Source organism: Microcebus murinus, chromosome 1, assembly GCF_040939455.1.
Source record: "Microcebus murinus isolate Inina chromosome 1, M.murinus_Inina_mat1.0, whole genome shotgun sequence".
NCBI lineage: Eukaryota > Metazoa > Chordata > Mammalia > Primates > Cheirogaleidae > Microcebus > Microcebus murinus.
The window spans coordinates 77638063-77879666 of NC_134104.1; the positions used below are offsets into that span (position 1 = coordinate 77638063).

Genomic DNA, 241604 nt, shown 5'->3' on the forward strand with positions numbered 1-241604 from the left:
GTTCCACTCAGCTCCTCATCATATTCATTTTCCTTAACCTTTAAAATTAACACTTTGATGGCACCATTATGCCCTATTACCCTATTGCAGGGCATTGTAATGATTAATTTTATGTGTCAACTTGACTAGGCCATAGAGTACCCAGGTATTTGGTGAAATATTATACTGGGTGTTTGGGGATGAGATAAATATTTAAATCAGTAGACTGAGTAAAGCAGACTGCCTTCCCTAATGTGGGTGAGCCTCGTCCAATCAGTTGAAGACCTGAATAGAACCAAAATGCTGCTCTTTTCCTGAGTAAGAAATAACTCCTGCCTGACTGCCTTTGAACTGGGACATTGGCATTTTCCTGCCTTCTGGCTCAAACTGAAACAACAGCTTTTCCTGGGTCTTGAGCCTGTTGGCTTTCAGATTGAAACTACACCAGCTCTCCTGGGTCTCCATCTTGCTAACTCCCCTTGGTGATCTTGGGACTTGTCAACCTCCATAGTCATGTAAGACAGTTCCATAATTTATATATATTCTGTTCTGTTTCTCTTGAGAACCTTATTACAGACATGTAGGTTGTTTTTTATTTTTTCCAATTATGGCTAGTATTTCATGTAAAGTCTTTATGCCTCTAATTTCTTTTTGTTTTCAATTTTATGTTAAGCAAGCAATACTTGAGCATTGTACAAATTAAAAAGATTTCCTTGCCTCTACAATGAGGTAAGAAATGAAACCCACTGTTACAAATTCCTTGTACATCCTTTGAGAGGGAGACTATGCCTATATGTCCCACTAACGGCAACATACTACCCACACTGTTCTATGCTTTTCCACTCAGTGATTGATATACCACAGCATTCTTTTTTTTTTTTTAAGGTTCTTTTCTCCCCCAGCATTATTGAGGTATAATTTACAAATAAAAGTAGAATATATTTAAAGTGTATAACATGATGTTTTGGTATGCATGTACATTGTAAAATGATCACCACAATCAAGCTAATTGACATATCTTCACATAGTCATCTTTTTTGGTGTGTGTATGTTGAGATTACTACAGATCCATTCTCTTAGCAAATTTCAAGTATACTTTTTTTTTTTTGAGACAGAGTCTCACTTTGTTGCCCAGGCTAGAGTGAGTGCCATGGCGTCAGCCTAGCTCACAGCAACCTCAAACTCCTGGGCTCGAGCAATCCTCCTGCCACAGCCTCCCAAGTAGCTGGGACTACAGGCATGCGCCACCATGCCTGGCTAAATTTTTCTATATATATATATATATATATATATATATATATATATATATGTATGTATATGTTAGTTGGCCAATTAATTTCTTTCTATTTATAGTAGAGATGGGGGTCTCGCTCTTGCTCAGGCTGGTTTCAAACTCCTGACCTCGAGCAATCCGCCCGCCTCTGCCTCCCAGAGTGCTAGGATTACAGGCGTGAGCCACCGCGCCCGGCTTTATTCTTGTTTTTAATCATATGCTTAGAATACATTTCTAGGATTTGGATTTATGAAAAAAGGTATCAACTTTTATGTCTCATGATAAGCTTGGTCAGAGATATTTCTTATTAAATATTAATGAATATTGAGAGAATATCATTTAAGTCTATTTTTTGTTTCACTGTTTTGGGCAAAATATTTCCTTTATTTTATTCTCTTTGATGTTTGTCTCATTCCATTAACTTACTTTGTGGTAGTTCCATTTAGCATGTTTGCTTTGGGTATAGATTCATATTTTTATAAAAAACAGAAAAAAGGTGGAGGATAGAATATGAGGCCAGGCACCATGGCTTACACCTATTATCCCAGCACTTTGGGAGGCTGAGGTGGGAGGACTGCCTAAGGCCAGGAGTTTGAGGCAAGCATGGGCAAAAATGAGCCACTGTCTCTTTAAAAAATACAAAGATTAGCTGGGCATAGTGGCATGCATCTGTAGTCCCAGCTAATCCAGAGGCTGAGACAGAAACCATTGCATTCTACATTCCAGCCTGGGTGACAGAGTGAGACCCTGTCTCAAAAAATAAAAAAAAAATAAAAAAGAACATGGGAGAAAAATGTTTCTATCTGTCTGAGTTCTCATCCTAAATAAGCAGATGCCTTAGGATACCAGACCACAGAAGAGAATACTTTGTAGTCATTAAAAACTAAATTGTAGAAGAATATTTAATGATTTGGAAAACAGCTCATGACATACCACAAAATATAATTCAATTTTGCAAAAAAGAAAAAAATAGATGGGTGAGGAGCATAAATGTGGCACCAGTGCTTGGACTCTAAGAGCACAGTTCATAGACTGCATCAAAGTTCTCCAAAGCTCACACAAAGGTGCCCACTGTGGGTCTCAGGGCCTTCCAGCTCCAACCTCAAAAAAGTGTCAAGTTTAGAATCTTTACATTCACACCCTTGCTGTGGCCTCATTTCCATGCTCTGGAGACCAAGAAATTTCTTCTCCTTTCCTCACTGTTGATTCCTTACACTGGTCCTGGTACACATCAACTCTAGACTTTAGAAATTTATCTAAAATTTTTATAATCTATTTCCCAACTCTAGACTTTAGAAATTTGGGATTTGTGTTCCTTTTTTTCTTAGAATGCCATGTATTCCTGATGTAAATATTTCCCTCCTCATTGGAGACTTGCTGTCATACCATGCAACGAGGCAGGCTGCATTAAATAAAAGGTCTTGTTATATCCTTTTCTGAGATGTTGGCTACCTCTAGACCCTATAACATAATCAAATTTGCATAACTAAATTTGGACTTGAATTGACATATCAAGAGTTTCAGTTCTGTTACTTAATAAAAACACCTTTGTGTTTTATATCAACCAACCATATTAATTCTACATAAAATAAAACAATCTACAACACAGTGACTTAAAACCATAATCATTTATTTTTCACTACGTGTCTTCAGGTTGACTGATAAGATTTAAGCTTTAAGCTGCAGGTTGTGCACATGTTTGCCCCACATATTTCTCATTCACCTTGGACAAGAAGTTACCTTAAGTATGTTATCTTCATGGCAAAAGGCAGGAGTACAAGAGAAAAGGCCCAATTGTGCCAGCCCATTTTAAGCCTTCCCTTCTATTATATTTATCCTCAATCCATGGACCCAACCAAGTCACATGGCCAAACCCCAAATCAAGGCACATGGAATATATCCTATCCATCATGAGGCCAGAGTAAGGATGTGAATGTGAAAGCGAAATACTCCTACAGGGCAATGAAGAATTGAGATAAATAATCCAATCTACCACACTTAGAGTGCCATATCTGTATTTCTTTTACACATGGTTTTTTTTTTATTTCAACAGCCTTGTTGAACAGACTAAGAGAACAGACTAAGTCAAGTAGACTTGGGTTGGAATATTTCCTCTAGAACTTTGCTGGCTATGACAACTTGGACAAATTACCTCACCTCCCTGAATCATGGTTCCTCATGGTTCCCCACAAATCATCCATAATTCCATCACTCAAATATAAACTCTGTAAATATTTTAGTGTGCTTATTTTTTCTAAGCATATATTAATTTTCCCCACAAACTTAGAAAATAATTTCTCAAATGTTCTGACTTTAAAACAGTATTTTCTTTGTAGTTCCATTGTCAATTAGAAAAAAACCAAAATACCCCTACCCCACAACCAACAGCATTTCCCCAAATAATAATTTCTTGAAAGAACAATTTTTTTCTGCTCCCTTCCCAATTCTTATCAGAATTTAGGCTCTGGTATGTGGGTGGGAGGTAGGGTGGGGTGGGGGGGTCTCAGGATGGTCTCATGTCACAATTACAAGGAAACCTTAGTAAAAAAAAAAAAAAAAAGATATGGATTCTAAAGGCCCCCAGACTCAGTGAAGGTGGTTAAATTCCTAAAGAGACCCAAGCCCACTCCTGCTTTCCATCCTGGAAGTCTGGACACTCAGAGAGGTAATATAAATATCCTTGACTTATGCTAATTTATTCTCCCACTAGCATAACCTTTAGAAGGTGTTAGTGTTTTTATAGTTGGAACTCCAAAGTAATCATTTTTACTTAGGGTGAGAATGTGAAACTCTTATAGAATAGAATTGAATGGGGAACATGTAAAAATAAATTTCTTTTAAAAACTGAAGTTGGAAGAAGCAATAAAATTTTTGGATCTGAGAAGATGATCTAATTATCATTAACTATGCTAAAAACTGATGTCTTATAGAATAGCACTTATAGAAAGCAAATTACTGGCCAGGCACGGTGGCTCATGCCTGTAATCCTAGCTCTCTGGGAGGCAGAGGCGGGAGGATCGCTGAAACCAGCCTGAGCAAGAGCAAGACCCCATCTCTACTAAAAGCAGAAAGAAATTAATTGGCCAACTAAAAATATATATAAAAAATTAGCCAGGCATGGTGGCACATGCCTGTAATCCCAGCTACTCAGGAGGCTGAGGCAGGAGGATCGCCTGAGCCCAGGAGTCTGAGGTTGCTGTGAGCTAGGCTGACGCCATGGCACTCTGGCCAAGGTGACAGAGTGAGACTCTGTCTCAAAAAAAAAAAAAAAAAAAAGAAAGCAAATTGCTAATGGTTGCTAAGGAAGCCTTGTAAATAATCTTCAGAGAGTTCCAGGTAAACAAAAATCTGAATGATAAATGGAAAAGAGGATAGAAAATGAGCCAGAATCTGTCAATTCACTTCTAAGAAAAAGAGGAAAAGAAACAAAAATGGCAAAATTAGCTAAAGCTAGAAAATGATTTAAGAACAATATGAAGGGGTTTAAGAAACACATTGAGGCCGGGCGCTGTGGCTCACGCCTGTAATCCTAGCTCTTGGGAGGCCTAGGCGGGCGGATTGCTCAAGGTCAGGAGTTCAAAACCAGCCTGAGCAAGAGCGAGACCCCGTCTCTACTATAAATAGAAAGAAATTAATTGGCCTGATATATATATATAAAAAAAAAAATTAGCCGGGCATGGTGGCGCATGCCTGTAGTCCCAGCTACTCGGGAGGCTGAGGCAGAAGGATCACTCAAGCCCAGGAGTTTGAGGTTGCTGTGAGCTAGGCTGACGCCACGGCACTCACTCTAGCCTGGACAACAAAGTGAGACTCTGTCTCAAAAAAAAAAAAAAAAAAAAGAAACACATTGAGGATAAAATAATATTAAGGGAAAATGCCTATTTTCTAACTGAAATAGTGGAGACAGGTGATCCTGGGAGACTCTGAAATCACCACTTAAATTATCACTGATGTGAAAAGGACAAAAACACTTTAGAGGAAGCCTGCAGAGGTGCCCAGAGGGTAGGCAGCCTGCAGACCCTCCCTCATCAGGGTAACCCCAATCCCAGCTGGGCTCTAAGGGACCTCTCATGTCTGGTTGGAAGCCCGATCAAGCCCTCTGCTGATTTAGGAGGGCATGCATTCCTGAGGGCCTCTCTGCCTCCAGGCTCCAGCTTTTGAGGCTATCTCTGTTCCACAGCATGTCCATATGGTTCCTTACTCCTCTTTCAACAACCCCCTACTCAAACAGACCATTAGTGTGTTCAAGTTTGCCAAGATGTAGGGGTCATGAGGAAGGGTCACATTGCCCATTATGGCACAAACTGCTGAAAATTATGTTTTAGGCTTTCTTGTTCATAAGTCCTTTTGATCATTCTCTACTGGAGGTTTCTCACTGGCCTTCACTTCATGCTGAGCCCTTGCTCCAACAATGTTCTAGCACTGCCACCCCCCCTCACTCTATAGGGAGCGCCTTCTGCCACCCCGACCCCCAAGAAAAATTAATTTCCTGCTTCTGCAAATGCAGTCTTTTGGCCCTTTTTGGTTGCCTGAGCCCTAGCCAGCTCTTATGCCCTAGGGGTTTATCATGGTATTTCCTGAAACAAAGACAGCTCCTTTCCCAAGAAGAATTCCGATAATAGGTCTTAGGGCTGAAAGACAGCCCCAAAAGATGATCAGATCCAGCATTCTGCCTTTAGCAAGTGATTGAGATGCAGAGATTAAAAGAATTACCCCAAGTTCACAGGGTAATGAAGTAGTAAGGCCTGGAATCCAGGTTTTCTATTTCTAAAGCTGTGCCATTCTTTTGTTTCTGATATGAGTTAATAACTTACCTCAGAGAGCCTGCTTTGGTCTGTTATCAAAAGCGGGATCTTTGTCACCATTCTCTGTCCCTTTTGTTTTTGGCAACAGCTTTCTGAGTAACTAAGTTGGACAATAAAAATTCCTTACTGTTGGATTACAAAAGTCAGAGACTGCTGAATTGAATAGACCTTGTAGATATAGCAATCATCTACATCTACCTTTCCTCTTTCCCTTCTCTCAGAAAAGACAGACCAGATGAAAAGTTTAAACAGTTGGGAATAATGCTAATTTCAGAATTGAATCCTATTTCCCTGTGACTTCCATTATTAATTTGATGATGCCTTATCACAGAAAAAAAGGTTTTACCTGCAAGATAAATAACATTTAAGAAGGCAGCAAGATTTTATAAACTAGTCTTAAAAAAATAATTCAAAGTAACCCACAAAGTACTCTACTGAACTAAAACTAAATCAATATTTTATTGAAGCTGCAGAAACGCTACCTCCTCAGACTGGAACACAATGAAAAGACTCTCACTGCTGCCCTGCCTGACTTTTACGTGTAGTCTTTGACTCTAGTTTGAGCCCAGGACAAAGTCTCCCTTAGAGTGTGCTGCAAGAGTGAGCAAGCAGGTGGTTTATTTCCTTGACCTGGTGAGGGCTGCTAATAGCTGTTAGTTGTCCTTTTTGAAATAGCATCCACCACCAAAAAATGCCTAAAAATGCCACAAAAATGCTGCGTGTTATTTAAAATTACCTATTTGAATACTAGCAAAATTATACCAAAAACAGTTTTTAGTTTTGGTGTGGTACTTATTTAGCTGTTCTGTTTGACAATAATTAACTAGTCAGATCAGCTATTTCTGAGACCACTTCTGGTGTGAGTGCTAAAAATGTCTTTCATATAAAGAAAGGTGATTTTTAAGAACTGTTTTCCAGGAGGACATATAATTACTTCTATAAAAACTAGAATTTAGTCTACCTATCCTAATAATGCCAATGGTCATTGGTTTTTAAGATTCAGAAAAGAAAATCTCAAAAATAAATAACCCGATGTGCTATGATCTTAAAACAAATTACTGAGGCAATGACATCTTGTTAAATGTTGATGACTATAGCAGTTTCATAAAAATATATAACTTTTCTGAGGATTGTTCAGGTGAATAATAATCGTTTTAGTCATACCCCTTACATCTTCCTCTCCGAAACACTGAGAACCACTGAGATAATTTCTCTGAATGGCTTTGAACAAATGGTCTCACAATTTTCATTGTACCAGGCAATTCTTTTTTGTGCCTTCTCTAACAACATTTCCAGAAAATGGCAATAATGCCAGACTTCTGGAAATTTTGCTTGGGTTTATTCTGAAGTCATGTGATAAATCCAATTCTTTATTTGGGCAAAATTACTAATTTACAACTGGTTTTAAGACAATAAGTCAATTTCTTCCTTTGACACTTTCCCCATCTCTACCCCCTTTCTCTTCTTTTGTATTTGTTTTTTCAAAAAGTTAAAATGAAATCTATATTAATTTAGTAAATATTACTGAACGCCCTCTTCAGGCATGGCACAGATGTTTCAAAAGTGCCTAGGACAAATTCTAAGTATTCAATGGAGGATCTGGATAGAACTGAACAACCACAACTACCGGCATTTCTATAAACGACCCTCGTTTCATCTAGTTCAAGTTTTTGGCCTTTCCGGATTTAATTGTCATATCTTGCCCTGGATCTGACTCACAAATAGTCTCATTTTGCTCTGCTAGGGCCAAATCACAATGAGAATTGTTTACTTCTGGGCATCACAAACCTGCATATGCACCGTGGGTGATCAGACAGGTAAAGAGTGGACCCTAGTTCCCCAGAGGAAAGCTGAGGAAATGGGGGCACCAAAAGGACTGGGGGCCATGCTGACCAGTGAGGGCAGAGAAGAAGACTGTTCTACAAGAACAGCACCTCATCTCAACCTCCCTAAGCCTCAGATCCTTCACTCATAAAATAAGCTGCTGGGTTTGAAGATCCTGAAGATTTCTTTTAGCTCTAAATGGTTTTGAGTCCATAAGTGGGGAAATTAATTTCAGCTCAATTCAAGGAAAAGCTTTCTTCCAATCAACCAGTCTTTATAATAGGCAACTTCAGGAGGTGGTGAGCTCTCCACTGGTATGGGCTGAGTTGGGGTGACCATATGTCAGGTGGCCTGTGCCAGGATCTCCTGCCTCCACTGGGACATATGGACCAGATGACTACTAAAATCTTTTTCAACTTTGTCTAGAAACTTTTCCTGTTTCAAGTAATTGCCAACAGAGCAAGTCCCACTGTCAAAATGCTGCAGTGCTCCAAGTCAAGGACCTTAGCAGGAGGAAGGAAAGCCCAGTAGCCTGCAGCAGGGCAATGACATTTGCCATATACTGAATGACAGGCCTGGCACCAGGTTCTTGACATACAGCATCTCTTACTCTTACAGAAATTCCATGAGGTGGGTATTATTCTTGTTTTCCAAAAGGAAACTGAGACTCAGAGAGGCAAAGTAACTTTACTGAGGTCACATAGCTAGTAAGTGAAAGTTATAAAATTCTATTCTAGGTCTGTTGACTACAATGCAGTACTTTCCATGATGTTTGCCTGTCTCAGAGGAGCAGTGTACAACTGGTAGAATGTCAGGGGAGCCAAGTACAGCATGAATCAGAAACCATGAACTAAAGACTTCCACAGTCTGTGGGTAGGGACTGGGTGTTTACTTACATGTTGAGTTTGAAAGGCCACTGTACCAATAATAGATAATTATAAAGAAGCTCCCTGATGTTTCTGCCATCAAGACCTTAGGACACATTGTCTTGGTCATTCTCTATGATCCACCACAAAGAAATCTCTAGTCTGAGGGGCTGTGACATTCTTTACAATTTAAGCCCAGAATGTCCACGTGTGGGATAGATGGGCTGTACCTTCCATGAGCCAAAATACAACCCAAATCCAAGTTCCCTCTCTGTCCTCACTCCTTTAAGGCTTATAATGTTTAGCAAGTCAGGGTATACTGGGTCCCACTATGACTTCCCAACTATGGTCTGTGAATCACCTGCCAGAATCATGTGGGCACTAGTTAAAACACAGATTTTTGGGTCCCTAAATGTAGAGAAGCTCATCGGGTCCACTGATCTCCAGGGGCAGTGCCCTGGAATATGGATTTTTAACAGGTGATTCATAGGCACATTGGAATTTCTAAATTATTGGCTCTTTCTTGGCAGGGGTTGGTACGTGAAGGCCAGGAGATCTTACTAGATAAAGCACAATCAAGTTATCAATGTGTTTACTAAGCTAGTCTCTTGAGAAAAAGAAGAGTTAAAAACTGTACACTTTAAATCATCTCTAGATTACTTATAATACCTGCTATGATGTAAATGCTATGTAAATTGTTATACTATATTTTTATTTGTATTGTTATTTTTATTGTTTATTTTTCCCAAATATTTTCAATCCATGGATGCAAAACCCACAGAGGGCCACCTGTACTACTATTAGATCTTTAATCACCCTAATTAAGAGTGCCATCTGGTCCTCTTTTCCGGCTGGAACCATGGAGGGCGCAGAAGAGAAGAAAAAGAAGGTTCCTGCTGTGCCAGAAACCCTTAAGAAAAAGCGAAGAAATTTCGCGGAGCTGAAGATCAAACGCCTGAGAAAGAAGTTTGCCCAAAAGATGCTTCGAAAGGCAAGGAGGAAGCTTATCTATGAAAAAGCTAAGCATTATCACAAGGAATACAGGCAGATGTACAGAACTGAGATTCGAATGGCTAGGATGGCAAGAAAAGCAGGCAACTTTTATGTACCTGCAGAACCCAAATTGGCATTTGTCATCAGGATCCGTGGTATCAATGGTGTGAGCCCAAAGGTCCGAAAGGTGTTGCAGCTTCTTCGCCTTTGCCAGATCTTCAATGGAACCTTTGTTAAGCTCAACAAGGCTTCAATTAACATGCTGAGGATTGTGGAACCATATATTGCATGGGGGTACCCAAACCTAAAGTCAGTAATCTACAAACGTGGTTATGGCAAAATCAATAAGAAACAAATTGCGTTGACAGATAACGATTTGATTGCTCGATCTCTTGGTAAATATGGCATCATCTGCATGGAGGATCTGATTCATGAGATCTATACTGTTGGGAAACGCTTCAAAGAAGCAAATAATTTCCTGTGGCCCTTCAAGTTATCATCTCCACGGGGTGGAATGAAGAAAAAGACAACTCATTTTGTAGAAGGTGGAGATGCTGGCAACAGGGAGGACCAGATCAACAGGCTTATTAGAAGAATGAACTAAGGTGTCTACCATGATTATTTTTGTAATCTGGTCAGTTAATAAACAGTGACTGCTTTCAAATTGGGAAAAAAAAAAAAAAAAAGAGTGCCATCTGTTTCCTGCCAGGACCCCTGACTAAAAGCCTTACTGGGGTGGGGGTGGGGGAATCCCTAAATCTATTTAAATTAAAAAGAAAAAAAAAGAAACATGCTTAAAAAAATAGTCTCCTTACTCTCATAGTTCTTTCTTTTAATATTTATCTAAATATTTCTATATAATTTGCTTATATCATTCTTTCATTTATCAATTGGCCATTATTCATTGACTTCCTATAGAGGCAATGACACTTAGTTCTTCCACACCTCTCTCTTCTCAACATTATTGAAATCCAATATTTTTTGTTAAATCAGATTGGTGAATGGAAAGACAGCCTTTGTCTTAGATAGGATAATTCAGCTTTATGAAGATATCAGTTCAAATTAAAACCACAGTGAGATATCACCTCACCCCTATCAGAATGGCTATTAAAAAGTCAAAAACAGGCCGGGCGTGGTGGCTCACACCTGTAATTCTAGCACTCTGGGAGGCTGAGGCAGGCGGGAGTTCAAAACCAGCCTGAGCGAGACCCCGTCTCTACTATAAAAATAGAAAAAAATTAATTGGCCAACTAATATATATATATATATACACACACACACACACATATATATATATATATATAAATTAGCCAGGCATGGTGGTGCATGCCTGTAGTCCCAGCTACTCGGGAGGCTGAGGCAGGAGGATTGCTTCAGCCCAGGAGTTTGAGGTTGCTGTGAGCTAGGCTGATGCCATGGCACTCACTCTAGCCTGGGCAACAAAGCGAGACTCTGTCTCAAAAAAAAAAAAAAAAAAAAGTCAAAAACAATAGATGCTGGCATGGATGCAGAGAGAAAGGAACACTTATACACTGTTGGTGGGACTGCAAATTAGTAAAATCTCTATGGAAAACAGTAATGGAGATTCTTCAAAGAAATAAAAATAGACTTACCACTCCACGCAGCAAGCCCAATACTGGGTATCTACCCAAAGGAAAATAAATCATTTTATCAAAAAGATACCTGCACTTGAACGTTCAATGCAACACAATTCACAATCACAAAGATGTGGAATTAACCTAAGTACCCATCAATGCATGAGTGGATTAACAAAATATGGTACATGTATACTATAGAGTATTACTCAGCCATAAAAAGAAATGAATTAATGTCCTTTGCAGCAATATGGATGGAACTGGAGAGCATTATTCTAAGCGAAGTATCTCAGGAATGGAAAAATAAACAATACATGTACTCCCTAATAAGTTGGAACTAATTGATGGGCACACTTGGGTACAGTAGGAAGTAAAAGTCATTGGAAATCAAGAAGGGGGAGGGGGCAGAAAGGGAAGGGGAAAAGGGGAGGGGGAGAAGGGGAGGGGTAAAAACCTACCTAACAGGTACAATGTACACTATTCAGGTGATGGACACACTAATAGCCCTGTCTCAAGCAGTATAAAAGCTATCCATGTAACAAAAACATTTGTACCCGCTTAATATTTTGAAATAAATAAATAAAAAAGATTTCTGTTATTCCTAATTCATAATGTAATGAAATCCCAATGAAATATTAACAATTTTTTTTATGGAGCTCAAGAAGCTAATACCAAACTTCATACAGAAAAGCAACGATGCAAGAATAATCAGGAAAATACTAAGAAAAGAAAAAAGCTACAAGGGGGACTAGGCCTACCAGACATTAAAATATATCATAAAGCCTTTGTAATTAAGTAGTGGAGTATGGTCATATGAAAAGATAAACTGGTAAAAAAGAAAGTCCAGAAACAGAACCAAATACATATGAAACTTTAGTATATGATAAAGGTGGCATCTCAAAACAACTGGGCCAAAAGATTTTTAAATAAATGGTACTGGAACAACTTGTTAGTTATTTGGAAAAAAAGGTAAAATGAGATCCATAGCTTGTATTATCCACAAGAACAAATCCAAATGGATGAGGGATCTAAATATATAAAAAGAAACCATATACGTCCTATTTTAAAAATCAGTAAATTCCTCTTTAACCTGGGGGTAGAAGAAAGCTTTCTAACAATAACTCAAAATCAAACAAAATGAAAGAAAAGGCCAGGTGTGGTGGCCTCTGGGGGACTGAGAGGGAAGGATTGCTTGAGTTCAGGAGTTCAAGACCAGCCTGAGCAAGAGTGAGATCCCCATCTTTACTAAAACTACAAAGAAATTTGGTCAGGCAACTTAAAAACATTAGCTGGGCATGGTGGCATACACCTATAGTCCCAGCTACTCGGGAGGCTGAGGCAGGAGGACTGCTAGAGCCCAGGAGTTTGAGGTTGCTGTAAGCTAAGCTGATGCCATGGCACTCTACTGGGCAACAGAGCCAGATTCTGTGGAAAGAAAGAAAGAAAGGAAAGAAAGGAAAGAAAGGAAAGAAAGGAAGAAAGGAAGAAAGGAAGAAAGGAAGAAAGGAAGAAAGGAAGAAAGAAAGAAAGAAAGAAAGAAAGAAAGAAAGAAAGAAAGAAAGAAAAGAAAGAAAGAAAGAAAGAAAGAAAGAAAGAAAAGAAAGAAAGAAAGAAAGAAAGAAAAGAAAAGAAAGAAAAGAAAGAAAAGAAAGAAAAGAAAGAAAAGAAAGAAAAGAAAGAAAAGAAAGAAAGAAAGAAAGAAAGAAAGAAAGAAAGAAAAGATTGATATACTTGACTACATAAAAGTAAAAACTTCTGCATAAGAAAAAAAAACACCATAAACAAAGTTAATTAAAACTGAGGAGAAAATATTTCCAACATGTAACACAGATAAAGGGCATATATCCTAAATCTTTAAATAACTCATAACAAGAAAAAAAGCCCCAAATTTGATAGAATAGGCAAAATACATGAACAGAAAATGTACCATAGAAAAAGAAAGATAATCCTTAAGCATATGAAAAAATGTTCCTTTTCTCATAAGAGGATTACAAATTAAAACTATACCGAGAGACCATTTCTCACCGATAGATTGACAAAAATTAAAAAGCATATCGACTTGCTGTTGGTAGGTAAATAAAATAAAAAAAAAATAAAAAAAAATAAAAAGCATAATCACACAATTTGTTCACAGACTGTAGGGAAACAGACACTCTTACACAGTGCTGGTGGAATGCAAACTGGTATAATCTTTATGGAGGAAAATTTCACAATATGTATTTAAAACACACACAGAGTGCACACATACTATTTTTTGATGTACCAATCCCCCTCCTAAGAATTTACCCTGAAGATAAACCTCCAACAATACAAAAATACATACATACAAGGTTATTCATAGCATCATTGTTTGTAAAAGTACAATATACTGGAAACCGCTGACATGCCCATACACATGACATATGAGAACTGTGCAGCTGTTTAAAAAAACGAGAAAGATTTCTATGAACTGATATAGGATCTATTTGTTAAGTGAACAAAGTCAAAAAAAAGTATTGGTAATATACAAACTTTCTGTAGGAAAGGAAGGAAATTAAGAAAATACGCATGTATATGTTTATTCGTGCAAAAAGAAACACAGAAAAGAGAAACCAGAAATTAATAAGGCCAGTTATTCTCAGGGTTTGGGTGAAAATGGGTTGGACAGAATAGAAGGAATGGGGAGGGGATGGAATTCCTCTGAATATACCTTTTGTGTCTTGCAAATCATGTTAATATTTTACATGCTCAACAACCAAAAAAGAGAAAAATAAAATCAGCAAAGATGGTGGGGGCAGGTAGCTAAAGTGGGAAAAAAAGGAAACAAATCAGTCAACCTAATTTCAGTTATGTAAGACAACCAACACTGAAGGAGGAAAATAAAACTCAAGTAACTTTTGAATATAGTATTTGGACTGTACACCTTTAGGCTACAGGTAAAAGAACTCTCAACAAACATTATTATAGATAATGGTTAGAAGCCTAGTTAATAGGCTTCTTTTTTTGAAGAGGAATGAGTAATTCTATATATTCTTGGATTAGACAAATAAGTAAATATGTTGCAGATAATGAGAGCTAGGTTTCTCACTGTTGAAGGAGAGAATGAATCCTGTAATGTTTCATAGTAATTAGAAATATCAGTGTGAACTCATGATTTTTAACACAATACTAGAGAGATAAATATAGACAGGTATAGATTTGCATGGTGTACATGCTTATATACATAATCTATTACCTAGGTCCTCTGACTAAGATGGTCTAGAATCAACAATATTCTAGTAGCAATGAGCATACCTAGCATGCAGATCTTGATTTCTAAGATTTCTAAGAAATGTTCTCTAAAAGTACCAGGGCTCCTTGGGTAAGTGGCTGATTATGGGACTGAGCCAGAAAAAGTACAAATCTAGAACAATATCGGAACTTCATATGTGCCAGCTTAAAGGGGCTCTTGCTGGCCAAATTTGGCACAATTTGAGCATCAAAATACTTAATGGTAGTAAACATTTATAACACTTTGAATAAAATAAGAATCAATTAGTCTACACTGATATAATAATAGGAAAGCTCTTCCTTACAGTAGAAAGCTAACTATTAATAAGAATATAAAAGAAATAATAAAGTTAGAATCAACACTTAGCAACCATAATAATTAATCCAGGCAAGAATCAACAATAAACAGTAAAACTCATGGTTGAAATTTTGAGGCATAACAAATGTACATGTTTTCAAAAAATCTTCCCAAGGGATACTTAGTGATTTTATAATAGAGAAGTCTGATACAAACCAACACACTGCCTTGACCAAGTGAGCAAAGTTAACATCATCAGTAATGGGACAAATCAACATCATGTGCCTCTAGACACAATGCGCAATTTCACCTAAACGCAGTGTTACCTCTGTGTTATTCTGCAAGAAAATACACACCTAAACCCAATCATGAGGAAACATCAGACAAACCCATATTGAAAGTCATTCTACCAAATAGCCTGTAGTCATCAACAAGTCAATGTTATGAAAAACAAAGAATGACCAAAGAACTGTTCAAATTAAAGGAAAGAGATAAGAGAACCACATGCAACAAATAACTTAGGATTTTCTTTTGCTATAACAAATATTGACACAATTGGTGAAATATGAATTAAATCCGTAGATTACAGTATAATTGTTTATTGCTTGGTTTTTTGATCATTGTGCTGGGGATAAACTAGTTTTTTTGTTTTGTTTTGATTTAGCAGATACAAACTGAAGTATTTAGGCATAAAGGGACATCCTGAAGTTTATTCTCAAATAGTTCAGAGAAACATAGAAAAAAATAAAACAAATGTGGTAGAATGTTAACATTTGGGTAATCTGGGTAAACAGTACATGGGACTTCCTTATGTGTATGTGTGTGTGCATAAAGTTTTCTTGGTGATTATGATGCATAATTTGGCTTAATAATCACCTGCATCATAGAAAACAAAATTTGGTTACTAAAGAGATAAAAAAGAGAAACACCCATTTACCTATTGCCTACCTTTAAAAAAAAAAACAGATACAATGGAAATTCTAAGTGTGCCCCTCCATCTCCTATTCCTTTTTCTTCCTAGAGGTAACATTATCCCAAATTTGGAGTCTGTTCTCCCCATTAATATTTTTATATAATTATACCATACAAATGTGTCCATATCTACAATAGAATTGTTTTGCATGTTTTCAAACTTTGTATAAATGGTATCATAACAGACACATCCTTCTACAATATCACTTTTCACTTAGCATGTGTTTTGGTTTTTAATGTTGATACACATAGCCTATTTCATTTATTTCATCCAGAAGGAAAAAAGTAATGATTCCAGAAAAAATGATTAAATATGTATTATAGTTGACTTAATATATAAAATTCAATTTATAGCTGTGCCACAATTTAAAAAAATCCATTTTCTTGCTGATGGGCTTTTAGATTTCTTTCAATTTTTCATCATCACAATGCTATAATAAATAGTCATGCATGTGTTTCTTTGTGCATATGTAGACTTTCTTTAGAGGAAAAACTGTTAGGTCAAAGGGTGTGCATGTTTATTCATTTTCTCTGGAGTAATCAGTTTTTTCCTCTCTTCTAGATCATGCATAGTCATCCACAGAAATAGAAGAAAAGGCAGAGTCTAGGGGCACAGATGCAAGTATGTGCTCTAAGATGTTAAAGTGCTTTTCTGACTCCTTCCATTTTCTCAGTGAAATAGAAAGCAAGCTTATCAGCTGAGACCCAGGGTGGATAAAGAACAATTAGAGGTGTGAAGAGAGATGAGATAAGAAATAGCCATCTAAGAGAATGATTGTCAGCCAAGGCTCAGGGCCTTGGATCTTCAGCTTTACTAGATGTTGACAAATTATTTTTCAGAGTAATGTACTAGTGTACTCCTGCCAGCAGTGGATGACTGTTTCTGATACTCCACACTCTCATCAATACCTTGTATCATCGGAATTTTAAAATTTTTGTCAACTGGATGGTTGTGAATAGTTTCAATTTCCCCAATTACTTATGAGAGCTTGAGTTTAATGGTCTGTGAATTAGCCCATTCATATTCTTTGCCCATTCTTATAATGGTTGTCTTTTTCTAATTGATTTGTAAGATCTCTTTATGCTGTTTGGATAATACATCAGTGTTTGCATTATAACTGTACAAATATTTTCACTGTTGAGCCTATGACCGTTTATGCTTTCTTCTATGACCATGTGTTTTTCCTAGAGTTAATAATTTCCTTGTTTTCCCTTTTGCCTGACTTTCCATACACCTGTGATTAAATTTTTCCAAATACTCTAACACATCTGCCATCCTATCAAAAATAATTACTATGCACTCATACAAATGAGTCCCATTTTTTTGTTGTTCCATGAAGACCTCACTCTGAGCCATCTGTCCTCTTGCTCCAATCTGTGCTGGTTGCTCTCTGGATGGCTGCATTGCAGGCATTCTGGATTTTTTTATTCATGGTCTCCAGTGTTAGATTCCTTATTTTCTAAATCCCATGTCTTCTTTTTCCATGGTTTTGCTCATACTTCTCTCTCAATAGCTTCTCCCCAAATGGGGGCATGTCTGAACCCTCGTACCTTTTTCACTGATGGTCTCACTAGGTTCACAATTCCAGATTGAAGAGAATTTCCACTCAGTTTTACAGGTGTTGTTCTACCTCCTAGCTTCCTTTGTCTTAGAAAAATACATTCTTATTATTTTTCCAAGTTCTTTGTGACCTGGGTTTCCTCAGATGCTTTTTATAATTTGATTGAGTTCAAAATTTCACAGTAATGTACTTTTTTTTTTTTTGAGACAGAGTCTCACTTTGTTGCCCAGGCTAGAGTGAGTGCCGTGGCATCAGCCTAGCTCACAGCAACCTCAAACTCCTGGGCTCAAGTGATCCTACTGCCTCAACCTCCCAAGTAGCTGGGACTACAGGTATGTGCCACCATGCCTGGCTAATTTTTTGTATATATGTTTTTAATTCATCAATTAATTTCTTTCTATTTTTAGTAGAGATGGGGTCTCCTCAGGCTGGTTTCAAACTCCTGACCTCAAGCAATCCACCCGCCTTGGCCTCCCAGAGTGTTAGGATTACAGGCGTGAGCCACTATGCCTGGCCTCACAGTGATGTACATTTGCTTTAGGTCTTTTGTCATTCATTGTGCTGGGCCTTCTGTAAAGTCCCTCAATCTAGAGATCCATGTCTTTGATTCTGGAAACTTTTTGTTTTGCATTATTTTTTCTGTACTTTTTTCTTCAAACTTATTTCTGAATCACATTTGGATTTGATTTCAGGTGTGAAGCAGATACTTTTTTATGCCTCTGTGCATTTGCATATGCTATTCCTTCTTCCTAGGATGTGTTGCCCTCATACTGTCTATCGTAACAAATCCCTACTTATTCCTCAAAACCAACACCAGTTCTTTCATGATTTCCTTGCCCATCCTAGGCTGAATGGGATATCCTCCTTTTTATGCCCACGAAGTCTACTGTGGCACCTCTAATACCATAAACTCATTGAGATCAGGATGATGCTTATTTATTCTGTATCCTTGGTGCTTAGCATTATGTAATACCAAAAATAAATGAACGGATTCAACAAAGGGAGAAACGGTCCTCCTGCTACATGTCAAGCACTGTGAAAGATAGATACCATCTTCATTTAATCCTTAAAGCTCAGAGGGTCACTGATTATTCAACAATTATTACCTGAGCCCCTATTATGGACCAGGTTTCACACTGGCCAAAGGGGATTCAAAGAGGAAAAAGACAAGATCTCATTCTTACAGAAACCTACCATATAGTAGGGAAGACAGACTCCCCCTCCTCAATTAAAAAAATATTGAGATATAATTCATATACCATAGAATTCACCCATTTAAAATATACTTTAGTGGTTTTTAGTATGTGTACAAAATTGTGCAACTATTACCACCAGGTAATATATTTTTTATCTGTATGAATGAAGTGCTGTGTGTATCCTGGGGCCAAGTCAGGGGAGGAGGTAGTTTATCAGGGGAAGAAATGCATTTCAGGGAAAGGGAGCACAGTCTGTACAAAGGGGCAGAGTTCAGAGATGGCCCAGCATTTGGAAAATATGAATACTGTAGGGGGGCTAGAGTTTATGGTGAAGAAATGGTCAGATGATTTTATAAATGAGGAATCTAAATCTCAGAGAGGTGAAGCAACTCAACTAATCAGATACTTCTCTTATGCCAGATCAAGAAAGGTGTCTAAGGGATATTATTGTACCACCAAATCATTCCTGATGCATAGGCAGGTGCTGGAATGACCTTCTGAGAATTACCTCCAAATGCTGGTTTTGCCCCAGCCTTCCAGCAAATAGGCTTCATTTTCTCTTCTAACTCCTCACATTATCTAGAAACACTGGTTATACTGACCACCATTATCAGTTGAGCCCAAAACATTTCCACTGTGGTTCTGTACATTTAAAAGGTTAAGGCCACCACAGTGATGCCATCAGAAGGTGCTTTGTTCACGGACAGTAATATTTTGTTCATGAAAATCCAAAAGGAAGTCTCAGTACCTCATGGGTTCTTTGTTAGGCAAAAATGTGTTTTTCAGGTGTGTTTCAAGCCCTCTGTATGACCATGAAGAAATTCTTTCGCTTTCCTGAATTTCAGTTTTCCTACTTGCAAAGTGGGATTAAGAAATCTTGTCCAGCTACTTTACCACTGTCCTGCCCAAAAGAATCACTGGGAAACCATGAAGATCTGTACTGCCTTTCAAACTCTTGAGGAAAAGGCATATCCATGCTTTAAAAAATAATAATCTACTATAACAGTTTCTGTAAATTCTTGACTTCCATTAAACATTCACAAAATATTGGCTTATTAGGCTTAAACTGAGTCCAGATCAGTCAAGATCTCCAAGTGATCTCCACGTCAGCCCCTGGGAAAAGATGAGCAGGGTAACTCAAGAGAAACAGGTAGAAAATAAGTTCTGCCAGGCAGGAGCAATGGCTTCTGGATTTCTGGCTTTACATTTGGAGCCTGTCTCCTATTGTCTTCAAAGGTCCTGTACCCTTTTCCTATCATGTGAAAAGGCAACTCTGTATTCTAAAATAAGGAACTGAGGTGCTGCAAACCTGTAGGTGAGGTGGAAAGGTGTCTTCCATCACACTTATAGTTCAAGTCCTCATTCTGCAGCACCACTGTTTACAAAACACCAGCAGGACAGAAGGCACAAAGTACAGGAAAGGGCAATTAGTTCTCTAAAAGTTTGAAAGTGACTGGTGAAAAGGATAAGGGTTCACCAGAGGCCACCTCTTCCAAGAATCCTCAGATTATATCTGCTGCTCACTAAAGCACCCATATTAAAACATTTTTGGTTTTATAGTAGGATCATGTGAAAAGACTCTACAACAAAAAAAGTTTTACAAACCTTTTGGAGAGGAATGAGGCCAACTTGTTTCTCTTTTACAACATGTAACTTCGAATGACTGTAAATACAATAAGCAAACATGCTGTCTTATAATACAAAGGTGACCATACCAATTGGGGCAGGTGCCTAAATAATCTAAAGATAGCTCCCAGTCTGCTGAGTTTTATGTACACATAAGTCATTTTCATTTGTGCTTCTCCACTACATTTTAGTAGGGAAGCATCCATACCTAGTTTATGTGTTAGTTTGGGGAATAATGGCAATGTTCATTCCCAACTCCTGGAACAGTAAAATCCAATTCCTTTTCTACAGAGAGCAAATATGTGTATAGTTGAGACAAAAGCCAGAATCCAAATAACTGCAAATATCTAGGTGAGAATGGACAATTATTTATGATCTCCTTCCTCAAAAGAAAGTATTGTAAAGCTCATGAATTCCTCGGGGAAAGAAAAGAAACAAGCATGAAGTGTGTGTCCTTTGTGTTTTCAACACACTACTCAGTTATCCTTCACGTAGCCCTCACAACAGCCCTGCAAAGACTGGTTGTTTTGTCTCCTTTTTATAGATCAAAACCTTAGGCTATGGGATGCTGGACATATCAGGAACAGCTGGGGGCAGAGAGGAAGTTCTGAGTCCTAAGCAGCTAAGCCTTCCATTGCAACAGTGTTTCACAGACAAGAATCACCTGGGAGTATTTGCAGAAAATATAAAATCCAGCAACCGCGTTCCCTCGACCCCCACTTCCCCCACTGGCCCCGTCAACAGGAAAGCTTGGACAAGATAATACTTCACGATCCAGCCTGGAGACCAGAACCTGTTCCACTCCTACATTTGTGGTTTCTTCACTAAGAGACACCACTCCCCACCTCCCCAAACGCCCTCACAAACCATGGACTCTCCACTCTCCTAAGGACTCCAGAAGTCCAGAGCTTGGAATCTTCTTCTGCCCCATTCACGTCTGAATCCTACCACTTTCCTATTTTCTCGTTCCTATAGATTTTCATTTCCTGGCTGAGAGCAGGCTCTAACCATCAGGCGACCAGCCGGCCCCGGAACTTGCAGCCCGCTCCAGTCTGTCTGGCTCCCTCCCGAGCCCCTCGGCTCCCGACTGCTCTCATCCCAACACTGCCTCTTCCGACGGTCACGTTGTTCCTCCGCTTGGAAGGACCTCGTTCCTCTCCGGGCCCTTCCCAAAGCTCAGGGAACTCCTACACAGCCTGCGCTCCTCTGCTTCCAGTCACCCTCGCCTCCCGCCACCCGGCTCTGGGACTGAACCGGGCCGCGCAGCCTTGCAGCGAGTATCCGTCCCCCCTGCCGCTGACCCAAGCGCTCCAGCTCCGCCGCAGCCCCTGCCCCTCCGCGTTCGCTCCCCACCCGCCACCTGGCTTTGCAGCGGCTGCCCGGGAAGCCCTCAGCATTTCCCAGAATAGAGAGCAGCTGCCAACGCCAGGCTGCAGCCCGCTGTGGGGTTCCGGGAGCGCGGGGTCTGGCAGAGGAGACAGGACTCTGCTCTGCCCTTCGCCTTCTCTCACGGGTTGGGAAACTGAGGCCCAGGTCCGGGAACAACTTCCCTGGCTGCACTGTCCGTCAGGGCCCGCCCAACTCCGGGCCCCAGGCGTCCCGACTCCCATCCGCGACCCTTCGACCACACGCGCCGCCCGGTCACCTCGGAGAGCGTGGCGGGGAGCGGGTCTCGGAGCTAGCGCACTGCCCGGGAACGCGCAGGGCGCAAGCCTCGGCCAAGTCGCCGCGAAAGTTGTTGTCTCCCAGCCTGCCCTCTCCTCTCACCTCCGGGACACACCTTCCCGTTCGCCCTGGCAGCCGCGCACTCACATCCGGTCCACCTTGCGCACACCCCTCTCCACGCTCCCTCGCAGCCCCTCTCTCTTCCACGCCTGCGACTCCCGGCCGCTCCCCCATACCCCCTCGCGCGCTCCCACCCGCGTCCGGGGCGCGTCTTCCCCGCCCCGCCGCTCGCCCGGCTTCAGCGACACGCCTGCCTGGGGTTCCGGCACCCGGAGCTCCAGCCCGGAGCCGCGACCCGCTTCCGCCCGCCAGGCGCGGGGCAGGAGCCCCGGCAGCCGCGCCAAGCGCTCGGAGCGCGGGGGGCGCGAGGCGAGGGGCGCAGTGGCGCGGGGCGGGGAGGGGGCGCTCTCTCGCTCACTCGGCTGCGCACACGCCCGTACAAACTCTCACACAGACACACGCGGGGTGCGCTGCCGCCGCCCGCCGCTGCTCCTCCTCCCGCCACCGCCTTGGGAGGGAGAGAGAGGAAGGCAGAGAGAGCGCTTTGTCCGTGCGCCGCCGCCCGGCCCGGGACTCTGCCCCGAGGAGGCAGCCGCGCCGAGTCCCCGCCTCCGCCTCTGCCCCCGGGCGGGCCGGGCAGGCCGCGGTGGGGGGAGCCAGGCTGAGGGTGGGGGTGGGTGGCGGGCGGGCGGAGGGCGGGGAGGGGGGGTGGAGGAGGAGGAGGAGAGACGAGGGCAGCGGAGGAGGCGAGGAGCGCCGGGTACCGGGCCGGGGGAGCCGCGGGCTCTCGGGGAAGAGACGGATGATGAACAAGCTTTACATCGGGAACCTGAGCCCCGCCGTCACCGCCGACGACCTCCGGCAGCTCTTCGGGGACAGGAAGCTGCCCCTGGCAGGACAGGTCTTGCTCAAGTCCGGCTACGCCTTCGTGGACTACCCCGACCAGAACTGGGCCATCCGCGCCATCGAGACCCTCTCGGGTGAGCACTCAGCGCTGCCCCCTCCCCCCGCCTCGCCCCGCTCGGGCCGGGACGGCGCCGGCAGGGAGGCCGAGCCCGGCGGGCGGCGCCCGGCGGCCGCTCCCGCGCCCGCACGCTCACTTCCACGCACCAGACCCTCAACTCTCGCCGCCGGCCCGCTCCCGGGACGGGCCGCTCCCCTCCCCCCACAGCTCCAGACTCACCCCTTGCCCTTGGGGCCGCAGCCATGGGCGCCCCCCGGGCCGCTCTGAGCGTCCCCGAGGCTTGCTTGCTCTTTGGGGACACCCCTGGTGCCCCGAGCTGCCCTCCGGAGCTCCCCCACCCCCACCTTTTGAGAGTCCCCTGTTACCCCCTTCCCTGACCTTCCTGTCACCCCCTTTGTCAGGGACCCCTTCCCTCAAATCCAGCATCTCCTCCTCCTGTCCCGGCCAGACCTTCCTCTTACCGTGCCTCGTGCCCAGGACCTCTCGCCCTCCGGCGTCCCCTGAGCCGCACTCTGCTTTCGAGCCCCCCTCCCCACCTCGCCGCACGGTCCCCCACTTTCTGCACCCCCTCGGGGCCACCCTGATGATCCCCTTCGAGGTCTCAGGGCTCCCCCAACCCCAGTCCTCGCACGATGGCACATCTCTCTCGGTCCTCTTCCGAACCTCAGTCCCTTCTCGCTGGTCTCTCAAGCGCTCCTATTTTTCTCTGAATTTTTTGTCCGATTTTATTGAGAAGAACTCGAGGCTGGGGGCTTTCCGCCGCCCGTCCCCCCGCCTCCTGCTCGGCCAGAAGCACCTTTTTACGAGGTGCCCTGTCTCAACTCGGTGGGGGCCGGGGTTGAGAACCGGGAAAGAGGCGACCGGGGGGCCCGCGAGCGCGCTGGAGCCCAGACGGGAGACGGAGAGCGACACACACACACACACTTGCGCGCGCGCGCACTCCCCAACTCTCTCCTGCACACGCACCGCTCGGAGCTGCGTTGGCCCCCGGGCTTGAGCCTGCGACCCCCGAACCCGGACCGAGGGGAGCCCCTTACCCACGGGCATGTGGAGTGGGGGCGGGGCGGCGGCGAGGCCAAGGTGACACCCAGAAGCGGGCAGGGACTGAGCTTTTGCCGCAGCGGACCCCGGGGGGCTTCGGCGCGCCTTCTCGGGGGACCGGGAGGAGAGTGCAGGGAGGGGAGCGCGGCGGAGCCTTCGGGTCCCGGGTTAGCGGAATGGGGAGGTGGGGGCCGGGAGAAGAGCGGGGCCGCGCCAGTCCTGCAGCTTGAGTTTCAAATGAGCTCATCCTTTCAAATTGGCGCCGCTCTTTATTAAATTTGTTTTTCCGGTAATGCCACCCACAGCTACACCTGGGGTCGGATCCGGGCTCGCACCCGTCCCACCTCGTCCTGAGACGCGGGGCGCCCACCTTTTCTTTACACTGGGAACCAAGTTCGCCCAGCTCGAGCCGAGTAGGAGACCCCTTGAGGGCGCCCGAAGGCGGAGCCGGAGCGTGGAGTTCTGTGCGTGCCCCTCCTAGACCCCCGCGGGTTTCATCTAAGGAAGGTTCTGAGTGCTTTAATTTCTGTTTTAAAGGTAAAGTGGAATTGCATGGGAAAATCATGGAAGTTGATTACTCAGTCTCTAAAAAGCTAAGGTAAATATACTTTGCTTAGTTTTTTTGTGATTGGGCTTGTACAAGTAAAAAACATACACAGTTTTGAAAACGTGCTCTTATAGTTTTAAAAAAGGCTTTTGTTTGTTTTATTTGTGGAGATGCATAGTTTTAAAAGTTACAGTTTTTACTTTCATTATATAAGGTGTTGACTGTAGTTGGAAAAATATCTGGTGCCTAATTGGGGGTCGGTGTGGCGAACGCTAGCTTGTTCAGTTCACTGGGACCATTTAACTTGTTTATCAAAAGTTACCTCCCACCCCGAGTCCCACCCCTACCTCCAGTAGAATGACAGCAAATGCTTGTCAAGACTTCCTGTGAGATGTTAAGAATAAATATTTACTCTGTCAGCTAAATTGCTTAACTAAACAGCGATTACTTACTTTTCATTTTTAGATAGTTTAATGTTGAATAATAAAATAATTCATCACGGGGTCAATATTTTGCATAGCATTCTAAAGAAGTGGGTTGTTTGGGTTGGATGGCAGATAAAAGCCGGATTTTTTGGTCACTGAGACTACTGAGTAATGTTTGTGAGCGTTTTGTTGTTGCTTGTAAGAAATGTTTGAGGCTAAACAAAGATTATTGTGAAATCTATAGTTATATTTAAGTGCACTGTTGTTAATGAAGGAGTAACAAGTTTTGTGGAGGTTGGATTTCTCCACAGTGATTTGCTAACATGAGAAATATCTATGAGGAGAGAATGAGAGAGAACATCTTTGTTTAAACTATATTGTGGACTTGAAATTTGGGCCCTTTATTACTCATTCTTCTGCTGTGTGTGGTAACTTAGTTTATATCCCATTCACATACATTTCTTCACTATTAGTCATTAAGTAGCTGAATTGGAGAGGCTAAGTGAAGTTTTTGATTTATTACCTTTACAATTTGTGATAGTCAATAGTGTGACCACTTGATTTTTGTGTGGTTTGAATAGATTTTAAAACAAACTACTCTAATTTTATAAATACTTAGATGTGTTGCTGAAGGGATTGTTAAAATTTGTGTGCACATTTCCAGATATATTTTAGTTTAAGCAACAGGATATCTTTTGTTTGTAAATGACTCTGTGGCATATCAGAAAACTGTTTAATACCTTTTTTAAAAAAAGAAGTAAGAATTATGATGTGCAGTTTCATGCACAATAATAAGCTAGTTCTTTCCTCTATTGGAAAAGATGTAATGTGTAACTAATTGGTTTTCAATAAAATATTCTCAGTTTGTATGCTTTTCTTTAAAATAATATTTTTTTTCTTAAGAAATGCAAGTCGAAGCTTGGTGATATTTATTGCAAGTTTACTCATCTCAACACTTGAAAATTTGAGTAATATAGTGAACAAGATTTGAAAGAACCACTCAAAATATTTGTACTATGTTTCTACAAATGTCTCATTCTGTTAGCTGTATAGTTGTGAATCCTTTTTGGGATTATAATTAGTAAAAATCACTAGAATTTTAACTTTCATTAGTTGATGTTTCATTGTTTCATGTTGCAATGTACATTGTTTAATTTTGCAATATAAGTGAAATGCTAATTTATTTAAAGTTATTAACATATAAATCTTACAAATGTACTACTTCTTAGCTTTTTTCTTTTCAAATGTAGAGATTATTTGTTATTAGCTGGAATGTCACTTAAATAATTTTGTTCTGTTTATATAAGAGTTCAGAATTAAAAGTATGTCCCAAGTTTTTAGTATAAATTAAATAAAGAGCAATCTAGGATTTATACAGCCCTATTAGTACATGATTTCTCTGAACATGTGGGCGATATGAAATACCCAGGAGGTAGATTAAAATGTGCTGTGTATGATTCACTACACTGAAGATGTTTAACATTCCAAATGTATGCATAAGCTGCTGCTGTAGAGGAGTTACATCATTTCTGATTGGATGGTTTTAATCTTTTTTCCTTTTCTTTATTAGTTTAAAATGCAGAAATTAGCTACTTGTACTGCAGGCTAAGGGAGAGATAGCTAATGACTGGTATTGTGTACTGAGATCAGACTCCTAGGATGAGGCAGCTGTATGTTCTTATGTACTGGACACCACCACGCTGGTAGCTTACAAAAACCAGGGTACTGTGACATTTGAAACTGAAGCTTTTATGTTATATGATGACTATTTTGGTGTTCTTTTGTTGTATTTCTGTGAAAATTCACAGGTTAGAAGTAAATTTGTCAGTGTTAAGTCAATTCTATATGTGGTTTTTGTGTTAGTGGAAGTGAAAATGTGAAGAAAACAATTCATCTTCATTGCTTGCTTACTTAAAAATCATTGAACAATTGAGTATTATTAATAGCTTTCTTTATATTGTACTGATTTCTCTGATTTCTCAAGAATCAGTTTTAATATCTACATCCCAAATAGATTTTTTTAAAGCTAATGATAGTTTGGGAGGAGATGTTTTTATTTGAAGTCATGAAATTATTGGCATGTTGTTTGCTTACCAATTGGATCTTTTGTTAAATATTCTAGCATCATTTTATATGTGCTATTATTGTAGACAGGCAACATACTGTTATTTTCTCAGGGTCATTCAGAAGTAGAAAACTATTCTTTTTGTCACACATGTTTCATTCTTATTAAATGCAAATTATTGTAATGTGAGCCATGCACAAAGCATTTATTTCTTTTATTTTCTAAGTTGGTTTCAGGCTCTATTGAATAAAAATATTTGGATTTTTTTTATATTCACATTTCTTGGTATGGTCAAAGGTTTATTAAAGAGAAAAACACTGGTAAGCTTTAAAGCACTGTTAAAAGTTGTGGGAACTTTTTTGATAGAAATTTCATTTTTGGTGTTGATGAAAGTTTACTTAAAAATTATGTATACACACATATTGCATAAATTGTTTTGAGCTAAGACATATGGTAACTTGAATATACTTTTGTATCTAAAGTTGAATGATTCTGTGAGAAACAAAACTTTGAAAAATGTAATTTCTGCCCACTTCTAGGAAGTAACTGAGTGGTGCTAGACAGTCTTCTACTGAGATGGTGTGAATACTATGAGGTAGTGTAGGAAAAAAGCTATGAATTTGTCTTTCATGAGTTAAAAATCACTAATTGTGTTCTCTCCAATGCAAATGAATTTGGTCTCCTATAGGAATGTTAAAGAAAACAGTATCTCAATTGTATTTTGCTTGTATGTACTACATTGTGTATAGTTGAATTAAATACCAAAAAGCAAAAAAAAAAAAAAAAAAAACCAAAAAAATACCCACCCAACCTCAAGCCCTCCCTGCAACAAAGGCTTTTGCTGCATTAATTTTTAATTTTCTAGAAACAGAAAACACTTTATTAGGTTAAAATCATATGGTAGCCTTCTTCTATTTTAAGAATTTGTTGAATTAGAAATTAATTCCTGAATTTAATTATATACATTTCATGTGTGGATATAATATATATTAATACAAAATGTATGATATCACACTTTGAGGTTACTTTTGATTTGGCTTTGGAATTGGACTTTTAGTTTTTCATTTTAAAAAAGGTTAATAATTTTTTTATATAGTTCTAGGTAATGCTATAGAGAATTACATTGTTGTGATCTCCAAGAGGTAAATATTAGAGTTAAAATAAAAACAATAAAGAAAAAATTACTTGATAATTTAGATGATGATGTAGGTTTAAAATTCTAGTTTGCATTTTTAAAAGACTGGTCATTTGGTATTTATTTAACTAAATATTCAAAACCAGTGAAATCTACAGATCAAAATAGACTTTATATTTTGCTTGATTTTCCAATTCACCAAATACGTATCAATTTTAAATTATAATATAAATTGTATTTAATGGCTAAAGAGCTGAACATTAATTCTTAAAGGTGATTTGATGATATGTAGTACATTTGCCAAACTGTCCTTTTCAATAATAATAATGTTTCCTTATACTTATGGCTGGGTATAAGATGACCAGTAAGAGATGGTCTAAGAGTTTTGGTTTTTATTATGTTAACCTGAGATTATCATTCAGTAGAAACAAGATTTCTGGTCATAGAATAACTAAAGAGAAAAAAAATTAAAAATATAGTAGAGAGAAGATGAGGGGAGATCAGTAATATTTGTACAAAAGCCTTTTATACATAATGATCTAAAGAGTAATATATGTTTTTTAAGAGGAAATGCTTTTAACTTTTAAAATATTTCTTTAAAAAGAAGTTAGAAGATTTAGAACTAATTGCATATCAAAATTAGCATTTCACTATTATTTTGAATAAACAAATGTGGCCTTTTTTTGGTGGAGGTTGCTCTAAATTTTCAAGTACTGGGTAGAGGAAATGTAAATGAAGTTGAATTGTGCATTAAAAGGATAGTAACTTGGGCACATTTACTAAAAGTCACAAAAGCTATGAAAACCAGATTTCTACAGGAACTATTTATATGTATTTGATACTTTTAAACTTTCTAAATACTTGCTGTCTACAGCTGAATCATTCTTCTGGGTCTATAATAAAACCCTCAAAAGTAAATGAGCAATTGGTCAGAGTTGTTAGAGGATATTATTTGAGCTGTTTCATCTCTCTGATTCAATGGGGTGTGTGCAAGTGTGTGTGTGTATTTTTTTGGTGGGGGGAGGACAGTAGTTTCAGACAGATGGTATCCAGAGGCAACAGGAGGAGACTTTTAATTGAGCAATAGTTGCTCTGGAATTTAGTATTGAAAAGGCTAATGAAAATCGCTAGGTGATTGAAACTTGTGGCAAAGGAAACAAGTGCAATGATATTTGCCTTGAGTGATGCATAAATCTTGTAGGTGGTTAACCTTGTTGTGAAAGCTAAGTTACAGGCACCTGCAGTGGCTTTTTCAGTGAGCATGATACTGAAAGGATCATCCAATGCAAAAACTACCCTCCTTCATTTTAATTTGGATGTTCCCTCTCATGAGTGATTCTATGAAGGCTTTGATGATCTAAAAGCCATTTTTTAAGTGTTAGGAAATTCAGAACTTGAATATGCATTTTCATTTGAAATTCTATGCTTTGAAAGGCAATATACTGTTTTGGATTGCACAACTACTCTGAATGAATCAATTTCATTAGGGGAAGCATAGTATTGAAATGTTTTTTTTGGAGGCTGTTAAGAAAGTTGAATTATAAATTTCAAAATATATTTTTAAAAATTATATTTAAACACTACTAAAGTGTCTTCAGTGTTCTTGTTGATGTTAGAGAGTAGTGGGGCATGGCAAAACCAATTTTTTAAAAATTTAGGCTCTAAAACTTTTAGTCAAAAGCATAATCTCTCAAAGGCTATGTTAACTTCTAAATTGAGGGATGGGAAAGTTCTGTGTAATAAAACATGCCCAAATAATTTATTAGTTAGTTTTTATCCTTACACTAAAATTCTAGTTCAGATTAGTTTGAGTAATGATTCAAAACATTATTATTGAACAAGTAATAGCAAATAAACAACAAACACCAATAAAGATAACAGTTTTCCTCCCATTTATCACCATTAAAACATTTTAAATCTTTTACTTTATAATTTGACTTCATGCTCACAAACTTATAATTTTCATTTGGTGGCATGGATTGTATGGGTTCTATTTTGGGCAGCAAAATTGCAGAGTGCTCAGAGCATTATTTTTAAGGTTTTACTTTTCCTGTTTTGATCATGGACTTTAGTCTGGTATCTCCATAAAATAGTGAAGAAAAATTATTTTCTTTTGCAGAAAATTTCCAATTCTGTTGCTTGGCTGCCAAAAAGGTGGGGAAATACAATAACTATTCCTTTAATTTGCTTTAGAGTTTGATGGCATATTCAGATAAAATAAGTAGACTAGTGAAAAATGGAAGCTTTTGCATTAATAGGAGGCAATCAAATCCAAAAACTAACCCCATTCCATCATTTAGTAGTTGTATGTCTCCTCCCCAAGCCTCTGGTTTTCACTAAATAATGAGTTTGCATTTTTGAGATATATTGTGTTTCTTTATTCCAGGCTTTTCTGATTATTTATCTGTTCTACACCTTATTTCTTAAAATGAGAACATTTAATTAGAATTTTCCCCTTCTGTTTACTATCAAGGATATTTCATAAATAAAGTAGGTATTTTAATAAGTCCAGTAAATGAAAATTAAAATTCTGATGCATTTTTAGAATTTCTAATATTTACTCATAAGAAATGTACCTAATGACCAGGAAAACTTCTATGAGACTATTGCTATAAGAAAGATATTTTCAGTTTTTTTTACTGTCATATAATTAATAAGTCCCCAAAATATGAATTTGCCTTAGTGGGCAGCTTGAATTTTATAATTTTTGTTTTAAATGTGATCAGAAAGTTTGTTTCATAACTCCCATGTGTTGATATGTAATACTAGTATGTAATACTAGTAGCATTATTCCAGGGAGATGTATTTTTATGTGCCTACATCTTATATTCATATAGTACTGTTGCTGTTCCAGCCTCTTCCACACATTATTTCATTCATTCCAAATAATAATTTTGTGAAGAAGATAGGAAAATTGATATTTTCCCTTTTTTCAGATAAAGGAACTTAGAGAAGTTTAATAATTTGCCTAAAGCCACATGACTATAAAGTAGTAGAGATAGAACCCAGATCTTCTGATTCTCACTCTAGTATACTTCACCTACTTTAATTTTTTTAATTAAAGAATTCAACTGAAAGTATTATAAGGTTCAAAGGGTGCTGTTGAAGAATGATGGAAATACACAAAAGTAGATTTGTGAATTGACATTTTGCAATGATCTTACATTGTCTGAATGATCTGTGCTTTGCTATAGTTTTTAGAAAAAAATAATTAGAAACAAACAGATGTAATTTTAAAAGCAGCATTATCTCTCCAGGCTTGCCCATAGACAAAAGTGGTGGTGTATATGTAAGCAGGTTATATTTTTTGTTGTTGTTACATTGTTTTTTTGCATTCCTTGTATTATGAAATAGGACATTGCCAAAACATACGTTTCTCTCAACATCTGAGCCACACAGATGAGGCAGTGAGGCGTAGCCCTGGTCAAGACTGTGTGCCATGTGGGAAATGAAAGTCTAGCTCAGGGAATTACTTGGGTGGGTTCTTCACAGGTTTCAGCCAGCTCACTGGGGGGAGGTCAGGACTGTGTTGTGGTTTCTTTCCCTGCTAGGAACTGCCATCTTTTCCTAGATTTGCCCCAGAGGTGGTATCTCTCTCTGCTTCACTTTCTGTACCAAATAAGGCCTTTGGCCTCTCTTGTGAGTATGGCATGAGTGTTAATAGGGACAGTATTCATAAAGTTTTCAGAGTTCTTTACTAATGATATAATCACTCAAATATACACTAAATAATTAAGGATGTGAAGTACAGTTCATTTCCCCTCAATTGTAAAACTTTTCCTGTGTTTATCCTCTTGTTTCTGTGAACTTTTGTGGACTATATGGTGGTGATGGGAAGGAGGGAGGAATTATCAAGAAAAAAAAAAAATAGGTGAAAGAAGATTATTTCTATCTCCCCGAGCATTTCTTCAAGTTAATACAGTTCAGAGTAGGGTATTGCATTTTCCATGGAATTCTGAATCCTATCTCCCAAAAGTAGAGAGGAAGAAAGGTAACTGATACTGAGTAGGTGCTATGTGCTATTGGACATAGGACTGGACTCGGCCTTCTAGGCCTTCTATTTTACCCTCCAACAGCCCAGAGAGAACCATATTTAATTCCTTTTATGGATAGGGCTGTGATGCTTCAATTTCCAAAATAATTCCTCCTTCCTGGTGACAAAAACTGTTTCAAAAAGGCAGTGGCCATGTTACCCCTTGCTGTCTTATCTAATTTGAATACAGCAACAGCACAATAAAGTAGGAAATTGTGATAAAGTGTACATAGGTTATAGAGTAACTTTGTATATTATTCCTCAGAATAAGATAATTTACATATATATAATAGATATGCTTAGAAAGGTAAGGGTCTGAAGTTCAGTTTATTTTTAATTTAGCATAATTGAAAAACAATGAAAAGTGTTATAATTTGAAGGAACTTTTTTTTAATTTCAGCATATTATGGGGGTACAAATGTTTAGGTTACGTGTGTTGCCTTTCCCTCCCCTTCCCCCCAGTAAAGGAACTTTCTTGAAGTAGTCCTATAGTAGAGACATTTGTAATTATATAAAGAGAAAAAGGTGTTTTTAAAAAAAATCATTGTGGTTGATGGTTAAAAAACATATATGTATATAAAAAACATATATGTATGCAATATGGGAGGAAGGTCTTTAATCTAGACCTTTGGCCCAGAGAACTTTTTTTCAAATCCTGAAAAAAAACCCTCAGGCTTTTTTGTTTAGGATCTAGAATGTTGCACAAACTTTGGAGTGCTTTCATTTTTATATGTATTTTTAAAAAATGCCTATGGTTTGGAGAAAGAAAATAATGGAATTTTTGCAAATTAGTTTTTATAAAATGGTTCATCTCATTAACATTAGAAAATTTAAAACCTTTCGACACATGAAAAAGTCAGTGAAAGTACAGGCAGTAGAAAGACTGATACGATCTTTTGGACACAATATGTAAGCATCTTACACACTTGTGACTATTTTTTTGTTTAGTGACAAAGGACTTAGGATAGTGACATAGGACTTTTGTTTAGTGACATAGGACTTAAGATATAGTCATATTACCTGTGAAATGAGATACATAAGAGATTGCTTCTAGAAAGAGAAGTGGTACTTTTTTGATAAGAATATACTTGTATGAAATTAATGCTATAAAATACTTTTCTTTGTCAAGAACCTCTGTGCTTAAGATATTACCAGAAAAGACATTTTTATTACTATGCTATATCTTTCTCTTTATTCTTTCTCTTTGAAAAACAAAGCAAAAAATTGAGCTCTGATTCTTAGAGAAATTCATGATATTTTGAAAAAGCACGTGTGAGGACAGGATATATAGTTTTTATTACTTGGAGACCTTTTACTTTAGTCTCTTCTGATCTTTGTGATTTTAACAATGCATACTTTGAAATCTCAGTGGATGTTTCTCTTCCTCATTATATGGATAAGCTTTTGAAGTGACATGTTTTGTGTCTTTTTATTTGAAAGAGATGTAGATGATGAAAGCAGTTTAACAGTGAAAAAGTGCAATTTAGCCTCTTCAATTATTAAGAAAGGGGGAAGGGAAGGAGGGAGGAGGGGAGGAAGGCAGTAGCTGTAGAAGCATAGGTGACTGAACCAAATCATGCAGCTCAAGCTTTCTCTCTCTATAATTCCAGGATACATAGGAAAGATTAGTTCTTGGTGATAGTGGGTGGAAGATAATAAGTGATTCCAGTGGTGACTGCAGGAATGGGAGGCTCACACAACTTGTTCTTTTCTTTGACATTTGAAAACTCTCTGAGTATGTGGTTGGCCTGCCCCACAAAAGGTTTTGCATTTCTTTCCCTAAGGCCCTGCACTGGCCACTTCCTCTTTCTCATTCTCCATCCCCTGTGCATTCCCCGTGGGGATGGCTGGAAAGGGCTGGCCACTGAGTGGTCCCTAGTGTGTAGGCCTGCCTGTAGCCACCTTGCCCTCGTGGGTTGAGGGTGGGGGATGCCGGGAGGCATGTGTGTGCTTGCTCAATGTGTTGGAATGTATGGGTTCTGTGGCATAGGCTTACTGGGAATGTGCAGCAGACACAGATTGCTTCAATGGTGTGGGGGTCAAACTTTGTAGGCTTTTGTAAGTGGTTGAAAATTTGGGAAGGTTACTGTTTTCCTCCTGAAGTGTAATTGTATTTATTCTTCGTAAAGGGAAAACATCTTCCTTCTTTATTTTTTAAACCACCGGAGAATAGAAAAAAATTTTGTGGATGCATAAATAATCTGGCCTTTCTCCTGGATCCAGCTACACTCTTTTCCCCTTTCTTGTCAATCTGATAGTGATGTCTTCAAGTCATGGACACTGAATTTGTAAACTAGGCCTTTTAAAATTCCTTGAGTTGTCCCACTGGGAAAGATGATGAAACCAAGGGTCTTTAGAAACCAAATTTTAAGCTCGGATATTTAAAAAATGTAGAATTTATTATCCCTTTTCAGGACTAGAGAACAAAATATTAGTTGCTTAATTAAATTTTTAGCTGCTTACTATTTTTTAAATTTTTACACATTTTTTTCTTAACAGAATATTGGAAATGACAAAGGTTCTGGTTGCTCAATTATTTGGATTAAAGAAGACAGGGATTCAGGTTTGTAAAGTAGATAAGTTGAAAAGGCATATTGTTTTAAGAGTTATAAAGGACCAGGAGCAAGTGGTTGGTTTTAATGTAATTATTTCTACATCGTGAGAATTTTACCAGGGAAGAGTTAGCTCTTTGGTTCATTGATTTGTGTATTAATGGTTTGATGTGTGTGTGTCTATTTTTCAAAATATGGTTTCAAAGCAATAATTTAGATATTGAAATTGATTAGTGGCTTTAGTTCATATGTATTGATTGTGATCAAGGTGTTAATACATGTCTTAAGAATGTCTAGGCCACGGCCAGGTGAGGTGGCTCACACCTGTAATCTTAGCACTCTGAGAGGCTGAGGTGGGTGGATTGCTCGAAGTCAGGAGTTCGAAACCAGCCTGAACAAGAGCGAGACCCCATCTCTACTAAAAATAGAAACAAATTAATTGGCCAACTAAAAATATATAGAAAAAAATTAGCAGGACATGGTGGTGCATACCTGTAGTCCTAGCTACTTGGGAGGCTGAGGCAGAAGGATCACTTGAGCCCAGGAGTTTGAGGTTGCTGTGAGCTAAGGCTGATGGCATGGCACTCTAGCCTGGGCAACAGAGTGAGACTCTGCCTCAAAAAAAAAAAAAGAATTTCTAGGCCAAAGTCATATCTTTTATTCCCCCATGACAGTGTTTTTAACACTGTTCCACAGAGCTTTAGGATTCCAAGGAGGTATCAGATTTATGGAAAGAAGGGATGGATGTGTGTACATGGGAAACCCTGGCTACGCACTGTGCAGTCTTCATTCATTGTTGTTTTATATATAGTATTGGAGTTCAGTCTAGAATTTGGTTTAGGCATGAGGTTTGCTGCTTTAAGAAGTTTGTATCTATCCTATGCCAGTATGTAATTCTGAGTCTTGAGTCTGTTCCTTGCTTAGGAGCCTCAGCAGACTGAAAGCACTTTCTTGAGGAAGATTTAGACCCTGCCCTTGTTACTTCTGCATCTGCTTCCTGTGCAATGGCCCTCCATCTCCTGTCACTTTTACTTTAGTAAAAAATGTTTGCTTTGCCAATTGTATGCCAGATTACTAAATCTATGGATTTTTCTGTAATCAACCACATAGAACATTTGTCCGTCAGGAACTTTCCAGGGAGCTCATTGGCTAATGGTTGCACTCCAGCTCTTGACAGAGCCATCAGAGTCAACTGATGGGCATAGTGACATGGCATCCACTTGTTCATTGAGAACAAGTTTTTACTTCAAGATGTCTAAGCAGGTTGGCCTTCCTAACCCCTCTTTAAGAAGAGCAGCCCTCCTTTTATCTATTGTATATGTTGGGGTTCTGTGAACACAGGGGTGATCTTCAAAACATTTTCAACTAGGTAGAACGGATGCCCAACAAATCAGACCCAAGACATGAGCTAATGTACTCTAATACACACTTTCTCAGTAACAGTCTTGCATATGTGATTCTTGTTCAAAAACAGGATATTACTTTGAAACAATGAAAATGCTGTTCTTCAGTGGTTTCTTACTCTGTGCCCAAGGACTCTTGAGAAGTCCTGAAAGTCCTTGGAATTTGGCTTTTGTATTGTTTAAAGAGCCCCGTGGGGTTTCTAATGCCCAGACAGAGATAGACCCCACTCTGAGCTCTGCTCCCTGCCCCTGTGTTCTATCACTCTAGCTTTCCCCAGATTGGCCTTCAAAGATTGATGGTTTTGTTTCATACACCCAACTTTTGTAGTAAGATTGTTATAAAAGATCACCATGTTTTCAGGGGTCCCTGCTTAGGTGCCTGCAGGATTGATGTCTGCAGAGGACATGAGTAAGTGGTGGTAATGGGTCTTAGGGAGTGCAGGAGGGACAGCTGTCCATCAGCTCCAGCCAGCTGCTACCACTTGGAAATGTAGGGCCAATGTCCCCAAATCTGATTCTTCAAGAGAAGCTGGAAGTGAGAGTTCTTATGTTAAATCTCCAAAGTTTTAAATATTGGCAACAATTCAAAAATTTTTGGAGACACTGCTAGTATCAAAAAAGATACAGGTGTGGGTTGAATCTGTCTCGTAGGTTACCAGTTTGCAGTCTCTGCCACATGAAAATCTGCATCTTCTACCAAGTGTTGAAGACGCTGTCCATTATGTTTAGTGTCTCTTACACTTAAGCTTATCTCTGTGAGTGAGAGAGAAGAGTCCTTCTCTGGATAAACTGGATGAACTAGTATGTCTCTTATCTAATGATGATAGTTATTTAGAAACTCAAAATTAAATTAGGTCTCAGTTGCAGCAACTATCCTTCATCAAGTTTTGTGGAATATCTTCTCCTTTATAAAATACTCTATATTTTTAATCTTTGTGTCACGATCTTACTGTGTTTTCATTATGTTAAACCATCTAAAATCTTTTTGTAAATATAGAATGTACATAGGCTGAATTTGTGACAGTCTTACAAGTTTATGTATATAGTATTTCATAATACATGTTCATGGGAAAAAATAAGCCTCTATTTTCTTATAATTGGAGGAACAGGTTTCTACATCAATCTAAATTACACCCTCTCCAATTAAACACAAAGCCAACTATAGATAATGTTTTAAACCCTTTCCTAAGAAGATATGATTCTTATATGTCTGGCAAACATTTTAAACATAAGAGTTCTTTTGCCTGTTTCACATCTGAAATAAGGCAAATGGTTTTAAAAGAATAGAGTGTAACAGTAGGAAAATTCAGTGGTGAAAAATGGTGCTTTTAAATATGTTTGGAAAGTGTTTTGGTTATGGTTGTACTTTCTTTTATTTAAATTAGGGAAACTGAAGGTCTTTATAATAAATTTATGGGTACCGTAAATAATCATTCAGGCTAAACTAAATGAAAACTTCCAGTTGCCTAAGGAACCTTTTTAAAAAACACAATTTAAAAAAGCCAAAAACTACTCTGATAATTTGAATTAGCATTTAAAAAATGTATTAATATCTTTTTCTGTAATTTATGTGCATAATGAAATAACTCATTAGTCATCACTTTATAATGGTGAGGTAAAGCACTTGTCTTGGAGAACTTAAGCAAATCATCTATAGTAGAGCATAAAAGAGTGGCATAGGCCGGGTGGCTCACGCCTGTAATCCTAGCACTCTGGGAGGCTGAGGCGGGAGGATAGCTCGAGGTCAGGAGTTCGAAACCACCCTGAGCAAGAGTGAGACCCCGTCTCTACTATAAATAGAAAGAAATTAATTGGCCAACTAATATATACAGAAAAATTAGCCAGGCATGGTGGTGCATGCCTGTAGTCCCAGCTACTCGGGAGGCTGAGGCAAAAGGATTGCTTGAGCCCAGGAGCTTGAGGTTGCTGTGAGCTAGGCTGACGCCATGGCACTCACTCTAGCCTGGGCAACAAAGCAAGACTCTGTCTCAAAAAAAAAAAAAAAAAAAAAGAGTGGCCTATAGGGATCTGGGAATTCAGGATTTTATTTGGCTCTCCTCAATTGTGATGGATCCAAATGGTTCCACAAAAATAGCCGACTCCATTTTTTGGATTGGTCTTTTGAACTTTTGAAATTTGAAGTTTCATGAGCACTGGGTCTTGTCTTGTTTTTTATTTCTGCAGCTGTATCTTGAATGCCTTGAATAATGGACGTGGCCGCTCATTAAATATTTTTGAATAAATTACTCACAATTGAAGCCATAATAAGATATTAATAATTTACTCTTATTTCTTCCCCTGTTGTTCTCTTACTTTTCTTCCTTGTTTTCAAACTGGATGGGGAAAAAATAGTGGTTAAAAGATTTTGTTCTTTTATGAATGGCTTTTTCAAATGTTTGACTGAATCTTTGGCCTAAGTAGAATAAAATCTCTTCATGGGCATTTTAGATATGAAGGCTCTTTAAAACCTAAGGTGGGTTGCAAAGAGCAATTGCACAAAGGTGCAAAATGAAAATTGGAAAGCAGAATTTTAAATTTGATGGAAGCAGAATAGGTTTGCAAATCAGTCTTTCTTTTTTTTTTTTAAATAAAGTAAGGATAGGTTAATTTTTAGAATTATAAGATGCAGTATGAGTACATGAAAATGCAAATTCCCCCATGGATATTTCTCTGTGAAACCCAAATTGCATTAAAAATATACTGGGAATCACAGAAGAAAAACCTACTTGGAAAAAAAAAACAAACACCAAAACAGCCATTCTCATATTGCAATATAACAGATGGATACAAGGATTGTTGGGGAAATATGATTGAGGAATTAATGAGATGTGGCTCATAAGACCGTTATTTTATTGTATAACCCCCTGTATTACTATATTAAAGACAAAAACAGGAGTTTGCAGGGTTTTGCCCTGAAGGAATGTGTGAACTCAATGGTTCACTTATTAGAGGCTGCTATCATGGGAGAGCTCTCAAATCTCTGGTAGGGATGTTTTACAGGAAGGCTTCCCGGCATCTCAAAATCTGTGAGCTTCCCTGTGTCTTGAAAGACAAGACAAGGCAAATATGGCCCACAGGATGGGAGCTGGAGACAATGAGTGCACTTTGCCCAGAGATGTGCCCCGGTGTTATAAACAACCTGTTTATTAGAGATGAGCTTCCTGCTCTCTCCTGTCTATCTACCTTTAAGTCCACCATAACTAATCAAAGAAATATTGAGTCACTATACCTCTTTTGTTTTACCTCTGTTAATTGACAACTACCTCTTAAAACTTAGAAGTTAGCCCCTGAAAGACTTTGTACCTGTTTGTCTACCTAGGCAGATTAGAAGCCCCTTGAGAGGACTTTTGACCCTAACCCACTACTGGTATCCCCTAGCAACTGCATTCCCTGATATGCAAATATGTTACCCTGACAACTGGTAATTGAAGTCTGTGATTATAAAAACCTGTATGAATCTAACCACATTGCTGGTGTTTATGGAGATGCGCCAGTCTCCTAGGTACTCCCTGCTGTGTTATATCTGATCTTTTTATATATATATATATATATATAACTATAAACTATAACTTAGTCTCTGTGTATTCTTTTATTTCTCTCTGTTGCCTATCAATTTCCTTATCCTCAGTGGTGACCCCTATCTTAGGGACTTGGCTCCGTCGGGAGAAGTAGTTAATCTCCTTGCGGGCCTGCCTCAAATACTCTTGCCCCGAAAAGAATCAAACTTAAGATATGTTTATATACAGTAAATTGGTTTGGTTTTTTTGTTGTTGTTTTTTTTCCCCCTAAGACAAGGTCTCATTCTGTTACCTAGGCTGGAGTGCAGTGGTATCATTATAGCTCACTGCAACCTCAAACTCCTAGTCTCCAGTGATCCTCCTGACAGCCTCCAAACTAGCTAGGACTACAGGTGTGCACCACCATGCCCAGCTAATTTTTCTATTTTTTGTAGAGTTGGGGTCTCACCGTGTTACCCAGGCTGGTCTTGAACTCCTCGCCTTAAGTGATCCTGCCCCCTCAACATCCCAAAGTGCTGGGATTATAGGCATGAGCCACCATGCTTGGCCTGTATATAGTAAATTAAGTGGATAGCAACTAAAGTTATGAAAAAAACCAGACAAATCCAACAGTGACATTTACCAGTGGACCAGGTAATACATACATAACCAAGGAAGTAACTGATTTTAAATCTTAATTGCAAAGCAAGATACTGTCAAATGCTCTGTATTAATAATCTGTTAGCAATTTAAAACAAACATTTATTATCTCACACATTTTCTTAGAGTCAGGACTATGGCAGCAGTTTAGCTGGGTTGTTTTGTCTGGCTCGTCATCTTTCAGGAGATTGAAGTCAAGCTGTCAGCTCAAATTGCAGTCATCTGAAGGCTCAGCTGTGGCTGGAAAATTAGCTACTAAGCTTACTCATGTGGTTGTTAGCCAGAGGCCCTAGTTCCTCACAACATGGGATTCTCTTAAGATTTGCTCACAACATGACAGCAGGCTTTCCCCCGAATAAAACAAGAGAGCAAGGAGGAGTGACACCACATTGCCTTTTACCACCCAGTCACTGAGTTACATGTCATTCTGCCTTAATTTTTTCAGTAGACTGAAGATGCTAAGTCTAGCCTGTACTCTGTGGGAAAGCATTACTTAAGAGGGTGAATACCAGGAGGTGAGGATCTTTGGGATCCATCTTGGTGTTCAGTTAAAGTCAATCAGAAAAAGTCAACAAATCATAGAGATCCTTACTTAGTTTGGGGCTTTAATTATAATTAGCCTCTTGGAGTAAAACTGGAATTTCTTGTAAAACAATAGTAATAATAATTACTGATTGCTGCATTCCTTTTATAATCCTTATTGAATTTTCACAACACCTTGTAGAATGAGGAAGACAGATATTACTATCCTCATTTCATAGATTAAGGAATGGAGGCCTACATTATTCAAAGTGCCTTAGGCAGGGTTACATTTTTAGTGTTCAACTTCAGTTTTCTTTTTCTTTTTCACCTCTTTCTGTTCTTTCCCCTCTGAAAAAGGATTTCAGTTACTTCACATTTAAAAAACACAACTTGTTCCCTTTTGTCTTATCTGAAAGAGCTGATTTTTAAATGCCTAATTGAAAATTTTAAAAAACTGTTCTAGTATCAATAAAGATGTTTGTCACTTTTCCGCCAGCAGTAAGAGTCCTTTTTGCTATTTTTGTAACTGGGTGAGGTCTGATTTCTCCAGAATTGTGCCATACTGTGGTTAGCCTTGGTCTACAAGAGGAAAATATATTTACCCTTCTTTAAATGATTGGTTTTCTAAGAAATATGCCATTTACTATACCAAATATGAGTAAATCTTTCTCAGGCAAAATGCAGTGGTGACTTTGATATCGGGCACAGCAAATTCTCTCCCCAGCTAAAAATACATTGCATCAGGCCCTCAGATCTTTGGTATTTACCTTTGTTATACATTAGAAAAATATTGCAAATGTTTCTAATGGTACATGAAACTTTTTTCTTGAAGGAATTTGATAGTGTTTTGTATTGTTTTTGATGCCAAGCATATCTGTGTTGATGTTGAGTGATTCATTCTTTGTGAGCATTTTGTCAAACTCATGCAAACCTCGACCTTGCCCATAGAATGTTCTAAATTACTTTGACTTCAGTCAAATGCAGTATATTAATAGTCATGTGTTTAAATTTTTACTGAATCTCATTGCTTTATTTGTATTACATATTCCCATAACCCATTTAACCTTTTCTCTTAAAGGTCCTGATAACATGATAGTTATGTGAAGTGAAAAGTTATTTTGGTTGTTTCCTTTTGAATATGTGTAGACTGAGGCTTAGGGAATCTTAGAGTCCTTTAGGAGTATTTGCTCTTTAGGATAGATAGATGCTTTTTTGTTGTTTTAAAAAAAACACTAGGAGCAAATACAATATTAAATTTTCTACAAAGTCTCCTTTATATATTTTAGTCAACCAGAATATATCCGAGTTATCCTTTACCCATCTCTCTTCCTTTTTATATGCTCTAAGTGGCTGTAGACCTCTCTGTAGTTTAAAATCTTGATTTTTTTTTTTTTTTACAGAACAGTCAAATGATTAAATTACACTTCTTTTCTGCCATAGAGTTTAGAGAGAACACTCTAACTGCCTTCGGTGAAGGGTCTGAGTTTAAGATTTATTTCAGATTTTTATAATCTTCCTAAGAGGTTAAAGGTGAATATGAACAAGGAATTTGGTGAGCTCAGAGGACCAAATGTGATTATATAACTCTCCACCCTTTTTTGTTATTGTTGGTTTTTAAAATATTTTGACTGCCTGTAGATATGCACCCAAAGAAATGTATTTTTTCTCATTTTTCCTCCAGTGACTTTACCTTTTGGTATAATCCCTGCCTTGGGGGAAAAGGAGCAGGGAAAATCAGAAACCATGTGTTAGGCTGAATCGCCTCCAGTGACCTAGTTAGGTCTCAGTCTCGGTTATTCCTTCTTCATTTGCCCCTCAGTTGATTTGTTTTTGAAGTCAAGAAATGCAGCATCTGGGGTAGAAGGGAACATTTCCTACTTGGCAACCTGATGAAGCCTGTTTCCCAGGCTCCTGACAAAGCCAGGTAGGTGTCTCTACCTACTAAACCTTATCACAGGAGATTTCCACACACTAAGTGTCAATCAAACACACTCTTGAGTGTCCCTAGGGTGTGGAGTAGCTCTCACCTATGGTTGTTAGCCTTTGGAAACATACCTTTTTCCTGGATTTTCAGAAATACTTCTGAGCTAGTGAAACTGAGAGTTGAACCTCAGACATTCACAGCATGTGTCCAAGAGCCTAGGAGCCACATAATGTGGAGTGAAAATGTTTGGGTATTTTTCACCGAGTTCATCAGATCCTCCTCTTTGAAACATAAGCAGTATCACTTTTTCTGAATTTGGTAGATGCTGTTCATTTCTTGACATGAGGTTATGGGATTAAATACATTGAGGCCTCACCAATTCAAACTAGTTGGAGTAAGTGGAAGATCAGTGGTAATTAGTAGAATGTTTGGGCAGATTTAAAAAATGTATATTGCTTTCAACTAAATATCATAACCTGAGGAAACTAAGAAAATGTTGCTAAAAAACAGCCCTGTTAGACTTTCTCATTAAATAGAGAAAACAATTTATATTCAGCATATTAGTTATATATAAATACTTCTGAAATGTGTTTAAATAGCTTGTTCTCTTGAGTAGTTTAAACTTCCATTTTTACAGTCTTGTTTTACTGATTCCTTTGTTGAATAAGGAAAGGTAAATTCCTTTTAAAAGGAAAGATAAATTCCAGTTCTGTCCTATTATAATTAGAATTAGTGGTATCTCACTATTCAGTGAACTATAGTTTTGATTCTTTTTAGTTTTCAATGCCCTTGAGACACAAGTAAATAGTTGGGTACCATCCTATTCTGGAAAAAGTTAGGATGGTGCCTAATTTTCATATGAAGAAAATGGTTAAAAACCCATCCATTCAAAAGAATTCAATTTAAATCATGGCAATACAGTATTATTTAATTGACAGAAAACGAAAACAGCTTTGATTCAGAATACTCATAGTTTAATAAAATGGAAATGTTTCTTTTATTCCTTTCTTTGTCTTTTTTTTTTTTTTAAGAGACAGTGTCTCCCTCTGACACCCAGGCTGGAGTACAGGTGGCATAGTCATAGCAATCCTTCTGACTCAGCCTCCTGAGTAGCTGGGACTATAGGTGTGTACCACCACACCTGGCTAATTGTTATTTTATTTTATTTTCTACAGATGGGGTCTTGCTATGTTGCCCAGGCTGGTCGTGAACTCCTGGGCTCAAGCAAACCTCCAGCCTCAGCCTCCCAAAGTGCTGGGATTACAGGTGTGAGCCACTGTGCCCAGTGAAATACTTCTTTTTCAGGACTTTTATTTGGGAAATATTCACCAAGAAGACTCTAATACTTTAATGTTTGGTCGTTTGACATTTGATTCTGGAAGCAAAAATTTAAATACATTTTAGTTTTAAAAGAACTACTGTGGATAACTTTGAAGATCGAGTCTAGCAAACTACTTTTGTCAGCAGTAGGATTACAACCTTTAATATCTAGCTATTAAGTAGAAATAGGCTTCTGGGAGCTGTATTCTCATAGGAGCTATAGTACCTGCACTGTACTAACCCCACTACTACATTAGAACTCCAAAGGGTACTTTTAGCATTTAACTTCTGCATTTATTTCAGTTCTTCTATAACAAAAAAATGTTTGTGAGTGTTTATATCCTGAGAAAATTTTTACTTCTGGATATTTTCTATCAGAGAGCTTTAGAGACATAAACTTCCTTGATAGTGCTTCAGTCTGGTTGGTGGATGTGCATGAGGAATTCTATAACTAGTTAACGATGCTGAATTTGGGTTTTGAACTACCTGCCTTCCAGCTCTCAGTTCCCTCAACTGAATTAATTGCTAAATGCCAAATAATGTACAAATAATTTTTAAAATGTTCTTGAGACTCAGTAATAAATTCAACAAGTTATTTCAGCCTGGAAGAGCATGACTTGGCCACCTACTATGTGTGTTAGCCAGAGTGCAGGGAACAGAAGAAGCCGGCCCTTTGTCCTTGCATTAATGAACTAGGTTCTTGAGGAGTCTTCTCCTGTTATTATTTCCAAATTTACAGAAACCATGGGGAAACTGCTTCATTTCACTCCTACCATTCCAGCACCAGCTTAGTATGTTACTCTAATTCTGGTTAGTCAAGAACATATCTTAAACGTCTGTGGTGTGTTCAGCCTGGAATGGGGATGCTATTTAGCAAAAACTGGTGGTCAATTCCCCTCTCTACGTGTGTGCATCTCTGCAATGTGTTAGGCTTACCTTCCAGACTTTTTAATTATATACTCCCAGGTATTCAGGAAGTGCTTCCTATGTCTGAGGCATTGGGCTAATTGTTATAAAAAGTACTAAGATAGATAAACCACAGAACGGACCTTCAGCCTAGAAGTCATTTTTTAGCCGTAGTTCCTGATCACTCCTGTAATGCCTGGGGGCAAGGTCCAGATGCACCCTTGTGGGACGGGGAGTGAACTGTGCTGGTATTATAAAATTTGCCCTGGACAGTGGAAAACCAGCAACTATTAATAAAAGGCCGCCTCCTGCATGAAGCGTCCCCTAGGTCCTTCTGAAGTCCCCTCCGATCCCAGGTCCTCACTGTTACCTCAGCTGTCTTGGGCTGACTGCGTAGTTGTTTGTGTGCACAGCAGTCATGTCTGGTAGTCTCTTCACTCTAAGAAAGAAACAATGACTTGCTTTTGGTGTGTGCTCACAAATGCCTTGCACCAACCATCTCATGGAAGGTGTTTACTAAAGGTTTCATTCAGTTGTGTCTGATTTTTGTCCTGGTTTAACTTAGTATTCAAAACTTAGGGAACAGTGCATTCTGATAAACTAAATTACCTCTTTTAATTGATGATTAAGCAGGAAATCCTTTTCTTTGGCCCACGGTCTTGGAAACTTTTCTAAAATCTTAAACCACTCCTTAGGAGTGGTTGAATATTTTTATGATAAAATTAATTTAGAATAACTATTACTATTGTTCAACTAAAGAAGGTATAGACTAGTGGTTCTCAGTGTGGCTCTTGGACCCACAGCATTGACATCACCTGGGAACTTGTGAAACCTGCAGGTTTTCCAGCCCACACCAAACCCATTGAATCAGAAATACCCAGGTGGGGCCTGTTAGTCTTTGTTTTAAGAGTTTTAAGTGATTCTGATACACATTCAAGTTTGATAGCAGGACAGTAGTTCTCAACCTTGGATGGACATTATGATTATGTGAGAAGCTTTTAAAAAAAAATTACAGCACCTGAGCTTACTCCCAGAAATTTTGATTCATTTGGTCTGGGGCCTAGCATAGCTATTTTTAAAAGTGTCTGCATATGATACTGATGTGCTGCTCAAGCTGAGAACCACTGATGTAAGGGTAGAACAAAAATTTGGAACTTACTCCACATTATCATCTGCAACTTCTTTCTCCTAAAAGTTGAATAAAGAAAAATTTACAATTGTATTTTGTTTAATCAGGGTTTTATTGAAGAAATAGTCACCACTTTTCATGGCATTGCATTAATAAAAACTACCCCATAAAAGCAGATGTTTTAAAGTCAGTGGTATTTTCTGACACTAACAATGTTATATTTGGGTGTTAACTTCTTGATCAAGGCCTTGGCATCAAATAAATCATGGATGGGATCAATAACATGTCATAACATCTATGATACAATAATTATAGACCCCCATGGTCATTTAAAATTATAAAATTATGCCCCAAGTCAAATAAAATCTGCATGAATGTAGGGTACAACCTAGGATTATCCCCAGAGGTCTCAGTGTTGAAGAAAAATGCATGTGATCATAGAACACAGTTTCCTGAGTCTGTTATGTAGTAAATATTAATTGACATTATTTGTTTATACTCTCAGAATTTGGAGATGAAAGATTCGGATACCCTATGTCTCTAAAAATGTCCAGGAAAATCTTTAGTGGATGCTTTTTCCTGCAGTAGACTTCATGGAAGTAAGCCCAGAGGTGGGTCAGATCACTAGGACTAAGTCAATGTAAGTGTCTGCTATTATCAGAGGTGTTGAGCATGTGGGTATTCCTTTCTCTGCAAACCATTCTTTAACAAAGGGACTGATCCATGATTTCTCCTCCTTTAAAGTTCTGCCTATCAGCTGAAATGAAGGTGAAAGAATGAAAGCACCAGCAAACTCCAACATGAAAATGAAAAGCCATGAATTAATTGTTACATCATTAGGGCTGCTTTCTAAGAGAGGACCTTCGGATGTTCTCCTTGGAGTGCCAAGTTGGCTTGGACTTGTGAGAGTGTGGGCAAATGATGTGGTCAAAAGTGCACTGGATGTGGGGTCAGAGGACCTGTTTCAGCCTGGCTATGCTCCTTACCACCTGTGTGACTCTGGATGGGACACCTTTCTGAGCATTTTTTCCTGCATTGTAGCATAAACACGCCCAACTTGAAGGATTTTAAGGATTGAGTAGGTTAATATATGTCATTGTACCCAGCATAGGAAACTTACCATAAAATGACTTTAAGTAGTTGAAATATTGATTTGTGGAAGCAAATGTGGATTCAGAATCCTATCTGTATCTTGCCTTTCTTGCTCCTGGAGCAGAAAGCATGCTTCATCGTGGATACCTAAGCAGAAGCAGTTCTAGAGGAGCTGAGGGAAACGGGTGGAGCAGTGTGTTTCTCATTCTGTAAATTCTTCATGGGGAGAGAGAGTAATGTCTGCAGTCTGGATGGTTAGGAAAGGCCTGAGAATGGATGGGGTTTAGAGTATGTTGTTGGTGTCTTACCTGGAAACTAATCTGCATTTTAACTCAGAATGTATTTTCAGTCTGGATCTCGATGACGACAGCATGTTGCTCAGTAACTGAAGTATTATTTGGACCAAACTACTGTACAAACTTTTCTTGGCAGGTATACCCTGTTGATACTGAGGTTGGCGGGCATTGATAGTTTTACACTAGCCACTACAGAGTAACCACAAAGTTTGCAGTGACTCAGATCATATAGGTGCTACACTCTAAAAGTTCTAAAGCAATTATAAAATAAATGTACTGCTAGAGAAAATTATCTATGTGTTAAATTTAGTCTCAATGATTTTTTTCTAGCTTAGGAGTGTTCATTGTCTCTGGAACTCTTGTTTCAGGAATATACTAAATTCTTTAACTAGAAACAGCTCTTTAAGCTCTAATACACAAACAGGATTAAAGGAAAAGGAAATGATTAAAAAACATTAAATATCCTGTACATTTTTCCACTCAGTTCCTAGAACTCACAGAATCTATAGAACTTTGGGACTATCTGGGCCAATTTGTGTGTAGAAATTCATACTGAGATCAAAAACATTTCCAGCGTTATGCTGGACATTATTGCAAAGTTGTCCTCCAGACTACCATTGCTGTGCTTTTTCCTTTACCACCATACAACTTCTAAAAGATTTCTCATGTAATTTGTTATTTTTCAGTAAAGCTAAATTTAGGAACAAAACACTATTTTTTGTTTTCTGAAATAATACACCAGCCAATAATTTAGTTCCTTGTTTGTCTCTTTTGAGACACATTTTGAAATAGCACTGATATATGATGTGTGGGATCCAGCAATTCCACTTCCAGGTATGTACACAAAAGAATTGAAACTAGAGACTGGAACAGGTATTTGTACACCCATGTTCATAGAAGTAATGTTTGCAGTAGTCAAAATATGGAAGTAGCCCAAGTATCCATTGACAAATGAGTAGATAAATAAATGTGGCATATACATGCAATGGAATATTATTCAGCCTTAAGAAGGAAGGGAATTCTGACACATGCTACCACCTTGATGAACCTCGAAGACACTAAGTGAAATAAGCCAGTGACAAGAGCACAAGCACTGTGTGATTACACGTATATTAGGTAACCAGAGTAATCAAACTCACAGACACAGGAAATAAAGTGGTAGTTGCCCCGAAGTAGAGGCAGAGGAGGATGGGAGTTACTTTTCATGGGAACAGAGTTTCAGTTTGGGAAGATGAAAGAAGTTTTGGAGATGGACGGTGGTGGTTGTTGTATAACAGTATGAGTGTACTTAACACCACTGAGCTGTCTACCTAAAATTTGTTAAAATAGTAAATTTTATGTTATTTTTATCACAATGAGAAAAAAGGATGGAAAAAGAAAAGAGGTGACCTTTAAATAAAGCCAACACTTTGAAAGGGTTAAAAAATAAATAAAAAGCACTGCTGGGAAGGGAACTCTGGCTGTTCCTGGTATGCTGGCCTGCACCCTGATTCTGGCTCTGTCACTAACAAGCTTTGTGATCCCCTATCTGGCCATTAGTTTTCTCATCAGTAAAGTGAGGATGTAGGATGGTTGATCTCAATCTTCCTGTCTGCTCTAGAATTCTGTGAGTCTATGACAAGTCCTTATCAAAGAAATACTTATTTGGGCATGACTGTGTGAGGCTAAGGAGCCAGGCACACCTGTGATAGGAGGGTAGCTTAGGTCTCAGGAACCTGCTTGGACTCTCCCTGGTCTGGGGCATGTTTGCAAACATACTAAGCATCTTGAATCTACTGTTCATCCTGCCTCACTGCTCTCTAGGCAGGGCCCAGAACTCCACAGAGCTGTTGGATTCCAGAGCCATCTTTCAGAGTCCTGTACCTGCATTGACACCAAACCCAGAGACAGGGCTGTTTTTGTCAGGGTGCTTTTGTTTTTCCTTAATTTTGTCCCATGCATGGCCTTAATCAGTGCTTTGATTGAGCAATTGGGGCATCAGAAGAAATCAGTTTCTTTATCACTGCCTTAAGGATGGGGCTGTTCCTCCCAAGTTGTCCTTATTTTCAGTAACCCATGGAAAAGATTCTCTCTTACCTGGGCAAATGTGTCAGTTATATAAAAGTTTCTTTTTGGTTTTGGAGCATATGATTTGGTACCAAGTTAATCCTTAGGATTCACACAGGCTCATGTTAGCAGAGCTTTGCTTTTACTAAGCGCTCACAGACTGATTGTCAGACCGAAGCTTACCTGTGATATACTCCGAGTTCTGTGGGTGGTCAGCATGTGGATATATCAGGCAGGAGGAGGTAGAGACGGCCTGGCATGAAAAATAGAGGACATTTACCAGGCTATCACTGATCTCCCAACATCCCTGTGGTGGCAGCCTTACCCCTCGGAAGAAGAGACTGAAGTTCACACAGTTTGCCACTCTCCCAAAGCACCAGCAAAAAAGGTGACAAACCTTGGATCTGAATATTTATCTAACTGCAAAGCCTGCATTCTTTCTGCTGTACCACACTTCTTAATACAGGAAAGCACATAATTGTGCAATTTGATAATTTGGAACTGAAAGTTGATCTCCAATTCAAGAAGAATAGAAGCAATAGCTGGCCTTGTTTGTAACTCCCTCCCCCATTGTAATGCTGAGATCTGAATAGTTTTGTGACTGTTGAGCCATGTTTGTTGATCACCATGACCAAGGTGTTGAGCAATTCTTCTGTGCCCTTGTGTGCTAGGGCAGCAGAGTATTCTGGCTGAGATAGAGGAGTAAGAGCTGTGGGCTGTGCATAAGAGGGTCTCATGTGGATAGGGAGCTGTCCTGCTATTAGTTCTTTGTAGGTCTGTTTATGGTGCCTTTGAGAATTGCTGATGGTATGACCAGATACTCTCCTCATTTTGTTTGCACCTTTGTATTTTTGAGTAACAGTGGCTCTTAGTCAATCTGTTTTTAACTTCTACTCTAACTTATTTATCATGGGATAGGTCTTGGAGTTTATTTTACCTTCCTATTCCACTCAGTAGTCATTCAGCTAGACTTTAACAAGTTAAGATAAGAAGTAGAAAGAATACTACTTGAAATTACTAATTGAGGGTGTGTCCCCTTTTCATGCCCCTCTCTCATAGTTGTTCCTAAGGCTGACACATAATTGGTGTTTCATGGATGAATGGATGGATAGATGAAAGAGCTTGCAGGTTTTAGAGAATCATTGTTTATGTCCTTAATAACATCTATGCTGAGTGAATATGTATACAGTCCCTTAATCTCTTTTCTTTCATTTCTTTTTTTTTTTTACCTTTGTTATTACTGAGAAAATCAGATACTCAATTCCAAAATGAGTTAGACTTTTATTTTTCTTCCGTTTAGCTGCTGTGTTTGGAGGAGTCATAATTTGACAGTATCTGAACCCGTTAAGTAATCATCTGTCTGCTTTTTAACAGGGTTTGTTATAATTTGATGAGTGATTTGTCTATGATCATATATTCAAGCAGATGGCAGCAATAGTAATATCTTTAGTAAGATAGAATTCAGGATGAGAAGGTACGTCTACACACATCAGAAATAAGGGTGGAGTCCTTCCCGTCTCCAAATACTTAAATGATATATGCCATATATAGGAATATTACACTCTCCATATTTCCTTCCTATATTTTGCTGTTCTAGGAGAGCCTCTATTATCAAAGTTGCCTTTATTCCTTCTCCTTCCCTCTACCTCTTATTGAGCAAAGCTCTAATGGGAGAAGAAAAGTGGAATTAGGAATATGGGGGCTTATCCCTGGAACTATAGCATCTCTGTTAAAATGTATTTTTCTGTAGAAATGACGTTATGGGAATAATAGGTTATGTGATACTATAAGCTTTTAATGACTAGTTAGGGTACTTGCAAGTGCATTTAAAAATCACGATTTTCTTTTTTTTGTTTTTTTTTGAGACAGAGTCTCGCTTTGTTGCCCAGGCTAGCGTGAGTGCCGTGGCGTCAGCCTAGCTCACAGCAACCTCAAACTCCTGGGCTCAGGCGATCCTACTGCCTCAGCCTCCCGAGTAGCTGGGACTACAGGCATGTGCCACCATGCTCGGCTAAGTTTTTCTATATATATTAGTTGGCCAATTAATTTCTTTCTATTTATAGTAGAGACGGGGTCTTGCTCTTGCTCAGGCTGGTTTCAAACTCCTGATCTCGAGCAATCTGCCTGCCTCGGCCTCCCAGAGTGCTAGGATTACAGGCTAAAAATCACGATTTTCTTAAGTATCCCATGGTTTTCTCCTCTCTGCTCTTCCTACTTTTATGGCCCTTCTAAAGATGAACCTCCTTGGTGAGCAGATAGGTCCTGAGAAAGATGGGCCTCCAGGTGATGTCAGCTGACTCTGATGTACACCTCTGGGGTAGGAGCTCTCTTTATCTACTAGTCCCGTGCCTGGCATAGAGGACATGCCGAAAGATACTTGTGAATTTTGTTGAATTGAAGGAAGAGAAACTTTTACTTTCTCCATATTTATTCTTGGCAGTTTCTCAAGAACTTTATGTTCTCGAGGGTGCAGTGGTATAGGCCTATAGCCCAAGCTACTCGGGAAGTAGAGGCAGGAGGATCACTTGAGCCCCAGGAGTTGCAGTCCAGCCTGGGCAACATAGTGAGACCCTATCTCTTAAAAAACAATTGCTTTGGCAGCATATACACTAAAGCTGGAAGTAGGACATGCAGTTGGATTTATTTATTGATCCTTTTATTTACTTATTTACCAAAGATTTCTTGATCATCTATGATATGCTAAATAATACCAGGCACTAAAAACACAGCAGAGGATTAATACAGTTCTATTGCCTGTCCTTCCGTGCTTATCATCTGGTGAGAGAATATGGACCATCATAAGGAGGACATTACCACTGCGGTGGTAATTGTCCTATAGAAACTGCAACTATTTGAGAAATAGTTAGACTAAGTTCGAACTAGCCTGTGTTTCTAGTGGCAAAATCTCTTTTCTTTCCTTAAATATTAAGTGATGAAAAGTGACTTTTTAAAATCATTCAGAATTGTCCTTAACAATTAACTAATAAAAAACATGATGTGGGCAATTTCCTTTACCCAGTCTTTGATTAAATAGTACTTTTCAAAAAAGTCTTAACATAGAAACTTGAGATATTTTTAATAGCTAACCTTTTTCATATATTCTACTAAATTGTTAATTTTCTGGGTTTTCTATTAAGGCAAACATCAGGCTGGTGACTAATTTAGTTGCATACTGTTTCTATTCATAGCTCCCCAATTTTAGGTAGAATTGAGCAGATTTCACATGAATAGCTTCCTCTAGTTTCACATGGAAAAATAATCAAAATCATAAGAAGGAAAGGTAAGAAAATGATAATCAAAATCAGCAAATAAGGGGTGATTGGCTGGTGGCTGGGGTTGGAAGAAAGGAAAATTTTTCTTGATAATCTCTTTGTGATGCAAGATTTCTTTCACATTGATTAGTATAATTTACATGGACTATTTGAAGAGATTACATTCTTAACACTCCCCTTAAAGCTCTTTGTTGTTTATAGTCTGAAGCCTAGTCACTTCTTTCCACTGTTCCTTTGAGTGATTGCTCTATCAAATGTAAAGGGGCTTTCCAGATAAAAATTATTGTATTTGGGGGATTTTGGGAGGGTCACTTCTGTTTAAAAACAACAATTAAACAGTACATTATGTCAGATCTATCTGTTTAAGGGATTTGAGCACACCTGGTAGCAAAGAGGTTTAACCTAGTTTCTCAGATGAAAACTAGAGGTGGAGGAAGGACAAGGAAGCAGTCCTGGGTGAGCCAAGGAGCTGGTTACCTTTAGCCTACTTTCTCTGGGGTGACGCACTTTATCCTGCAGGTCAGTCAGCTCCTCAGCCCATGCATTAAGATTCTTGAAACTCATATAGTCAAGCTGAAGCCAAAGCGAATTTTTTTTCCTTAACCAAACTGCAGGATGAGCTGGAATGAGAGGGGTTTTAAGGACATTCTTAACTAGGGACTTGAAACAGCTGTGTGCCTCTGAGTGGCTCTCTTCTCTTTCTTTCCCCCGTGTCTCCGTTAGTGTTGGCTTCATTTTTCTCTTACTGCAGATTAACTTCCTCTTCATGGAAGGTGACATGACTTTGTCAGTGCCAATCTATAGACATCTTTACAGCTATGATCTGAGAGAAAATGGAATTTTGTCTCCCCAGCTTAAGTTTGACAAAATACCTGGGAAGAATTCTGATTGGTCTGGCGGAGGTCATGTGACTGTGGCAGTTCTTAAGCTAAGGAGGATGAGATAGGGAGAGTCACGTGCCCTAGAGGTCACACAAGCATTACCCTGAAGTGCTATAAACAGGTAGATAGCGGCAGGCGTTTTATTTTTGTTTGTTTGTTTTTGCCTTTTTAGTCCATATGGGACTCAGTTCAAACAACTAGTTAAGTTTCTTTCCCTGATTAATTGAAAATCTTCTAAAGTCATTTGTTGTTTTTGTCAGTTTTTGGACTTTATAACCAATACACTTAGGTTCCACTCTGTTTTACTCCATGTTTCCACAGGAACTCAGACTAGCACCCTGTGCTGTGGTGTGTTCTCGGGATTTATGGTTGACTGACCAGTGAAACAAGCATATTGAGGCATAGAATCATACAACCTTAGAGGTGAAAGAGATCCTAGAGTCCGTCTGCCTTTGGTAGTTTTAGATATAGCATGGGTTCTCCCAAACACTAAGGACCCAGAGGTGAAGGAGGGGTGAACATTTTTTTTGCACTTTTAAGTACTGAGCCCTGTTGTAGGAACTTCGAATACTGTGATGAAACAGACAGATAAGGAAGGTCCTTGTTTTCATGGAGCTTATATTTACCTAAAGGAAATCTTGACAGGTTAACTAGAATGCCTAGATTCTTTTTGATTTTTGTCTGGAATTGTATCAGGGTAGAGCTTATCTTTTAAGAATAGGCTAATGGATCTGAAGCTCTGATTGTCACTATGTATTATATCTTTAATTGTTTAAAAAACAAAACAAATTATTATTAAGTGATATTTGTTTAGCAGATAAAATATTTTGAAATATGACATGTGTTGGAGAAAATAAAGGAGTTCTTGGTGGTAGAATACTCAGAAAACAATATCATGGATGGCTAAAAGCTCAATCTGAGTTCAAATCTAAGCACTCTGCTTGTCGCCTTGTACCTTGGGCAAGTTGTCAAGGCTTCTTTTAGCCTCACCTTCTTCAGCTTTTAAATGGAAGCTAAATACTTTTAAAAACCACATTTTTTATTATGATAAAATACATATAAAATTTACTGTCTTAACATTTTTGGGTGTACAACTCAGTAGCATTAAGTAATTCATGTTGTGCAGCCATCACCACCGTCAATCTCTAGAACTCTCTTCATCTTACAAAACAGAAACTTTATACCTAATAAACAATAACTCTCCATTCTCCCTTCTCCCCAGCCTCTGGTAACCACCATTCTACAGTTACTTTTTTGTAAATGTTAAGATGTCAAAAAAATGTTAGCTATTATCGTTTTAGATTAGGAGTCAGCAAACTCCAGCCCACAAGCCATATTTGGTCACTAGCCTGCTTTGGTAGGGTCCTTGAACTAAGAAACATTTTTGCATTTCCAAAGGGTTGTAAAAACAAAACAAAACAAATAAAGATGAAAATGCCTCAGAGGCAGTATGTAGCACACAAAACCTAAAATATTTATCACCTGGTCCTTTACAGCTGCCTGGGGTGGACCTGTAAGCTCCGCCTCCTGTCAGATCAGTATTAGATTCTCATAGGAGCAAGAACCCTATGGTAAACTGCTCATTCGAGGGATCTAGGTTGTGCCTTCCTTATGAGAATCTAGTGCCTGCTGATCTGAGGTGGAGTTGAGGCGGTGATGCTAGTGCTATGGAGCAGCTGCAGATACAGATTAGCATTAGCAGAGAGGTTTGACTGCAAAGTAAATGTTATGTACTTGAATCATCCCCAAATCCTCCCCCCAACCCCTGCCGTCTGTGGAAAAGTTGTCTTCCATGAAACTGGTCCCTGGTGCCAAAAAGGTTGGGGACTGCTGCTTCACAGAACAAGTTTTCTGACCCCTGTTATAGATCTAAACTTTTTTTTTTTTTTTTTTAAATCATGGAGTCTTTCAAGATTTTTTTTTTTTTTTGAGACAAGAGTCTTAACTCTGTTGCCCAGGCTAGAGTGCCGTGGCATTAGCCTAGCTCACAGCAACCTCAAACTCCTGGGCTCAAGCAATCCTCCTGCCTCAGCCTCCCCAGTAGCTGGGACTATAGTCATGTGCCACCATGCCTGGCTAATTTTTTCTATATATTTTTAGTTGTCTAGCTAATTTCGTTCTATTTTTAGTAGAGATGGGGTCTCGTTCTCTTGCTCAGGCTGGTCTTGGACTTCTGACCTTGAGTGACCCTCCTGCCTTGGCCTCCCAGAGTTCTAGGATTACGGACGTGAGCCACCGTGCCCAGCCAAGATTTTGATTAATATATATATATATATCTTTAAATATATATTTAAGTATATATGTCCTTCCACGTATCTTGAGAGTGTTATATGAACATCTTCTGTAGATCATGATTTCTCAGTGGGACCATGTTGCCTCCAAAGGGGTTAAAATTGGTTCTTGGGGAGAGTGAAATCTTAGCTATTATAATGATTTGCAGCCTTTCATAGGGCCACGGTACATAAACAGATATATCGTATATCCCTAGTATTAAAATTTCTGGCAGGGGGTTGGGGGGAGCAATTTGGAAAAAATATCTAAGTAGGCTCATTAGGGAAACAATAATGGGCAGAAAGTTTGAGAAACACTGTCCAAAACTGAATTTCGGAAGGCAAGACATATGTCTTATCAACCTCTGAGTATACCCACATTTAGCAGAGGATCTAGAATATTTTCTTCAGTCTGTTAAATTTGTTACCTCATAGTTGAATGAATGAAACCTCATATCTACTTCAGTGACAGTTCAGTCTAGAAATTGCTTCAACAGTGAACTCTACATAACTGCAAATTTGAAAAAAATATCTTTTTAACCTTTTAGAAGTTTGTCAAATGATTAATTTCTCTGATAGATAGATGTTTCTTGCTTATTAGACTAGAATTCTTGGTTTTTTTTTTATGTTATTGATACAATAAAATAAGTGTTAAGTGCTAGAGTGTAAAGATCTCTGTCCCTAAAGTTCCACATAAGTTCTTCATAGTCACGTCAACTCTAAATTGAAAAAGAAAACACAGGTAAATCATTCTTTTTCCTGAAAATAAGTCTGATTTAGAATATGCAAATTTTGCTAGTATTCTACTGAAATGTTAGGAATTTAGGTCAGCCTAATCTTGCCTCACAGGCAAGGACTGTGTCTTACACATCTCTGTATCTATTCCCCAGTGCCTAGCACACAGTAGGTGGTAAGTGAATGTGCTTCTGGGACTGGCTGTAGTTGTGATATTTCTGCAAATGCCCCATTGTATTTTGGAGTTCTTCTCCAACAGTTTTCCTTTGCCCTAACTGTTCTCACTCCCAGACCCATTCCTGTAGATACAGTTTCCTTTGGTCTCTAGTACCAGTTGCAGGGTTTGATGATGATAAATAGCAGGGGATTGTTCAAACAGAGTTCATTGCACAGGGAAAGTGTTGATAGCATGAGCAGTGCTGATGTAGTATCCACCTCCATGGCTGGGTAGAGCATAGTGTTGTGGAGGGTCCCTATAGAGCAGTGTCAAGGATTCATATCTTCTGCTAGACTGGAAGCTAGAGGTGGCATTTGGAGAAAGGGACCATTTGTTCCAGTCTGAAGCTCTGAGGGAACTTCTAGAGATCCAGCAAGCCAATGTTACTCAAAAATCTCTATCAAAATTCTCTCCAGAGCAGGATGGCCCTGGGGACTAAGGAGGTTTCCACCAAAGTGACCTCTGTAAACACAAAACTTGTTTCGTTTTATTTATTTTAAAATATTTAATTAACAAATAAAGATTGTATATATTTTGTATGTAAATATATAACATTTATGTGTTTCTGCAATATACTCCACCATATGTGCATTCAATTAAATATAAAAATGTCAAAAAATATTTTTAAACTTTACAAGGAATTGATATTCTACAAAAATGAACTACATCCATCCTGTACTCCCAGCCTACCACTCTGAATCCCTGGGAAGACTTACATCATAGGTGGAGAAGCATAGCTAAGCTATTGGTTGTGCACAAACAGGTATTAGCCGCTTTGGCCAATCGAGTCTTGGAAGTAGAAGTGTGTTTTTACATAAAGTGATAAAAGACAGTACCAGGTACAGAGGCAGTGGCCTTTGCTTAGAGTGACAAAGTGACAGCCCTCTTGTACTCTACCGGGTTCATGTCCCTGAGTTTGCGATAACTTGCTGGGTTGGAATCTCTGGGAACTCGTTGTCCTGCCCTCAAGAGTCAGAACTCCATTTGCTGACCTTGGCAATCACAGTGGCCTGGGGCTTCCCACCACCTAAGACCTTCTCCACCTCTCCAGAGCTCTCTGCAGCCCAGGAGAGCCCCATCACATTCTCCTTGCCGAGGGCTAGAGTGGAGTTAGGCCTTTGCTGACCTTCTCAGAGCAGAGGCATCCGTGTATTTTCAGGAGTCCAAATGTTAAGAAACCTGTAAGATGAGAGGCACATTTGCTTTTGTTTGCTGTTTAAGAAACAAGAGGGGGCCGGGTGCGGTGGCTCACGCCTGTAATCCTAGCACTCCGGGAGGCCGAGGCTGCGGATTGCTCAAGGTCAGGAGTTCGAAACCAGCCTGAGCAAGAGCAAGACCCCATGTCTACTATAAAATAGAAAGAAATTAATTGGCCAACTAATATATATAGAAAAAATTAGCCAGGCATGGTGGCGCATGCCTCTAGTCCCATCTACTCGGGAGGCTGAGGCAGGAGGATTGCTTGAGCCCAGGAGTTTGAGGTTGCTGTGAGCTAGGCTGACGCCACGGCACTCACTCTAGCCTGGGCAACAAAGTGAGACCCTGTCTCAAGGAAAAAAAAAAAAAGAAAGAAAGAAACAAGAGGGACCACTCTTGGTTTGCAAGTATCTCACATGTTTCAAATCTGAATCAAATATATGATAACCTTTAATCTTATCACTATTCTTTTATCCATAAACCTTCATAAATGGCCTAGTTTCACCATGACATCTTAGTGGAATTAAACTTGAATTAAAAATTATATAATTAATTACAGCTGCTAATTGAGTTAAGTCTGTAACTTGATAACACAAGGGCCACAGCTGACAGGTGGTTAATCCCTACTGCTTAACTTCTTCATATGTGTTCTTTAAAATAGGGTTTAAAACAGCAACCACCGCAACAAGACTTTTTGGTAAAAATCTCAAGTTGGTATTATTTGGTGACCAAGCTAGAAAGCCAGTGACTTCTAGCTCCCAGCCCCAACCTGGGCTCCTGGTCTCCCTTCAGGGAGGCTCTCTTCTGTGAAAGTCCTGCACCCTGTGAGGCTCATGCTTTGACATATTCTAATTGCTATGTGGACACAGTCTTCCAGCTATTTTCAGACAAGACCAGTGTAGCTGTGCCCATTAATTTACATTCTAAGCTCCTGGTGATGGAATAAAATTGCTAGGAATAACCATTTTTTGATGACTACCTTGTAAGTGCCATCGTATAGTGGAAAGCTCTTTTCCAGGCTTCTCCAAATTAGCAGGTGGTGATATAACTTCCTATATGAATGAATTCAAGTTCCTGAACATTGGATATTAGAGAAAACCATGGTCCAAAGGTTAATTCCAAGCAGAGATGGCCAGTAAAACTTATTTCGACTCTGTCTAAAGCAAACATGGTGCCTCTGGTCTAGTTGAGTGTCAGTGTAATAGAGAGAAAAGGTGGTAGAATTTGGAGTCAGACAGACCAACATCAGAAGTCAGCTGTATGATCCTAAGCAGGTTTTAAATCTTTGACTTGTTGTTTTATCATCCAAGAAAAGTGGGGTGGGGGACTAGTAATTCTCTACATCATTAAAAATTTCCTGGCACATTAAGTTCCTGGCACATAGAGGGTGTTTTTAGTAGTACTCTCTACCACAAGGACAATCTCTTCCACTCTTCCCTCCCCAGAAGAAGGAAGGACTTGTCTTACTCTACTGAGTCAGGGTTTAAATTTAGCAAGATCTCAGAGCCAGTACATATGTTTTAAATGGTTGTGGGAAATATGCCTTCTTTTGAAATGTACTATACTTGATTCATGGTTTTTTTTAAAAACAATATATATATCCTGCCCAATTCTAAAAAAAATTTTAAGTAGCTAATTCATTTCTTAGTCATACTATGAACTCCCAGGACCTTACCCCACAAATGCAGCCCTGGCTAGAACTCTTAAAAGAGCCCCTGATGCTTCAAACCCACCAACCTCATTTTGCACATTTCCCAAAAGCAGGCATACATGTATGTATACACACACACACACACACACAACTATGACCCCACTTTTGGGAACAACGTTAAGGCAACCAAAATTCTTAGAAAGTTGTGAAGTGCTTACATTTAAGTTTGAATTTTAAATGATTGAGGAGCTTTTCCCATAAGACTTGGTACTTGCTGCTACAAATAGAGGCATGCATATATGTCCAGAGTTGCTCTTCTAGAGTCACAATGCTTAAGAGGATTCCTTTAAGAAGTCAGTTGTATTATTTTAATATCCAAGGTCCATTGTAACCATTTAACTGTGTTATTTCCAAACCTTTAAAAAAAAAGTTTAACTTCACAAAGCCTATAAGTCAGACTCAGAATATTTCACATGAAAAGTTTCCAGGTATCTTATGTCATTTTCTTTTAGAAATGGAATTTTCCAGCCTATTATTAAGGGCAGATAACTAGATTCTTCTTTTTCCCTCTACCTCCCCAAACACTATTTACATTGTCACTAGGATTTTTCTAATGTGTCATAATTGTTAAGGCTGGGAGATGGGTACATAGTATCTATATTTATTATTTCTGCTCCATAATAAATTAAAACAGACAAAAATTTAAAACTTCAGAATAGCTGGAATTTATCTTTTTTCTACTTTATGGTGGGGATAGGGTGACAGTGGGGTTTTTTTTTTTTCTTTTTTTTCTTTTTTCAGTCTCCTTAAGCTGTTCAAGGCAAGGTATTGGAAAAGTAAGAACCTTAAACAAATAATTTGATTTGAGATCCCTAAAGGGTACATATTATTTGAATTCTGATATTTCTCCTGGGAATTTCCAATCTGAAATTATCTAAAAACTTTCTTAAAATGTGGATAGATGTTATAGTTAAATCCTGTGTATGGCAAATGTGGTGTAACTGAAAGGGCAGAGGACTTATTATTATTTTTTTTTTTGAGACAGAGTCTCGCTTTGTTTCCCAGGCTAGAGTGAGTGCCATGGCGTCAGCCTAGCTCACAGCAACCTCAAACTCCTGGGCTCAAGCGATCCTTCTGCCTCAGCCTCCCGAGTAGCTGGGACTACAGGCATGTGCCACCATGCCCGGCTAATTTTTTCTCTATATATTATTTGGCCAATTAATTTCTTTCTATTTTATAGTAGAGACGGGGTCTCGCTCTTGCTCAGGGTGGTTTCGAACTCCTGACCTCAAGCAATCCGCTGGCCTCGGCCTCCCAGAGTGCTAGAGGGCAGAGGACTTAGAATCATAAGTAGCAAGTCAGGGTTTGGCTTTGCCACTTATTAGCTAAATGGTCCTCAAGCACATCACTCAACCTTTCTGAGCTGTTTTCCTCAGCCATAAAATGGGACAATGTGTTCCCTGCATAGTTCTTAGGAGTTTTTAAAGCTATTGTTGTTATACATAAGTCTGTTGAGTTATTCATTTAGCTAGTATGAATCATCTGTGGGAATGTGCAGCAATAGAAACAGTCACATATATGATATAACATGTTTTCAATGCTTATGAACAAATGAAAAGAATGTAAATGTATCCAGAAAAATGAACATACCACCTTTGATGACATTTTTAAATAGTACAAAGCATACCCAGAACTAGCTGAATACATGTGTTAAAAAATAGAAAAAAATGGGCCGGGCGCGGTGGCTCACACCTGTAATCCTAGCACTTTGGGAGGCCGAGGCGGGCGGATTGCTCAAGGTCAGGAGTTTGAAACCACCCTGAGCGAGACCCCATCTCTACCAAAAATAGAAAGAAATTAATTGACCAACTAAAAATATATATACAAAAAATTAGCCGGGCATGGTGGCGCATGCCTGTAGTCCCAGCTACTCGGGAGGCTGAGGCAGAAGGATCGCTGAGCCCCGGAGATTGAGGTTGCTGTTGAGCCAGGCTGACGCCACGGCACGCACTCTAGCCTGGGCAACAAAGTGAGACTCTGTCTCAAAAAAAAAAAAAAAAAAAATAGAAAAAATGGTCCATCATAAAGATCCATGCTAGCATACCTAATTTCCAAATGCCTACAGTTTACAAAGGTATTTAAACTTGCTGTCCATCTTTCTGCAGCCTTCTCCTGACCATATTTTCTCTATATACACTAATTTTGCATAAGAAGTTATATAGTTTCTTAAAAAATATTTGTCCCATATGTGATACATGATGCATTCTTCTTTCAGTAAGTAAGCAAATATTAACAGGTAGAACAATATAATTGTCTTTTAACGCCCCCAGCTCTAATCCTAGTCCTCTTCATCGTTTCCCAGTTGTGACCACTTTTTTTTTTTGAGACAGGGTCTCACTCTGTTGCCTGGGCTATAGTATGGTGGCATCATCATAGCTCACTGCAACCTCAAACTTCTGGGCTCAAGCGATCTTCCTGCCTCAACCTCCTGAGTAGCTTGGACTATAGGCACACACCACCACGCCTACTGATGTTTCTGTTTTTTTGTAGAGGCGGGGTCTCACTATGTTGCTCATGCTGGTCTTGAACTCCTGGCCTCAAGCCATCCTCCCGCCTCGGTCTCCCAAAGTGCTGGGATTATAGGCGTGAGCCACCATGCCTGGCCCACTATTTCCTTTTGTTATCCATCTTTTGAGACTTTTTCTCTTCTTTTACACATGCACATTTATATATGTATCCAGGGAGGATACATAAATGAAGCACTTAAATTTCTTTTCTTTTAAACAAATGTCATATTAATATTAAGTGGAACATTCTGCAACTAGCTTTTTTTCACTCAACACTATGTCTAGGAGAACTTTCCATGATCTAACTCATTCACTTTGACCTCTATTTACTATTCTGTACTGGCTTATTTTGCCATTCACCTGTTGATGGACAGTTAGTTTCCAATTCCAAACTGTGCTGCAATAAACATCTTTGTAATATCCTATTATTTATGCATATATATGAGTATTTCCCTAGGGTAGAAATTGAGAAATAGAATTGCTAGGTCATAAATGATTACCTTTAAAATTTTACTGGTTAATAGAAAATTATTCTACTAAGTAAAGTGGACACTATTTCACACTTTAGTTTCTTACTCAGCTCTTTAGAACCACATAGTTAGGAAAAGCTTTGTGGTGCAGTGGTTCCCAACCTTTTTGGCACCAGGGACTGGTTTCATGGAAGATAATTTTTCCATGGACTGGAGTGGAGGTAGGGTATGGGAGGGGGTGCAGAGCTCAGGTGGTGATATGTGGCCTGTTTTCCAATAGGCCATGGGCTGGTACTGGGCTATGGTCCAGGGGTTGGGTACCACAGTTGTAGAGGACAGTTATGGTGGCCTAGAGTAGACCAATGCTTCTTAAACCTTAATGTGCAGACTAATTACCTGGTGATTTTGTTAAAATGCAAATTATGATTTAGTAAGTTTGGAACGGGGCCCGAGGTTCTGTAGTTCTGACAAGTTCCTGGGTGATACTGATAATTGCTGATCAGGGACCACACTTTGAGTAACAAGAATCTAGAGAACAGATCTTGCTCCAGCTCTTTTTTTTTTTTTTATATTGTCTGGAAGTTACCATTTTTAAGGTGCATGTGCCCATGCATTAACTCATGGACATGAGCATGCTTCCATAGGAGCTAAATTTCCCCAGAAGGATTTGAACTCTAGGCCCAAAAGGCTTGATCTTTAAAGTTAGATCCCGTGAACAGATACAGCAAAATGTTGATGGTTGCTGAAACTGGATGATGGATGCATGTAGGTTTGTTGTATGTCTCTACTTTTGTTTAGAGCATCTTGTGAAAATGCTCATAATAGACAATTGAAAATACAAAAAAATTAGATTCCTAGATTCCTTTGAAGTTTGAGTTATTCCTAAAGATTTTCAGCCTGATGTATGTTACCATGCTTTTCCTAGATTTCCTAGATGATTTGAAAGTGTTTTATTTTAATCAGTAGTGTATTTTGACTCATGTGAGTTTTAATTTTAGCATTGCAAAGTATTTTTAGCAGTTTAAAAATAACTGCAAAAAGAGGTTTGTTTTATATCTGCCTACCTTAGCAGCTGCAGTCAAATCGCCTTCAGCCTTCCTCATTCAAAAGAGAATGCCATAAGGTATGACATGTACGGTGGTCGCAGCATGATAGTGTGTTAGTCTTGGAGGCTCTTTACAGAACCTCTAAGGCCAGAATTCCTATCTTGATTGAGTAATGACTACTTAGAACACTGTTGAACAGAATTTTGAGTTCTTCTCAGGGTTCTACAGAAAAGAGTTTTGTGATTAACTAGTGGTGTCTGTTGAAGTGTGCTGGATTGGAGAATTATAGCACAAATACAATATGTATTGGTTGACCCTGGTTCATGAAAGCACTTATTTTATAAATGAGAAAACAAGGCACAAAGAATTTAAATAAATGATCTGCCTTGCATTTGTGGTTAGCAGAAGAGAGCCAGTACTAGAACCAGGTATCCTGATTCCTAGTCTAGTTCACTTTCTACCATTCCACCCTAATGATGGGAATTGAATTAGCTGTAGAGTATTTGCATGTTCAAGTAGCTTGGTAGAGTGGAAGGATCTATTCACCTTTTAACTGGGAAACCTTGGGCAAATCAGTTAATCATGAAAAAGGGTATACAGCAGGTACTCCAATAATGCCATTTCATTCAACGTCATTTTGTTATAACGTTAATGAGAAAAAAATCGATTCCTGGCTGGGCTGCTGTCTGTTTTTATAAGTTCTCCCTATGTTTGCATGGATTTTCTCTGGGTACTCTGGTTTCCTCCCACATTGTAAAGATGCACACATTAAGGTTAATTGGCATGTCTACATTGTTCCAGTCTGAGTGAGTGAGAGTGTGTGTGTGTGTGTGTGTGTGTGTGTGTGTGTGTGAGAGAGAGAGAGTGAGCCCTGCAATGGAATGGCGTCCTGTCCCTGCTCGGTTCCTGCCTTGTGCCCTGAGCTGCTGCAATAGACTCAGGCCACCTGTGACCCTGTACTGCCATAAGCAGGTTGGAAAATAAATGACTGAATGAATACAAATTATTGTAAAATACAAGTTCATAAAGTAGATGATAATCATACAAAATGGATGATAATAAATAATGTGGCACAAAAGTGCTCAGCAAGCATGCTATATTTGTGATTATTTTTGAGCTGTGGTGGAAGTGCTCCTTACAATTTTTGCTTTGAGAACATTTGTTCCTTGATTTAACCTACTACCACTGTCACTCACAAATTCACCAAAAATTGGATAATGATCATGTTTTTATTAATCTTTCTTAAATGTACATGTAGCTTACATTTATTTCAATATTTAATATTAGAAGTGTTTGCTGTCTTTATTTAGAAGCTTGATGATGTTTTTGTGACCAGAAATATGCTGTAGGAACTTAACTCTTGTTTATATTAATTAGCCTAGAGCAAAATTGGTTTTGTTATATCAACACATTGACTGTCATATCAGTTGTATTTAACTTAGGCTAGTTTTGAGCCTGGGGCCTCAAGAAGCAAAACCCTGCAGTTGGTTCATGAAAATCTTACTTGTTAATGTTCTTATTATTACAGTTAATATTGACAATTTAATTTTAAAAATGTGGATTGCATTGCATATATCTCACACACAGCAAACAATAAAAAATAGCAAATTAGAAAGGATCATTTTGTTTTAATAAAACACCATGGCCCCAGGGAAAAAAATGTTTTTTCTAGTGTGGCAGTCAGTGTGTTAAATTTGTAGTTTCCAAGAACGTATTGACAACATTAAGTGAGGACTTGCCTTAGTTTCTTCTTGTGGAGGTAACTATCTTCTTTTACTTTGGCCACTAGGAAGCTCAGAGCCAAATTTGCAGCTCTAATGTAACAACGCCGTTGTCCTCTTTGACCTAGATGTATTCTAATCCTACTTTCTTCTCCACTCTGCTTTTGTCTTGACCTCCTAATCTAATTCATATTTTCTTGCTCTGATTTATTCATTTCATTTTTATTTCACTGTTTTATTGTGTCTTTACCATAAGCTGCCTCAAATATTTGTGAAACAGATGGTATATAAATAAAGAACATTGGAACGTTTGAGAAAGTTGTTGTTGACAAGACCGATGAGGTTGAAAATAGTGTTGTGGTTCTGAGAAAATGTTGGTGGCTGTAGTATCTGCTCTTTTTTTTTTCTCTCTCCCTGGTTCTCCTGTCTCCCTGACCAGTCCATCTTGGTTACTTGCAGCACCCTCACCCCCACCCCAGCCTCATGGCTTTGGCTGCATCCTGAGCAGCGATCTCATCTGTGTCTCTAGCCTCACCCTGGATTCACAGATGCAGATCCATGTTTCTGACTTCCTTCTTGCTGGATAGCTCCATCCGAATGTTCCAAGGTACCTCAACTCAACATGTTTAAAACTGAGCTCAGCATCCTTTCCTCAGAACTCCTTCTGCCTGGATTCCAGTTGTACCACCATCAGCCTTTCTGCTCCAGTCAGTAACCTGGTGCTCATTTTCTACTTTTTCTATTTCCTAATTCTTCACATCTAATCAGCAGTAAGACCTGTTACTTTAAATTACAAATATGCTGTGGGTGTAATCTCTACTTCACGCTTTCTATAAGGGCCTTTGGGGTTTTTATCCTGGCCCACTTTGGGGTTTTCATTATTGCAGTAATCTCCACTCAATCTGCTTACCCTTTTATTTCCCCAACCCAGCCCATCCTTTGTCCTAAAGTCAGTGGTCTCCATTTATCTTCAAGCTAAAGTTCAAAGTACTTGATGTTTCATACATTTGCCTTTGCTAAGCTTAATAAGTCTTATGTTTTGCCGTTCCACAGCCTTGCCCAGAATTAACTTCTCTCTCCTATTTCTTTGGTGCAGTTCTGTGCGCCTTTTAAGACTTGACTTGTTCTCCTTCCTCAGACCTCTCCAGGCTTCTTCTTTCTTCTCAAAATTCTGTATACATCTTTGTTACAGCACTTGCCACTCTGTGATGTATTAAGTGACAGTCTCCCATTTAATTGGATGCTTCTTGGAGGGTCCAAATTGCAGTTTCTGAGTCTGTATCTCCAGTGTTTCACTCCATATATGACTTCTCAATTGTTCTGTCTAGCTATTATAAATGCTGTATATATTTTTATCATGTAGCTTCTTTACAGCCCCATGAGATCAATACTCTTATTATCCCTATTTTACAAATGAAGAAACTGAGGCACAGAACTTAAATAACTTGCTAGAGTTCACCCAGACAAGAAATGGTGGAGCCAAGATTTGAACTCAGCTCCCTCTTAACCACCACATATACTGGCTGTGAGACTTATTTATCTATCTATGGTAGGCGTCCTCAAACTACAGCCCACGGGCCACATGTGGGTGTTTTTGCCCGTTTGTTTTTTTTTTTTTTTTTTTTTTTTGAGACAGAGTCTCGCTTTCTTGCCTAGGCTAGAGTGAGTGCCGTGGCGTCAGCCTAGCTCACAGCAACCTCAAACTCCTGGGCTCAAGTGATCCTCCTGCCTCAGCCTCCCGAGTAGCTGGGACTACAGGCACAAGCCACCATGCCCGGCTGATTTTTATATATATATATATATATATTAGTTGGCCAATTAATTTCTTTCTATTTTTATGGTAGAGACGGGGTCTCGCTCAGGTTGGTTTTGAACTCCTGACCTTGAGCAATCCGCCCGCCTCGGCCTCCCAGAGTGCTAGGATTACAGGCGTGAGCCACCGCGCCCGGCCTGCCCGTTTGTTTTTTAAGTTCAAAATAAGATATGTGCAGTGTGCATAGGAATTTGTTCATAGTTTTTTTTTTTTTAAACTATAGTCTGGCCCTCCAACAATCTGAGGGACAGTGTACTGATCCCCTGTTTAAAAAGTTTGAGGACCCCTGATCTATGGGAAGGCAAAACTGGGCCCAGTTGTTGAAGTTGCTTTTACTTTCTTCATCTGTGATTTTGAATTACTGTGGAGAAAAACAGAACATCTGAAACCTGGTGGATGTCATTGAAATCATGCAAGCCCTGTGTAACAGTCTCCCTGCTTCCTTCCCTTCTGCTCTGGACCCTCCACACGCTCCTCGGTTGTGTGAACTGGCATGAGGATGATGCCACAATTCTTTGCCCTTCTAGAAAGCACACAGTCTGGAATTCCTCCAGAAAATTGTGTTCAGCACTGTATTAAGGAGAGGTGGAGAGCAGCAGGCAGCTCTCACCCCAGCAGATCAAAAGAAATTTGTTTCTCCCCTTAATCAGCAAAGTCAGGAAGGGAGGGCCAGAAGTGAGAAGAACTCTTCATGAATGGAGCTGAAAAAGTTATTTGCCTTTGTCAAGTCATGTGTACGAGTGTGCTCAACATGTTAAAAGTGCGGCACAAGGGCTTGTAGAGCACTTATTTTTAGAGTACTCAGACTGCAAGAAAGTAAGATTTAGCTAATGAGTGGCCACAATATGAAAAGAAAACTGTAAGCATTTAAGCCTAATGAGTTACATGGAAAAATGTCAACAAGAAAAAGGTGACATGAGAAGATGAGCTGATAAAAAGAATTGTAAGAAACTGTAGGAATAAGGCCATTGCTCATTTTTGTATTTGTGATGATGTTTCTTATAAATAAGCCCCCTCCTTTGTCTCCCTAACTTAGTTTTTATGTGAGGGATTTAAACTTATCTAAAAGTCTCTTTTGTTCTGTTTTTAACTAAGTAATTCAAAGCATAAACACTGAATTTTAAAACTATGTATTTGGGGAATTTTTTTCTACTTCTAAAAAATTATCCCCTTCATGTCTGCATTTGAATGTGTAATCTGTAGGAACAATTTATATTTATTTAGCACTTCCACCGTTATTTAAAAGGTCTACCTGAAGGTCTAATAGATCATTTTATCTTAGCCAAAAGCTCAGGTTCTACAGTCTAGATGGTTATAAGAGTGATTATTCCTTTTTAACACTATAGAGAAATAAGAATTATCTATTTTACTAATCAACACAAAGAGCAGGTAAATGGCTCAGTTATAGGAGCTAGAATAGTGTCTATTAATAGGGGTATAAAGATGTGGCAAGCTCTCTTTTTGCAGGTTGTATGCTTTCCTGGTCCTTAGTGAAGGGATGTGGAGGGGTATTGTGGTTTGGCCTCCTGGGTAGCAATCACATGTTTTGCTGCACTTGGAACCTGATTGGTGCTCCCTGAGCACCTCTTTATTCCCTTGCTGGCACCATTTAAATCCTGGGGCTTGTGAAGCAGGGATGAAGTCTTCTGCCCATTCATCAATAGATGGCCCAACCTGTGATACGACTGAGAGTACACATTTGGAAGGGTAAAAGAGAAGGGAAGAAAGGGAAAGTAGGGCTTATCCCATTGTGATGATGATCATACAGTACTCTGTATACAGCAGATGCAATGCTGAAGTGCTAACTTATGAAGGAGAATGAGAATCTTACAGATACAGAAACATGAGAAGTAGTTATTTGGGAAAGGACAAATTTGAAAATCTTTCAGATATTGTGTGGAAGTATGGCAAAGACCAAACTGCAGGGCTGATCCTTCTTTGTTCAGCAAATAGAATGTGTACACTGAATAAAACTCAAAATGGGGAAAACTCTTTTTTAAGAAAGGCTGAATGAATAAATTCATTATTCAGCAAATGCTTTTGAGTATCTACTATGGACCAGGCATTGTTATAGGCACTTGGACTATAACAGTGAAGAAAACACAAAAATCTTGCCCTTCTAAACAATTTAGTGTGGAGAAGCAGAGAATAAACCACATAAATACATAAAATGTATTATTTAGAGCTTTTTGATTCCAAGTAATAGAAATAGAATCAAGCTAGCTTAAGCAAAAGGAATTGCTGTGAGGAAGTTTCTGACTGACCCTGTTTGGGACAGTCTACTCCTGATCTAATCAGATATGGCCACAGGAACAGGGTTCCAGGGTATAAGCCCCGCCTCCAGGGCCCCACCCCTGTGAATGAAGAGGCAATGTGAGCTGCAGAGTCTCAAAAATGTGTCTATTATATATAGGTCCTATACTTTTCCAGTTCCATTGTTTTCTTTCATTAACAAGAATAAATTTTGCAATGCAAATAAGCTCATAGGATTTTAAAAGTACCTTTTTAAAAACTCAGAGAACAAGACTATGTGTACAAACCGTAAGTAAACAGAAAGAAAAATGAGAGTGTAGGATGAAGAAAAACTGATTAATCAATTGAAATTGTTGGGAAGAGACTTTAAATAGCCAGAACCTTGGTTATCTAGGTTTTTGGAAAGTGGAAAGTTTACTTCCTTAAGCAAAGGTTTTGGGAGTTTTGGGTAGCATTCTTTCTAAAATGGATTTCTTGATTTCCTACATCTTTCACAGAGTCTGATATATTTTGATTGTAATACAATGGTTGCCTTAGGCTCTTTTCAAATTTTGTAGGTCTATTTTTTCCGTATTTTAAATGGTCTCAGGCTTCTTTGCTTTTTAAGTTCTGTGACTATTCTTTGGATTTTCAAAAGCCTTTCCACACCATCATCTGTTACGTTCTTTTTCTGCTGCTCTGACGGTGACTGCCTATAGGGGCTCCTTCTTTCATAGTTTATGCTTGCTGGTAATTAAGGCACTTCCCACTTGGGAGTCACAGGTGCTGACAGGTGAAACAGGTCACAGGTGAAACACAGTTGATCTTTGGGTATGTCTTGAGCCTGCTACTAACTTACTTACCAGGTTACACAAACATGCCATTTAACTGCTCAATCTTCTTAATCTGTCTTCTCAGTCTTCTTAATCTTAACTTGGAATAAAGCCCTATAGGGTCAATAACTAAAGCAACAAATGAGATATTTGTGAAAATATCTTGAAATGTGTAAAATCTTTTGCAAATATAACCCACTACTGTTCCTCACACCAACATGGTGGATCTCTGTTCTTTGGTTTTGCCTCCCACAACATCCCATTTTCCCTTAAAGAACTAGAGAGTTTCATGTATATCACCACATATGCTCCCTAGGGTTGGCTGGTCCTGATGACCAATTCTGAATCCTAATATGCGGTGTGCTGCTGCAGAACAAGGATAGAGGCTTCATTTTCTTCTTCTTCTTTTTTGAGACAGAGTCTTGCTCTGTGGCCTGGGCTAGAGTGCAGTGTGGCATCAGCCTAGCTCACAGCAACCTCAAACTCCTGAACTCAAGCCATCCTCCTGCCTCATCTTCCCTAGTAGCTGGGACTATAGGCACGCACCAGCACACCCAGCTAATTATTTTTTTCTATTTTTAGTAGAGATAGAGTCTCGCTCTTAATCAAGGCTCAGGATGGTCTCAAACTCCTGAGCTCAAGAGATCCTCCTGCCTCAGCCTCCCAGAGTGCTAGGATTACAGGTGTGAGCCACTACAACTGGCCCGAGTCTTTATTTTCTGATGTAAATTATACACCCACCACTGTATCCCTGCCTGTGAGACATGGCTTCTATTGACATCTGGGCCTAAGAGGGAGACTATCTCCCTGTTCTGCTTACTGAGAGGACATGGAGAAATCTCAGGAGCTGTTTCCCTTCCAGGGCTTCTTGGACCTTATAGGTTTGTGTAGGCCTCTTGTCCACAGGGGCCGAACTTTGGAAAGACAATTGCAGTGGCTGCCACCATAGTCAGTTGGCACTTCGTTTGAGATAAAATATGAAAAGATGGTTTGTTCATTCTTAGTTTGTGGTTTTTGCCTAATAGGCAGAAAGGATGACAGAGACACAGACTTCTTGGTTCATGTATTTTTGTGACTGAGATGAAATAGATTAGAATCTTTTAAAGGCCATGGTTTCTCTATCTGTAAAATGGACTTGAGAGCAAATCAAGGAATGGCCTTTAAACTGAATGCCCGTATTTAGTCATGGCCTTCACTGTTTAAGAGTTACAGGTTCTTAGAAATGTCTGCTGTCTCTTCATAACTATTATTTGTGGATTCAGTGTGTTAAAGGCATTTAATTGATCTATCAAAAGCCTCAAAGTGAAAGTGTGATACTCCACCGCTAGAGGGCATTGCTGCCTTAGTCACATGATCTGAACCTACAAATTGCTGAATTTGAAGCTCCCTTCAGTCTTCTACAGAATCATACTTAAAATTGGTATTATTTCTTCATATATTAATATATACATATTTAAAATAAAATTTAAATAACTATTTAAATGGCATTAAATGACCTTTTGAAAATATTTAGATTAATTTTTTTAAAAGCTTAACCTACAGTTTTTATCATCATCATCTTGTTCTTTACCAAGTTAACCTGACTCCTTCAGTGAAAATCTGTCCCAAGGCAGGGCCCAGTGGCTCATACCTGTATCCCAAGCACTTTGAGAGGCCAAGGCAGGAGTATCACTTGAAGTTAGGAGCTCCAGACCAGCTTGAGCAATGTGGCAAGATCCTGTCTGTACAAAAAAATTAAAAAATTAGGTGGGCATGGTGGCATGCACCTGTAGTCCCAGCTACTTGGGAGACTAAGGCAAGGAGGATTGCTTGAGCCCAGGAGTTTGAGGTTGCATTGAGCTTCTGATGCCAGTGCACTCTAGTCTGGATGACAGAATGAGACTTTGTCTCAAAAGAAAAAAAAACCTGTCCCAAAGGTTTGTGATTTGTCATCAGCCCTCAGATTAGCTCAGCATCGTAATACCTCTAATTACATGTTTATGTCACCCAGATATCTTCTCACTGCTTCATTTGTGGGGATGCCATGCATCTGGCCTAGGATGTTTTAATTAACAATAGAGATCTTCTTGGGAAAGTTCTCAACTTTCTTTCTTTCTTTTTTTGTAGAAGGTAAAGAGCTAAATAAATGCTTATATAGTGTTATAATGCTACTAAGAATATAAAAGCTCCTTTGTCTCTTTTCCTTCAATCATAAGGAAGTTCTTCATGTATCACCTGAGTAGAAAGAGGAAACAACCCCTGATAATTTTTTTTCTTTTGCATAAAGTCACAAAGGTATACATAAGGACTGAGGATCTGATATTTGTCCACATTTTGGATTATTTTTTAAGGATAATTTCCTAGAAGTGGAATTACTGGATGAAAGAATAGGATAAAGATTAAGGCACTTGCTAATTATTGCCAAATTGCTTTCCCAAAAGGTTTTACTAACATATATCCCCACCAGCAATATATGAAAGTATTTTTTTACCCTAATACATTCTAAAATTTCTCCTAACATATTCCAGAATTGTATTTCTTATTCTAGCAGCTTTATTTTAAAATATTTTATAATCATAAGCATTTTTCTAAATAAAGGATATGTTGATCAATATTTCCCCATATTTATTACTATACTGGTGAGATTTATTAAAAAATGGTTCAGTGGTCAAATAAGTTTTTCAAAAGTTGCATACTTTACTCTTTCTTGGAGATTGCTGAAGCACATGTGCATTTTAAGGCTCTGAGAAGTCCTACAGTGAAGAAATCTGTTGAACTTTCATAATTTTATTTAATTACAGAATCCATTTTTACGAGTAAGATCTTATGGAATTGGAGTTGTATTTTGGGAGATAATAATGTTGGTAGAAAGTCGTTCCAGAAGCATTTAGGAAACACTATAGTATTATAAAGATTTTTTTCTGAACTTAAGTTGTATTGGTCTGTGATCATAGTTGTGGAGAACAGAATCCACACTAGGTAGATCAAGCAGAAAAGAATGTATTGAGGATATAACTAGACCACAGAATTGTTGGGCAAGCTAAAGAAAGAGACTCCAGGTTGAGCTTCTTTGAATGACACAGAACTGGTCTGCCAACAGAGCTGCTGCCTGTGCCACCACCTACAAGCGTCTCCCAGAACTGCCTCTGCCAAGATGAGAAGCCACTGAGTTCACTATAATGTGTGTCTCTCCTAGCAGGAAGTGGGGCTGGGAAGTTTGTTTTCAATCCTATTTTAGGAAGGATGGATATTATACTATGGTAAACTATTAAATATGGAGAGAATGTTTGAAAGACTGTGGGCAGCCACAGTTGGCAGACATCCAAGAAATTGTGTGTAATATGAATGCCTCAAGATACAGGTCAGAAAACTGGGGTATAGCCCTGGCCTTGCCATTTAGCAGCATCATGACCTTGAGCAAATTTATTTTCAAACTTCTGTGTTCTCATCTCTAAGCAGGGTATAATAATTCCTGCTTACCTGATTCACAGACATGGAGTAAAAGATGAAATGAAAGTAATAGGTGTGAATGTACCTGGAAACACTATAAAGTATTAAATAAGTGAAAGATATTTTTCACACCTCATATGTTTCTGTAGACCAGGGTTGGCAAACTTTTTCTGTAAAAGGCCAGGTAGTAAATATTTCTGGCTTTGTACACCATATGGCCCCTTTTGTACCTATTCAACTCTGCAAAAGCAGCCATAGACAGTATGTACACGGATGAGCATGGCTGTGTTCCAATAAAACTTTATTTATGGACACTGAAATTTGAATTTTGTATAATTTTCACGTCATAGAATATTCTTCTTTTTATTTTTTCCCAACCATTTAAAAAAAGTAAAAAACAAAACAAAAACAAAAAGATTCTTAGCTGTGGAGTGTACAAAAACAGGTGGCTGGCTGGATTTGACCTATCAGCCATGGTTTGCTGACCCATGTTCTAGATCATTACACCGAAAATATTTTAAAATGTAGGGTTGTTTTGCCTTCCTTCATGTAGTGGCAAATAAATTTGAGGCTTTATCTGATGATACTGTCTAAATAGAGAGTATACACTCTTTATTGCTATTCAGTTAGACTTAATAGTAGCTTCCCCTTTGATAGTAGAATTAAATGGTCACGTATGGCAACACGTGCTCCATTTAGGTGAAAGCACTGCATGAAGGATAAGTTAGCTGCCCAGCCATTAGATTCTTAGGGCCTCCACATTTCTTGTTACCTGTGTGTTTGGTTTGGAGAAGAGGAGGGAGCAATTGGGTACTTCTGTGTGAGAAAAGTTGCATTTGGTGGCCTTCCTATATCCATGCCCACAATCCCTGCTCAGTAAACCCACCCCATTCCCTCTTTTGAGATGTTCTGTATTTAGGTTTACACCTTTGCTGCCTTATGGACAAGAAATTTCCCCAAAAAATCTTATTGCCATTGTAGTCTCATCATCCCTATTAGAAAACCAGAACCAGAGTGTCTTCCTTGTTCTCAAGTCCCATAGAATTTCTTTCAGTCAACAAAAGCCAAAGATAAGTTTGAAATAAATCACCTGAGGTGGAAGGGTGTTGTGCAGAGCAGCCACATAGCTGGCTGGAGTAGCTTGGTTATAATCCCTTGGTCCTCCAGCACTTCTCCGTGCCACTTTTCATTCAGATGTGCTGTTTGTAATTTTTCTCTTTTCTTTTTGATGCAGGCAGAGAGTAGAGTGTGATGTAGGCACACTGACATCTAGAAATGGAGAGCAGAGGTGGGGGTGGCAATGGCGGGGGATTGGCGTGGGGGCAGGCAGGGGAATGGGTGGTCCAAGATTGAGGAGGGGGAGATGGTGTGTTTGCCTTCCTAGATACACCTGCCACTTGTCAAACAGGTGAGACTGTGAGCTGTCTTTGGAGAAGGACAGTGCTTCTCGTTAGTGTATGTATGTTCGTATGAGCTTTAACTCTGGGTTTGACTGATTCAAAGAAACTATATTTAATTTTGCTTTGCATGTATTCCTTTTATTTGGGCTTTACTAAATATAGCTGGATGGGAGGGAGGGAAGGGGGAAACAGTGTGTGGAGCAGAAGTTAAAACACGCCAGAGCTTTGGCAGCTTTGGGACAGAAAAATAAAACTTTAAACTTGCTTTCTATTTTGAGGCTATCACAAGATGTTTTGTGCTTACGTTCATTCCTAAGTCATACACGGGTAGGAGGGGCTGGGAATTAAGTAAGTTATCTCTTGAAAAATATTAATTTGAAATTGAGATAAAATTAGCAAAGGGGGTAAGGGGGAGGAAATAAAACATTGGACTCAGCCTATTTGGAAGCAAAATAATAAACACCTCATGGGGGTAGAAGAGGCATGCCAGTGTCTCTCTAGATTTTGGCCTCTGCTCCTTCACAGAGCCCCATTGTCTCCGAGCAGGGAGCAAGGCTGAGTGCTGTGAGAACTGACTTGGCAAATAAAGCCTGTCAGTGAATTTTGACGCAGGTCAACCTCTTCTTGAGGCTGTGATCTCAGAGTCAACATGATTTCTGACTAACAGGCAGTAGCTGTCATACTATGAGCTGTTTTATCATAAAATAATTATCATATACAAGAGGCCGTAATTGCCTGTTTTTAGGAATTTCTCTACTGGGAATTGTGGTGAAGATGGTCTCCACAAATGCTCTCTGCAATCCTGCGAAACGACCTCCCTTCCCAAGATAAGACTTCCCTTACTGACATCTGCTGGTGCTTTGCAGATCGGACTCTCCACTTCCATCTAAGTCTTCTGTTTTGTTGAATATTAAGAATGCTTCTCCCTAGGCTTCAGCCTTGGGCTTTCTCTTAGGTTGCCCCTTGGGATGTATATTTGTGGGTCTGCATGAAATAGACCCTCTTCCAACTCGTGCAGGTGCAGGTGCAGAAACATAAGCAGGAAAAGCTGTGAATGTATGTGAGAAAGCCACTTTGTATTAATACTTAGGATATCTCGCAACCCATTTGTATTAATACTTAGGATATTTCGTAACCCAGTCTTCCTAAAGCTTAGCCCTGATGACGTCACAGTCCTGCTCAAAAATATTCCATAACTATATACATAGAGAAGAGATTGAAAGGGAATATGCCACAATATTAATGGCATATTTTATACCATTAATGTTTTTTTTTCTGAGTGATGAGCTTCCTGGTGATAAATTTTATTTACTTTGTGGTTTTTAATCTTTTCCAATTACATATACAATGAACATATAATACTGTTTTTGTTTTTTTTTTTTAGAAAAGTGCTATTTTTATACGAATGAAATGTACTTTTGAAAAAAATCTTCAGTGGCTCCAAATTGCCGATTATAAATCCTCTCTCTAACATTCAGGGTCTTTGCAATAGTGCCCCAATCTCTCTAACCTCACCCTGTTCTCTCCTGCCTTGCACTCCATGTGAAGTATAGCAAAATGGAACTACTCATTGTCCCCAAATATATTTGGTGCTTTGTTTTTGCTTATGCTCCTTCTCCACCTACCTACTTTAAACTGATTTCACCTTTTTTAGAGAGTATTTCTAATCACACACTCATTGTATAAGACTTGGAAAAACACAAAAACAATTCTTAATCCAACCTCTTAGAGATAACGACTGTTAATGTTTTGATACATACCTTAGCTCTGTAGCTGAGTGGTCTACTACAGCAGTCTCCAACCTTTTTGGCACCAGGGACTGGTTTCATGGAAGACAATTTTTCCACAGATTGGGGATGGAGGGGTGGGGTGTTGTGAGTGGGAGGGCTGGGTGCAGAGCTCAGGCAGTGCTGCATGGCCATTTCCTAACAGGCCATAGACTGGTAATGGTCCGGAGGTTGGGGACCACAGGTCTAGTACATCTTGGATGTCTCTTAGAGACTTTATATTCTATATGTTGTTGTCATTATTCATTTCTGCCTTATCTCCATTCTGGATTTTAAGTCCCTTGACTGCAGGTACAGCTAGAAGAGTGATTTTTCATCTTTACAGCCTCCACAGGCTTTGAATGTAGTGACTGTCACGTAATAAGCAGTCCAAAATCATCTGCTAAATCAAACAAGGGAGATAAGACAAGCCTGTAACTTAAGCACAAGCCTTAGCAACAAACATAAACATGGTGGTTGCATTATGAATATGATGCTGAATGTAGCCGTAAATGCTAAGTCACAAGAGAAATACAAAAGCTTTAATATTGGAAGTGTGTCTGGAATGGTTAAATGACTAGGGACCTACTAAGGTAGGATGATTTTGATAAATTGCGTGGAGGAGATTTAGCCTTGAAGGAAGAAAAAATTTATTTTGAAATGAAAAAATAAAAGATATGAGTCAGTGTAGAAAGAAGAGGTGTCTGCATAGACCATTGATTCTCAGCCCTGGCTCACATTTGAATCACTGGGGAGCTTTTTAAAAATACTAGTGCCTGGGCTCAATCCCAGACTAGTTAAATTAGAATCTCTGGGGTGGGCTTAGCTGTTTAATAAAAAAAAAAAAAGCTATCCAGGTGATTCTAACATGCATCCAGGCTTGAGAACCACAATCTAGGCAGAGAAACCTTCTTCCCCAAAAAAGTAAATGGCCTGCTATGACATTGTTGGAGATGGTTCATCTTGGATGAACCAGGAGATTGGTTCATCTTGAGGATGGGAGGTTTTGGTGGGTATGAGAATAGCTTGTGCAGATCGTTCTGTGTTGTATGTACTTTAAAGCTGTGGTCCCAGTCCCTGGACCACGGACTGGTACTGGTCTGGGTCCGTGGCCTGTTAGGCACTGGCTGCATGGTGGGAGGTGAGCTGCATGCAAGTGATAGTGTAAAAGCTTCATCTGTATTTATAGCCGCTCCCCATCACTCATATCACAGCCTGAGCTCCACTTCCTGTCAGATCAGTGGAGGCATTAGATTCTCATAGGAGCATGAACCCTACTGTAAACCACGCCTGTGAGGGATCTAGGTTGTGTGCTCCTTATGAGAATCTCATGCTTGATGATCTAAGGTGGCACTGAGACAGTGATGCTAGTGCTGGGGAGTGGCCACAAATACAGATTATCATTAGGTTTGACTGTACACTAAATGTAATGTGCTTAAATCATCCCGAAACCATTCCCCACCCACTGTCCGTGGAAAAATTGTCTTCCATGAAACCATACCAGTCCCTGGTGCCAAAAAGGTTGGGAACTGCTCTTTTAAAGCACTTGGATAAAATTAATCTGTTGGCTATTATTAAGGAAATAGCTTTTGTGCATATTAAATTTGCCTACCCAAAGGCTGCTTTCTCCTACAGCAATCACTGAAATAGAATGCAGCCAGTACAAGTTACATTATCATCTTCACCTCTATTATTATACCCAGTTTTCTTCCAGGGATTTGACTGATATTCAAATACTATGAAAACATAATTTCTCTCAGACATGACCTTTCTCACATTTGTGTATTTTTTTCACATAAAACCTAACACACACACACATTCAACCCCAACAAAACAAACAATAAACAACAAGCAAATTTTTCTTCATGCAAGCTTGCTAATACCACAAAGGAGGGTGGAATATCTACTGTAGTTTATCACCTGAAAAGGAAATCCAAGTCCCTTGCTCTGGCTGTCAGGTAGCCATGCACCCTAGAATAACACTTTTTTTTTTTTTTTTTACTATGTGCCCGTTGGATTTATTGCAGGAACTGTTATTTTACTAAATTGTGCTTTGATATTCTGAAACACACTTGTATATTGTCATTCAGTGGTGTTTAAATCCAAACCAAAGTGTTTTTGTGCAATGGAAATATTTCAATTAATGTGTAGAGTTGGAACGTATAAAGAAGACTTGAGTCTCAATTAGTCAATTAATCATTGCATCCCTGAGTGCTGGAAGAGTTTTGATGAATTCTATCAAGGGAGGAATTAATGTCTTCTGTCTGTGAGATCCTTCCTTGGGAAAGCCTGAGCTTTAATGTTACTCTGCACAGGATATTTTTCTTTGGGCAAGAGTAAAGTAACCAATACCACCAGGTAAAATGTACTAAGTAGTCATCACTTAGGATGGGGATGAGTACGTCACACTTCCAGCAGTAAAGCTGTAGTTCTTGTTCTCCAAAGTTGACACATGCTTCTCACAGTAAATGCAGCAATGTGTTACAGAGACATCAGAGTGGTACCTCTGCCTTCTGTGTCCCCTGACTCTGTTAGGTTCAACTCTCTAAACCACTGAATCACCAGCTTTTCTTCACAAATCCTGCCCCTCACATACACCTGTTTTTTGTGTATACAGGGATAAATTTCACACATCCTTATTCAAGTCACCTTTTATACATTTCTTTTTCTTCTGTAGTTGGAGTCCTAGGACCATATTTGTGGAAATATCAGCCTAGGCATCCATCATCAAAAAGAATAATCATACCCAAATTAAAGGGATTTTCCTGAGCTGTAAGACATGATAAGATAGTATCAGAATGTCTGGAGAGAAATGTTACACATTTATATCCTTACTGGTTCCAAAAAAGTATTTGAGATAAAGTACAAAAATAAATGAAATATAGAAAAATAAAAATGAACAAAACAAAAGAAAAATTAAGGTAGAACACTGAAGTGAAGACAAAGAGAAAGTTTGGTCAGAGAAGTGTGTATGACAATATGCTACACAGCTATAAAAGCTGTGCAACAAATTTAATTTTAACCTCAGCTTTCTAACAGCTAAAGCAAAGAGAAACCGCTGATCCTTTGCTCCCAAATTAGTGGGGAGAGCCTGCTAGGGAATCCTGTCCCCGCAAGTGCCTGTCAGATACTCTTAGTACCCTCTTAGGAAAGTTCCTGCCTTTGCTAGAGGGGGGCAGCAGACCTTCAAACAGTTTTTAACAGTCTAAGAGTGGAGTAAGAATGTCGAGAAAAGGGAGAATCCACAGAAGCAGAAATCCCCAACGCATGGTTGCCAGGGACTGGGGCAGAGGGCATAGGGAGTGACTGCTAGTGGGTACACGGTTTCTTTTTGGGGTGATAGAAATGTTCTGAAGCTAGATAGTGGTGATGGCTGCACAACCTTGTGAATATACCAAAAACCATTGAATTGTATGCTTTAAATGGGTGAATTTTATGGTATGTGAGTTATATCTCAGTAAAGCTGTTATTTATTTATTTATTTTTTAGATACATCTATAATTTTATTATAAAACCATACTTTTGGCATTAGTTGGTTGCAGTGATAGCAAGATGTCAGTGTGGCATAGCAGTTCTGGCGTAACAATTGTATTCCCTGCTTACGGAACCAAACCTCCAGTTACCTCATATCCATGACACATAAGTGAACTGTGATCATTACTGCTAAAAATCCTGATGCAGATATCATTTAGGGAGGGTTGATGCTAAGGGATTAGAGTAAATATTGATAAGATGACAAAAGTTCCTTTATAGGAATTTTCTGCCCCTCCCTTCCAATTACTTTGCTTTAAAAGAATCAAGTTACTCAGAGCCAGTCTTAATAGCAGCAGCACCCACGGAGCACCCCACTTAGTTCTTGTTAAAAAGCAATACCTGCACAATGTGTGTTTTACACACCACAGGTAAAGGGAATAGACCACTCTAGTTTTAAGCTCCTGCATTGAAGTCTCTTAAAAAAATAAAAGCATTCCATCAAGTTCTTCTGGACGGTGTTATTGCTGTATGTTTGTTGGTGGGTCACTTTCTGTGCTGTGTTTGCTTTGAAGGGATCTTCCGACATATCTCCAATACTCCTTTCTTATAGTGTCCTTTTCTTTAGCTAAGATTTCACATAACTCTAGTGGTTTATTAAGAATGTCTTCCTTGTTGTCACATTGGTTTTCTAGCATGTCTTCATAGATATCCACAAGAAAGGCAATTAGGTAGGGGGAACTGTGACTTGGTTGTAAATCAAGTAATTGACTTAATAGATTAGGATATTTGGAAAGACCCCAATCCTGCAAAATCCCTTTCAAATAGTTCCATGCACTTTCATTATGTGGTACTAGTTTGATCATTTCCAGGGTATACTGGACTTCTCTCTCCAATATAGCACGATCATTGTAGCCAGTGGTGTTTGAAATGACGAAGTATCTTTGGTTCCAGACAGAGTTATTTCTTACATCCTCTTTGAGAAGCTGGTCTACATACTGCAGCTCATTATCCCAAAGTTTAAATTCCTGAATAACCCACTGTTGGTGCTGCCAGGCGTGGTAATTCTTTGCATCCTGATTAAGAATATCAGCAATAAACTCAAGCTCCTGAGATGGATCTTTCAGCCATTCCACTAACACTCGCCTGTGATGCCAAACTTGATAGTTTTTGCGCTGTTCCTCAATTATTGCAGTGATGTAGTTCATTTCCTCATGTAGATCCTTGTGTAGTGACTTTAAGAGAACTCTCCGAAAATGCCACACTTTATAATTGGCTGCATTTAACTCAATAGCATCTTGAGTTAGTTTAAAAGCTCGTTCACTTCTTTCGTCATGCTGCAGAACAGCTCGGAAGTAATCATACACATCTCTAAATTTTTCACTATAGATGATCTGGACCACTGGATTGGGACCATCATTCTGTGGCACCGGATCTATATCAGCCCATTCTGCTCTGACCCGTGACTCCCAAGCAGCGTGAGAGTGCCCCCGGCGCCTCGCGATCTCCGACCCGTGGCCTCGGGAGCGCACGGGTGGCGGGCGGGCCCCGCCCGGCCCCACGGCAGGACCGCCGGAACTTCAGCCTATTATTTTTAATTTTTTAAAGAATGTTATTATAGGCCGGGCGCGGTGGCTCATACCTGTAATCCTAGCACTCTGGGAGGCCGAGGCGGGCGGATTGCTCAAGGTCAGGAGTTCGAAACCAGCCTGAGCAAGAGAGAACCCTGTCTCTACTATAAATAGAAAGAAATTAATTGGCCAACTAATATATATAGAAAAAATTAGCCGGGCATGGTGGCGCATGCCTGTAGTCCCAGCTACTCAGGAGGCTGAGGCAGGAGGATCACTTGAGCCCAAGAGTCTGAGGTTGCTGTGAGCTAGGTTGACGCCACGGCACTCACTCTAGCCTGGGCAACAAAGCGAGACTCTGTCTCAAAAAAAAAAAAAAGAATGTTATTATAAAAGATGGTAAAATAACATACTGAGGGGAAAAAAGAAACAACTGGTGAGTTGAATATTTGTGTCTTCCATGAAATGCATAGTTTCCAAAGGACGTGTCACAGCTGAACTATTGCATTTAGGGAGTTTGGGTCATATTGGGTAGAAATTGAACTATGTAATCTCTAAGTTTCTTTCCATTGTTGATGAATTGTTAAAAGATGATGAGGTTATGAGACAATTGGGGAAATTTGAACACTGTGAGGTTGTATTTGTTACTATAAAGGAATTGCTTGTCATTGTTAATACATGGTAGTGGTATTGTGATTTTTTTTTTTAAGAAAATCTATCTTTTATGTACTGAAGCATTTATAAATAAAATGTTATGATATCTGGGTTTAGCTTTAAAACAATCCAGTGGGTAGGGTACAATGAAACAAGATTTGCCATATATTACTAACTGTTAAAGCTGGGTTCATTATACCATCTCTTTACTTTTGTATAAGTTCAGAAATTTTCATGATGAAATGTTAAAACAGATTTTACTATTTTCTATTAACTACAAAAAAATCTAACAACATAGCCAGGGTTTTTGCTCATGAGAAATTATGCTATTTGCAGCAGTTGTCCCATTTGCTGATTTATGGGTGACTTCTGAGAGATTGGAAGCATGGGTACTGGCTCTAAGTCACAAGTATAAGTAAGCATGAAATTCTAGTAAGGTCATCCACAGCCTTTTCAGCCTTCTCTGTGCTTCTCAGATACTGCTACATGGGGTTAGGTAAGAGATAGTTGCCAGTCTTAAGAAAGCAGAGGACGACGCTGGACACTTATCTCTTAGGGTATTTTTGCTTTTTGCAGTGTCTCCTGATTCCTCCTGCTCTTCAGTGGAATTTGAGTACTAAAGTACTTAAATGTAATATCTTCTTGAGAGGAAAGCTATATTTTGGCCTTTATCGTTGACTTCCTTTGTGAACTTGAAACCCACTCAACTAAACTATGCACACTGTACTTCCCCCCAGACTGAGGAGGAAAGGGGTGGAGGTGACAGTGGCACGTGTTTGAGAGTGAATGCCAGCTTCTGTGTCAATACTTCTTCAGTTTCTCTTTGTTCTCAAGAGAGATTGAAACTGGGCATTTGTATTTGCCCCGTTTCCTTCTTTGATTCTAAAGATTGAAAACCCTTATTTATAGTAACACTTACTGCACTGATGCTCCAGGTGTTACATTACTAGAGATATAAGTCCACTGTAACTGACACTTATTCTCATGTTCAGCAAACATTTGTGTGTCTACTGTGTCCTAGGTGCGTCCTCTTTACAATGGCCTGCATAGGAGCTGAATTCTTACACTGGTTTTGGATTTTCAGCATCACCTTCCCTAAAGAACAAACATTGGTTTTCGGAATAGTAGTGGCCTTCTAGCAGTTTACAAGCTATTTATCTCAGGGTAAAAGAGTACAGCTAAATGTTCTACCATTGTTTTGTATCCCCCCAAAACAGTTTGAATTGTTGAAAGCACCAAATGACTGTGAGATGAGGGTGGTTGGAGATGAGTATTTTACTTAATAAATGTCTTAAGATAATGTTACTTGTGATGTCATTGAAACATCTGAGTTTGCACATTATTTAGACTTTAATGATACACAGTTCCCAGGCATAAGACAGTTTTACATATTCATCTTATTTCTCTTGCTATGTTTTTTTTTTTTTTTTTTTTTTTTTGAGACAGAATCTTACTCTGTTGCCCAGGCTAGAGTGTCATGGCATCAGCCTAGCTCACAGCAACCTCAAACTTCTGGGCTCAAGCGATCCTCCTGCCTCAGCCTCCAAGTAGCTGGGACTACAGGCATGCACCACCATGCCCGGCTCATTTTTTCTATATATTTTTAGCTGTCCAAGTAATTTCTTTCCATTTTTAGTAGAGAAGGATCTCGCTCTTGCTTAGGCTGGTCTTGAACTCCTGAGCTCAAACGATCCTCCTGCCTCGGCCTCCCACAGTGCTAGTATCAGGCCCTCTTGCTGTGTTAAGGCCTCTCTTGAAATTGTCTTTCTCACTGGAAATGCAGCAGTACTAACACAGTGCCCAACACCGCAGATACCACTACTGCCTGTCAGTCTTCTCCTTCAGCAACAGCAGCTTACCACTCACTGATCATCTACTCCGTGCCAAGTACTTTACACGTATTATCTCATTTACTTCTCAAAGCAAAGTAGTGTGTGCTAGGTGGCCTTATCCTTGTATTTACAGACAAGGAAACCGAAACTGAGCAAGGTCAGATGTCTTCCCACACAACTAGTTAGTAATAAATCTAGAAATCAAACTTAGGTTTTCTTAGTTCCACAGCCCATGCTTTCTCTTGTCTGTGTCTCTTGGTATTCGGTAAATGTTTGCTGAATTGATGATGTACACTTTGGATGCTTGACAGATATTTTGCATACCTCTTAAGTTTATGTGAGATGAAATGGTTATATGTCTATAAGGAATATCAAAGGCATTAATTGAGTGGAACTCTTTGACCAAACCCATGTTTTGTTGCCTAGACATATGAAGGCAAAGACCACCTGTACCATGTCTTGTTGCCATTCAGAAGTATGCCTTTTCCTCTTGTGGATCAGAGTTTCAAAAAATGCTGTCAGTGCCTAAGCAAACTGTCATATTCTCTATGGGAAAGACAATTATTGTTCTTGGTCTGGTGGTCAGTTAGCCCAGTTGACTTTGGAGCATAGTGTTAATAAAGGTTAGTCTCTTCAGATATGAGCCAGTTAGCTTAGATGTGTGAATAGCTGCTGACAGGCAGGTTGAGGAGTGTGTGTGTGTGTGTGTGTGTGTGTGTGTGTGTGTGTAGACTGGATCTGTAATTGCCAATCAAAAATTAGTCAGCAAACATTTATTGAGTATTTGTTGTGTGCCTGACACTATGCTAGGAGTAGAGCTCTGGAGGATAAAAAAATATGTATGAGATACAGTCATACCCTCAAAGGTTTATACCTAATGGGTGCAGAATAAGACTCATGGGGAGAGGAAAATATAACAACGGGAACAATGTTTATGTTTTTTTTTATCACCTCATCCACAGCAACTAGCCTAGTGCCTTGTGCGTTACAGGAAGTCAATATTTTTTGAATGAATGAGAATGTGGAGGCAAGCACTTAGTAAGTAGCCTTTCTGATGGCTCCATAGAAGAGATTGAGTTTGAGCTGGGCACTCGGGTAAAAATAGAATTCAAGGAAGAGGAAGAGAGTGAGAAAGTGGGAAGGTACTCCAAGTACAGTAAAAGGTTTCAAGGGTAGTTTGGAAACATAAATTTATATAATGTGCCCCAAGAGTAGAATAGACCAGTTTTACTAGGCCAGAGATATGGCTGGAACCACGGAGTATCTTGATTGCTAGACAAAGACATTCAAATTTTATTCTGTAGTCCTCTGAATTTCTGATCATCAGAGAGAGATTATCAAAACAGGTGGTCGTGGATGAAATGGCCTGACATGTGTGGGAGGCCAGTTAAGAGGCTGTGGATATGTTTAGGTGTTGGGTAATAAAGGCCGAGGATATTGCTGAGGAAGCTGAAAGAAAAAGACAGATGGGAGGGATATTGTGAAGAGAGAAGAACCAGGATGACTTGTTGAGTTGGTGAGTGGATATGCAAACCTGGCAAAGGGAAGGAAGAGAACAGTCAAAAATGGCTCAGTGATCCTGAAGTAGGGGATCTTGGAAGAAGGATGCTGCTATTGTTATTATTGAGTGTAATATAGAAATCAAGAGGGGGAGGTGGGCTTGAGCAGACAAGATTTTAAATTTGAGGTACTGGGATATTAAGAGAAAATGTCTACTTAGCAGTGAGAGATGGTGGGTATGCCCTGCTTGTCTCTTTGGGTTGGGCAATTGCCTTATCTTTGTATGACACAGTGGCAGATTGGGTCCAACCAGGTATGAATTAATATGAGAGGTGATAAATAATTTAATTTTTTAAGAGGGATATTTGAATTCATTTTTTTCTAGATAGTATATATAATCTTTTCTGCATATTTCCTAGTAATATTTGTTCTCCTAAGATGAGAAGAAGAAGACACAAACTTGAAGGGGCTGGCTAGAGGGGGCAGAAGGGTTCCCTCTCTGCAGGTACAGTCCTCAAGAGTGATACACCTCCAGCACTGGAGAAAGCAGGGCTAGATGTGGAGGCCATGACTATATGTGTTTCTGGGGGTGAATGCTTGGTATTGGAAAGGTAATTCCTACACTGACAGTGGGCAGTTTCATAAGAACCCTTTGAGATACACAGCACAAATAGAAAGAGTTGGAATTTATTTCACATAAGGTCTTTGATTCTTCGACAATGTTAACTAATTAAAATGTACAATGTAGGGCTTACGTTTGTGTTCCTCACCACCACTCTCAGCCCCTTACATTCTCCCTGTTGAGAATGAAGAAGGAAAACATAGTGAATAATTTATATAAGCCTTAATTATTCCTTTGATTTATTTTTAAAAAGTTTAAAATTATGCTCTTATTATCTTGAGGCCCTGGGGAATGTGTATAAAGTATATTCTGATTTCATTTAATTTCATTGACAATTAAATTTCGTATTAAAATGAAAATGAGGAAAAAAATGTTTCAGCTACATTGGAGTAAAAAGGGAAGAGCTTATGGACCACCTGCTCACCAATATTAAAATGTGCAGATAATGAATAGAAATGTTTTTTCTCTGATTAATAAAGTCAGTCTGTAAGTTTATTAGGTAATAATTCTCTTAGCTTTATCATCCAGTGGTGCTGTCCCTGCACATGGCCTAGTGATGGAGACGAGGGGTTGTAAATATGCATGTTGAATATATATATATATATGTATATATATATATATATATATAATCCCACATTCATAAATACATGACTGTGGTAACATTCATCAGAGTACTAATAGTGATTATCTTTGGGTGACAGAATGACTAGTGGTCTTAATTTTCTAATTTATGTATTTTATAATAAAAATGTTATTAAAATGAAGCAAATTTGTTAAAAGTAGAGAATATGCATTGACACAAATTTCAAAGGAAACACGTTTGTTTAGATGGTGTGATAGTTTGCCTACGTTTGGTTGGCTGAATTAATCATGGCCCACACCTTTCCTTGTTCAGAAGGACTGGGGGGTTTTGCTGTTGTTGTTTTGAGATAGGACCTGGGGGGTTTTGCTGTTGTTGTTTTGAGATAGGACCTCGCCCTCTTGCCCAGGCTAGGGTGCAGTGGCATCATCATAGTTTGCAACCTCAAACTCCTGGGCTCAAGCAGTCCTCCTGCCTCAGATTCCAGAGTGGCTGGGATTAGAGGCACATGCCACCACACTTAGCTAATTTTTCTATTTTTTGTAGAGATGGGCTCTCGCTCTTGCTCAGGCTGGTCTTGAACTCCTGACTTCAAGCAATCCTCCTGCCTTGACCTCCCAAAGTGCTAGGATTATGGGTGTGAGCCACCATGCCTGTCCAGAAAGACTGTTTTTTGAACAGTGATGAAAGAATTGAGGGTACCTGGGGGATGTCTATAAAAGTACACCGGAAGGGGTCCGACAGCACCTGAGGAGGGAGCATAGACAGGGATGCAGGAGGACCAAGAAATCTGAGAGGAGTGTGAATGATGTTTGCCCAGGAGAATGCTCTCTCTTGTGTCTTGACATCTTGTTGAAAAATCTGGGTAGGTAGGAGTTTGTGGGGGAAGAGTTCCTGGATTACAGGTGATCTAGATAGAGATTTCTAGAAGTCTTCTGTAAGGACCAGGCACGATAGCCTTCACGTTTACTGAGTTTTCTGTGAGTTGGGGCTAAGAGCTTTAGATATATTATTATTTTTCATTGAATTCTTGCAACCACACTGTGTATAGGTATTGTTATTATTATGCTCATTTTGCAGATGAGGAAATAATGGCTCAAAGATTAAGTAATTTACTCAAGGGCTCACAGTTTAGTAGGTGAAAGAGTCACAATTTGAACCCAGGTGAATCTTACTTTAGAATTTGTACCTCTAGGCAGGAGTCCTCAAACTACGGGCCACATGCGGCCTGCTGAGGACATTTATCAGGCTCACCGGGTGTTTTTGCCGCCATGGCTGCCGAGTGGTCCCGGGCCCACAGTGCGCATGTGTGGAATGTGCACCCGGGCTCTCCAACAGCCCTCCAACCGTCTGAGGGACAGTGAACTGGCCCCCTGTTTAAAAAGTTTGAAGACCCTTGCTAGGGAATGGGATGAATGTTATTCCAGGCCAGATGGTTCCTAGGCTAGGGGACTTTCTCTCCTTTCTTTGGAAGGTCTCAAAGTCCAGAGAGGTTTGTAATCTATGGATTAAAGGTCATCAAATAATAAATTCTCAATGTCAAGGCAAAGTGTGGGCATTTCCTGAAGGATCCTTTCACAGTGCAGCTTTCTAATGTCATTGAGGGAATGTTCCCCCACAGAAAAATAAGCATCCTTTCACCTTTACACACACTGTGTAATAGATAAGCCAGGATACTGATTCCCAAAGTGTGATGCCTTCACCAATAATGGGGAACGTGTTGAAAATGCAAATTCTCAGGCCCACCCCAGCTCCACCTCAGAAACTCTGGAGGTGGATTCTGCAATGTGTATGTTAGCAAATCTTGCAGGGGGTGGAGGCTGATGGATGCTGAAGTTTGGAACAACTAAGAGTTTTTAGTCAAGGGGGATAAAAGCCAAGATGCCATTGTATTTTTGGTGTAGTTTTAATTTTTGTTAAAGATGTTTGTTTGCCTCATTTATCTCATGAACAGGCTCATTTCTTTCTGAGCCAAGCTAATTCATGTTCTTGGCTTAGCATCAGGGACCTTTTTAACACACTGCAACTTTGTTGATTGAAATAGTGCCTTTGCCTTTCAGTGAGAGGTCATATCCTAGCTGGTTCCAAATTTGATTGTAGCTCCTATTTTACTTTTTACACTGTGTAGTAAAACAAGTGTTTTTTCAAAATTACCCGAAGGAAGAAGTGATGCCCATAAAAGATAAGCCTGCATTAGTGCCACTGCACCTGGGAGGATGTAGCATGGCCTAGAAGTTGCCATAGGTTGGGGATAGACTGGCACAGTGTGAGGGCCCTGGGCCACACTCCATTCAGAGGAGCAGTGGGCCCATTGGTGAATTGTTTATACTTCTTGTATCAACCCTAATTGCTTGTTTGAACTATAGACTCCAGTATTCATTATCATCATTAGTGACTAATCAGTAATTGATTATATGTTTTAATTTCTCTAAGAGTTCAATCTTCAAGTCTAACCTCAATTTCTCAGTCCACCCCCCCCCCAACATTTATTTTTAAGTCTAGGAATCTGATAAAGAAATAGGTAATCCTCAACTAGTGAAAGCCTGTTTAAAAACAAAAAAAAAAAAAAAAAAAAAAAGAAATAGGTAATTATCCTTTTATAACACAACCTTGGCATGTATACATGTAGGTCAAATTACTGCTCTTAATCAAATCCAGAGGGAAAAGGGAGAAGTTCTTAAATTACTATACCTATTTTAAAATAATTTTAATGGCTGATAAGGGAACATTATGGAATTTCTGGGGTTATCAATGACATTGCAATTCTTTGTATCAAGAACTTGGGGAACAGGTTTCACAAAATGAAACTTATCAAGCTGAATTTTGAATTAGTGGAGGCAGGCAGGCTTTCTGGAACAGGGTTGCCACAGTGTAAACCGTACGGGTAGGATAAGGTGGCAGTTGATATATTTTAAATCAAGAGTTGTGGAATTCAGCCTCTAATAATTGTTACATACCCTATGCCTTACCAGTTCCTACTGCTGGTCTAGAATCTGCTGGTTGGGAATTTTTAGAAATAAATCCTAAACTTGGAGGAGAGCTTCTGTGTAACCTATAGGGAGTGGGGGGTAGAAAATTGATACTTGAAAAGGTTGCCGTTTGACTTCCCACAGTAGTAATAGCAGTGAGCTTTGTGGCATATTTTTCTATTTTCCAGTTGCTACTTCTGGTGGTAAGGCACAATAGTACTTGTTTAACTGACACACGGAGCACAGGCAGGCAATACATCATATACCAAATGGTGTCAACATTATGCCAACCCATTATCCATTCTTTTGCCTTTCTTGCTATTGCTGAGGAAAATCTGAATAGGATCACTTAAAAAAGTGATAGGAAGGAAACTTTTATTACCACATTTGGGACACTCCTAATCTACTAAAGAAACTAAACTAGTCAATATCTGTTTTGTTTTTATTTTAACCTGTGATAACAGAGCACCTACACTCTAAATACTAAAGACTTGCAAGGCCAGTGCTGGTGACAGAGCAATAACATAAGGATAGTGAGAAGAAGTGATGAATCAGTGTTACTAGTTTTCAGAGCTTTTAAATATGTTAACATCTTAAAAATCTAAATTTTGTCAAAGCAGTAAAAGGGGTACCTATTTATAAATTGCTAAGTTAGAGGCTGTAAGTGGATAATTAATTTTGGAAGAATGAAGATCCTGAGAAGTTAAAACATAATAATACATCCCATAGATGCATAGGCAAACATAGTAATTTCATTGACACATAGCTGGATAATTATCCTGAGCTCTTAGTGACTTAGAAATTGCTCCTTTTGAAGTTTTCTAGGTCTCCTACATTTTTGTTTTGCCTGTTTTTTTTTCTTTTTATTTATTTTATGATTTTGCTTTTTGCCCAATTATACTTTTCGAAAGGAAGGCAGGCCAGGAATGAAAAAGAGCCCACACTTGAATTTAGCACAGCTACATTTGGGTACCTAGAACTTTACAGGCTCACTTTTAAAACTTTACTTAAAGCAGCAGAGAGATCCTTTTCTGGTCCTGTTTCCAAATGTGAGAGTATTTTCTCCTATGCTTTATAATATTTTGGATAATTTCTATAGGAATCTCTAGCTCAAGAATCTATCATTTAAATGAAAGTTTAATAAAAGTTATAAATAGGTGTCTTGCTTGCATAATATAATATATGTTTCCTGTTGGCTTTATTCCCACTTCTGCTCCACCCCCATCTATAATCTTTCTCATAAAGGCCCACAAAGCTTATAAATCAAACTGTGTTAGCAAGAGCTGGCTTTTTTTTTTTTATCTAGAAGGGAGAGGCATTCAGTTTGAACTAGTGTACTAGTGCTAGAAAGGTTAGTCCTTCTGAATTACGATCTCTCGCTAGCCTCTTCAGTGTTGCTCAGGAAAATAATCATCATTGGGTAGATCAACCCCTGCTTTTACTGGGAGGGCATGGAGTTGCCCATGTGAGTTGGTGCCCTGCCCTTGGGAGGACAGGGAGCTTTGCCCACGAGAATGCTGATGTTTGTGAAACCAGCTGGTTTTTATGTCCATGGTTGCTATGAGTGGTCAGGTGGTATCTTGGCTTTAGCACCACTGGAAGATGGCTTTTCTGTCTCTCTGAATGTCCCACACCTACTCTGGATGCCCCCAAGTAAAATTTGTCAGGCCAGGTAGACTATATTTTAACTTACATGAATAATGGGTTTATCTTTCAGAATGAGGGATTAGAGTAAAATTAGGATTGAATTTGTGTATATGTGTTGGGAAAATTTCCCAGTAACTAAACATTTTGGTGTTTTCCAGTAGGTTTTGGAATCACTTTCTCTGGGGTCCTTATAATAGGATAGATTCTTTTGAGTCTGGAGTGGTTTACTTTTGGTTCTGAGGGTTGTCTTCCCAAACCTAGGTTCTTGCCTACTTCAGTTAGCAAGGAATATTAAAAAATGGACATGCTTGCCAAAAAGAGAACTTTTAGACCAACCACCAAACCAGAGGAAAGCTAGGACTTTTTATTATATTTTCTATATACGACCTCCCCACCACTCATGATTTTTATTGCCACCCAGTGGCATTCACGATAGTAAGTGGGGCCAGTGATATTTCAACCTGTTGGGAAGTAGCTAAACTGTATACTGTGATAAGAGCTGTTTATTTGCCCAGCTCCTCTAAGCACTCATTTCTGAGGCCAGTGTTTTGTTTGTGAGTGTCTTCTCCTCTATGGTTTCCTGCTTCAGTGAATAGGAGTGGGAGTTGTGGGGCCTGAGGGGAGGGGACAGGCAGAAGACGGTTGGACTCATTTCCTGAATCATCTTAGGCATTTTTGCCGTCTCTTGGTTCCATCGTGGCTCGGCAGCATTTCTCGCTGGTTTGTCAGACCAACTTTCCCAGGCGCCTCTGGGGGCGGGAAGGAAAACCACACCTTGTTCTGTGTCAGCCAGTTAACAGGCAGAGTTTTGTTCAGTAAATATTTATAAAACCTCCCTACTAACCTCTAGCCGTGCAGCCTTGTTACCTTTGAAAAGTTTATTCTCCTTCCCTGGCCTCCCAAGTAACTATCTGGGCCCTGCCAGTACACCTCAGATGGACGGCGATGGTCCCCATCATCTACAGGCCAGGTATCTGAGAAGCTCACGCTTCCTGATCTTAACCCTGAACTTGGTTGATGGTGCCTCTTTTTAGGGTGAGAGAGAGAGAGTTCATGGTAAAGAGTCAGGGGTGGGTTGTCTTCACTATTTTCCCTTTTATTTGTCAATTTAAACCCTTGTGATCAGAGGAAGTACAGAGCAGCATATGGGGAAGAACTAGCTCTCCAAACCCAGCGAGGTGGGGCTTCTCCTGGCTCTGCAGCACGCCAGCAGCAAGGGTCCTGGGCCTCGTGAGCTCTTCCTTTTCTGGGAGGTAGAGATAAATGTCCTCTGGTAATTTGGGAAATAAATTTGAAACAAGCTAAATGTCCAACAGTAGGGAATTTGTTAAAGTAGGGTTTACCTTTATTAAGAAATACCATATCGATTTTTAATGCTGTTTGAAAACATAATGTTGAGTTTCAGAAAAAGACATAAAACTTAATAGAAAATATGAGTCCACGTTTATTAAAACTAAGACAAGAAGGCATTAAAATTGTTAATAGTAGTTTCTTCTGGGATGATGGGAGATTTAAACATTCTTTTCTATTAATAATTTCTTACAGTGAACATTTATTACCTTTGTTCTTTTTTTGCAGTCTGCGTCTTTCACAAAAGTACATACAATACATATATGCTGTTTAAAGAATATGTATAAAGTGAATATTCATGTAGCCACTACCCAGTTCAGTTACTTAGAAGCTGCAGTACTTTTATCCTTTGAATACTAACTATAAAAATTTTGTTTAAAAATACTTTCCCTAGGGCTGGGTGTGGTGACTCACACCTGTAATCCTAGCACTCTGGGAGACCCAGGCGGGAGGATCGCTCAAGGTCAGGAGTTCAAAACCAGCCTGAGCAAGAACGAGATCCCGTCTCTACTAAAAACAGAAAGAAATTAGCTGGACAACTAAAAATCTATAGAAAAAATTAGCCAGGCATGGTGGTGCATGCCTGTAGTCTCAGCCACTCAGGAGGCTGAGGCAGAAGGATTGCTTGAGCCCAGGAGTTTGAGGTTGCTGTGAGCTAGGCTGACGCCATGGCACTCTAGCCTGGGCAGTAGAGTAAGACTCTGTCTCACAAAAACAAAACAAAACTTTCCCTGAGTTCCTCACTTGGCTATGGTAGGAATAAAATAAGGTTGTATTGAAAAGTGCTTGTGCTTATTAAACCTTAAAACATCCATCAAACATTAGGAGTTATCTCTCACCTCTAACGTGCCAAAGATGACAGGTGCACATAAGCAATAAATCATTGCCAAAGTCTGAGGCTGCTTGTCTCATACAGAGATTTGTACTGAAAAAGGTATCAGTTATACCACTTGCCCTATCTGCACATTTCCCCTCCCGGGAAACCCCTTCAGGCATAGTTTTCAACACTGGGAGAACTGTCGGGACTGACTTAATGTTAAAAACCTTTTTCCTCCATTTCAGGCTGGATTCTCTTGGCTTTCTGTGATCCCTGGGTTGTTGCACATGGTGGAAGGAGGTTGTGGGTGTGTTGATTAGTTGATCTCACCAAAATCAGACTTCCAAGCAGTAATATTTGTTTGCTTTATTATTGAATTATCTAGTCTTTCACCTCTTGGTCTGAGGTCTGATTGGAAAGAGGCAGTGATTTGATCATAATTTAATCCTTTTATTTGTTACTATTACTAAGGCTAAAAACATAATTTGTGGGGCCAAGTCCAGAATGAAAATATAGGGTCCCTTGTTCAGAAAAACAGAGAAAAAAAAGTCATTGAAAGAACTAAAATATAAAGCTTTTTCATTTCTTCCATGGTCTCTCTCTTGACTTGCCATGGTATAGTTTATTCATTACATAATGTCAGTCTAAGTAATAAAAAAAGTAATTATTAATATGAATTGTACTCTTTCCCTTTATATTGTGCAATGTAGTTTAAAGTGCACATATGAGAGCATTTAGCTTATATGCAGAATCACCAAATCATAGAATTTATGTTTTGTAGTTTATACATACATTGTTCTTCCGAAAATAGCGGAAATGCTGCACCAAACGAACTCAGCTGTTTTTATTTCACTTCTTAATATGTGCACATTCTATCAACATGCTCTACCTTCAGCTTACTAAAGAGTATAAGGACTAATGGAAGAGAACTATGGATTACCTTATCTTTTCCTTTCCTCTGACATCATACATCCTCATTTTCAGTATAAGTGATTGGCTAATGTGAAGAAGTAACATGAGTAAGAAAGCATAGGATAGGGCTCCTTGGTTGTTCATGTTTCTTAGAGTGCCATTGCCTTCTTTCTACATCCAAAGCAAATTTCCATTCTAGTAGAAAGTGTGGGCCGGGCGCGGTGGCTCATGCCTGTAATCCTAGCTCTCTGGGAGGCCGAGGCGGGCGGATTGCTCGAGGTCAGGAGTTCAAAACCAGCCTGAGCAAGAGCGAGACCCCGTCTCTACTATAAATAGAAAGAAACTAATTGGCCAACTAATATATATAGAAAAAAATTAGCCGGGCATGGTGGCACATGCCTGTAGTCCCAGCTACTTGGGAGGCTGAGACAGAAGGATCGCTTGAGCCCAGGAGTTTGAGGTTGCTGTGAGCTAGGCTGACGCCACGGCACTCATTCTAGCCTGGGCAACAAAGCGAGACTCTGTCTCAAAAAAAAAAAAAAAAAAAAAAAGTGTGGCTTCTTGGGACTGCAGCCTCACCTAGTCGTAGATATGACATGCTTACCTTGTGCTTGCTCTGAGTCTTGATGAACTCCCACACATGGTGGGCCCACCAGAATCCTGCACTCATAGGGCATCAAATGGACCATATGCAAATAAGGTGACTAGGAATGGCAACATGCATACTGCCTGTATTTTCTCTGCTCACATTCATGCTCCATTGGACTTTACTTACAATATACAAGTTCAAAGATGAATTATTAAGCATTTCTGCATGGTAACAGCAGAGCATTGAACCAAGTGTGGGGCCTATCTGAGCAGAGGGTCCTGTGTAATTGTATGGGTTGCACACCCATGAAGCTGGTCCTGTTGTTATTTTTGTTGTGGTCACTCTTCCCTTGGCTTTCTATTCTGGATTATGAGAGCTCCTTATCTTGTCCCATGGGTTCCAGAATTTTTCTCTGTTCAGGTTGAGTTCTAGGTTTTTTGACAATGACAAATAGTGGTTATTCATGGGACAAGGTGCCACTCACTGCTGATACCTGTTCATTCTTTCATCATGTGTTTCTCAGGAAGACAGATTAGCCCATGGATCCTGAATAGGAAAGAAATGAAATTGAATCTGAAAGATCAGACTCAAGGTTTAAGAAGTTTAATAAAAATCAAAACTGACAATCAGTAGCTTCAAAACTGTACCTCTGCTGGCAGCAGAGTATTTTACTTGTGGTATTGTTGGATTTATAAAATCATCAGTAGGCTGGTAAGATGTTTGCAAACCAATAGCTTCCTAAACTTATCTCTGGGAGTATTTTGTATGCTATTAAAGTGTTTTGCATTATACCTTTAATAACAGGATTCTTCAAGAAGGAAATATCCAAACATTTCTCAATTTACAGCTAGTCCAAACAGTCCCTTGGGTGAGTACAGGCCACAGAGATTGGTCGTTAAGAACATAGTCCAGGCTGGGCAGACCTGAGTTTTACTTCCTGGCTCCAGCCCTCATTAGGTATGACTTTGGACAAGATGCTTCATAAGACACAGAAAATACGTTAGTTCGACTTTTGACATAGGGTAGGCATTCAGTCAGTTTTACCTATTATGATTATTATTAATAGCATAAAACTGAAAACAAAATACTTCAAATGATTATACTTTTAAGGTTGGAGAGTGAGTAAGTCTGATAGTCTTGGCTAGTTCTCTTGGAAACCCAGCAGGTAGAAATTCAATACAAAGGGGAAAATAATATTGGTCTATACTAGACTGTGAGTGTTCGGAAAATGAGAACTGTGTCATTTATTCAGTGTCCTCAGCCCAACACAGTGTTTAGCACATGGTAGGTGCTGTTGATTAAATGAATGAATAGGGAAATATCTTATTGTTTACCCCTTGTGACATATATCTTTCTAAATTTGTAAACACACTTATTTTTCAAATCAGTCAAAATTGTGTGGGAATATATGGTTTTCTGTAAGGATCCCCTTTGCTTTTTGACAAGTGAAAAGAAAAAAAAAAAGGAAAAAGCAGACAACCTGGTGATGTATTTATTTTTGTGAAAGATGGAGATAAATGATAATTTTCCATATCAGAACACGAGCTGACCTGTGAGTCCTAAGTGCAGTGGCAGGTGGCCTGGAGCCTCAGCTGGGATCTGGGCTGCATTGTGGGGCTAGACAGACACCAACACTCCATGTGGTTGCTTACCTGGGCTTTGGGGTCGTAGCCTGCCCTTAGAGCTCGCTGGCCAGAGAACCTATCCCCATCACAGGACCAGCATCGGAGTGTCTGCTCCTGACCAAGCTCAGCTGCACTGGGGCAGGTGGTGGTGATTCCTAGGGAGCCAAGAGAAAGACAGGCTGTCATTTAGATTCAAGAGAAGATCTATTTGCCTTTTGATAACAAAGAGTTTAGGAAGATATATGAGCCATAGGATACAATTTTGAAAGGCTTACATCTAAAAGAAAATAAATGATTTAGTAGTTGGAAAGCTATCTTTTAACAATTTATAAGGGAGAAGCCCTTTTGTATGTGGTTTTCTGCCAATTTTGTTTAAATGCTCTGCAATTTAAACACACTGAGGATTGGTGACCTAGAGTGGTGTTTGGGCTTTGAAAATTCTGGGATAGGTTAAAGGCTTTTAACACAAAACAGTTGCAGTTGTCTTTTTTTTTTTTTTTTTTTCTGAGAAACAAGGTCTCTGTTGCTGGGGCTAGCATTGGCGTCATCATAGCCCACTGCAGCCTCAAACTCCTGAGCTCAAGTGATCCTCTGCCTTAGCCTCCCTAGGAGCTGGGACTACAGGTACACAACACAATGCCCATCTAATTTTTTTATGTTTTTGTAGACATGGGCTTTCACTATTACCAAGCTGGTCTTGAACTCCTGGGCTCAAGCAATCCTACCACCTGGGCCTCCCAAGGTGCTAGGATTATGAGTATGAGCCACAGTGGCCAGCCTGCAATTGCCTTTTTTTTTTTTTTTTTTTTGGTTTTTTTTTTTTTTTAAGTCTGCTACTGTAATCCCTATTCCACAGAGTATATTTTTCAGGACACTGTTAAATCCCAGGTATGGATAATTATATATGCCACCAATGATATGTAGAAGCACATAAAAGGGCAGCTTCTCAGGATATTTTTATTATTTGAAAATTATTTGATGCCATTAATAATTTCTTATGCTATTTTTTAAAACTGGATTTTGTGTTATTTTTATGTAGAGTCAAGTGATTTATTTTCATAGAAGTAGAAAAGAAAGTTATTTATCTTATATATACTCCCACCTTTCCTGAGAAAGTATTTAAGGAGCTTTAAGAATTAAAGATCCTCTTCAAGCTTGACAATCTAAGTTTTAAAATTTGTATTCAGCAAAATTGTTTCCTACTCTTTTTTTTTTTTTTTTTTTTTTTTGAGACCGAGTCTTGCTTTGTTGCCCAGGCTAGAGTGAGTGCCGTGGCGTTAGCCTAGCTCACAGCAACCTAAAATTCCTGGGCTCAAGCAATCCTTTTGCCTCAGCCTCCCGAGTAGCTGGGACTACAGGCATGCGCTACCATGCCGGCTAATTTTTTCTCTATATATTAGTTGGCCAATTAATTTCTTTCTATTTATAGTAGAGTTGGGGTCTCGCTCTTGCTCATGCTTTGAACTCCTGACCTTGAGCAGTCTGCCCGCCTTGGCCTCCCAGAGTGCTAGGATTACAGGTGTGAGCCACCACACCTGGCCCCTACTCATTTTTATAAAACAAATTTCTCTGTGAGAAGCAGGAATAATCTTGCGCCCTTTGTGGATGAAGTAGCAGAAAGGTTGCTGGTTGCTTTTTCCTTGGACAGAAATGCAACTGTTGTAAATGATAGAGATGGCAACAATAAAACTGCCCAGTGAAACTTAGCTTTGAATTGCTAAAACTTTATATAATAAAACATTTTCTGGGAGAGGACAGTAGTGACTGCAAAACCAGAGTAATTATTCCTCTGCCCTGGATTACTCTCATTCTGTTCTCCCTTCTCTGATCAAGACCTGCTCGTCCTTCATAACCCTGGTCAGGCATTACCATGTCCTTGAAGCCCCTGACTACCCTGTGTTGTTCCTGGCTCCCTCTTCTGTGTTGCTTTTGTACTTTCCACATACTTCTCAAGGAAGGAACTGTCCCTACAGTATTCTATAATTATTAATATTATCTTTTGCCCTAGATTATGAGCCCTTTGAAGACAGGGTCAGGGACTATTTTATCTTTGTGGTTTAACCCCCAGTGTATTGCCTGGAAAATAATAACCACTCAGTTAATGTATTTTGAAAGACTAAAGATTCTTTTGAACACTTACCATAAGGCAATACCAAAATAGGTTCCAAGTGGGGATATTTTATATTGGTAGAAATGAATTAACTTTGGATTTTCTCATGCTTTCATTTTCTCTTCTTTCTTTTTTTAGATAGGATCTTACTCCTTCACCCTGGGCTAGAGTACAGTGGCATCATTTTAGCTCATGCAACCTCAAACTCCTGGGCTCAAGTGATCCTCCTGCCTCAGCTTCCCGAGTAGCTGGGACTACAGGTGCATGCCACCATGGCCAGCTAATCTTTTCTATTTTTGGTAAAGACAGTCTCACTTTTGCTTAGGCTGGTCGTGAAGTCCTGACCTCAAGCAGTCCTCCCGCCTCAGCCTCCCAGAGTGCTAAGATTACAGGCATGCAACCACCATGGCCAGCCTATTTATTATTTTTAAAAGCAATTCATTAGTTAGGAAAAAAGATAACACCCAATGTTGGCAATGGTATGTTAAGAGACACTCTATTCATTGGCAATGAGGGTATAAATTGGCACGCCCTTTCTGGGAAGTTGTTTGGAAATTTGAGGTCTAAATATGATTTATAACCTTTGTCCTAGTAATTCTGTTTCTTAGAATCTATTCTAAAGAAATAATGAGAAATCACCCCAGTGTAATAAAGCGTAATCCAAGAGACAGCATAAACAGCTTTCTGGTATTATATAATCTAAACCAAGTAGTGAGTTCCTAAGAATTTGGGATGATAATAATAAATTCCTGAGGTCCTTGTTTTATGTTCTGCCACATTATCTAGCCCATCATCTTGCATATAGTTGAAGTTCAGTAAATATTTGTAGTGAATGGATAAATGAATAATTTTTTAAAGTTGAAACAAAAAGCACTACATACATAGAATAATGTAGCCATTATTCCTAGTGTCACCACTAGTTTTAACAACTGTTATTATTTGACATACTTGTTTCCAGTCTTTTTGTTTATAGTTTTGAAATTATGTGAGTAATATATGCACACATTCTTCATGCACAGCACTTTATAATCTGTAAAGTGATTATATATTTTATGTTCTCTTTTAATCAAATCAGAAAGGTGTTACTCCCCTTTTATAGAAGGGACCACTGAGACTTGGAACAGATCCAGGACTAGAACTACCATTTCTGACTTCTGGTCCAATATTCTTTTCACTATAGGAGTCTTTGGAGAACTCTTAGGAAACAAAGAGTACCTAGAATGTTTATTAAGGGAGGGTGTGCATCAGTTCCAGAAAGATGTTGACAGATGGGAAGGAATTTAAAGAGGAGCCAACACTGCTGGAAGGAAGGACATAGGAGACATGAAAGGAGCTAAATATGTATAGCTTGGCCAGAGGGTGAATACAGGGGATATGATAACATTCCTTAAGAATGTGAAGGATGTAAACCTCATGGAAAGAGAAAATGTATTTAGAATCTATCAAAGCAGTATATAAAAAGAAATAAAAAGTAATGCTAAACATCAAGAAAAGCTGTTTTCATGGTGAGACTTGTTAGCTTGTAAATTGGAGTCCCAAGGGAAGTATAAGAGACATTTAGGACTGAGCTATTCTGCTTAGATTTGGGGAGGGCTTTTCCAGTTCTAATTTTGATGGCTGAGATCATCCTTCCTAGCACAGATTTGCCACCCAGTACTGATTGCACAGTTTTGCATATCACGGTTGAAAGGAAGGGTCTTGTTACAATCTTGTGGAAGCCAAATTCAGACATGTTCCCAACATCACGCAGCTCAATGTTGCAGCAACTGTCAGTGAAGCCTAAATTGAAACTCTAGGACTTAGCTCATTAGCTCTGCTGTCAGAAGGTAATTGATTCCTCCTCTATGGTGCCCTCTGCTGGGAATTTCAGGTTATGAGCCAGATGCAACGGTGCCTCCCTACTGTGTAATTAACACACATTGGCTGAGCACCTGAGCATGTTCCTGAGGGAGGAAATGCAGCATGTAAGACATTGCCGTCGCATGGGCAGGGAGTGATCTTGCACATATTGTATATGTGGAGCCATGTCAGCTGGAGGAGCACCAGAGCCCATGGGGACATCGAATAAAATCTGAGGTCAAAGCTGTAAAAGATGTTCACCTTTCATTTAGATGGAGCTATGAGATTATCTCTGTCCAAGTCAGGCAAGAGAGATATCCTTCAAACTAAACAAGAATTTAGAGGGCAGTCTTCAAAGGAAGAGTGTGATGTTTGGAGTGGGAAAGGATCAGAGATTTGTTGGGGTCCTCGGAAGGAGCTGGAAGGCACTCAGACCCTGCAAAAGAGTGGGCCACCCCACGTATGAGTCACTATGACCTCTAGTTAGGTTAAGCCCAGTGCCCTCTTAGACCCAGAGATACCAAAGCAGCTTCGGCTGGATGCAGGAGCAGCCAGCCTTAATGATCTGGTGAATTTGATCCCACAAACTGAATCGGACTGACAAAGGGGATCTGAGCAACCCTGTGGGGCATGTGACACTACCACTAAGAAAAGTCTGAGAGACAGAGAGGATTCTGTCAGATCAGCCTTACTGGAGTGGCCCAGCATTTATGAAGTCTGAGCTGAGGTAGGACTTGAGTTAACAATGTGTATCCAAAAGTTTATAAACAAATCTTTTCCTGCTGCTTTTGTATTCTTCTCTGTTAATGGCACTGTTCCCACTGCCCACTTATTCCCTTGTTCAGCAGACTTAGTGAGCTCCACGTCTGTGGCCAGTTAGTAATCCATGATGATGAGAATTTGAATTAAGACCATGGTGGTGGGAGTGGAGATGACAAGGTAGATTTTTAGAGATATTTGTGGGTTATGGATGTGGGATTAGTGCTGTTTAGTGGTAGAGCTGTAACTATAGCCTGGGTCATCAGGTTTCCAGGGCAGGGAACTTTCCCCTTTGTCACGTAAAGCTTACTGCCTCCCCTTCCAGAAGAACTCAGTAATCTAGCTTTTCTTTCCTCACCAGGGACTTGGCATCATCCAACTGACCATAGACATAAGAAAAACAAAGTCATAAAAGCAAAGATATGAGAACTGTATACTCCTTAGCAATTTATATTTATGTTCTAAATCCTTTAAGACAGATATAGTTGCTATATACATAGATCATTAAGGATTTTTAATATATTTTCAAGCATCCATATGGTCATAAAATGTAGTTCTGTGTCACATAAAGCACATAAAATTAATGTGTTTTCTTTCATCACTAAAATTAATATTTGGTCTGCCTTTTAGAATAAGGACTGCCTTCTGTAGCCTGCATGCTTACTGCGTGCTTGTTCATGTTATCTGATGCTGTGGAGTAGCTGCTATTCTTATCTCCATTTTGCAGAGGAACGATTGAGGCACGCTAAAGTTGAGTAATTGGCTAAGGTCTCATGATAAGTAGCAAACCTGGATTTGAACCCAGGCAGTCTGGCTGCTAAGTCCAAATCCTGGACCACTATGCTCTACTGTCTCACGAGAAAAGACTTTTGGAGTTAGGTTTTAGGCTGAATCTCATAAGCTCTATCCAAAGAAATTTGAGCTTATAGTTAATTTCCCTATTGTAAGCAGCACTTACAATTATTCTTGTTCATGTTACTGCTGCCTTAGGATACTGTAGACAACTGTCTGCACACTTCTCACTTCATTGGAAACCCATAAAAATAATTGCCAGTTGTTAACACATAGTTTTTAAAAAACAGCTTTAACAGTGTAAAGGTTAGTAGTCTCTGATTTGCCCAGTGTATGATTCTCTGCCCAGGAAAAGTAGAATGGGTGAATTGAAGCATGGAATGATTATGGAATGGGTGTTGATTATGCTCTTGTAGGAAAATAAGAAATAAGGAAAATGTATATAGGATTGGGGAATTAGGAGACATTAGTTTGAGTTTGGTCTCTAACATTATGATCTCTCTGACCTTGGACAAGTCACTTTGGCTCTGAGTGTGTTTCCTCATCTTTAAACTGGCTCGATACTTTTTGCTCTACCCATGCTCACAGAGCTATTGTTAGAAATAAATGAAATAAAGCTTGTGAAAGGGATTTAACCTACATAACTATGTACTGATGCTTGTTACTGTCATGAGACTTAGGGGCTGGGGTGGTGCCTGAGAGAGGTGAGCGCCTGCCAGAGGAACATACCAGGGTTCCACTCGGTCACTGTATTAATAAGGAAATGTGCACCCTCTTGTGGCAAAGTAAGGGGGCTAAGGGTCTCTTCTGCAAAAGACTTCACTGTTGTTATTGTGGGGTTTTTTGGTCACCAGAAATTCTTTTCCAGTAATGAATGTACATGCTTTTTCTAAACAGATCCTAAAATTGCAATGTGAATAAATTGTTTAGTCCTTACCCAGTTTATTTCTCTCCATGTGTTTCCTGTTCCATTCATAGAGAGCCTTGCTAGGCTTTTTATTTTCCTAAACTACTCTATTTATTTTGGTAGAGGTTTTTTTGTTTGTTGTTTGTTTGTTTTACACTTACTTTTTTCCCCTCTGATTTAGTATCTGTTAAATTTTAAATACATAGTTAGGGCTTTGTCTGCCTGTGCTAACACAGAACCTCTGGTACTCAGAATATACTAGATGCTCAGTAGATGTTGTTGAGTGGATACTGACAATCTTCTTAATCATTCCTCAGTTTCTCTCTCCCTTTGACCTTGAGGTACCCCCATTTCCTTGGCGTAAGTTTTCCTGAAACACACAGAAATGAATTGAGGAAGTATGGCATTTCAGTCACTTAACACTTAACATTTTTCTCCGTTTCCTCTTTAGTGAAATAAGGGGATGAGAATAGGTGATTTCCAAGATTCTTACTCTGTAGAGATAAGGAAATAAGATCACATTCTTTGGCAGAGCCTAAGAAGGCTGTGAAATGTCTTATGTATCCTCTCCTAATTCCTAAATAAATAGAATGAGAAAGCAGCAGAACAAGGTATAGTAGAAGTAAGGCAAGAGGCATGTTGAACAATAGACTGAGAGAACATTGTGTTGGGGTGGGGGCTGGGGAGGGATTAACAGGACAGTAGCAGCATTCCAGAAAGAAGCCGTAACATCCTGAGGTATGTGAACATTTTTCAAAACTTATACACATTGTATTATCTGTGATGGTCACAGGGGATTATCTGACTCAACATCCTTTATTTCCACACATTGCTTACATTAAATTTGGGAAAAAAATATTTTTCTCTAATTGAGTTATGAAGTCGTTGATCATGTAGCAGTTCAAGCTACAGCAATGATTTTATAATTGTCTTTATATACTCTTCATTTTACTGAAAATTTCTCTTTCAAACCTGGCTGCTTAAAAGCGTCATTTTGGTTTTAGAGAGCTTGTGACAGGAGTCTCTCAGAGGGAGGCCAGCATCTGCATGTGGTGTGGAGTGGGGAGCAGGGGGAGCTTGCCTTGGAGGGTTTTGAAGACCCAGGTTTGGATCTTAGTTTTACAATTTCAGAATTCACACCAGTGTAACTAACAGGACTCCATAGTCAGAATGTTCGTTGAATATCATACTGAGAAATACTAAAACCTGTACACTATTTCTCATAGCTGGTCAACAGTCTTCTCCTGGAGAAGCCAAATTGCTATTGGAAGATTGCTGGGTGTGTGTTGGGGGTTACTTGGCTTCATTAATTCAACAGGTCTTTTCTGAGTTTCACTCTGTGTGCCAAGTCCTGAGCAAGGTGCTAGGATTAAGATAAAATTCTAGCTTTCAAGGCCTCAACCTCCCAACAGAGAGCTCGACATGTAAGTAAATATCAGATCAGATCATAACTTGGTAAGAGAAAAAACACCACCACCAAAATGAAAGCCATGTGCTTAGTACTATAGAAAAGGGGTATACAGGGCGCCTAGAGGCAGAGAGGAGAGGTGAACAATATACGTCTTGAAGGAGACTTGGAGTTTCCCAGGTGGACAAGGGAAAGGACAAGTGCACAAAAATAGAGGTAGGAGCTGAGTGCATTCTGGGAACCATAAAGAGTCGAGAATGATCTTTGATGTTTATTGTCATTAAGCTATACACCCTGACGAGAAATTGGGTCCTTGATACTTACCAGCTGAGAAGTCCATGAAATTCATGGTGGCTAGTCTTGAGAGTCGTACCTGCTCACCTAGAGAGTGATCCAGCTGCACAGCCTATTCTTTTGTCTTCTCTTCATTTAGATTCCGTGCTGTGTAGCAGTGGTTTTCAAACTTTTGGTCTCTGGACCCCTCTATACTCTTACAAATTATTGAGGACTCCAAAGAGCTTTTGATATGTATCACATCTGGAGTTAAAGCTAAGAAAGTTTTTAAAGTATTTATTAATTCACTTAAAAATAGCAATAATAAAAGAAATTACCTGTTAACATAAATAACATTTCATTAAAAATAACTGTATTTTCTAAAGCCAAAAAATTCAGTGAGAAAAGAGGCATTGTTTTACCTTTTTGTTTCGCAAATCTCTTTAATGGCTTGCTAAAGATGACATAGATTTGCACCTCTGCCTCTGCCTTCAATCTGATGCAGTAGATTATTTTGGTTGCAAAAAGGGAAGAAAATCTGGGCTCACCCAAATATGTAGTTGGGAAAAAGGAGAGTACTTTAACAGCTTTCTCAGGTAATTAAGGGTATTCTTTCATACTATACCGAAATATGACTAGTAGTAGTTTCTTAAAGGGTATTTGTCATGTCGTTTTTTAAACAATATGAATGAACTGTAGTATTCTGCTATATTAAAATCTTTTACTAATGCAGGATTTTATAGCATCATATATTAGTTATTTGAAAAATATTGGTTCACTGGATTATTCAGATCTTCCAAATGTTGACATGTTGCATTATGCAGTATCAAAAAACCGAATTCATCACAATCATGACCAGTCTTATCCCAAACGTCTTTAAATATTGGGAAGCTAAAGCTTATAATGGTAAATACAAGTTTTATAAAATTCTGATTTTTGCTTGAGAGCTAAAATGTCATCATTGGCAACAAATACTGAGTTGTTTTCCTTGAAGTGACAGGCTCACTTTGCTCGCTTTCCAGAAAAATGTCTGTCAGATACCCAATTCTGAAGAGCCATAGCTGTCTGTCAGTTGTTCTTTGAAGTAAAAATGGTTTTCCAGGAAGAAAGTGGCCATTTCAGCTCCCAACTCAAACCATCGTATAATTGCCTTTCCTTGTGACGTCTTACTTGAGTATTCAGCAGCAGTGTTTTTTGCATACTTTCCATTTTGTCACACCAGATATTTAAAAAGACCTGTACTCTGGGGTCAAATTTTTTTATAATTAATAATTTTTACTGCTTCATTAAAGACAGTTTTAAGTGGAACTAGTTGTACCCCTCCCCCTTTACTAAAAGTGGGTAACAGTGACAATACCACAACTCTTAGTATAGTTTGTTGCCATCCCTGGATTCCAGCTTAGGTGCCAGTGGTTTTACCACCATTACTTTTGCACTATCTGTGCAAATATCAACACAGTAAAAAAGGCAAATAACATCCTGGTAAATTAGGAAAATAGTGTTTGCTTTGTGGAAGCCCTGAAAGGGTCTTGGGGATCCCAAGGGTCTGCAGATCACACTTGGAGAGCTGTGTGGGTGGCTAAGAGCATGACTGAGGGTCTGGATTGCCTGGGTTTCAATCCTGCTTCTGCTGCTCATGAGCTGTGTGACTTTGGAATGTTATTGGAGTGTTCTGTGACTATTTCCTCTATGTAAAAATGAGGATAATAGTACTACCTACTTCACTAAAGGAATGCATCTGCCCAGTAGTTAACCCATAAGTGGGTATTGGTAAGACTCAATATCTAGTTTATTGATTTTGTGATTGGTTGGTTGATTGGGGAAATGCCCAAAGGCCTATTTGCCATGACGTCTCCTCTTTCAATCTTCCAGGACTACTGAGATGTCCACCATGACAATTACATCTTTGTACCCTTGTGGCGGTAAAGTACATGTTAACTGAGTTAAAAATCCGTAGCCCAGAAGGGGAATGTATTAGCTAACAGTGCAGCAGGAATTGGTGTATCTGACTGACCTAACAACTCTCGCCACCTGCATTCGTCAAGGCTCGAATGAATTGGAGGCAAGAAGAGTACTTGTTGAATAGATGAGAGAAAAAGACTCGAGAGCAACAAGGGGTCTGTCGGACAGCTAGTGTGGTATGAGTGCTGAGCAAGGGCTCTCTGGGGTGGGCTGACAGGCTGGGATTGGTCCTGGTCACTTCTTTATCTGGTATGTATCGCAGACACAGTTCAGGCGTACATAATGGAAGTGTGCCTCCCTGCACATTCTCTGGTTTTAGGGTACAGTCATCTCTAGGGCATTACAATAAATCTCATTAGTTTAGACCTGACTAATGTTGAACTTGTGACTATTGAGAGGCAGGCAGAGCAGTGTACAGAAAAGAACAGGAGCTCTAGAATCAGGCATGTCAGGGCTCTACTCCTAGCTCTGTCATAGAGACTAGCTGTATGGCCTTGGGCAAAGGATTTATCCTTTCTAAGTCTGTTTAGTCTATAAAATGGGGCTGGCAGTATCTCAGGTGGAGATTGTAAATATTAAGTGAGATGGCATTTGGTAGGCACTCAGTAAATGCCTAATACCTTCCCTATGCCAGCTTTATGTATCTTAAACTCCATCTCTTAATTTATAATAAAGCACTACTATTGAAAAGTGTCATCACTGCATTTTTACTTTTATCAGAAAATTGAGTTTTTAGGAAAAAAATATAGTGCAGGAAGAACTGTGATGCTACTGCATCTCTAGGGATTTCAAGTCAAGTCTTTCACAAAGCCATAACCCCTCCTCCTCTGTTTCTGGACACCTGAGGTGTCCTGATCCATGAACTGCCTTTTGTTTACCAGCTCAGCCTGTGAGTAATCCAGTCGCTGCTCTGTGCCAGTCCAAGCCAGCCATCTCTGTGCTGTGTCTGCCAAGACTGAAGAGGCAGAAGGAAGATGTGCCCCCTCTGCGAGGCCCCCCCAGTGTCTGGACACTGCCCAGATGGACTCTCCTGAAGTGCCCTGGATCTCCTGTGCTGTTCTTAGAGTCCCATTGTTCCTGGAATTTATTTTATTGTTTCTAGAATCTGGGTGGCTGCACCTTTTTTCCCATGTTCCCTTTAGTTTCAGAGAAGTTTGTGGTCATTAATGAATCTATTTTCACAACTTCCCCCCAAACAAGCCTCTTCCATGTTACAGATCAAAGAACCTATTACTGACACAAAAGGAATCCAGCCAACTGGACTTCTCCACACGGAAGGCAGGCCCTGTTCTAATCTTGCCTTGGCTTTTGACTTGCTGTGTGGCCTTTGTTTCTTCATCCAACGATAATATCTACCTCCCAGGAATGTTGTGCAGTTCAACAAATGCTAAAAACTGTTCCTCTTAAAGGGCTGAAAGATAGGTATCGGGTCTACTGCCATGCTAGAGAACTCAAAGCACTTTATTGGAATCTAATCTGTACTTTATCTTTGTGAGGTAGATAAGTGGCAGGTGTTCCTGTGCTCACTTTATATGCTTAGAAATGTACATTTCACCACCTCATTTTAACAGTTCCCACCACTTCCTCTTTTCAGACTCACAGGAAACTGCCCATCTGAACAGACACCAGAGACACTGATGTGTACAGAGCAGGGTTTGTGTCGTTTCATTCATGCTTCAGTTTGTGTTTCTCATTCCGTTTTTGGTCAGGAGCCCACCTCTGATCTTGGGTTCCTTCCTGGTCTCCTTTCTGGTTCCAGTTCCTTGTTTCAACGTTTTGTCTCTTTGGCCTCTCTGCAACATGTGGTACTGATAATGATCACAGCTTTTCAAAACTTGGTTGTGAAATTATGCTCAAGAATTCTGCCTCTGTCACTGACGATCAACTCTGGTCCCTCTCACCTGTTGTTGCCCTAAACATATAGGCACTCACTGGGGTTCAGACCTTTTCTCAACTTAATCTCAAAGGTAATCTCATTCGTTTTCATGGTTTTAACCAAAACCAGTGTTTAGATTCTGATCCTGAATTTCTAACTTCTCACTTGATACTTCATATTTTATCCTGACATCGTTCAGATTTACTTCCTCTCCTCTATCTCAACTACCCACCAGAAAAGAGAACATTAGTTCCTTTCTGGATGAACCTAAATCTGTTAGGGGTTCCACTGTTAGTTCAAACCTTGGAGTCATTTGAACTTGTCTCTTTTCCTCAACTGCTGCATCTCATTTGTGCCCTCTAACCACCTCCCCCGAATATTCAGGTTTACATCACATAGTATCTGTCAGTGGTCTTCTCCTGGGTCCCCTGCCTCCAGTCTCAGCCTACTGCAGTCAGGTTAGCCTTCTTGAAACCTGTATCCTGCTTTTTCACTACTCTTAAACCTTTCCATCTCCTTAAAACAATCATGTTGATTATCTATTGCTGTGTAAGAAACCCAAACTAAGTGGCATAAAACAACCACCATTTTATCAGACTCACAGATTCTGTGGATCAGGAACTTGGAAAGGGCACAGTGGGATTGTTTGTCTCTGCTCTATGATGTCTAGGGCCTTCACTGGGAACATGCAAAGGCTGAGATAATTTGACATCTGAAGGCTCACTTGTTCACTTCTTTGGCAATTTGATACTGGCTGTCAGCTGGGACCTCAACTGGGGCTGTTGACTGGACCAGTGGCCTCTCTGTGTGATGGCTCACTCTTCCCCACAGCATGGTGGCTGGTTTCCAAGAGCAAGCATTCCTAAAAGAGGCACACTGTGATATAGTTTCAGAAGTCACAAACTCACTTTCACTCTGCTCATAAGCCTGACTGGATTCAAGGGGAGGGAATATAGAACCCCATCTCTCGATGAGGGGAAGGTCAAAGTCACATCATAGGAAGAGCCTGTAGGTGAGACTCTGATGCAGTCATCTTTGGGAAATACAACTCACCACAACGTCCACATTGACATGGGGCTTTCCCTTAAAATCTGGCCTTTTGAATAGAACAGTACCCCTCACAGAACACAGCTATCTGCCAGGCACTGTGTTAAAAACACCGTCTGTGCGTTCTCATCCAATCTAACAGTTCTGAGAGTGTAGATAAGGGAGCTGAGGCAGGGAGCTCAAAGCAGCTTTGCCAAGGGTCAAAAGCTACTTGCTAGCAGGGCGGGCTTTGAACTCAGAACCTTTGGCTCCAGGCTATGCTGTCCCCACCTCTATTGGGGCACCTCTATCAGTGCAGGGAGAGAGGGGAAAAATGGGTAGCAGTTATAAAAATTTATTAGCGTTAGTTTTAGTTTAGACTCTGACTTCCCCACTTGTTCAGTTACAGTCCTCGTGGGCTCACAACTCGAGAAAAACAAGACTGTTGTTGGGTGATAGCTCAAGCTAGCTTAATCTTCGGGCTACACGTGGCCCCAGTGGACAAGGACAGCCCAGGGAATGATCTCAGTGGCTGTCTCTGTGCCTGCCTCTTTAGATCTCAGCCAGGCTACTTCACTTATATGCTCTCCAGGAGATGTTCTTCTGGTTCTCCCCTGATCTGTTCATTCTTGCGTGGATCCTGATGCCCACTTAGGACTTCTTGGCCTTACCATGTGTTTGCCTTGACCTCATGCTCACTGTAGCCCCACGTAAAGTCACAGTGGTTTGTCCCTGTATAGTCTGGCTTCCCTGAGGTTGCCCAGGCTGAACCTGCTCACCCTCAAGGGGTTGTCTCCCAGCCTTGCTTGGGCTGTTGTCTATCCTTTGCTCCCCTTACCTGCATGAAACCTCCATTTCCTTTAGGTTCCTACCCCCAAGGCTGAGTATGTATGGCCCCTTCTCTGAGCCCCCACAGTATCTTGTACATTTTTCTAGAATTGTTTTCACCGGTTCTGTACTCCTCTCTTGTTGAGTTCCTTGGGTCCCTTCACTAGCCTGGAAGCTCCAGCAGGGAAGAAACTATGCATCATTCATATTAGAGCCCTCAGTGCCTGTTCAGAGCTGAGCATCAAAGATACTGCAGCCCTGCTGAGGGGCTAGCACAGCGCCTGGAACCCCAGTGCCAGTTCATGTCTGTCAGTGGAGTGACTGGCTGGATGCTACCAACAGAGACTGGAGTCAGGGACGTGGAGACTCAGAAGATGTGGCTTCTCATCCTAAACACTCTCGTTTGCCTTTGGGCAAATCACTTCTCTGAGATGCAGTGTCTTTATTTATGAAATGAAGGAGTTGCCCTACACATCTTCCCAGCCCTAATACTCTGTGAAGTTGACTGTATCTGATAAGCTTTTGACTTTAGGCTGCCATGGAACTGAGCAGTGAGTCCTGAGTACTGGAAACATGACCCATTATCAACATTTCCAAGGGATAGAAACTGAGTTGTTTGCATAATTGTGCCTCTGGTTGGGCTGTGGCTGACTAGATTTGATAGAATCATAAACATGTCTGTAGTTCACAAGCCTTTTCCCCTTCTCACATAAACCTCAACAGATCTTAATTCTCAAAACTTAAAAGTCACCATTGAATTATAATGTCTTCTCTCTAGTTTAGCCAACAAGAAACATTTTAGCAATTTCAACTCTTAATTAGCAAAGGCAGGACAAAATCACATATCCCTTTGGGGACAAAAGAAAGCAATGTTTTATGGCTGACAGTTTTTCCTATATTATAATGCAGTCTGGTTTTGAAAATACCCTAACAGAGTAAATTCTTATAACCAAATTATACTTATATAATCATATATAATTATGCATATATGTATATGTTTTATGATATGTATATATACTGTACATATATATGTGTATATTTGTGTGTATATATTTTTATTTACATAATTACACAGCATTAGGCAAGAGTTTTCTAGCCCCCCAGCTGTGATGTAAAAAGGCCATTCCTGTAGTTTTCCAGTAAGCAGTGAGCACAGTGGAGGGGTCATTTCCTAGAGTCTCTGTGCAGCCTCCAGATCCCAAGCCTGGATCATATAAGCCTCTTGCTTTACCTTCCTTATGTCCACCCTCCCACCATAGCACCTATTTCCAAGCTCAGTGTACCTCCTCCAGAAAGCACAAAATGACATATGTGAAAACATAAATCTATCAGTATTGCCCCTCATAAAAATTCACTTCACAGTTGGCTGGTGGAGGACGTAGAAGGCGATGCTATGTCAAGGTGTGATTCAGTTCTTGTTGCCGTCTCTTCCTTAGTTTTTGAAAATAACCTATGAAGCTGAATTACTCTCATCCAATATCTCACTCCTATGACATGTCCTGACAGCGATTTCCACTTCTTGTGCCTCAGTTTCACCCCCTACAGAATGGGGATAAACAAACACTTGCTACCGGGCAGTTTCAAAGGACTGCCAAGGAGGCTGGTGTGTGGTGAGTGAATGATTGGTAAATAGAAGGCATATCTGCCACCCAGAAGAAAAGCGCCTCACAAACAGACCAAATAAAGCTGCCCTGACTTGCTAAAGGAGCATTCTTTGCAAGCAGGGAGAGCCAGGAAGAAAGCTAATGTTGCCGAATTTTCCCCAGGATCTGGTCGCCCTGATGCCAGAGGGAGCTTGCTAGGTGGGCTCTCTTGACTTTTCAGGTGAGGGCAAAGGGGCAGGGACAGGAAAGGAGGAGGAAGATAGGTACATGAGAGACCTCCTTGGGGTTTGGATGGATAAAAGCATTTTATTAGTCTGGGCGAAACCAGTGTGAAATTACAGTTTTTAGACAAAATATTGATTTCTGATAAAATTCATAATTCACTTGCTGAGGTGAGTAGGTAGCAAAATTATAAGTTTTAACCATAAAAATAAAATTGAGGGAGAAGAAAAAAAAACCACTTGGAAGAAGAGGGTATGAGCCTCTCTTTTCATAGGTGGCATTAATTGGTTAAAATTCACATACTAACTTTTGGTATTTCAAATAAGAGATGCCTGGGGCCTCTTACTTTATTAACATTACACAAGTGTGGCAATTGTGAGTGCTTCCTGATGTCTGCCCACTTATGTGCACACACACGCATACATGCAACTTCTAGGCATCCAGGTGTCCTTTCTTGCTCCTCTTTGACCAGCCTACCCCTGCAGTACGTTTGCCGTCCTGTGTCAGCTGCATTGTGATATGTGGCGTGACTGTGGACTGCCTTCTACAGTTACTCCCTGTTTGGTTTCCGAATGTCTCTGATTGTGCAAAGCATAATGACCTCAGTCCTGCCCCACAGCCCAAGGTGAATAGTTCTATAGCTCTGGACCTCAGTTTCCCAATCTGCAAAAGAAAGTTCTTCTGAAGTCCAAAATGGCAGTTCTTCCACAGCTTTTGAAGAATGTCAGCTGTAAAATCTCAGTCTCTGAATAACTGGGTGGGCAGAGTGGTTTCAGCAGTGTGACTTCAGAGTGACCTGTCAGTGTTCTCTCGCATCACAGCAGATGAACATCCAGGGGCAAACTGCTGTGAGCAGCATGCAGGATTTCCAGGGGTGTGCTGGAGAAGGCTCGCTTGGCTCACAAGAGCCAATTCCATTTGGTGATATCACATTAGTAGCTTTAAATAGGCTATGGTGAGAGTACACCACAGAAATTGGCAAAAATTACAAGTTGCTTTCCCTACCCCCCCAGAGCTGCTTGTTAAACATTTACCAGCACAGCATTAGATTTCTCTCTTATTCCAGTGTTCTCACTGCCAAAGCAAGTACCAGTTTCTCATAGACCATGGCCACGGACTGAAGACACCTTGAGGATAGGACATAGGCTCTGCTTTGTGCTCAGTGTCCACTAGCTGCCTGTTGATGGAAGATTACCAGGAGGAGAATGTTCTCCCATTTTCCAGGGGATTTCACTTCAAAAGGGACAGCCAGAAATGTACCTCTGTGGCTGTTCCCACACCAGAGTGTAAGTATGTATTAGTGGCTCTTGGATTCAAAGCAGCTTGCTTCTCTGATTTGAGTTTATCTTTATCAAGGCTCACGTCTTTGTATTCCAAACTTCAGTCCCCAGTTAACACTCCTGGTCACTTTGCAGACTCATTACTGCCCTTTTTTTCTACTTAACTCATAGAAATTTTCATGCAAATGAGATGAAGAACATGAAAGAAGAGCTCTGCGCAGGTGTTTTTGAGCCTATGGCTGCAGCAGATGCCTACAGTGCTAGTGACAGCCATCTTCATACTTTTATTCTAGTAAACCCATCCATTTTGCCTTTTATAGTATTATTAATCAAAGATATGTAGCATCTTACAATTTTCTAGGACTTTTTTATGTCCCATTATCTTTATCTCACAAATAACTGGAATCACAAATGACTGCCCTGCACAAATCCCAGCAATGATTTCCCATAGCATATTATATTAGTGCAAACTCCCCACCCTGTTAAATAAGGCCTCTGCAATTGTCCCTGCTTGGTATTTGTATACATTATTAGGTGTACATTATTTGCTCTTGCCCAGAGTCTGCTGCTTCCTCTGTGCTTGCTCTCCCCACCCAAGCTTATCTCTGACCATAACAGTCCACCACGGTGGACACTGAATACCACCTGGCAAGGCATGATTGGGGTCCCTGGCTTCCCAAGGATGTAGCTCCTTTAAGCTGCAAGAGACAGCTTCTTGGGAAAGTCTGGGAAGCCCAAAATAACTCATTAAAGGGGCGGTTCTTGACTCTAAAAGATGCAAGATCATTATCTCATGTTACTCTTGCCCCTTGTTCATCTTTGTTTCTCATGTTTTGATCATGTCTTTGTTCTTTTCTTCTTCCTGCTTCTGTTTTCCACTCCGATTTAATCCTGCCCATCTGTCACATCCAGGAGGGAGTTTCCAACTTACTTTCTAGTAGAGTTACTGTTCTGGCCCTTGAACTACACACACAGCTCCCTTGGCTCTGCCCTGATCTCAATTTCAATGTCTGCCCCACACACATACCACCACTGCCCCAGTCCAGAATTCAGCAGTCTTTCTGTAAAGAGCCAGATAGTAAATATATTAGGCTTTGTGGCCCATATGGTGTCTGTCACAACTCATCTCTGCCATTGCAACAGGAAAGCAGTTGTAGACAATATTTAAACAAACGGGTATTTCAATAAAACTTTATTTACAAAAATAGGCTTTAGCTGGATATAGCTCAGGAGCCATAGTTAGCCTGCTTCTGCTGTAATCAGACAGCTGTTAATGTGCACTCCTGGCACCTGTTCATGTAACTGTCTGCCAGCCTGAACACATGATGTTCGTTAGTGCAGCCCATGCAAGAGACCATGTTGGGGACATGCCCAGCTGGGAACCCCGCAGCCACAGAGTTGAGGGTTCTGGAGAATGTTACTTGTCCCCTTTGCCCTACTCACAAAGGAGCACTGATTCAAAACTGGGCAGAAACACTTGCATTCTGAGGGCCAGTATGACACAGAGCAACATTTCCCAAATTTCAGCCATCCATAGACTGTTTTCATGTTTTCTTACATTTCTCTACTACCTGCACTATTAAGTGCTTAATATTGTCTTTTAAAATAATCCCATTTTAAGAAACTTTAAGTTTACTTTACTCTAGAAAGAAATGTTGTATCATTTATGTAAATGGTAAACCATTACTGTTTGCCATAGATAGGTAGCAATCATAAAGATAAAATATACTGAAAACAAAGCATTGTTATTAAATTCTAGCTGGTGGGGTTTGCCAGGAAGTCCTGAGCCTAGCACCTTCTTTTTTAAAGAAGGAGGAGGACAAGAATTGGGGAGGTGTTAAAGACTGACCAGCCCCAAACTGATACTTTTTCCTTGAAATGCAAAGAAATATTAGGGAACAAATGAAATATCCATTGTTTTTTATTGCTGTGTTTGTACCTCTTCTGCAGTTATTGCATGGAACCCTATATGTCTCATGTGCCATCTAAACATAGTGCCAAAATGAGAGGACAAATTATTTTTGTATCAGGAAGACTTGTATTCCGATTCTTGACTTCACCTCACATTCTCCAGTTACATAGTGGAAACAGTTAATACCCCACCTTCATTTGGGCAGCAAACGGGAGTCAGGCGTTGACTCCGTCTGGGTCGGGCCCAGTGCCCACTGTGGGCCTCTTTTAGGCACTAGAGCTGGTGTCTCTAAAGCAGCTAGTACTACTCCTGTCCCTATCATGGACATCGCATACGCTGGCATTGAAACTCCCTGTGAACTCAAAGTATCTCTTACAGTTTTTGCGCTAGTATATATGGGAGTTTCTAGGGTTAGTCTTACTGAATCATTACTGAGCAACTTTGGGAACGTTACTTAAGTTCTCTTCTGGCCTTGTGACCTTTGTGAGAATTAGATGATGTGTGTAAATATGCTTTGTGATGGTAAAGTCTACGCTGGTTTTACCAGGTGGGTGGTAGGTTGTGGTGTCTTATCTTCCTTGTCCACTGGACTCAGTTTCTGGAAGGCAGAGACAGCAGTGATGGGCCTCTGTCTGCATCGTGCCTCTGCACTGGCTTAGCACAGAGCAAAGCTGTCAGTGAAGTGAACAGAAAATGTCAACACTGGTCATTCTCACTTCCTTCCATCCTGCTCTGCATCTCGAGGCTGGGTTTTTGGCCTTATAAAATTTGATGAATCTCAGTGGTCCCTACTTCCTATCTGGAGGATGCTAGTACTGTAGGCTTTCCCCATTGGTGCAGGCCTGGGGCGAAGATATGTCTCCTTGTCCTCTGTTGAGTCTGGGTGCATATGTGTCACCTCCTGCATTTGCATGCTGCACCATTTGCCCTTTAGACAGTAAATTCAGTGTTGCTTCCGAGCTCAGTCTCCATCTCCTGCAATCCTGCTGATTCAGTCTTTCCCTTAGAACTTTTGTTTGTCATAGATGTTTTAACAAGTTCTTAGCTATGGGGTTCTTTTCTTCTAGCCCATACAAACCATTTTCTTTGGCTCACAGATTATAGCCTATCTATCTCTGATATTGAATGATTTTAAAAAAATTTTTGAGTCCTATTCTCAGAAAGTCCCTACTTTGAGTCCCTACTTTGAGTCCCTACTCAGAGCAAAGAAATTCTTCCCTCAAAGGTTTTCCTGCTAAGACAACTCAGTTCTTTTTTTATTTATATTTTTTAATGATTATGCGTATATAATGGTTGTATATATTTATAGAGTATATGTGATGTTCTCATACAGGCATACAATGTATATTAATCAAATCAGGGTAATTGGGGTATCAGACAACTAGTTCTTACACCATTTCTTTTTTCTTTTCTTTTTTTTTTTTGAGACAGAGTCTCACTTTGTTGCCCAGGTTAGAGTGAGTGTTGTGGCGTCAGCCTAGCTTTCAGCAACCTCAAACTCCTGGGCTCAAGCAATCCTGCTGCCTCAGCCTCCCGAGCTGGGACTACAGGCATGCACCACCATGCCCAGTTAATTTTTTCTATGTATGTTAGTTGGCCAATTAATTTCTTTCTATTTATAGTAGAGATGGGGTCTTGCTCTTGCTCAGGCTGGTTTCAAACTCCTGACCTCGAGCAATCTGCCTGCCTCAGCCTCCCAGAGTGCTAGGATTACAGGCGTGAGCCACCGTGCCCGGCCCGTTTGCACCGTTTCTGTGGGAGGAAGGAGCATCTGTTCTGTCATGGAGGGAAGACAGCAGGCAGGACTAAAGAACTCTTGACACTGAGGAGGATCTTAGGAAGAGGCCATCTGTCCCTCACAAAGTGAAATGACGTGCCAGAGTGACGTATCTGGTGGTGGGCCACATGCCTAGCAGTGCTGAGGCCTATTCTGATTCTCTGCCGATGGTCTCCCAATAGACTGGGGTGTCCAGCCTTCGGGGAAACAGCTCCCTCTCAGAGCTCCATGGTCATCAAAGGCCTGCAAGGACCCTGGTCAGAGATACAGTGGACTCTTTGTATTCAGATGACCTGGACTGACCAAAGTGGGTTGAACTTAGAGGCACAATTCCATGGACTTTTAAAGGATGGCCCCTCCTATTATCTGTTCGCTCATTTACATGCATCCCTCAAACATGTAAAGTACTGGATAGTGGAATGAGCAAATCACAGGGGCAGAGTCGGGCTCGGCAGCAGAGATGTAAGCAGAGAATTACAGCAGGATATGATAAATGCCACAATAAGGCGCCAGCTAAGGGCTGTGACAGCTCTGATGCTGCCAAACTGTGCAGCCTCCCCTCAGCCCCTCAGTTAACGTGAAAATTTGATCCCGGCACCTGATGTTAGCCAGGCATAGCCTGGAAATGAAGACTATCCCCCCACTTCAGATGATCATCCAGTGCTGATGGGGTTGCCTTCCCTGCTGCGGCAGCATGGCCCTGAATAATTACCCTTTCCTTAACCGGACCAGGGAGCTCAAGACAGCTGAAGGTGGTGTTCTCCCTGGTGCTGCTCCTCCCTGCCTGTCCCTGCACAGGAGGTAAATCCTTTACTAAGAATAGGCTGGTGACATGGGTATCGTGACCATCCCTGCAGTTCTGACACCTAAGGAAGGCCAAAGAATAAGGCAGCCCACTCCCCGGAGAGATGTTCTTTTTCCTGCTGGAAGAGGCATAAGAAGAGGCTGTGGCTCACGCCTGTAATCCTAGCTCTTGGGAGGCCGAGGCGGGCGGATTGCTCAAGGTCAGGAGTTCAATACCAGCCTGAGCAAGAGCGAGACCCCGTCTCTACTATAAATAGAAAGAAATTAATTGGCCAACTGATATATATATAAAAAATTAGCTGGGCATGGTGGCGCATGCCTGTAGTCCCAGCTACTCGGGAGGCTGAGGCAGGAGGATTGCTTGAGCCCAGGAGTTTGAGGTTGCTGTGAGCTAGGCTGACGCCACGGCACTCACTCTAGCCTAGACAACAAAGTGAGACTCTGTCTCAAAAAAAAAAAAAAAAAAGAAGAGGCCCCTGAGTGTTGCTCTGTTTTTGTTGAATATAGAAGGAGGGAGGGAAAAGAAAAGAGGGATATTCTGTTTTAACACAGAGCATATTTCTAAGATTACACTACAGATCAAAAGCAAATCAATTAAATCAATGTCTATTGGATAGATGCTGTAGAAAATATCATTAAAAAAATTCCAGCCAGGTGCAGTGGCTCATACCTATAATCCCAGCACTTTGGGAGGCCAAGAGTTTGAGACCAGCCCGGGCAATGCAGCAAGACCCCGACTCTACAAAAAATAAGGAAAATTAGCCAGATGTGTTGGTGTACACCTGTAGTCCTATTTACTCAAGCGGCTGATGTGGGAGGATCATTCCAGCCAGGAGTTTGAAGCTGCAGTGAGCTATGATCGGGCCACTGCACTCCAGCCTGAGTGACAGAGCAAGACGCCATCTTTAAATTAATTAATTAATTACATAAAAGAATTCTGGAAATATGCTGGGCAGAGGAATTATAATTGGAATAAGTAGGTAGTAGCCTTCTAAGGGCATTACTTTGATGGAGGCATTATTGTGTATTCAAAAAATAAAAGTTCTGGTGTGTTCATTTTTTAAAGAATCAATCGTAGGCCGGGCGCGGTGGCTCACACCTGTAATCCTAGCACTCTGGGAGTGCCCGAGACAGACGGATTGCTTGAGGTCAGGAGTTTGAAATCACCCTGAGCAAGAGCGAGACCCCATCTCTACTATAAATAGAAAGAAATTAGTTGGCCAAATAATATATATAGAAAAAATTAGCCAGGCATGGTGGCGCATGCCTGTAGTCCCAGCTATTCGGGAGGCTGAGGCAGCAGGATTGCTTGAGCCCAGGAGTTGGAGGTTGCTGTGAGCTAGGCTGACGCCACGGCACTCACTCTAGCCTGGGCAACAAAGTGAGACTCTGTCTCAAAAAATAAATAAATAAAGAAAGAATCAATCGTGTTACTAAATCATACCTTCTACTGACCTGAAACACTCTTAGTATAGTATATTAAATGGATCTATTTGTTGCACTCTCAAGGATGTGGTAAGTACCTGTTAGGAACAGAGGGTATTATGCTGATAGTTGGCAAGATGCTTTTATTTTAAGATAAAGAGGCATTTAATTTGTTGGTTAATTGTGCCTAGCGGGCACATGTCAAAAAAAACCCCACAAAAACCAAGGAATCATCAGTAGACTGCCCTGAAGGTGAGATGCACATAGCTATAGAAAAGGGTAGAATTATACTTGTGCCCAAAATTTCACGGCTGCAAAGCTTTCTTTGAGGAAGAAAGTCAGAAGAAAATATCTTCTGAAGAGAAGTTCATGCTGATGGCCATGCTTACATGTCTCCCAGTGTTTGACCTGGCGTCTACCCACTCTGCGCAGGGCGTGATGATTTATTTCCGAGTCTTAGTGAAAGGTTTATCGCCTTTGTGATTCAGCTTAGGAGATGGGAGGCCTTTGCTGATTGGGTTCTTGCCAGCCTGTCCAGCCTGCTCTCTTGCCCTTCCCTGGGTGTATCCTCTGCTCCTCTCAAACCGGAGGACTTGAGAGTCCTCAAACTTGTGTCCCCGGTTGCCATGCCTTTGTGGACCTCATTCCCTTGACTTGGAAGGCCTTTCCTGACCCCTCTGCACTCTCACCCTTCCCTTGTCCTGCTCTGCCTCCTACTCAGGGCTCCTCTGAGATGTTGCCTCCCGCTGGAGCCCTGCTGAGTATCCTGCTTTTCTGTCTGGCCACCCAGGCACCCTCTGGTGTGGTGCAAGCCTGTCTCATTGCAGCGTGACATGCAAGGCACACTGCCTGCTCACGGGACGGCTTCCCTACCTGACTGTGAGTACCTCGTAGTTGGGAGCAGGTTGTTCACCTCAGCCTTTCTGGTATCTAACGTAGTAAATGCTTAGTAAGGTTTTGTGGAATAAATGAAATGAATGAAGTTAATAAAGCCAGTAGTCACCTGCCAGAATACTGAAACAAAGCAGAGAAGAATTCTGTGAAATTTCCCAGGGTGGGTGAGGTGGTATGGAAGGAAGGTTCTTTAACATATGAAAAACGATCAACCTCATTCATAATTAAAATGCAAGTAAGATAGTGTTTCTCACCTGTGGATGGGCAGAAATCAAAAGTTTGATAGTTCTTGTGTTTTCAGATATGTGAGGAAACAACATTGCATTGTGTTGACATTACAAATGCACAGCCAGCTGACTCTTCCACTACCAAGATTTCATGTCTAGGAGCTTATCTTCCAAGATATACTCACACATGTGCAAAATGAGATAGATATTCATTACAGCATTTATTTACTTTTTGGAAATAACAAAAGATTAGAAATATCATATGTCCATCATTAGAAAACTAATTACATTCATAAAATTGAATATTATACATTTGTTAAAAAGAATAATATAGGTCAATATGTATAGATATGAAATAATCTCCAAGATATACTAAATGAAAAAAGCATATACAGAGCACTAATATTTGCATTTGGGTGAAAAAAAGAATGTATACATATATGCTTACATGTAGCATATTCTGGAAGGATTTTTTAAAACTAATAACAGGAACTGGAGGACTGAAGGCTATGTGTAGAAGGGAGAATTTTTCTACTCTGTTGTTTGGTACCTTTTGAACATTGTACAAAGAAAATGTAGTACTTATTTTCAAAAAATAAAGTTGTTTTGAAGGTACCAGTTGAGTGGTAGATGTAGGTGTTCAGATGTGCTGAGATCTGCAGAATCACTGTGTAAAATCACAAGAAAGAGTTCCATGTGATACAAACACTTTGCATCCTAATGTCTCACTATCACCTCCTACTCCCCACCCCCTGCTTTTGAACTCTTTCTCACCTATTACCTAGACTGTTGGTGCTGGAAAGGGCCTTGGACAATTCTCTAGTGGTGTTTTCATTAAACCAAGCTGCCTATTGCTGCTTTTCCAACAAATGTACCATGCCTTAAGTTTCCTTTGCCTGCTGCTAAAGTGTGTTACTTTAAAAAATGTGAACATGGCTTTTGTAGAGCTGTTTAGATCAAAGTTGTAATAACAAATGGAGTATCACTGCAATACTAATTAATCAACATCTGAATTATGGGCCAGAGTTCTGTTTCTATGCAGTGGAAATGTAAGCTTTGATCTGGTGGTTTATGACATCAGTGGAATTGCTTGCGGGCAATTCCAGTCTTTGCCTTCACAGATGCACACCAAGACCTATATAAACCCATAGGACAAGTTACGCAGTACCCTCTCCTCTATTCATAGTAAAAAATCATGGAATCACATTACACTTTCAAAATCCAGACACCAGAGATTGTAAAAGAGTAACCTGGCAATAATGAAAGTACAAACTTAAAGCTTTCTGCAATAAGGTGGAAGAGGGAAGAAAATAGGATAAGTGGAGGCTGTGGGCGTAGGTCATGACCAAGTAGAGTCACAAACCCATTGTTTTTAGTTGTAAGCCATCTGATTATAAAATATAGTGGACTTTGTCAGTTAACTTATTTATTGAGTTGTTAAAAATTGTGATTCAAACAAAAGGCCAGATTTGTTGAGATTATTATTTTCTTCAAAATTCAGTATCTTTTTGTAGCCTAAGGTCCATGTGGGATACCTCTTTTCTGTTCCTTACCTTTTTCTTTGCAACAGTTTTGTTTTGCTGCCAAAATGAGGTAAATCTTAGATTTGGAAAGAATCTTGTCTAACTGCCTCATGACTGAAGTATTAATCAGAGAGTTTATATACTGACCCAACATCTGTCTGACAGTTTTGTCTGCGATGGAGTCAGTATTTGAACTCTTGTCTCCAGTTCTCTGCTTCTCTGTTGTGTTGAAATAGTGGTAGCCTTTGGTAAAAATAAAATGTTTTATTAGGGGTGGAGAGAATTATTGAGTTAGAAAACTCAGGGATATATTTAAATTTGTATTTTTTCTTAAATCAGTGCTCTCCAAGAAATCAAATCCTTTTCTTTGCTCATAGAAATTAGTAAATAAAAACGTTTGTATTTTTGTAAGTATTTATGGCTGAATATTATAAAGTTTACTTTTCACATCAAGGAACAAAGTATCCTCATTTAATAAGCACAGAAATCAAGGTTCTCTTCAATGAAAGAGAAACATAATCCATTGGTTTAACAGTTGTACTTCTTGGCTTTTGAAATTACCCTGAACTGAGTTGTTAGACTGCATCTACAGGTGGCTCTGTATAACTTTATAGTTTCTCTACTGGTTTAATGCTGGCTCCAGGTAATGCCTTCTAATTAATTACCTGGTTGCACCTCATCAGGTGAAGGCAGATTCATGCACATTTCATAGGAAAACCAGGTACCCATTCTCCTGAATACATCAGGACCAATGCTGGGAAGGAGAGGTACAGGGGAGTTTGGGGGGGGGGTATTATGCCTTTGTCAAAATTACCCTACTATCCACATTGTAGGGCGTACTGCAGTCTGTGGAGTACTTTCTCATAATTCCTTGGTATTTGATGAAAGGCAAGTGGGAGAAGAGGGCAGGAGCTCATCACAACACCAAGGAAACTGGGACCCTATGAACAACTTTGGCGAGGGCACCTACTGAACTCTTTTCCTTCCCTCTATCATGCTGGTGAGCACCTAACTCCAGGCAAGGAAAGGAGTGGGGTCCTGAAAGTAGGGGGCGATCTTGGGCTGCATCCAGGAAAGAAAAAATAGGTAGGAAAAGGAATTTGAGGCTGTGGTAGCAGGGACCTCCTGTGGCCACCTGCTGAGCCAGGTAGGTTGTTCACCATTATTCAAGTCAAGTGTTGACTCCCATAAGCAACTTCCTGTTGGTGGGTCCTGCTGGAGCCTGCCCAGCTAAGGGTGCTGGCTTGAGAGGAAGTGATGAAAATGCAGGAACCAGCTGAGACAGATGCTCTGTTTACTGTCTTTGTAAGACAGGGAACTTAGAATAGTGTGAATCAGCAGCTGGAAGGAATTCTGTGTTTAAATGCCAGAGATGTTAACCCTGTTATGGTTATGTTCATTCATTCATTAAATTTACTGAATGACTGCTATCTATACATCACCAGCCTAGAAGTTGTGGATGTGCAGGGATACAAATAGATTTGCATAGTTCAGGAAAGATACAATTCAGAAATCTTGCATTTCTATCAGTACTATTGGAAAAATTTCTTTGTACAAAACTCTAGTCTCCTAAAATTGGTTATAAATCAAATTTGTATATTCAAAGTTATCTCCTCATTAATTTGCCTCTTTTCAGAATTGATTTAAAGGGACTTTAAGATGAATCTTCAATAAGATGATAAATCCTTTTTAAGATAATTCATATGCTCTCTTTCCCTAGTTTGCTCATCTGTTTTTAAAGTTGACTAGTCAAAGTTTTAAAAAGTGGATTTCATTGTATTCAAAACGGAACAACTGCTATGTACACATCACCAGCCTAGAAGTCGTGGATGTGCAGGGATAGGAATAGATCTGCATAGATTGCATTTTATTAGCACCTTATGAGATAACCAAAGATGTTCACTGATTTGTTTTTCTTTGTATCCTGTGAAGTGCATTTATCTATATATCTGTCTATCTATCTGTCTATCTATCTGTCTATCTATCTATCTATCTATCTATCTATCTATCTATCTATCTATCTATCTATCGTTGTGTGAAAAGTTATTTTTCTGGCTCCCCTCACAATTTTGATAAGTAACTTTTTCTATCTATCTATCTATCTATCTATCTATCTATCTATCTATCTATCTATCTATCTATCTAGTGTTGTGTGAAAAGTTATTTTTCTGGCTCCCCTCACAATTTTGATAAGTAACTTTTTCTATGGCATTAAAAAATTTTTTTTCCTCCCCTCCAGAGCAAATAAACAGAATCACTCTAGGTCTTTTTTATTTTCTCCAGAGTATCCCTTCCTTTACCTGAGGAAACCAGAGGGTTAAATGACAAGGGGCTGGCCTTGGAGTTGAGACAAGCTTCCCTAACACCCCTCTGGGGCAGTGAAGGTGTCTCACTGTTGTTATGCACACAATACTTGCCCTAGCTTTAACTTTAAAAGTCACTCTGATACTATTTAGTAGGTGCTATTACATTATAAGGATACTGTGCAGAAGTAGGTGATTAAAGTATTTGGTTCACTTCTAGCAAAAAAAAAAAAAAATCTAAAAATATGAGCTAGGAAAAGGCAGGGAATTGGATAAAGCAACCAACTCTAAAATACATTCTGTTGCTTTATTGAAATTAAGTAGAGAGTTCTAAGGATTGCTGAGACCAATCTTTTCCTATTTTTGTACTCCCTAAGTTATACGAGGGCATTTTTGTTTTTTTCACTGCTGTATTCCAACACCTAAAATAAGTGCTTGGCTTATAATAAGTGCTAAGTAAACCTTTGTTGAATGAATTGGGAAAAGCTTTTAGTTTAATCTTAGAGATCATCCCATACTCCAAAAGCAGATAAAATGTCTGTTAATCTCCAGTCAAAACACTGGCTGTGGGTGGTTTGCATTATTCATACCATTGGACCCTTAGCATAGGTGAGGTGGTATTCCCTTGTGTGAGATGGGGAATACTGTTTGATTTACATGGCAAGAGGAAAGAGTTCCTTCATGAGGGAGGAGTGTGTGATTTGGCCAACCCTCTCCTGCCTTTTACTTTCTTGAGATTTAGTGGAATATTAGAGATGAATTTAATTTTCTTTAATCATCATCATAACTATAATGAATAAAACTGAAATCCTTTATAACTGGTGGGAATAGTGTCTTCTTTTCAGAAGTAAAATGCTGCTGGTTTATCACTCATAAACTAGAATGAAAGAAATTGGCTTGTTTGAAGACCAGTGTCTTCAGTAAGCACATGTTCCTCTTCTAGTCAAAAGACAGAATGTGGGATGAAGTAGGCCAGGAAAAAGAAGCCAGCTGTCGGCAACAAATGCTTCTGGTGAATTTGCTGATTGCTGAGCACATGCTGTGTTCCAGACACTTCTTGGGCTGAAGAAGAAGAAAAATGAAAAAGACATAGGTAGTAAGTAAAGGAGGAAGGAAAGGGACAGATTCTAGTGCTGTTTGGAGAACTGAAGACAATAATTATTTGAAAAGTAATTGACAAGATGCTGAAAAGATGGCGTAGTTGGTGATTGGGCATGCGACTCCTTTTGTCTTCACAAAGATTGTTTTGTATTTACCATGTGCCACACAAGGCAAACATTTATATACTTAGATTATAACTTGTGTTGCATTATGTTTGTTTAAGTTATTTATGTGAGCTCAAATGACTATGTGTAAATATTTGGTTTTACCCTGGTTAGTCTTAATTACAGATAATGAGTTGAGGGCCATATAAAGGTAACTAATCACTTCTCTGGTTGGTTCTGTTAACTAGAATCTTCATTGTAGCAGAAGAAAAACATTAAAGAAAATACTTTCAGTTTTTATTCTGTTAAGACCTTAAAAAACTGGAAGCAGGCATGAGGGGTTTGGGCTCACAAAAAGACTTAGCTTTCAACCTGAAAATTTCACCTTCCTGAATTCAAATGCACATTTGTACTCAGGTGCATGAGTATCCTAGCCCTTCTCAGGTCTTTTATCTATTAATAGCTGTCAGGGATTCACTCCTTCCCCACATAGCATTCCATATTTTGGGAGGGTTCTCAGACTTACTCTTGCCCCATGAGGGTCTGCACAGCCCTGGTTGGGGCTGGTGATAAGCAAAGCTACGATGCAGGTGATTTCTCACAGACCCATTCACCCTCAGGCCCTTGCATGTATGTGCAGCACCCAGCCATGTACCAGGAGAGTGGGATTGTCAACCAGGAGTCAGCTAATCCGTGGAGGAGTTTACTAGGTAGTACTGTCATGATCCTCTCTAGAGGGCATTTATATTTAAGTAAATACTTTTGAGGAGCAAAGAGTGAGCCACTATAGTGAAGTTTCCAAATTAACCCTTCCTGAAGGAGATGTTTTTGGTCAGATGCTGAGAGGGAACAGTTAGCTGGACATCATTCTCCTAAGACCCATTTTCCTAGGATTTCTTGGGGGAGTAGGGCACATCTTATCCAAAATTCACTGAACTGAAACACATACCTGAAATGTAAATTTTGTTATTGGTGAATTGACAGTTCCTGGGACATTGAAGAGCACAATGTTAAACATATGGACACTACAAGTCAAAAATACCACTTGCTAATTGTGAGACTCAGACACAGGACTCATCAACTTCTCAGTTTATTTACCTGAAAAATGGGAATAACAATACCTACTTCAAAAGGGAGTGGTAGGACTTAAATGAGATACTTAGCACCCATGAATGTCAGTAGTTATGGTGGTTTGGGGACATATTTCTGCCAAAAACACTGTGAGGAATGTTTTGGGTGTACCTCTGAGACTTTATTAGACTTCATCACATAAAATAACTTGAGGGATGGGGAAAAGATAGTGTTTAGTGAAACACATGGAAAAGTTCTGATAACTTGAGCTAAAACTATATTTCCATCTCTACGTCATCACAAAATGAGTTAAAGAGGAGAAGGATGAGGTGGTATTATCATAGTGAATTATGTACAAACCTTGATAAGAGTGATCACAGTTTTTCTTTGTCAGGAGTTTTGTTTTGTTTTAATTTCCCAAAGAAGTCTTTGACCAAAAAAATGGTCTTTTTTTTTGAGACAGAGTCTCATTCTGTCGCCTGGATAAGAGTGCGGTGGCATCATCATAGCTCATTGCAGCTTCACATTCCTGGGCTCAAGTGATCCTCTTGCCTTAGCCTCCTGAGTAGCTGGAACTCCAGGGGTGTGCCACCCATGCCCAGCTAATTTTTTTCTATTTTTAATAGAAACAGAGGTCTCCCTGTTGTTTAGGCTGGCCTGAACTCCTGGACTCAAGGGGTCCTCCCACCTCGGCCTCCCGGAGTGCTAGGGTTACAGGTGTGAGCCACCATACCTGACCTCCTTGAAAAATTATTTAGATTTTTAGCATTCCTTTAGTTCACATAGTTGTGCAGTTTGCCAGTATTCTGACAAAAGGAGACCCTTCACTAAAAACTGAATATGAATCAATAAAAGAAAAAAATTTACATACTGACCTCCTTTTCAAAGAGCTAAAATAGTGACTACTGTCTGAGAAATCTGGTGATCTATTGCACTGCAACAGTGTATGATGGTTTCTGTCTATAAACAAGTATGTTTACTCCTTTTAATGAGAAATGGTTTTAACCTTCCTCTTATAACACTTCCAAAAATTTATAGAATCCTGGAGTTGGAATGAAACTTAATGGTCATTTAATGTGAATTTTCCTTCAGCCCAATAGGGGAATTCCTTCACTATCTTGCCCAAGAGTATCATCTGACCTGTCTTCTCACAGATGTCTAATCATCATCTAATTATCCATTGACTTTTTTCCTTTCCCCTTCCACTTCTTTCAGTAGCAAATAATTAAGAATCCCTGATATTTTCCTCAAAAGAGGAATCTAGAATTGTGTTGGTCAAGGTGTCTTCATGAGCCAGTAGAGTCTGAGAAGGGTGGAGAGATAAATGTATTACAAGATCTCAGACTGTTGCTTATTGCTATGGCCTGAAAGTTTGGGTCCCCCCAAAATTCATATGTTGAAATCTTTACCCCAAATGTACTGATATTAAGAAATAGGGCCTTAGAGAGGTGATTAGATCATAAGGGCAGATCTCTCGTGAATGAGATTAGTTCCGCTATAAGAGACCCCAGAGAGATAGCTAGCCACTTCAACTATGTGAGGATACAGCTAGACAGCACCTATGAGAAACAGGCCCTCACCAGACACCAAAACTGCTGGTACCTTGATTGGACTTCCCAGCCTCCAGAAGTGTGAGAAATAAATTTTTGTTGTTTATAAGCTACACCAATCGATGGTATTTTTTATGGCAGCCCAAATGGACTCAGACATTTAACATATTCACTGATTTCTATTCCATTCAAAAAGTGAACTTTTGTGAGTTTCTGTCCCTGAATGCCCAGGAAGCATGAGTTTTTAGGGCTGCTTGGGCAGTGGACATCACTTTATAGAGCAAGAGAAGTTATTGAGTTCATAATTGCAATTCCCCTGTCTCAAAACCATTTGTAACAGGTCACCACAATATCTGGTTTAATTTTTTAATAATTTGGCCCATAACACTGCTAATATTCATGAGGACTTTGATCACTTGTTTTTTCTCCCTTCCAAAACCTTTTTTTGTTCATTTTTCAACACTTTATGTCAAACATATTTAGTTTCCTAACAACTAATATAATACATTTATTTTGGATTCCATAGAGGCAGAGGGAATTGTTTGTAATCATTTTGCAACAAAGTGATTAAATGGTTTTTTTCATTGACTCAGTGATCCTCCTGTGTGTGTGTGTGTGTGTGTGTGTGTGTGTGTGTGTGAGAGAGAGAGAGAGAGAGAGAGAGAGAGAGAGAGAGAGAGAGAGAGAGAGAGAGAGAGAGAGAGAGAAAACACAAAGTTTAAGAGACAGATGGGTAGAAGATTGGACTTGGCTATCACTGGTGTCTTATTTGCTTCCTTGAGCAGCCCTAGGTCCTAGATCAATTTAGCACAGAATGTCCCTTGCACAGAATGTCCAGAAGTTTTAAGGGGAACTTTCAAAACTAATGAGGAATGGGAAACAGATAAAGTGCCTCAAGCACTAATGAGTGCATGGGATGGAGTGAAATCTGACTATAGCACTAAAGTGGTGTAGAGCTAAGAGCTCTGGTGGTTTCCACCCCAGCTCTGCCACCTGCCTCTCTTTATGGATAACACTGGTTCCCTCCCTCTAATTTCCCTCCAGGATGAGGACCTTGTGTCATCTAATGGAGCCCAGAGTTGCTGTGGAAATAGATAGGATCTAGTTAGATAAAATCCCTCATTGAACTCCAAAGGACTCTCCCAGGGCTCCTTTGCTTCCTCCGCTGCTTCTCTTGCCCTTAATTTACTTGAGAATTCCCTAGATCCTAGCTGACTTAGTTTTCAAATGGAACCTGCAGTCCTACAAGATGGGTTCTCACGATTCATGTTAACTAGTTCTCTGTTCAAGCCCACAGCTTGGTCAGAGCTGGGGTTAGAGTTCCCAAGGTGGCTGATCAGCTTACAGCTGATTGACCATATGCCTGAAAACTACAGCATTCTCCTCCTCACATACCAGCAAGTGTTTTACTTTTTTTTTTAAATATAATACAGATGAAATGGTTCTTCAGTTTTACAGATTCCTTATTATTAAATATGATTTTATTTCCTCAGCTGATTGCCCACTTACTTTAAGTAACAAATTCTACCATGACAAAATAACTTTTGCTAGACCCTTGAAATTTATAACAATGGACATTTAGTTTCTCTGAAATTCACTCAATTGGAACCTTCTATTACCTCTGGGCATCTACAGTACAAAAATAATAACATATTTATAAAAAGTACCTTGAGGCATTTATATGTTGAAAGTCCTTGGAAATCAACTAAATTAGTAGCTGATCTGGGATTATGTATATTTTGTTTTATAGCTCCTTACAATGTGGTAGTCCAGACATGTATACTATAATCACCAATTAACCAGAATATTGAATCAGTTAAACTGGCAAGTTTAACTGATTCCCCAGCCAAGCAGGATAGGCTGTATAGCTGCGGTACCCTTTTCCTAGTAGGTGGCCCTTTCCACCTGAAATGCTTAGTTTACTGGAATATGAGAGTGGGAAATTCTGAGTTCCTGAATTCCAAAGCCCCAGGGAAGGAGCCTATGCATTTGTAATAAAGAGCAGCCTCTGCTTGACTTCAGGTCTTATTCTGCTTTCAGTTAAAATGAAAATAATAATAACAACAACAATAATAATAATAAAGCCTTACTCTGCTGTCCTTTTTACTCTTGTGTGAATTGAAGGTGGACTGAGTGTGTTGAAGGCTCAGCCGGGCACACTTGTAAACTACAGGCGAGGATGTTGGTGTGGCAGGAGTATTGAAAGAGAGAGAGATGAGATGAGGGCAGCGACGGGGCCAGGAAGGGATGTCAGTCAAGGTAGGCGAGAGTAACCAGTCTGTCTGTGTTTGAGGGCCACTGGCAGCGGATGAGGGCTGGGTGGAAGAGGAGGAGGCGCAGGACAAGACGGAGAGGTCAGCTGGGAGACTGCTGTGATAGTTCTATGGCAGCAAGGATGAGAAGTGCCTTTTACATGTATTTAGAGAAGTGTGATTTCATTTTTAACATAAAGGAACTGTGAAAAAAATTTTTAAGGGACAAAGAATTATTATATCACTTTTCTAAGTTACTGTGTGTTTGGCTTTTTTAAAGCAAGGCACAGTCATGGATTTCAAAGGGGGAAAGATGCATTTTCTCATTTGAGACTCAGCCAAACACTGGATTTCCTGTCTAAAGGAAAGAGGGAAAAGAACCCCCCTTCCATCTCCTCTTGACTACCTGACAAGGAGAAATAGACAATTCATTTTCCTAGGTGGGGTTGGGAGTGTCCTCATCATGAACAGACCACTGCCAGTAGCCTGAGTGCTTTCCTCAGCCCCAGGGTTTCAAATTCTCCTTTTCTACTATGTACTTGACCCCATGCTAGATCGTAGAATAGTAAACAAGGAACTGTCCTTGGGGAAATCAGCATGGTGGGGGGAAGGACAGCACCAGCAGATAAATAATTATAGCAAAGAGTGAGCTGTTAGAAACGTGGAAGAGTGTGGAAGAAATAATTCTGCCTGGAGATGTTCCAGACAGCTCTGCAGGGATTGTGTGTGAGCTGGGTTTAAAGGGCATGCAGAAGTCTCTCCTGGGGAAGAAGGGGACGGGCATCCTGGTTACCCTGACCAGAAGGCATCTACCCAGGTTGACCCTGACCATGAAAGATAATCTCTCAGAGTAGTCCCCCAAATGACCTGAGAGCTCCAGTTTAATTGGTTCTACCATAGATAGATATCTCTATTTCTCTTTTTTAGTTCTCAGTTCTTTTTCTTCCTTGCCATCCTGATCTAAGATTAGAGGTGCTACAGACTAGCTTTTTAGAGATTACTCCTCCCAGTGTCCTGCTTAACAAAGGTTCCAGTTACTGAACTGATTGCCTGATGTGCAGTCTTCATGTGAACTAGTACAGGCAAACGTTACTGTTTTAGACCCATTCGATTTGCATTCAGGGTACTCAGCACTGGGCAGTTTCTCTACTTCTGCACTAGAAATGAAAGGTTTGCCAAATAAATTAATAGTCTGTTAGGTAAGAATTTGAGAATACCTAAGCTAAAAAGTGAGGTGTTTTTTTTTATTTTTTTTACTTCCAGTATACTTAAAAATATATATATATATATTCATTAAAGCAACCCTAGTACAAGTTTTTTTTTTTTTTTTTTGAGACAGTCTCTGTTGCCGGGGCTAGAGTGCCATGGCATCGGCCTGGCTCACAGCAACCTCAAACTCCTGGGCTCAAGCAATCCTCCTGCCTCAGCCTCCCAAGTAGCTGGTACTACAGGCATACACCACCATGCCTGGCTAATTTTTTCTATATATTTTTAGTTGTTTGGCTGATTTCTTTCTATTTATAGTAGAGACGGGGGTCTCACTCTTGCTCAGGCTGGTCTCGAACTCCTGAGCTCAAACGTTCCGCCCACCTTGGCTTCCCAGAGTGGTAGGATTACAGGTGTGAGCCACTGCGCCCGGCCCTAGTACAAGTTTTAATTGTTAGTTTTTAAAAGCAAGTAAAACAAAACAAATACAACCTCATTTTTAAAAAAAGCTAATAAGACAGAAGTAGCTAAAATGAAAATGTGCTGTTTTACTGACCAAATCTGCTTATAGCTACCTTTCCCCATGTATTTACATATACACACATTGAATAACATGTAGCTTTTAAAAAACAGAACCAACTTCATCTGTAATTAGCTCTCTTCTTGTAACAGCATGCCTTGGAGAGTTTCCTGTAATAGTGCACATATGTCTACATTATTTTTAACAGTTGTATAATATACTATATTACAGCTCTATTATGATATGTGTACTCATGTCATGTTGGTGAATACTTAGATTGTCTGCAATCTCTATCCATTATAAATAGTGCTACAGTATTTATGTTTGTTCAGACTGAATACATTCACATTTTTTAAAAAATAAGGCAAAAGTAGTGTATTGGAATGAGTACAGAATGGTGACCCTCAGCTCAGTACAGTGACTCATTCCTGTAATCCCAGTGCTTTGGGAGGTTAAAGCAGGAGGATTGTTTGAAGCCAGGAATTTGAGACAAGAGGGGTGGCCCCCCTTGCATTTAATAAAAAAGAGCTAAGAAACCTGTAGCCTCTCATTTACTTCATTGTCTTTTTCTCCATTTCTTCTTCTTTTTTTTTTTTTTTTTTTGAGACAGAGTCTCACTTTGTTGCCCAGGCTAGAGTGAGTGCCGTGGCGTCAGCCTGGCTCACAGCAACCTCAATCTCCGGGGCTCAGTGATCCTACTGCCTCAGCCTCCCGAGTAGCTGGGACTACAGGCATGCGCCACCATGCCCGGCTAATTTTTTGTATATATATTTTTAGTTGGCCAATTAATTTATTTCTATTTTTGGTAGAGACGGGGTCTCGCTCAGGCTGGTTTCGAACTCCTGACCTTGAGCAATCCGCCCGCCTCGGCCTCCCAAAGTGCTAGGATTACAGGCGTGAGCCACCGCGCCCGGCCTCCATTTCTTCTATCTCTCTAGCTCTCTCTGCTTTTCTTTCTCTGCTTGAATTGTGACATTCCTTTCTGGGGCTATTGCCCATGTTAGAGCCGTGGAGAAACATGTGGCTGTGTGTAGCCACTGTTTAGTACCTCTGACCCTAGAAGGAAAGAAGAAGGAATTAGGTGTACACTGTGGCCACCAAATCTCTCCTCTGGCAACCCATTAAAATAGGTACCCTTTGGGATAGGGTCAATATATTTTGAGGGTGAAGGGGCTAATGCTATAGATAGAATCTGTATGGCGATTTAAATTCTAACTACTTTGATAGGATATTGAAAAGGCAAAACTGTATTTAAACTATTTTAGCTTGTTAGGATTTCTTGAATTTGTTTTTTTGTTTTTTTTCAATGTAATTGAAAACTTTTTCTTTTTCTTTTTTTTTTTTTTTGAGACAGAGTCTCGTTTTGTTGCCCAGGCTAGAGTGAGTGCCGTGGCATCAGCCTAGCTCACAGCAACCTCAAACTCCTGGGCTCAAGCGATCCTCCTGCCTCAGACTCCCAAATAGCTGGAACTACAGGCATGCGCCACCAAGCCCAGCTAATTTTTTCTATATATATTAGTTAGCCAATTAATTTCTTTCTATTTATAGTAGAGACGGGGTCCCGCTCTTGCTCAGGCTGGTTTCGAACTCCTGACCTCGAGCAATCCACCGCCTTGGCCTCCCAGAGTGCTAGGACTACAGGCGTGAGCCACCATGCCTGGCCTAATTGAAAACCTTAAAACAGGATGCTCTTGTGAAAAGATTCACAGTAGGAGAAATCTTTTCTTGATTCCCTGGTGAAGACAGTGAGAAAATAAACTCAAATCATGATCTTAAGCCTGTTTTTATTCTTTGTTGAAGTTTGTGTCCTAGAGAAAAGTGTCATAGTCTGTGGTTTTATCTTTACAGGAGCAGGAAAATTCAGATTCGAAACATCCCTCCTCACCTGCAGTGGGAGGTAAGCCACTGTCACTTTTTAATGGGTTGACAAGACACTTTCTCCCTTTTTTAGTTCCCTTTTCCACTTAGGAATTAGACATCCCTCAGACTTTTACACAAATCTCCTGGGTCCTGTCTCTTCCTTTTTTAGTACTCTAATGTCCACGATCTGTCATGAGTTTGGGGTCATCTTTGTTCCTTTCATCCTAGAGAATGTACACTTTGATCTCTCATGTTTTGTCTTGTCAAGTACCACACTCCGAAGCACCAACAAACAAGCTGTGAAACAAAACGCATACCTTGTTCATGATTTTCATCTCATGATTTTAAAAATTATCTATATCTTTCTGAATCATGATTTTTAAAAAAATCAGTGAAAAACCAATAAAATAGAAAGTTCTTTGTTGGTTTGAACAGATTTTTTGTTTGTTTTGAATTAGTTTCTATGAGTAATAGCTAAGATGTATTTTCAGAGTTGTAAAACTTATAATATTGCTACCTTAAAATAAAAATATGGGTAAAAATAAACTGCCTGGTATTTTCTTCCCCAACCCAAAGAAAATCAAAATAGCCTTAAAGGAAACAATGTTTTGTCTAACACTTTTGTTACTTATTTTAAAGCTTTTTATTATGGTAAATTTCAAGCATATACATCCCATTACTTTGTAAAATAAAGAAATCCCTGGGAAGAAAACTGAAGGATGAATTGTTAAATCTTTCAGTAAGGAGAAGTGAGCCACTTTATCCTGATCCTCATTTGAAGAGCAATAAGTGAGTTCCAACCATGATGATAACTGTGCTTGTTAACAGTTACTAAGACTCTGAAATTCTGCTGTACCACCTTAATGAACAGATTACATGGGAGCCAATAAGCAAATGAAAGAGTCCCATATATTTATTCAGTTCTAACTGTTTTTATGGAAGACGTGAAATATCAATGTAATTAGATTATTCCTATAACTGTTGTTTTTTGTTGTTGTTGTTGTTGTTTTAATTCATTTCCTGGGGCATATTACTATATCATTTTTTATGAGTATGATCTTATCTTCCTATTCTGACATTGAAGCTTTCTCTTTCAGGTTTTAGATGGACTTTTGGCTCAGTATGGGACAGTGGAGAATGTGGAACAAGGTAATAAGTGAGGAAATTACTATATTGAGCTTTAAAGAAAGATACTACCTGTTATTTCTTATAGGCTGGGGCAACTCCAGGGAGAAATAGTAAATTCATATTCCTTTGAAACAAGCTTCCTAAACTGTATGTTTGTATATCTACATGTAAGAGAACTCTATATCTTTCTATGTATATCTATATAGTTTATTATTTTAAGGAATATGATTTTCAGGCTATTTTTCTTATACCCTGCAATGTGCTCAAGCACTGGACAAACACTATCAGGCTGGGGGGGCTAAGCTTAATTCACTAGGAGTAACTGTATTTACATTCTTGCTCCTTTCCTTTTCCTAGATAAGAAAAACATATCCTCATGTCTTTGACTGTTTCCCAAGGAGAAGGACTCTTACAGCAAAAATCCCTTTGCGTGCTTGTGATAATGCAGATTCCTAGGACTCTCCATATACCTACTGGGTAAGAGTCTTTGAGGGAGGAGCTCATGAATCTGTATTTCAAACAAGCACCCCAAAGTGATTTTTATGTGCATTCAAGTTTGAGAACCACTGTCTTAGGAGCAGTGCTGCAAATACCCAGAAAATACTTTTCTTCCTGCCACCCTCATTTTTATCTTCTAAAGTATGAAAACCTATGATTTTTAAAAGGAAAAAAAAAGATACCTCAAGCTGATATCTTATGTCGCTCTTTAAGAGTCCTGGAAAAGTAGATTCCAAGCTCCTGATGTGACAGGCAGTAACGTGATAAAGATTATTTTTGCCTTGGACAAAATAGCAGAAATGTAAATTCTGCTATTTACAGAATGTAAATACAGGAAAGCAGAATGTAAATTCAGTCCCTCACTGACTATGAGCCCTTCAGAAAGTCACTCAGCTTCACTGGCTCAGTGTCCACATATGTAAAATAGGGAGAATAATCCATTCTTTCTCTGTCTACACAAAGAGAACCTGTATAAGGTATTTCTAGACAGTGGAGTCATACATCATCTTAAGGGATTAAGGTTCACTTAGGAAAAATTGTAGCGAACTCATTTTCTCACATGTGATCTATTCTATCTGCCAGGATAATTAATATAATAGTTTTAAAGCAGTAATTATTCAGATGTTCTCCACTCCATGAATATTAAAAATATTATTATTCATTTCATGCTGCTGCCTGCTCATGCCCAAAGGTGAAGGGCAAGAGCTCAGAGGAAGACATGATTTACAAGGATTCTGTTTCTCAGTTCTTATTTCCCTCAACATGGAAAAGAAGACATTCTAATGATTGGATCTAGTAGCCCAGATGGCCTTACCATGAACCTGTAAAAATTACTAAGACCATGTTATAAATTCAGGACAATGCTACTAAAAGAAGAAGTATTCCAGGTCCCTGGGACGGTTTACAGCTCCTGGGGCACCTATGCCCTTGGAGACCGTCCAGTTTCCAGCTGCCTCACAACTTACAGGATAGAACTGTTGAGCTATTGTTTTGTCCTGTTTCAGGGGGGATTCCTGATTCAGCAGGAAAACATTCTCAGTAGAGTTTTAGGACACTTTATAGAACTTTCAGTCCAATGAAATAAATTGTTTGAATGGAGCTCAGCTCATTCCAGAATCAAAGAACTTCCTGATTTCCTGAAGACAAACGTCTTGGAAGAACAGAGAATATGACTAAGAAGTGTGAACAAAATCTGAGAATCTTAGTGGATAGCTTTATTCAGGAGGTTAAACCCAGCCCTTTCTGGGAGTCTCATCTGTAGCACTAGAAAGCAGCAAATATGAAACCTCAGTAGCATTCTATGTGTCAGCACTGACAGAGGACAGTTTGGGGCTGCACATCCCCTGTTTTGCACTGTGCGGACTCTGGGTAAGTGTGAATTAGAGGGCAATATGAACACTCCTGGGCAAAGGACAGGGCTGGGCTCAGTGTTTATGGCATGTAGCTCTCAATGGAAGTTCTTCCTGAGGATTATGCACTCCCTTACCCCCACCTACCCCAAAAGGCTGCAGCTACTTTGAAGTTATTGGACAAACAATATTTTTAACAGCGGTCTTCAACCTTTTTGTGGGCCCAGGCCCCTTTAAGAATCTTACAGAAATTATAAACCAGAAAAACTCACATTTCCACACATTTGAATCATTTGGGAAGGGCAGGGTATTTATAGAATTCCTGAAGCCCAAGCATGAATCCAAGGTTAAGAATCCCTGCATTATAGAGTTTTATTATTACTTTGAAAAACAGCTTTATCATGATTTTCTTAAATTATTCTTAATGTTGTTAACTCCAAATCTCCCAACAGCTTAAATGTTTTAAAGGGAGGATTTGATCTAGTCACATCTGTTTTTTTAGGGAAAAGCATTGAGAAAGTTTTATCTTCCCTTTTGAATTTACTTTTAATTTCCAACTGGGAAGAAGAGGCAAGCAATTGTGAACCAAGATAAGCCAACTCACTAGAGTAATCCCTTATTAGCCAGTCTTAGAGTTAGTATGTTTTCTCCTTTAGCCAAGTGAGTGAGAATTGTCAGTTTTCCTTATTGAGTGTGCACAGTTACTAAATTTAATTCACATAGTCAAAGAGTTTAGTGCAAAAATAGTGATCGTTCAACCTTGTCAACAAATGAAAAATTAAACTTAAACATTTTCTTATATATATATCCAATTATTTAAAATAAACACAAAGCGTAACAACTAAAACTCATACCTTGATTTGTGGTATAATAAATTGATCCAAACCTCTAGAAAAACAATCTGAAAATGCACATTAAAAAGCATCATGTTCTTTTACCTGGTTAATTCTCTTCTGTGATTTTAGCATAAAGAAGTAATTCAGAAGACCACAAAATCAAGTGATGTTTGCAGCAAAGGTGATTTTTAGCAATGCTGTTTGGAATAACAAATCCTGGAAACAACCTATTTGCCAACAATTGGGGAATGGTTAGGCAAATCATGACATATTCAACTCACTAAATTTTATGTAGACATTAGAAATGAGAAATACAAAGAATATGTCCATGTACATATATTCATGCACAAGTATTTATAAAATAAGTGAAAAATATAGTTCTGAGTTATATATATAATAGATTACAAATGTGTTATATATATTTGATTACAAATTATCATGAATACACATGAATAAACACAGAGATGCAAATAACTGTAGAGCTAGGGTGATGAGGTTTTCTGTGTATTTTTCTCTAAAGTTCATCTGTTTACCTTAAGCCAGAGAGTGACAGCTTTTTCTTCTATGACAATGTAGTTTTTGCTTTTTCCCTAGTCAACACAGACACAGAAACTGCTGTTGTCAACGTCACATATGCAACAAGAGAAGAAGCAAAAATGTAAGTGGATTAGGGCTTATTTCCTTTTAAGTTTATTTTGGTTTTGTCTTTGAACTTCATTGAGTCCTGTATCTATAAATCTTTTCTGAAAAGATAGGAATCAGTAGAGTCCTACATATGCCACCTTTGACATACTGATGCAGCTCCACAGCCTCTGAACCACCGTTGACATGTTGGTATAGTTCCAGAGTATTCTTGCCACCTTTGACATGTCAGTGGAGCTCCAGGACATTCATACCAGGATGTTTGTTGATTTGTACAGACTTGATTGTGAAAAATGTTGAGCCTTGCCATCAAAACCAAGGGGGGAACCATGTCTTGACATGATCAGGAATAGAGGGCACCAGCTCTGTGACACTGTGTCCACTAGGCTCTGCTTTGCCAACCACTTGGGGCCACTTTTACCTGGAGTTTCCTCCATGCACCATGACAAAGAAGCACAAACCCATGCTGAAACATCAGTTTTTCCTCTATGTAATATTAAAAGGGAGATCCACCTCAGTGATGACAGCAGCAGAGAAAATTGTCTGGAAATAGTTAGTTAATCAGTAACACCTGGTTTGGTTTCTTTTACCCCTATTCTTTTCCCAATGCCCATTCATTACTACATTGTTTCAATGATAGTTAATTTGAGCTTAGCTATTTTTTTTTTTTTTTTTTTGAGACAGAGTCTCACTTTGTTGCCCAGGCTAGAGTGAGTGCCGTGGCGTCAGCCTGGCTCACAGCAACCTCAAACTCCTGGGCTCAGCGATCCTACTGCCTCAGCCTCCTGAGTAGCTGGGACTACAGGCATGCGCCACCATACCCGGCTAATTTTTTGTATATATATTTTTAGTTGGTCAATTAATTTATTTCTATTTATAGTAGAGACGGGGTCTCGCTCAGGCTGGTTTCGAACTCCTGACCTTGAGCAATCCGCCCGCCTCGGCCTCCCAAAGTGCTAGGATTACAGGCGTGAGCCACCACGCCCGGCTGAGCTTAGCTATTAATGAACATGAGATTTGAGTTTTTTAAAAAAACAACAAGGCCAGGTGCAGTGGCTCATGCCTATAATCCCAGCACTGTGGGAGGCTGAGGCAGGAGGATCATTTGAGACTAGGAGTGTGAGACCAGCCTAGACAACATAGCAAGAACTCATCTGTACACAAAATTTTTTAAATTAGCCAGGCATGGTGGCAGGCACCTGTAGTCTCACCTACTTATAAAGCTGAGGCAGGAGGATTGCTTGAGCCCAGGAGTTAGGTTGTAGTGAACTATGATGACGCCATTGCACTCCAGCCCAGGCGAGATAGTTGCTTTCTTTGTAGGAGGTCACTGAAGTACCCGTCAGGTCACCATAACTAGAATCATGGTCCCATGTGGTCATGCTTTATGAAAGTGGCATAGCTTGGTTATATATCCTAGGATTATAGTTATATTTCTTTTTCAAGGTTTCAACACACATAAAGATATATTTAACCCATTCTCATACCACTAGTTTTCAGAAAGTTAATTCTGCATTGAAAAGGTAATAGTTATTTTACTGTTAACTTTTGCACACATACTGAAGCAGGAGAAATACCAACCACTCACTTTAATGGTATCCAGCTGCTGCTTAGGTGGACCTCTGTACATGATAATACCCTGTTTTCTTCATTGAATTCAAAAGGTACTGCTTTGTAATAAATTCCCAGACCCTAAACGTTAGCATAGTAGAATTGGCTTAATGCTGGTAAACATGAAAAATTGTTCTACTTCATGTATAGTTTTTAAAATATAGTAGTGGGATATCCTTTATCCTCTATTAAATTGATAAATATTTTTAAATAACAATACTCTGTTCTTTTGAAGATTCAAGGACACAAATGCTCTCCTAAACTGCTGTGGGATAGTAAATATTGAATCCTTTCCAGAGGGCCATTTGGGAATACTTAACAGTCATATTAGAATTCTGCATACTTTCTCCTTTCCAACTATTAACCAGGCCTGACCCTGCTTAGCTTCCGAGATCAGATGAGATCAGATGGGTTCAGCGTGGTATGCCCATAGACTTTGCATACTTTCTGATCCAGTAATTCTATTAGGAATTTGTCCTGTGTGCAAAGTTGTAGTTGCAAAGATGCCTATGGCAATGCTGTATGTAATTGTAAAAGATTAGACAAAACAGATATATCCAACGATAAAGGATCAGTTGCAAAAACTATTGTAAATGAGTAGAATGTTAAACAGCCATTAATTATATTGGAAGATATTTAATGACATGGAAACATGTTTAGAGTATTAGCTATTTTTAAGGATAAGAAAACAATATGTACAATAAAATCCATTTTTATAAACAATCGTATTTGAGAAAGACAGGAAAGATAAAATGGATTTGGACTTATCTTCTGAATTTTCAATAATTTGTATTATGATTAAAATGAGAAAAAAGTCATAATTTTATACCTATGTTTATGAAGAGTTTTTTGATAAGTGTGGGGTACAGCCTTGGGTGGCGAAAAAAAGCAGAATGCAAAATTGTATTTCAAGTATGACCAGGCCTATACATTGGGATTACTTGTTTAATTGTTAACTGCAAGCTCTGAGAGAACAGAAGTGGTTTCTGTCTTGCTCACTGTTGTATGCTCAGTGACTGGAATGGCATCTACATAGGCCCGGTAAATGAGAACGAATGAACTAGTCTGTAGGACAGTCTCTCTTGATGTTGCTCTCTGACAAAACTCTCCCATCCTTGCTGCATTTCAGAGCCGTCGAGAAGCTAAGCGGGCATCAGTTTGAGAACTACTCTTTCAAGATTTCCTACATCCCGGATGAAGAGGTGAGCTCCCCTTCGCCCCCTCAGCGAGCCCAGCGTGGGGACCACTCTTCCCGGGAGCAAGGCCACGCCCCTGGGGGCTCTTCTCAGGCCAGACAGATTGATTTCCCGCTGCGGATCCTGGTCCCCACCCAGTTTGTTGGTGCCATCATCGGAAAGGAGGGCTTGACCATAAAGAACATCACTAAGCAGACCCAGTCCCGGTACGTGCCTCCGGGGCTTCCTTTGCTTCCTTCTGAGGGGTCCCCTGCGTGCTAGTGGGTCTCAGCCACCTTCAGGTCACTATTGCTTATATCAGCGGGAGGCTATGCTATAAGGGACAGTGGCTTTTTTCAGCAGGACTACTAACAGAATAACGTCAAGCTGGGGGCTTTGATGAGCTTTCATGCCAGTGGCCTAATGGTCATACCTTGAGAGGCTAAAGGTTCACGAAGAGGGTACTGGTGACCTCACAGCCAGGATGTTGCCATATGCTAACTACTTTGTGAATGCATGGATTCCTAAATGAGCAGAGGTGTAGGGCTCTGTGGGATCCTAAAACCCACTCATCTGAGCTCTTACCTCCTCCCCTGAATCAGACCCCTGGGGCACTGTTCTTTGAGATCACCTAGGTAGTCTCACAAAGAGCTACATAATAAAAAAGTGGGTGAGCCACTGTCATGTCAAGCAGGAAATAAAGTACACTGACCTGGTATGCTATCTGTTTAAGAAGACTAAACTGGTTATAGGAGTTTTAGCAGATAAAATGACTTATGGAGTTGCTGATTTTTGTATGTTCCTGAGACCATAGCACGATGTAATGAAGAAAGCACAGGGTGTGCAAACAAAGACTCATGTTCAAGTTTTACCACTCATTGGCCATATGATCTTGGAAAAAAACTTTTAACCTCTCTGAGCATCAGTTGCTTCTTCTGTTAAAAAAAGGGGGGAAGAGGTTCCTAACTGTTTTGCCAGGCTTAGTGTGAGAATTAGTACAGTCAGGCAGATTGACTGAAATAATTAATATGAAAGCACTCAAATTGCAAAGCAACAAATTACTGACAAATATTGGTTATTTACATGTGCTAGTGCATTTTATTTAGGTCAGTCACTGAGTGTCTTGTAACCTGAAATAGAAAATGCTATTTCCTTCAAAACATCTTATAGTTATCCCCAAATAATAGACACAAATATGGATGAGTGAGTCCCAGAGTACAGAATCTTATGAGTGAAGTGATGAAATAGGAGAGAGGGAAGTTACTGTCTGGTATTCTCTTTATTTGAAAACCAGCCCAGTCTTTCCCTCCAAATTTGCTTCACTGTGAAAGTGACTTTTACTTATATGTCTTTTTGTTCCAAAAATTGTTTAAGATGACTTAAAAGAGAAAAAAAAAAGCAAGTTTAAATAGAAGTGAAGGTTGCTTTCAAATGTACCCATTTTTTAGAAGTGGGCCAAAGACTCAGCTCTGGGCTTTCTAACAGCCAGAGTAAAAAAGGGATATAATCAATTATGTGATTTTGAAAGTTAACAAAAACAAGTAGGGCCACAACTACCCGAAGGAGTCTGATAAAGTGATCAAGCTTTTGAGCCATTACTTTTAAGAGCCTGGAAGAAGGCAGGCTGCCAATGGAAAGGAAACCAAAAATTTAGAGAGCCAGAGAGAGGGCATGCCTCTGTTTTCTATCCACATTCAAATATATAAAACTTGCTTGAATTTGGTGTTTGGATTTGGATTAACATATGGCTTTTAAAAGCTGCAATCAGTTCAGGGACCGGCACTGTGCCAACGTGCAGTATTATCCTTCTCACTTTACTCTTCACTTCTACAATCATTTGAAAGGCTACACAAAATACTTCATTTACCAAACTGGCTTCATTACCAAGTTGGCTTAGAGCCTTTGTCCCACAGCACTCCTGTAAGAACCATTCCCTTCTAAACGGAGCTGCAAAGAATTACAGTTTGGCACAAGACTCCTTGCACTGCTTGCCTCCTTCTTGGAGAATGGCATTGGTTGCAGACCTGCTAATGACACTTCATTGTTTGTCTGTATCCTTGCTGTACGTTGGCTGGCGTGATGCTTTCTTGGGACTAGGGTCTTATCCCAAATGACGTTGTACTTATGGCTCCTGATTCTTTTCCCGCAGGGTAGACATCCATAGAAAGGAGAACTCTGGGGCTGCAGAGAAGCCTGTTACCATCCATGCCACCCCAGAGGGAACCTCTGAAGCATGCCGCATGATTCTTGAAATCATGCAGAAAGAGGCTGATGAGACCAAACTGTAAGTTTGCATGCAATGCCCAGATCACTCAACAGAGAATAGGAGCAACTTCTCCCTTATTTAATCCAAGAAAAAATTTTAAAAGCTCTTAATCTATTACTCAGTAAAGGGATAGGGGAGGGATTATGCTTTAAGAAATTTGTTCCCAAGAAGAATACAGCGAGAGATCTCTTACATTTACAATATGGCTGTTTCTCCACTTGCATGTTTTTCTTGGTGATCCTAGTGCTTCTGTCACCCATTGGTAGTAATTATTGGTAGGAGCATATAGACTCACGTTGTCCAATAGAACTTTCTGCAGTGATGGGAATGTTCTATATTTGCACTGTTCAACAGTATAGCCACTAGCAATATGTCGCTATCGAGTACTTGAAATGTGACTAGCACTATGGAGGAACTGAATGTTTTATTTTAACTCACACAATCGCTTCTTGGTCTTTTGGCTAAGATCAAGTGTAGTATTTTAACTCATACAAATTTAAATAGCTACATGAATGGCTAATGGCTATCATATTGAACAATGCAGGTAAAGAATGTATGTTGTCACCAAACCTATAATTTACTGTTCTGGAAAAGGTTTTTCCCACCATGATTCTAAACCATTTGCACTCTTAAAATTGGATGACATTTCCTTAAGTAGTAGAAACTAGTTTCCAAGTGGCTACTTTACTCTTATTCCTTTTTTTTCTTCTATCTCTCCCCTCCCTTTCTTTTATGAAATACTACTTAGGATCCCACAGCGTAATCAGTGTTGTGTCAATTTGAATGGCATATATAGTTCTTACTAAACAAATTGATTCTGTGTTATAAATGAATGAATGGTAATGGAGTAGACAATATAATAAGTAAAAAAGACTTTTTAGTTTGGCAAAATCTGCTTGTGGGCAGTAGTGACAATTTTATAGAGAATCAGTAAGGAATGAAGCAAGTATAAAATTAATTTGGCAAATAATGTCAAACATGAGTGTTCCAAAACCAGGAAGCCGAAAGTGGTCCTTCAAAGAAGAACATTGCAAGTCAATTCTCAGATTTCTTAAGGGACTCTCTCCTTTTACTTATGAATTATTTACTTGGGGCTTTTGAAATCCCCCAAATACCATAGTTTAATTTGAAGAAGCCTCTCTCTCATCCAAGTGATTGAGAAGTTTATAAATAATACCTTCCTTGGTTCTTCAAGGAACTTACAAAATTCTAAATGTCAAAAAGATTGATTTATAAATTGGGTTTTAAGTTTTGATGTAGAGCCAAGATAGAATTTGAACGTCTTGGAAATAAATTTCTTTTGAGTTCCTACACTGTGCTGAGTATTATGCTGGGGGTTGAGGATACAACTATGAACAAGAGCCAGTCCCTGCTTTGATGGAGCTTACAATCCATTGGAGTGATACTAATTAAGGAAATAATTACATCAATAAGTAATTAAGGACAGCTATGAGAAACGCTGCAGTGGAAAAATGGAGTGTCCAATGACTGTATGTAACTGGAGGCTGTAATCAAGGTTTTAGAAGACAAGAGGGGATTTGGAGGTTTCAGATAAGGCAGAGAAGGACTCCTTTTGTAGGAGACAGAGCCTGAGGGGGTGAGTAGTAGTTAGAAGATGTAGGAGAACAGGGATCCTAAAATTTCTTTTTATTCATTCACCAAATATTTTTTTTTTTTTTTTTTTTTTGAGACAGAGTCTCACTTTGTTGTCCAGGCTAGAGTGAGTGCCGTGGCGTCAGCCTAGCTCACAGCAACCTCAAACTCCTGGGCTCGAGTGATCCTTCTGCCTCAGCCTCCCGAGTAGCTGGGACTACAGGCATGTGCCACTATGCCCGGCTAATTTTTTATATATATATCAGTTGGCCAATTAATTTCTTTTTGTTTATAGTAGAGACGGGGTCTCGCTCTTGCTCAGGCTGGTTTTGAACTCCTGACCTTGAGCAATCCGCCCGCCTCGGCCTCCCAAGAGCTAGGATTACAGGCGTGAGCCACAGCGCCCGGCCCCATTCACCAAATATTTATTGAACACCTACTATGTACAGGCACTGTTCCATATGCCAGGAACTCAGCAGTGCACTAAGCTGACAAAAATCCCTGCCCTCTGAAAGTTTTCATTCTAGTGGAGCTTCTTCAAGCATCCTGTTTATTTTGAGGCAGTAGTAATGCATCTGTTAGGTGCTTTTGGTCTCAACAGAAAATACAGTGGCTTAAGCAGTAAGAAACAATTGCTGTGTCACATAACAATAAGACCTAAGGTAGAGTAGCTCCAAGGTTAGTTGAATCAAGGGCTCAAAGACCCAGGACACATTTTTGCTTTTCCTGTCTCATATTCCCTTGTCATAATAGGAGGGCTGTAGTGATTTTAGACCTATGTCTGCACAGAAAAATATTCACAGATTGAGAGAGAGGCCATCCCTTCCCTGTGCCTTTTTTAAAAAACTTCTTTAAAAATTGTAGTAAAAACCCATAACATAAAACTTACTATCTTAATCATTTTTAAGTGTACCATTCAGTAGTGTTAAGTATATTCACATTGTTGTGAAACAGATTTCCAGAACTGTTTCATCTTGCAAATCTGAAACTCTGTATCTATTTAACAATTCCCTTCTCCCTATTCCCCTCTGCCTCTGGCAACCACTACTCTACTTCCTGCTTCTATGAATTTGACTACTTTAATTTAGATACCTCATATAAGTAGAATCATATAGTACTTACCATTTTGTGACGTGCTTATTTCGCTTAGCATATTGTCCTCAAGGTTCATCCATGTTGTAGCATGTGGCGGGATTTCATTCCTTTTTAAGGCTGAATAACATTCCATTGCATGTGTATACATTTTGTTTATCCATTCATCTGTTGATGGACATTTTGGGCTGCATCCACCTCTTGGCTATTATGAATAATGCTATTATGAACATGATTGTGTCATTATCTCTTCAAGTCTCTGCTTTGAGTTCTTTTGGATATGTGCCAAGAAGTAGGATTGCTGGATCATATGGTAGTTCTACCTTTAATTTTGTAGGGAACCTCCATTCTTTTTCCTAGCAGTTGCTTTGTTTTACAATCCCGGTAAAGTGCGCACGGGTTCCAGTTTCTCCACGTCCTCACCAACACTTGTTATTTTCTGTTATTTTGATAGCAGCTATCCTAGATGATATCTAATTGTGGTCTTGATTTGTGTGTCTCTGATTATTAGAGATTAGTGAAGTAGAGCTTTTTTTATATGTTTGTTGGCCATTTGTATATCATCTTTGGAGCAATGTCTATTCAGGTCCTTTGTTCATTATTTAATTGAGTTACTTGATTTTCTGTTGTTGAGTTTAGGGGTTCTTTATATATTTTGGACATTAATTCCATCTTAGTCCATTTTCTGAACTATAACAGGATACCTGAGACCATGTAATTTATAAAGAACAAAAGTTTACTTGGCTCATAGTTCTTCTGGAGGCTTGGAAGTCCAAGAGCATGGTGTCACCACCTGGCAAAGATCATCCCATGGTGGAAGCAAGCACATGAGACAGAAAGGGGAAATCAGGCCAAACTCATGCCTTTTGTAAATAGTCCACTAATTCACTCCTGTGATAACTCCACTAATCCATTCATGAGGCCAGAGCTCTCATGTCCTAATCTAACCTCTTAAAGTTACCACTTCTCAACACTGTTACAATGACGGCTAAATTTAAACATGACTTTCAAACCATAGCAAACCCCTGAATGATCTGCAAGTTTTTCCATTCCATAAGTTGCCCTTTCACTCTGTTGATTGTATCCTTTGATACAGGAACACTACTCTCATTTGTCTATTTTTGCTTTTATTGCCTGTGCTTTTGGTGACATATCCAATAAATCATTGCAAAGTGCAATATCATGAAGGTTTTCCCTGTGTTTTCTCGTAGGAGTTTGATAATTTTAGTTTTTATGGGTAGGTCTTTAATCCATTTAAGTTAATTTTTGCATATAGCGTAAGATAATGGTTTAACTTCATTCATTTGCATGTGTATATCCAGTTTTCCCATCACCATTTGGTGAAGAGACTGTTCATTCTCCAACACATAGTATCAGCACCCTGTCAAAAATCACTGGACCAATGCAAGGGTTTATTTCTGGACTCTCTATTCTGTTTTATTGGTCTGTTTGTCGTTATGCCAGTATCACACTGCTTTGATTACAGTAACTTTGTAAGATGTCTTGAAAGCAGGAAATATGAGCACTTCAACTTTCTTTTTTAAAAAATCGTTTTGACTATTTGGGGTCCTTTCAGATTCCATATGAATTCTAGGATAAATTTTTTTCATTTCTGCAAAAACTGCCATTGGAATTTTGATAGGGCTTGTATTGAATCTGTAGATCACTTTCAGTAGCGTGGACATCATTTTTTTTTGTTCTTGTTTAATTTTTTAGAGACAGAGTTTTATGTAGCCAGTCACCCAGGCTGGAGTGCAGTGGCACAATCATAGATCATTGCAACCTTGAACTCCTGGGTAAGCTTGAACTCCTGGGCTCAAGTGATCCTCCTCCATCAGCCTCCTGAATAGCTAGAACTATAGGCGCATGCCACTGTGCTCAGCTAAATTTTTTATTTGTTACAATCAGGGTCTTGCTAGCATGTTGTCCATGCTAGTCTTGAACTACTGACCTCAAGCATTCCTCGTACCTCAGCCTCCCAAAGTGCTGGGATTATAGGTGTGAGCCACTGCACCTGGCCAGTATGGATATCTTAACAATATTAAGTATTCCAGCCTATGAACACAGAATGTCTACGTTTATTTGTGTCTTTAATTTCTTTTAGTAACTTTTTGTAGCTTTCAGTGTATAAGTCTTTTACTTCCTTGGTTAGATTTATTTCTAAGTATTTCATATTTTTTGATGTTATTGGTAAGTGGTAATATTTTCTTAATTTCCTTTTCACATTGTTTATTGCTAGTATATATAGAAATGCAAATTATTTTTCATGTTGATTTTGTATCCTGCAACTTTGCTGAATTCATACTTCTAATGGTTTTTTATAGAATCATTAGGGTTTTCTATATATAAGATCATGTCATCTGTAAATAGAGATCATTTCACTTCTTTCCAATTTGGATGCCTCTTATTTCTTTTTCTTACCTAATTTCTCTGGCTAGGACTTCTAATATTACGTTCAATACAAGTACCAAGAAGGGGCATCTTTGCCTTGTTTTTGATCTTAAAGGAAAAGCTTTCAGTCTTCACCATTCAGTATGATGTTAACTATAGGCTTTTCATAAATGACCTATTTTGTTGAGGTAATCCCCTTTTATTCCTAATTTGTTGGGTATTTTTATCATGAAAGGGTGTTTGTCAAATGTTTTTTCTGTTGAGATGTTTATGTGGTTTTTCTCCCTTCACTCTGTTAATGTGATGTATTACATTGATTGATTTTTGTATGTTGAACCATCCTTGCATTCCAGGAATAAATCACACTTGGTCATAGCATAAATTCTTTTAATTTTATTTGCTAGTATTTTGTTGAGCATTTTTACATCAGTACTCATCAGGGATATTGGTCTGTAGATTTTTGTTGTTGTGTCTTTGTCCTGCTTTGTTTATTTTATTTTATTTTGTTTTGCTTTATTTTATTTTATTTTAATTTAATTTAATTTTATTTTTTGAGACAGAGTCTCCCTCCATTGCCCTGAGTAGAGTGCTGTGGTGTCAGCCTTGCTCACAGCAACCTCAAACTCCTGGGCTCAAGCAATTCTCCTGCCTTAACCTCCTGAGTAGCTGGGACTAAAGGCACACACCACAGACACCTGACTGAGACGGGGTCTTGCTCATGCTCAGGCTGGTCTCGAACTCCTGAGCTCAAGTGATCCTCCCACCCCGCCTCCCAGAGTGCTAGGATTATAGGTATGAACCACTGCACCTGGCTTTGTTTGGCTTTGGAAACAGAATAAAGCTGGCCTCATAGAATGAGGTTGGAAATGTTCTCCCTACCCCTTAGATTTTTTGGAAGAATTTCAGGATTGTGATGATTCTTACTTAAATGTTTGGGAGTGTTCTCCAGTGAAGCCATCTGGGTCTGGGCTTTTATAATCTTTTTTATTTCTGTGGCATTGGTTGTAGTGTTCTGCTTTCATTACTGATTTTAGTTATTTCAGTGTTCTTTATTTCTTTTTTTTCCTTTAGTTAATCTAAAGATGTGTCAATTTGGTTGATCTTTTAAAAAAACCAACTCTTAGTTTTGTTGATTGTATTTGTTCATCTGTGCTCTAATATTTATTATTTCCTTCCTTATGCTGGGTTTGGGTTTCGTTTCTTCTTTTTCTAGTTTCTTAAGGTGTACAGGTAGGTTGTTCAGTTGATTTACCTCATAATATGTACTGCTTTTATATAAGTTTTTGTATGTTATGTTTTTATGTCATTTGTCTCAAAGAATTTTCTCATTTCTCTTGTGACTTCTTTTACCACACTGGTTGTTGTAGAGCGTGTTGTTTCATTGTAAATTGTAATTGTTGTAAATAGTAGATTTCCAGTTTTTTTGTGCTATTAATTTATAGTTTCATTCTACTGTGATCAGAAAAGATATTTTATATGATTTCAGTCTTCTTGAATTTGTTAAGACTTGTTTTGTATATTATCTAGCCTGGAGAACGTTCGATGTGCACTTGAGAAGAATGTATATTCTAGTGCTATTGTGTAGAGTATTATCTATATAGCTGTTGATCTATACTGTTGTTCTAAGTCTCCTACTTTCTTATTGTTCTGTCTGGTAGTTCTATCCAGTATTGAAGTTAGGATATTGAAGTTTCCTAATATTATTGTATTGTTCTGTTTCTCCCTTCAATTATGTCAAAGTTGGCAGCATATATTTAGGAGCTCTGAGGTTTGATGCATAAATATTTGTTATAGCTCCTTGGTGAATTGTCCCTTTTATCATTATATAATGCCCTTTTTGTCTCTTGTAACAGTTTTTTGTTTGAAGTCTATTTGTCTGATACCAAGACAGCCACTCCTCTCTTGTTACTGTTTGTATGGAATATCCTTTTCCACCCTTTACTTTCAGCTTATGTGTGTCCTTAGACCCAAAGTGGGTCTCTTGTAGACAGCGTATAATTAGAACCTGTTTTTTAAATAGCCAATCTATCTTTTTTTTTTTTTTTTTTTTGAGACAGAGTCTCACTTGTTGACCAGGCTAGAGTGAGTGCCATGGCGTCAGCCTAGCTCACAGCAACCTCAAACTCCTGGGCTCAAGCAATCCTTCTGCCTCAGCCTCCCAAGTAGCTGGGACTACAGGCATGTGCCACCATGCCCGGCTAATTTTATATATATATTAGTTGGCCAATTAATTTCTTTCTATTTATAGTAGAGACGGGGTCTTGCTCTTGCTCAGGCTGGTTTCGAACTCCTGACCTCGAGCAATCCGCCCGCCTCAGCCTCCCAGAGTGCTAGGATTATAGGCGTGAGCCACCGCGCCTGGCTCCAATCTATCTTTTTTGATTGGAGAGTTTAATCTTTTACATTTAAAGTAATTACTAATAGGGAAGAACTTACTTTTGCCATTTTGTTCATTGTTTTCTGTATGTCTTGTAGCTTTATTGTCCCTCTTTTCCTCTCTTACTGCCTTCCTTTGTGTTTTGTTAATTTTGGATAGCAGTATGCTTTGACTTCCTTTTGTGTATATTCTTATATTTTCTTTGTGTGTATAATTACAGTTACATAAAATACCTTAAAGTCATAATGTTCTATTTTAAACTGATAATACTAGCACTTTGGGAGTCTGAGATGGAAGGTTCACTTGAGGCCAGAAGTTCGAGACCAGCCTGAGCAACATTAGCAAGACCCCATCTCTACAAAAAAGTAGAAAAGTGAACCAGACATGGTGGCTCATGCTTATTATAGTCCCAGCTACTTGGTATGCTGAGGCAGGAGGATCACTCAAACACAGAAGTTTGCAGTTAACAGTGAGCTATGATGATGCCACTGCACTACAGCCCAGGCAACAGAATGAGACTCTGTCTCAAAAAACAAAAACAAAACAAAACAAATCTCTTTTACAGCCCTACCTCCAAGATTACAAATTACAGCTTTATATATTTTGTATTCATTAACATAGATTTATAGATTTTTAAATGTTTTTCTCATTTAACTTGTGTGCACCAAAATTACTATAATACAGGTTACTATATTTGTTCACATATTTACCTTTATCAGAGAACTGTAAAAGCACTTGAAAGTTAAAGCTCACAGCTCTAATGAAACAATAGTACAAGAGGAAAAACAAAACAAGGTGTCATCCAACATGATGAACAGAACAATATCCCACATATCAGTACTAACGCTGAACGTGAATGGTCTTAATGCCCCACTTAAAAGATATAGACTGGGCCGGGTGTGGTGACTCACGCCTGTAATCCTAGTACTCTGGGAGGCTGAGGCAGGCAGATTGCTCTACGTCAGGAGCTTGAAACCAGCCTGAGCAAGAGCAAGACCCTGTCTCTATTATAAATAGAAAGAAATTAATTGGCCAAATAATATATATAGAAAAAATTAGCCGGGCATGGTGGCGCATGCCTGTAGTCCCAGCTACTCAGGAGGCTGAGGCAGCAGGATTGCTTGAGCCCAGGAGTTTGAGGTTGCTGTGAGCTAGGCTGATGCCATGGCACTCACTCTAGCCTGGGCAACAAAGCGAGACTCTGTCTAAAATAAAACAAAAAAAGATACAGACTGGCTGAATGGATGAAAAAACACTCCTCAAGTGTATGCTATCTCCAAGAAACACAAAGCGTAAAGGGAGCAGTTCAACATAACAATCTCAAATAAATATGTACCTAACAGAGAAGCTTCTAGATTCATAAAGCAAATCCTACTCAACCTAAGCAAAGAAATAAACAATAGCATTGTAATTGTCAGGGACTTCGATACTCCACTGACAGAACTGGACTGATCATTGAAAGAGAAAATCAGTAAAGAAACACTGGATTTAAATGGAACTTTAGAACAAATGGACCTAACAGACATTTACAGAACATTCTACCCAAAAACTACTGAATATATAGTCTTCTCATCAACACATGGGACATTTTCTAAGATTGATCATATCTTAGGCCACAAAACAAGTCTCAGCAAATTCAAAACAATCAAAATCATACCATGCATCTTCTCAGACCACAGTGGATTAAAACTGGAAATCAATTTCAAGAGAAACACTCAAATCTCTACAAAGTCATGGAAATTAAACAACCTACAGCTGAATGGTACTTGGTGAATGATGAAACTAAAATGGAAATTGAAAGAACCTTCAAACTGAATTGCAAAAGAAGACACAAGGATTTCAGTATCTATGGGATACAGTAAAAGCAGTCCTATGGGGAAAATTCATAGCCTTAAATACCTTACATCAAAAAGACAGACAACAAATTAACAAACTAATGTCACATCTTAAGGAACTAGAAATAGAAGAGCACACCAAAGTCAAAGCCAGCAGAAGAATAGAAATAACAAAGTTTAGAGCAGAGCCAAACCAATTGGAAACAATAACAACAAAAATACAAAGTACCAAAGAAACAAAAAATTGGCTCTTTAACAAATAAACAAAATTGATAGACCACTAGCCAGAGTAACCAGAAATAGAAGAGAAAAAGACTCAAGCTCAATCAGAAATAGAAAGTAGACATTACAGCTGATACCACAGAAATACAAAATATCATCCGTGAATGCTACAGAAACCTCTACGCACACAAACTGGGAAACAGAGGTAATGGATAAGTTCCTAGAAACACACAACCTCCCAAGCCTGAATCAGGAAGAAATAAAAGTCCTGAACAGACTGATAATGAGCAGTAAGATTGAAGCAGTAATAAAAAATCTACCAGCAAAAAAAAAAAAAGGCCCTGGACCAGAGAGATTAACAGCCACATTCTACCAGAGCTACAAAGAAGAACTGGTACCTATCTTATAGATATTATTCCATAACATCAAGGAGGGAATCCTCCCTAACTCATTCTATGAAGCCAATATCACTGTGATACCAAAGCCAGGAAATGACACAACAAAAAAAGAAAACTACAGACCAATATCTCTGATGAATGTAAGTGCAAAAATTCTCAACAAAATAACTAGCAAACTGAATTCAGTAGCACATCAAAAAGATAATTCATTATGATCAGGTGGATTTCATTCCAGGGATGCAAGGATGGTTTAAGATATGCAGATTGATAAATGGGGTTCACCACATAAACAGAAGCAAAATTTAGGAAAAACTCCTTTAGACATCAGCGTAAACAAAGAATTTATGACTAGGACCCCAAAGGCAAATATAGCAATAATAAAAATAAATAACTGGGACTTAAGTTAAAAGTCTTTTGCACAGCAAAGGAAATAACAGAGTCAATAGACAACCTACAGAATGGGAGAAAATATTTGCAAACTATATATCCATTATATCCAGAATCTACAAAGAACTCAAACAAACCAGCAAGAAAAAACAACCCCATTAAAAAATAAGCAAAACATGAACTGAAGTTTTTCAAAAGAAGATAGACAAATGGCCAAGAAACATGAAAAAATGTTCAACATCATTAATTGTAAGGGAAATGCAAATCAAAAATACAGTGAAATACTACCTTACCCCTGAATGGCCATGATTATAAAGTGACAAATGATAGATGCTGGTGTGGATGCAGAGAGAAAGGAATGCTTATACACTGTTGGTGGGACTGCAAATTAGTACCTCTATGGAAAATAGTGTGGAGATTCCTTAAAGAAATAAATATAGACTTAACTATTCAATCCAGCGATCCCACTACTGGGTATCTACCTATAGGAAGTCATTTTATCAAAAAGACACCTGCACTCAAATGTTTATCCACAGCACTACAGCACAATTCACAACTGCAAAGATGTAGAATCAACCTAAGTGCCTGTGATGTGTGTGTGTGTATATACACACATACACACACACACATCACACATTTTTTTTCTCTCCTTTTCTGTGTATATACACATGTATACACACACACACACACACACACACATACATACATACATACATACACACACACACACACCCCTTGGGGTACTCCTCAGCCATAAAAACAAAATGAATAACATCATTTGCAAAATTGGGTGGAACTGGAGACCATTATCCTAAGTGAAGTATCTCCGGAATGGAAAAACAAACACCACATGTACTCTCTAATAATTGGGAGCTAAATGATGAGGGACACAAGTGGGCACAAAGAGATGTAAAGGATATTGGAAATCAAGAATGGAGGAGGATGGAAAGGGACGAGAGGTAAAAACTTACTTATTGGGTACAATGAACACTATTCTGATGATGGGTATACTAAAATCCCCAACTTGAGCATTATACAAGGTATCCATATAACAAAAACATTTGTACCCCTTTAGTATTTTGAAATTAAAACAAAAAACTCCTTTACAGCCCTACCCCCAATATCATAAATTACATCTTCATATATTTTATATTAATTAACATAGATTTACAGATTTGTAAATGTTCTTGTCATTTAACTTCCATGTACCAAAATTACTATAATACAGGTTACTATATTTGTTCATATATTTACTTTTATCAGAGAACTGTATATTTTCATGGTTTTTTTATTGCTGCCTACCATTCTTTCATTTCAGTGTGAGGGGCTCCCTCTAGCATTTCTTGTAGAGCAAGTCTCAAGTGGTCATGAAGTCCCTCAGTTTTTGTTCATCTGGGAAAGTCTTAATTTCTTTCCTTTTTGAAGAACAGTTTTGGCAGACGCGGTGTTCTTGGTTGGCAGTTTTTTCTTTCAGCAATTTGAATATATCATCCCACTCCCTTCTGGCCTGCAAAGTTTCTGATGAGAAATTTACAGACGCTCTTATGGAAGCTCCTTTATATGCCACAAATTGCTTTTCTCTTGCCACTTTCAAGATTCTCTCTTTATCTTTGACTTTGGACAGTTTGATTATAAAGTGTCAATATGGTTGTATGTGGATTTATCCCAGTTAGAGTTCTTTTTTTTTTTTTTTTTCCTCTTCTTTTCTTCTCTAGTAATCCTTTACCAGTTGGAGTTCTTTAAGCTTTTTGATCTGTATGTCCATTTCTTTCCTCAGATTCAGGAGGTTTTTGGCCATTCTTCAAATAAGTTCGGTGCACCTTTCTTTTCTCTTCTCTTTCTGGGATTCCCATTATGCATATATTTGTCCACTTGATAGGTCTCCTAAGTCCTTTAGGCTCTCTTGACTTCTTTTTTTTTTTTTTTCTTTTTGAAACAGGGTCTCAACTCTGTTGCTCAGGCTGGAGTACAGTGGCATGATCATAGCTCACTTGCAGCCTGGAGCTCCTGGGCTCAACCATTCCTCGTGCTTTAGCCCCTCAAGCAATTGGAAGTACAGGTGTGCACCACCACACCCAACTAGTTTTTAAAAAAAAATTTATAGAGACAAGATCTCACTATGTTGACCAGACTGGTCTTGAATTCCCAACTTCAAGCAGTCCTTCTGCCTCAGCCTCCCAAAGTGTTGGGATTACAGACTCCAGCCACTGCACATGGCCTCTTTCTTTCTTTCTTTCTTTCTTTCTTTTTCTTTCTTTCTTTCTTTCTTTCTTTCTGTCTTTCTGTCTGTCTGTCTGTCTGTCTGTCTGTCTGTCTGTCTGTCTGTCTGTCTATGGCTTGATGATTTCAAATGACCTAACTCTAAGTTTGCTGATTATTTCTTCTGCCTGATCAAGCCAGCTGTTGAACCCTTGTAAATAATTTTTATGTTCCGTTATTATGTTTTTAAGCTTCAGAATTTCTGTTAGGTTCTTTTCATAATTTCTGTCTCTTTGTTGTTATTCACATTTTGTTCATACATCATTTTCTGACTTCATTTAGTTCTCATTTAGCTCATTGAGCATCTTTACAGTTATTTTAAATTACTTGTCAAGGAACCCATAGATCCGTGTTTCCTTAGGGTCAGTGTTTGGCATTTTATTTTGTTCCTTTGAGCCTTGTTTCACTGTTTGTTTGTATGCCTAGTAATTTGGGGGGAGGCAGTTGGCATTTGACAAAACAACCACTTCTCCTAGTCTTTGTGTACTTTGTGCAGTGGAAGACCTTCATTAATAAGCCTAGTTAAAGGTTCTAGAGACCTTTCAGACCTTTTGCGATTTTTCTTTTCTTTCTTTTCTTTTTTTCTTTTCTGATTCCTTGATCCCTCTGGTGTCTGGCTACAAACCTGCAGCTCTAACGTGCCACTTGTCTCTATTTTCAGCATCTTGCAAACTATGGTGCCAGCCCTGTCAGTGCTCTGAGTCAGGGACACGAAAAACAGTCTTTCAGGAAGCTCCCAGACAAACCAAAATGCTGGATCCATGATCCAGTCTTTTGTTTCCATCCCAAGGGAGGAGCCCAGCTCGTGGGGTTTCTTCCCATTTGCTCTTTGCTGTGCCATGTTGGGGGACAGTATGAATGCTGAGCCAAACACTGAATTTTCTTACCCCTTTTCCTGAAATCCCTCCTTTATTTACAATGGCCTTGGTGTTAAAGGTTCTCACCTGATCTCTGGAGTTCTCATGGAAGTGTTCTGGTCCATCTATTGTTAATTTGAGGTGTCTGTGGAAGGGAAAGAGATCCTGTGGCTTCCTCGTGTGCCATCTTGCTGACGTCACTCTCCCTTGTGCCTTTTTTAAGAGCAAAGTAAACTTTCTTCCTATAGTCACCCAACAGATTTCTTCTTCTACCTCATTGGCCAGATCTGTCTCATGGACCCACTTCTAACCAATCACTACAAGGGAGTAGAATTACCATGGTTTGGCTTATGTTAAATCAAAATTCATGAACTGGGGTTGATGAGAGACCTGGCCTCTCCTGAAACCCATCACCACTTGGTACCTGTGCAAAATAACTTCCATTCATAAGACAGAAGCAGGGTAAAGGCTCTTGGAAGACAACCATTATGTTGTTTTAAGTATTAAATTGTTGTTTGTCTCTTTTAGAGCTGAAGAGATCCCCCTGAAAATCTTGGCCCACAATGGCTTGGTTGGAAGACTGATTGGGAAAGAAGGCAGAAATTTGAAGAAAATTGAACATGAAACAGGGACCAAGATAACAATCTCATCGTAAGCCACCTATTTAGATTAATTATGCCCAATAATGGAGAACTTATACATTTTGATATGCCCAAATCATTCATCTAATTTTCCCTAAAATGGAAATGTAATCATAAGTGATGTAATTATTTCGATGGTCTTCAAAGACAAATACATAAATAGTTACCAGTTAGACATTTTCCACTAGGGATGTGATCTAGTGGAAATAAGATGTCAGAGATTCTACACTAGTATGTTGTAAAGGAACCAGTCATCTTCTTCTCCACCAAGACTTGTTTGTGATTTTTCTGGGATTTAATTTTTTCTCTTTAAAAAAGGAAATTTCAACCAGCCATGGTAACTAATACCTGGAATCCTAGCATTTTGTGAGGCCAAGGCGGGAGGATTACTTGAGGCCAGGAGTTGAGACCAGCCTGAGCAGCATAATGAGAACCCCATCTCTACAAAATATAAAAAAATGTAGCCAGGCATGGTAGCACATGCCTGCAGTCCCAGCTACTCAGGAGCCTGAGGCAGGAGGATCGCTTGAGCCCAGGATTTTGAGGTTGTAGTGAGCTATGATGATGCCACTGCTCTCTAGCACAGGCAACAGATCAAGACCCTGTCTCAAAAAAAAAAAAAAAAAAAGGAAATTTCTTTCTTTTTCCCACTGGCCAGTTTGCAGGATTTGAGCATATATAACCCTGAAAGAACCATCACTGTGAAGGGCACAGTTGAGGCCTGTGCCAATGCTGAGATAGAGATCATGAAGAAGCTCCGAGAGGCCTTTGAAAATGATATGCTGGCTGTTAACGTAAGTTCCTAATGCTTTCTTCTCTACTGGTTTCACATGTGCTTCCAGGCAGAGCCAGGCTGCTCTAAGAATAATTGTCATTCAGCTAATGAGGAAGTGCCTTAGGGATAGGTTTTTCTCAACTGCTTAGGATTAAGGAATTCAAACAATCAAGAAACCAACTAATAAATGATAAATATACTAGAAACCATTAAAATAATAACTTTGAAGACTGCAAAATGAGGAAATGCTTATGATATAATGTTATTAAAAGAGTAAGATACAAAAGTATATAACTAGAGTTCCAGTTATATAAAACAAAATATGACTGGAAGATTATATACAAAAATAAAAATAGCCAGTATGTTAGGAAAGTGGGATTTTCTGCTTTCCAAACTTTCTGTAATATTGTCCTGTTGCTTTTTAAATTTTAAAAATACATGCTTTAGCCAGTTGCGGTGGCTCACGCCTGTAATCCTAGCACTCTGGGAGGCCGAGGCGAGCAGATTGCTCAAGGTCAGGAGTTCAAAACCAGCCTGAGCGAGACCCCGTCTCTACCATAAAAATAGAAAGAAATTAATTGGCCAACTAATATATATATATATATAAAAATCAGCCAGGCATGGTGGCTTATACCTGTAGTCCCAGCTACTCGGGAGGCTGAGGCAGGAGGATCGCTTGAGCCCAGGAGTTTGAGGTTGCTGTGAGCTAGGCTGACGCCACGGCACTCACTCTAGCCTAGGCAAGAAAGCGAGACTCTGTCTCAAAAAAAAAAAAAAAATACATGCTTTAAAATTAACTTTTGATTTTCATCCTTTGCTTGCTGATCTACACTTTCAGATTGCCCAGTAAATGTTGCCAATTACCTGAGTTCTCACTAATACTTCTAGCAAACTGATTTGGGTTTATTCTTCCTGTTATTGCTACCTAGTTTTCACTTTATGATGGGGAGATACCAGTCTGGCATTCAGAAAATTCTTTAAAATACTTGGTCATCAGCAAAGCCCAAGCTCAGCCCATTCACTTTTTTTTTTTTTCTTTTGAATGAGTAACTTATGTCTGAAGCCCATTTCACTTTTTAATGATAATTTTCTAACATATAAAAAAGTGGAGAGGATGGAGAGGATGCTCCAATAAGTCCACATATGCCTGTATTCTGGCTTCAGCAGTTACCAGCTCAAGGCCTGTTTTGTTTCATCTGAACCTTCATCCACATCCACTTCCCATCCCTGTTGGATGACCTGGAAAACCTACAAAAGGGTCTGGATGATTGAAACATCTTCACCTGACCATATCACTTAGATTCCTTCATGTCTGTATCAGAGTCATGTACTGATAGATGAATAACAGAATCACTAGATCTTGTAAACCAAATGAGGTGAAGGTGACAAATCCCAGCTCTACTATTCCAAACATTCTAAAAGAAGGCAACTTACTGGGTGGCTTCAGCCACTGACAAGAAAATAGAAAATGTTAGAAAACTGCTTCAGGTTCAGAGAATCAAAGATGGGAGTAGGTTGGACACAGTTCAGAATAGGTGTCCACATTCCTCTGCCTCTGAAGGGCTGTGTAGTTAAAACTCAGCCCCAGCCTATGTGGGCATCCTCAGGTTTACATGTGAAATAAGCAAATAAGTGACACGATTACAAAGCTGGCAACTAAGTAAGGAAGAGATAAAGTTGTGAACGATCCTGAACCTGGATAATAGAATTTACCAATGTGGTATCCTAGTGAAGTGTCTGAGCTTTTTTCCCTGAGTAGAGTTAGAAAAAACTATTAGTCCAATTTGTTTTAAACATAGTCATTCAACAAATATTTATTGAGTACTTACTACATACCAGGCACTGAGAACACAACACTAAGTAATACAGTCTCTGTCTACAAGAAAAGTATGGTGTAAAAGGGAAAGAAATAGTTAAGCAAGAGATTCAAATATGTAATGTGTGCTGTTTTAAGGAAATATAGGAATGCTAGAGGAGCACAGACAGGGCATTTGAGCTAAGGCCTTTGGGATGAAAGAAAGCTTTCTGCATGAGGGGGCATCTAAGCTCTGGTGAAACCCACAGGTGAGTAGGACTTAGAAAAGCACTTCCTTGTAAGAGAGACAAGATGTGCAGGGGCCCAGAGGTGAGAGAGCATGCAGGGTATTTAGGAAACAGGATCAGGCAGGGTAAGGATGAGGAGTTAGCAGGAGTAAGGCTGGCAAAGTGCCTCCGTTCCCAGGAGGAGCCTCATTTGCCGTAATAAGATGTATAAACGTTCCCAAGGCAGAGAAGATTTGAAGGAAAACTATGGTCAGGTTGCAGTTTGGCATCCACCCCCAATGCAGGGTGTGGAAGAGGTCCACGGGGCCAGGGCATTGCTGATTAGGAGACGCTGGTGCCATCCAGACAAGAAATGGAGGTTGACCCAGGTGAGCTGGGCCTCTCTGGTCTCCTCCCCTCATTTTTCTTCTCCATTTCTGTTCCCAGCAACAAGCCAATCTGATCCCAGGGTTGAATCTCAGCGCACTTGGCATCTTTTCAACAGGACTGTCCGTGCTGCCTCCACCAGCAGGGCCCCGCGGAGCTCCCCCCGCTGCCCCCTACCACCCCTTCGCTGTAAGTAGCTCAGCAGTCAGAGGTTGCTTTTATGCTGGGCATCTCCGGGCAGCAGCATTACTCTACTATGTTGAATTAGAGCTGAAGCTTTCATTTAAAGGCAGTGCTCATGAGTACAGATGAATCCAATGTAGGATGAACCCAGAATTTCTTAGGACTTCTTAATGGGCAAATTAGTATTAACCATCCTCTAAACGTGTGCTTTTAAACATGGTGTATGTCATATCTAGGAAAGAAAGAAACTACTAGCAAATTCCTAACTAGACTCCTATTATTGTAAAAAAAAGGATTCGTTAGCTCACATAAGAGCATTCGTGAATATTGGTTGTTTAGTAAAATTAGGGCATCGGGGTGATTCTTAGATATTCATACAATTACTGCCTCTATCTACAATTCAAATGCATTATATTTTACTAATAGGCAGTTTTTAAAAGAAAATAGTGCATAGTGTTTGTGTCTAAACATTTAGCACAATGCCTGGTATTTAGTAGGTTCTCAATAAGTACTTATTGTTTGAATCATACTTTATAACAAATGTGAATTTTATGAGTTTTCTACTTTTTGCTTTCATTCACAAACATTATTCAAGATTAACACATTACCAAATTGGGGTTCAAGATACTTCACAGCTTTTTTTTTAATTCCCAAATTTTCTCTACACATATTTCTATTTTTAAAGCAAATTTTCTTTGTCCCAATGTTTATAGTGTCTAAATGGGAGGAATCAGGTGGCTGAATACTGCCTTTGCCATTCCTTTCTTTTGAGAGGTGGTTTCTGGTGTAGATGTCACATTGTGTGAATTCCCAGTAGCCTTTTGGGTTGTCTGTAGAGAGACAGAAGAATCCCACTATGTCGTTTGTTCTTCCAACAGCTGGCACCCATGTGACATCCTTAGTCACATGTACACACACATTCTGGAATCTTGTTTATCTGTAGCTCTTCTGAGTCATTTCTAAATCTCTCCATCCCATCTCTTTAGTGATCTTCATTTTTCCTTGAACTAGAGGAAAAGGCCCAACACTGAGCCATGTATGTGTGTGTGCGCGTGTGTATGTGTGTGTGTGCATGTGGTAGAGTGGACTGAAGGTGTGGCATGTGGCGGGAAGGATTGTGGCAGCTGTCACAATCGTGTGGCCACTCCAAGGAGCAAGAACACCCATGAGAGTTGCACATCTTCAAACTTTTGCTGTCAGGTTTGAGAATGACAGCTCTGTCAATTAAATGGCATTGAAGCACATCTCATTTCTTGAGAGAGAGGCTGTGCAGTCTGCCCCTCAGAAGGTAACCTGAAAAACCAGGCCACCCTTTCAGCCTAGGTAACATGAGCTGGGGGGAGACATGTTAAAATAGACCACTTCTAAAATTGAGTAAAAGAGGTGTCCACATACTATATAGCCTGAGGACCAAATTTAGCTCACTGCTTATTTTTTGTAAATAAATGGGAGAGTTGCTTGATGCCAGGAGTTCAAGACCAGCCTGAGCAACATAGTGAGACCCTGTCTCTATAAAAAATAAGAAAAATCAGCTGGGTGTGGTGGCATGCACCTGTAGTCCCAGCTACTTGGGAGGCTGAGGCAAGAGGATTGCTTGAGCCCAGGAGTTTGAAGCTGCAGTGAGCTACAGTGATGCCACTGCACTCTAGCCTGGGCAACAGAGCATGACCTTGTCTCAGAAAAATGCTGACACAGACACAAAGCGAACACATGCTATTGAAAAAATGGCACTGATAGACTTGCTCGACACAGGGTTGCCACAAACCTTCAGTTTATAAAAAAATGCAATATCTGCAAAGTGCAATAAAATGAGATATACCTGTACATAAGCCTTTGCACAAGTATGTGAGTATATCTGAAAGAAAATTCCCTAAGACTGGAACTATTGTGTCAAAACATATATGCAGGCCGGGCGCTGTGGCTCACGCCTGTAATCCTAGCTCTTGGGAGGCCGAGGCGGGCGGATTGCTCAAGGTCAGGAGTTCAAAACCAGCCTGAGCGAGACCCCGTCTCTACTATAAATAGAAAGAAATTAATTGGCCAACTGATATATATATAAAAAATTAGCCGGGCATGGTGGCGCATGCCTGTAGTCCCAGCTACTCGGGAGGCTGAGGCAGAAGGATCACTCGAGCCCAGGAGTTTGAGGTTGCTGTGAGCTAGGCTGACGCCACGGCACTCACTCTAGCCTGGGCAACAAAGCGAGACTCTGCCTCAAAAAAAAAAAAAAAAAAAAAACATATATGCATTTTAAATATGTAGAGATTTCTCTCCAGCAGAATTCATGTAGAAATTTTAAGAATTAAGGTAGTTAAATAGGTAATGTTTTCCTTTATGGGTTTCTAGCCTTTATTGTCATGGAAGGAAAAAAGCCTTCTCCTCTCCAAAATTGTAAAAATATTCTCCCATGTTTTCTTATGCTAATTTTTAGTTGTTGATTTTGGGGGGTTTGTTTTATATACATATATGTATATGTCATAGGGACTTTATCTTGACTTACACTTTGAAATAGAGATCTAATTTTACTTTTTCCAAATGGATAGCAGATTTCCCCCAAATCATTTATTTATTGAGTAATCCACCATCTTGTTATTTAACTTGAAATGCCGACTTTGTTATACACTAATTCCCACTTAGTCATATTTCTGCACTCTATTGTGTTCCCATTCATCTCTTTGCATAGACAATTACTACAGCAATTACCACAGCAAATTACTGTAGTTTTTACATGATCTTTGACAGTTGTAACAGCAAGGTTAAAAGAAATTGGAAAGAAGGCCAACTTTTAAACTTTTACTATGCTTGGGAAAATTAATATATAGGAATTTTCTGTTCCTTGAATATTTGATTAAACCCATCCATAAAGCATCTGGGCCTCATAACTTTTGTTGGGAGAAAGATCATTATAATCTTTTTAATTTGGTTTTGTTGATTTGTATTTTCCTATAAAAGTATCCATTTTATCTCTCTATGTGTTGGTGTATAGTTGTACAAAACAGACTGTTGCCTTTAAATCTCCAAACTTGTGGTTATATCTCTCTTTTAATTTCTAACATTGTATATTTGTGTTTTATCTTTTTTTTGTTATTAAGATTTGCTAGGGATTTTTCTATTTTTAAAAATGTCTAAGTAGTTAAGGGTTTCCTTTTTGTTATCTTGCAATTATTTCCTTTATTCTTTTGTACTCACATAATGTAACATTTCTGATTTTTATGGCCTTGCTCAGTGCATGATCAATTTGGGGGAATAATGGGCAGTTAGAAGTGTGCATGTCCTCTGATGGCCTCAAAGTTGTGTTAACAGCTATAAAATCAAGCTTTCAACTGGTGACTCGTAGTCTCTCTATAATTATTTTAATTTATGTGACATTAAGTTTTGAGGACTGTTTACTATTCTCTGATTATGAGTTTGTCAAATTCTTTATTTGTAAGAGATTCTTAAATGTGTTTTGATCATATTATTTTAGAAATAATCTGGAATTTTAGTCCAAATTATTAAGCTTTTTTTCTTAAATATACAACCTCATAATCCAAAGTTATTGAAAATTAACTAAAATTTTTCTGGTTCTTTGCTCACCTCAAAAGGCTTCTTGTGTTCCATGCCCTTTCATCTTTGAGTTATTTGTTTTTGTTGTTGTTGTTTGCTGTTTTTGTTGTGTTATTTGGCTGGAATACTTCTTCAGAAAACTTTTTTAGGAAGTAGTGCATGAGTAGTATAATTTCTAAGCCTTTCTATATCTGATATGCCTTTCTTTTTCCCTCACATGTGAACGAAAGTTCAGCTGGGTGTCTAGAAATTCTAGGGTCATAGTTCCTTTAGAACTGCAAAAACATTACTTCTAACATTAGGCTTTTATGATAAGTGTGCTACAAGCTGAATTCTCCTTTTTTTGTAGATACATATTTGCTTTTTTGGTCTGTAAGGGTTTTGTTTGTTTGTTTGCTTTTGTTTTTGTTTTTTGCCTTTTATAGCATTTTGCCTTTACCCTTGGAATTCAGGAATCTGAATCTGAGCACTTTGATCTGAAAATTCAAGTTTTTTTTTTCTTTGGCTCAGGAAAATCTTTTCCTTCTAAAATTAATTTTAGTATTGTTTTCCTCCGTCCACTTCATTTTCTCCTCCTGGAGTCCTACTTTGTGGATAGTAAATTTTACTCTACTCTGTGTGTCTAATTCCCTCTCTTGTCTTTTGGTTTTACCTGAATTAATCTTCTAGCGCACCAATGCACTTTTCAGCAGTGTCCATTCTACTGTTTATACATCCTCTGTTACTTAACTAATCATGTTTTTAGTTTCCAAGATCATCCTAGTTCTCTGATTGGTCTTTTCTCATAACAGTCTACTCACGTTTTATCAAAGTGCTAAACTCTTGAATCTCACTTAGGAATTCAAGTGAGAATTTTTTAAAGAGCCCTCCCTTCTTTCCTGAATTAACTCACTAAGGTTGTTTGCTTGCCTTGCTCAGCCTTGCTCTCCTCTTTCATGCTGCTGATTCTTTATATATGTCTGAGGAATTGTAATTGTTAATTTACATATTTAAATGAACTCAACAGAAGGCATATTAGAATCCTTAGGGGAGCTTTTGCATAGTATGTTACCCAGACCCGACCTGAACCAGTGAATTCAGAATGTTCCAGGTGAGCATGGTGTTGAGTGTAGTGGTTAAGCTCTTGAGACAGAGATCTGTGTTAGAATCCTGGCTTTACCACTTGCTGGCTGACTAGTTCTTAGCTCCTGCCAGAAACTTAAGATTGTATGAGAACACCCAGAGGTGGATAAGCAGCTGCCATGTGCAGAGGCACTTCAACAAGCTAGGGGTAGAAACAGCGTGTGCTCGGAATCTTGGAAAGCTGTGTCCACAACACTAACTCCTCTAGCTAAGTCCTCGACCCTTCCCCGGGCCCATGTCCCTGGTCCCCAGAGGGAGCACTTGCCATCTTTGCAGCCTGGTGTCAGTCTGCATCACACTAAAGCTATTTAAGTATTTGAACATAATTGATATGCCTGGCTCTTACCCTCCACATTACCCCTTTCCCCCCCTTCCTCTTCCCACCCCGATTTCTTCAGACTATCAGCAAAACCATCTATAAAATAGTCACACAGAATAGCTCAGATGCTGCGATTCTCCCAGAAAAAGCAGGCACAACTGTTTATAACTCCCTTTTTAGTTTTCACGAGTGTGTTTGATATACACTCCTCCACCCACCTCCCAGCAGTCAAACTTGGAGGGAAAGCAGATGCCAGTGTTGCCGAAACTGAGAATTGGAGATGAACCTGTGGATAATAATGACCTCCTCCTACCGCCCCTCGGTTGGCAGGGGGTGAGGGCACACCTGCTAGGAACACCTTCACCAAACCACCTCCATTCCTCCTTCCACTGTCAAAATGCTTTTGGAAGACTCAAAAATAAAGTAGCTTATCCCTTATAAAATAGCCAGGACTTTTGAGCTGGCACAGTGAGCCAAATGGCCACACTGGAGCCGCAGTTCCCTCCTGACTTCCCTGTGCCTTGGGGCCTTAGACCAGATGTCTGATGACTACAGCCTGTTTTTCCATTAAAGAGAATACCTCTTCAAGCCATCGCCAGGTTACTTCTTATGATCATTATAAATAAGCAAGTTTTGAAAGTCTACTTTCATTTTGAGGCTATAGATGCCACATAAGCTTGGGGGCATGGGAAATAATAGAAAGTATGCTCTGATTAACACTCATTTCATTATAAATAAGTACTCATTTAACACTCATTAATTCGGCCCATACAGGGTGTGGTGATAGAGCCATAATTCCTATGACCTTGCTAAATACCATGTAGCACCTTCAGGGGCATCTGCTGTACCAAGGTCCAATCCATGTCTGAGCCACAGCCCACGGGCCCTTTGTGCTCTCGTGTCGCTGCCTTGCCAACCACAGCCTGCTGTGCTCTTACTTGCTTTCACCATACTGGCCTCCTTTCTGTTTTTCAAACAGGCCAACCCCTTTTCTACCTCGGGACTTCCAAGAACCCTGCTTAGAATGTCCCCTCCCAGTGCCCTGCACAGAGCTCCTTCTCCTCCGCGGGTCTCGACTCCAAGAGCCTTCCCAGACCACTCGTTTTGCTCACAGCACTTCTCTGAAGTTATCTTCTCATCTGCCTCCCCAGTCGAATACAAGTTCCACGTGGCAGTGCCTTTTCTGTTTTAGTAACTGTGTCCTCAGCACCAGGAACAGTGCCTCCCACATAGTAGGTACTCAGATACATTTTGAATCAATAAATGAACAATTGAATGAACCCTCATAACAGTACTATAAGAGCTAGATGTTATTTGAGCCCATTTGTGGATGAAGTTCGGAAAGGGTAAAAATTGTTCTAACCTATAGAGCTTTAGTAATTCAGACTCAAGTCTTCTGACTCCAAAAACCGACTTTTGTACACAAAGGCTAATGGCAGAGCCTTAGCTAGAAATGAGCTCCTGATTGCAGAGTTCAGGATTCTTTCCCTATGACAAATTTCCAGCTGTGACTCATGAATAAAAAGGGAATTTGTCCTTTTTATCCTTTTACAGCTAATTAAAAAAGCTCTCCCTTACCCCAAGTGATAAGTCTAAATTTGATACAGTGTTTATATTAGGAGTGTTTGAACTCAGAATAGGAACCACAAGGTGGCTTGTCTATTTTTGGCCTCACATGAGTTTTGTAAGGAAAAGGTAAATCACAATTCAAAAGAATAATGTCTGCTCTGAGGGCTGAAGGAATGGCTCTCCAGGAGGGAGAAGGGCAGTATCGTCCTCTCCCCAGAGTAGAGCTTTCTCTGAGCAGAAAAATTACATGATTTCTCCCCTCACCATCCATGGCCCAGGACAGGGACCTGCGCAGAGGAGGGTCTGGAGCTGATGTTCTTTCCAGGAAGTCCTCAAGAAAGGCAGGGCCAAGAGGAGCAAACCTCTTCACCTACCTTCCTTCAAAACTTGAGGTTGCAAAAAGACTGCTGATCTCACAGCACCCACTTGTGGGCATAAGGTGTCAGTGCAGCCTCTTTCCAAGTCAGCGAGGCTTGCACTGGACCGGTAATTCCCGTGCATAAGCAGAGCTCTGTCCCTGCGGGTGCCGCCGGTACCTAGAGCACTCCTGGACAGCCCCTGATGATGTTCACATCTCTCACCTCTCTCTAAGATCAAAAAGGGTAAGGAACGGTTTCATTTTGTCCCTAACGAGTCATAAAGTGAAGTCATAATGTGCAGCTGAGTCCAGCTGGAGATTCAGGAGATAGGACGTGTATGTCACCATGAGATTTGCTATGTGGCCCTCAGTGGAAAGCCGGTCTTGCCTCATCCAGGTCTGACCACTGTGGGAACCGTCATCCTGAGGGTGCTATCTGGCAGCTCGGGCCTGCAAAGATGGGGGTTCTGTGGTGCCCAGAGCTGTCGGCATCCCTTCCTGTCACAGTTATGTAGGTGTTTACTTGGCCTCTTGTAAAGCACATTCAGACTAGTCTTTGCCAGCTCTGATCAATGTCCTGTCCATAAGAATATATAAAATCACACATATTCCTGTCTTATAGGACTGTTATGAGGATTAAAAGAGTTTACAAATAAAGTATCTTTGATAGTACCTAGTACACAGTAGATATTTAATAAAAAGCAACTACTTTTTAAATTTTGATTTTCCCAATAGCTCTATTTTCTTGTATCCACATCTGCCCTGCTGTTCCCTGCTTCCCCTTACCCACACTCACACACAGTATACTCATTCATTTTCTTTCTTTCACCCCTCAGTCTCTTTTTAAATTTCTCCATTCCCTATCTCTCCATTCCTTCTGAAATGTTCTGATGGAGCTGACTGAACTATCTCCACAGGAGCACCTTTGTGTCTTCTGAATAGCTCCTGGGTATTGTCCCAGCACTCTCTGTTCCTTTTAATCTACGACTTGTAATTCCCCAGAAAATAGAAGCCACTGGCTCTGCCCGTGTACCTGAGGACAGGTTGAAAGAGAATGTGCGTGTGTGGATGTGTCTGCACACGTGCGAGTGCGTCGCGCCCACGGTAAGTTCCTGGGGAGCCTCAGCTGTGGCTCAGCTTAGAAACAGATAAACAGTCGGCCCAGAGCCACTGCAGTAGGTGCCATCTTGGTCAGTGGTCTGCTGGGGAGACGTGGAACAGAATCTGAGACACACAGGGACAGGTGTGTAGACAGGGGAGGGAAGTCAGCTATGGTGCAGAGAGCCTGTGCTACGTGTGGGAAATCTTGCCTCCATGAGTATGGTGACTGTCCCCGAGAGCACCCGCTCACTGACTGTTTCTCTCCTGCTGCAGACCCACTCCGGATACTTCTCCAGCCTGTACCCCCATCACCAGTTCAGCCCGTTTCCACATCATCACTCTGTAAGTGTCGCTCAGTTCGGCCCCAGATGCCACTTTTCTCTCTCTTGTGGGTGGCCCACCTGGCCCTTGAGGGACGGACCAGTGAATGTTCTGGGTTGTCCGGGCATGTCACGTCTCAAGCATAAGTGCACAAACCACCCAGCACCCAGGTCGGGCTGGTGCTGTTCCTGTTGGCCAGTCCTGCTGATGCCCACACGTCGCACGCGCTGCAGGAAGCCGGCACCAGTGAGCGATCAACAGGTCACGTTAGGAGGTGGCATTGAGCTAAAGAACAGAGTTTCTAAAGACCTTTGAACAATGTCTAGCAGATGGGGTCATGTCATTCTCATAGACCCCTGTAGCAGGGACCCCTGGCAGCCTAGCCCCGGAGCCCCTCCCTTCCCCTATAGCGTCCCAGGAGGGGTGACTCGCCCCATTCCCCAGTCAGGGCAGGATCAGTCGCTTTGTGAAAATGCTACTCCTGGCTACACGGTGGGCAGAGCAGCTTTCCATTCCCTCTACCAGAGTGCCTCAGGACCCTGTCCTCAGGCCACATGTGTTTAATAACTTTTTGATTTTTTGGATGAAGACACAGGAGAAGTACATATCACATTGTATATGACAGAAAACCCGTCAACAGACAGCTTTTTGAATCCAACAAATTCTGATGCTCAGAGGAGTTTGCACTTTGTCATGCAGCCCTGCCTATGTTCAGGTGCGTCCCTCAAGCTTTACCCCTGCAGAGCGCTAGGCCCCAGGACAACCCCACGCACCATTTTGGCCCTTTCTTTGTACGATGGGGCCTTCCCACCATGGGGCTCGTGGTAGGTGCTTGGTCACTGTTCAGTGCCTGAAAAAGAAGCCCCAGTTGGAATGATGTCTCCTTGTCTCACCCTCCTAGTATCCAGAGCAGGAGATTGTGAATCTCTTCATCCCGACCCAGGCTGTGGGCGCCATCATCGGGAAGAAAGGGGCGCACATCAAACAGCTGGCAAGATTCGCCGGAGCCTCCATTAAGGTAAGGCTGCCCCGTCAGCTGCCTGCACCCCTTTTCCACACCTCACCCACTTCACATCCCTGTTCTTTCTCTCAGTCCTGGGCAACTCTTATACCATCCAGAGACAGAATCCCACAGGATCTAGGAAATTTGCCCCCAAGACTATCCCTAGATGCTCTCATCTTCCCTTCACTTACTTGTTTTCTGTTCAGCTAATAACTAAATTTTAAAAAGGCCGGTCATGCCTATAATTCTAGCACTCTAGGAAGCCGAGGCGGGAGGATCACTTGAGTTCAGGAGTTCGAAGACCAGACTGAGCAAGAACGAGAACCCGTCTCTATAAAAAATAGAAAAATTAGCCAGGTATGGTGGCAGGCACCCATAGTCCCAGCTACTCAGGAGGCTGAGGCAGGAAGATCGCGTAAGCCCAGGAGTTTGAAGCTGCAGTGAGCTATGATGACACCACTACACTCTAGCCCAGCTAACAGAGCGAGACCCTATCTCAAAAAAAAGAAAAGAAAAAGAAAAAAATATTAGTAACAACCCAGTGCAGTCCCCTTTGGATTATCATTGTCCTTTGCATTGCAAGAACATAAAGCAAAGAAAGGTTGAGGATATTTCCTACGCTATGGGAATGGACTTGAGTAGGGTGCTAATTTATACTTAGTACATTAATCTCCATTTCAAAAATCCTTGAACTTTAAAAAAATAATTTGAATAAAAAACTCTTTGAAAAGCGATGATATGCTCTTTTACAGTTTGTTTTACACCTGGCTGGGCCAGGTGGCTCATGCCTGTAATCCTAGCACTCTGGGAGGCCAAGGCAGGCAGATTGCTCAAGGTCAGGAGTTCAAAACCAGCCTGAGCAAGAGCGAGACCCCGTCTCTACTATAAATAGAAAGAAATTAATTGGCCAAATAATATATATAGAAAAAATTAGCCGGGCATGGTGGCGCATGCCTGTAATCCCAGCTACTCTGGAGGCTGAGGCAGCAGGATTGCTTGAGCCCAGGAGTTTGAGGTTGCTGTGAGCTAGGCTGATGCCATGGCACTCATTCTAGCCTGGGCAACAAAGTGAGACTCTGTCCCCCCCCCCCAAAAAAAAAAGAAAAGCGATGATAAAATCATAGATAAATAAAAGCTGATGCCGTGGCCTGATAAGAAGCCCCGGGCTAAGCAGAGAGGCTCAGGAAGGAAGGTCCTTGACTTACGGAAAGAGTTGTGAGTGCAGATGTGGCAGTAGTGACAGACCCACATCCTGCTTGTGGAGCACAATGGGGAGAATCGTCAATCGTCAGAGAAGCTGAAAGGGAAGGATTATTTGACCCTGGTCCTGCTCCAAGCCCAGCTATCAGCTCTGACTCACAGGCAGAATGCAGAGAGCGTCCCAAACCTCATGAAACACTTTCGGAAACAGAGTTTCCGTTGTTACGCAAAATAATTTGCTGCCATGGGACAACCCGGAATTCCGAACAAAAAAGTCTCATGACTTGGAGAGAAAGAATGCTTACACTTTCTCCCCAGGAAGAGCTGGAATTTCTCCCACAGCAAGTGTGCTTGGGGAAAAACAAAACATTCTGAGCAGTACAGGACAAGGATTGCAGTGAGACCGTGAATGAATTTTATTTTGGTGAATCATTTTCCCCCTCTGGCCTCATTTATCTCACCTGTTGGGGGGCGGGAAGACAGGCTGAGAGCCCCAAGGTGACAGTGGAGGGGCACATGGGGGCCTTTGCAGCAAGCATGCTTGCCACAGATGAGACCCTGGCCCAGGCGCTACCAGGCAGGTGTGGCCACCCCCACAGGTGGGATGAGTACAGTGTGGAGAGCACTGGGCTGGCTGTCGCCCGAGGGCCTCTCCCAGTGTCCAGTCCTGCCATCTGAGATGCCATGCAGCAGATGGAATAAAAACCATTTTAGCTAAAAGGCACTTGAAGGATCATCTCATCAAATCTCCCGTTCATTCAGCTGAGGAGAGGGAGGCTCAGGAGTGCAGGTGCATGGTCAAGGCACGTGAGTGGCAGGACTGGCTCTTAAATAGAAATTCAACTGACCTCTAGGATACTGAGCACTCCCTGGGGCTAACTACGCCCGTACTCTTCATTTACTATTGCCTGTGAGGACTCAGGGCCCAGAGCGTTTCATTGACTTGTCCAAGGCCTCAAAGCTAAAGCATGAGAGAGCCAAGACTTGCCCATGTTATCCTACTTCTGGTCTAATGTGTTTCCCACCATAGCACCTGACTGCTATGGCAAAGTCATTCCCAGCAGGGCCTTTAGGAAAATAAGAAGAGAGAGAGATAGAGGTACTAATCCCTTGGGCTGGCTCCCGCAGCATTCCCACAGTCCTGTGTCCCAGCAAGGTTGAGTGGTTATATGTCACTTTGCACATGGCTTCTATGGGGGGCATACACAGCAGGGCTGTACCAAGAGGACAGAGTGGGTCTCACTCCATCACCCGGGCAGGAGTGCAGTGGCCTGATCATAGCTCGTTGTATGCAGCCTTGAACTCCTAGGGTCGGACAATCTTCCTGCCTCAGCCTTCCACGTGTCTGGGACTACAGGCACATGCCACGGTGCCAGGCTAATTTTTTGTAGAGACAGAGTCTTGCTATGTTGCCTGGGCTGCTCTCAAACTCCTGGCCTCAAGTGAGGCTCCCACCTCAGCCTCCCAAAGTGCTGGGAGTACATGAGCCACTGCACCTGGCCTCCAAATGGTGTTTTTTATGCTGGACCAACAGTCTTCTTCCCCAGTTCCTGCCTGTCTCTATAACATTAAAGAAGAGGAAAGAAAACCAGGGAAGCCTAGTATTTGTGAAAGATACTTCCTACTTTTTAAAGTCAATCTGGTTTTTACTAGATTCCCTTTATCTTGCCAGGTCTCTGAAAGGACCGTCTCTAAAGCAAAATGGATGATCTCACTAACTCCAGAGAGCCACACCCCCTGCCCCCCAGTTTCTGCAGTGTCAGTCTTCAGGGGCCGCAGCTAGGGACACATTTGGTGCTGCTGGGACAGGGAGAGAGCTTTGAACTCCTCTGTGGGAACAGAGTGCGGGGAGGGGGTGGGCTGAGCTGAGACCTGGGAGACGTACCACAGGGGTGCTTTGGTTACAGGTGAGAGTTGAGTTCCCATTGTCCAACTTCCCTGAAGAACTTCTGGTCAGCAGGCTGCTGAACGCTACCCAAATTTCAGTCCAGTGTCAGCCAGGGACACCCAATTACAGATCTTTACTCTAAACCTTGCTTACGCTGCACTCTTGGCAGTCATCTCCCCTCTCGGTGTCATTTGCTTCAGTCATAAAATGGGGTCCTCATTCCTGCCACTCCAGAGGAAGCGTGCCTGTGGCATGCCATTCCAGAACTGCGGGAGTACATAAGTAGTTCTGAGACGTCTGTCTAGGCCGGTAAATGCCAGACAGTAGAGCAATCAGAGGTATCTTTTCAGAATCTGAGCAAAGTAGCCACAAGTCACTAGGAAGTGGACAAGAACGGCAGAACTGATTGGGTCAATGTGCATCGTGAACCAGCCTTTCGCCCTTCTCTGTTTGGGTGGTGATGAGAACTGGGAGCCACCATGCCCGTGATCTGCTCTCTATTATTATAACTCCTTGACATAAGGACCAGGTTTCACACCAGCTGTGGATCTCAAAGTAGAGGCAGAGGTTCCTGCCAGCAGTCTCAAGGGCCAGCCTGTGTGTGACCTGCCAGTCCCCTGGACACACTGAGCTCTGTGTTTTTTGGCTGAGGCCACTGCCAGGAAATGGCTGCCGCAGCAAAGGGACATCCTCCAAGAAGCACAGTTGCTGGTCACCCGTGTCTCACACTCATCCCATGCCTCTAAGTAAGTAGTCAAGCCAGAGGACTCCTCGCAGATCTTGAGAAGGGGTCCACCCTTCCAGAGCAGGGCAGGGGTCAGAGCCAGCCTTGGCTACATATTCACAATGATGCTGGGACAGGAACACTGGGCCCCGAGGTCCATGGATGGACTGTGGCCTATGGCACATACTGAGAGAAGACAAAATTAAACCCAGTGGGCCGGGCGCGGTGGCTCACGCTTGTAATCCTAGCACTTTGGGAGGCCGAGGCAGGCGGATTGCTCAAGGTCAGGAGTTCAAAACCAGCCTGAGCGAGACCCCGTCTCTACCAAAAAATAGAAAGAAATTAATTGACCAACTAAAAATATATATAGAAAAAATTAGCCGGGCATGGTGGCGCATGCCTGTAGTCCCAGCTACTCGGGAGGCTGAGGCAGGAGGATCGCTGAGCCCAGGAGATTGAGGTTGCTGTGAGCTAGGCTGATGCCATGGCACTCACTCTAGCCTGGGCAACAGAGGGAGACTCTGTCTCAAAAAAAAAAAAAAAAAAATTAAACCCAGTGGAGGTGGAGGCCTTCCTGGAGGAGCTAGGACTAAGTCTCAGTGACCCAGAGACCACACATGCATGAATGCAACACTGACGGCCCATTCTTGGCACCTCCCGAGCCATTGGTTTTGTTTCGCCTTAGAACACTGACCCTGGAATTGATCATGTTTTCTTTTTTGTATTTATTCTTAGCTTAGAAAAGAGTTTGGCCCACCTGGTGTTTTTTTAAGTCATTTTACCTTTAATTAAGTCTAATTTGGCCCCAATTTGCTAATTTTTTTTTTTTTTTTTTTGAGACAGAGTCTCACTTTGTTGCCCAGGCTAGAGTGAGTGCCATGGCGTCAGCCTAGCTCACAGCAACCTCAAACTCCTGGGCTCGAGTGATCCTTCTGCCTCAGCCTCCCGGGTAGCTGGGACTACAGGCATGCGCCACCATGCCCGGCTAATTTTTTTATATATATATCAGTTGGCCAATTAATTCCTTTCTATTTATAGTAGAGACGGGGTCTCGCTCTTGCTCAGGCTGGCTTCGAACTCCTGACCTTAAGCAATCCGCCCGCCTCGGCCTCCCAAGAGCTAGGATTACAGGCGTGAGCCACAGCGCCCGGCCTGCTAATTAAGTTTTAATTTTGTATTTGTTTTTAAAGCCACCTTGAAGTTTTTTGGAATAAGGCAGGGTATGCAGAAGCAAATACATAAGGACCTCTCTGACAAAAGTGTTTGCTCGGACCATTGTTTGAGTTATATTGTGAAAGAACTCGGACTCATGGAAAGTGAGTGAGAAGGAGATTTGGAGCTTCACAGATGAGGGGATGGAGACCCAGGGAGGGGAGAGGTGTGCAGAGCCAGGACTGGAACCAAAGTGCCCACACTCCTGCTCTGTGCTGTCATACTTACAACCCATTTGCTGTGGAGGAGATGGTCCCAGCTACTCCTGCTCTAACTCAGTTGTCGCTTGTCACCCACTGCCCATATGAGCTGAGAATTAGAGCCAGGGTTGCCTTTCCTGCAAGCTAGACTCCAATTAGACACCCAGGTGGACAAGCCTTTCCTTCCCTCTGGGCCCTCGGTGGCTTGGTGGAGCCTGTCCCTCTCTTTCCTAGAGCCATTGACTCCCTGCTTATTTTCTGAGACTTGTCTTGGTGAAAGGAGCCCTGTTAGTGCTTGGGTCAGTGACGGGCAGTAACTACTGACCTGCTTCTGACTCCATCTGGGTGGCCAGACTCCCAAATTTGATACTGGGCTTTATGGTCGTGACTTCCTAAGACCCAGGGTGTAGGCAGCGTGGTGTCAGAGAGAGCCCCAGGTGCAAAGGCCGAAGCAAGCCCTGTAATCTCTTGGTCGTGTGTATGCGCCATCCACTCAAACAAGAGAGGGGGACTTGGGGGACGCAGCCAAGCATCAGCAAGCATCTTCCTCTCTCCTTCTGAACCGCAGATTGCCCCAGCGGAAGGCCCAGACGTCAGTGAAAGGATGGTCATCATCACCGGGCCACCTGAAGCCCAGTTCAAGGTCAGTGTCAAGGGCCATTCAGTGGCTTCGCTGTGCCTAGTGCAGGCTCTGGTCACAGGGCAGCCACCACCAAGACATGTTCAAGGCATGTTGGGATGCCAACCTCCATTTCTCTTCTTGCTGCTGCTCACTGGTCTCAGACTCGTGCTGTCTCCCCAACTTCTGGGCTGTTCCTTCTGTGCATTTGCCCTCTGCTGGGAAGCCCTTTCCCTTCTCTCCCATGGGAAAGTGGATCATCTTTCGGTGCCCAGTTCAAGTGGCACCTCCTCTGGCATATCTCTGATCCAGTCCCTTCCCCATGGTTTTGAGGATGGATGTCTCAGACTCTTAATCATTCCTATCCTTCAAGCTATGGGGCATTCAGGGGGGAAAAGGGAAATAGCATGGTTTGTTGGAAGTTCTTTGGTGAGATGTGTTCTTTTACTTTGTTTTGTTTTTGTTTCTTTTTTTATCCCGTATGGAAATTATAACCTGAGTTTACTAAAAGAGACATATTTATTTATAAAAGTGCAATCCTTATCATTAAAAATATTTGAAGTTTAGCTGAGACATAAAATCAACACATGTGGGCACCCTCGGCAGCCTCAAGGAGTGTGGGAAGCGGGTGTGGGGGCTTTCGGGGGGGGGGGTCGGTGTGTGCTTTGGGGCCTTTGGAGCAAGCTGAACACCAGTTGAACTCTTATTACCAAAGAAGTAGACTCCGAAAACACACTTCAAGGTTGAATTTTGAATTTTGACAGATCATTTACTTGCTACTCCTGTGCAGTAAGCACACTTGTGAGTTTTGATGGTGGGTCAGATTCACAGAGAGAGGCCTGCAGTGGGTGGAAAATGGAAGGCTGTGGATTGATGAGCTGTGTGACACTCCATATATTTCCAAAATGTATTTGGAATCTTATTTGAAACTATTTATAAAATGGGACATCTCTGTTATAGCAGTAAGCTCCTTTAGTGCATTTTTGCCAACTGAAGGAGTATCTCTTTAAAAAGTTTCTCATGAAACCTGAAAAAATGAAGTTAAGTATAGGATTTTTTTTTAGAGGGTTCTTGCTCTGTTGCCTGGGCTAGAGTGCAGTGGCATCATCATTGTTAACTGTGACCTCAAACTCCTGGGCTCAAGCAATCCTGGTTCCTCAGCCTCTGGAATAACTGGGACTACAGGCTTGTGGAGGTCCCCATGGGCTAATTAGTGGTTTGTTTGTTTTTGTAGAGAGTGGGTCAAGCTCCAAATCACAAGTGATCCTCCTGCCTGGGCTTCCCAAAATGCTGGGATTACAGGCGTGAGCCACCACGAGCAGCCAGCATAGGTTATTTTTTGATGACTGTTTTCTGATTATTTGGGGCCTAAATAAAATAGTATAAAACATTTGTATTGCTACTTTTTTCCCCTTACATGACAGTGATTTTTAAAAACAGTATACTTTTATATGACGGTTCCTGCAGCAGCCACTGCATTTGACTTAAGTAAAATTTTTATAGACCCTAAGGTACCAGAGGATTTAGGCCAATTCTTGAAATCATATGAGAACTATAGAAGGGGATTATGATGTCAGCTAGTTCACCTTTGGCTCAAAATGCCAACAGGCAGAAATCTTTAAAATATTGCTATTCCTAGTGACTAAAGGATAAAATTACAATCTGCTGGAGAGTAAGCCCTATATTTCACCCCTTTTGTGCGTATAACACACTATCCAGTTTAGGCCTCCATGGATTTAAATATTTTTGAATTAAAAACATGCTTCTGGGAGGCCGAGGCGGGCGGATTGCTCGAGGTCAGGAGTTCAAAACCAGCCTGAGCAAGAGTGAGACCCCGTCTCTACTATAAATAGAAAGAAAATTAATTGGCCAACTAATAATATATAGAAAAAAAAATTAGCCGGGCATAGTGGTGCATGCCTGTAGTCCCAGCTACTTGGGAGGCTGAGGCAGCAGGATTGCTTGAACCCAGGAGTTTGAGGTTGCTGTGAGCCAGGCTGACGCCACGGCACTCATTCTAGTCTGAGCAACAAAGTGAGACTCTGTCTCAAAAAAAAAAAAGAAAAAAGAAAAACATGCTAAAAAATTAAGGGAATATTAAGGTAATAGGAATGTTCTATCCATGGTAGTAGAACAGCTTTATATTTAGTGCCTTGATGCTCTTATGTAAAAGCTTTCCTACTTTCATGCCAAGGTCTCTGAATGATTGTTATTCAATTTTGTTTTTAATTCTCATCTACTTCAAAGTTCTGTCTTCCACAGCATGTAAAATAAAATAATTTCTTTTAAAAAAATCAACACATATGGAACTATTCAAAAACAATAGCCCTTCAGCTCATGCGTAGACAAACAAAATGTGATATATCCACACAATAGAATATTATTCAGCCATAAAAAGGAATGAAGTGCTGATGCATGCTACACATGGAAGAACCCAGAAAACATTATGCTAAGAAAAGTCAGACACAAAAGACCACATATGATACAATTCCATTTACATGAAGTGTTCAGAATAGGCAAATCCATAGAAATAGGAAGTAGACTAGTGGTTGCCAAGCAATAGGGGTAGGAAGGAATTGGAACTAACTGCTAATAGGTACCAGGTTTTTGTTTCAGGGAATGGGATAGAATATTCTGGGTAGATAGTGGTGGTGGTTGTACAACATAGTGACCACTGAAGTGTATACTGTAAAATGATGAATTTTAGATTATATGAATTATATCTCAATTTTTTTAAGTTAAGAAAAAAAGAACAGTAGCCTCTTGGTTAATCTGGCTTTGAAGGCAGACATCAAAGAGCAAGATCCGGCTCATCAAATCTCATCACCATCACCCTCACCTTCATCCTTTAATAACCAGAGGTCTGAACCTATTATATCATGGTAGGAGTTAAGAATTCCTTGAACAGGCCGGGCGCTGTGGCTCACGCCTGTAATCCTAGCTCTTGGGAGGCCGAGGCGGGCGGATTGCTCAAGGTCAGGAGTTCGAAACCAGCCTGAGCAAGAGCGAGACCCCGTCTCTACTATAAATAGAAAGAAATTAATTGGCCAACTGATATATATATAAAAAAAAAATTAGCCGGGCATGGTGGCGCATGCCTGTAGTCCCAGCTACTCGGGAGGCTGAGGCAGAAGGATCACTCAAGCCCAGGAGTTTGAGGTTGCTGTGAGCTAGGCTGACGCCACGGCACTCACTCTAGCCTGGACAACAAAGTGAGACTCTGTCTCAAAAAAAAAAAAAAAAAAAAAAAAGAATTCCTTGAACAAATACAGTCAGTCAACCAGACATTTATAGGTGCTAGGGATATGGAAATAAGACATAGAGTTCTATCCCCTCACCTGTCTCCCTAACCCCAATATACAGAAAGCCTCCTGGAGGTACAAACCATGGTGCAACCATGGTACAAACCATGAAAACACGAGAGTGCCCATGCACATCTTTCATACACAGATGTTTGACATGGCGGGAGCGGCACCCATGAGGTCTGCACGAGCTGGGGCTGGTACCTGGCCCTGGGGAGCTTGGGAAAGGGGGTGTCTGGTTGCCCGGACTCTCAGTTCCCTTAGCAACAGTGGCAAAGTGGGTTGGCTGGCAGCTGACTCTGAGAGTCACCAGTCATATCTTGCTCTCTCAGGCCCAGGGACGGATCTTTGGAAAACTGAAAGAAGAAAACTTCTTTAACCCCAAAGAAGAAGTGAAGCTGGAAGCCCATATCAGAGTGCCCTCTTCCACAGCTGGCCGGGTGATTGGCAAAGGTGGCAAAACCGTAAGTGTGTTCCAGGCTCGCTTCATAACCTGAGTCAAATTCCCTGCCCTGGCCTTGCCAGAGTTCCCTCAAAGCGCCACTGGCTCCTTCTCTCCCGGCGTATGGTCTGGATGTCTGGCTCACAAACTAAGATGTTCCTGGCATCTGAGCCCTTTGAAACATGAGGATTCTAAGGATAAAAATGTAATCAGCATTACTCTAGAAGTTAGGGTCCTACATCCACGGTGCTAAGCCCAAAACACCAGGTCCATGTGCCCAGTAATACCCATCTCAGCTCCATGCTGGGAAATGAAGGTCTCTACTCCCTGGAGACAGGCTGTCTTCTGCCCACTTTATTACCGCACAGAGCAGCCAGTGAAATAGCAAAGGGGGAGTCCCACCCAGAGCATTAGCAAACCCCCTTGGCAGATGATTCTCTAAATTTCAGAGGCCTGCAGGGTCTGATGTCCTGTGCTGTCTCCTGACTCTTCAAACTCTCCCAACAGATGTTTCCAGGGGCCCTAACTCTCCCCCTTACAGATTCCATCTCTTGGCTATTTCTCACACCTGCTCCTCTGCTGTAGGGGTGCTAGCTTAGCAATAGGGTGGTGGGCAAGAAGGAAATAGTTTTTTAAGAAATAATCAGCTGGGTGTGCTAACTCATTCCTGTATTACCAGCACTTTGGGAAGCCAAGATGGGAGGATCACTTGAGGCCAGGAGTTCAAGACCAGCTTGGGCAACATACGGAGACTGCATCTCTATAAAAAATTTTTAAAACCCCAAGAATTAGCTGGGTGTGGTGGTACATGCCTGCAGTCCTAGCTACTTGGGAGGCTGAGGCGGGAGGATCGCTTGAGCTCAGGAGTGCAAGGCTGCAATGAGCTATGATTTCACCACTGCACTCCAGCCTGGGGGATGACAAAGCAAGACCCTATCTCTAAAAAATAAAAATGTTTAAATCTACCTTTTCATCCTCAAGGTGGCAGTAACACAATGCAATTTGAAAAGAACCAGAGCATTGACTCTGAAGCCTATAGAAATGAGCAGGTGGTCTGCAGACACAGGTGTGTTCTGGAACATGACTTAACCACCTGGTGGGCTGATAACCCCTGAGAAGTTCCAATAGAGCCTAGTACATGCTTGGCAAAGTGGCAGTGTTGGGTGGCAGGAATTTGGGAGGTCTCTAGAGTCCTGAGAGACAGAGAGTGTGTGTGTTTGCTGTTTTTGTAAAGTTCTTTATATAGAAACTCTTACAGAGGATTCAAAACCAAGTGCTAGATACAGTGAGTCACCTTCATGCAAAAGTGTAAAGTTACATGGAACACAGATTATTCCCTATGTCCAGGAATGTAGTCAGCACCCCAGGGCGCACACACTGAGCTCTAGGCGGAGTTGCAGTGTGGTGGGCAAAAGAGAGCAGGTAGTTCACGAGGAAGTAGAACCCTTAGATGTCCTATTTGGTTATTTCACAATCGGTAAATGAATTCTCCACCTCCCCCAGAGACTGTCAGCTGTCCACTGGGCTCCTGCTGAACCCCCCTTTGAGCTCAGCAGCCCTCAGGGAGCATATAGTTTTGCTGGGAAGCAGTCCCAGGGAGGCAGTGGGAGGAGTAGCAGAGTGCAGGAAATGGTTTGAGAAAAGGGGAGGTCAGTGTGGGCTGGAGGCTTCATGGAGGAGGCAGGATCCAGTGGCAGGAGAAAGGATAACAGTCCAAGGATAGAAACAGCGTAAGCAAGACTTGGTGGCTAGAGTGCAAATGAAGAGTAGGGAGCAGAGCAGGGCCTGAGGTGTGGGCTCACAGCACCCAAGAGAGCATGTCCAGGAGGAGTGACCTTCTTACCAGGGTTATTGGAAAGCCAGGGGTCACCTGAGCATGGGCAGACCTGCATTAATGGGACTCCAGAATTCAGCCCCATGGACTCAGCGCCTGGACTCCCTCTCCCTGTCATTGAGCCTTCCAGGGCCCAAAGCCCATGGCCCCATGTGCCCAGGGGCAGGGAAGCCCCAGGGGTCCTCTATTGAGGGAAAGGAGCACAGACTCCCCTCCGCCTCCCTCCTGAGCCCACAGCCTGTTCTCCCCCCACAGGTGAATGAACTGCAGAACTTAACCAGTGCAGAAGTCATCGTGCCTCGTGACCAGACACCGGATGAAAATGAGGAAGTGATCGTCAGAATTATCGGGCATTTCTTTGCTAGCCAGGTACCTGTGCTGTGAGGGCCCCATCTCTCCTGCAGCCTTTTCCATTCTCTGCCTGAGCTACTAGTGGCCCTCACGCCCTGAGCACCCTCCACCCCTACCCAGATGGAACCTCTCCCTGGTTCTTCCTGGCTCTCCAGGGATTTCTGGCAGGGCAACGGAGCTTGTTCCACACCTTCTCTCCACTGCCATCCCCCAGGCACGCTAGGAGCTTAAGGAAGCAGGGACAGCTGCTGAGTCAAGCCCTTAAGCAAAGCCCAGCAAGTTTCAAGCCCCCTGCATGCTAAGGGGCGAGGTCTTGGCTGTCCTCACCCTGCCTCTTCAGGCCCCAGTCCCAGCCTTTTCTGCTGGGAGCCGCATACAGCAAGCCCACCCTCTGGATCCCCCAGCTGGAGCCTGAGCACCGCCTGGGTGCCCAGGTCTCACCATGAAAGGTCACATGCTCATGGCAAGAGACCCTTGTTTCTCATTTCTCTCTTTCTCTTTCTCCATCTCACCATGACCCACCTATCAAAACACAGCCCCTCCACACAGCTTCTCCTCTTTTGTTTGGAAAGGCCAGTACCTTGGCCTAATTTGGCCTAGTTCTCTTTGATACTTTTGTTGGCTGGGTTTGGGGAGAGAGCAGTCTGAATTCTTGTCCTAAACCAATGAAGACAAACTGTAAGCTGACATTGAAGGTTTGTCTGTGCTGTAAGCCTGCTCTCCCAATGCCTGCAGCTGCGCCGGGAGACCTGACTGTCCGCACCTGCCACACGCCCCACCCCCAGTGCCCTTTGAGATGCCCACTGGGTCTCCTGCTGTCAGAGCCCCTGGCTGCACCCACCTCCGCTCGCTCTGTGGCCGCCCCTTGGCGCCCTGGGCACATGTCTGAGCAGCACCTTCCTGCAGAGCTCAGTCCAGGAGCTCCCTGTGGTGGCAGCGCTGGGCTGGCGGAGGAGTGAGGTGGGGTTCACGTGTGTGCCCCAGTTGTTCAGGGCAGTGTCTGGGCCCAGTTTCTTCCCCTCCCCGTCCCCTGTCCCCGTACTGCCCGTTTCTCCCAGCAGTCACGCAGGTGTTCCTCCTGGCCGCTCTAGAAAGGTGGGGGGCAGCACAGGAGCCCAAGTGTGTGTAGTCGGGAGGGAGTGCTGTCTGACCTCTGCAAACACCACCCACCCACCCCCCGTTACTGGCTGCCTGCTTCTACTCCCTGGCCTGTCTGTCCAGCAGTGAACTGGAAGCTGCAAGGATCCCATCCCCTTACCCTCCACCCAGCAGCCTCGGGGCGGGTGGCGGGGAGACCTCTGCCACTTACTGCGAGGCAGAAAAGACCCCAGAGTAAGGCGCCTAGCCGGTAGTTGACACTTCTCTGAGCACCCACCCTTCTCCCCCCAAGTCCCAGACCCTTCCCCTACTGCTTGTCTTCAGAACTGGGTTCCTTTTTTCCCCTGTCCCCTCCTCTCCCTTCTCTCCCTGCTGCAGACTGCACAGCGCAAGATCAGGGAAATTGTACAACAGGTGAAGCAGCAGGAGCAGAAATATCCTCAGGGAGTCGCCTCACAGCGCAGCAAGTGAGGCTCCCACAGGCACCAGCAAAACAACGGATGAATGTAGCCCTTCCAACACCTGACAGAATGAGACCAAACACAGCCAGCCAGATCGGGAGCAAACCAAAGACCATCCTGAGGAATGAGAAGTCTGCGGAGGTGGCCAGGGACTCTGCAGAGGCCCTGTGAATCCTAGGGGCCGAGCAGGGGGCGGGGAAGGCCAGCGGGGCTTGCCAGCCCCCGCCGGCCTGGCCCCTCCCCCCCAGGGCCTCTGCAGGCTCCCCAGCCATCCACTTCACCACGCACTGGGATCTCTCCTTACCTCCCAAGACGCTATCCCTTCTAGTTGAACTAACATAGGTGAACGTGTTCAAAGCCAAGCAAATTTCACACCTTTTTTTTTTTTTTTTTTTTTGGCAAATTGTCTCTGTTGTACATGTGTGTACATATTAGAAGGGAAGATGTTAAGATACGTTGCCTGTGGGTTACACAGGGTGCCTGCGGCGGTAATATATTTTAGAAATAATATATCAAATAACTCAACTAACTTCAATTTTTAATCAATTATTAATTTTTTTTTTCTTTTTAAAGAGAAAGCAGGCTTTTCTAGACTTTAAAGAATGAAGTCTTTCTTTGGGAGGTCTGATGGTGTAGAGAGGAGCTTTGAGGCCACCCACACAAAATTCACCCAGAGGGAATCTCATCAAAAGGACACTCACAGCAGTTCTGGATCACCTGTGTATGTCAACAGAAGGGATACCGTCTCTTTGAAGAGGAAACTCTCTTCATGCCTGTCCAGCTCATACACCCATTTCTCTTTGCTTCACAGGTTTTAAACTGGTTTTTTGCATACTGCTATATAATTCTGTCTCTCTCTGTTTATCTCTCCCTTTCCCTCCCTTCCTCCCCCCCCATCTCTTCCATCCCCATTCTTTTGAATTCCCTCATCCCTCTGTCTCGGTCCCCTGTATCTATGCACCTCCTCCCCCCCAGGCAAAGCAGTGCTCTGAGTATCACATCACACAAAAGGAACAAAAGCGAAACACACAAACCAGCCTCAACTTACACTTGGTTACTCAAAAGAACAAGAGTCAATGGTACTTGTCCTAGCATTTTGGAAGAGGAAAACAGGAACCCATCAAACCAACCAACCAAACAAAGAAAAATTCCACAACGAAAGAATGTATTTTGTCTTTTTACATTTTGGTGTATAAGCCATTAATATTCAGCAAAATGATTTCTTTCTTTTAAAAAAAAATGTGGAGGAAAAATAGCAATTTATACAAGGTTGTTGGCCCAGGGCGTTAAATTTACAGATTTTTTTAACGAGAAAAACACACAAAAAAAAGCTACCTCAGGTGTTTTTTACCTCAGCACCTTGCTCTTGTGTTTCCCTTAGAGATTTTGTAAAACTGATAGTTGGAGCATTTTTTTATTTTTTTAATAAAAATGAGTTGGAAAAAAAATAAGATATCAACTGCCAGCCTGGAGAAGGTGACAGTCCAAGTGTGCAACAACTGTTCTGAATTGTCTTCCGCTAGCCAAGAACCTATATGGCCTTCTTTTGGACAAACCTTGAAAATGTTTATTAAAAAATATATATGAAAAAGAAAAACAGAGAGAGAAAATATTGGAGATGTCCTGAATTTCATAGGGTACGCGCCATTAGGGCTTTTTGCGCTAAAGGATGAACATGTACTGGTTTATGTGAACAAGCCATTATACCACCAGACTGCAATGCCAGTTTCCTCTACTGCAAACAGTGTTCTGTGACAAAAAAACAAAACAACAAAAAAAAGAAAAAAAAAAAAAAAAAGAAATATATCCAGCTAACAAGATCCTGGTGTCTTGGTGTCTTATTTTACTAGGCATTGCCTCATCCCGAAGTGTCAGCTCAGTTCCAACCTGGAGGGACTTGAAGACGGGGGCAGCATATATATATAAGCAGGACCAGGAAGCTACTCTGAGGAGGCTGGCTTTGTTAAGGAAAGTCTATGAGAGAAGCTAAACTAGATCAGTGGTTCTCAAAAGTGTCCCCAGACCAGAAGCATCCATTATCACCCCGGGAATTTGTTAGAAATGTAGATTCTCGGGGTCCGCCTTGAATCAAAAATTCTGGGGTTGAGGCCCAGTGTCTGTTTCAGCAAGCACTCCAGCTGATTCCTGTGTGCGCTGTGAAGTGCGAGAACCACAGAACTAGAGGGATGGATTGACCACATACTAGGTAAGACCAGTCTCTGTCAGTAAGGAACTTCAAGCCTGGCCAGGAAAAGTTTATTTTTTCTGTGAAGGAAACGGGGAGGATAATATGCCAATTCAAGGGAACAGGTACTTCACACCTCCACTGGAAATTCAATTTTAAGTGCAGGCATACCTCGGAAATACTGCAGATTCTGTTCCAGACTAACACAGTAAAGTGAATATTGCAATAAAGCAAGTCACACAAGTTTTTTGGTTTCCCAGTGCATATAAAAGTTATGTTTACACTCTACTGTGTTAAGTGTGCAATAGCATTATGTCCAGAAAAACCAGTGTGCATAATTTAAAAATACTGCTAAAAAATGCTAATGATAGCCTGAGCCTTCAGTGAGTCTTATCTTTTTGTTGTTAGAGGGTCTTGCCTCAGTGTTGATGGCTGCTGACTTACCATGGTGGGAGTTGCTGAGGGTTGGGGTAATTGTGGCAATTTCTTAAAATAAGACGACAATTAAGGTTGCCACATCAATTGACTCTTCCTTTCACAAAAGATTTCTCTGTAGCATGCAATGCTGTTTGACAGCATTTGCCCATAGAAGTTCTTTCAAAATTGGAGTCGGTCCTCTTAAACCCTGCCACTGCTTCACCAGCTAAGTTTATGTAATACTCTAAATCCTTTCCTGTCATTTCAAAAACATTTACAGCGTCTTCATCAGAAGAAACCACTTTTTTGCTCATCCTTAAGAAGCAACTCCTCATTCACTGAAGTTTGACCATGAGATTGTAGCAGTTCAGTCACATTTTCAGGCTCCTCTTCTAATTCTACTTCTCTTGCTATTTCCACATCTGCAGCTAATTCTTCCACTTAAGTCTTGAATCCCTCAAAGTCACCCATGAGAGTTGGAACCAACTTCTTCCAAATTCCTATTAATGTTGATATTCTGATCACCTTTCATGAATCACAAATGTTCTTAATGGTATCTAGAATGGTGAGTCCTTTCTAGAAGGCTTTCAATTTACATTGCCCACATCCATCAGAGGAATCACTATCTATGGCAGCTCTAGCCTTATGAAGTGTATTTCTTAAGTAATGACTTAAAAGTTGAAATTACTCCTTGATGTACGTGCTGCTGAATGGATTCATGATAGCAGGTATGAAAACTACATTAATCTTCCACATCTCCTTCAGAGCTCTTAGGTGACTAGGTGCATTGTCAATGAACAGGAATATTTTGAAAGCAATCTTTTTTCTGAGCAGTAGATCTCAATAGTGGGCTTTTGTAAACAGATGTGCTGTCATCCAGGCTTTGCTGTTCCCTTTATAGAGCACAGCATCATTCTTAAGGGTCCTAGAATTTTTGGATTGGTAAATGAGCACTGGCTTTAACTTACAGTCACCAGTTGCATTAGCCCCTAACAAGAGAGTCAGCCTGTTTGAAGCCAGGCAATGACTTCTCCTCTCTAGCTATAAAAGTACTAGATGGCATCTTCTTCCAATAGAAGCCTGTTTTATTTGCATTGAAAATATTTAGTGTAGCCACCTTCCTCAGTTATCTTAGCTAGATCTTAATCTACATAACCTACTGCAGCTTCTACATCAGCACTTGCTGCTTCACCTTCACTTTTGTGTTATGGAGTTAGCTTCTTTCCTTAAACCTCATGAACCAACCTCTGCTAGCTTCCAACTTCTGCAGCTTCCTCACCTCTCTCAGTCCTCACAGAATTGAAGAGAGTTAGGACCTTGCTCTGGATTAGGCTTTGGCTCAAGGGAACATTGTGGCTCATTTGATCTTCTATCCAGATCACTAAAACTCTCCTTACCAGCAATAAAGCTGTTTCACTATTGTTACGTCTCAGGGAACAAGGAGTTCCGAGGAGAGGGAGAAACAGAAACAGCCAGTCTATGGGGCAGTCACAACACGCACAACATTGATCAGTTAAGTCTGCCATCTAACAGCTGTGGTTTGTAGCGCCCCCAATTATAATAGTAACGTTAACCACTTTGGGACCAGCCTCGACTATAGTCGACAGCCACAGACGAACGCGCACAGCGACTTTAGACGACAGCCGTGATGTGAAGGCGCACAGTCAAGCGTCAACTTTAGCTGACAGCCATGATATGACTTTTCTAATTTTTTGTTTATCAAAATAAAATTGTGAACATTTAAAAACAACATAATGAGGCCGGGCGCGGTGGCTCAAGCCTGTAATCCTAGCACTCTGGGAGGCCGAGGTGGGCGGATTGCTCGAGGTCAGGAGTTCGAAACCAGCCTGAGCAAGAGCAAGACCCCATCTCTACTATAAATAGAAAGAAATTAATTGGCTAACTAATATATATATATAAAATTAGCCGGGCGTGGTGGCGCATGCCTGTAGTCCCAGCTACTCGGGAGGCTGAGGCAGCAGGATTGCTTGAGCCCAGGAGTTTGAGGTTGCTGTGAGCTAGGCTGACGCCACAGCACTCACTCTAGCCTGTGCAACAAAGCGAGACTCTGTCTCAAAAAATAAAAAAAAAATAAAAATAAAATAAAATAAAATAAAATAAAAATAACATAATGAAAACATATATGTGTATGTTACCTATTCTGATTTACATTACAAGTAAAGCTGCCTGTAAAGTAAAACAAGCTTTCAGTGCTTTAAAGCTTTCCTCATCACACAAGAGCAAAATGGATTCGTCGTCAATGCACAGCACACACTATCGTGCGGACAATGAGTGCTGGCTGTGGGCAAGGGTTCGTGGCCAGTGAGCACGGTACAGAAGTGGTTAAAGATCACAGATCACCATAACAGATATAATAACAGAGAAGCCAGGGGCGTCCTGGCAACCAAGGTTACACCTGAAAGCCGCTGCCTAGGTTGAGATGTCTGTCGAACAGGGAGAAAAACACATCTTAAAGGAAAGGCCTTAACAATAGAGCCAAGGGCTTTGTAATGACTCTGAGATGAGGAGACATTAGGGAGGGAGAGCAATGACACAAGAACCTCGGAAAAAAACATGCTCCACCCCTCAGGTTTCATTCCTTGGCCTTTATTCTAGGTGGCAGAATTTCAGGTTTAGGTCCTAAAGTGCCCATTTCGAAAATACTTGTCTGTGAACATGTGTGTGAAAGACACAGCAGGAGGTGCAAGATGATGCCTGATTTGCCCTGGCACAAAGCAACCATAAATTATCCTTGGCTTGTAGGAATGAAGGGGAGACCACACAGAGAGGCAGAAGACAGGAGCAAAACTAGCTGGCCTTGTTCCTGAGGAAAGGCTTTCTCCCAACAGCCCATTTTCAGAGAACCTAAGTACTGGATTACTTCACACCTGGCTCACCTCACTTGAGCCTCCCAAGGGCAGCATGAGCACAAGACCATCCTTTCCAGGGTGGCGTCCTGTCCCACCCTACGCGGACACAGCTTCGTGTGTATGAACTGGGCTCTGATGAACTGTCTCACATTTTAAAATAACTAATGGCCAGGTGTGGTGGCACATGTGCCTGAAGTTCCAGGCCAGCCTGCCTGGGCAACACAGCAAGACCCAGTCTCTTAAAAAAGAGAGAATGAAAAACCTGAAATAAAATCACCTGAGTATAATGAGGATAAATTATTATTTTGTCAAACTTCTATGTCCATATATAATTACATAATGTGTGTGTGTGCATGCGCATGCACTGGTCACAACATACATACATTTATTACTATGAGTTGCAATCAAAAAAATTTAAAACTACTAAATTAAAGAGATAAATGTATTGGTAAATAGATAAAATCAACACCTATTTCAATATATTCAAACTCCTTCCTTATATATATTTGGTAAATTGAAAGAAAAAATTACCAAAGTAATACAGCCAGCTAGATCCCCAATTACAAATGAGTTGCATACCATGAGTTTGTTTATCAGGTGCTTGGAGTTTTTCTCAAACTTATAAAGAGATTAGGTTCCCAATTCACAAAAGCCACAAACAATGCAGCTTAACTATAGTGCTAAGGTTATCACAAACTGAACTTTCTCTATGTTGCTTATTCATTCATATCTGAGGTCCACTACTTCTCTAAGAACACATTCTACCCACCCCCACACCTTGGTCCCAGCACCAGGCACTCTTCACAGTGCAGGCAAACAGCTGCCATGTGATAATGGTGTTCCCCAAAGTTGTGCTTAGGATTCCAGAAGAGGAAGAGATCAGAGGTTTCTAACAGCCTTAGGTAACTGAGGTAGAATATGGGGCTCCCAAGAACATCTTCCATATGCCCCAAGTCTACTTCCCTCCCACCCCCATCCAGCTCTGGTACAAGATCAAGCATGAGAAAAATACTTCCTCACCAACAGTATAGTTTTTAAAAATCTCTCAATTTTTAAGAGAGACTACCTACTAAAAAGATTAATGGTTCACCTTTTTTAAGACCCCCTAAACCAATGCAATTAAAATAAAAAAAAAATCACTGGCTTTCATGCTGATAATTTGCTCCTAATAAAATCAATATTTTTTTTCACTTGAACACTTCTTTCTTAAACTGTTTGGATATAAAAATTGTTTTTGTATCCTTGGTACAAGTTTCTTTGTACCAAGGGAGAAACATCAGTGCCTAGAAATGCATGGCCTGCAGTAGCTCACATTAAATTCAGGAACTCAGGGTCAAGCAGAAGGCCATGCTCTAGCTTAATGCTCTGCTCTTCCCAATTTCACAATGTCCTGGAAGATTAATAAGAGCTATTCTGAAGAGTATACTTTAATGGAAAGCACAGTGAAAGCTGCTCTTAGGAAGCCCCTTGCCCAACTTGTGCAACATAGCAGGACCCCCATCTCTACAAAAAATAGAAAAATTAGCTTGGCATGGTGGCGTGGCACCTGTAGTCCCAGCCACCTTCTATAGGCTGAGGCAGAAGGATCCCTTCAGCCTGGGGATTTGAGAATTCAAGGTTGCAGTGAGCTATGATGATGCCACTGCACTCTAGCCCAGGCAACAGAGTGAGCCTTTGTCTCAAAAAAAAAAAAAAAAAAAAAAAAAGCCCGTCAAATACCACATTAACCCCCAGCATCATTCATCTGGGCAGAATACAGACTCCCATTTCTAACAGGATTTGTGTAACAAATGAAATACCTCTTAACCATGAAAATACCTCTTAACCAAGGTACTAAACTCTTAGGTGAAGCACACTTACAGCCAGTGGGAACTGGGGGTTGAGTATAATGCTGACCCAGTAAACCTCTGGCCCTTTTTGGCTGTACCAGTTGTCTGACCCTAATACTCACTGGCACAGCTCCAGGAGCCCCACGGAAAGGAACAGGGGCTGCAGGAAGGGTTCTCTGTGCAAACTAAGGTCGAGAGAGATTTAGCACAACCAGCTCCTAACTGTAATCATCACCTAACTTCATGGCCTCTGACCTGGCCATCAAGTAGACCCAGCAGTTTCAATCCATATCACAAGCCCCACATCCTATACCAAGACTTTTACAAGTCTGAGGGAAAACTGGCTGCAGTAGCTACAACTAGTATGCCTCTGCAGCCAGCAGCCTGGGCCCTCCAAATGACAATCACGTAGATTCATAGCTAACGCATGCCCAATTTTTCCAGTTTTACCTCTTGCTTTTTTATGTACCAGAACAAGTTTGGGAGGTTTAAGTAGGGAAAGGGTCAGAAATCATTTCAGCATATACTTTTTAGGTTCTGCCAGACAACCTTTTATTACATCAGAAAAGCAACACTAGGCACTAGATCTTGCAAAATATGTTCTGACCAACTCTAAACTTTCTGAAATTAAAAATGCATAACCACATCTGTAAGGATTTTAATGAACAAAAAAGTTAAATACAAACTTTTATATGCAAAATAGATTATTGTATAACTGGCAACCTCAGAGCCACATAGTAAATTTTCTTCCATAAATTTCAGTGGGGGTGGAGTGTGGGGATGTTAATCTTAATGAGTATAAAACTTAATTTTTAATTTCAGTTTAATATATAGAAAAAAAACTTTGAGGAAAATAGCTTTAAATTGAATAGTATTCTTTTGAAATAAACAGCTCAGGCCAGCCCTTACAATTCTGAGGTTTATACTCAACCAGATTTGGGATGAAAATGAAGATTTAGGGTTTACAGTTACTTTGAATCCAGTTTCAAGAGTAAGCCAAGCCACCTTGTTTCCAGAAAGGGAAGTCTCTTTAAGATGCCCATGACACTCTTCTGAAGACGCTTGGATAGCCAGACAAAGTTCCTTGTGCACAGTTCCACTTTTCCATGACACTGTGACAATGCTATAGTGGCAGACTTCCTCTGAAAGGCAACCAAAGCCCTACACCACAGCATTTTCATTCCTCCTGGCATTTTCAAGCCTCAAAAAACCTTCAGCTTCAAGTTGGCAGTTACTGCTCCAGCGTTAGAGAAGTTAATTAACACTTCCTTCTGCCCCCAATGATTTCCCTCCTGATGTTCAGCAGGGAGTGGCAGTTGATTAACATTCCTTTCAGAAATAAATAGTTCAAACAAGTAATTTAGAGCTAACTGTAAGAGGGCAGCACTAAATGGCCACTGCCCATTATATTTGCAAATGAGCGAATGAATACACTGAACAAACACACAGAAAAAAACAATTCACAGAATAAATCCTGCATTTCCCACATTCATAGGGAAAAAAAATCTTTAAAAAAAAAGTATTAATTAGCGTTTGTTCTTGTGTGGGCTGAACAGTCCAGGACTCTGAGCAGGCACAGCCTTACAAACAGGGTTGCAAGCAGCCCTCTGCACCCCAAGTCAGGACTCGGGTGCAGTGAGAGGCTTTCATGCACTTGACAGCTCAGTACCTGTGAAAGAACAGAAGTGATGCAGGGACTTTTTAACCCACAATGCATGAGGTATATGGAAACGTCCATGAAAGAACCACCAGCAGCTAGAGGGACCAGGCAGGGCATTCTCACAGCAACTGCTGATGAAGGATTTCCCACACCATCTTCTTCCGGAAGAGAGGCATCTGGTGCTGCAAAGAATTCCACAAACACAGCGTTACACACTGATGTGCACAGCCTCACAGCCTTCAGGTGTAATCACGTAAATAAGGAAGGAGGTCCATGTCCCTTTCTGTGAGCGTAGAAAATGTTACATCTGGGCCCAAAGTTATAAAGCCATTAAAAAAGGTCTATAATGTTTATAATTACATCTTATGTACCATAAGCATTTTTACATGTTAAGGAAAACCAAAGCAGGATGCAGAGTTATGCAACAGATTCTGTGGAACAATACAACTTCATAATAAAAACATGTACCAAAAATGGAATATCCAAGTAATGACACAATAGGTAACTTTTCTATTTATATGTATTTTCAAAATATTCTAAAATGAACATATTCTTCTTTTATATAAGAAAAACATGAATGAACTTTATTAAAATAAAGGAAAAAAACCAAATCTACAAATTTCTCTCTGCTCCATCAAATATTACACATTACCAATTCTGTTCAAATAGCAACTTCTCTTTGATATCCCATGTCATTAGGTTCAGAGAACAATCAACTCCTTGCTATTTGACAAGATCAAAGAATACATTGTTTTGGCCAGGCGCAGTGGCTCAGGTCTATAAATCATAGCACTCTGGGAGACTGAGGCAGGAGGATCACTTGAGCTCAGGTGTTCAAGACCAGCTGAGCAACAGTGAGACCCTGTCTCTACTAAAAATACAAAAAATTAGCTAGGCGTGGTGTGTGCCTATAATCCTAGGTACTCTGGAAGCTTAGTTGGGCGTGGTGGCATGGGCCTATACTCCCAGCTACTTGGGAGGCTGAGGCAGGAGGATCACTTGAACTTGAGCCTAGGAGTTTGAGACTGCAGTGATCTATGATGACACCACTGTACCCTAGTCTGGGTAACAGAGTGAGACTCTATCTCAAAAAAAAAAAAAAGAATTATTTTGCTTAATGTATTATTCTACTTTAACTGATAATCACTACATGGGCCAATTTTCAAAACAGCAACATACAAGACAACTCCAAAATTATCTGTAACTCAAGTCCTTTTCTTGATGAAATCAGAAGTTCACATTCTTAAAATATTCCTGGTATCTTACTATAAATAGTTGGATATACCACTTTACTATAAACTAGTAATTTCATACCTGGGGGTGGGAGTTAAAAAGTCTTAACGCATGATTCTTAAATTATTTTAAATAGTTCAAAACATCTAATTAAAAATTGCATATTCTTATTAAAACTGCTGAGACTAACTTTAGACTGGTCAACATGGGAGCTCTAGTTACTTCATGTTGCTCAGAAACTTGGAATGGGGTTATCAGTCCTACTACTCAATAAATATGGTTTTTTTGGTAGACAACACCTATCAAAATGAGGTCTGTTGATGAAAATTATTTTTTAATGGGGGTTGTCCTCAGTAATAAAAAGGTTGAGAATCCACTGTTACAAACAAATTCTCGAGAATTCCTAACATTCTTGAGTTTCAACTCAAATGCTGAGCCATGGAGAATGAAAAGGAAGGAAGTGAACAGAAAGGAAAAGCAACACTCAGTTATATCTTAGACTTATAGCTTCAGTTCTCATAAGACCTGATTTTTCCCTTGCTATTATATTATTATATTGACATGCCCCCTTCTTTGGCTAAAAATGTCAGTAATACATAGGAACCAGTGAACAATGGAGGTAAGTGATACGTAAACTGCCCATTAGTCATGAAAGACAAGGATAAACTTCAGAGCAGGTGAAATGACAAACCCCAATTCTGTCAAGAGTTGGGCTATGGCCAAGATTTACAGCAATAATAAGAGCAGCAAAACTACTATTCTTGAGAGCTTAATGTGTGCAAGGTGCTGGCTAAGTGCTTTAAGTTTACCTTGCAGTAGGCAAGTAAGTGGATGAGGAGGGGTCTTCACTCACCTGAGTAAATGTGATAGGTTTGTCCCTAGAGATATAATCTGCATATTTACAAGTAAACATTCCACAATCACTCCCATTCAACTGTTGAGGAATCTCCTAAAATTACAAAATACAAAAAAAGAAGGGGTAAAACATCAAATACAAACTCCTTGGACTTTTTCTAAATATCTCTGTGGATAAGCAATATTATAAAGGTAAATATTAAATCCTGTATTACACAAACACACAGACACACACTACAAACACAATTAGTCTTACTCTATGTGGTATAAAAACCCTAACCAAATATGTGACCCCCACTCAAAATGTTTTTCAGAAGAGAAAAAAGCAAAGTGAGAGCTCTCATTCACAGAAACCAAACTGAAAAGAGGTTTACTACCAGGAATGCCAGTCAGAATTATTTCAGAAGCATTTATAAATCTTACAATGAGCTAAGTGTGTGTGGCTTAATCAGAAATTTCACTTCTCTTCCCTAGCTAGGAAAACACTACTACTGCTTTGGACCTCCATAGCTTTGAGTGGGACAGAGAAAAAAGCCTCTAGACAGGCTTTAATCAATTAGGATCTTGCCTTGATTGCTCAGTTCTGTCCTGAGGCAAAACCAAAACTTGCTGCAAGCAGGGCTAAGAGCATAATAAGCCAAAGGTTCATTCCAAACCCACAAAAGGCAAGCTCACACGTCCCCCAGGCATGTGGTGCCCTAACCTTGGCCAGTCCTTTACACACTTTGGCTGTCAGTTATAAGTAGCATAAGATAATATGGGAGAGAGGCTGATTCCACTGCTGGAAAGCACATTTATTCAAAGAAATGCAGTTGATTATTATAAAAACGATTGTTTAAACACACAAACCACCCATACCTATGCAGGTACCTCACACTTTTTTCCTGAGCCCAGCATCTCTCAAAGTGGACAAAACTACAGATTCTAATATACAAAGGAAGAGAATTTGTTTTCTTTATTTCATTTCCCATACTAGAACACAGTATTCATCCTAACAGATGATTATACCTGTGCTCTCCTCAGGAAATTTCAAAGCTTAACCTTTAAGTTATTCAGCTTAGAAATTAAAATTCTTTTGGATGAAGATGATTGTTCAATTATACATGTTAGGGTTAAAACTGAATTCATGTAGCTTACTTTAATAAAGGAAAGCCATTAAGATTCAAAGATGGATGCATTTTCAAACACTGAATGAGATTCAAATCTGGCAAAACACAAAGCACATTCACAACCAGCATACTTGACTCTTGATGACCCATGGCATGGGACCCTTAAGACCTAAATAAACAAATTTGTAGATAAATTTTAGACAAGAATTTTGAATTTATTGGGTTTTTTCCCCCAATATTATAAGAAATGTGCTAGCATATAGTTAACATTTACATTTAGACCACTAAAAGCTAAGAAACCATCTCAGTTAAATTAATTGCTAAGGATTTAGAAGTAGGTTATTATTCTTAAGATATATACTTTAAGAGAATGCATGCTTAAGGGAGGGAGGGCGTGAGGAGAGGAAGGGGGCCAGATCTGAATAATACGATACTATTATTAAATGCAACAAACTATGTCAAATATAGACAATCATCACTTACATGCGGCTTCATGCTGTAGTGGGTCCACTCTAAAAGATTCAGATCAATATTTCTTTTGGTCTTACTTTCATCCTGTAAATACTGACTAAAAAAAAAAAAAAAAACAAGTAATATTATCCATGAATCTGTACAGAGACGAACCATTATAGTTACAAAGGGCTTTGTGATGTTTAACAGATATGCCACTCTCAAATCCACATACATCAGTTTTTTAAATATATGACTGCTTTGGTGGTTTTTAATTCTGGGTTTTATTTTCTGCTTACAAAAACTTGTTTTAAAAAATGAAACCAGGCTGGGCGCAGTGGCTCACACCTGTAATCCTAGCACTCTGGGAGGCCGAAGCGGGCGGATTGCTCAAGGTCAAGAGTTCGACCAGTTCGACCAGCCTGAACAAGGAGCGAGACCCCGTCTCTACTATAATTAGAAAGAAATGAATTGGCCAACTAATATATATATAGAAAAAATTAGCCAGGCATGGTGGCGCATGCCTGTAGTCCCAGCTACTCGGGAGGCTGAGGCAGTAGGATCACTTGAGCCCAGGAGTTTGAGGTTGCTGTGAGCGAGGCTGATGCCATGGCACTCACTCTAGCCTGGGAAAAGTGAGAGAGACACTGTCTCAAAATAAATAAATAAATAAATAATAAAATAAAATAAATGAAACCATATAAAATAATATAAAAAGTAAAGACCCCTGTAATAAATACTCCAGAAGTAATTCCTATTAAGTTTGTTGTATGTTATTCTAGTTCTCTATCCCATACCCATACATACAATTAGAAAACATACATTGTAGTCTACTAAAAAAGTACTTCATTTTGCAACTTGCTATTTCTCACTTAAAAATAGATATAGGCTGGGTGTGGTATCTCACACCTATAATCCCAGCACTCTGGGAGGCCAAGGCAGGAGGATCACTTGAGGTCAAAAGTTTGAGACCAGCCTGGGCAATATAGTGAAAATCTGTCTCTACAGAAATTAGCCAGTTATGTCGGTGCATGCCCACCTACTTGGGAGTAGTAGTCCCAGCTCCTTGAGAAGCTGAGATGGGAGAATCACTTGAGCCCCGAGGTTTGAGGCTAAGTGAGTTATGATCATGCTATACCACTCCAAGCTAGGTAACAGAGTGAGACCTTGACTCCAGGGAAAAAGAAAAATATATATATATGTATATATATGTGTGTGTGTGTATATATATATAAAGCAAGAAAACTGGCCTGGACTCTCCTAAGACATTAACTGCCACATGAGCTGTATTTAACTCACGCTACTTTTGAGCCTGGGGCCTCATATGACACATATGTAACTCATGTCTCTTTACCTTGGGAGCCATGTGAACTATTTTTTAAGTTGCATGTAACTCACACACAGAAAACAATAAAAAATAAAAATTTTTCATTAAATTAGAAAGGATCGTTCCTATTATCAAAGTTTTAATTCTATTTTCGTAATAAAACTCCATGGCCCCAAGGAAAAAAAAATTTTTTTCTAGTGTGGCAGTCAATGTGTTAAAAAACAACAACAACAAAAAAAACCAGACAGACATTGCCATGAAAAACAAAAAAAGGCAAGATGAGTGTTCTAAATTAAAGGAGACTAAAGAGACATTAAAGGCCGGGGCGATGGCTCACACCTGTAGTCCTAGCACTCTGGGAGGTGGAGGTGGGCGGGATCATTAGAGCTCAGGAGTTCGAGACCAGCCTGAGCAAGAATGAGACCTTCATCTCTACTAAAAATAGAAGGAAATTATTTGAACAGCTAAAAATATATAGAAAAAATTAGCCGGGCATGGTGGCACATGCCTGTAGTCCCAGCTACTTGGGAGGCTGAGGCAATAGGATTGCAAAAGAGACATTAAGAATATGCATGGACCAGGCACAGTGGCTCACACCTGTAATCCTAGCACTCTGATAGGCCAAGGTGGGCAGATTGCTCAAGGTCAGGAGTTTAAAACCAGCCTGAGAAAGAGCAAGACCCCGTCTCTACTATAAATAGAAAGAAATTAATTGGCCAACTAATATATAGAGAAAAAATTAGCAGGGCATGGAGGCGCATGCCTGTAATCCCAGCTACTCAGGAGGCTGAGGCAGCAGAATTGCTTGAGCCCAGGAATTTGAGGTTGCTGTGAGCTAGGCTGATGCCATGGCACTCACTCTAGCCTGGGCAACAAAGTGAGACTCTGTCTCAAAAATAATAATAATAATTATTATTATTATTATTGCTAGGCCTAGCACTCTGGGAGGCCGCAGCGGGAGGATCATTTGAGCTCAGGAGTTCCAGACCAGCCTGGGCAAGAGCAAGACCCTGTCTCTACTAAAAAAAATAGAAAAAAATTAGCTGGACAACTAAAAAATATATATGTTAAAAAAAAAAAAAAAAATTAGCCGGGCATGGTGGCACATGCCTGTAGTCCCAGCTACTCAGGAGGCTGAGGCAGGAGGATCACTTGAGCCCAGGAGTTTGAGGTTGCTGTGAGCGAGGCTGACGCCACGGCACTCTAGCCCAGGCAAAGAGTGAGACTATGTCTCAAAAAAAAAAAAAAGAATTTAGAGGACTAATATTTCCTAGCTAACATTTCTTTAGCACATTCAGAATAATATATCAATCTTAAAGAAATATAATTCAGGCCGGGTGCAGTGGCTCACACCTGTAATCCTAGCACTCAGAGAGGCCGAGGCGGGCGAATTGCTCGAGGTCAGGAGTTCAAAACCAGCCTGAGCAAGAGCGAGACCCCGTCTCTACTATAAACAGAAAGAAATTAATTGGCCAACTAACATATATATAGAATATATATAGAAAAAATTAGCCGGCCATGGTGGTGCATGCCTGTAGTCCCAGCTACTTGGAAGGCTGAGGCAGAAGGACTGCTTGAGCCCAGGAGTTTGAGGTTGCTGTGAGCTAGGCTGATGCCATGGTACTCACTGTAGCCTGGGCAACAAAGTGAGACGAAAGAAAAGGAAGAAAAGGAAGGAAGGAAGGAAAGAAGAAAAGGAAGGAAGGAAGGAAGAAAAGGAAGGAAGGAAGGAAGAAAAGGAAGGAAGGAAGGAAGGAAGGAAGGAAGGAAGGAAGGAAGGAAGGAAGGAAGGAAGGAAGGAAGGAAGGAAGGAAGGAAGGAAGGAAGGAAGGAGAAAGAAAGAGAAAGAAAGAAAGAAAGAAAGAAAGAAAGAAAGAAAGAAAGAAAGAAAGAAAGAAAGAAAGAAAGAAAGAAAGAGGGAGAGAGAGAGGAGGGAGGGAGGGAGGGAGGGAGGGAGGGAGGGAGGGAGGGAGAGAGGGAGGAAGGAAGGAAGGAAGGAAGGAAGGAAGGAAGGAAGGAAGGAAGGAAGGAAGGAAGGAAGGAAGGAAGGAGAAAGAAAGAGAAAGAAAGAAAGAAAGAAAGAAAGAAAGAAAGAAAGAAAGAAAGAAAGAAAGAAAGAAAGAAAGAAAGAAAGAAAGAAAGAGGGAGAGAGAGAGGAGGGAGGGAGGGAGGGAGGGAGGGAGAGAGGGAGGGAGGGAGGGAGGGAGGAAGGAAGGAAGGAAGGAAGGAAGGAAGGAAGGAAGGAAGGAAGGAAGGAAGGAAGGAAGGAAGGAAGGAAGGAAGGAAGGAAGGAAGGAAAATTCAAATCATATGATTCTTTTTTGGGTTTTTTTTGAGATAGGGTCTTGCTCTGTCACCCATGTTGGAGTGCAGTGGCATGATCACAGATCACTACAGCCTCAAACTCCTGGGCTCAAGCAATCCTCTTGCTTCAGCCTGAGCAGCTGGGACTACAGACACATTCCACCAAGCCCAGCTAAAGTTTTTTTATTTTTTGCAGAGACAAGATCTTGCTATGTTGCCAAGGGTGGTTTTGAACTCCTGATCTCAACTGATCCTTCTGCCTCAGCCTCCCAAAGTACTGGGATTATATACAGGAGCCACAGCTCGAGGCTGGATTCTATAATAATAAGATATATTTTGCACCATTACACAAACTTGTTTTCAATATGCTACCAAAACAAGACTTCTCAGTGAGATCAGATTATTTTTTAAACCAAAAAAAAAAAAAAAAAAAAAAAAAATCAAACCAGATTTCAGTTAAGTCCTGAGAACAACTGGAATGACAGCTGTTAACCATACATTAGACTACTATTCACAGAGAGCTTCCTAGGATTAAATAGAAGAAAGATCACCTAACAAGGATGTAATGAGGCAACAGTGAAGTTTTTCAAGCTTTACTTACAGGAGAATCTCACAGATCCTGTGACCCTTTTGTCCCATAGAATCCAGATATTTAAGACACTTTCTTCTTAGGTCTATAACCTATAATGGAAAGATAACACATCCGGAAACATCTTAAATGTAACAGGAGTAAGAATTTTACTTTTAAAAAGAAAAGCATCTTTTAGAAAAATCAATACATGTAGCAGCATGAATGTATTTCTAAGACATTTTTAGTTTAAAAAAAGAAACAAGTTAAAAAATATCACAGATGATATGAGTTTTAAATTATATATTTGTATTCCTAGAAACTTATTTAACAAAACATTAGGGGTCTTCTCAGAGTGATTATATTTTTTTGCCTTCTTTCTATGTTTATTTTTCTACAATAAACCTGTACCATCTTGTAAACAAAACTAAATAGATATAATAGCCCTATGTATACTAAAACTCTTTCCTATTAAAAATGAAAGCTCCTCAAATATTGGGAATATGTCTTCAAGCATTCTAAGTTGTTCAACTTAAGAACTAAAAAGGGACTCTGCAGATAATGCCTATAATATATATTAGGTCATTAAATATGAAATGTCCAATTTCAAATCAAAAGTTTAGTTTATTATATCTCAAACAAGAAGCAGTACAATTAATCAAAGTATGTGCCTAAACTATCAGCACAGTTTTGCCACCTTAATGATAGCTTGCTTATGCCAGGAGCAAAGAAGCCTGGAGAGTGAGTGGTGATGAAATCATGAAAGGCGTTTTCCACAGGCGTTTGTTGAGAATTGAATATTTTTCCTTGCAAGAAGTGATCCAAAGCCTGGAAGAAGTGGTAGTCAGTTGGTGCAAGGTCTGGTGAATATGGCAGATGACAGTTTCCAAGTCCAGCTGCTATAGTTTGAGCAGCACTGTTTGTGCCACATGTGGTCTCCCAGGAGGACTGGCCTGTCTGTCTCTATTGGCCAAACTCGGCTGCTTAATCGCAAGCATCCTCATCATTTCATCCAGTTGACTGCAGTGACCATGTTTCATAAAGCTGTAGCAGATAATACCAATGCTGAACCACCAGACACCATTAGCTTTTTTTGATGAATATTCAGTTTTGGGCTGTTTTGGCACTTCATCTTTATCTAACCATTGTGCCAAACACTTATGATTGTCAAAAAGAATCCATTTTTCATCACATGTAACAGTACCATGTAGAAATGGTTCATCTTTACACTGTGATAGCAAAGAAAGGCAAGCTTCAAGATGATTTCTCTTTTGACTCTTGTTTAATTTATTCGGAACCCATCTATCCAGCTTCCTCACCGTGCCGATTTGTTTCAAATGGCCCAATATTATTGGAATAGTAACGTCAAACCTTGCTGATAATTCATGCGTAGGTTGAGATAGATTTGCTTCCACTACAGCTTTCAGCTCATCATCATCCACCTTGGTCTCAGGTCTCCCGGGTGGCTCATTTGCAAGATTAAAATCACTAGAACTTGACTTCTCAAACCATCAACATACTTACTGTGTGTTCATTAGCCACATCCTCCCAAACACTTTTTTTATTGATATTTCAAGCTGTCTGTGCTGCATCAGTTCCACAAGGGAACTCATATTTGAAAATAACACGAATTTTTTACTTACTCATGGTTTCACAAAAACTGCTCTAAAAAAAATGTGAAGGATAATCAATCACAAGCCACACCATGCATTTGAAGGAATGTGGATGTATTGTCACAATAAAAATAAAACAAGAACTGTCAAAGGGAAATGTCAGAGATATCAACTAACTTAGTACTTCAGGAAATCAAACATTTCATACTTAATAACCTAGTGCTATTGGCCATTCACTGGACAGAAAAGAGTAGCATTATTTTAAAATATAGTCTATCCAAATTCCAACAATTAACCCTTTCTACTTACCACCAGGCTCCAATGTACCTTCCGATGAATAGGCACCAGAATAAGTTCTTGTTCAAAGAGATTTACCCCTTTGGTCCATCTTTTCACTGCTTGGTAACCCCCAGACTTTAATTTAGGATAGAAGAAAGTACTGAATGCATGAAGTGCTGGATAGCCTTGCTTTTTATTTCTTTCCACCAGAAGATTCATGTAAAAATTAATGACCTATAAAACACCAAGAGAGTAAAAGTTGGAAGATGGCAAGTATATTATTAAAACTAAATTTCTATGTTGAGTAAGGATGAATTAAAAGGTAAGGTACTAAAGGAGGATAAAAGGATGCAAAAGAGGCAAAATAGTGATCAGTGCAAAATGGAAGGGATTAAAAAGGAATGACTTTGTACTTTTGAAGCATGAGTATTACAATAGAACCAAAAGAAGGAAGCCAAGGACAAAGTCTATGCAATAATGAAAAGGTGTACAGAACTGTATCACACTAAAAATATACAGAAATATTAACACGTAGTAAATTTTACTATATATAAATTAGACCTCAATTTAAAAATATTAACTGGAGGCCAGGCACGGTGGCTCACGCCTGTTCCTAGCACTCTGGGAGGCCGAGGTGAGTGGATCGCTCAAAGTCAGGAGTTCGAAACCAGCCTGAGCAAGAGAGAGACCCCATCTCTACTATAAATAGAAAGAATTTAATTGGCCAACTAACATATATAGAAACAATTAGCTGGGCATGGTGGCGCATGCCTGTAGTCCCAGCTACTCGGGAGGCTGAGGCAGCAGGATTGCTTGAGCCCAGGAGTTTGAGGTTGCTGTGAGCTAGGCTGATGCCATGGCACTCACTCTAGCCTGGGCAACAAAGTGAGACTCTCTTTCAAAAAATATATATAAATAAATAAAATATTAACTGGAAAAAAACACACCAAAATATTAATATTTATTTTTGAGTGGTGACAATTTTGAACAAATATTTTATTTTTCCTATGTTTTCTAAAATAAACATATTATATTTATAATGTGAAACAAAACATTCTACCTGTAAAAGAACATGTTTATTGGTAACTAGTCATAGGGAAAAGGGGAAGGAAGACAAAGGAAGAAGAAAGATAAGATGCAGGGACTGAGTACTTAGGGAAAGAACCAACTGGAAAAGTGGCAAGAAGAACAAAGAGGCCGGGCATGCTGGCTAACACCTGTAATCCTAGCACTCTAAGAGGCTGAGGCAGGAGGATCACTTGAGCCTAGGAGTTTGAGGTTGCTGTGAGCTAGGCTGAGTAAGACTCTGTTACAAAACAAAATAAAACAAAACAAAAAAAATGAAGAGCTTTTGCTAAATATTTAAGGATACAAGATGACAAACTGAGCAAAATTTTGCAATTATCACTCAAATGGAAATAAAGAAAAATACACAGTGATCAATATACTCTTTAGTATTGAAAAAATGAAATGGCTCCTAAAGAAATTCATCTAAAATAAAGTATCATCTAAAATAAAGTGCTTCCTCTCGCTCATCAGCTGTACCCAGAGTTTGCAAAAATGTCATTGAAGACTAGTAAATGAAGTGATAGATGCAAGTAAGTAAAGATACAGAAGAGGGAAATATTGCTAACTAAAGGCAGAACATAATCAGAATTAACTATCTTTTTATGGCTTAAGATGTTTTTGTTTTAAATAAAACAAAAAGTTGCTTTACTAACTTCTTATAATCAGGTAGAAATCACTTTGATTATGGATAGTAAACAAACATGATAGTCAAAGGAGGAAAAAAGACAACTTACTTCATCATTGAGCCAATGGTAGTTCTTTAATGTCTGGATATCTCCTCGGGTAATTCGCAATTTGAAAGCACTACTTAGGATCTCATCTTGTGGGCCATGGCCTAAGGCATTACTGATTTCCTTTTCCATGTCCTGAATTAGAAATTCCAGAGATTGCTATTTTAATACAGAATCACTAGCAGATACTGAAAGTCTGAGACTGAAAAACATTTTTCATCTCTGTAAACACTTGACTCTTGAGAAAAATGTACTATCAAACACCCACTCAGTTGCAGTATGAAAAGATTTAAACAAGACTACAAAGCAAGCTTAATAATGGTTATGAGAAATGCTAGTTCAATTATTACTTCTGGAAACAATAACTTAATAATGATATTACATCTAAAGTACAGTCTCAATTTTCTCCCATTATCATGTCTTCAGCACTATGAGCCAAATATGGTGCCAGATGCTCGAAGTACATCATTAATCCTTACTTGTGGGAAATGTATTATTATCATTTAATAGAAGAAAAAAATTGAAGCTCAGAGAATTTATCCTACATGTTTAAAGTCATATAATTGTTAAAAGGTAGAGCCAAGATTTGAACCCAGGCATGTCTAGCTTCCTAGTCTTTGCTCCTTTCATAACACCAAAATCCTGATTTACCACCTAAACTTTTATTTTAAAACATCAAAATAAAATTAGGACATCTCAGGGATCATATTATTCATTCTCTACATGAAGAGAATAGCAAACAGGCAGAAACTAGGAAACCAGGTAGCATTCTAACAACTGACTCTTTATTGAATAGATAGATGGCTTCATCATACTAAAGAATTATGCAGATGAATGCCTTATTTAAACTATAAAAGTGATCTACAAACCCAATAGAAATAATTTTCTGGGCCAGGCGTGGTGGCTTATGCCTGTAACCCTGGCACTCGAGGAGGCAGAGGCGGGAAGATCGCTTGAGCTCAGGAGTTTGAGACCAGCCTGAGCAAGAGTGAGACCCTGTCTCTACAAAAAATAGAAAAATTAGCTGAGCGTGGTGGGGTGCACCTGTAGTCCCAGCTACTCTGGAGGCTAAGGCAGGAAGATCATATGAGCCCAGGAGTTTGAGGTTGCAGTGAGCTAGGCTGACACCACGGCACTCTACTCAGGAAAACAGAGTGAGACTCTGTCTCAAAAAAAAAAAAAAAAAAGTATTTTCCTCTAAATATTTTTACTACTGCTTCCTCCTACTGCACACAATTTTGCTATCTTATGAACCTCTCTCCACCTACATGCTCAATATATAATAAGGGTTCAAGAGATAGTCGCTGAATAGGACTACTACCTACTAAGATAACAATGGAGAGAGAGCCAAGATGTGGGTATAGCTTTAAAATAAAAATTTTAACTACATTCCTTGTTTTCTGTAATTTTTTACTATTTTCAAATGAAACAGTCAATGAAAGAAACATTTTAGTAAACTATAATCACTTTATAAAAAACTGCAATGAACTTACTCCTAATGCCAAACCCATACCATGTAATACAATGTATTTGCAGGTGAGAAAAAGAAGCTACAAAGAATCCGTTATCTTCCAAGATATGTGATAATTATGTCTACTCACATTTGCTGAATATTTGTCTGATCCCTTAGGCTACCTTCATAGTTCACTAAAGATCAATGTAGCCAAAGTGAATAAAGAGACTGTGGGCCTGATTTTTTTCATACATTTCTACCCAGCCTGGAGAAAGTCCTTAAAACAAAATATTCGTTCAAGTTTAGAATAACTGAGGTTATTTAAAAATATGTCTCTTTTTCAGATCAATACAAAGAACAATACCTCTGTAAGTTCAAGCAGATCATCTGTTCTTCTGTCCCTCTCTTTGCCTGAGCAGTTCTTTTCCTTGGCCTCAAGTATTGACATTTTCCTCCTGAGTAAGCCATTGCTTCCACCACCCAGGCGAAGTCGGGCCGACACTTCTTCTGATAGGTCAGGCTCCAGCTGGTGTCCCCTCCTCTGATCAAAAAAGTTTCTATATTCTACTGACATGTTTGATACTTGCAAATATAAACACACATAACACATGAAATATAACAGTGCCATTAACGTGAAAGAAAAGAATCAGCAAATCCCTCAAATGAGTAAAGTAGACTTAGCATATCTGCCTGGCCCTGCAGGAGAGAATAAAAAAAAGCTCCAGATCTAAGGTTCATAGGACACGTCAATTACAAACCATGAAACAGAACATTCACCACTTTCCCTGGAGGAAGGCAAAAAAAAGTATTTTCCATTCTCCTATCCCAGTTAAAAATAATGTGGTTAAAAGACATTTTGAAAGTTTAAAAAAGCAAATATTACGACCCGTAATCCCATCAGAATAAACTACTGCTATCCTTATACTAAAGTAAACTTATTCTACTTCATCTTTTTATTTGTTTAATTTATGTCTCAAGCCTTTGGCATAATATTTTATCTTTTTTAAAAGTGATTATATATTATAGAAAAATGCACAAAATATTAATGCACTACTTAATTAATTTTTGTAAAAAGAACATATATATATAACCAACATTCTGGTCAACAAACAGAATTCTGCCAGCACCCCAGAAACTTTGATAAGACCCTTCCCTGTCACAACCCTTAATACCAAATTTAAGTCATCTAGCAAGCAACTATTTTAAAATTAGGAAATAGGTGCAGTGGCTCATCATGCCTGTAAACCTAGCACACTGGGAGGCTGATGCAGGAGTACTGCTTGAGGCCAGGAGTTCAAGACCAGCCTGAGCAAGAGACCCTGTCTCTAAACATATAGAAAAATCAGCTGGTTGGGGTAGCGAGGGCCTGCAGTCTCAGCTACTGGGGAGGCTGAGGCAGAAGAACCTCTTCAGTGCAGGAGTTTGAGGCTGCACTGAACTGTGTATTCAGAAGTGAGCTTTGGACTGGAATCACATTAGTCTCAAGACACCAAACCAATACTCTTTTCTCTAGATCACTGCCAGGTACACCAGTCCTCAGGAACCAGCAGCTGCTGGCCCTTCTGATGGTCCCAGACAGCAGTCTTTGGATTCAGCAAGGATCAAAGTAGGATGTAGTCCTTAGCTGGGTTCCAAATACCCCTACTCTGTTCACTCTAACTCTTGAGACTTAGTTCCCCTCTTCCTTCAGCTTTTGCTCCACAGGTAACAAACAATAATTAAACACAAAGGCTCCATTCGGAATCACTGGAAATCAAGAACATTAGAGAAGGGAAAGTTCTAACTTATGACTTAAGACCATGACTTGACCTTAAGACTAAAACAATTCTTCTGAAGAGGTCTAGAGTGAGAACACAAACTTCACTGCATAGCGATACTCAATACAAAATAGTCCCCTAAACTTTTGTACTTCTATGTATCTAAAATGTGCAATAACCTAAAACTCAAGTTTGCATTTAATTTAGGAATATATTTCTTTTGGACATGGAGCGGTTAGCAAAACACTTTGCCATTATTTAAAAATGTTGGTATTGCTATGACGATCACTGGCACACTTCTTATTCCAATATGTACAGAGAAAATATAAAATCCAATTTAAGCGTAAGATTTGCTAATAATTTCAAGTAAATCTGAAATCTTGACTGTGAAAACAAAGTCCTAAACATATCATATCTTTCACAGACGTTTGATTTTTTTTTAATTCTCCAAAAGATGTCATGCAACAGAGTTAAAGGTTAGTATAGTGGCAGGCTGGTCTGTCTTGTAAACAAAGGTGGCTACTACAGAGGTAAAAATCAAACAACTCAGAAGGAAAAAGTTGTATATCTTCAACGCCTGTTGCATTTTTTTAAAAAACAACAGAATTAGCAATCAGGCTGGACGCAGTGCCTCACGCCTGTAATCCTAACACTCTGGGAGGCTGAGGTAGGAGGACTGCTTGAGCTCAAGAATTTGAGACCAGCCTGAGCAAGAGCGAGACCCTGTCTCTACTAAAAATAGAAAAATTAGCCAGGCGTTGTGGCACGAGCCTATAGTCCCAGCTACTCTCAGGAGGCTGAGGCAAGAGAATCGCTTGAGCCCAGGAATTTGAGGTTGCAGTGAGCTACAATGATGCCAATGCACTCTACCCAGGGCAACAGAGCAAGACTCTGTCTCAAAAAAGAATTAGCTTTGTACCCCCATATATGATGAAATAAAAGGGGAAAAAAAAAAGAATTAGCAATCAAAGTAATATATATCACTCTTCTTATTTTTCATGGGCACCAAAACATAAGTCAGGTGATCAAGTAAACAGATAAAAAATTTAACTAGAGTTTTTACTTACACCTTCATTTTCAAATCTGACTCCTACTGTCTTCTCTGGATCAGATATTTTCCCCTTTGAACACCTGAGGAATAAAATTGAGAGAGCTTATAAATTTCTGCTGGATGATTCTAAACTGGTACAGACCAACCTAGCTTTAGGGAAAAAAATTTAATAATTTACAAATAAAATTGCCTTGAGTTTATATAATCCTCTAAACCAGAGTTCAGCAAATTTTTCCAAAAATAAACAGACAATAAATACTTTAGACTTTGAAGGTTTTATGGTCTCATTCACATCTCACCTCTGCCATTGTAATTTAAAAGCAGCCATAGACAGTGCATAAATGAATGAACACAACTGTGTTCCAATAAAACTTTACTTACAAAAAAATAAGTGGGTGAACCAGACTTGGTCCATGAGCCATAGTTTATAAACTCTGCTATAAACTGTTTATCATCCAAAATCCCAAGACATCCTAAGAACTACCTTCACTGTTCTTATACTAGACATACCGATCACTAGAGATGCCCACTCTACTACCTATACTCCTATCTAAGAAGTACCTGCTTCTCCCAAGCCCTGATGCCTAAGAGATAAGGGGCACCCTCCCAAGCAAAGGTGGGTATCTGACACAAGAGCTACCTATCTACCCATATGTTTACCAGCTACCAGAGCTGAGGAGAGTTCACAAGTCCTCAGACCTAGTTACTCTTAAATAGAACTTTTAAAGTAAGAAAATATATATTAAAAGAACCAAAGAACCATATACCTCTTTTCACTTCTCATTGAACACAGAGGTCCCCTTGTTTCAACAAGTCTGTCTGTGAGGATAGTAAAGAAAAGATTAAATGCTTTTTACTAAACAATCATGCAGCTAGAATTTCAGCTTACACAGTTTCCAAAGTGTCAAGATATTCATCTACATTGAAATGCTACAGTGAATTCTAAAGATGCTAGCCTTCCTACAAACTAAGTTGCCTAAAAATGCACACATCTCTATGTTCTTTAAATATAATCTTTACTATAAACTAACTGATATCTACTCATTTGGTAAGCTCTAATTTACTGTCATTTAGTGGACAGAGGAAAAATATAAGGAAATTGATATAAGGAATATAAATAAATTAAATTTAGGCTCACCAAATATTTGCTACTATATAGGAGCCTAGGAATACGGATCAAAAGCCATTTTATGAATTTACTTTTATCTTGAAACAGTTTTTGTTTTGTGTTTTTTTTTGTTTGTTTTTTTTTGCTAAACTCCTGGTACTGAATAAGCCCCAGTCAACACCTTGAGCTTTGACATTGTTTTAAAACTTGGTTTACCATCTACATTTGAATTTTAATTTTCAACCTCATATGCATACTCTTAACATGAACTAAGGTCAATACATAGAGACAAGGCTAAATCTGGGAACTCACATTGTTTTGGAACAAACTGAGTTGTTCTGACTCCGTAATTTTGTTCTTCCCCCCAGCCTTTGGTCTTTAATGTGTCCATCTGACTTCTTTGAGAACTTAGAAACACAAAAAGTAAGGGAGATCAGATACAAAAGGAAAGTCTACCATTAATATTCATATCTCTGTCCAGCAAGCTTCTCCAAATGGGAGTTATTAATCACCCTGTAACATCAAATTACAACAGAGAGGAAACAACATAGTATTATCTGGGACTAGGATAAAAGGAGTCTAATCCTTATTCTAATACTTCAGCCAAGTTACCTCATATCCAGTTTTTCTATTTGTAAAATTGGATGTTCTCAATCCCCACTGCCACCTTCACTGAAAAAATCTCAGTATAATGAAACTTAGATTAAAAGATAAAAAATGTTGGCAGTGGCTCACACCTGTAATCCCAGCACTTTGGGAGGTTGAGGCAGGAGGATCACTTGAGCCCAGGAGTTTGAGTTGCAGAGAGCTATGATGATGCCACTGCACTCTAGCCCAGGCAATAGAGCAAGACTCTTGTCTCAAAACAACAAAAAAAAGATAAAAATTTTTAAACGATATATTTAAATGGATCCTGAATCAATGCATTAAAAGAAAGCAAAATAGCAGAATAGTTTAAGGACTTTGCCAATATGGCAAAGCCAATAGTTCATTAAATATACTGCTGCTTCCAATAGTGGCTTGTCAAAATGGAGAGAATATTAACATTTTCACTAAACTAAAAGAATTATTTTTAAAACGTTCACAACCAACGTTAAAAATTCCCAAATAATTTGTTATTTCTGCATTCAATAAGCTAAAAGTCTTATGACTTTTTTACCTTCACCTTGCTGTTATATAACCTCTGGGATCTCTGTGTATTTTCATACCACTTGTTAAAATTATCGAGTGTACCTCAATTCTGAGCTCACACATTTTTGTCCCCTTTTCACAGGCAAATATAAGGCCAGACACCCCTTCTTCCATTCTCATCTATTTGCTCAAATCATTAGAGTATTCAATTAACATGTTTTTCTAAAAGGAAAATTCTTATAACCTGGGTGACTTTAATCTTGTCTCTAAAGTAAAAGGTTTCCAATTGTACTAAGATGCAATCACTACCATGTCTTAGGGACTATGTGTGTCTCGCTTGGGGTGGGAGGAAGGCAGGAGGAATAAAAAAAGAAAGACATCTCTAAGAGAGACTGAAGAGCTGAAGGAGAGAAAAAGCAAGGAAGGGAGAGGGAGAAACAGACAGGCAGGAGAGGAGGAAGGAAGAGAATGGCAGTCAGACAGAGATTTCAGGAAAAGTGTATTGGAGAGGTTAAAGAAACTCTTTGTCCCTGGGAGTCCTACTTCAATCAGTGATCCACTTTTCTATATCAGAATTTCAAATAAGAGTTCGCTTCAATAAAGAATTCTAAAAGAGGCCAGGCGCAGTGGCTCACACCTGTAATCCTAGCACTCTGGGAGGCCGAGGCGGGAGGATCGCTCAAGGTCAAGAGTTCGAAACCAGCCTGAGCAAGACCCCATCTCTACTAAAAATAGAAAGAAATTAATTGACCAACTAAAATATATATATACAAAAATATATATATATACAAAAAAATTAGCCAGGCATGGTGGCGCATGCCTGTAGTCCCAGCTACTCGGGAGGCTGAGGCAGAAGGATCGCTTGAGCCCAGGAGTTTGAGGTTGCTGTGAGCTAGGCTGACACCAAGGCACTCACTCTAGGCTGAGCAACAAAGTAAGACTCTGTCTCAAAAAAAAAAAAAAAAAAAGAATTCTAAAGGTAACATAAAATTCTATTTTGTAAAACCACTGTTCTATAAAATCCATTACTAGATATAAAGTCCAGGCAAATAATAGGGCTAGTTTAATGTTAACCTCTTTTTTCAAGAATGCCCTTCCCACCAATACCCTTTCCAAAACACAGCATGTATCTTTTTAGCTTATTTTTACCTATGATGATTTGAAGTTAAAGGAGGGACAGTGTTTCCATGACCACCTTCTTTAAGTCGTTCCAGTAACCTTCGATACTTCTCTCTTTCCTCTTTCTGAACACCCTAAATAAAAGAAAACATGTTAGATAAGTACTATCACATTAAACCTACAATTAAATAATAAACAGAGACTAAAAGGTCAAATGCAGCCTACAGCTGTGTTTTATTTGCAAAGTATTCTTAAAATTTCTTTGAATTGCCAACTTTATAAATTTTTTTTTAAATCCAAAAATACGGCCTTTTTTGAAAAACTGAATCAATAATCTGTAGCTATGTAGGGTTTATCCCCTTCAGATGGGCCATTTGCTCTCTAGCCTACTTCACTCATTACATTATTGGCTAGATCCTGATGGCATTTGAGGTTTTGACAGAACTGGGTTAACAAAATTGAGTTAACCACAAAAAAAACCCAGCAGAAATAATCAACTTGCATGATGAGAACATGTAGCTTCCAAAATGGAACTGTTCTCAGCAAAGTCACCAATGACCTCCTACGGACACATCTAATAGATGCCTTTTCAGCTGTTATATTACTTGATCTCTCTTCGGCATCCCACCCTGCTGACCTTGCCTTGCCTTCATGGACAATAAACTCTTCTGATTCTTTTCTTCTCCATCTCCACCACAGATTATTCCTTCTTCTGCCTGCCTTAAATGCTGATGGTTTTGTCCATATCTCCTTTTACACTACATTCTTTCCCTGAATAATCTCATCAGCTCCCTTGATTTAAATAACATCGATATGCAGCAGATTCAGAAATGTGTGTTTAGGCCGGGCACGGTGGCTCATGCCTGTAATCCTAGCACTCTGGGAGGCCAAGGCGGGCGGATTACTCGAGGTCAGGAGTTCAAAACCAGCCTGAGTGAGAGCCCGTCTCTACTAAAAAAATAGAAAGAAATTAATCGACCAACTAAAAATATATATCCAAAACAGCCAGGCATGGTGGCACATGCCTGTAGTCCCAGCTACTCGGGAGGCTGAGGCAGAGGGATCACTTGAGCACAGGAGATTGAGGTTGCTGTGAGCTAGGCTGACACCATGGCACTCACTCTAGCCTGGGCAACATAGTGAGACTCTGTCTCAAAAAAAAAAAAAAAAGAAATGTGTGTTTAAATCTGCCTTCTCAAAACTCCAATCACCTATATCCAAGAGTCTATGGGAGAGGTCTTATTGCGTTTCACGGGCACCTTAAACAATGTCCAAAACTGAAGTCATCATCTTCCCTCTAAACACACGGTATTTTGGTCAGTGACAGGTATTTATTCCCAAGATTGAAATCTGGGACTCAGGCTCTTCTCTCTACCTTACATCAGGCTTCACTGACAAATATGTCCTTACTAATATTACCTACCAATATTTCTAGAATATACCATCTGTATACACCCCACAGATATCTGTTCAGTTACACCTCAGATTTCTCATCTAAAAACTTGAAGCCTTTAATACCCTTCTAAAACCAGGGCAATGGTCCATTCCTCTCTCTGCCTGTTTGTTGAATTACAACAATTTATGTACAAGCTCTTATAGCGGCAGTCCCCAACCTTTTTGGCACCAGGGACTGGTTTCGTGGAAGACAATTTTTCCACAGAGGGGGTCAGGGGAAGCAGAGCTTGGACAGTGATTTGAGCATTGAAAAGTGGCTGTAGGCCGGGCACGGTGGCTCATGCCTGTTTCCTAGCACTCTGGGAGGCCGAGGTGGGCAGGCGGATTGCTCGAGGTCAGGAGTTCGAAACCAGCCTGAGCAAGAGTGAGACCACGTCTCTACTATAAATAGAAAGAAATTAATTGGCCAACTAATATATATAGAAAAAATTAGCCGGGCATGGTGGTACATGCCTGTAGTCCCAGCTACTCGGGAGGCTGAGGCAGCAGGATTGCTTGAGCCCAGGAGTTGGAGGTTGCTGTGAGCTAGGCTGACGCCACAGCACTCACTCTAGCCTGGGCAACAAAGTGAGACTTTGTCTCAAAAAAAAAACAACAAATAAAACCACCAGAAAAGTGGCTGTAAATACAGATAAAGCTTTGTTCACTTCCTGCTATGTGGCCCAGTTTCTAACAGGCCACAGACCCATACTGGTCCTTGCCCTGGGAGTTGGGGACCATGGGCCTACAGGGCAAGGATCACATTTTGTTCAATTTTGAATTGTTGACAACTAGCATAGCATGTGGGACCCAAATAAATATTTCTTTGAACAACAAAACAAGTGGCTCAGAAAACCATCTAGCAAATTGAAATAGCTAATAGTCCTGGGGAGTGCCAAATACAGGAATAATTCTAAATTTTCCTTGAATAAATGAAGACTTCAAGAGCAAAGTGAAAAGAAGGCTGTCTCTTCATCATGCTAATTACTCTGAAAAGGGAAGGAAAAAGCAGAGATACACACCATTTACTTCTCTTGCTTGGTTAGTTATTAAAGTTCATAAAAGATACATGTTAGATAATTCAGGCACTCAAAAAGAAAAAATCTAAAATCTTATCTCTTCCTAATATGATTCCTTTTTCTTCCTTAGTGAAAAAATCCGACAATTGACTAAATTATATATGTCTAGAATATCTCTAGAAGGACACACCCAGGTATCAGTGGTTACTTGCTAAGAGTCAAACTGGGTGGTAGGGGTCAGGTATGGAGAGAACTGGGAAACATAGTCACTGTACACCCTTTAGCACCATTTGAAATATGTATCCTAGTTAGTACATATATTATATACTCCACTCAAAATTCATAAAATATTTTTTAAAAGAAATCACACTAAGAGGGCTTACCTCCTCCACGGTACAATGGGGACGCCTCAGGCCCTTGCCACTCTCTTCAGAAATCATCTCTGTTACAGCTTGTCCCTGAGATTTCCACGTGAAGGAACTCTCTGGATTGCCTCTGCTGTGGCGACGGCCACCTGGTCTTCTATTATAGCCTTCTGAGTTCAAAGTAAAACTGAGAGAGAGAAAAAAGGAAGGAAAAAAACCTATCACCAAACTGCTTAAATTGCTAGAATTTAAGCTCCTACATCTTCCAGTGATTAAGCTGCCCTAGGTTAAGTTTACTCCTAGCAAGTCATATAACTACTATGAGCAAAAGTTAGATCTATCCCTAAAGCACAGGGCACCCCAGCATTCCACTATAGAATATCTGTTCCCAGTCACCAGGGCTGCCATGACAGCCTCTGCCTTCTTCCTCATCCAAATAGACTATACTCTAGGCCTGTGGTCCCCAATCGCCCTCCCTCCCCACATGGCCTATTAGGAAGCTGGCCACAGAGCAGACAGGTGAGCAATCCAGGGAAGCTTCATGTTTACACAGAGACCATAACAAATCAATTGCTTGCAGACTCATATCAAAACCCTATCAGTGAGTGGCAAGTGATAATGTAATAATAATAGAAATAAAGAACACAATGAATGTAATGTGCTTGAATCATCCCAAAACCATTCCCCTCCAGCCTATCCATGGAAAAATTGTCATCCATGAAACTAGTCCCTGGTGCCAAAAAGGTTGGGGACTGCTGCTCTAGGCCATAAAACAAACATCAACAAATTTAAAAGAAATGCAATCATACAAAGCATATCCTCCGACCATAATGGAATGACACTAGAAATAACAGAAGGATATCTGGAAAGTTCCAAAGATTTGGAAACTAAACAATGTATTTCTATCCTTCTAAATCATAGGTCAAAGAGGAAGTAAAACAAATTAGACAATATTTTAAATTGAATGAAAATGAAAACCAACATTTCAAAATTTGGGTAATGCAGCCAAAGCAGTGTTTATAGGGAAACTGACAGCATTACATGCTTAGAGAACAAGTTCACTTCTAACTTAATATTTAAGTATGTATCTCCCAATAACAAAGACATCTCTTATATAACCCCAATATAATCATCAAATTCAGGAACTTAAGCAGTAATACAATAATGTAACATGTAGCCTATATTCAAATTTCTCTAAAGCTATTAAAAAAATCGGTCACAGCAATTTTTTCCTATCTAGGATCTAATCCAGGATCTCACTTTGCATTTAGTTGTCATGTATCTTTGGTCTCCCCTTTAATCTGAAACAGTTTTTTGGCCTTTATCTTTTAATGGAGAGTACAGGCCTACTGTTTTATATTAATAATATGAGTGAAACTTAATGTCAGTTTAACCAGTTTTCCCATAATTAGATTCAATCATTGGTTTTTGAACTAATGCTACATTAAGTCATGATGTGGTTTCTTAGAGCAACACATCATGATTTTAGTTTGTCCCATTGTTAGCAATTTAACTTTGATCCCTCAATTAAAGTGGTATCAGGTAGGTTTCTACACTCTATTTTTCCCTTTATAATTAATATATAATTTGTAGGGATATGCTTTGAGTTTATGTAAATATTCCATACCTCATCAAATTTTCTAGCTTCAGCTTCAACTGATGATTCCTGTTCATATCAATTATTGTTATGATAGTTATAAAATGGTGATTTTCTAATTCTACCACTCCTTACACTTACTAGTTGGCATTCTATTGAAGATCTTTCCCTCCCTGCACTATATATTTATTTATTAGCATCTGCATTCCTATTTTTATTCTTTTTTTTTTTTTCAGAGACAGGGTCTCACTCTGTTGCCCAGGCTGGAGTGCAGTGCCAAGACCACAGCTCATTGTAACCTCAAGCTTCTGGGCTCAAGTGATCCTCCCACTTCAGCCTCCAGAAGTACGGAGTTTACAGGCATAAGCCACCATACCCAGCCTCTTTAATTCATTTTGATGCTTAAATTATCCCCAGTTTGGCCAGAGAAACCCCCTTCAAGCTTCCTCCTGTTTCTGGCTGGCATGTCTCCACAGTTTTTGAGCACTCCTTTACTTTCTGGCACACATCCAGACTCACTTTATACTTTCCCTCTAGCCCTACAATCAGCCATTTATCCAAACTCCAGAGGGCCCTTCATGTCTCATTTCTAAATATTAACAGATAGTCAAAGAGTACCGAGTAATGGAATAAAGACTCTAATTCAAAAGACCAAAATAAACCAACATGGGGAACAAAAGGAGATTGGGGGGAGGGTGCCATTCAAAAGAAATTTTAAAATAATTAACAACTTTAGACAAATAAGAAAAGATATTGCATCCTTATAATAAGAACAAGATGTCTAAAGAAAGAAAAAACCATGGGGAAAGGGAGGAAGAGGATTCTTACAACTTAAAATCTATGACAACTCCCCCCCACCCTGAAATCTTTTTTTGAGACAGGCTCCTGCTCTGTTGTCCAGGCTTGAGTGCAGTGGTACGATAATAGCTCACTGCAGCCTTGAACTCCTAGGCTCAAGCAATCTTCCTCCCTGACCCCCCCAGTAGCTAAGACTACAAGTAAGTGCCACCACACTCAGCTAAATTATTTTTAATTTTTGTGTAGATACAGGATCTCACTATGTTGCTCAGGCTGTTCTCAAACTCCTGGGCTCAAGTGATCCTCTCACCTTGGCCTCCCAAATCCTGGGATTACCAGTGTAAGCCACTATGCTCAACCTATAGTAAAAAAGATTTTTTTTAAAGAGAACAACAGGCCAGGCGTGGTGGCTCACACCTGTAGTCCTAGCACTCTGGGAGGCTGAGGTGGGAGGATCACTCAAGGTCAGGAGTTCAAGACCAGCCTGAGCAACAATGAGATCCCATCTCTACCAAAAATAGAAAGAAATTACCTGGACAACTAAAAATATATAGAAAAAATTAGGAAAGGAAGAAAGGAAGGAAGGAAGGAAGAAGGAAGGAAGGAAGGAAGGAAGGAAGGAAGGAAGGAAGGAAGGAAGGAAGGAAGGAAGGAAGGAAGGAGCGAGCGAACGAACGAACGAACGAACGAACGAACGAACAGGGGAAAATATATAGGAAAATTAGATAAATCCAGAAGGTCTAATATCCAAACAAATTCTAGAAAGTGAGAATACAGAAAGAGAAGAAAATTTATTACATTTCACAGAATTAACAGGAATATTCAAGTGTATGAAAATTCATCAGGCCATATACACTTACAATTTCAGCACTTATCTGTAAGTTCAGAAGAAAGTGAAAATCCTTTCTAAAAAGATTTTCAAAATCAGATGCTATGGGCATACAATGTAGTAAAAAAAGTAACATATACTTGGGTTCAAGTCTCTCAGTAGCTGATATTCAACAAGTTAGTAACCTCAGAGTACTTATTTAACAAGATTACGTAATAGAACAAAAGTGAAAATGCCTAGCAAGAGTGAGCATCTAATAAATGTGAAGTTTCCATTTACAGAAAGGCAGAATTTAACACTTACCCAAAGGAAGGCAAGACTCTGCGTGGTTGATCTCGGGTTACTGTCACTCTGATCTTTGGATAGTCACTTATTCCATTAGGAGATTTATTACCTATTTAAAAAATATATTTATAATTGTGGGGGGAAAAATACCTGTCAACAGTCAGCATTAGGAAAGAAAATCTGTGAGCAGTCTACATTGTAGAGCTAAATATCTTATTTTTCAAATTCTATTAACAGACAGCACAAGAGTCAAGCAAAAATTGTGTAAAAGTTTAAGGAAAGCAATAGGGCTTGGTTTGTCTTTGGTCTCAGATAGGCAATAACAGAATTCACTGCAAGCTTTTCTAGTTTTGCTTGGTGGGACTGAAAAGAGGCCATGAAGAATTCAATGATTGCAACTCCCTGTAATCCAATCAATTTGAGTATATTGTTCAAATTAAGTTTCTTCTTACCAAGAAAATAGAAGTATTTTAAAATAAAAACCAGCCATATGTCACTGCATTTCACTGGAAGCTTTCAACTATTGTGAGACAGTTACTATCATTCAAAAGAGGGTAATCAAAATTTCATCAGCCACCTTCTCTGCAGGAGCTATTACAGGTGCTTGAAGTAGCTGAGAACTCCAAAATACAAAAAGCTCTAAACCTGAAAGTTTTTTCCAAGTCGGGTGCAACAAAACCTAAAGTGACCTTAATTCATGTTTGTAAATCCTGACTTTAAGCAATATGAAGCTAGTCCTTATTTATCTCACCTAGTATGTATACTATTTAATTGCAGAAATATCCATGTTTGATTACAGAGTTCTATTCCAGATCCCAATGGAGTTTTTCATAATATTCAACAAAATTATCTAAAATATAAAAAATTCTGAATTCCCAAATACATCTGGCCTCCGAGAGTTTCACATAAGAGATTGCGAACTTCTTTATATAAGAAACCTGCTCCAAGAATACCTGTGTTTCTCGGACTACGCTATACAAACCCACAGAAATATAGTGTTGGCACTTCAGACACAAGATAAATCTACCATCCTTCATGTATGTCAATTTTAACGGTAAAGGGCTAGGCGAGGGTAGCTCACGCCTGTAATCCTTGCACTCAGAGAGGTGGAGGCAGGCGGATTGCTCGAGGTCAGGAGTTCGAAACCAGCCTGAGCAAGAGCGAGACACTGTCTCTACAATAAATAGAAAGAAATTAATTGGCCAACTAATATAAATAGAAAAAATTAGCCGGGCATGGTGGTGCATGCCTGTAGTCCCAGCTACTCGGGAGGCTGAGGCAGCAGGATTGCTTGAGCCCGGGAGTTTGAGGTTGCTGTGAGCTAGGCTGACACCACAGCACTCACTCTAGCCTGGGCAACAAAGCGAGACCCCGTCTCAAAAAAAAAAAAAGAAAAAAGAAAAAAAATGTTAATAGTAAATAATTTTAAACATTTAAATATTCAAACAATATGAACAAATGATACTCAATTTACATTAAATTTTTCAATGAAATAAAACACTCCAAAGAAATATCATCTTTGTTCTAAGTCCTTTAGAACTAGATTCTTAGACACATGGGTATGCATTTACTCTCCTTTGCCCTTCTCTGCCACCAGAGGTATTTTACTAAAAACCTTTGAGAAGAGCAACTCTATGGTTTTTATCACTTCCTTAGCTCCTTCCACTTTTGACTTTTGAACCCATTTCTCTAAAGCTCATTTTCCCTAACTTCCTCCCCTTCCTCTCAAATTTTATAAGCCTGCCTGTGTGGCAGACATCACAATTATTTCTCAGGACTCTGGCTTCCTCCCACAAAGTCCCCATCTTAGCAGTTTGTATAGTACATATCTATACAATAATCACAATTCAATTTCAGGATCTAAGGATGACGTGGAAGTCTGTAATCCATAAAACTGTGAGAACTGGGAACCTAAGGCTACTCTCAACTGGATGATAAACTCCTCAAGAGCAGGGACAAGGTTTCACTGTTTTGTTATTTCTGGTAACTTAGCACCTAGTAACTTACCACAGTATCTGGCATAGAGTAAGCTCTCAGAAAATATGGATTGGAGGTTTTTTAAAAAATGAATGAACCTTGATCTAAGTCACATTAAGGACACTGATAACACAAATAGAAAACCCAACAATAAATTCAAAGACAACAATTCTAAAGGAAAGCTATTTGCTTTTTAGAATAGTAGAGAGAATATGTCTTTGTTCTCATCTCAATACAAATCAGTGTTTTCCTTTTATAGTCTCAAAACTTAGGGGAAAATGGGAAGGAGGTAGGGGGATGCAGAAATATTTCTGACCACCTCACCCAGTTTCAGCATGTTGTTCCAGGATCCAGAACCTGTCAGTTCACAAGATGAAGAGTTCGAAAATACCTTAAAATGAAACAGAATCACCTCTGTATCATTTAAATTTTGCAATTTAAATGAGTTTCTAATATAAAAAGATCACTCTATTGGTAATCATTTTCTTAGCTGGCTCACAGAAGAAATACCATCATTAGTCAGACCAAAGTTTTAATTTGTCAAGACTCAAAATGATATAAAAAATAACAATTTCAGGTTCTTCACACATAAATAAGAAAAACAAATGCAATATTAGTCACTTTATAAATACTTTTTAAAACTTAAACTTCTTAACCTTTATAATCATAGCTAATAAAGGCATAAACATTTCTGGAAAGAAGTCATTCTATACATTAATTCCCAAAAAAATGAATATTTCTAAAATTTAACTTCAATGATTCAGTACAAAGGTCAGTAGCCCCAATGGAGCCCCATCCCCACTGACCTCTCCTGAAGGGGCCACATTCCGTGTTCCATTACAAGCTGAAGTTACCATGGGCTTTGTGGTCAGCTGGAATGGGAATCCAAATAAGCTGGCAGCATTGTAGAGACTGTTTTTCACTTGGTGAATAAAGCAATCTAGAAAGTGTCAACAAACTATGAATATAGTAATAAACTTCCAGAAAAAAAATAAAATTATACTTTGGAAAGAACCTCCCTCAATTTTTATTAAAAGTACTACTAGTCAACCATTGAAATAAAGAGATACCTATAAAAATATTTTTTCCTTGTAATTGAATAACTAGAATTCCAAAATTGTGAATTTTGTCTTGGGGGGGTTGTTCTGTTTTGAGGCAAGGTCTCACTGTTGAATAGGCTAGAGTTCACTGTAACTTCAATCTCCTGGGCTCAAGTAATCCTCCTGCCTCAGCCTCCCAAGTAGCTGGGACTACAAGTTCACACCACCTCACTCAGCTAATTTTTTTTTTTTTTGTAGAGATGGGGTCTTGCTATGTTGTTCAGGCTGGAGATTTTGGGTTTTTAGTAAAATATCTGGGATGCTACAAAAACATGAAACCATCACTTTAGCAAATCACATCATGATTCACACACCAAAAGTCCTGAAATGGCAGCTTTTAAGCAATAAATTTTCTAGAATAGCAGTCCTCAACCGTTTTGATACCAGGGACTGGTTTCATGGATGAAAGTTTTTCCATGGACAGGGCAGGGGAGAGGGTAGGGGAGAGTGAAAGGGGTAGGGACCTCACCTCTAGAATATAAACAGTTTTACCAGAAAGATGAGGGTATAATTAAAAACAATGAGCATGTAGCTACCAGGTATGGCAGAATCCATTTACTCCCTGGTTTGTCCTGACTTCCCAGGCAGGTAACAATATACTGTAGTTTCCCTGAACTATTTATTGAGCCCCTATTATATCTTAGGTAGGTGAAGTAAATAAAATATGCAGCTTTTAAAAACCTCAAATGAAGCAAAGGTATCCCTCTACTAGAAAAGATGTATTAGAAGCTCTCATCTGACTTTTCCTGGGGTGAGCAAAAAAAAAAAAAAAAAAAAAAAAAAAAAATGGAAGAACTAAAAAAAAAGAAATATAAAAGAAAAAAGAAAAAAATTAAAAAAAAAAAAAAAAAAAGAAGCAGCTCTCAGACTCACCCCTCCCTGCCACCAACAATAAAGATTACAAAATAAATAAGGGGATGGGGAAAACTTCAGTCCTTTCCCTACTTCCTCCTTTTATCACACTACCTCATTCTCACTTCCTCCACATCTAACTCATCTACAATTTCCTTTCTAGTGCCTAATTAAGGATATTCTAAAGCACTAGTTTGAGAAAAAGAGACCATCACCTTAGCCACATTCTGCTTTAGAGAAAAATAGCCTGAAATGGTGGCTTTTAAGTAATAAGTGCTCCACAACATATAAAATATAAAATAAATACTTTCCAGAAAGATAGGGCAATAATTTAAACAGAGGGGAGGATGTGATGGCCAGGTAAAGCAAAATCCAATTTGAAGTAATTTGCTACTAGATAATAATTAAAAGTACCAAGGTTTGCAAATGAGTTGTTCTCATTTTAGGAATTAGAGAGACTTCCAGGTTATCCCTCTAATGATGCTGAGGGATATTACATTCTGTTGTGCTTTGTAAGTGGGAGAAAAAGAGCTTTAGGGATTGATGCTTAACCCAAAGACTGTCATCTAGATCACAGAGGACAAGAGGTATTCTTGATAACATAGTAAATACTGGCCACTGAAAAGTACTGTAGTATTTTATTTTTCTACAAATTTTATCAAAAAATCTGTGTATTGTCCCTGAGATTACATGAAAAGATCTTACCTATTTTTTTAAAAGAAAGGAAAGCAGGCCTACATCATCTGTAAGATGGGTACAAGACTAACTTATTTTTCTGAGACTAAACAGATCTCTTAATTTTCTCTTTCACCTATAAGATCAAGAGTCTACAATTCTGAGATCCTCTTTCTTTTACCCTTGCTTTTCTTCTCTCAAAAGCAACCAATAGAGTTGTACTGTCCAATATAGTAGCTCATAGCCAGATGTGGTTACTTAAGTTTAAATTATATTAAAATGAAGTAAAATTAAAAATTCAGGCGGAGCACAGTGGTTCATACCTATAATCCCAGCACACACTAGGAAGCCAAGGCAGGAAGATCACTTGAAGCCAGGAGTTCCAGACCTGCCTGGGCAATAGCGACACCTGCCTCTACAAAAAATAAAAAAATTAGCCAGCCATGGTGTCACCAGCCTGTAGTCCTAGCTACTTGGGAGGCTAAGGCAGGAGGATCACTTAAGCCCAGCAATTTGAAGTTACAGTGAGCTACGACAATGCCACTGCACTCTAGCCTGGGCAGAAGAGTGAGATCCAATCTCAAAAAAAAAAAAACAAAAACAAAAACAAAAACAAAACCCACAAATGCAGTTCCTCAAACTGGCCACATTTCACATTTCAAGTGCTCAACAGCCATCATCACAGGAAGGTCTATTGGACAGTGTTCGTGTAAGTAGGAAAGTGAGACATGAGCGGAGGAAGTACAGAACATGCAATATAAACAAAAGAAATACTGAGTAAGAAAACACACTGAGGCTGGGCGCGGTGGCTCACGCCTGTAATCCTAGCACTCTGGGAGGCCGAGGCGGGCAGATTGCTCGAGGTCAGGAGTTCGAAACCAGCCTGAGCAAGGGCGAGACCCCGTCTCTACTATAAATAGAAAGAAATTAATGGGCCAACTAATATATAGAAAAAATCAGCCGGGCACGGTGGTGCATGCCTGTAGTCCCAGCTACTCGGGAGGCTGAGGCAGCAGGATCGCTTGAGCCCAGGAGACTGAGGTTGCTGTGAGCTAGGCTGACGCCACGGCACTCACTCTAGCCTGGGCAATAAAGCGAGACTCTGTCTCAAAAAAAAAAAAAGAAAACACACTGCAAGGTAAGGGCTGCAGCGTCACAATGGTAGTGTAAGAAAAGAGAGACATGAGCAGAGAAAATACAAACACAAGACACCTAAACAAGTGGGATGCTAAGTAAGAGAACATACTGTAACAATAATAAAGATAAGGGTAACCACAACTGTCAAAAGAGACATAACAGAAATAACACAGGGCACATTATACATTATTATAGTTTCCTTCCCCCTCCCCAATGAGCTTTAAACACCACAATACATCCAGGCCTAACCATATAAGGTGACCCCCCACAGCAGGAAGGAGACAACATTCCCACTGGTCAAAAAAAAAGAAGAGCCAAGAAGGCCAGGCACTGTGGCTCACACCTGTAATCCTAGCACTCTAGGAGGATCGCTTGAGCTCAGGAGTTTGACACCAGCCTGAGCAAGAGCAAGACCCCACCTCTACACAAAATAGAAAAATTAGCCAGGCATGGTGGTGTACACTTGTAGTCCCAGATACTCAGGAGGCTGAGGCAAGAGGATCACTTGAGCCCAGGAGTTCAAGGTTGTGGTGAGCTATGATAACGCCACTGCACTCTGACCCAGGTGACAGAGTGAGACTCTGTCTCAAAAAAAAAAAAAAAAGGGAAGAGACAAAGTCACAAAGGAGGAAAGGCCAGGCAGAAGAAAAAGGGATACCACAGAAAACCCAGGGCCCATGTCCACTGGGACGTGGGGCTGCTCCTACTCCCTCCTTCTGGAGTGGACTATCCACTTGCTAATCTTTCTTGGCAGTCCACCTCCATGTCTGGAAGTGTACTTGCTTTATAAGCTTTGCTGCTTGCTGCTTCAAAACTGTCTCTTGCTTTCCTTCTTTGATTGTGAGAAGACAAGGACCAAGGAGGAGTTCAACATCTGGAAACCGACAGAACTCTACAAACCTTTACAAACTCTGCTAAAAATATTCTTTCTGCTACCCACTGCTTCCTCCTTGGGTTAGAATCCCTTCTATATAGTTTGCCATTCAGAAAATAATACGTACTTAATGAAAATGATAAAAAGGGTGATCTCTAACACAGAAGTGAGTAAAATAGATGATTACTGTAAATAATCATTTCAGAAACCTATGATGCCACCTTACACATCTAGGTATGAGCTAATCTTTTATTTTATTTTATTTTATTTTTTTTATTTTATTTTTTTTTCTTTTGAGCTAATCTTTATTTATATTTTTCTTTAAAACTGACTCACTTGGCCGGGTTCGGTGGCTCACGCCTGTAATTCTAGCTAGCACTCTGGGAGACTGAGGCGGGCAGATTGCTCGAGGTCAGGAGTTCGAAACCAGCCTGAGCAAGAGCGAGACCCTGTCTCTACTATAAATAGAAAGAAATTAATTGGCCAACTAATATATATATAGAAAAAATTAGCCAGGCATGGTGGCGCATGCCTGTAGTCCCAGCTACTCGGGAGGCTGAGGCAGCAGGTTTGCTTGAGCCCAGGAGTTTGAGGTTGTTGTGAGCTAGGCTGACGCCACAGTACCCACTCTAGCCTGGGCAACAAAGTGAGACTCTGTCTCAAAAAAAAACTGACTCATTTTTTCAATTTAAATAAATATATTTAAAAGATAATTTTAGGCCAGGCACGGTGGCTCACACCTGTAATCCCAGCACTTTGGAAGGCTGAGGCAGAAGGATCGCTTCAGAGTTCAAGACCAGGCTGAACAACATAGCACGAACCCATCTCTATAAATTTTTTTTTTTAATTAGCTGGGCGTGGTGGCAACTACTCAGGAGACTAAGGCAGAAGGACTGCTGAACACAGCAGTTAGAGGTTGCAGTGAGCTATGATCATACCACTGCACTCTGGACCGAGCAACACACTGAAGCCCTATCTCAAATAACTAACTAAACAACTAAATGATAATTTTAGCCAGGCAAAGTGGCATGTGCCTCTAGTCTCAGCTGCTTTGGAGGCTGAGGTGGGAGGATTGCTTAAACCCAAGTGTTTGAGACCAGCCTGGGCAACATAGCAAGACCTTGTATCTTTAAAAAACAAAAAATATAGGCAGGCAGATTGCTCAAGGTAAGGAGTTCGAAACCAGCCTGAGCAGAGCGAGACCCCATCTCTACTATAAATAGAAAGAAATTAATTGGCCAACTAATATATATATAGAAAAAATTAGCCGGGCATGGTGGCGCATGCCTGTAGTCCCAGCTACTCGGGAGGCTGAGACAGCAGGATTGCTTGAGCCCAGGAGTTTGAGGTTGCTGTGAGCTAGGCTGACACCATGGCACTCACTCTAGCCTGGGCAACAAAGCGAGACTCTGTCTCAAAAAAAAAAAAAAAAAAAAATACTATGGCATCAGTTCTCAAAAAAAAAAAAAAAAAAAATTCTTTTTTAAAGTGTACCCTGAACATGTGTATTTCACTGAAAAAAAAAAAGATAATTTTGGCCGGGCACGGTGGCTCATGCCTGTAATCCTAGCACTTCATGAGGCCAAGGCAGGAGGATCACTTGAGGCCAGGAGATTGAGACCAGCCTGAGTAACATAGCAAGACCCCACATCTCCACAAAAAAATAGAAAAATTAGCTGGGCATGGTGGTGTGTGCCTGTAGCCTCAACTACTTGGAAGGCTGAGGCAGGAGGATCACTTAAGCCCAGAAATTTTGAGCTTACAGTGAGCTATGATGATACCATTGTACTCTTCCCCCACAATAGAGTGACCCCGTCTCAATAAAAGAAAGAAAATACACAACCAGTCAGCTATCAAAAAGAAAGAAAAAAGATAATTTTAAGTTACTTCCATAAATGTAAAGCCAACATCATTTGCCTTATAAAGAAATGAAAACAATAATATTAAGTTCTAGCTGGACCTGTTAAAAACTGGGAAATTAGCATGTATTAATATTAAACAAATATAAAAGACACACTGGTACTAAATTAACATTTTCTGTTTGAAATAATCAAGCAAGACGTGAGCATCTAAAATAAGTAACTGAAAAAGATACACTTTCTTAGTATATAATCATAATTCAAATGTTATGTATGCTGTGAATATTGTATCCCCTAAAATTATTGCCTAAATTGACATCTATCCTGTGCTTTGGGAAATACTGTCCACTGAATTTAGTATAAATTCCTATTACTTAAAGTCCTCTATAGTTTGACCTTCCTCTCCTTCAGCCAATTTTTACCTAAGCTCTGTTCACTGTCTTAAATTTACATAACTTTCCTATACTGTTTCCTTTGCCTAGAATGCTTTTCCTTCCTATTGTTCTCTTATATCCTTTCCATCCTTCATGACCCATCTTACATACTAACTCCAGCAAACATTTACTAAGACTCTAAATCAGCTGAAAATTGGACAGGATATTATTAATATCTTTCTAATCGGCTAAGCACAGTGGCTCATGCCTGAAATCCTAGCACTCTGGGAGGCCGAGGAGGGTGGATTGCTCGAGGTCAGGAGTTCGAAACCAGCCTGAGCAAGAGCAAGACCCCATCCGTCTCTACTAAAAATAGAAAGAAATTAATTGGCCAACTAATATATATAGAAAAAATTAGCCAGGCATGGTGGCGCATGCCTGTAGTTCTAGCTCCTCGGGAGGCTGAGGCAGCAGGATCGCTTGAGCCCAGGAGTTTGAGGTTGCTGTGAGCTAGGCTGATGCCATGGCATTCACTCTAGCCTGGGCAACAAAGCGAGACTCTGTGTCAAAAAAAAAAAATATATATATATATATGTATATATATATATATTTCTAATGTATCATATCCTCATTTACAGTAGTATGTATGTGCCTGTCTTATACCCCCTACCATATAATCATGTAAGATCCATAAAAATAGAGACTCTGTCTTACTAATGGCTCTATATTCTGCAGAACCTAACACATTGCTTAGCATTAAGAGATGCTCAGTAAGTACTCATTGCATGTAAATGAAATATTAATAGACAAATCCACACTCAACTACCACATCTGGAGATAGACCCAAATTCAGTCATTTTTGATAAAGAATATATTACAGTATTCTACTCTGCCTTTTCTCTTTACTCTAGTTTTATTCTCTTCTAGCCCTTCAGATATATGGAAATAAAAAGATTTGTGACAACAAATTACATTGGTTCACTCAGCCATCTGAACTTCATCACTCAATTTGAAGTAGTTTTTACAATGTTTCCTCATCAAAAATAAAAAGCAACTTTTCTTATAGAAGCATTTAGAATTTTAAAATGCACATTCGGCACATAGCTTATTTAGCCGGAAAGATTACAGAAATTGCTGACAACAGTGATTACCTCTAGAAAAGATAACTGAGTAGGAAAGGGACAGGAAAGAGATTTACTTTTCACTGCATATACTTTTTACCTTTTGAATTTTGTCCCATGCACATATTTTTCCTATTAAAAAACTAAATTTTTAAAATTTATATTCAGTACCTAATCTTGGTCTTTTGGCTGGTATTTCATCAGTGTCCACAGTAGAAAACAGAGTGCTGAAAGAGAGAAAAAAGAAAATATATACATATATATATATATATATACATACACACACAAAAAAAACATTTCTATAAATTAACTTTCTATTCATATGATACACCCCATTGTATTACTTCATTATAAAATGAAATCCAGCTGATGTTTTAAAAGAGAATATTATTCTATAATAGGCTTTTAGTATTTGAAGACTTAGCACTATGGTTTCAACTATTTGAGAGAGACTCAAACTCCTTACTATATAATTTGTAATTAGATTTATAATCTGGCTAGAGTACAAACTTGAAACTGGCCAGCAGTCACTTAGCTAGTAAGTGAATCTAGGTAATAGCCTGGGACTAACCTTTCCTTTTTTCTTTTCAGAAATGATTTTTTTAAAAACAACAAGCAATTTCATTTTGAAAGATGACCCCCAAAGAAAGCCATTTTTACTTCAAGTGACAATATAAGCAGCCTTAAAAGACAAGTCTTAGGGGGAGGAGAGAGGGGCAAAAACCTACCTGAGGCATACAATGAACACTATTTTGATGATGATGAACACACTTATGGTTGTGACTCAAACATTACAAAAGTGATCCATGTAACCAAAAACATTTGTACACCCTTAATATTTTGAAATTAAAAAACAAGACAATTCTTAGCCAGAAAAAGGTATTATTTTTAACTGCATTTTTTTTTTTTTTGAGACAGAGTCTCACTTTATTGCCCAGGCTAGAGTGAGTGCCGTGGCCTCAGTCTAGCTCACAGCAACCTCAAACTCCTGGCTCAAGCAATCCTCCTGCCTCAGCCTCCCAAGTAGCTGGAACTACAGGCATTCGCCACCATGCCCGGCTAATTTTTTGTATATATATATTAGTTGGCCAATTAATTTCTTTCTATTTATAGTAGAGACAGGGTCTCGCTCTTGCTCAGGCTGGTTTCGAACTCCTGACCTTGAGCAATCCGCCCGCCTCGGCCTCCCAGAGAGCTAGGATTACAGGCGTGAGCCACCTCGCCCGGCCTTAACTGCATTTTTACCATGGAAAATATACATTAGTGGTAATAAGGAATTAGGGAATTCAGGGAAGTTTCTGGACCATATGTCAAGAATGTTAGAGGCTCACAGTATACTAATCATCTTTCTGAATCCTTATGATTAATCATATGTAGAAAATAATGAATGAGATCCCAGGATTCCATTCAGCTCATAACTTTAAATATCCCAACAAGATCTCCTGGCTTCATTTTGACTGAAAATTGGCTTACACTGAGAGAGTTATTTTAGATTAAGGACATAGGCATCTAAAGTGTAGTAAAGAACAAGGTTTTGATCTCTAAATCATGTTACCCTGACAGGAATTCACTTCAAAAAGAGAGGACAAGGGATAAGGAATTAACATTCACTTATTCAATTAGTATGTACCAAGTACTTATCATGCACCTTGGAGTAGAATGAACAAATACTACCCTTATATATATTAAGCATCAGTTTAGATACTTTATAACATGTTCTCAAATGATCCTCACATCAACCCCACAGAAAGGCAGAAAGGGGAAATAATTTGAAACCATCTGTCTCAGGAATGCATGATGCAATCTAGCCAACAACCAATTTCATCAATAACCTGCATTCTCGGATTCAAGTATTAATCATCTTGTTCACTCAAGCTCCTAGAAACCAACCTTTTTTCCACTTTCCTTGACATTGAAGCTTAATAAAAAATGAAATTAACCCTTGATCACCAAAAGTTGGAGGGAATGCATAGAATTTGTATGGTATTTTATTTTCTAGATTAATTCTTAGGCAAGGAGGTAGATACTATGAAATCGGACAAGCCAAGGAGTAAATGCTAAGTAAGAATATCTTTCAGTTTCCTTCAAATTTTAACTGAATTTTTGAGTACAGCCTAGTGATCTTTTTAAAGGAGTGATGTACCAATCTTTTTTTCTCATACAGTAATTCTAAAGCACAGAATCACTCCTTCCCTTCTGGCTCCAAACATACATACTGCTTGACAGCTGTTTCAGAACAAGACAGCTGCTGTTGTTTGGTGCTAAGAGAACAGTGCTTGCAGTCAAAACGGCTTTGGGCAATCTATAAATCTCACTTCCCTCAACTGCACTTATTGTCCACAGATGACACTTGGGAGTATGCTTTGTAAACAGTGAGCCACAACAAAGACAGTATTCCTTCAATTTTTAGTTTTCAGCCTAAGAACGGACAGAGCCCCATTTGTTGTCAAGCAACCAGCTTTGGCTCTGACAAGAACATCCAGGATCCCACCATCACCAGCCACCCCAAAGACAACTAGCGCCTTCCTTCATCAGGAGCTGCGTCCCCACAGTGTGGCGGGAGCGACTGCGTCACTAGGTCACCGGCGACCCGCAATCCTTCAGCCTCAGCCCAGAGACTTTCGGTTAAGCAGGGCCTGCCTGGCTAAATAAATCAACGCTATCTCGGCCTGAGAGCCCAGGATGGGGGAGGGGGCACAGCTAGGCCGGCGCTCAGCCCCCTCTCGTCTCACCTGTTCGAGCGCCGCCTCTTTAGGAGGGCCCGGGCAGGGGGCACCGATCGGTCGCAGAAACGGAAAATGGTGCCGAGAATCCTAACCAGCCATCTGTACATACCAGGCCCGAGCAGCAGCGGCGGCCGACACACCCCGAGACGCAAACCCCAGAGCTGTCGCCGCCGCTGCCGCCTTCGCCGCCTCGGCCACCACCGCCAAGGTTCAGTCGCTGACTTGTGACGCGATTTGAGGGCCCACAGATACAACGTCCCCAGGGCTACGAATGGCCCCCGCCAGCCACCGCTCCCGACGTCACCTCCTCAAGCCCGACCGGAAAGCTTTATCCTCAATCTGCGCGTGCGCAAACTAATACCGCCTCCTATTGCGACCCTAGCAACAGGAATCCCTGCAGAACGGACCCGGTCCAATCGCTGACGAGATCGGCAGCGCTGTGGGCGGGGTTTTCTCCTAGGCAGAGCCAGTCCGGAGTCGGCATGAGGGACAAGGCCCACAGGCCACACGTGAGACTGCTCTCCCTGGGGGGGAGCGTTCCGAGGGTCCAGAGCACAGTTGGTGCTCAGTGTTTGTTGAGTGCACAAACAAGGTCAGGTTAATTAACACATGCTTGCCGTTTTAGGCGTCTTTATTTTGCACATACCTTGTACCCCTAATTTACAGGCTTTGGTGACCTGAATGTCTTCCAGCAATCGAATGCGATAAGGAGTCTTATGCCAATTTTATAAATCAAGGAAATCGAGGCATATAGCCATTAAGTAATTTGCCCAAGATCACAAAGCTAGCTAGTGGCAAAGTTGGAATTTGACCCGGGATCTGAGTACCAGCACCAGTACTTCGCCCTTGAGGTCAGTCTACTTGGGAGACAGGTACATAGATAATTACAGATTACAAACAGGGTAAGTGGTCACTATGATAAAGGTGTGTGCAAAGTAGAGTGCAAACCAGAGAAGGAAAACCACATGCTGCGGGAGGGCAGGGAAGGGAAGGGAAGAACTCAACAAGGAAGGCTTCATAAAAATTTAAGTATGAAAATATTCCTGCAGCCTCCTCTCTTAGGCTGGCAGGGGGTGATGCTCATTACCCTCCCTCTATATTACAGAAGTCACAGCTCTAGTTAATTATCAACTATCGAACAGGTCCCACCCTGTTTAGTGATAGAAAACCCAGTCCCCTTTCCCAGACAATCGTTGAAAGCTTAAACATGCCCTACAAATCCATTCGTGGCTGCACTTGTTCCTTACCAGTGATTCAGTTAAGGCCAAACTTTCTGACTTGCTTGAACTTCAACCAAACACTACCCAGTACAGCCTCCTCCTTTGCTCAATAGATAGCATTCCTGAATTCTGCTGCAAACCACCCTCTAGCACTTCAGTACCACCAGCCACCCACCAGGCTGCCCACCCCACTTGGAGGGTGGGGGTCAGATCCTAGTGGATAGCAAATCTTAAGTGAGTACACAAGGCCCTTGCTAATTGTCTAAAGAATACCTGTTACTGAAAGTTTGGAATAACAGAAGAATTACAAAGCTGAGAAGTCTTAGGAGTGGCTATTAGATATACAGCATCTATAGGCCTTGCCCATTGTCTCCCAAAGGGACTCCCTTCCACCCAAGGCCATCTCTTCACTCTTCTCAACACTTTTGGTAATGCAGCCAACAGAAGAGACTTTCCCCTCCACCTCTACCCAGACAAATTTCAGGCTGGACTTCCAGTAAATGTAATTAGACCCCAGTTAAAAGAAGGCAACCACTGGCATTATTATGCAGAGCAGTTCGGTTATGTCTTAACTTTGCATTCCACTACAAGAGTTGGGCTTTGCTTTTTGCAAACCAAGAAGCCCACTCAAGTATTGAGAAACAGATTCTTCAAAACAAAAGTGTAGTCTTCATTGAAACATAAATCAGAAAACTACAAGCTGCTTTTGAATAGCAACCTATCCCAGGTCTGGCCACTAAGATTTAAGAAATATTGAACTCAGGTCTCATAGCATTCCAGTGCAATACCACATTTATTTTTTTCTTTTTCTGCCTCACAAATAGCACCCACACAAACTCAAAACTGAAATCCACCATGAAAAGTGGGAAGGCTTTGGAACTATAGAACTCAGTCAGAATCCTAGGGCCCCATCAGCAAACAGTAACTTGGGAGTGTAACAATCCACAGCCTCCTGCCCATTCACTCTCCCTCCACATCCTTAGATACCCTCAGATATGAAGAAAAGGAGATTCAGCCTCCTAGTCGCTCTCACCTGGAACTTGTCTGCTGGTCGGTGCCTTCGCTGTCCTGTGGTCCACAGTAGAGGCATGGCCCACTGCCCATCCACTGGCCAAGGAGCGGAATTATCCTTAACCCTAACCCCAACACTGCTGCAGCCATTTTCGGACCCAGGATCTCTTCACTGGAGGGCCACGGGAGAATGCCAAGGCCATATGGAGTAACAAGGACGCTGATATTTCTGCCCTTCGCTAGGAGGATAATTTGCAAGCTTTTACCGCAGGAGGGGCACAACCTCATTGTTTCAGCTTTTGCAGGGTATCCCAAACAGATGCCCAGTTTTCTAAAAAGATCCAGCTGAAATCCTCTCCTTTAAACCTTTCCAGGGCCCTACCCCCATCTTCCTCAAAACCTCCCTCCCTCCCACAGAACAATGAAGACCCAGCCCTCGAATCCGTTCTTTTGTCTTGCAAATTTTCTCTTTAGAAGCATTTGGAGAATGTTAAAAGATTTCTTCTCACTTTTTTTTCCATACCTCTGAGCGGAATTCTGCGCTGTTTGCTGGAAGGGCTAGAGGCCTGTAGATGAGATTTAGTTGAGTTAGGCCTAATGCGCCTAAAACCAACATAATTGACCACTGTGAATATTAATTTCCTTCTGAGTACCAACTCTTCTGATACTTAAGAAAAAACGTGTCCTCCTAATACTGAGACTTTGATCTTATTCAATTTGTACAATAATAACCTTGGCCTTATTATGTCCAAAGGAAGTGCACTCCTTTCTTGTCCTGGATTTCATTACAAAGCTTGCCCACACTGACTGCAAACGGCTTGGCTTGCCTTCTGTGGAAAAATAGGAGCAGGTCCTAGTCTATAAAATGGGGTTAATAAAACCTGCCTCTCAGATCTGTGGATAGATTAAATGTGTTTGTGTATGTGAAAGGCCTATTCTTTGCCCATCACAGCTAAGTGCTCAATGTTTCTCTTTCCTCTCTTTCCTTCTATCTAATCAGTTCTTGAACCTGACGGGTCTTTCCCGGATCTCGGCCTCCCTCTCTAACCCTATCAGAACTACTGTCCTTTAGGGTCTGATCATTTTCTCACACCATTGCCATAGCCGCCTTCCCTTCTACCCTTTCTCTCTTCTATGCTGTTTGCAGAGTGATCTCTCTTTTGTTGTCTTTTGTTCGGTGCTGTCTTTTATTGTTAAGCAAGGTAAATTTATATTGTTGTTCTTAATTATTAATAAAGGTAAATTTATAAATTAAGTCTGTCTTTTTCTCTTACTGAATCACCAAAAAATGGTTGGATTGATTGTCATCAAACTTGTGATGTTTGTTTAGGATGATCTGACTTAAAATATAGGCCATAAAATTAACTTCGGATGGCCCTAGAGAAAGCCTTGAAAGGAGAGACTGGTATCTATCCCTGGGAACAGCTGAAACTCCGGAGCAGCCAGAAGAGGGGGATGCCAACAAGTGAAAAATGCCCTACTGGAGTAAGACAGCCATGAACCCCTCAGATGGTTCATGATGGTTCCAACTCAGAAGTTACAAGCATCGACCTTCCAAATTACAGGATTTTTCCACGGAGTTGCCTCTCACACCGGCTACAACTCTGTATGCATGCTTCAGGGAATAATTGTCTAAAGAAGGATCCCATTACCAATGCTTGGGAAGACAGTTAACTAAAAATAAAAGCAGAAGTCTTTCTCTAAGGACAATATTTCAAAATAACAATTTAAGATCCAAGTAAATCTAAAATATATAGTACCAACAGACAATTATTTAAATATTGGCTATTCCTCACAAATTTTTGTTTCTTCTTCTTTTTTTTTTTTTGTAATAGAACTTTTAGAAAGAAAAAGTATTTTGCTTCTGTCTTGCCAGTGTGCACACTGGCCTTGTCAGAGCAGGCTCTTGTTAAAATGTTCTGCACAGCACTCTGAAAACCAGCAGTTATTGGAAAACACTGGCCTTGCATTTTGTTTGATACATTGTTTGTAAGGAAGTCAAAGTATCTGAAACAAATTAGCTCTATGCCATGAAAAAGACTTCTTAACCCAGAAAAGCAGTATGCAGATGTTTTTGCTTCTTGTTCTGTAATAAACTATCAAAAATGGTTTTTATTTGCATAATATGAATAAGTTAACATACAGAGATATTATCTTTCTATTATATAGTATAGATTATGTATTAGTATTATAGCATATTCATTTGTATTATTTTATAATAACATACTAACTTTTAAATAAGTTAATGTGAAAAAGGTTGGGTTCCCACTACCTTAAAGATAAAATCCAGTATCCTAAGCATGGCATGCAAAGTTCTTCAAATTACTTTATCATTTCCCTAATCACACATACCCAACTCTGAAGCCACACTTCTTGCACACCTCCAAGTCTTTTCTCTCTGCCTGGAATATCCTTCCCCACCTTCCTCACTCACAAACTCCTGCCTACTCTTTGGAACTCAAATGAAAGTGCACCTTCTCTGTGAAGCTTTTCCAAAGTGTCAATAGGAAAAAAAAAAGCTAAACTCTGGGCTGGGCACGCGGCTCACGCCTGTAATCCTAGCACTCTGGGAGGCCGAGGCGGGCGGATTTCGAAAACAGCCTGAGCAAAAGTGAGACCCTGTCTCTACTATAAATAGAAAGAAATTAATTGGCCAACTAATATATATAGAAAAACTTAGCCGGGCATGGTGGCTCATGCATGTAGTCCCAGCTACTCGGGAGGCTGAGGCAGTAGGATTGCTTGAGCCCAGGAGTTTGAGGTTGCTGTGAGCTAGGCTGACGCCACGGCACTCATTCTAGCCTGGGCAACAAAGTGAGACTCTGTCTCGAGAAAAAAAAAAAACAAAAAGGCCATACTCTGTAAAATAATTTTAAAGAGATTTACTCTGAGCCAAATTTGAGGACCATGACCCAGAACCATGCCCAAGAAGCCTTGAGCAAGTAGACTTGCTAAGGTTGGGTTACAGTTTGGTTTTATACATTTCAGGGAGTCAGGGGTTACAGGTAAAGTCATAAATCAGTATGTGGGAGACATACATTGGTTTGGCCCCAAAAGGTAGGACATCTCCAAAGGGGGGAATGTTTTGAGATAAAGGGCTGTTTATCAGAGACAAGCTACCAGCTGTATATTTGTTGTGTAAATTGAGGACCTGCAGGTTTGTCTTGCATACCCTTAAACCTGTTAATAGGTTACAAAGGATGTCCCCAAGAAGGAATGGGGGTCTGATGAGGCATGTCTGACCTCCCTCCTCCTGGCAGGCAATTTAACGTGTTTCCCCAAAAATAAGACAAGGGTCTTATATTTATTTTTCCTCAAGAAGACACCATAGGGCTTATTTTCAGGGGATGTATTATTTTTTTTAAGTACGGTACAACAATCTACATTTATTCAGATACAGTTAAGTCGTCTTCTTCTGGAACATCATCATAACTCTCCAAACCCCGAATTCCATCCTGCATTTCTTGTGACTCTATTTCCTTTAGAACCATTGGCCAGGACCTGACAGGGGGAGCCGACCTTGTTGGTGGGGCTGCCTGCACCTTTCCGGTCACCTCTGGAATAGTAGCTGTCACAATGGAGCAGATGAGAAGGGCCGCTCCTCTTCTTTACCGCTCGGCGACTAAATGCTTGGGTTGTGCAGATACACTGCGTAGACACGCCCATCACTGGGTCTTATTTTCAGGGTAGGGCTTATGTTGGGCAAATGCTTAGAAATCCTGCTAGGGCTTATTTTATGGGTAGGTCTTATTTTCGGGGAAGCACGGTAGTTTTAGAATATACCTTTGGCCACAAGGGGGTCCATTTAGTCCGCCGGTGGGGGGTAAGCCTTAAGATTTTATTTTAGTTCACAAATGCCTCCTCTTTCTGGGATTCCCAACTTGTCCTTGCTTCCCCTACTCTTCTCACATAGAATTTGTATCCATGTCACGATATTAGTATTATTATTGTCAGCAGCATCATCCTTAATGTGTCTGTCTCTCTGACGGAAGGAGTCATGCCCTATGTTTTCCTTCTTTTACTGGGAGCTCAAGAAATGTTCGATAAATGAAGTAATGAAGAAATGAAATGAGTATATGGATTTGGAGAAAGTTACCTTAATCTCTTTGTAGGTTATGAATCAAGGAAATAGACTTATTTTTCCATATTTGGACTGTGAGAAGTGGCAGGGTCACTGATGTGGATGGGAAGAGAAAAAGGTGTTACAATGAGTCATATGCCAACCTGGAGCCCTAGACTAGGGTGGGTGGGGACATAGGTCACCTTTCCTGGCTGTTGAAACCAATGAGAGTTATAAAACCTCCTCCCCTCAGTTCCATGATACTTCATACCTGTTTTTCCTGTCCACATATTTGGAAGCTTGCCTGGACTTTTTACTCTGCTCTCTGTAGCAAGTGATTTCTAGGTTTAAAAAAACATTTTAGGAAGGCCAGGCATGGTGGCTCTCACCTGTAATCTCAGCACTTTGGGAGGCTGAGGCAGAAGGATCACTTGAGCCCAGGAGTTTGAGACCAGCCCAGCAGCATAGCAAGATCCCCATTTCTACAAAAAATGAAGAAATTAGGCACAATGACATGTGCCTATAGTCCCAGCTACTCCAGAGGCTAGGAAGTTCAAGGCTGCAGTGAGCTGTGATAATGCCAGTGCACTCCAGCCTGGGTTACAGAGTGAGATCCTATCTCTAAAAAAAGAAAAAAGCCACTATACAATACTAGGTTGGAAATGAAGAAAATTGAATTGACATTCTTGAGTTGTGATCATTTATCAGGATCATAGGATTGAGAAAATCTTGATTAGCTAATTGGACATGAAGAAATGGTTTTCCTCAGAACACTCTTGAATAAATGTTCTTTCTAATGATTATAAGAGTTGACTCATCTTTGGAATTTAAAAAAAACTTTTATTTTGAATAATTATTAGTTCACAGGAAGTTACAAAAATAAGCTAGGTACAGTGGCATGCACCTGTAGTCTCAGCTACTCAGGAGGCTGAGGCAGTAGGATCAGTTGAGCCCAGGAGTTTGAGTCCAGCCTGGGCAACACAGCAAGGCCTCATCTCTTAAAAAAAAATATATGGACCCTGTGTACCCTCACTCAGTATTCTCTAATTGTTAACATCTTATATAACTATAGTGCACTATCAAAACCAGAAAATTGACATTTTCTGTATAATCCACAGACTCATTTAGATTTTACCAGTTTTACATGTACTGTTATATAGTTCTATGCAAACTTAACATCTGTGTAGTTCCTGTAGCCACCACCACAATTAGATACACAACTGTTTCATCATATAAGATTCCTTTATAGTCACACCCATTCTCCTCCTCTCCTCTCCATCTTCCTCTGCTCTCCCTCGTTCCTAGGAATGTTTTTGGTTTTTTTGTTTTTTTAATTTTTTTTTTTTAGACAGAGTCTCACTTTATTGCCCAGGCTAGAGTGAGTGCCCTGGCGTCAGCCTAGCTCACAGCAACCTCAAACTCCTGGGCTCAAGCAATCAGCCTACTGCCTCAGCCTCCTGAGTGGCTGGGACTACAGGCATATGACACCATTCCGGCTAATTTTTTCTATATATATTAGTTGGCCAATTAATTTCTTTCTATTTATTGTAGAGACGGGGTCTCACTTTTGCTCAGGCTGGTTTCGAACTCTTGACCTCGAGCAATCTGCCTGCCTCGGCCTCCCACAGGTGTGAGCCACTGCACCCGGCTCCTAGGAATGTTTTTTATGTATATATTTGATATTTCTCACTAACATCCAAAAGAAGGGACAGGTTCTCCCATTGACTTTTTGTGCTGTTCTGAATGCCTGAGGGAGCACACAGGAAATTAGAGGATCTTTTGTGCCTACCAGCAAGAAAATCATTAACAGAAACACAAATAGGCTTCCCAACAGAAATTATTCTTGCCCTAGCATGGTGGTGGCTCACGCCTGTAATCCTAGCACTCTGGGAGGCCGAGGCGGATTCCTCGAGGTCAGGAGTTCTAAAACAGCCTGAGCAGGAGCGAGACCCTTGTCTCTACTATAAATAGAAAGAAATTAATTGGCCAACTAATATATATAGAAAAAATTAGCCGGGTATGGTGGCGCATGCCTGTAGTCCCAGCTACTTGGGAGGCTGAGGCAGCAGGATTGCTTGAGCCCAGGAGTTTGAGGTTGCTGTGAGCTGGGCTGACACCACTGCACTCTAGCCTGGGCATCAGAGCAAGACTCTGTCTCAAAAAAAAAAAAAAAAGAAAAAAAGAAAAAGAAAAAGAAATTATTCTTATTCCTATAATTGGCTAGTTTCCAAGAAAATGTACATTGGTTCTGTCTAGATAAGCACTTGGCATGGCACTTAAAATGGATAGGAACTCAACAAATATTTATCAGGCAAGTACATTGACCTAACAGGGAGCAATGCATTTCCTAACAGGTTCTTAAGAGAAAAGTGAAACCATTCTCCATTAGTTCTGAAATTAGTAAAGCTTACAACAAGTGAAAAAATAGACATGCTGACCAGTTCATCTACTTGGTTTTCTTATTTACATTTCCTTAATTTATTTCTCCCAGGCCAGGGCGCAGTGGCTCACGCCTGTAATCCTAGCACTCTGGAAGGCTGAGGGGGGCAGATTGCTCAAGGTCAGGAATTCGAAAACAGCCTGAGCAAGAGCAAAACCCCATCTCTACTATAAATAGAAAGAAACTAATTGGCCAACTAATATATATAGAAAAAATTAGCCGGGCATGGTGGCACATGCCTGTAGTCCCAGCTACTTGGGAGGCTGAGGCAGGAAGATCGCTTGAGCCCAGGAGTTTGAGGTTGCTGTGAGCTAGGCTGACGCCACGGCACTCACTCTAGCCTGGGCAACAAAGTGAGACTCTGTCTCAAAAAATATATATATTATTTCTCCCAGCAGAAGACAAAAACAGAAACAGATTAACGTGCTGAATAAAGTCTCTCACTGAAACATTAAGGCTCTAAGGTGCTCTCCATTCCTAAAATCCCACCTGGGTCCCTGTCCTCCACAGCTTGCCTTCCAATGGGAGGGGAAGGTACAGATCCTGTAACCAGTTAGGTAAGAACAATAATTACTACGGGTAACTAACCTAGTGCTGGTCCACTAACCTGAATTCAAATTCCACGTCTTCCACACTAGTCATGCAGCATGAAGCAAAGCATTTAAGTTCTCTAAATCTCTTTTCTTAATTGGAAAATGAAGATAATAAAATCATACCTCTCACAGGGCTGTTATATGGATTAAGTGTGATATTATAGCTATGTGCCTATTACTTCAAAAACATATTTTAGCTAAACAGTGCTAAGTGACTGATGGCTTTTGCCTGATGCTTTAAATGAAAAAACTTTTTTTTTTTTGAGAGAGAGGGTCTCACTCTGTTGCCCAGGCTAGAGTGCCATGGCATCACTCTAGCTCACAGCAACCTCAAACTCCTGGGCTCAAGTAATACTCCTGCCTTAGCCTCCTGAATAGCTGGGACTACAGGCGCTCACCACGATGCCCTGCTAGTTTTTCTATTTTTAGTAGAGACAGGTCTTGCTCTTGCTCAGGCTGGTCTCAAACTCCTGAGCTCAAGCGATCCTCCTGCTTTGTCCTCCCAGAGTGCTAGGATTATAGGCATAAGTCACCTCGCCTGGCCAAATTTTTCTGTTTTTTGTAGAGACATGTTGCTCAAGCTGGTCTTCAGCTCTTGGGATGGAGTGAACGATCGTCCTGCCTCAGCCTTCCAATGTGCTAGGATTACAGGAGTGAGTCATGGAGCCTGCCCCAAAAATGGATTCTTAAATTGTTTGTGTATTTATTAGTTTATGTTTTAAGCTCATCAGGCCACCAGAAGCCTAAGTGTTACAAGCACTTTTACCAAAACAGAATTAAATTACCTTGTAGCTATGCATCACAAGTTTAGTTATTTGTAACTAACCTAAACTTCTGAGGTGGATAGATTCTGGCATAGTTCTCTATTTAAGTTTTTGCATTTACTTTTCCTTTAAAAAAAGAACTGTTAGGTAGGAATTCTGGACAGGAAGAAATAAAAATACAAATATATAATACCAAAAAAGTTTCATTT

At 40.3% G+C, this 241604-nt stretch overlaps 2 protein-coding genes, 1 long non-coding RNA gene and 2 pseudogenes across 6 annotated transcripts; 2 read left to right on the forward strand and 3 right to left on the reverse strand.

Moving 5' to 3' along the window:
• The first annotated feature begins 9584 nt into the window (after positions 1 to 9584).
• Positions 9585 to 10359, forward strand: LOC105863068 (large ribosomal subunit protein uL30 pseudogene; annotated as a pseudogene).
• A 12324-nt stretch (positions 10360 to 22683) lies between these two features.
• On the forward strand, positions 22684 to 185970 carry IGF2BP2 (insulin like growth factor 2 mRNA binding protein 2). Of its 2 annotated transcripts, XM_012749810.3 has the most exons (16): positions 22684 to 22943; positions 24506 to 24566; positions 134563 to 134611; positions 135672 to 135723; positions 138980 to 139043; positions 141768 to 142040; positions 143963 to 144097; positions 158019 to 158141; positions 158790 to 158925; positions 161376 to 161504; positions 169787 to 169855; positions 170736 to 170852; positions 176630 to 176704; positions 180315 to 180446; positions 182514 to 182627; positions 184086 to 185970. In XM_012749810.3, exons 1-16 carry the CDS (start codon positions 22766 to 22768, stop codon positions 184176 to 184178), a joined length of 1800 nt encoding a protein of 599 aa, XP_012605264.1. In that variant the 5' UTR covers positions 22684 to 22765; the 3' UTR covers positions 184179 to 185970. The 2 variants fall into 2 exon arrangements, with proteins under 2 accessions (XP_012605264.1, XP_012605266.1); XM_012749812.3 differs by lacking the exon at positions 161376 to 161504.
• On the reverse strand, positions 80761 to 88557 carry LOC105863064 (protein farnesyltransferase/geranylgeranyltransferase type-1 subunit alpha pseudogene; annotated as a pseudogene).
• Positions 95996 to 108176, reverse strand: LOC105863065 (uncharacterized). Its single transcript, XR_012919316.1, has 3 exons — positions 108088 to 108176; positions 97187 to 97314; positions 95996 to 96080 (listed from the first exon to the last, which is right to left on the reverse strand). It is a non-coding gene; the product is annotated as an uncharacterized LOC105863065 (long non-coding RNA).
• Positions 185971 to 191996: 6026 nt separating the features above from the next.
• Positions 191997 to 231618, reverse strand: SENP2 (SUMO specific peptidase 2). Of its 3 annotated transcripts, none has more exons than XM_012749817.2 (17): positions 231314 to 231618; positions 228753 to 228808; positions 221396 to 221529; positions 220914 to 220980; positions 218631 to 218721; positions 215122 to 215290; positions 212316 to 212419; positions 210348 to 210442; positions 209695 to 209746; positions 208944 to 209007; positions 206484 to 206660; positions 204670 to 204801; positions 202898 to 203101; positions 201009 to 201088; positions 196810 to 196894; positions 195216 to 195311; positions 191997 to 193311 (listed from the first exon to the last, which is right to left on the reverse strand). In XM_012749817.2, the coding sequence occupies exons 1-17, from the start codon at positions 231412 to 231414 to the stop codon at positions 193249 to 193251; spliced, it is 1770 nt and encodes a 589-aa protein (XP_012605271.1). In that variant the 5' UTR covers positions 231415 to 231618; the 3' UTR covers positions 191997 to 193248. The 3 variants fall into 3 exon arrangements, with proteins under 3 accessions (XP_012605271.1, XP_012605273.1, XP_012605272.1); XM_012749818.2 differs by lacking the exon at positions 191997 to 193311 and adding an exon at positions 196355 to 196495 and having other exon boundaries at positions 195223 to 195311; XM_012749819.3 differs by lacking the exons at positions 228753 to 228808; positions 231314 to 231618 and having other exon boundaries at positions 220914 to 220946; positions 221396 to 221486.
• Positions 231619 to 241604: the final 9986 nt, after the last annotated feature.

Bases quoted from the DNA above. Each gene is read 5' to 3' on its own strand.
- IGF2BP2 (XM_012749810.3), top strand. From the start codon at position 22,766: ATGATGAACAAGCTTTACATCGGGAACCTGAGCCCCGCCGTCACCGCC. The intron at 158,926-161,375 runs GTAAGTTCCTAA...TTCTGTTCCCAG, and splicing joins ATGATATGCTGGCTGTTAAC to CAACAAGCCAATCTGATCCC. The intron at 161,505-169,786 runs GTAAGTAGCTCA...CTCCTGCTGCAG, and splicing joins CCCCCTACCACCCCTTCGCT to ACCCACTCCGGATACTTCTC.
- SENP2 (XM_012749817.2), bottom strand. From the start codon at position 231,414: ATGTACAGATGGCTGGTTAGGATTCTCGGCACCATTTTCCGTTTCTGC. The intron at 212,420-215,121 runs GTAAGCCCTCTT...TCTTTTATTTAG, and splicing joins CCCATTGTACCGTGGAGGAG to GGTGTTCAGAAAGAGGAAAG. The intron at 203,102-204,669 runs GTAAGTTGTCTT...GGTGTTTTATAG, and splicing joins ACCATTGGCTCAATGATGAA to GTCATTAATTTTTACATGAA.